At 46.4% G+C, this 246,550-nt stretch overlaps 9 protein-coding genes across 17 annotated transcripts; 4 read left to right on the forward strand and 5 right to left on the reverse strand.

Moving 5' to 3' along the window:
- Positions 1-6,682: 6,682 nt before the first annotated feature.
- Positions 6,683-64,619, forward strand: crim1 (cysteine rich transmembrane BMP regulator 1 (chordin-like)). Its single transcript, XM_027004800.2, has 17 exons — positions 6,683-7,650; positions 13,699-13,872; positions 36,740-36,982; positions 37,420-37,540; positions 37,886-38,007; positions 45,478-45,660; positions 47,199-47,396; positions 51,929-52,057; positions 52,631-52,787; positions 54,684-54,805; positions 55,906-56,118; positions 57,373-57,588; positions 58,251-58,472; positions 58,815-59,003; positions 59,795-59,908; positions 60,573-60,766; positions 60,947-64,619. The coding sequence occupies exons 1-17, from the start codon at positions 7,350-7,352 to the stop codon at positions 61,121-61,123; spliced, it is 3,075 nt and encodes a 1,024-aa protein (XP_026860601.2). The 5' UTR covers positions 6,683-7,349; the 3' UTR covers positions 61,124-64,619.
- A 10,817-nt stretch (positions 64,620-75,436) lies between these two features.
- On the forward strand, positions 75,437-98,633 carry slc24a4a (solute carrier family 24 member 4a). Of its 2 annotated transcripts, none has more exons than XM_035533135.1 (17): positions 75,437-76,021; positions 84,658-84,765; positions 91,139-91,215; positions 91,905-91,979; positions 92,175-92,259; positions 92,352-92,455; positions 92,686-92,760; positions 93,285-93,310; positions 93,403-93,456; positions 93,691-93,836; positions 94,765-94,934; positions 95,915-96,062; positions 96,607-96,773; positions 97,006-97,120; positions 97,219-97,331; positions 97,463-97,528; positions 97,623-98,633. In XM_035533135.1, exons 1-17 carry the CDS (start codon positions 75,904-75,906, stop codon positions 97,773-97,775), a joined length of 1,800 nt encoding a protein of 599 aa, XP_035389028.1. In that variant the 5' UTR covers positions 75,437-75,903; the 3' UTR covers positions 97,776-98,633. The 2 variants fall into 2 exon arrangements, with proteins under 2 accessions (XP_035389028.1, XP_035389029.1); XM_035533136.1 differs by having other exon boundaries at positions 93,691-93,776.
- A 1,600-nt stretch (positions 98,634-100,233) lies between these two features.
- Positions 100,234-109,861, forward strand: dglucy (D-glutamate cyclase). 3 transcript variants are annotated; one of them, XM_027004828.2, is made up of 13 exons: positions 100,234-100,436; positions 101,437-101,526; positions 102,566-102,719; positions 103,279-103,477; positions 103,691-103,841; positions 104,087-104,209; positions 104,481-104,684; positions 104,834-105,094; positions 105,439-105,538; positions 105,671-105,819; positions 106,906-107,025; positions 107,871-108,025; positions 108,680-109,861. In XM_027004828.2, exons 1-13 carry the CDS (start codon positions 100,418-100,420, stop codon positions 108,857-108,859), a joined length of 1,905 nt encoding a protein of 634 aa, XP_026860629.2. In that variant the 5' UTR covers positions 100,234-100,417; the 3' UTR covers positions 108,860-109,861. The 3 variants fall into 3 exon arrangements, with proteins under 3 accessions (XP_026860629.2, XP_026860631.2, XP_026860630.2); XM_027004830.2 differs by lacking the exon at positions 100,234-100,436 and adding an exon at positions 101,055-101,093; XM_027004829.2 differs by lacking the exons at positions 100,234-100,436; positions 101,437-101,526 and adding an exon at positions 101,751-102,363.
- Positions 109,704-115,355, reverse strand: LOC113574128 (ovarian cancer G-protein coupled receptor 1). Its single transcript, XM_027004831.2, has 2 exons — positions 115,079-115,355; positions 109,704-113,126 (listed from the first exon to the last, which is right to left on the reverse strand). The coding sequence occupies exon 2, from the start codon at positions 113,071-113,073 to the stop codon at positions 112,042-112,044; it is 1,032 nt and encodes a 343-aa protein (XP_026860632.2). The 5' UTR covers positions 113,074-113,126; positions 115,079-115,355; the 3' UTR covers positions 109,704-112,041.
- Positions 115,356-117,133: 1,778 nt separating this feature from the next.
- On the reverse strand, positions 117,134-157,431 carry ccdc88c (coiled-coil domain containing 88C). 2 transcript variants are annotated; one of them, XM_035532955.1, is made up of 30 exons: positions 156,812-157,431; positions 155,779-155,879; positions 153,039-153,147; positions 141,215-141,284; positions 139,571-139,629; positions 138,830-138,913; positions 138,557-138,697; positions 138,070-138,242; positions 137,735-137,816; positions 137,302-137,460; positions 136,979-137,125; positions 136,748-136,892; positions 136,196-136,377; positions 135,963-136,100; positions 134,765-135,826; positions 134,248-134,375; positions 132,459-132,600; positions 132,183-132,359; positions 131,882-132,043; positions 131,359-131,636; positions 129,680-129,823; positions 129,138-129,324; positions 128,768-128,913; positions 128,602-128,691; positions 128,227-128,501; positions 123,967-124,158; positions 123,463-123,537; positions 123,283-123,351; positions 122,796-123,043; positions 117,134-118,055 (listed from the first exon to the last, which is right to left on the reverse strand). In XM_035532955.1, the coding sequence occupies exons 1-30, from the start codon at positions 156,869-156,871 to the stop codon at positions 117,210-117,212; spliced, it is 5,871 nt and encodes a 1,956-aa protein (XP_035388848.1). In that variant the 5' UTR covers positions 156,872-157,431; the 3' UTR covers positions 117,134-117,209. The 2 variants fall into 2 exon arrangements, with proteins under 2 accessions (XP_035388848.1, XP_035388849.1); XM_035532956.1 differs by lacking the exons at positions 117,134-118,055; positions 122,796-123,043; positions 123,283-123,351; positions 123,463-123,537; positions 123,967-124,158 and adding an exon at positions 127,128-127,736.
- A 1,963-nt stretch (positions 157,432-159,394) lies between these two features.
- On the reverse strand, positions 159,395-181,264 carry sptb (spectrin, beta, erythrocytic). Of its 2 annotated transcripts, XM_027004858.2 has the most exons (37): positions 181,224-181,264; positions 178,097-178,348; positions 174,664-174,815; positions 174,379-174,552; positions 173,286-173,392; positions 173,104-173,184; positions 172,890-173,005; positions 172,617-172,729; positions 172,330-172,517; positions 172,121-172,238; positions 171,771-171,929; positions 171,356-171,658; positions 171,007-171,157; positions 169,987-170,857; positions 169,598-169,735; positions 168,740-169,499; positions 168,442-168,644; positions 167,419-167,509; positions 167,185-167,331; positions 166,771-167,040; positions 166,431-166,655; positions 166,255-166,344; positions 165,835-166,119; positions 165,263-165,393; positions 164,972-165,176; positions 164,549-164,772; positions 164,020-164,170; positions 163,643-163,887; positions 163,404-163,542; positions 163,216-163,300; positions 162,909-163,105; positions 162,753-162,826; positions 162,612-162,675; positions 162,159-162,412; positions 161,787-161,960; positions 161,426-161,468; positions 159,395-161,271 (listed from the first exon to the last, which is right to left on the reverse strand). In XM_027004858.2, exons 2-37 carry the CDS (start codon positions 178,242-178,244, stop codon positions 161,080-161,082), a joined length of 7,068 nt encoding a protein of 2,355 aa, XP_026860659.2. In that variant the 5' UTR covers positions 178,245-178,348; positions 181,224-181,264; the 3' UTR covers positions 159,395-161,079. The 2 variants fall into 2 exon arrangements, with proteins under 2 accessions (XP_026860659.2, XP_026860660.2); XM_027004859.2 differs by lacking the exons at positions 178,097-178,348; positions 181,224-181,264 and adding an exon at positions 176,296-176,851.
- Positions 181,265-182,276: 1,012 nt separating this feature from the next.
- stard9 (StAR-related lipid transfer (START) domain containing 9) lies at positions 182,277-210,758 on the reverse strand. The gene is made up of 32 exons (XM_035532893.1): positions 210,589-210,758; positions 208,938-209,007; positions 206,463-206,591; positions 201,280-201,396; positions 201,153-201,185; positions 201,002-201,060; positions 200,704-200,816; positions 199,864-200,006; positions 199,564-199,631; positions 199,302-199,399; positions 199,020-199,208; positions 198,796-198,893; positions 198,623-198,700; positions 198,458-198,535; positions 198,167-198,346; positions 197,473-197,500; positions 197,173-197,298; positions 196,906-196,988; positions 196,582-196,643; positions 196,082-196,254; positions 195,036-195,504; positions 187,502-194,893; positions 187,160-187,342; positions 186,800-186,983; positions 186,466-186,606; positions 186,279-186,378; positions 186,035-186,198; positions 185,862-185,926; positions 185,571-185,773; positions 185,364-185,443; positions 184,954-185,112; positions 182,277-184,612 (listed from the first exon to the last, which is right to left on the reverse strand). Exons 1-32 carry the CDS (start codon positions 210,633-210,635, stop codon positions 184,511-184,513), a joined length of 11,214 nt encoding a protein of 3,737 aa, XP_035388786.1. The 5' UTR covers positions 210,636-210,758; the 3' UTR covers positions 182,277-184,510.
- A 224-nt stretch (positions 210,759-210,982) lies between these two features.
- On the reverse strand, positions 210,983-223,494 carry cdan1 (codanin 1). 2 transcript variants are annotated; one of them, XM_027004848.2, is made up of 28 exons: positions 223,250-223,494; positions 221,837-222,519; positions 221,426-221,623; positions 221,144-221,334; positions 220,922-221,032; positions 220,763-220,841; positions 220,537-220,657; positions 220,323-220,432; positions 220,108-220,224; positions 219,908-219,983; positions 219,611-219,816; positions 219,334-219,466; positions 217,931-218,074; positions 217,627-217,793; positions 217,463-217,544; positions 217,238-217,327; positions 216,884-216,938; positions 216,635-216,768; positions 216,259-216,362; positions 215,967-216,116; positions 215,776-215,839; positions 215,614-215,692; positions 215,313-215,518; positions 212,845-212,952; positions 212,649-212,712; positions 212,389-212,549; positions 212,105-212,212; positions 210,983-211,990 (listed from the first exon to the last, which is right to left on the reverse strand). In XM_027004848.2, the coding sequence occupies exons 1-28, from the start codon at positions 223,325-223,327 to the stop codon at positions 211,898-211,900; spliced, it is 3,912 nt and encodes a 1,303-aa protein (XP_026860649.2). In that variant the 5' UTR covers positions 223,328-223,494; the 3' UTR covers positions 210,983-211,897. The 2 variants fall into 2 exon arrangements, with proteins under 2 accessions (XP_026860649.2, XP_026860651.2); XM_027004850.2 differs by having other exon boundaries at positions 220,135-220,224; positions 223,250-223,493.
- A 114-nt stretch (positions 223,495-223,608) lies between these two features.
- On the forward strand, positions 223,609-241,982 carry rps6ka5 (ribosomal protein S6 kinase, polypeptide 5). Of its 3 annotated transcripts, XM_027004817.2 has the most exons (18): positions 223,609-223,854; positions 224,146-224,275; positions 226,326-226,397; positions 226,487-226,705; positions 227,171-227,286; positions 227,988-228,089; positions 228,666-228,749; positions 228,926-229,029; positions 229,390-229,540; positions 229,630-229,791; positions 231,455-231,580; positions 231,672-231,805; positions 232,175-232,268; positions 232,948-233,118; positions 235,198-235,389; positions 236,265-236,424; positions 236,554-236,717; positions 236,857-241,982. In XM_027004817.2, the coding sequence occupies exons 2-18, from the start codon at positions 224,206-224,208 to the stop codon at positions 237,142-237,144; spliced, it is 2,409 nt and encodes an 802-aa protein (XP_026860618.2). In that variant the 5' UTR covers positions 223,609-223,854; positions 224,146-224,205; the 3' UTR covers positions 237,145-241,982. The 3 variants fall into 3 exon arrangements, with proteins under 3 accessions (XP_026860618.2, XP_026860617.2, XP_026860619.2); XM_027004816.2 differs by having other exon boundaries at positions 223,609-224,275; XM_027004818.2 differs by lacking the exon at positions 226,487-226,705 and having other exon boundaries at positions 223,609-224,275.
- The last annotated feature ends 4,568 nt before the right edge of the window (positions 241,983-246,550 follow it).

Genomic DNA, 246,550 nt, shown 5'->3' on the forward strand with positions numbered 1-246,550 from the left:
TGAAAAAGAAGGGAAAAAAAAATAGAGGTCGAGAGACAAGACGGAGACAAAAAAACATTACAGTCGGTTGGTGTATGTGCACAAGAGCTCCTCCGAGTAGCTACTGGGACCACGCCTGAGTCCAGAAAAGATCTCACTGGAATTTCAAGGTCAAGTTTGATAAATGGAAATACGAGACTCACCATAAACCAAGTGTTATACTTGTGTGACCTTTTAGACAAGTAATGCGTGTGAGTGTGAGAAAGTGTGAGCAAACCTATTTCAGTGCTGAGTTGTTCAAAAATGAATAATGATTAAATATGTATTTGCCCTTGGGTGTACATGAGTGAAGGCACAGCTAAACCCCACCACTACAGCTGGCCTAAAGGGGTTCCTAAAGGGTTTTGGGCTGTGGGCTTCGGGATAGAGGCACTGAAATTGATCCATTTGACCTTCTGATTGGTTATTTATGGTTCTTTGCAGTCTGCATGGCAAAGCATACTGCCATTGCGCAAATTGTTGAAAGATGCATTAATATAAAATAACATTAAGGGTGGAGAACCCCTTTAAAGCCCAACAGAGGCATTTTGTAGTAACACTTTAAAGAACTCATGGGAAAGAATTATGGCAAAAAGAATTGCCTGGGTCTACAGTCTCAGTCTCGAGGCGTCATAGTTTGGGTCTTAGATGTTTATAAAGCAGTCAGAGTAAGATGCCCTAATACAGGAACTGCTTCATATTAGATTGACTAAGTCGATAAGTAAAACCCCAGAAATAAATACTTCAGTGTAAAATTACCAAGCCCAAAGTTATGCTATCCATATATAATCCTATATTGCATTCCAGTGGCTAAACCTTAGAGAGCTGAGAATATGCTGAAATCCAAGGAATGCGATGATGAGTGAGGATGAACGCTGACTGTCAGTCAAACGCAAACCATTAGCGCCGACCTCGCTGGGCCTCACCGACAATAAACTGCCGACCTAATTATGAGATAATTGTGTCAACACAAAGCATTAATTAAAAGCAGATTTCTTTTTTTGGCATCGGAGCGTCAGCGTAGGTTATTCCCAGCGGACTGTCAGCCATTTAAATCCCAGAAACGTCTAAAGTAAATTCTCGGCCCCATTCCGCTCTGGACACATGAGGGACTCTGCTGGCAAAATCCAGTACAGAGGCCAGTCCAGTTACACCTGCAGCAGACGTAGCAGCACAAAGCGCTCTCCTAATTAGGCAGATTGTACACTGACGCTTGTTAAAGCACATCTATCAGAAGCTACGATTAATGTCAAGACAGGCAAACTGCAAAACAAGCTCGCGACAGTGTGTCATTCCTCACGCGCCACTATACCTCTGCAGCGGACAAAAAAAACTTGCAAACTGATAGCACCGGTGAACAACGGAGCTCCCCCTCGGACTCCGGCTCCTTTTTTTCGGCGATGGGTGGGGGTGGCGCTTGGGGCGAGACAGTCGGCTTTTCTTTTTTGTGGGCACGCTTTGTGGGGGCGATGCGCAGACCTGCACGGATGATTAATGGCGCAGTTAACCCGAGTGCCTGCAGCATTGACGCTCCAGTCACAGGGCCTCAGCCGGCCTGTCCGTGCGCCACTCCGCTCTCTGACTCCGCCCTTACGGCACCCGCGCTTCCCAGCAGCTGGTGGATAAAATTGCCTCATGAATCTCGGCCACCTTTCCTCGCTTGGACATTAATTATTTTCTTTTTTTGGTGTGTGCTTCTTTTTTTCCCCCTTTCTTTTGTCTTTTTTGTCTTCTGTTTGGTCTCGAAAGTGAAGTCCATTGGCTGGGGCTTTTATTATGTAATTTAAGATATAACATTAATCTAGGTGGTTGTTTCAGTGTAAGTGTGAAGAAAGCAGGACAATAGAGCAGCAAATTCCAAAGAAATGTGAAATACAAAAAAGGTGCTGTGGGAGGCATACTGAACACCACTGCCATTAGTATTGTTGGCTTCTAATCAGCACTAAGCGCAGAAGTGCTAAACAGTCTTCAGAGCAAAACACATAACAGAGTGGACAGCTGTTGGAGAGAGTGGAGCATTCTGAAGTGCTGCGGATGGTAATGTTGGGATCAGGCACAGATCTTGCACCCCCCCCCCCCCCCACACACACACACACACACACACCAGAGATTCTCCATAAAACAGCCCCGCTGTTTTATCCAGATCTGCATCCCTCGTTTCCTGACCCTTGCGAGACAGACGGAGGATCATGAGTGACTGTCTCGGTATCAAATCATCTGGCTGAAGTAAAGCGGCCGCCACGGAAGCACGTGCCACCCGGATTACCATTTATCCGTGGCACAATCCATCCTCAGAGATAAAGAACGCGTCATCTACTATATTGTCCACTCCACAATAGCCAGCTGTCAGTCAAAGCAGGGTGACACCGCGAACAGGAAGGGAATAGCACTTAATGACTATAAATCCCCAGTGAGTGAGCAGTGAGGGCCTTGCGCTGCCGTCAGACTGGTGTCAGAGCCGCCGCGGGAGAGTGTTTGCACGTTGTCTCGCCAAGCCATGCTTGGCCTGCTCCATTTCATCACCACAGCCCAGACCGGTAGCTGTTTCAGCGCCTCCGGAGCGTGCTGTCACAACATGGTATGAGCGGACTGGTACAAGGGCCCTGACCACATGGGGCTGGGTCACAGGTTCTTTTTTTAATTCTAATCTTACTCTTAAGTAGACAACTATTCCTGCTTGATGAGATGATGGCCTCAGATATGAAAGCTCTCACTTGAAGGCAAACAGGTAGTTTAATGGCTAAACATGATGGTGTATCAAAAAGGTACCCCGAGACCCTTGAAAACTCTACCCCTATGACCATGATGCATGTGGGACGATGACTATGAGTTTTTTGTTTGCACAAGGAGCCTTGAGCTGCAGACAAATTCCTTCTGGTTCTTGGCATCCAGAGCGTTCGCTGTTGCACCCGTGCACGGCCCATCAAAGCTAATTCAATAGGTCACAGGAGCACCTGTGGCTTTCTCCCCAGTAACTAGCACAACAAACTCAGTGGGTTTGGAATGGTGGGTGTTCAGTTAGCCAGCACCTAACATCATTATACCATCAGACACATGCAAATTAAAGTGGCACAGAACACAGCTCCAGTTGACTCCTATTGACAATGTCAGTGCCCACTCCTCAGAATGAGCTCCCCGAAAAACTTGGGTCCATATATCAGAAAAAATCTCTCTGAATGACCTTCTATAAAGAAAATAATCGAAAATCCCCATTTTGTTTCTTCCATTAGATGCACATGTACCATTGTGACTGAGCATGATGATGTCGCAGCTTTAAATGAGAAATAATCATCTAGGCTTTTTTCTGAGGACAAAAGGAAGTTATATGTCTGCTTAATGGCACTTGCTTTCAGATTTTTTCTCCTTTCCTTTTTGTTTAAATGGCAAAGTTAGTACACTAAATGAGCCCTCCATCAGTCATTTGGTATCAAAATGTATCCCACTTACAGTAACCACATACACATCCCTGCTTGAGCAGTTCCCCTGGCAGTGTTCCTCAGACATCTTTACTGGATCTTATTGTATCCAAATGCTCTAAGCTATTTGGCATCACTGAAAGGATACTAATAAAGCCTTTTAAAAGCCCGGGATGAAAGCTCCAATGAGATGAGATCTCTGTCTGTCAGAGAGATCTGATGAAGAAAAAACACATGATGGAACAGAGTTTGGAGGCACCCAAGACTGTGCTTTATTGATCCACAGAGCAGCATCGTGACATTCATCAATTGTAGGTCTCCTGTGCCGTCAATACTAAGGACAAGCCTGTGGCACATGGACAAAATGATTATGGCCTCACAGAAACTACGCTCTTCCAGTGGCTACCGCGCACCATGCCTCCAAGTCCGGGTCCTGGCCGCGACTGCACCTGACACTGGGCAGGCACGGGCGGCCCATTCAAGGGCCATGGCTCTCTGGATCCCAGCCAAGAGCAAGACACCATGACAGTCAGCAAAACTACAGTGCATACAGTCCAAGGATATCTGATTTCTCCGGAGATGTCGGCGCTAATGGTTTCTTAAAGCAACAAGAGGGCTGTGTTTTTGGCTCATGCCCCTGTGTATCATTCAACACCTCCAGGATTATTACATCTGATAGAGCTTCAGGGGGTAACTGAGAGGAGCTGAGTGGGGAGCCGAGATCAATGAGTCCAAACACGGCCCCATATCACGCCGAATCCCTGAGCGCGGACTGGGCTAATGTGATGTATGGAATCCCTTAACACCATCTGGGCTAATGTGCTGGATTGAATTCTACTGGAGTCCCATGGGTAATTGGTTGTTTTTGTTTTTTTCTCTTTCCAAGATATAAAGAATGTGAAACAGTGTGTCCTCATGTTAGAATTCCTGTAACAGTGTTTATAAGATTGCTTTAGACTTTGGTTAAATTAAAGCTTATTTTAGCATTTTGTAACTGATGCAGCAGAGACTGATTTTGTCACACAGGTAAGTTGTCATACTGTTAATATTCCCAACTTCATGGGGTGCTACTTAAAAGTGGAATACTAGTTTTATGCATCTATTTGGTCTGATGTTATATCCTCTCTAGGAAACGTAAGACACACGGTGAGCTGAGGTGAACACAGATCTGCCATTTTTCACATTGCAACATTACAACATTACAATTTTTATAATAATTTTCTTCTAGTTAAAATTCTTCACAATTATATATTTGTATTTAGTAGAGGAGAGAATAAAATGTATTGTTATACTTTGGCTAATGTCCTGCATTAAGTTAACTTTACGATATAGCAAATATTTACAAACCTGGCAGTTTGGGGTTGATTTTGTGTCAAGTTGTCACAGCACTAACCCAACCCTGCCAGGTCATATCGCCAACACAGCCCTGCCCATTAACACCAACGCAGCCCTGCCCATTAACACCAACACAGCCCTGCCCATTAACACCAACGCAGCCCTGCCCATTAACACCAACGCAGCCCTGCACATTAACACCAACGCAGCCCTGCACATTAACACCAACACAGCCCTGCCCATTAACACCAACGCAGCCCTGCACATTAACACCAACGCAGCCCTGCCCATTAACAACAACGCAGCCCTGCCCATTAACAACAATGCAGCCCTGCCCATTAACACTAACGCAGCCCTGCCCATTAACACCAACACAGCCCTGCCCATTAACACCAACACAGCCCTGCCCATTAACATCAACACAGCCCTGCACATTAACACCAACACAGCCCTGCACATTAACACCAACGCAGCCCTGCACATTAACACCAATGCAGACCTGCACATTAACACCAACGCAGACCAGCACATTAACAACAACACAGCCCTGCACATTAACACCAACGCAGACCTGCACATTAACACCAGCGCAGTCCTGATCAATATCACCAGGGCCTGTGCTTTAGCACCAGTTTATCTATGTCCATCAGCAACAAGCCTAGATCTGTCCATTAGCACTACATTACCAGTGCCAAAAATACCAGCTGTAATGGTATTAGTAATGGTAACAGGGATGGTAGCTCAGTGGTTAAGGTTGCTGTTTCAAGCCCCACCACTACCAAGTTGCCACTGTTGGGCCCCTGAGCAAGGCCCTTAACCCTCAAGTTGTACTCAGTCATAATTGTAAGTCGCTTTGGATAAAAGTGACAGCTAAATGCTGTAACAATTTTTTTATATACTATAACCACCAAGCAATTCCAGAGGACATTTGCCAATACCCCAAAACTCCACCCCCTAAAGGAGGCTAAAGAAAAAAAAGAAAGTCTCTATATGACTCTTGATCAGAAGAGTGTCAGTGTCTCGCTGGCATGGAGCCATCCTCAAATAACCGACCAAATGAGACTCCGTCCAGTGTGCCACACGCAAACATTGGGCTCGTGGAAAAGTGCCCAGGTGGTTTCTCTATGCCAGAACTGTGAAATTCTGTATCAGATTCTGGCAACCAGTCTGATTAGTGAAGTCTGAGATCAGATAAAATAGCCTAGAGTCTACTGGGACTTTTAAAAATCAGGTAGCATTGTAGTTTTGTTTGTTATTGTAACAAACCAGTTTTAATGAGCCCTACCTTGCTCCCAGACTGACTTACTGATTCATGAATTAATGTAGCTCTGGGATTTATCAAACCTTTTTTTCTGAAGTGGCCCTTTATTTTGAATTGGGAGTAAAACAAAAATACTGAAATAACCTGCCAATGATGATTGTTTTTATTTGTTGCAAAATCTAATGTGATGTCCTACCTCACATAGTCTGCTATATGTTGATGGAGCAACTGCTTATAAATGCACACTCACTATTTACTTGTTTATAAGTCTGTGCTGTGCTAAGACTTTGTTTTTTCCATTTTGCATGCAGTTTCTAAAATTATGATCTACTGATCCCACGATATATAATAAAGTGTGAAAAGTGTGACAAGGTGCCCCGGTCTGTCTTATTATAAAAAGCTTAATTTTTTTTATTTTTTATTTTATTTTTTTTTACATTTCTCTTGCTTCTAAACAATTTACTACATCTCCAGGAATTAATTAAATACACTGGGGAATGCAGTGCTCTCCTACGACTTCTAACTGCACAAAACAAGGTTTGTGTTTGGTGTGCGGAACATTTCCTGTGCTCCATATCTGGAGCGAACTGCCCCGCGGAGCGAAGTGTTGCGCGATGGGAGTGGTTCCGTTATGAGGTCAGCGCGAGGTACGGAGCCCAGCGCGCGGCGGGCGGAGAGAACCGAACTCCGGGAGGGACACGCGTGAGTCAGAGGGAGACTGAACGCGCGGACAGCAAGAAACGTTTTATTTAGACGGGCTTGGCCGAGTGAGCCCCTCGCCGGCGACCGAATAGCGCCCGTCGCCTTTTCTTCGGGAGGAACCCGAGGAGACGTCGTGCTTGCGCCGTGGCTTTTCGTACGAGGCGAACGGGAAGAAATTACCTAGCTTGCACAAAAAGAGAGAGAGGAGACTCCGAAGAGATATAGACAGAGAGAGAGAGAGAGAGAGAGAGACACAGAGAGACAGACAGACGCGCGAGTGCGAAAGTTTTCGTGTCTGAAAACAAACGTAACTGCCGAAATCGTGACGCATAAACCATGCACTCGGTCTGCAGCGCGGGATAGCCGTTTCGTGCCGCGCGTTTGAAAGGATTGCAGCGACCGCCACAAAGTTTAATGCGCGGAACGTTTCGTTCCATGCGCCAGAAAAACGGACATTGCATAAAAGGAGCCGATTACATGCTCGTTTAGAGCCGTTGTGTGCTACGTTTGGTCGCTTCGCCAGGATTGCGTCCCCCGCGCTGTAGACTGGGGAACCGGGGGGCTGGGTTGGATATACGCCTGTGTATTTTCACTTTTCCTTCACGGCCTTCTCCGGGATGTATCTTCTTGTGAAATGCGTGCTGATCGGCCAACTTATGGTCTTGATGGCGAAGAGTAGCAGCAGGGCGCTCTTGTGTCTGCCCTGCGACCTGTCCAAATGCGAGGAGCCCAAGCACTGTACCGGCGCCGTGGTGCCGGGGATCTGCGGCTGCTGCTCCGTGTGCGCCAAGCAGAGGAACGAAAGCTGCGGCGGCGTGTACGGTCTGTACGGGACCTGCGACCTGGGGCTCCGGTGCGTGATCAGACCCGCGCTGAACGGTGGCTCCATCACGCAGTATGAGGTCGGAGTTTGCGAAGGTTTGTAATGCTCGCTGCCTCTTTCATGTATTGCTTCTACCGTTTAGAAAGTTATTCTGCATCCCTTTGGGGTCAAATAAAAACCCAGTGATGAAATATCAGCCTGTATTCGTCACATTTGACAGTTCTAATATTTTTGGTGAACAGAGGACATTAAAAAGGTGAGAGTGGAGAACTGAATCATTTATGGATTACGATGCGTTCTGCTTGTAGTAGTAAATGAATCAACCAGAAGTTCGAGGTAAATTGAGTCATTTATTATTGTGAAAGGCGCAATGCTGACAGAGAGTCCTCAAATGTCAGAAGGTTATGGCTTTCTACAATAAACTGGCCTTTCCAGTTGGCTACGGTGAGCGGGAGCGCGATGGGGAGGGAGCCGGAGCGTGCAGGCTGGTTAATGTGTTTGCAGTATGTCGGTTTTCCATTTCTTTCGGGTATTGCTAACGGATTCCGTGCTGTTTTTGGACGTCGTGCCAGCCCCGCTCTTTCCGCCGAGGCTTGTTGGTTTTTCGTTGGAATGTCTGCTATGCAACTTGCGCGTCAGACCATATATTTTGCATCGGCAGCAGGAGGACGTCAGCTTTGTGTCACGGGTGTTTATGCTCGCGGAGACGTCATTTACCCGTCGCGTGTTGACTCGGGTAATGCGTTTGCGCCATTGCATATACTAGCGCGCTGTACATTGTCCATGCGAGCACAGTACTTTTTTACGCAGTTGAGGCATTTCACCTGTTGAACATTGCCTGCCCCACGAAGGTATTTCACGGAGCTGCCGCCACGTGTGTTTGCTTTGAGAGAACAAAAGAGACGCGCTGTTTTACGCACGAATCACGTCATCCAGATTTACCGTAGACGACCTTTTCTTTGCGCCTAGCAGCTCAGAACCGTAGCCAAGGCAGGACAGCTGGCGAGGAGGCCCTGCCGGTTCTCCGCGTGTGCGCCCATCGTCCTGGCCTGGCGGTCAGACGACGCGCTGCGCGAGACCGTGGGTCAGATTTCTACACGGCTGGGCAGGAAGTCCGCGTGGGTGGCGCCGCGACTGTTCGGCATGTCATCTCTCAGGTGACATCTGATGGGGTCTGGCCAAGAAAACAGAGCAGCATAAAGTGTCAAAGCCATGCCTGCCGCTGGAACGAGCCTGATCAAAGTGATGACGGCGACAGCCGGAGTTTTCCCAGTGTATCCTGTGCCGCGGTGACCCCCTCCTAACCCCGTGGCGGCCCGAGGTATCTGGGGACGTTTCCGGGGATATGCTTTTATACTCAGCTTTCATGTTGACCCGCCCCCAATAAGTTACTCTGGATAATTAATATTCTACAGCGCTGTGGGTGTGACATCAGCGGTTGGTATGGTCACAGCAGCCAGTCCAGTCTTCTGCGTGGACTGACCACTAGACTTCTGTCTGAGGCACTAAGCTCTCTGAAGTGTGAGACTGCACTGGATGAAACCTGCATCACACACGATTGTTTCTAAATGGCCCAGGGACCCCCTTTTGAGATGCATCACGTCTCTCCGAGCATGTCTCCGAGCGCCCAGCGGGAAGTGTCAGAACTATGCCGTCCTTCCCGGTGAGGCGTGCGCTGGGAGTTCCAGGGCGACGTTCTCGATGGCATGTTTGACAGCAGCGATCGGCGGGTTCCTGCAGTATACTGCCTCCATGCTGTTGCATGCTAACGGGGTGGCGGCGTGGCGCTTCCATTAGGCCTCCGCCCCCGAGACGGCAGCCTGCTGGAAGCATCGCCGCACAGCCTGGCACGCCTGTGTAACCCCCCCCCACCCCCCCCCCCCCCCCCCCCCCCCAAGGCCATCACTGACTGAGGCAGTCTGAGGGTTTGATGGTCAGCTTCTGCACTTCTGCAAATGCTGGCTGGGCTCACTGATGGTGAACAGAGAACTGTGCCAGAGGCTGTTAGTGCTCTGGCACGATTTTTAGTTAAATAAACCCTGGCTACATATTGTATATAAATACTGTGTGTTGAATGGACACCTGAAGAGATGCCCTTCTGAGAAGCAGGCTGTGCAGTTGTGGTTAAAAACACGTTTAGAGGTCACAAAAAATTGCTATGCAAAAGTTATTGGCATTTTCATTTATCTGCTTCAGATTAAATGTAAGGCTAAGAATGTTTATTGGAAAATGCCTTTTTCTGCACGTGCTAAGGCCCTTTAAAACAGACAGCGGTTGCTACGCACTTTGTGTACATTATTGTGGTTTTTTACGTTTGTTTTGATATCCCAGCACACATGTATGGACCTGTGTGCTGCTTTCACAGTGTGGAAGTGTTGAACAAATTAACACACGCTTAGAATCGGTTCAGTAACTTCGCCTGCGATAGTTTTTAGACCTGAGTTTGAAAAACTGCAAGCGTTAGCATAACAGTATATTTTGTAAATCAAGAACACATGCGTGCCGTGAAGAGAAGAGGTCAGTAAAATCCATCGCTTAATATTCGTCCCAACCCCGTCCAGTCTAAATCGATCACAGATGGCGCCCCACAATACAGCAGTCTATTCCTGGCTGTACCGTTACGAGCCACCGACATTTGCTTTGTTGATACTGTGCCCGTGCACGTTTCAAAATGACTGCAACTGGTGTGGGATGGACTGAAGACATCTGCGCATCGCCTTGCTTGTTCCTTCAAGAACCATTTGGAAGGTGCTTTGGAAGCAGCTCCGGTGCCGAGCCACGGCGGAGCCTAAAGGAACGGGAGTGCTCCGACGCGTCCTCGCCGCCGTGGTGGTGCGGCTTGCCTCAGGAACGCCCAGCAGATCTTCCAGCTCCCTGGCTGGACATCCTGGATCACTGAGCCCAAATCATTTAAAGCCTTAAAAACATCTCCAGCTTTCATGAAGGATGCGTTCCGCACAGGGCAGCGAGCGCCTTCCAGCCAGCGTTTTGGTTTTTAATTCATTTATTTTTTTTCGTGAGGAGCTCCTTTGTGCGGCTGGATGCCGCACTCCGCGGCACGGCTCCCGAGTCCCGTTGCGGGATCTCTCGTGAGCAGAGCGGCCCGAGGTTCCCAGGATCAGGAGGGCCGGCCCCGTTCATCTGTCCAGCCCGGGTCGCTGCTGTCAGCGTAATGCGCGTAGCCGGGGGAGCGATGGGTAGACTCAATCGCGCAAATGACTGGGAACGAAGGCGAGCCGGGCAAATTAGATGCGAACACCTGGAGAATGCAGGCACGGACGCTCCTCAGCAGTGCTGTTCACACACACAGGCCTCTGTCTGTTAACAAAGGAGCTGCACATTGCTCTGCATCAGTGTCAGCCAGGCCTTTTTGTATGGAATTCCACTGCCAAAATGCTAAATGACCCGTCAAAACAAGGCTTATGTGATTACCGCAGAACTTTCACGATGGTGGCAAAGTGAATGTCAAGTAGATCAGGATAAAAACTCCTAAATACTACGGAACTGCTCCCTTCCTGTTTTTTTTTTATATCCTGTTCTGAGATTTTATTCCTTGTTTGTTTGTTTGTAGTGCTCTCACCTTTATTGTTTTGAAACCAGCAGACGTGATATGATGATCTCCTCCACAGCACCCTGACACCCTCTCTTAGTAGCCAAACTGCCCGGTGTCCTCTTTTTTTTTTTTCTTTTTTTTTTTTTCTTTCCCTCCCTCCACCGGTGGCCAGATCAGGCGTGCTGGTGAGCGCAGGTTTGTCCGGCGCAGTCAGGGAAGATGCGCGGGAAGTTCTCCTCTCCCCTCAGACAGCCTCTCCGTTAGGGGAGCTCCACAGCGCTCCAGGCGTCCTTGGGGCTGGGGTCAGGGTTTCTCGGGTGCGGTTGGATGACAGCAGCAAGAGCGGCTACAGCTCGGCATCCGGGAATGCCAAAACCAGCCTGACCGTAACCTGTGAGTTCTGCCTGCTCGCCCGCTCTCCATTGTTTGGTACGCCACACGCGACGATTACCCGCATTAAAAACGTGTTGTTTCCATGTCAAATTAATAATGGGTGTCTCTGATGCAAATGAGCAGGCGCTTTGTGCATCAGGACAGCGTCCCACTCAGATAAAAACCAGGTGTCACTATGACACGTAGCAACAAAATGAGGGCTCACCGTGGCAACGAACAGGATGCGCCGTAATTCGATGACATGCCCAGATAGCGGTAAAAACTCCACTCCCGAATCCTTCCACTTGTGCGTTGACTGCACTGATTATTCAAATGAGTCAGCTGTTTGTAGTCTTCTTTGGCAGGGTTTTTTTGTTTTGTTTTTTTTACTCCCGGTGTTGGATCTAATTTGCATGGTTTTTTAAGGGTATGTTTAAGCTGCATGTTTTTTTATGGGTTGATTTATATTGGGTAATGTGAGAGGGAGGCCTGCATTTTTCCTCGTTGTTTATCTGTCTGAGGCAAGGTAGCGGAAGACATTCCAGACTTTGCTGGAATGCAGAAGCATTCATTCTTTCGGAGAGAGGTGGCATGGTGTCTCCTTGTAGGGCCCTAATATAAGTGGGTTGCGTTTGTTTGTTTGTAGGTGGAAGAAAACTGTTCCCTTGTCCTTACACACGCGAGTGAACTCGTAGGGCAGCGTAAGGGCAGCGGGCCGCTCACTGCGTGATCCGGGCATGCCTGGCACCGGAGCTTTTAAAAGCTGCTCCGCACCCGTTCCCTGCGAGTGGAAATCTAATCCCGATGCCTATATAAGATGACTCCTGGAGCGCCCCCTCCGTCCGAGTGGCAGCATGTCTGTCTCGGCCCTGCGTCTGTAGGCCCGGGCTGTGTGTGTGTGTGTGTGTGTGTGTGCGCTCAGACCACCGGCCGTGTGTTTTTTAATGCTGCGGGCAGCCAAACCTGGCCACCTCTAACCTCCCCCCCCCTGCAAGAGCCAGTGAGCAGAGTGACAGAGGACTCGCCCGCCAACAGCCTGTTATTCGTGGCCTTCGCCCTTTCTGCAGGGAGGACTAAGGCAATGGTGTCTAAGCGTTCGGCTTTCTCACACACACGCGCACACTCACCCACACACACACTTATACACGTTGGCACCACCACCCAGAGCGCCGATGGCCTGTTTTTGCTATGTCTGGTCAGCGTTGGAGCATGGCGCTGGTGTCACGGCGAGCATGACTGATACTGGCGGTAGGTGGAGTGGGTGGGGTTTGGGGTGGAGGAGTGCTCACACTCCCTGCTTGTGCTCCCGCAGGGGGATTTAAAACCTAGAGGTCTGAAGGCAGCGACGCCCAGCAGAACGAAGCTGAGCGCAAGACTGATGCCCGAGGCAGTCGTTCAGTGCCCAGAATGTCGGGCCGCGCGCCGCGTTATATATTTCCCGTCTGTAAGGACGCTGCTTGCTAGGCTCCTCCGCGACCTTCACGAAGACAGACGTGTCCGCAGCAATTGATGGGTGTCTATTTACCGGCGAGCCGGCCCCTGTTGTTCCCGGGGCAGAATCTGGGAAAGACGCACGCTGCACCCGCATGGGCGCGCCTTCGTGCATGCGCTGGCACTCGTAGAGCACGCAGATACGCTCGTGTGTATTCTGCCGTGTCTGAGCACGCACGCACACACGCACGCATGCCGATAAGGTCGACACACCAGGCTCCATATCAATAATATGTGTTTGCACTGTAAATAACACTTCATAATGGGGCTGGGAGATTGCCGCATCGCAAGGTTCAGGGTCATTTGTGTTTTCAAAATTGCTGCTATGTTGAAATGCCACTATATAGTGAGGTGGGGAAGGATGTTAGGTGCACTGCTATTATGCAGCAGGAGTGGTTTACACTGCATTTCTCATTCCTGACACCTTGCTGTAGTGTTTGTTACTCAGTGATCTGATTGGCCAGGGAGAAGTTCTGCTTTTACCTATATACTTGCTACTCTTATTTCCACAGGTGTGTGCAGTTGCAGCTTCGCATGCTGACATGACACCCACATTAGCACTTTGTTTTTCAGTCATGCGGAGAACTGTGGTCAGCTGTTTTTGGGTTTTTTTAACTATAAATTTTGTTTTTAACACGTGTGCTCCTAAATGTGTGCATCTGCGTCGACATGGGTTTTTGTGTTTTTGTTTGTTTTTTAAACGTCCTTCTCTTCGATGCTTGCACAGACGAAAACTGGGAGGATGACCAGCTGCTGGGATTTGAGCCGTGCAATGAGAACCTGCTTACAGGCTGTAACATCATCGACGGGAAGTGCGTGTGTGACAACGTGCGGACATGCAACAACCCATTTGAATTTGCCAGTCAGGAGGCTTGTCAGACAGCCCTGAAGAGGATTGAAGGTACAACCCCCCCCCCCCTTTCTCCCTCTCTCTCTCCCTCACCCAATCACTGACTCATTCACTATGTCGGTGACCAACTCCGAAACCCGTACGTGCACGGTCATGTTGTAATGTGGCATTCAGTGAATGCCTCAGCGTGCAGCTCCACTGATGCGTGTCAGACCTCCACCGATCGTTCTGGACTCCCCTTGCTACTCGACTCGGCTAGCTTACCCAAACAAACATTACAGATCTGATTAATCCTGGAGAGAAACTGCGTTTTTAGGTCTCCAGCCCAAGTCAATGTGCTGTGCATCTGATTTCGAGAAGCACTCCATCATTTTTAAGAATAAGGGATTTAATGCATTCTGCCATGCTAAATTGTGTGTGATTAATTTGGTAATTAGAATGGGCTTTCTTGTTAGTTCTGAGATGCTCAGAAATAAATCAAACGAACAATAATTTCCTGGCTTCATTTGAAGAGTGATTTAGCTAATAATCGACTCTGGGCATTTGGGGAATTCATCAGAAATCTAATCTTTATAGATGGGCAAATGTAGGTGAGTGGAAATGTCATATGCACATGTCTATGTGTTTGATTCTGCGCAGGTTTAATTTGCTTGTTTTATTTCTGGTGTCCTGTTTTATAACTCGGTCAGAAAACCAGAGCTGTTTATTAACCAGTTATACTCGAAGGTTGTTAGAAAGTAGCACCTAAGGCCTTTTTACCTGAATGCCGTTGGCTTTTTGCTCTCAGTCAAGCGCTGGATAACACAAACCCCTGGAAATCCCTGGATCCAAACATGTTTTTATCTTATTTTGATATGGTTTACTTCCACTTCTCCTTTTGCAAGAGGTGCGCCAAGTGTTTTGCTTTCTTTTCGTTAGGGGGCAGGGGCAAAGTTGCTTCAGATGCCTGTGATTAAACTAACAAGCTTCATTTACCCGAAGCTGTACAGGCTCCTTATAGGGCTATCAGAACGAAAATGTTGCGCTGAAGAATGCGGTCCCCCGGCAGACACACGCCGCCGTGCTGGCGTGCTTCTGGGCTCCGTGCTTGTTATGGCAACGGTCCTAGCAACAGCTGATGGTTCTCTTTCTTCCACCGTGGCAGGTGCACTCTCGTCTGCCCTGAAGTGGCTTACGGTTCTTCCAAAGCCGGTGTTTACCTTAATAAAGGTAGCTTTTGTATCGGCCGGAGTCGTCGAGCTCGGGAGCCGCCGTCCGTCAGGGAGTTTGCCGCTCGCTCGTCGAGTCAAGGCCGGGCCGGCGTTCGCCGGGCGGGTGTGTGGCCGTCGCGAGTTGTGGTTGTGTTGCAGCTGCCTGTGGCCACTGCCATGCTGTGCTAGGCATCTGTGGTGTCGCTCCAGCATAGCCTCACGCTCACAGGTGCTCCTGTGTAACGGTACTCTGCTGGTGACCACTGTGCACCGTTTCCCTCATTTTCTCTCTCATAGTTAACTGGTTTTAATGCTAGCACAAGGCCGTGCGGTATAGACACCCTCTTCGCCCTAATGAGGCGCGTAAGAACACTGTCCACCTGTGCAATGCAGCTCGGAGGGTAATGGACTGCTTCTTGCTTGAGAAAGTGGTTCAGTTTTGGCCGTAGTGCAGAGCGAACTTGTTTTGCCTGCGGTATCTTCATCTGTTTGTGCTCAGTACGGTGGGGCCCAGGAGGGGTGGGGTCCACATTTTTTACGCTGCTGCAATGGTATGCGCTTGCAGTTTGTCATTTCCACGTGAAAAACTTTACCATGGCGATCCGTCACGGCTGTAGCGTCTCGAGTCTGAAGCCAGAACGTGAGCTTATAGGTTTGGCAGCAAACAGTTGTTCCTGTCGCATAAGATTCGGGACTCTCCTCCCTAATGGGATTCAACTCTGCAGCGCGCTCCCATGTGCACTCCCTACAGCGCTGCCGTCGGCCAAGGGGCCGGAAGAGACACGGGGCTGCGTTTTAAAGAGTAGTACGGGCAGCCAAACAGGAGGCAGCTGAAACCTGAGCTTGTCCTTTAAGGTCATTCCTGCTAGCTCATCATGAAAAGAAGCTACCAGTGGCAGAAGAATGGAATGTATTTACAGGAATTGGGTATGCACAAGGGCATATGCTGAGCAGAGTGATAATATCAGCAGCGAATCAGAACGTGCCATGTTTCCGAGAGGCACCACGACCTCTGGAGTCTGTGGAGCCTGTAATAATTCTTTAAGCTTGGAAGGGAAAGACACCTGAAAGGGCAAAAAGAGACAGATAATGTTCTTCCTCGGTTTTCCTCAATGGTCCCTAATGACAACCGTTTTCCTCCAGACCATTCTTGCTACAGGAAATCAATCCTCAGGAAAACTGGAATAATATGTTGACCTTTGATGGCTAACTAGATTTTCTCCAGGTGTGAAAAAATGTCAGAGTGGTAAATCATAGTGAGACCTGACAGAGTGCGGTAAAAATTGACCTTAAGAGTTGAACCATTGTGGTGCAGGACTGTGGCTGAAGTCCCTGGAAGGTGCCCATCCAGATTCTCTGATTGAATTGTCCGATGGCATCTCCAGATTTTTGGGAGAAGATGACAATAACTGTGCCATCACGAGCCGGCGTTATTGAGCCAGGCAGGACTGCCCACTTGTAGAGAATTCCAACCAAAATTCAATTCCGAGTGAGAGAAACTTAGAAAAGGGACAGGCTATGAAGTACTGTATTTTGGACTTCTCATATTGGATTTTTACTTTTGGATGGACTGATGGCGTGTTTCACCATAAAATGGCTCCTCACCGTGTGAAGGCCATCTGCCTTTGGATCATCAAGTTCCCGCTTGCCGTCACTTTCAGTGGCAAAGAGAACTAAGGGGTGTGACTGGGCCAAAGGAAACCACTAATACAGCTTGAGAGGGTCTGAGTTTGAAATTAAGATAGAGGTAAATGGTTGTTTTCCAGCACCTTAGATTAGCCCTCTGACCTGGATCTTGGGGTAGTTCTGCTGCTGGATCTACTTTTAGAAGCTGCGTCTATCGACCCACAAGTCTGTCTGGAAAATTCAAATCTGATAAAACCAGGAAACCGTGACTGTAATGGCGTACCAGCAGGCGTGAGAACGAAAGTGTCTTTTAAAAAGCGGACAACAGATGAGGGTAGCAGACGAGAGAGTCGAGGGAAGTGAAATATGAGATGAGAGCGAGAGTCCATTTTCAGGGGAGAGTGAGCGAGAGAGAGTGTGAAGGAGAGCGAGAGGAAGGAAGTTTTGTTCTCCGGGAGTCGGTTCCTCTAGCCCCGGCTAGGCCGGAGCACATGAGAGGAAATGCCACGCATTCCTCCTGGAAAGCTTTTGTCTCTGACATTTTGGCAGGGTTACAGTGGGGAATATTTCTTCTGGGGAGCTGGCCATGCTAATTGCAGGCCCTGTTTTGTGGAGGGAGAGAGAGCGAGCACTCATGCCAAAATCAACATGTTTCTGTTCAGCTCAACAATGTCCTGTTTTCGGGGGGGGGGGGAGCGATGGAATGCTCGGCAAGGCTGTAGTTTTCATTTCGCTCTTGCGCTGTGCAGAAGAGAAAACAAAGATTTGAAAAGAACCGACGCCGCTCTCGTCATCGCAGGCATCCAGCTGTTGCCGTGTCGCACTGCTGCCTGGATGCCCGCGAGGACGAGTGCCGCATCAGTTCTCGAGTTCGGAGATGTCCACTCCCGTTCACCGGCACGTCCGTTCATTGATTACTCGCGGGGGCGGAGTGTAATTAATCTCGGTGGCTGTTGAAAGCAAACAGACCCTCGGCGTTTCTGCCACATGCCGCGTTCTCCTCCCTTGTCTGGGGGACATCTGTCTGTCCTCTCCACCCAAGCCAAGATTTAGAGCCGCTACGGCTCCCCGAGCTCGCCTGTTGAGCCGCCCGGGTGCCAGCGTGGCCCGGCCTGGAACCCAGAACCCCTCCGAACTGGATGCAAACGATAATGAGGTGTGGCTCTGTAACAGGTCACAGGAGCCCGCGAGAGGTAGAAGACTTCGCTCCGTTCTCCTGAGGCAGGGAATTACTGGGGTTATTAAGCCACCATTGATCCCACCACTGCAGCCAGTAGCAGCTCCACCAGAGAAGTGCACCCTATTAGAACTTTTTTTCTCTGAGCTTGCCACCTAGAAAATGGAGTCTGATTCACTTACCTTCGAAATGGATCCTGTCTGAGAGCACGGAATGAACGAGTCTAGTGGCAGCAGCGGTGGGTGTCTGATTATGGCGGGCATTTTGCGCAAACAACTTTATCACAGTGGGGGGAAAAAAAAAACAAGAATAAAAAATTTGTTTCTGATTTTGATGCCTCGTGTGGTAAGCGCTTCACTCACGCACAGGCGCGCTGCTCCGTGCGTCTGCCTTTAACTGTTCCAGAAAGTGCGTGCCCAGAACGTCTTGGAGCTCGTCACTCACCGACACTTAGTCTCCTCCATTTAACTCATTACGAAGCTCTCGCCGCATGGACAGCCTCCACAAGCTACAGAAAAGGATAGTGTCTGATGGCAGACGAGAAAATAACACGGCCATGGGGTATTTATGAAGATGTTTCCTGTCAGTGGAGGCAGGTTTTCGTTCCAAGCAGCGAGCGCACTGCCCTCTTCTGGCTCATTCTAACACAGCAAAAAAACAACAACTAAAAAAAACCCCAAACCGGACAGGGCTGGGGCGCTGTGTCCTTAATTTATGGAACAAAGACTAATCAAATTATAGTTAGTCTCTAATAACAATGTGGCCCTTTTTTGATAATTGGCACCCTCCCAAAAGCATTACCTCGGGGGTCATTACTCTGGTTTCAGATGTAATGCTCTTGGCAGCTGCCCTGGAGAGGAGGCATACAGGACGTGGACTGAGAGAATCGCGTCAAGGTGCTGAGATGTTTCCACCAGCCTGGTTTCCATCAGATGCTTTGGGAGCTTGGCGTGCCAGACCAGATAGCACAGCCAGTGGACGAGTGCTGTGGAAAACAGTAAAAATGCATGTGCTGTTCTCAGTCTGACGACAAACGCGTATATTTGGCCTGAGGTTGATCGCGCAGCTGGGAGAATGGATTATAGGAGAATTCGCTCTCACTTTTAGCTTCAGTTTGTCTAAAGGACCAGCTTACATTCCAGGTATTGTAATATTACCAGGATTTATAGACGCACGCTTATGGGATTGGTCGTCTTTCTTGAGAATGGCTGGTCTTTTTTTTGTTTGTTTGTTTTTTTTATTTTTTTTATGTGACTCACAGGCACATGAGCCATAATAAAAGCATGGAGCAGGTATTCAAACTGGGATTTAGGTGGACGAAAATAGCTCCAAAGCACACATCTTGTTGGCTGTAACATGACCGCAGTGTGGGTCATGTATGTTGGATCAAGCTTTTACCACAATTCACTGGGAAAGTCAATGCGCTACATCTGTTTTTATCAAACAAATCATGTAAATCTGACTTCAGAAAGGACAGACTCAAATTCATGCTTAAATATTTGTCATCATTTACGAGATTTACCAGAATATCCACAGCGTTCAATTGTTTCTATGCGACTGCTAAATCCTTAGCTAGCTAACTAATACGATTCAGGTGTTTATTTTGAGTGACAGCCTCTCTCAGTGGTCATGAAGCTTTTTCTCCTGACGGACAAGCGCCATCACAACTAAGCGGGTACCACTTGTAACCGCACGAGACTGCGATCCGATACCGAGACTATCTGGTACTGCGTCTATCTGCAGGGGTCCCCTCTACAGGCTTTATCTGTAACAGTGACATCTGATCACCCTGTTCTAAAATGCATGGAACATGTAGTCATTAGAAAAGTCAGTGTGGGCAGGCATGACTGTCGTAGACGTTCCAGTAGCACACAGCCGTGGCTTGTTTTGCAGTAGAGCTGCCTGGAGTGCACCTTGACGCACAAAATGAGTGAAGTTTACTTAAAATAGGTTCTTTGAGAGGATGACATTTAGGTCAGCGATTGCCTCTAACTACGGCCTCCTTCACAGAAAGTCACTTTGTCATTTTCTTTCATCTCCTCTCCTTCCCTGTGATTGCTACGAAACTGCTGTTTTTGTAATAAGCTCATTCCCCCCCAACAGTTCTCCCTTCAGGCCAGAGATTACCAAGCGTGGGCTTCTTGGCGAACAGCCGCCAAACGGCAAGTCCGCCGATATTTTTGGGCTGAGGTGTTGTTTGTTTTCTTGCCGGTTGTTAACGTTCAGGGGTCTCTTGACGGGGCTACCGGGGGCGGCTGGGTGTGAAGGTGTGGCGTGGCATGCTGATAAAGATGAATCGCACCAGGGAGCACTCGAGCGTGCCACCCGTTTCTCCTTCAATTTGAAAAGCTAACACGGCGCCTCTCAGGTTAACCGTGCAGGCATGTGGCCCCACCCTCTCGTTTTTCCTGTTTTGTGCGTTCTCAGTCCAAGTCAGGACTTTTTCATGTAAGGAATGATGCGTGGGTTCTCTTTTCAGCGTTGTAAGAACAACAACCCTTCTGTTTCATCACTAAGGCTCCGTATGCTGACGATCTGTCAAATGCCCTTAAATGGATTTCCGTTCACCCTCATCTGAGTGGTCTCGACTTTAATTGGGATACGCCTCTCGGAGCGGAAGACTAAAGCAGGATTTTGGGTTAATGAAAGACTTCTGTGAGCAACATCATTCGTTGGGCCCTTTACGCACGGACATACTCCAGTGTGAATCGGTGTGGAAACACGTAGAGGTTTGCACATTTATTGTTGGCCATTATTGTGAGCTTGCTAGTGAGGAATCGTCCATGTTCACGCTCCGCAGATAAAGGCCTCTCTCAGGGCCTTACCACGTTGATCCCATTTAGCTGTTCCTCAGCAAGGAGTCGGCATTTAATGCTGGTTATGCTTTTTTTTTTTTTCTTCATTTTTTTCCTCGTTTGACCCACAATGTTTGAGGCAGCCTCTCAAAAGGTGAAAGGCTGGATTGGAAAACTCGCACAGCGTACCAGGACGCACTGCCTCCTGTTAACCTGTGACTCCGGAGTGGTAGGCTTGGCCTGAGTGCCCCGCGCACGCAGCACGGAGAGTCCACAGGCCTGTTTCCGTTTGTTTTGATGAAAGCACACGCGTGGGTTTTGAGTGCCGTGTTGGTGCGGAAGGCTGAGGCATTCCACAACCCCCCTACCGCCCCTACTCCCCCCGAGGGTTAGGGTTTGCTTCAGAAGCCAAAGCTCTAAGCAACTCTGAGGGGGGAAAAAATGGGAAATTTTCAAAAACAAGCGCTTATTGTTTGTTGACTGTGAAGGACCCCAGAGGGTCATGTGGTGTTTTGACTGGCAATCGCACTGCAAGCGAGAGAATCGGAGAGTGCTTGCCTCCCTCCGAGAACATTTCATTGGGGGAAGAAGGGGGAAAAAAAGAAAAGACATTTGTGTGTGTCTGTTTATGAATGTGTTCGTTCTTGAGGAAAGGAAGGAAGCTGTTTCAGAGGAACACAGGATCTCTTGAGCCTGAAACAGGAAGAGGAACTCTGTGTTTCACAGACACCACAAATAGACTGCAGTCCAGACATCAGATATGATTCACTCGAGTAAAGACTTGGTTTCAGTTATTACTAGGCACTAAGAACGGATCACTGCTAATGTTTGTTTTTCACGTGTCTCATATGAAAGGTAAATATTAGAAGTGTTTGTTTTTGACAAGAACCGATGAGTGAGCGTAAAAATGGCAGGTGTAGGGGGTGTTTCGATGCTGGCTGTGCATGCTCGTCATGGGCCTTGAGCTCGAGGTCAAGAGGGCGTGATGCTTGTCACCAAGATTTTGCGCGAGGTCAAGAGGGCGGGATGCTCGTCACCAAACCTTTGTTCAAGGTCAAGAGGGCGTGATGCTCGTCACAGATGTTTGTTCAGAGTAAAGGCCTGTCATTCCTGCTGCTGATTGTATCAGCAGGCTAATGGTTACACATGTGATGTAACCAAATATTCGTCGTGGATCTCTCCGGTCGAGCGTGTTCGGACTTATCGGCTGGAAGACGAGCCTTAGCAGATCTCCTTTGATCACCATGGTTTTCTCCTTTAAAGTTTCATTAAACCCCTCTGCCTCTTTCCCTCTTTCCTTCTCTACTTCTCTCTCTCTCTGTCTGTTTAGTCTTTCCCTTTTCGAGACCTTTACGCGCACAAGCACACGCATGCATGCGGTCGGTGTGCCATCACAGAGCTTCATCTCTGCCGTCTTTTCCAGAGAGGACGTGGCCCAGCCAACAGTGGATGTCGGTGCGGGAAAAGTACAGCATGAGCTTCTGAAAACTGACAGGGGACTGAGACTCAGGTGTAAAGCGAGACGAGAGTGATCCACTCCACCATCCCCCCCACCAAAAAAACAATCCCATTATCACACAAGGCTGTGCGCTCAATTAAATTCAGCCTACAGGATGGAGCCGGGGAGCGATTGACTGGCGTATTGAATTGAAGATCCCTCCAGAGTCTGTAAAGGAAATCCTGTTCGCTCGGAGCGTCGTTGCTGTGCTGGATTCCTGAGGGAACATGTGCAGTGCTGCTGCTCTCCTTGTTTCTCTAACGCTGCCCGTGGCGTTTAGGCAAACGGCGCTCCGAGTGTGATGTCCATCTCAAAGGTATCGATTCACCAAGGGTTGAGAGGCAGACACAAATATAGCGCACACCGAACCGCCGTCGAAAGATTCGTCTGCCTTTTACGGCGCATTTTCGTCCTGAAAGCGGCAGAGCCCTGAATTGGCCAGTGTTTCGTCTAATTAAATTGTATAGCTGAAGAAGCTCTGAGAGTGTCTGTTATTCTAGAGGTGGTTTTCTTGTGATTTATCGAAAGATAAAATCCTCCTCTGTCTCCCACTTAACTGCTGCTCTCCTGGGGCTAGGCAAAATGGCTACCATTTACTTTCTGTTGATTCAACCACATAAAAGGAAGAGCATTAAAAAGTCAAATGGTAATTTTGTGGGGGGGTTTTCTCGCAAGTCCCTCTTGCAGACAATGAGGAAATGACTAATGACTCTGGTTCACACCTACGGTACCTTTCAGGATTTACCATTTAACTGGATTTGATGACGACGAGGAAGGCCAGTCGCTCTATTGCCCAACCGAACTGGAGTTTGTTTTTAAATTATTCTACCTCCATTCCAACCCGATCGTAAAAGAGCTGCTAATGGGCTTACCTCAGGCTAGCCTGCTTATCGGGTACATTGGATGCGGGAGTTTGTGGGAATGCTGTTGCCTTATCTACAGTCATATTTCACGTGAGACTTGCTCATCCCCTCAAAAACAGGGACACAAAAAAAAATTGGCTGACATGTAGATGGACACACGTAGGTACGCCCCCCTCTGACGGGGTCCCTTAGCGGCGGGGGGATGGAGGCGTGTGACGGATAGACCTGTCAGAGCACTGCTTATCTGTTTGTCGCTCTTGGCTCTCCGCCGTCCCTCCTCATTGATCTCTGCCTGCCGAGAGGCTGCTGTGTTGGGGCGCTGGCGTGCCGCCCTCTCCGCACGCCCCCTCTCACGTCCCACGCGGCTGCATCCGTCACCCGCTGAGTGGAGAACCCGCCCCCCCATCCGTAGAGGGCAGAGCTGGAACAAGCGCTGCTGAGGCGGGGACGTGTCGGACCGCACGCCTGAGGGTCGTGTCTTGGCAGGACGTAGGGGAAGGGGTCAGGCCGCCGGCAGGTGGGAAGCTCGGACGTTCCGACTCTCCCGAGGTGCTCAGCCGACCTTCACCGCCAGCGCGGTGGGGGTGGGAGTTAGCTGCCGCACATGCTGCCCCCCCCCCCCCCCCCACACACACACACACAAACACACAGCCTCCCCTGTGCGGCCCCCCTACAGGGCCACACGTAGCCCCGCCGCCTGGGGAAAGTCCCTGCTAATTGCCTCCGAGCAAGCAGGCCTCCGTGGGATGCAACCTGTTTATGATGCTCGCCGAGCTGAACAGACAAAGGCTGACGGAAAACACCGCGCTCCCGTGCTACTGCGTATGAACCCGCGCGGTTCAAACCCGGGTGCGCCCCTGCACCGGCACGCGCTTCCTCTACGCGCTGACATCTGTCCGTCTTTGTCTGAAGGCTGTTTTCAATTTGGGGCGGCGTTCCTTTGAGCGAGCAGGAATATAGGACATTACAGAAAAGAGTGGCCAGCGCCAGCAGCGCAACGAATTCCCACAGCGCTCTGTCGTCACAGGCGACCGGTTTGCTCTTGACAGGGAGGCTTTTGACGAGGGAGAGCTGCAGCAGGTCTTAATGTCGCACGCCGCAGCAAGAATGCAGCGCGCATGAGCTCCAGGCCGCTGACCTGCGCTTCATACATGTTCCTGCATGCATGTCTTTGCGCATTTCCGTGCACGTTTGTGTATGAGGAATTATAAAGGTGTTAACTAAAAAGCTTTTTTTTTTTCTTTCTTTTTTTTTAACAACTGTTCAAAATATGAACAAATGTGCTTGGACTCCTGAAAAACTCGCTTTAAAAAAATCAGTCTCTTAGGGTCTCTGAGAATAATGGAAAATTGCAGCAATTATGCGTTATTGGTCACAACATTTTTCTGTCACATTCAGTGGGAGAAAATAAGACAACTTGGAGAGAAAGCGGGGAAATGGTCTTACTTTACTAAAATCAACTGCTGCTCTGGGTAACATATATTCCTCTGTACATGTACCGTATTATTTCATGTAAAGCTGTACCCATGTAATTTTTCTTTTCTTGTCTTTTTTGTCTGTTATGCCATTGAAGTTGCCAGTATTTCAGCTCCGTCTTTCTCTGTATCGGCAGAATTTCTCCGTGAAGCAGGACTCAAGGCTAACGCACCTTGGTAGGCTGTGGAGGTGCCATTCGGTGACGGTGTGGAAAATTCCTCCCTACCTTTTGAATTCGGAGCCGCCGCTTGTCCGTGGAAAGGCCCGCCGCGCCTCCCGGCGTAAGGTGGCGACAGCGAGCTTCCGCCTTTGCAAAAAAAGTCGCGCGTGCAATCGTGGGTCGACTTCCGGCTCCGCCGCGAGGACTGGGCGGGCTTTGATCGGTGTTGAGACAGAGAGGTTTTCCGCTGCAGGAGGCACAGGGTGGCTCTCTTCTCTCCCTGCTTTGCGCTGAGCAATCTTCCCCTCATCCCAAGCTCAGACAGCATGGCCTCGATGGTCTAGAGGCTCCTTGACATGGGTTTTCATGAACTGGAAGCTTGTGTGCATTTGAATACTGAAGATTAATGTTTGATAAAGACATTCACTGATTAACCGGGTCGTGACGTATTTGTTGAGGTGGTTGCAAGGGAGTGCGTATGAGAAACACGATTACTGAAGCGTTTGGTGAACAAATGTTTTCTGCTCGTTGGCACAATAGCCACAGAAGTGGCAATGGTACGTTACCCACTAATCTTTAAATCTGAGTGGGTCTGATGTTTGTCTGATTGTTTTGGTACTAGTTCACTGTAACCTGGTAGGTGGTCAGACGTGGACTAAAAGTTGCTGGATCCCAGAGAACCTGGAGCAGGTTCTGATACTAGGAGAGGTAGTTGATGACTTTGATTACCTGGGTGTGTGTGCGTACAGTTGGTCATATATTGTCTCAACTTATCAGTGTGGGTCATAACACCTTTCATATTACCTGATTCAAGAACATGGAAAAATTAAGAGAACAGAACAAAATCTGTGGGGAAAACAGGGTACTTTGAGGTGCATTATGCTAGTGGAGGAGAGTAAGTTATTATCCAGTGGTGGGTTCATTTTTAGCCAAAATCTCCTACTTAATAGAGTGATATTGGTCGGACAATTTGTATGAGTGCTGTTCCTACGGGCAGAGAAATTGGATCTGAGGAGACTTATTAATGCAATGTTTTATTTAATAGATTAGGCAGAATGCCGGAGAGAGTTTAAAAAGAGAGAGAGGGAGAGTGTGTAAGGGAGACAGAGACAGACAGACAGACAGAGAGAGAGAGAGAGAGAGAGAGAGACAGACAGAGAGAGAGAGAGAGAGAGAGAGAGAGTATGAGTGTGTGAGGGAGTGTGTGTGAGAGAGAGAGTATGAGTGTGTGAGGGAGTGTGTGAGAGAGAATGAGAGCAAGAGAGAGAGGGAGAGTGTGTAAGGGAGAGAGAGAGAGAGAGAGAGAGAGACAGAGAGAGAGAGAGAGTATGAGTGTGTGAGGGAGTGTGTGTGAGAGAGAATGAGAGAGAGAGAGAGAGAACATGTGAGCTAGAGAGACCAATGGAGAGAAACTTTGGCAGTGTACATATAGAGTCATAGTAGTTAGTTAATGCACCTAATGTATTTCAGTTTATTAAGCCCCCAGATGGGATTGTATTATGATAAAAACAGTTCAGGGTAGGAATTAATTTGTTTGTTTGTTTCTTTTCCTTTCAGAGTTGTTGTTCGCGTGAATGTGAGCGGGTATGTGCCGCGCTGCTGTGGAATGGGGGGGCGTGTCCGGGAGAGCGAAAGAGAATGAGTGATTGACAAGCAGATGAACCTATGAGCAATTTAAGCTCCGCTTTGCGCAGGAATGTTAATAAATGCGCAAGCACAAACACGTGCGCGCTTGTGCACGCGCACACATCCAAACCTGTTGCATGTAAGCCCCTTTTCCAAGCGTCCCCCGTGGAAGTCCTGGGCCGTGCTCACTGCCGCACCGTTTATTAATACCTCAGCCCAACACGTGTTGGGAAATAATTTGTGGGCCCCGGGCGCACGGTGTTCCGCATGAGTGTGTGCATTACAGGTCGGAACGACGGCAGTGCGACCCTGCAGTCCGTGACGGAGTAATGCACCGCACGAGCACCTCGAGGACGGTCCGAGGAAAGGAAGCCTGCCCCGATGAAGGAATAGGAGGAGATGGATGGATGGGGGGTAGAGACGCGGAGAGGGAGAGAGCATGTATAAGGACAGACGCGGTCTTGAACAGCAGGTGTTATTTGGAAAGGCAGGTTTGATTCATGTTGCGCTCCCTCTGGAGGCTTCAGGTTATTGTTAGAGTGGAGCAGAGATCTAACTGGCATTCAAAGCAAGCGGGGTTACGTGTGATCTCCCCGCCAGCCAGCGTGGAGGCTCCGTCCGTCGGCCTGCCTTATCGGGCTGAGACGCTGCTCCCAAAGCCCCTGCCAAGTCTGCGCAGTAAAATTGGCCCTTATCAGATTTAACGATGTGCAGATGAGATGTCTGGGGTTGCTGCTGCCTGGTTCGTCACTCTGATGACGAATCATGCCACACGTTGCACGTCTCCTCCAGCAGCTCCCGCCGTGCTGGCTCCGTGCCGGGGCTTTTTTTATTTTTTGGCCCTGGTTTTTTTTTTCTTTTCTCTTTTTCTTTTTCCTCGTCGACTTCGACATGTCACGGCCGAGCCGTTCTCGGAATGCTTCTAAGGACGCGTCGGCCACGTTGACCCGTGACACCGCGTCCAGCGGCCGCCTTCAGACCCGGGCTTGGGGTGGGAGGTGGGGGTTTGTCTCGCCCGAGAGCACGCGCATCTGGAGCTGGTGGGTTGTCTGTACGGTGGTTGCGGGCCTGCCTTGGGGGACGCGGGGCTCTGGAGCCTGCACGCGGAGATGAGGTCATTAGCTCCACGCGTCCTGCTTCGTTGTACCCCTTATGCCCCCCCGGGGTCCCGCCGTGTGATGTTAGAACCACGCTGATCTTTCCAGTCATTCCTCCACGTCGGTTGACACTTTCATCTGGACTACAGCCTTGTTACTCATTTCGTTCACTTGGATAAGTGCATTCATTTGCTATTCCAACTGAAGCACTTGTCTTCAACCAGCTCATTTCATCTGAGCAAAGTTGCCTTCACACACACACACACACAGAGACATACACACACACACTCACTATCTCACTGACTTTCTCTCCCACACATACACACACATTTCTTGCTGTGTTTCTTCTGGCTGTTCCTCAAAGCTTACAGAAACTCACCCAGACAAAGCAGGCTAGATGGGAGAGGGAGAGGGAGAGAGAGAGAGAGAGAGAGAGGGAGAGGGATGGATGGAGGGAGCCGGAAAGAGTGCATAGGTGGGTGTTAGCCTGGCATGGTCAAAACGTGGCCCCTCCTACCACGTGTGGGCGGAGCCCATACCCTGGGGCCGAGTCCCTCTGACAGCAGCCCCTCCTTCCTTTCACCTCCCCCATCCCTCTGTGTGGAAGTCTGTTTGCTGGAACTTTGTGAACCCAGCCCAATTCCCAAGCTTCCACCAGGAGCGGTAGAGTCCTAATCCACACGATCCTAATACACCCCTCTTGGCACCATCGCTGCGCCACAGCCGGAAGCCGCTGCTGCAGAACACGTTTGCGCCCTGAGCGTGGAGGCGGGGCGGGGTGGGGCTGGGGCGATCCGCGGCAGCGACGGCACTCGCGCTCCTGTTCCCGGCCGCCCTGCGGAGTCGGCATCCAGCAGAGCGCGGGACGTGAGCGCGCCTTCGCCTCCCCTTCCTCTCTCGATGCAGGCGCGCTTAATCCCTGTAAGAATTTGGTTTCAGAACCGTGCTAATCTGATTTCATGTCCGAAGGAAAAGCACGCTTCAGCCAGGCCTTGGAGCTCACGCAAAAGGCCAGTCGACATTAGAACGGTCGGATTGTCGTGTTTGTCGGCGTGCCTGCGGCGCCACAGTTGGACGTTATTTAGAGAGGTGTGCATCTCGGCATTTCGGTGGTGGCGCGCTGCGCTTCACTGTTCGGGTGTTGAAGGAGGAGATACCGTGGGCGTTTTTTTGTTTTTTTTTTTTTAAAGAAAATTTTCTCATTGAACAGAGGAATGTTGAAAACAGATGGGGGTGGAGCTCCGGCAGCCAGCAGAGAGCTTTGCCCGGCACGTCCCACCCGGTCCGCCATCCCCCCTCGTACAGTTTTCTGGAAACTGAAGGTTTTTAACAGAAATGAAACTTGCTAATCCGTCTGGTTCCTGACGAGCCCCACCCGTACACACACACACACACACACACACACACACACACACACACACACATGCACACACCACACGCATAGCCTCAGCAAGGCTGTATTAAATAACACACAGTAAACCTGGCAAAAGAGTTGTTTAGGCAGATGCCAAGAGACAGACAGACACAGAGAGAGAGACAGACAGACACAGAGAGAGAGACAGACAGACACAGAGAGAGAGACAGACAGACACAGAGAGAGACAGACAGACACAGAGAGAGAGACAGACAGAGAGAGAGACGGAGTCTTCAGCAGTAATGTTCCCTAACACACACGTCTGCATATTTCTCTTCTCAGCGTGGTTGCCATAACTCCAGTATGACGCTTTGATCTATCAGTATTTTTGTGGCTACTGACTGAAATAAGAAGACGTGTGGGACTCGGCACTGGCTGTAGATTTTCCTGGTTACGGTCATCGTTTTGCAAGCTTTTCTGGAGCAGGTGCAGAATGAGACAAAATGAAAACTAGATTACAACACGCCCTGGCGCCACACTTAACTAACGACTTGTAAGCAGTCCTACGTTAGTGGTGAGCAAGTGTAGTGTGGCGCACCCATTAAGCGAGCAGTCTAGGCCGTTAGATGCCAGGCTGTGTTTTGGAGCCCAGAGTCTGCCCTCTCTTCAGCTTTCGTCTTCTGTTTGTTGTTGTTGTGGTCTCATGCTGCACGTGACGGGCAACGCAGATGTGGGAAGGGTGCAGGAATTGTCCCTGCATCTCACGCCCACACCCTCACTCGGCTCCGCGCGGCGGTCACCGGGATTGGCTCTCCACGGCGCACGCACGTGCAGCAGTGGGAACATTAGCATGATGGTACATGCGGTGAGTCTGCCACGGGAGAAAAGGGGATAAATCCACCAACTGTGTGTGTGTGTGTGTGTGTGTGTGTGTGTGTGTGTGTGTGTGTGTGTGTGTGTGTGTGTGAGGGAGAGAGCAGAGCTCCCTGGATGTCTTTATGCAGATCTCCAGGCCGAGCGAAGTCTGACAATGAGGGTGCATTATTCATGTGCACTCCCACGTCTGGCTGCCTAAGCTGGCTGTTCACTGATCTCCACCTGACTCTGGGTCAGGGAGGAGCAGCTGCACCTCCCTCTCCTCCACTCACGCTGTCTCCTCTTATTCTCCTTTTTTTTTTTTACTGTCTCCTCCCCTGTCTGGCTCTCTCTTTCTTCCTGCAGCTCCTTGACATCACAGCTCGGCCAGTTTTCTCTTTCTCTTGTTTTGTCCAGTGTAACAGGTCTTTTGCGCTATCTCTCTTTCTCTTTCTCTCTTTCTCTCTCTCTCTCTCGCTCTCTCTCTCGCTCTCTCTCTTTATCTCTTTGCTGTCTGTGTTTGCCTTTCTTTCTGCCCTGTCTCACACACAAAACAGTCCGCGGAACTACGGCAGCGGCCCGGGGAGGGCATAGCCGGGCCTCCGCCCCGTGGAAGTGGGTGTGTTTTTCTGCTTCTTCTTTTGTTAATCGCTATTCTTTCCACACATTTGCCCTCGACATTTGCTGCTCCTGTATTCCACAGACAGGCAAACTGCAGAGACAGAGAGAGAAGACTGACGCATTTATGAGACCAGCTGTCAGCTCAGTGTCACCGGTGTCAGAATTCCTGCTCCTACAGTGGTTACTGCCACTTAGAGGAAGACTTTGTTCTTGCTGGTGATCCGAGGTGCAGCGTCCCAGGCAGTGAATTTCCTGCTCTGCTCTGGCTCCAGGAGACAGGGCTGGAGGTTCTTGGTGGGTCCTTACTGTCGTCTGGCTCTTCTTGTGCAGTGTGCTCCGTTACAAGTATTCTGGAGTTTGTTTGTTTTTTTTCCCTGTACGCTCAACAGGTGTGTTTCTCATTATGGTACCCATTAAAGAATGTGGCTTGCTTAAAACCAGCTTGAGGCCACTAATGATGTATATTGTTATATAATAATACGTGTGTGTGTGTGTGTGTGTGTGTGTGTGTGAAACTGGCCAGGCCTTTACTATAAACATATGTGATGAAATGTAATTGTTCTAAAGAGCAATCTAGCCCCCATGACTTACGCCAAGGTCCCTCGTCCGCGAACATATGGAGACTCTGAGCAGACCATCGCTGACTTATTGTTGATGCAAAGGTTGTATCAACTGCAGTTTCTGTCCGTCAAGGGCCAATCCGTCATCGTCTAGCCATTCTGTGAACAGCAGAGATCTTGCTGTTCCTTGCTCTGTTTTGTATAGCCTCTCCTCCCAAATTCGCCACGCTGGTGCTCAAGCCCCTCCGCTTGGAAAAACAGCATCCACTGTCCGAGCTGGTTGGGGGGGCGGGGGAGCTTCTCCACTTCAGGGGCAAGCGAGGGAGCTCCGGGTCGGTTGCCAGAGAAACAAGTGATGAGGAGAAGAAGGTTGCCTTAGTGACAAGGGGTCAGAATGGGATTTGCTGGCGCTGCTGGAGAACGCTTCCTCGCGCTCTGTTTACGTGAGCCGCGGTGTGCGCACTCCATCTGCATGTTCCTCTGGTCACGCTTCAGAAAAGGACATCAGCCTCTTTTGAGGTCTTTGGGAATTCTCTCACCTGCACCGTTTATTCCTTGGTTTTCTGGAAAATGGCCTCGGCCCAGTGCAGTTCTCACTTCATGTGCGTGCACGCTATAATCATTAGCACCGGTTTTGCAGTGCACGAGGTCGTCAGCTGTATCGAGGCAGTGGTTTTCCGACGACCGTTGGAGGGAGCTTAATAAATCAGGCTTTACGGCACTGTATACAGGAGATGATGTCTCACCAGAGACAGTCACTTCTTAGAAAATGTAGCGAATTCCCTGCGTTGGTTGCAATCGCTCTAAGTGCTTTTACCATAAAAGTATGTGCTGTCATAATTTCTTTGAGGCTCTCTAGTGCCGTGTTTGTTGGTGTGTGTGTGTGTGTGTGTGTGTGTGTGTTAGCACTCTGTGACAGACCAGATTAGCAGGGATGTTAATGAGTCAGTGGAGGGCCGTTTTGGGGCTGGCCTGTTCTCATCTCCTCTGGCCTGTTCTCGTCTCCTTCTTGCCCCACCCAGTTGAAATGCGAGGAGGAGGCGCAGGAGTGGAGTGGAGGCTGGCTGCCTCGCTCTCCCTCTGCCCAGGCGTCGTGCTTTGCAGTGCTGCGCTGGAGAAGGGCCATCCATACTTCTCTCAGCACACCACTGACTACAAGAAACACAAGTGTTGCCTACTTAAAATCATTATTTACTTAGAACCTGTTACGTGCCTTGGGTGCTATAGTCTTGTATAAACTTGTTTCTTGTCTTGTTGTTGTTGTTGTTCTTTTTTCACCCTTTATTTTGATGAATATTCACTGAATGTCCTTGTTTTGGGTTTTCTTTATCTAGACCGTTAATGTTGTGACAGCGAAACAGATGGCCAAGATTACAGCTCGTGTGTTTGTGAATGTTTGAGTGGCACATAGTAAATTAGGTTCATATGATAAAATAACCTCCTTCTGACTGCTGTGGTCTTTTTGTGAATTGCCTGCAAATCCAGAAGCCAGCTGGAAGAGAGAAACCCTGTGCATGTTTGTCTGGGTTTATTCCGTGGGGGCCTCTCACTTTCATTCCCTCCCTCCCTCCCTCCCTCTCTCTCCTCCCCTCTCTCTTCCCAGTAAGGGCCCCGCAGCCCGCTGTGGTGTCGGTGCCGGCCCGCTGACCGAGCACGTCGAAGGCGTGAGGCGCCTTGGCTTCCCTCGCCGTACGACGCGAGGCGCCCCGGCACGGTCTGGGCAGCTGCCGCGCCGTGCCCGGTCCTTCTGTGTTCCATTACTGAGCGAGACGGCAGTCTCCCTCTCTCCGGCAGCGCGCTGAACCTCCACGTAACGAGTTCCTCGTAGTGTTGCCGACGCTGGGATGATGGCCGTGGCCCTCGCGTGGTCGGCAGGGAGCAGCTGTCGTCATTTTAAAAAGGAAAAAAGCACGGGAGAGAAGGAGGGAGATCGTTGCTTCCAAATGAGAGCTGCTTCACAAGGGTTGTTCAGTGCGCCGTTCTCTCTCTACCCACACGGTGCACTTTTTCATCCATGTGCCATTAACAGGTCTGAATCACCTCCGAGTCCCCGCGCCAAAATGACTTGGGCACAGTGCCGTCATAACACATCGTACACTTACTGGGCTGTGCGTGTGCTTGCTGTCCATGGCGTGTGCCATGTCCTGCTCGCAGACCAGATAAATAAGGGGAATAAGAGCTCGGGACATTACCCACAATCATTCAGTGGTAAACAGGCTAAGGAAGAGCCGGTGGTGTAATGCGCTGAGAGGCTTTTGCAGGTCAGCGCCGGGGCCTGCCTACCATGTCCACGCACGGGAACAAATTGATCAAATTGATTAAAAGTCCCTCCACGGTAGTGCATCAGCAAGAAATGGAACATATAAAGGCCAGGTGCTGGTTATGTCTGACGCGAGTCTGGAAGGTGGCTTCAGACCGGGGGCCGGAGCACATTACGGCCGGAGCTGGGAGGATGGTCTGAGAGCTTTCTGGCAGGAGAGTGTTGGAATCAGACTTTTTCCATTAACATAGATGCTCATTTGACTGGGAGAAGAACCCGCTCCAAGTACTCCCGGCCGTTCAAACGCACAAAGCAATTTTGTCTGAGGGGGGAAAATGGTGCTTGTAGTTCTGCTCTCTTTTTCAGAATTTATTTTTAGTTTATTGGTGGATTTTCACATTATAAACAGGAATTGTTTTAACACAGAAAATAACATGTATGATAAAAATCAGACACAGTGCAGGTAAATACACATACAGGCGTATTATACATATTACAGTAAATAGATAAATGGGATCTTCCCTCACTTTCCCCAAAATCTTTCATCTTCATGGAGTAAATTGCGAAATAAATACCGTTAGTTTTAACAGGTGGTATTGAATACTCAAAGGAGCAAGATTAAAAGGACAGCTGAATGCGAATTCTTAACAGAACACCTGAGAAGAACCGGACCAGTAGTTACAGAGAGATGGGCGAGACCAGCACGTACAGTTTAGCGAGGCGGGGACTTGTCAACCCATGTCAGATACGGGATTAGTATCAGGATCGATTTGTGGAAGTCCAAGTTTGGGCCGTTGAGTGCAGTGTTTGGATTGGATTAGACGGATTAGACCACGTTTGGCACGCGTAGATGAAATGTATACCCCGAGAAGAATATCCTCCCATAGGATATATTTAATTTTGCCACCTATATGGGAAGGATGGATATTGGGAGCCTGTTTCCCAGACAAAGCTAAGAACAAATCAACAACAAACAACAAAAAAAAACAAAACAAAACAACTACAGACATCTTGGGATGTTAATTTTAGGTGAAATCTATTTGAAGGATGCACAGGTGCCCTCAGCATACAATTCCTTAAACGATTTTATGCCGAGGTTTGACCACGTGTTAGAAAAAAGCCCCATTTGTCCGAGCAGGACAGAGGGAGTGATTTTTAGATATATGAGCCTGTAGTGAAAAGGTTTGAAGTCTGAAGCAGCATCTAAATTGGTTCCAGATTTTGAGAGACGGCTAAGATGAAATGTGTTTGTAGTACTCTGAGCAGTCCAGGCCATCGGCGATGTAAACCAGAGTACAAGATAACCGAGAGGAGGAAGCGTGGAGCCTTAACCAAGCTGGGTCACAAAGCATCCTGTCTGCCCACAGCCAGTATTGAAATATGTGGAAATATCATGAAATATTATTGTCTGCCCAATACCGAAAGATCCAATTTGATAGGGCCGTGCTCACCAACCACTCTGCAGGTATACTTTGAGCATTATTGTGTTCTTTTTTTATTTCAAATAAATACTGAGATAATCCTGTCGAGTTTTTGTTAAAAAAAAAAACAGTTTTGGGATAAAGATAGGAATGCAGTGAAATTGGAAGGAAAATGTGAGCAGGATAATCATTTAACCGAATTAACTCGACCAGCTACAGATAAAGGGAGTAATGGCCAGTCTCTCCTGTTGTCTTCTAGTGAGGAGAGGTAATAATATACTCGGCATACAAGACTTTGACATTAACTTTTTTTTTGTTGTTGTTGTTATCGGATCCCCAGTCACCTGAATTATTCTGAATGGTGTTCTGGGAATTGTGGGTATTTGCAAGCTGAAGCATTCAGAGGGAAGAGTTCACTCTTCAGCAGGTAGCCCCAGATGAGACCAAATGCGTTAAGAACACCACCTGGAGATGTTTCAGGCCTGGGAACATAGAGAAGACATATGCGTCAGGTGCTACCTGCTGCTCAGTGCGGTGTCCGATCACTCCAGCGATGTGAGGGTGAGATCGAAGCGCAATAGCAAGGGGCTCGACGGCGATGGAGAAGACCAAGATGGATACCAGGCAACATTGTGCACCTAAAAAGAGGGACCCAGTTCAAGTGGTTGTTATCCGTTCTGACCGATGCGAAGCGGGGAGGAGTTGATCCAAGAAGTTGATCCATGCAACGAACGACTCGCCAAGGCCCAGTTTCTCCGACATGCATACCAGATCGCCCCCACCCCACGGGCCCTCTCAGCAGGGCAGACGTGACCCTCCAAAGCCGCCCATGGCTTGCGGCACCTCCCGGGCTGTAGACCTGCTTCTCTCCGCGCGCTAAGATTTGTCGTGATTGCTCGTGTGCTTCTTTTGTTCTCCCACTGCCGGCTGCAGTGTTTGGGCTCTCCTCGCTTCATCTTTGTGGGTTGTTTCTAATACCGCCTGCGTTTCCCGGGAGTCGAGTCCTGAGCTGAGTACGGAGCGTTAACGCGATCCCCGCTCTCTCTCGCTCCTTGTCTGGAAAACGTGACGGGCGCTCTCCAAATGACCCCTAAACACGGCACTTAACTGCGAGCAGCTTTTTAAACAGAAGATGTCTTTTCACTCCTCGTATTGTTTGGAGGCATTATGCTCTCTCTCTGTCTCTCCATCTTTCTCTCTCTCTCTCTCCCCTGTATTCTTTCGCTACCCTTCATTTGAAGTAATTACCCTCTCTTTCCTAGCAGAGGAGAATCTCCACCGAGGGCTCCGTTCTTCACACATCAAAAAGGAGTAATGGTCCGTAGTGCCTCCACATAACAAATGCGTTTCATGCATTAGATGCAATTGTCTTTGGGGGGTGTTTTGTTTTGTTTTTGTTTCTTTTTTTCCATAGCTAAATTCACCCCAGGAATTCACACACAGCGTTCACACGCCGTGGGTTTACGAGCCAGTGCGCTGGTAGACTGACACAAGCTCCCCAATCTCATCTGACTTTGCTTCGGCCTGCGACCTCCCTAGCACAGTTTCCCCTCTCCTGACTTCTTCTGACCGGATGCCTGAGGCCAATGAAATGGTGCGGCTTGGCGAAGCCACTTTGACCTCCCGGGGGCTTGCCTGGCTGCAGGCTCCGCCCCCTCTCACACCGTCAGGTCAGCATGGGCGGGTGGAGATGACGCCAGCTCCGCCCGCTGACATTTGCCGCGGACCCTGTCCGCTTGGCTCTTTTGGTTTTTATTCTCCTCATTTGCTCGCCGCGTTCTGTTTGTCTTCATCCCTCACTCCTTGGTGGTGGAAAGGTCAAACACAGGCAGCTGTGTCTTGAATGTTGAGGTTGGGCTCGTAACGACGGGCACCTCGACCCCTGCAGATGGAATGCCGGTTAATACGTTGGTGTCTGGCAGACTGGGCCGTCTGCTTGCTTGGGAGGAAGTTGAAAACATTACCCTTACGTACTGGCCAATAGGAATACATACAAAAGGTGCCCCACAGAAATGTATACGTATACACACATAAATATGTAAATGTATATTTATTGCCCAACGTTTACTCATGTATGTATGGTGATATGTTGTTCTCCCATCATGCCTGGAATGTTTATTACATTGCCTGTCAGTAATGTCGGTGCACCCATGTTCCTATTAGGGCAAAACTCCGTCGAGCGGTTTCTAGCATGCCAAAGCAAATTTCGCTAGCTGACATGTACTGGAGAATAAAGTGATTCCGACTCTACTTCTGAATATGTTTAAACCATGTGTGTCAGCCTCAGCCAGACTCTCTCTCTCTCTCTCTCTCTCTCTCTCTCCCTCCCCCTCTCCCAGAGGAGAAGCCCGACTGTTCCAAGGCCAGGTGCGAGGTGCAGTTCTCCCCACGCTGCCCCGAGGACTCTGTGTTGATTGAGGGCTACGCCCCTCCGGGCGAGTGCTGCCCGCTACCCAGTCGCTGCGTGTGCAGCACCGCCGGTTGCCTGCGGAAGGTTTGCCAACCGGGCTACCTCAACATCCTGGTGTCCAAGGGCTCGGGCAAGCCGGGCGAATGCTGCGACCTCTACGAGTGCAAGCCGGGTAAGGGCGGGCGAGTGGGCGTCGGCATGCGCAAGCCCCCTGGGTCGAGCCTGTTGGCCTCGACATCTCCACATGAATTTAGGTGTATAATTAAAGCGCTATGTGCGAGACAGCACACTTTTTTTCCCCTTAGCAGCTATGCGGTTTCCACATGTGCCAGATCCTCAGAGGGGAGCCACAGATGTCTGTCTCTGTGTGTGTGCGCGTGTGGTCACGTAGGCTGGCTGTTGTCCTGGCTGTTGTAATACACAGAGTGATGGACACGCACATGCTGACCTTGTCTCCGTTTGGGGTTTCCACCTGACCCTGTTGGCCACTTACATGACAGACACACATCATGCATGTCCCTCTCTGAGGGTTTGATGGAATGTGTTTGAGTGCTTTGTGATCAAGTGTGTGTGTGTGTGTGTGTGTGTGTGTGTGTGGTGGGGGGGCAGTGTTCAGCGTGGACTGCAGCACGGTGGAATGTCCTCTTGTCCAGCCTCTGCAGTGTCCGGCAGACAGCTACGAGACGCAGGTCAGGCTGACCGCAGACGGATGCTGCACTCTGCCCACCAGGTGAGACCACCCTACACACACAAACACACACACAGCTCTAACAGGCAGGACGGTGGTCCTGAAGTCTCCATTAGGCATGTGTGTGAGTCGGGCTTTAAAGCACTGCAGTGCCGGAGTGTTTTCTCTGCCTTTTATTTACTGTGGTTTTATAGAGCTTATCAGAAATCAGCACTGCACATGAAAGCGTCCGTGGAACAGACGCTCTCTGCTACCTTTGATGTTACTGGCCAGCAGGTGGATGACATCAGCAGTGTGTTACATAAACAAGCTTACTAGCATTTCTCTCTCTCTCGCTCTCTCCTTCTATTTCTCGCTATTTCTTTTATCTCTCTCTTTCTCTCTCAGATGCGAGTGTTTGCCCAGTGCCTGCACCTTCCCACAGTGCTCAGAAGGAATGTCCCCCCTGCTGGTCTCCCGTGGCAACGGCACGCCAGGGAAGTGCTGCGACGTCTTTGAGTGTGCCAACGGTAAGTCTCGGCGTACGTTGCACGCACTGGGTGGGGGAGGGGGGTTTGGGGGCGCGGAGACGTCGAGGCCGAGAGGCGAGGTAGCCTGGAGAAACCCGCCCTTACGTGAGGGCGGGCGGTGGGGTAGTGCGTGACCCGTGCAGGCGCGCACGCTAACGTTGCCCCGTGTGACAGTGGTATCCAGGAAACACGGGCGTCGGTGTGCTACGGGCTGTGTTTGCACAAAGAAGACTGAGTCGGGAACAGATGTTTTTTGTTGTATGTTTTTGTTTGTTTTGAGGCTTTTTTGGATAGTGCCTTACTGCTCTGTGCCTCAGTGCCTGGCTTTATTTAGAATCAGATCTGGCCAGTCGCATGACTCACTGAAGAAAAACGCCACAAGTTTCTCTTAAATCGAGCCCCGCGCTCTGCCCCAAGAGGACGTTAGCTGTTGGTGGACACGCGCTTGCGTGGGCCGTCGCTCGGCGTACGCTGCTTTCTACAGTTCAGGGTTAGAGGGTGATGAGGGTGTGATGAGCAGCTTGTTAGGGCCAAGTGTGTGTGTGAGGAAGTGCGACTCGCAGAGACACACTCACTGTAGGAGCCGGAGCGTGATCACAGTGACCTGCCATACACACACACACACACAAACACACACACACACCAAACAGCCTTGGGTTTCAGTGATGGGGAAAAGAGAAATTAACAGACAGATTGAGACAAAGAGAAAATGAGAGGGAGGAAGGAGAGAAATGGGGAGAGAGAGAGAGAGAGAGAGAGAGAGAGAAGCAGGAAGGGAGCCAGAAGAAAGGGGACGGGTGGATGAGAGAAGAGCGAGAGAGCACGTCTGTGAGATGAGAAGGAGACCGTGGGAGATGCATCCTGAAGAAGCCAGAGAAAATTAGTGTTATATCAAAGTGGGATCTGCGGCACGTCAAGCAGCCGGAGTGCTGGGTGGTTGGTACCTCAGCGCAGGGACTGCAAGCCCCTGAACAGCCCCGGGAAAGAAGAGCTGCATGTGGAGACTAAAGACTCACAGCAGCGTACGGAGAAAAAGACGTATGTGGAAAAATGTTTATGGCCTTCCCCACAGGCATGTCTGGCTTTCCTGTTTATCCCATAGTAATGTGCCCCAGGCGTGTTCTGCAGGAGAGAGAGAGAAGGAGGGATGGAGCGAGTGTAGGATGTGTAATAAGTGTTCTGCATCTGATGCCTGGCAGATTAGAACAGCCATCAGCGTGCACCGGCTCACATGTACGTTCGTGAGAACACGCGCACATGTGCCTCTCGGCGTGCAAGGAGCTGCAGGAGCTGCCGAGGCAGGAGGAGCGTCACCTCCTCTGGAAATGGCCTGAGCCCGATGGCTGATTGGAGAACAGAGAGGCGGGTGCGTCAGAGGCCCGAGAACAGAGGCACACCAACCGAGCATCTGGTTACGGCGGCTTCGTCCAGGCTCGATTAATGTTCCGCTGGGGGGGAGGGGGGTGCAGGAGGCAAACTCATTGTCACAGGCGACGGCCAATACACGGAGCGATGCGCAGTGTCCGCACTGCTTACATCTTCGGCCGTGTCGGTGCACCTACCCACAATCCCACGCGTCTCCTCCTGATACCGGGCCGCTCGACGCTGAAACGAGCGGTCGTGGGGCACAGGAAGCAGGGTTGCTGGGTAACCTCCGGAACCAGTATAAGCTCCGGTGAGATCCGCTCTCTCAGCCTGCCCGTGGTGCCATGGTCGGGTTGCAGTGGTAGCTGGAGCTCTGGAGGTGGGATTGGGGGTGGGCCGCCTTTTTGCCCGGGTTCCTGCTGCGCTTCCGCCCACCCAAGCCCTCCGTATCTGCCACGCCGTCTCCAAACAAACCACCGGCTAGAGGATTCTATCCTCGACAGATGTTTGCTGGAGTGTGGTCATGTCTGCACACACACACACACACACACACACACACACACACACACACACAGAGTTGTGCGTGGGGGCGTGTGAGCATTCAGACGGTATGTTTGTTCAACAGATTTCTTTTTCAGACAGTGATGTCACCCTACTGGACCGGAGATAAGGGTCTGTTTAGCTTTGTCTCTCGGGAAACGCCTCCCTCGCGCTCCCTTGTGTGGGCTATGTCCCTCTCTGCTGCCCTTTCTCAGGCCCCGGTCCGCTAGCTCCCGTTACCGCCGGAATCATGGCGTTCCACGTTCGTCCCGCTCCCCTCCCGGAGTCCTCTGCTTCTGGACACCCCGTGGCTTCTGAGAAGTGGGGATAATGGTATTTACGAGGGGACACGCGAGCACTGCTCGGCAAATGCCACAGAATCACAGCCTCGGTTCTTCTCACTCTGATGTGTTTATGCGCGACGGATTCGGCGTGTTATTAGCGATATTTTTAGGAGCCCGATTCTTTGTGCACTGACACCACCACACCCACAGCAGATACACACACACCATTCCACCTGCCAGTCTGTGCTCACCAGGCCCTGCTTTACACAAAAGCCTGGTCATTACACTAATGTTTGCTCAGAGAGGGGCTGTCATACTGAAGAGGATAATTGGGGGTTTGTCTAAGCCTCTCTATCGCTTATGGGCTGAAGGTACAGTATACAGACCTGTGAAATCCCAGTTTCATGCTCTAAATTCTTTTTCCTGTCCTCTTGAGGAGATTGCCTTGGTGGTCTCGGTGAATCCCAAATATGTAGCGGTCCTTTAAGCATTTAGCACCGAGATTAACCCGGTGAAGTGACTATTGTTCTGTCACAAGTAACGGCTGGAAATTGGAGAGTAAAGGCCATCATTCAAGGCACAGGCTTGGATTAAGTCCTACACACGCATGCGCGCACACACACACACACACACACACACACACACACACAAACGCATCTTTCTGAAGCAAGCGCTTCAAACAACGGGTGTCTTTGGAGAGGTTATTAACCCCAAAACTCTTTGCTTCAGGTCCGTTTTTCTTTTTCAATCTGCGCGTTTGATTGGCAGCGTAAACGGATGGCGGCGCGGCGTGGCGAGAAGCAGCAGCCCCCTCTTTTCGGAGCGAGCCGAGCGCAACCCGACACTGGCGCGATGGGAGGGGGTATTAAAGGGCAGGTAGATTACAAGGCAGCGAGTGGCCAGCCACGCTCCGCCTGAGCTCTGGGTGCTGCTGTGAGTGACGGGGCCCTGTGTGTGCTCTCCACACCTCACTGTGCCACATATACCCCTTGCAGGTCCGTGAATAACACGTCCCTCCCCGCCCCTCCCCCGACGACAAGACAGCCATTCCCCACCCCCCACCCCCGTGCTAAAGAATGTGAAAACATGCGCACCAGAGCGCTCGATTCGATCCACAGGTGCTTCGCGACGGAGCCGCGCCGGCGCTGGACGACCCGGGCTGGGCTCGCCGAGGCGAGCCTGCAGCACTGCGCACGTTATCGCGTTGTTTAGTCTGACGCGAGAGAGCCGCAGCCAAAACAAGACGGCCCTCGGCTCAGTGAAGGCCCGGGGGGGCCACGCCCACCAAGCTGCTCAGACCACACCCACGAGGCAGCGCCGTGCAGGGCGGAGGGAAACATGCCTGCCGGGAAAGGGCCGGCCTTGGGGGGGCCCGGGGCCTTCCCAGGTGGGAAGCAGCCTCAGGCGTTGCACTTTGTGCAGACTCTCCCACCCAGAGCCTGAGCCCATGCTAAAAAAATATGTGGATATTCTGTGTAGGGCTTGTTTAGAGGTTGTGTGTGTGTGTGTGTGTGTGTGTGTGTGTGTGTGTGTGTGTGTGTGTGTGTGTGTGTGTGTGTGTGTGTGTGTGTGTATGCATGCATGTCCATTTTTATAGGCTCAGAGGGTCATTGTTTTGAGTCAGACTATATGACCCTTAAATTTATTTACATTTCTTCTCAGGAGAAGGTTCAAGATCAAAGTAGCTTTATTGGCAAGACTGGCATGAAAACAATATTGCAAAAGCATTACAGCAAGAAAAATTACAAAAAGCAACAATAATATCAAAATAGGTGCCAACACTATTGAATAAAAATAATATTTTAAAATAAATGCTTTCGCAATATTTACAAAAAAATATTTATAAATGATCTACATATAGTTTAGAAAGGTGCTTGTATATAGTCAATACATACTTAAATAAATACAGCGCGAGTACTTAAGGGTGAGATATAGTGAGTGTTAGCCGCCGTTAGCCACAGGCGTGTGCAGTGAGGGGTGTTTGTCCTTCTCTCAGCTGTCAGTTCTCCAGTTTTGTGAGTGTTTCATAGTTTGGAATCAGCTGTTTAAATCTGTCTGTGAAATGCTCTCTAGTGGTTTTGAGTTTTTGATGGTGAAGGAGGAAGTGTGTCCCCGTCTCTACACGGTGACCACACACTTTATACCTGTTTATACCTGCCCAGGCTGTGCTCACTGAGACCCTGTCTGCTGGATCTCTGATGCTCAGCAGATACGGCTCCGGTCTGTATTCTCTTTTTATTGCACAGAAGTATTCTAATTTATTCTGAGCCTGGATTTGGTTCTCCCAGTGCAGTAGATGTCTGTTCTTACTGATTGTGATGAGCCGGTTGGTGTTTCGATGGTTTTGCATAGTGTTGTGGCGCGTGTTGGAGCCTGTTTGACTGAACCTAGGCATCTTGGCCTGAGTACCTGAACCCCGGGTGATGCTGTGTGAAGCAAACGTGGGGCGGCTGGCGTCCCCGGAGCTGTGATCAATGTTATTTTGAGTGCCAGGCTCAGACTGGAAGCTGCATCTAATCTCCCCGACAGAGAATTTCAGAGGCTGCCTCCACACCGTCCAGTCAGCTAGTCCTCTGCAGACCTGTGTAGGTGGGCAGGGCGGGGGAGTGCACGCGGCCAACGGCCCATACGGGTCGCGGTCGCTGGTGTGAGTCGGAACCGTGGCCCGTCACCTGACGACATGCACCCCGCCCGGGCAGAGGTGGGCGTGGCAAGCCACCTCCCAGCACTTGGGCAAGAGACGGAACACCAGGGAGTCAAGGAGGGCCAGCTCTGCCCTCCCCCATGGGAGGAGAAGAGAATCTTTGAAAAGCTCTCGAGATGCTGGGAACCCTGGTTACCCACATCTCCACTGTGGCGGGGGCAGGAGATTTTAAGACGAGAAAGGATCTCCCCAGGGAGAGAATTAGACCTTGCTGGAGTGAAGAATTGATTAAATTAGCATGCTTCCGAGGAAGATTAGAGGTTTGGAGCACTCGTACGGAAGATGGGGTTCAGCCGTAAGAGGACGGAGCTACGTTACTCTGCCGCAGCCAAGCTGTTAAAACGGCTTTTTTTTTCCGCCCATCCATGACTCATCTCACCTAATGCATTTCACCGAAATGAAACTGTGTAGGGAGACGCCTTTTTTTTTGGTGTGTGTGTTTGTTTTTACGCTTGCGTGCTCTTTGCACTTGGTGGTGCCAAACAGCGTGCCCGCCTTGACTGGCGCAGAGCTGATTACGAAGGTGTTTATTAAGGTCCTTTTTGTGCCGAGTTTAATTAGGCCGGCTCTGCTCCGGTGCCAGAACCATGCAGGCCCTGCTGGCTCCCTGCCTTCAGGCTCTGTGCCGCACCATTTAATGAATTACGGCAGAGCCCCCCAGAGTTCGCCCCCCCCCCCCCCCCCCCCCCCCGTCACCCTTCCAGGCTTGGGGACGAGCCCTCGAGGTTCATTGATGTGCCTGGTAGGCGTGGAATTGCTTCCTCCAGCACTGTCCGAGCGCTGTAAGAAATTCAGGTGGCAATTCCTGACCGTAGCGCATTGCATTCATGTTTGCTCCCTTTGCCTAAACCTACTTTAAACTGAAACTGTGGAGCGGTAGGTGGTAGCTTGTATAACCTTTCTGCGGTGCATGGGAGTTCAAAAGAACCACTGAAATGTCTCGGGTGCCTGTGAGGACCCACTTAGCAAGCGTGTCCATCGAGCCGCTCGTCCCGGTCAGGTGGAAGCAAGGTTGAGTAAGGGAGCAGGTACCAGCTCCCATCCAGCCTGAGTGCAGCACGGAGGTGCCATCGATGAGGCTCTGGCCCTCGGAGAGGTCAGACCTTTCCCCTCGCTGGAGCTCTGGTTCGTTGTTGCTGAGGGGAGGCTGGGAAGGTCAAGGCAAGTGAAAAAGCAGACGGGACCCAGCCAGACTGTTTACCCGCTGAGAATCTCGTAGCCGCTCAAAAGTAAACTTGCAAAAAAGCGACGTGCCGAGAATTTACCGTTTTTGGCTTTTGGCACGTTTTCCCTTTGTCTAAATGGTCCCGTGCGGGAGGCCGGTCCCCTTAAGTGTCCTTGGCTCCTCTTATGGACAGTGGGCTCTTGGTTTTTGGCGGTGCAGACAATAACTGTCTCATTTATGAATAACTGCACCCGCGGGAGTGGGGAGGGATCACATAGCGAACATCTGGAAGCTTCTGGATGACTGCACGGGCACCACTCGCACGCACGCTAATTGCACAGTGCCGGCCTGACCCTCAGCCACGCTCGGGCACTGCCACACTGCCCGCAAGACTGGACTCATTAGACTCTCAGCAGCCTGGCTAGCCGGGCGGCGGGGATCGTTATTGGCCGGGAGGAACGTGGATGTGTGTAGTTCCACAGTTTTGTTCCTTTCGTGTTGTGCACTCCAATAGGCTGATGGCGGTTTGCACAGCAAATAGGAGTTTGTGGGATGTGGAAGTGTAGAACACAATAACACGCACTATCTGTACAGTGACTGTACGTAATTGGTCTCAGTCTGCCGCTAGACTCGGGTTCTGTCTTTGTTCGCCTGCTGCAAGTTCAGCTGGATGTATTAACTCGACTTGAATGTATCTGTAATTATAAACAGGCAGAGAGGCAAACGTATGGAAAAGGAAAAGCTTCAGTTACAAAATTCAGCAAATCTGCCCACCCTTCTCGATGTTGCGCAGTCTCGCTGGATCATCGTGTAACACCTTGAACTTCTACAAACTGACAAAATTCTCTCCCTGTGTGTGTTTTTGTCTAATAAAACGACTTGCTTTGAAATTGTTGCACTTTCAGAGTGAAAGACGTGGTGCATGTGCTGTGTCCTTGCGCTGTACAGACGTGCAGGATTCCTCCTCCTGAGTACGCGTTCAAGGGCAACTCCAGCGTCATTCATCTCAAGGAACACGGCGCGATGAACTGGCAGTTTTCTAAGCACTTGTCTTTTTTACAAACACTCGTCTATTTTAAGATCATCTTCCAACTCTGCCATTAGCATGTTGGGTTGCGCGCAGAAGAGAATGAATGTGTAGACCGCTGCTTGTGACCATCAGCAGGCACCGTAGCACGCCGGCTGAAAGGTGACTTTTTCAAAAAATTATTAGTTTTTTTTCACCTGCCGTTGCCATGGCGACCAGCACGGCCCGGTTCTGTTGCGGCCTGAATCTCGGCTGCGAAAAGCTCGCGGGCGCGCGTGCACGATGGGATGGGGATGCTGGGTAGCCGTTCCTGGCGTTCGCGCCGTCCTGGGGCTTCATCGAAACCGTGAACGTCGTGACGACGGCAGCTGGTGCTGTTTTACAGAGACCAAGCCGGCCTGCACCTTCGACGGCGTGGAGTACCACGACGGGGACGTGTTCCGAATGGACGTCTGCCACTTCTGCCGCTGCCAAGGAGGCGTGTCGGTGTGCCTGACGGCGCAGTGCGGCGCGCTGCGCTGCGAGCGCTACTACGTACCCGAGGGAGAGTGCTGCCCTGTCTGTGAAGGTGACTGCACGCACACATCCACACGTCCCTCACGGCGCTTTGTAAAAACGTTTTCATTAAAAAGCTTTTTTTTTTTTAAATGCTAACATGGCTGAAATGACAGACATTTCCCCTGCCCCTGCTGGCTTCCAGTCACGGCCGAGCGCACAGCGCGTGGGCCGTAGTCTGTACACCGTGATCCGAGTAATGCAGACCAGCCTGTAACTACACGCCAGTAACGGACACAACGGACGTGTGGCCTTAATGTGCGTAATGAATTCTTGACGGAGTGACATGTGATCATAAACCAAGCAACGTTTTCTTAGCAAAATCTCCATGAAAGGCTCGTGAGAATGAGCTCTCCCGAACCAGCCCCGCCGCTCGTCAACCACAAAAACATACTTGCTGTCCCAGGAATTCCAACGAGCAGCCCAGGGGCTTTTCCGTCCCACCTATTCACCGTCTGCTTCAAATTGATTTAGATGGCGACTTTGTGAGCAGGAATGCTAATAAACCGCTTTGCCCCCAGTACAACCGGGAACCCAAAGAAACACTAGCGGGTATATATTTTGTGTGTGTGTATATGTATGTATGTATATATATATATATATATATATATATATATATATATATATATATATATATATATATATATATATGTGTGTGTGTGTGTGTGTGTGTGTGTGTGTGTGTGTGTGTGTGTGTGTGTAATATATATATATATATTAAAAAAAATTACACACACCTTTTTTTTAGTGTGCGCAGTACCAGTCTAACATGAGGGAGCGCGCAGACGTTCTTTGCACACTTTCCTTCTTCCGGTTAAACAGGCATCCTGGGTTAATTAGTTGAGGGAGCTGCTTGTTTTCCTTTGTAGACGCGCGTTAGCGCTGTGCCCGGGAGCGCGCCGTTGCCGCTGTGCCGCGCCTCTCCTGGGTCGGCCCATCTCTCCGTCAGCTCCATCCCGTTGGCCTGCCGGTACCCTTATCAGACTCCACTCACATGGAAACGAGTTTCCTAACGACTTTGCAGCAAGCACGGTTAATTAAGATGAAATCCCCGTTACACCTGCGCCCCATTATTGCTCTGCGAGTTTTATCGCAGGTGAGAAGTTTTGTTTTTATAGCTGTAAAGCCACTATCTCTTAGTGTTTTGGGGTTTTTTAGGGGCGGGATGGAATTGTTGCTCCTCTCCTCTGTTTGTTCCGTTGTTCTCGGTGCCGTCTGGAAATGTAATGGTTCGCTTGGATGTAATGGTTCGCCGCAGGGCAACGGCAATGGGCCTGGAAGAAGAGCAGTGTGCGACATCACGGTTCTGATGCGGAGTTGTGAAGTGGACTTGAGCAGGAAGCTTGGCTCCGCCCACAAGGAGAGCTCAGTTTACTGTGATTGGCTGTGCTGTGCTGTGAATAAAAAAATGTTTTGCTTTTACGGCCGTTCTTCATGCGCTCCGATATATCAGCCTTCAGTAAATGAAACTTTATTGAATGGTCCCTTCACCAACTATTATTCTCCTCCCCCTCTTTCTATCTCTCTCTCTCTCTCTTTCTTTGTCTACAGATCCTGTCTTCCCCATGCTGAATTTTGCAGGCTGCTATGTGAACGGTCAGATACTGGCACATGGTGACCACTGGCGTGAGGACGACTGCACCTTCTGTCAGTGTGTGAGCGGAGAGCCGCGGTGTGTAGCAGCAGCCTGTGGGCACAGCTGCCTAAACCCCATCATCGTGCCAGGAGAGTGCTGCCCTGTGTGTGAGGGTAAGGGAAGTGTGTGTGTGTGTGTGTGTGTGTGTGTGTGTGTGTGAGGTACAGAGAGAGGGTATGTGACTTATCCTGTTTTCTGTCACTTCTTCATGGAGGTGTGTTCATTGTTCCTAGTATACCTTAGAGACATTTGTAGGACACTGTGTGAGAGTGTGTGTGTGTCTGCATGTTTGTGTGCACATTGGGTCATATGTTACTAGGTCGCACCAAGTACAGTGTGTGTGTTTACCAATTACAGAACTCTTTCATAGGTTAATGTCTCTGCAGGCAGGACCAGGTGCTGCCCACAAAAGCTCTGGACATCAGAGCAGCTTGACAAATCTATACTTTCTCTCACTGCGACACGCTGTGATTCTGTGCTTGTGTGCTTCATTCACCAGTGTGTAGTGGTGCGCTGATGTGCACAGCCTTGCCTGTGACGCAGTGCGTGAGCACTGCGTTACTAGGAAGGCACCGTGGGAACACGCGTGGGTCCCCCGCTCCGGCCGCGGCGCGGATGCTGGCCTGATCGAGTTGCTCCGTACTGCTTTTTTGTCTTTCCTTCTTCCTTTTCCATGGAAGCAAGCAGCAGGCCACACCCGCCGACAACACGGACCGCCCCGGCGACCCGCACGCCACAGCCGAGCGACTAACGGCTTTTGGGACCGTCTGGAGCCAGACAGCCTGCTCGCAACCTGGGCACGCGTTTGTCACGGAGGACGCAGGTCGCCCGGGTCTTCGGTAGCTCCGCCCTAACTCGCATCAGCGGAGAGACTCCTCTCAGATCGGAATACTGCGATATGTTTGAAGGCCACTCATCCTCAGCTTTCGCTCACTGCGTGGATGGGAGTCCCGGATGCTGCTTCTCACGCGTTTCGCCTGTCTGTGACTCGCTGAATCAGCTCATCGGGTGACTGTGAAGTTCACGACATCCCTGGTCTGTTAGAGGAACCAAGAATGTGAATGCTGATGTCAACAAGCACCAGCTTAACAGCACTCTAAAAAAAATCAGCTTTCGCTCGAAGCTGTGAGCGATAACTGACTCATAACTTAACTAACTTACTAGCTCTGACTCTGGGACGTCCTTGGTGAATTTCCTAACCAGCGCGTAAACGCCTGCGGGCAGACGTAGCGACGTTCCAGGGTGCCTCCATGCGCTCCTGCCTCGGCTCGCTTCCAATTACAGACGTGCCGCGCTCCCCCACGGATCGATCTGTCACGGGGAGGAAAGACCCGGAAAATGAGGCGAACGGCGAGGGACTGGGGCCCCGGGCTTCTGTTTGCTCGGAACCTCCGCTTACCATCGGGACACAACGAGTCCAATTAGAGGAGCGCGCGTGACCCAGGGGTGGATGGCCGGCGCCGTGTTACGGGAAGACTGAGGCGGGGAGGATGAGGGAGAGGAGGCACGGGTGGCATTCTCACTCTTTCTCGGTCTCTCACTCGTCACCCCCACCCTTTTGCAATTAATCTTTTTCACGGCTGTCTGCCTATGTAGCAATTATAGATGTAGTTCTGACTGTGGAGAAAACAATCATATATACTATAAGTGCATGCGCGCACATACACACACACACACACACACACACACACACACACACACACACACACACACACTCCAGAGCCAGACTGGCGAGCTTCACCTCTCCTTACGTGGTGCTACTACAACTGCATGTTAATCCTGTTCTTTACACCACCCACCCCTCTGCCCCACCTTCCCCGTGGCCGAACCCGCCCCACTCCACACCCTCCCACGCACCCTCCGGAGCCCCAGTGACTGACGCGTGCGCTCCGTGAGACAGCGTGTGTTTGGGACGCTCTCCTGAGCGAATCGGCGCTAAAGACAGCTGTTCAAATAATGAGCAAGCTCACTGGTCCCAGATCAGCCAGAGGGAGGGTGTATTAATTTCCAGGGTCTGCGTGGTATTAGGTTACCTGTGTTTCAGCTGTGCCATGCTACCACCGTACTATGACCCTTCAACCTGGCGATTGTTGATTTCTGTTCTTCATCTTCATAGCAAGAAGACAAGGAGTGATGGATAGACGGAGAGAGAGAGAGAGAGAGAGATGGTATGACTCGTTTACTGTGATGGAGGGAGTAGGGGAGAGGAGGAGAGGGCCACATAACCAACCAACCCCCCCCCCCCCCACACACACACACACACACACACACACACACACCTCCCATCCGTGGCCCCATTACAGTGCAGGGGCAGCAGGAACTGAAGCAGCTACATAACGATGCTGCTCTCCCCCTAGACAGATGTCTTTTAAAAATAGCCATACCTGTTGGCAAGGACTACAGAACTCTTTGTCCATTTTCCGTGCTCATTTACATAAGACATGTGCTTTTGGATGTGCAGGTGCACGTTTGTGTGTGGACGCTGTGTATCTGAGGGGTGGCGTGTGGATGTGAGGCCAGTGCCGTGGGGTTGTGTGTGTGTGTGTGTGTGTGTGCGCGCGCGCGCGCGTGTGTGTGTGTGTGTGTGTGTGTGTGAGGTGGCCTAGCCATGGGCTAAGGTTATGTCAACCTGGCCTTTTTGCCATTCTAACTAAGTGCTGTACAGAAGGCGGCGTGTTGCGAGGATGATGAAGGAAATGATGAAGGCCCTGGAGAGTGAAGGGGTGTGCGCGTGTGTTTGTGCGTGTGCGTGCGTGTGTGTATTGGAGGGGAAGATGCTTTCAACGTTCAGTTTAGTTTATACTGAGTCATGCTATCGACTTCAGTAAGAGGTCTTAAAGCTTTGATTTTGACTTTGGGAGAAAATCTCCCACAATGCCCAGGGGGGTGTGCAGTGGGGTGGTTGTGTTTCAGAACTCCACTCAGCCTCTCAGCGCTGTCATGCCGTCGTGCGCCACATGACACAGTGATTGATTCATGGGCTGGCCACTCGAGTGACGTCATCGACATCTCTCTGAGGAGCTAAGCAAGAGCCCGTCCTGTGGGTGTGGGTGGCTGTGTGTGTGTGTGATAGTGTTGGGGTGTGTGTGAGTGAGTGTTTGGGTGTGTGTGGGTGTGTGTGTGTGTGTGTGTGTGTGTGAGTGAGTGAGTGTGTGTGTGTGTGTTTGCTTCAGCATTGCACAGGTCACTCAGCGCTGTGTTTGCGGGGGGGGGGGGCTTGTTGCCGCGGGAACGTGGGCCAGTCCACCAGGGCTGTAATTAAGCAAATGAAGACTGTCTGAGCAGGAAGTGAAGCTAGAAGCTCACACCTTTCGTAGTGGAGCTCGGCACAGCTCAGCGGCGCTTCAGCCTGAGTGTGCGCGTGTGTGTGTTTGCGTGCATGTGTGTGTGCGCTCTGTGTGCAGTACTTGTACGGAAAAATGTCTTTATCTGCGGGGTTTTTTTTTTTTCAGAGCTCATATGCTTGCGTCTGCATGTTTTGTCACTGTGCGCCCACACACACAGACAAACACATACACATGCACACACACAGACAGAGTAGTGAATCAAGGCCATTCAGCGCTTTTTAAAGAAAAGTAGGCTTCTTAATGAATGGAAGAGAGCCCTCCACTGGTTCACCCTGCTCATCGCAGACCACACCCATCACACAGAACTTCTGTTTAATTAATAATAATCGTATATTCTCAGAAACAAGATGTATAAATGTTCGAAACAAAACAAGCTTTGGTTAGAGCAGACGGAGGCGGGCAAGCGAGCGAGCGAGAGTGCCCTCATCTTCAGCCTCTTTCTGGTCCGGCATTAAAACTTCGACACCCTAGCAATAACTACTTCCTCTGCCTTTGGTCGCACTCATTCCCCCTGAATGGCCCACGAGAGTCACCAGACGGATGACCTCTGACCTCCAGCCGGAATACCGAGAACGCTCAGGCCATCTCTCGGCTGCGGCCTGTTCCGCTTCACGTTAACGCCCAGGGCAGCATCCTGTCTGCTGGTCTCATTCCCTGCCCTTGCGGTAAAAAGTGCACGCGTCGTATACATCTAAAGCATCGGGCCCCCCCCCCCCCACACACACACGCGCTGTCTCCTTGGCGCTACATTTCTGAGCACGTGGCATGATTGAGTGCGGACGTGACGGCGACGACGCTGCAGCCTGTCACAGCTGTCATAACCTAAACTGCGAGCCGGCGCGCGCAGCTGATCTACAACAATATTAAAAGCCCCCATAATCTTTTAATGGATTCAAACAAATAAATTATAACCACCATGAATCCCCATTAGAATGAGATGTCAGTGTGAGAAGCATGAATGGTACCAGAGAAGAGATAAGAGCCTTTCAGCACATGCATCTCTCTCTCTCTCTCTCTCTCTCTCTCTCTCTCTCTCTCTCTCTCTCTCTCTGTTTCTCTATCTGTTTCCCTGTCATTCTTTCTCTCTCTCTGTTTCTCCTTCTCTCCTTCTCCTGTTCTTCTGCTCTCTGTCATATTGCTGTCTACAATTAACAGAAGAGCGGTCTGTTTAAAATGTCAGAGTCCTGTGAGTCATCTGTGTAGGGCCTGTAGGAGGCCCCACCCCACACACACATCCACATCACTCTGCCTTACTCAGCCTGACTCATCTCCACTGGCTTATCTGTGTGTCTTCCCAGAGCCCACCTACATCACTATGGCGCCCCCTGCCTGCGACACGCTGGAAAACTGCACGCTGACCGAGAGGGACTGCACATATGGCTTCCGGACGGACGCCGACGGCTGCCGCGCCTGCGGCTGCAGGACGAGTGAGTGGGACCGCCTCCGAGTCGTCCGTGCGGGCCGGAGAAGCGGCTGTGGGCACGCGTTCAGCCACGAGCCCTCCAGGCAGGAGTGGAATTCAGTGAAGCAGCCCAGAGGCGCTGGAGGCTGCTGGATTCGCCCCGGGGCTGGCAGGGAGGGGGCGGGGGGTGGATGGGTTGGGGGTTTTTACTGAGGCCGGCATGCACACTGCACTGCGGAGGAAGAGGAGCAGCATGTCGGCACTTCTGGGACAAAGGAGTCTACAGGTGGCTCCGGACGCTATGTCATGCAGCTGCTACGAGGCAGCGGCGAGCGGCTGGAACGTTTTCGACACAACAGGGGCTTCCTGGCACCTGTAAGTGTCAGGGAATTTCGCAGCTCCGTAGCCGGAGCACGTGCACGACGGGCCGACGGTTCGGTCCGTCCCCCTTTTCAGAAACGCTCCGCTCTGCTTTGGGGGTTTTTTGGGGGGGGTGTTTTTGGTCCTGACTGCTTTTTCTGTCCTGTAAAAGATGACCTGCTGTGTGATCTGTCGGGGAGGGAGTAACTCCGCATGCCCGCTGTATTCTCGCCTGCAGGAGAGGAGTTGTGCCACCGCCTGATCTCCGGCTGCACCCTCGACTGCCCGTTGGGCTTCCAGACGGACGCCCACGGCTGTGCCGTGTGCCGGTGCCGGCAGCGCCACAGGAAGTGCAAGCCAGCCGCCTGCGCCAAGGACTGCCCCTTCGGCTTCGTGTAAGAGCGCTAGCGCTGGGCGCCTGGCTCCCCTCTCTCCTGTACCATTGTCAACCCTGGCGTGTCTCTCTCCATCTCACCCTGGAGTCATCTGACTTTTTAACGCGTCACCCCTGCAAATTGGCCAGAGGTCAGGCGAGCGGGACCGCCCCGCCGCGTTTGGCCCGCGTGCTCGGCTAGGCTTCGGAATGACGCAGCACCCTCTCCACCCCTCCCCCTCCCCACGCCCAGTAGGTACACGGCTGACAGCTAATTAGGTCCGGCTCAGATTAGCGGCTTAGATTGTCTCGGGTAAAGGATGGCCTGCGATAGTGGAACTGAAGGCCTAATCTCGGCGACAGCGTGGTCCTGTGCTGCCACAAATAAAGCCCCGTGCCGGGGCACCAAAAGTGAGCATGTCCATATCAATTACCACGCGGCACTTTAGAGAAACTTTCGCGGAGGTCGCGCAGGTTAAACTGTTGGCGAGGTAAACCGGAGAAGAGGTGCGCGTGCGGCAGTGCGTGAGAGCGCACGACGCGCTCGCAGCGGCGCTGGTTTGTAGGAGGATAACTATTAAAATGTCGTCTGATGAAACAGTTGGAAGCTTTTTTTTGTGTGTGTGTCAGTACAACTTGCAGTTTGATCATTCCAGAATGATGTTTGATTGTTCCCCGTGCCTGGATTAGCTATAAAAGAGTACGGAAGGAAGATGGTGCTATCCCACTGGGCTTGTCCCTCTCGGAGGCAGAGTGGATCCATTCCAACTCCTCATATCCCTGAGGATGCCATATGGAGAAAAAGGCAGTGGAGATTAGTTCCATCTGAGATGACTGATAAATTGGAGCAATGTAATAGCAGCTGTCTGTGTTTGGGATTAGGGATTAACCGGGGGGGGCAGATTCGGTTGCTTGAGCGACTCTGTAAGATCCCACGGTTACCCAAGATTGTCAAGGTACAAGGCTGCATCTTCCTCCATCTGCCTTGTAAGTGGCGTCATCGGCAGTCTGTCTTTACTTCACCATCAGTCCCACCAGTGTGCGTGTGTGTGTGTGTGTGAGACGCTCACATCTCAGATTCTAATTTTAGATATCTATTTATGCTTGCTCAAGCCATGGCCATTGTTGGAGCGTGCGTGTCGGCGGCGTCCCGTGAATTATGCATGAAGGGGCGCGCTGTCTACAATTCCCCGCGTGACTTATTGATATTCCTCCGCGCCGGGATCGTACCTGATAGCTCCTTATCTGCCCAGCAAATGCACACTGCACGCAGCTGCTACGCCTGTCCATTATTCATGAGCTGAGGATGACGGGCAGCTGTGTCTGTGTCTGTGTGTGTGTGTGTGTGTGTGTGTGTGTGTGTGTGTGTGTGTGTGTGTGTGTGTGTGTGTGTGTGTGTGTGTGTGTGTGTGTGTGTGTGTGTGTGTGTGTGTGTCTGTGTGTGCGCGCAAGCGGGGCAGCAGGTCGCAGCTTCGGTCCGTCTCTGTGTGGCGTGAGCCTTCCCAGCATCACTTCACTTAGTTCCAGCGTGCCACTTGCTGACACATTTGCACGTAGGGTCATCGAAGACAGCAGGGCTCCCCCCCCTCTCCTTCTCTTTCATGCTCACTCTCTTCCTCTCACTGTCTTTCTGTCCTGAATTAACTGATGACATTGGGCTTTGACTTCAGCACCCGGTGTGTCGCGCATGCAAAACGTAAACGCGTCAGGATATACCTAAGCGATGGCGAGGTCTACTCAGAGGTTGCAGCGGAAAGCCGTTCGGCGGAAGCGGCTTTTTGCCTCTCTCCGGACTGATCCGGACCTCGCCGAGCCCGGCTGCCCTGTCGGAACTCCCCGGCTGCCTGCGGAGACTGTTTGTTTTTCCCAGTGGCTGGGGCTGCTCTAGTTTGATGGACGCTTCTCTTTCCGCTGCCAGGAAAAACAAGCATGGCTGCAACACGTGCCGCTGTAAGAAGTGCCCCACCCTGCCATGTGACAAGCCCTGTCCAATGGGTTTCCAGCAGGATGAGCTGGGATGCCTCGTTTGCCAGTGCAGAGGTAAGCTTGCTTGTTTGAAGCTTTTCAAACACGTTTGACGTGCTTGGAAATACAATTTGACTCGCACACCTGCACAAACCAGTTATGGGATGGCACACTTCAGCGACTACGACAATTCAGTAAGGTGGATAGTATCTCTAAGTGAGCGGGAAGAAACGTGGTTTCCTGTAGCTGAAGCAAATGTCTTGGAGTGAACGGTATCATTTTTCATTCCACATTCGCACCAGTTGTGCCAAAAACAGACCACTCAAGAGAACTTCAGTAGAACCCCTAAAAATCTGCTTAAGTGCAGCCTCTATGCACAGTTCCTTAGCAGTCTGAGATGGTTCCTCTTTGTGTCTCACTGAATGACAAAATTTTCAGAATGCGCTATAATCGAGCGAACCGTGCATCCGTTGGAGAGCACCAGAGAACGATGTGGGTCTGTGCCCAGCCTCCATTCCCTCTGGCTATTCTCAGTTGTCAAACCCACCTGTTGCGAGCAAATACCATCTTCCACAGTCCTCGTCTCTGCTCCCATGTATCTCATTTGATTTTCCCTAAATAATGGATTCCTGCATGTGAAATATTCATGAGCCATTCTGCACCAGGATCTGATTATTGGGGGGGAATACTCTTTTTTTTTTTTCCTGATCTAACCCCCTTTGAATTTCTGAAGGCGCACATCTGCTTCATATCTCGCTGGCAGGATTTTAATCAAGGTGAGCTCTCTCCTGTGGTATCGATCTGAGCCAGGACGCCCACCGTCGCCGCTACCGGTGGGGTGCGAGAGGCAGGCCTGCGGAACGATGCGGCACGATCGGGTGGGGGGGTGCGCCTGGGAAGACGCGGGGCAGGGACGTCTCGGAGATGCGGCAGACGTTTTTGATGCAAACGCAAATGAGCTGGTTTTAAAGGAGGCGTGGGGCTCAGTGAGGAGGACTGCGTTTGATCTGCAGCGACCTGCCTCTCCGGCGACCACCTGTGACGTCACCTTTTCAGCGATGGTGAAACTGTGCCCTCCTGTAGTTAGCCGTGCACTTGATGCACACTTGCGAGTAACCCGTGAAACGCTGACTACTCAAAAGCCGTGTGTGTGTGGGTTTTTTTTGTCCCTATAGACCAGAGCTCCTCCTCCGTTGGGCCCTCCATCAAGACGGCCTCCTGCTTCTCGATGGACGGCAGGAGGCATGAGAGCGGCCAGAGTTGGCACGACGGCTGCAGAGAGTGTTACTGCCACGCCGGCAGGGAAATGTGTGCCCTCATCTCCTGCCCCGTGCCTGTCTGTGACAGCCCCGGCATCCACGCTGGACAATGCTGCCCAACCTGCCCTGGTCTGACAGTCCCTCACACCCAGTCTAATCACCTGACATTACGGCATCTTATGAGAGTATATGACTGTTACACATACACTATATTACACATGTGAAGTATATTTATGGCTATGTTACAGCGTTATGTCATCTAATGAGTATATGAATATATTACAGCTGTGAGGTATATGTGTGTGTGTCTGTGTGTGTGTGTGTGTCACACACTATACCTCACAGCTGTAATATGTTCATATACTCATTAGATGACATAATGCTGTAATATATATATATATATATATATATATATATATATATATAGACACACACTATACCGCACAGCTGTAATATGTTCATATACTCATTAGATGACATAATGCTATAATATATATATCTATATATATGTCTCACACTATACCTCACAGCTGTAATATATTCATATACTCATTAGATGACATAATGCTGTAAAATATATATATATATATATATATATATATATATATATATATATAGACACACACTATACCGCACAGCTGTAATATGTTCATATACTCATTAGATGACATAATGCTGTAATATATATATATATATATATATATATATATATATATATATATATATATATATATAGACACACACTATACCGCACAGCTGTAATATGTTCATATACTCATTAGATGACATAATGCTGTAATATATATATCTATATATATGTCTCACACTATACCTCACAGCTGTAATATATTCATATACTCATTAGATGACATAATGCTGTAAAATATATATATATATATATATATATATATATATATATATATATATATATATATATATATATATATATATATATATAGACACACACTATACCGCACAGCTGTAATATGTTCATATACTCATTAGATGACATAATGCTGTAATATATATATCTATATATATGTCACACACTATACCTCACAGCTGTAATATATTCATATACTCATTAGATGACATAATGCTGTAATATATTACAATATTATGTCATCTTATGACAGTATACGGCTATATGAATATATATTTTGATATATTGTACTTTTTAGGTTTACGGATCCAAACTTCCAGGCCCAGATTCGTTCTACTCCTGGGCTAATTTACACTGTTTTTTGTAAATTTTGGAAAGTTTTTTTAAGTCTACTACTAAGATCGTTCCGAATCTGGACAAATGACCTATGAAGTTACCAGCTACTTGACGAGAAACGTCCTAAAACATCTCTGCTTCTGCGCGCCTCTCATTTTCCCCAGAAGAGCCTGGCTCTCACAAACCAGAGCTGAGCGAGGCGTCCGTGTGTTTGGCGCCTGGTGGCGAGTACTTTATGGAGGGCGAGACGTGGAACATCGACTCATGCACGCAGTGCACCTGCCACGGCGGCCACGTGCTCTGCGAGACAGAGGTGTGCCCGCCCCTGCTCTGCCAGAGCCCAATCAGGACGCAAGACTCCTGCTGCCCTCACTGCCCAGGTAACTGCCCAGCTATCCGTTTGCTCCCCTTGGCCTTATGCGTTATTGAAGCGGTTACTTTTTAGAGCCGGGGGGGGGTATGTCCGATAGCTGGCTCCCACAGCCCAGTTTTACGGCAGTTCATTCCTCCTGAGAATGAAGGCCACTGCGCTGAGCGCAGGATCAGTGCCACAGGGAGCGGAGCCAGAGGTAGCCTGAAGGAGGAAGGCTCATGACTTGTGCTCTCTGGTTCAGTATTTGTATGGTCATTTGGTTAGCTGGCAAGAATAGGTTAAATGCTTAAATGCTATAGACTTGTCCATATTCTGAGGGTTCTCCAATTTTTATTACATTTTTTTGTTTGTTTTAGTAGGATAATGAAATATCAGAAGTATATCAGCAAGACTACAACTCCAGTGGCAGCACGTTTACCTCGAGCTGCTGGTCTGAGCACAGACTAATGGCAGTTTAAAGGTTACTCAGTATGCACGAGCTTCGGACGGATCCGTCCAGGTTCAGATGCTTCAGTGACTGATGTGGTTTCAGTTAGTGTTGCAGCTAGTTTGGATCAAAGCTACAATCATTCATTTTTCACACATATTAGAAAGCTCAGGCCACTCATTGCAGAGTAGTCGCCTGCTTCTCCGTACGTGCGCCCTGACCGCGTTTCTCTCGACTCCCAGACGAGGCCCTGAACCCGCCGGCGCCTAGCAACGACAGCGTGCCCCGCTACTGCCGCGACGACGAGGGCGACATCTTCCTGGCCGCCGAGTCCTGGAAGCCCAACGTCTGCTCCAGCTGCGTGTGCCTGGACGGAGTGATCAGCTGCTTCACCGAATCCTGCCCTCCGGTCAGCTGCGCCCGGCCCATCCTGCGCAAGGGCCAATGCTGCCCCTACTGCCTGGGTAGGCGTGCAGGTCCGCCCACCGCTACCATGGAAACGGACTTGTGGAACTCCCCCGCATACACACAGTTGTTAGTCTAGAAATAAGTTACAGACGATGCAGCTTGCCCTCACAAACTGTGGTTTAGAGGAAAGGTCTAAACCATCAGGGTCTGGAAAATGACAGACAGAGTTGAAACGGGTTCTGGTTGACTGTGTGCGCAAGCTATGCGTACTGTGCGCGTGGTGCCGACCGTGCAGGTATGCGCGGATGCCACGCGGTGCTTGGCTGCGGCGCAAGGTTGCCGTGCCGCCGCCCGCGTTCTGCTTCTTCAGTGTACGTTTCTTGTTTCCTCCTGGGCAGACGCCACGCCGCGCGCCGTGTGCCACTTCAGTGGCAGGACATACATGGACGAGGAGAGATGGGATATCGACAGCTGCACGCACTGCTACTGCCTGCAGGGCCAGACGCTCTGCTCCACGGTCAGCTGCCCCGCCCTGACCTGCCACATGCCCATCACCTTGGAGGGCAGCTGCTGTCCCACATGCTCAGGTCAGCTTCCTTAGCCACACTAGAGCCATACATGGGCCTTCCGCTCCGTATAATTGCAGACAAGCGCTAATGCCGCATATTAATTGCAGCTTTTCCTAACCAAGCTGGTTGAGTCCTGTGTTGCCTCCTTGTCTGCGATTGCCGGCTTGCACCGTTGCGCTGTGGCCTACAGGGGAACGTAAGCTGGAACCTCTGGGAGTCAGCGGAGCCCCGGCTGAGACTCCACACAGCGTGGCCTTTGTTTTTCCGCTCCCGCTCATATCTCCATCTCTTTCTTCTGTCTCTCCCTCTCCTAAAGTAGCGTTTACTCTAATTGACTGGGGCTTTGCTGAACGTGGGGCTCATTAAGATGGATCACTGGAAGGGATTCGCGCGTGGCTGGCCCAGGCCTAAATTAGCTCGCTGCGTGCGCGGGAGATAATGCCATCGATCACGGCCCTCTTTATTGCTGTCAGCCGTGCCGCGGGATCGATAGGGAGCCACGGGGAGGTGCCGCCCGCCCTTATGACCAGACCCCCCCCCGCCCTCCCCCCGCTTCACCACATGCACCACGGTCCTGCACTCCTTCACACTGTAGTTGGGGCTTTTATTTTGCCCTGAACCTTACAAATGTAAAAGTCCCTCTCTTGCTGTCACTCTCTCTGTTGACTTTACTTCGTGCTAATTGCCTGACTCCGATCATCTTGCAGGTGTTGTCATATTTCTCATTTATGTGTGTATAACCTATCGAGCACCATGTGCCAAAATATTCAATTTTTAAAAAATGTGAACTGAAATGGCGTTTTCTTTAGAGTTGGCCCCCACCAACGTGCCCATCGAGAAGACGGACCAGCGGGGAGACAAGACGAGGCACCAGCCAGCCTGGCCTACACACAGCGAAAATGACATCATGCCCCAGTTCAGAGGTCAGCACACCTCTCACGCTCTCTCACGCTCTCTCACGCTCGGGCCGGTCACTCGTTCACTACACGTCAGTCGGAAAAATGCAAGCTGGGGTGGAAACGTCACACGTTGTCGCCGCATGAAACCCCTTTCAGAAAAAACCTGGCAGATTTGTAGGGAGTACGGCAGCGCGCGTTTGACTCCTAGGCCTTCGGCTCAAACTATATTGACGACTGTATTATTTTAGTTTTGGCTACGTCGCCTTGACTTTCTGCTGGCGTCTGTGTATTGAAATGCATGTCTTTTTCCTCTGTGATCAGTGACGATGCGGCTGCAGTGTTTTCACGGACGTTTGCCAAGTAGTTTCTCTGTTAATTCCATCAGTTTTTTTCTCTCATTTAGACCTTTAGTTGTCTCTTAACCGCTCCCTCCGTTCCTGTGAAGCGGGACGGACACAAACATTTTTGCTGTTCAAGCCACTAAACAGGCAAGGCTCGCGCCACTCAAACACAGACGCGTTCGTTTTTAAGCGGCACGGGAATGCGCTCGTGATCCCTTTTCGACGGTGCCGGGATGCCGGAGTCTGCCAGGTATTCCGAGGATGTAAGTCGTGCCCGAGGCTCCTCGCGTCAGCCTAGGCGCCGCTCCGAGCGCCAGCCACGCTAACAGGTGCACACGCCCCCTCAGGTGACTTCGGCAACCTGCGGATGCCCTACCTGGACGGGAAGACGCCGTTGCCTGGCGACGACGGGCGCCTTCACTGGGCCTGGGTTGCGCTGCCCGTCTCCATGATGGTGCTGGCGGTCACCGCCTTGTTCCTGCTTTTGCTTAACCAGAGGAAGCAATGGATCACTGTGCCTTGCTACAGCACACCCACTAAGGTAAGTGTGCTACAGGTGCCTCCGGCATCTGCATCGACTAGGCTGGCTTGACTAGACAAGTCTAAATTGCTTCTGATTGTTCAACAGTGTTCAACTGCTCTGAAAGAGGAGAAATGGGATTTTCACGCAATATTTTCTCTCGGGGTGTGTGTGTGTGTGTGTTTGTGTGTGTCTAAATAGCCCACGTGTCTGAATAACCAGCTGGTGTACGTGGACTGCCACAAGGGGACAAAGGTCCAAGTGGACAGTTCTCAGCGCATGCTGCGCATCGCCGACCCAGACTCTCGCTACAGCGGCTACTACAGCATGCAAAAGCACAACAACCTGCAGGCGGACAACTTCTACCAGACTGCGTGAGCGGGGAAGAGGCCCAGAGAGAGAGAGAGAGAGAGAGAGAGAGAGAAAGAGAGAGAGAGAGATGGAGAGAGAGATGGAGAGGAAGAGACCAAGCCCAGGGTGAGCTGCCAAAACTACACAGCACATTACAACAGCTATGAACTACAGTGATGGACAGTGCCACACACAGAGAAGAGGACTGAGGAGAGACCTCGGCAAAGAATAACAATCGCAACACCCACATTAGTAGAACGCCACTGCGCAAGGCACGCAGACAAGCGAAGACCTCATCAAGACATGACCGTGTCACGCCAGCCATGCAGGAGTGTATTTATTTGAGCGGGAGAAGCTGAAAGAGGTTTTCCCAAATATTTTTGTGCATTATAGGTATGTAAGTTTGGGAGTGCGTGCGTGTGTGTGTGCATCGATGGAGGTTTGTCAGACGTACATATTAGGGATGATTAGGGCAAATTGGGGTGGATTTTTTTTAATTACTTTATTTTTCAAAAGTTATATTTTTCGTGCATTCCTGCTCTGTTTTTTTTTTTTTGGGGGGGGGGGGGGGTCATTTTTTTTTAAAGAAAAAATCTATTTCAATAGAGAAAACTCTTGATTCAAGTGCTTTGTGCGAACGCTGAACCAAAGCTTCTCTGTAAGCGAGGACGGCGTTGGCGGCAGACGCGAGGACTCCCATACAGCCGGGGCACGCGCAGGACTCTGGGGGCGCGCCAAGAAGCCAGGGGCGGGGGTCCCGATAGAGGCCTCCTGCGGGCCACTTCCCTTCTCCCTAGGTCAGGTTTGGGGGCCGGGGGGTTTGCTCTTTGGACAGATGGAGGGCGGTTGAGCTTCCTGCTGGGTACATTCATGTTGGTCTCTCTGTAGTATTCTGCTTACACGTATAAGCATTTTTGCCCCTTCCACATAACAAACGTTGGCTTCTTTATTTTGCGACAAAAGGGCAGAGGGACTCTTTCTCATACTGCAAGCGACAACGTGTTTTGCGGGAAAGAACATAAAGGTTGTTACATGGGATAACAGGTAGTTGTACTGGTTTGATGCATCTATGCTACAAGTGCTGCTTTTTTTTGCTTTGATTCTGTAAGCCTTGTTTTCTAGGGGTTGAACTATAGTATCAATTGCAAGGAAATGTAGAATCAAAGATTACGGTTGACTGACTTTTGCTAAGGGGTTTTGAGGCACAGAATGATCTTTTAATTGTAATTTTTATCCCTTGTTTTTACTTGTACGGAACTGCCTCCTCCTCCGGAAGCTTTGAAATTCTATTGAAGCACCTTTTGTTTTCTGGTTTTCCTTGCTCGGAAAAAAAAAAAAAAAAAGCAGTCTACTACCAAAATTGGCTTCAGAAACCTATACGCATTATAGGAACATTTATGTACATATTAATACTAAGATGAAAAAGACCTGAACTATTGTGTGAGTATAAATGTCTGTGTGTATGTTTGTGTTGGCATGTATGTACGTGTGTGTGCACAGACGCACATGCATGCATGCTTTTATTTTGCTTCACCTGTAAAGTTCTCCTTTTCATTATCCTATTTGAATGTATTTATGACAGAAAAATAAGAGATTTTTATCTATAGAAAACCGATGACGGGCATTCCATTGCCTTGCTTGCTTGGTAGTGAGTTGAGAGAAAGACAAAGGAAAAAGGCAGAAAGAAAGACAAACATCTCATTCTGTTGTAGTTTGTTTCCTCTTTATTGGGATTTTGAGTTCCTTTGGCTCTTCTTTGGCCTCAGGGGCAGTTTTCCAGCTAGGCGCTCCGACCTTTAGCCGAGTCTCTTTGGCTTCCACCAGTGACGCAACATCTTGATCTGTGTCTTGGCGACGGTTTGAACTGCTGGTCATGGGGTGTGTTTCTGTTCTTCAAGGTCAAAGGTCACTGCAGGCCTCAGAGCTACTGGGAGCTCAGCAGACATGAGCTGTTGACGAGGGCGTAGTGAGGAAGAGAAGGGGCCTGTAGACTTGAGACAGTTTGTCTTGGCTGTTCTTTAAATCTCTTGTCTGAAAATGTTTGTAGAAATATACATTTTGGCACTTTTATATAGAGAAATAAATAACCTTTGTTTTTTTGTTTTTTTTTCCTAACAAATGCTTTTTAAAGAAAAAGTTGCCATTGCGTTTTCCTCACACCTCGTGGGACCCTGTGCAGAGCGGTTTTCCAAGTGTTTCACAACTTGGAGACTAAATCAGGATGGTAGGATGTTTTTTAAAAAATAGAATAAAATCAAAACTTCACCTTTATTATTAGGCAAGATGTCATTTGGACCTGAAGCAGGCGTTAGTGTTTGTTCACGTGCACAGATGGAGTCGTGTGAGAGAGCTGAGGTAGAACATTTACTCCTCGTAGAAAGAGAGAAGGAGAGAGAGAGAGAGAGAGAAAGAAAAGAAAAAGAGAGAGAACCTGCGCCCCCCCCGATGAATCCGCACAGCAGCTCTGCACAGAGTAAATAAAGCAACTTATTGGAAGTTCTGAATCACAGTCACGACTAGTCTGAGAGTTACCCAGAGACGTGGTAAACGAACACAAGCTTTGTGAGGAATTGTGGTGTTAAATAAAACCGCACAGCAACATTGCCTCTCCAAAACAGTGACGAGAGTTTAGCGAGTCATTCAGAATTAACGGATGGAGTACTAACGGGGGCATGTCGCACTTCCAGTTTCGAAATGCAAAGTTGCTGCCAGGATTCGTTTATTTTGTAGTACTTGGAGTGCTCCCAAGGCGTTCATCTAAACACAACTGAAGAACACAGGGCTTCTGCTAACAGCCAATCTGCACGTTCCGGGGGTCTTTTGGGGTGAAATCTTTTTTATTTTCAGTGTATTCTCCAAGTATTGTTGTAAATACTTGAGTGTCACTCGCCAAAACCAATTTTAAAAAAAGACAAAAGGGTTGGAAACAAAAAAATAAAAGATTTAATTTATTGTTTTAATTACCTTAATTTATTGATGAGCAGAACAATTGAGCACATAGGGGTTTCAAAGACAGCTGAAATTGTGCAAATGTTTTGGTGTCGTCTTGGACTCTTGAAGAGTGTTTAAAAATGGCTGGGTTCAAAGACACAGCACGTTTTTTGATTCCCACTGTTGGCCTGATCTTATCCCCATTGTGTTTTTGGGTTTTCTTTGTTTTCTTTTGTTTTCCTTTTTTTCATGAAAAACGTTCCTTTCAGGAAAAGCTAGTGGGCCTAGTCCTGTTTCAGTAAGTAAGCTTAATGAACTTGGAGAAATTTCTCTCCTAATCCCCCTTCCTTCTAACTCTGTGTATTCGCAGAAAACTTCAAACACAGAGCCTTCTCAAGTTTGTATACTACTGGTGTTTTGTGCTCATGTAAAAAGCAAGATTTGTCAATATTGGTATTGATATTGGAGTTTTCTAAAGAGGGTAGATGAAGATTTGACTCAGAATTCCCATAGCACAGCAGATCTTTTTCAATTTCTTGTATTATTTTTGTTTGTTTCTTTGCAGCACAATAAATACTTTTTAAACAGTCAATGCCCTTCTGTTGCTTTGTGCATTCAGCCATTTATCATTCTTGTTTAGGCATTTAACATCGATTTCCTGAAATGCTGGTACTTACGGTCCTATACTCAAGAACAGACAAACATGTAGTATTCAATACTTCTGAAGTCATTTACATTTACATTTGTGCCATTTAGCAGATGCTCTTATCCAGACGTGCTTTGTCATCTACTCATAGAATGCATCCCAAGCTAGTACAATAGGTGAGAGTCCAAGATACCATTGAAGTAGGATACTGCTTGATACAGGAGTCCATGCTGATGCCTGGAAGGAATTATAAAATGAGCATGAGAACAATAACGAAGTACAAGCGCTAGAAGGGATCAATTAATCAACAGCAGTGCAATATTTCCATAACTGCAGGATTAGTGGTCATTTAAAATATTCTGAAAATAGTTGAGTTTAGTCTGCATTTGAAGACACCGAGGAGCTCTGCTGGTCACACAGCCAGTGGAACTTGGTTCTACCACCTGCAAGCCATGAGGGAGAAGTGTGTCGATGGTTGTCTTAAATGAGACTCGAAGGATGGGGTTTCAAGCCAAGCCACACTTGAGTTGCGCTGTACTTGAGGCATGGATCGGTCTATGACCGCTGTCGTCATGTAGGAAGAAGTTGGCCCATTCTTGGCTATGTAGGCAAGAATCAGAGATTGAAATCTGATGCAAGCAGCTACTGGAAGCCAGTAGAGGGAATGCAGCAGTGGAGTGACATGTGAACTTCAGATGAGTGAAGCCCAGCTGTGTTGCTGTGTTCTGTTTCAATTGTAAAGGTCTGACAGCCAGCAAGGAAAACCAGCAAGTTGTGAGTTGCAGTAGTCAAGGCTTGAGATGTCAGTCAGCAGTGGTATTCTGTTCCACTGTGTATGATGAAGGAAGTTTACAAAACCAGATGCATTCTCACAATGGGACAGACATAAGTACCAAAGACAATGCAATCTCACACACAGGTGAAGAGCTCCATGTATGCTGAATATTTACATTTGGCAGACGCTCTCATCCAGAGCGCCTTCAAAAGTGCTTTGTCACTCAAGCCGTACTTGAGATTCAAAGTACGTTAACATCATGAATGGAGGGTCTGGTCCATTTTTGGCTTTCTAAGCAAGCATCAAGGTTTAAAATTTGATGTGGGCAGCTACTAGATGCCAATGAGGGGAGCACAGCAGTGGAGTGACGCGAACTTCGGAAGATTGAAGATCGATCCTGCTGCATTCTGGACAGAGTTACAGAGGTCTAGTTCTGAGATTACAAGAGATTGCACAAGTGCCTGAGCAGCTTCCTTCAAAAGAAAGGTCTGAATCCTCCGTATGTTACAAATGAGAAATCTGCAAGACCGGGTCGGATTTGAAACATGAGTTGAGAATAACATCTGGTTGTCCAAAGTTATGCCCAGGCTATGAGCAGCTTCAGATGGTGATACCAGGGAGTTCTTGAAGAAAACTGTGAGGTTATGGTAAGGGCTGGGAATTCCTGAGATGTACAGAAGCTCGGTTTTACTGGGGTTGAGTTCCAAGGGGGGGGGGGGGGGCGGCTATCATCCATGCGGCAATGTCAGTTAAGTATGCTGAGATGCATTTTAGAAACCTGTGTATTGGATGATGGGGAAAGAAAGAATTATTTGGGTATCATCAGCATAGCAGTGGTAAGAGAAGCCATGAGAAGATATTACATTACCAAGACAACGAGTTTACAAAGAGAAGAGGGCCTAATACTGAGCCCTGGGGGACACCGGTGTAGAGTCTACATGGATTGAATGTGGATCCTCTCCATGTTACCTGATATGACCATCCTTCCAGATAGGACTGAAACCATTTCCATGCAGAGCCAGTCACACCAAGGCTGGAGAGAACACAAAGGAGAATGTTGTGGTTTACTGTGTCAGAGGCTGCCGAAAGAACCAGAAGAATCAAGACAGATGACAGTTTGGAAGCTTTGGCAGCATGAAGTTTCTCCATCAATGCTATGAGGGCTGTTTCTGTTGAATGTGCTGGTGTGTATCCAGACTGCTTGAGATCATGGAGCTGGTTCTGAGTGAGGAAAAGAGATAATTGATTGCAAACTGCTTGTTCAAGAACTTTTGAGAGGAAAGAAAGAAGTGATACCAGTCTATAGCTGTCAAATGTGGCCTTCTTAAGGAATGCAGTTCGTACATATCCCAAGGATAAGCAGGAGTTGCTGATGACAGAGGTGAAAGAAAGCAGATCTCTTGAGATTGCCTGGAACAGAGTGGATGGAATGGGGTCCATCGGACATGGAGTCGGATTGCTGGAAGTCAAGAGTTGAAGAATTTTGTCTGAGGAGTGGGGAGAAAGGAGAAAAAGCCAGAGAGTTGGATGTAGGGGAATAAACAAGGGTTGGAAGAGTGGGAACAGTGGAAAAGGACTGGCAGATGGCTGGAACCTTCTCCTCAAAGAAGTTGAGGAAAACCTCAGGAGAACGATTAGGAGAGAAGGGGAAGGTTAAGGAGAAATGAAAAATACTTAAGAGCTTGAATGGATCGAATGCTGATTATTTAAATATTCCTCTGTAATCAGATGTCTTTGCAGATGTTACTTCCAGTGAGAACTTGGAAAGGAGAGACTGGTATGAGCTGAGGTCTGAATCCAGGTGAGTCCTGCTGACAGCGACAGCTGCAGCTGGGCGTTTGAGAAGCACTACACGAGGCCACTTTCACTCATTTGCTTTGTGCGTCTTGGTGCACTTTTCGTAGGATCTGCAAGGGTGGTAATGTGGACCCTCGAGACAGTAGCGCGACTGAACCACGGAGAGGAGACACAGAGCCATGAACTGTGTGTAGGAGTGACGCGCTAAATCACGCCACTAGAATTTAAACACTCGCCCCATCTCCAGACTGATGTGTAAAACGAGATTTATTCAAAGTTATGGTCAGGAGAGACTCTGAAATAGTCATTCTCTTTTAGGGGTGCAAAGGTGGGGCTGTAAATGTGCCCGCAGCTCGGCGGTGACATTCCGAGGTTCGGACGGGTAAAGACGACGTAATTGATTGCCCAGCCACGCTGATAGAGGTGAGGTGTTCGTAATGAACGCACCCTGCGGTAACAGGAGAGGGGCGCAGCACGACTTGTCGGGTTCGTGTGCTTAAGGGTCCGTTAGTTTCACGCTCCTTTTCTCTCATACCGAGAGACATGGAATATGTGACAAGGTGTAAAATAATTAAGCTTTACTTTTCCTCAATTATGCAGCTCTCATTTTCATTTGCTTTGATGTGACGTGGAGAATATCTGCATGAAGAGGAGGAAATAACTACAAAAAGAGCAGTGCGACAAAGCCCAAGCCACTTCTCTGAATCCTACCCAGATGCATGAGGTTACTTTGGCAAGCAACAATAGGCTTAATATTAAACGGAATCAGTCAAATAAAAGCCACCTCCAGCCTTCTTCGACCTGAGCCCAATTACATTCTTTTTCGGTGACACTTTTTTTCTGAACCGCAATAACTCCGCGAACGTGTGCGTGTGCGGCTGCTGTAGATTTTGCAACCTGCTTTCATTTCCGTATTAGACCAGACATGTGCAGAAATGTCCATCGGCAAACCCTCTCACTTTGTCCCTAATGCTTTTGACACTTGTTCTAATGTAACGAGCGTTGACGCTGCCCTGGACGCGGAGGGATATTATGATTACGAACTATAAACTAATGCCTGTGCCCCAGCTCCGTCTCCCTAAACGTCTGCTTTAGCTTCAGTAAAACGCAGTCGAGTTATTCGCGTCTAACTAGACGTCCTAACGCGCCGACGTGACTTCTACATTCTACACTCAGGTGTAACATCGTACTATGGAAACAGTAACTTTGTTAAAAGCTTGTCTGTAAAATTATGATACCTATATCATACTCACTCGTTTTTACAGTCAATTCATTAACATTTATATAATCCTTAGTCAACGGGCTTCTTCCCAAATCATTCAGTTGTATACACATAATTTATGAACAGATTATAAGAATTACAGATGAAGGAAACGGTTAACTTCAATAAAAAATCTTTTTGCTTTCTGGTAAATTTCATTGTCTGGAAGATACCTCTGTGATGGTACTAAATTTGGCGTTTTCATTTGGCAAGATTGTCAGTGAATAAATATTATATTCTTTAAAATTCTGTGTCACGGTACGCCAGGCGCCCAGCCTGAGTGACACGCCCATTGCCACACACACGCACCTACGCCTCTTCCCCACTCCCAGGCCCCTTATTGCCTTTTTGTTTCAGCTAGAGAAACACGCCTCGTTCGAGTGTTCGCGTTGCACTGCTGCGTCTCAGAGCGTTGAGTCATTGCCAGCGCATTTGCTTTTTAGACATCATCGCCGTGCTTTTTGTTCATCGTGAAGATTAAAGGCACCGTAAACCTGCGTCTGCTCCTTTCCTGCACCCGTCACGTACTGTGCGTACCCAGCTATCAATGCAGGATCCATGTTACATCTACAATGCTTTGCAAAAATGTAACTGGTTAATTACTGGCATCGTATCTGGCCCCGTACTCCAAGAATCCATTTCTCTGGATCAGTACTTACAAATAAATCGGAATGCTTCCGGTGATGTGTAAATAGGCAGTCAGTATGACATGGGATATTGTACAACAGGAATCTCTGGACTAATCAAGCATTCCACTTAAATTAATGAAAATTAAAGGCAAATGTGTAGTTTCACTGTGCAGTTTAACATTTTGATTTTTTAAAAAAACCTGGTTATCCAAGTATATAATCTCACAAAATATCATCATTTTATCATCAAAAAGGATCATTCAGAATGCCCATTTTTTGCACTTTGTTACTCTGTTAGCTTTCAGGAACCAATGTGAGCTTCCCACAGCCCTTGTTCCTGTTTAGCCTGTTTCTCTTTGTTCCTCCAGAATCACATAATGTTCAGTTCCCAGTGTTGTGGTCGTGACCCTGTCCATTCATTTACAATTACATTTGCGGCATTCAGCAGACGCACTTATCCAGAGTTACTTACAAAAGTGCTTTTTCGTTTGCTCATAGAACACATCCTAACCTGTAGAGTAGGTTAGAGTCCAATATACCAATGATCTAGAATACTGTGGAAATACTGAAGGATTAAACAATGATAAGTGCAATAAACAATAAGTACTAGAGTTTGATAGACAAATACCCTACAATAAGTACTAGTTTCAGTTAGTCAATATAGAAGCAGGGTCATTGTTCATTTAAATATTCCACGAATAGATGGGTCTTCAGTCTGCGTTTGAAGCCTGCAAGGGACTCTGCTGTCCAGACAGCAAGCGGAGGTTCATTCCACTATCTAGGAGCCAAGACAGAGATTTGTCTCCATGCTTGTATTCCATGACACTTGAAACATGGTATTTCAAGCCGAGCTGTACTTGAGGTTTGAAGTACTCGAGGTGCGGATCAAGCTTTGACCAGTGACCTCATGTATAGAGGAGCTGGTCCATTTTTGGCTTCGTAGGCGAGCATCAAGGTTTTATATCTGATGCAGGCAGCTACCGGAAGCCAATGAAGGGAGCGCAGCAGTGGAGTAACGTATGAACTTCAGAATATTGAAGACCAGTTGTGCTGTTGCATTCTGGACAAGTTGTAGAGGTCTGATGGCTCTTAGAGGAAGACCAGCAAGTAGCAAGTTGCAGTAGTCTAGCTTTAAGATCACAAGAGACTGCACAAGCACCTGGGTAGCTTCCTGTGAGAGAAAGGGCTGAATCCTTCATATGTTACAAAGGAGAAATCTGCAAGACTGGGTTAGATTTGAAACATGAGTTGAGAATGACAACTGTTTGTCCAAAGTTATGCCCAGTATATATAAGTGCTAACATTTAAAGACAGGAACAGTAATGGATGAGTCATGAATGCAGTCATTGTGACGCCAATGTCTTTAAGGGTTTATCTAGTTTGATTTGAGCAATTTTACTTCTCCTTACAGCAAGCTTCAATCTACCACCATTGTTCCTCTACCCAAAAAATCAGCACTCAAGTGCCTGAACAACCCAGTTGCCTTAACTCCAGCTGTTATGAAGTGCTTTGAGAGATACATGCTATCTTCTATCAATGATACTATTCCCAAGGATCTAGATAGCTAGTAGTTTGCTTACCGAACAAACAGATCTACAGATAATGCAATCTCTATCGCATTTCAGACTGCCCTGTCCCACCTGAAGCAATGGAAGACATGTGGTAGGATGCTATTCATCAATTTCAGTTCTGCATTTCATATAAGAATCCCACAAAAGCTGGTACTTCAAAATGCAAGAGTGGGCAATCACACCTCCTCAACATTGATCTTGAGCATAGGTGTGCTGCAACGCTTGGTGCTCAGTCCTGGGCTCGTTGCTCTCTTCACTCATGACTGCATCCCTGTTAACTCTTCTAACACTTTAGTGACTTTTGCTGATGATATCAGTGGGACGTATATCTAATAATGAGGGGACACAGTACAGGGAAGAGGTTCATCATTTGGTTGAGTGGTGTCCTAATGACACACTGGTCCTGAACATTACTAAAACCAAGGAGGTCATTGTGGACTTCATGACATCCAGGATGACCACTCAGCACCCTCACTACATAAATGGGGGGAGGAGGAGAGTGTTAATGACACAGAGTTCACACAAAAGATCTGCCTTGGTTCTTCCTAAGGAAGCTTAAATAGGCTAATAAGTTTCTTCTTGAGTATCATAGAGAGTGTCCTTTGTCATTGTACCACAGTATGGTATGCCCACAGCACCACAGAGAACCAAAGAGACTGATGGTACAGATGGTGAAAATATCACAGAGGATTGTGGGAACTGACCTCCCTAATCTGATCACCATGTATGCCACCTATCTACATAAGAAGGCTAGTAACATCAGCAGGGATCCAACACACAGATGACACGGTCTGTTTGTACCATTGCCATTGGGGAAAAGATACAAGACAATTAAAAGCCACAGCAGTAGACTGAGATACAGCTTCTACCCCAGAGCTGTAGCGTTCAGCTACCCCCATTCACTCCCCTCCGACACCTTCCTTTAAGGAAAGGATAACGTTAATGTCAATACATCATTTTGCGCTGAAACTGTAATTGTAAAAAAAAGTTATATTTTACTAATGAGTGTTAGCAATTGTATGACGTGCAAATAAATGTTTTTGTTGAAAATGGGACAATTTGTGTATGCTAAATCTATCAACCATCACTAGTGACATTAGACATCATAGCTAAGTTACCTGGAAAGTTGTAGTGATCCATATGAACATGTAGAGAATAGAAATGTTAAAATGTGTTATATATTCATACAGTATCATGTGTAGCTGCACTTGCTTATGATAATGGCATTATTAGTGCATGTTTGATTAAAGTGAAAGTAGATTTTTATTAGTCAGCTTTTGTCATTTTACAGTCACAGTAAGTCTTGAGTAATCTGCATAATCTTCATCCTGCAGCTTTGGTCATGTCATTTAAGTATAGAGGAGAGAGATGTGTGAGAGTTGAGTCTGCATTTCCTGACTTTGTCAATAATCCAGTCCTGGACATCATATAAGTTTTCTTACTTAAAATATTTATTTCATGTGCAGTTCATTCAGAGGAAAAAGCCTCATCCTAATGTTAATTTATAATATTTAAATGTGATATATTTAGCAAATATTACATATTTATAAATATTATTGTTATTATTATTATTAAGTTCATCTCATGAGATAGTGAATTCCCTGAAATTGGGTAGATTTGGTCCCTCTCAATGTTCAGTTCATGGTTATAGCCATGAAGGGTATTATGACCATGTATAATTGTTCCTCAGTCTCCTTGTTAAGATACAAACAGAAAATAGAATATATATATATATATATATATATATATATATATATATATATATATATATATATATATATATATATAAAATTCACAGTTATATTTTATAGAAGTATATTTTTATAGAAATATATCATTTCATATGCATAAACTTATTCATACTTATTTGGTGCAGCTTGTGCATGAGAGGGGCAAGAAACATTTCCTGCAAAACTATCCAACTTTTGCTTAGTTCAACATAAACTATTATGCTATATTTAAACCATGTGTTCATCCAAAAAGCCCGAGTTTAAGAAATAGACACTATATCTGGTCAGGTGCCTTCAATGCCCTTCAGAACATGATGATACTAAAAGACAAATGGCCCTGCCCAAAACTGCCCCATTTTAAGGCTTGAGTCAGATCCTGGTCAGCTGACCCTGCCTGCTGACAGGGATTCAGAGCACTTACCCCCACCCAGCCCCTTAGATGTGCACACACAGGCTCCCCCCACTCTGAGAATTCCCACTGCTCACATGATCCTGCCTGCAGCCGTCCGGGTAGCAGGCCCAGACATCTGGGCACTGGCTGCACACCCATTCCACAGCCTTACTGAAAAGCTCCTCAGGGAACTTCAGCATTTCTTTCTACCACAATACAGCCACTATGCAGACTACAGTGAAAACAACTGACTGACCTCCCAAATGTGCTTCAAAAAGAGTGTTTTAGCCTTCCTAGGGAGATCAGTGTCAGGATATGGAGATAAGGGTACTGTGTTGACCATTTAAGTGATTCAAAGACTTTTTTTTTTTCATTTATGATCAAAGGAGGTTTAAGAGGGAAGGCCGTTCAGAATCCATATAGCCTACCTCACATTCTGGAGAACACTGAGAGTCACATATCACGAGATGATAAAGTTCAAGGCTGTTCTCCTTAGCAGCAGCCACACTGCTGTTCTGCTTAAGAAATATTCAGTACTGCCCTCCTGACTGTTCTCAGTACTTTGCCTTCAGCTTGTCATTAAGATATTATTACCCAACTTGGAAATTATGTACATGTACAACAAGTTCTTACAATGGGTGATTCTGCAGCTTTTGAACACATTTTGTTAAAGTGTGTATAGATGTTATTATTCAAAGTCACATTGTTTTCATCACTGGAAGGAAATCCCTCTCTGTTGCTTTGCATTAACATTCAAGATGTGATGCACTTGTCAAATATGGGAGATGGCAGGATAAATATACTAAATGCACACCGAACGTAATTACAGACATGCATTCAAAAATGATCAGTGCCCTTGTTTAAATTTATATTTACATTTACAGCATTTGCAAGACCTTGGAAGAGCAACTTTCAAATGCTGTTGTCTCAACGAATATGAATCAGTCCTGTTTTTGTTTTTATTTAGATAGTAAGAAAAGAGTGAAGAGTAAGAAGATGCAGGACTGGGCTCCGTGGTTGCCTGGTAACAGGTCATGTTAGGAGAACTTAGTGAGCATTATGAGGAAAGACCAGTCATCTGATTACTGATGTCGAGCTTGGCAAATTCCTACATGGTTCTGTGTGTGTGTGTGTGTGTGTGTGTGTGTGTGTGTGTGTGTGTGTGTGTGTGTGTGTGTGTGTGTGTGTGTGTGTGTGAGACAGAGATTGAGAGGGAGAGAGGATCTGAATGTAAACCTCTCTGCTAGACCAAAAACTTAATATTACATGAGTTCCTCTGTGGAGAACAAGGCACCAATCCAGAACAAATTCCCTGTGTTCTCCTTCTTCTTCCTGTGAAAAAATGCCCTACATTAGACAGGTGGTTGGTGTGTCCTGGTACTGAATTCTGTCAAGTTATGAGAGAATACAGATAATCCAACTGTGCTTGACGTATTTGTTACCTCACAAGTTTAACAAAACAAAAAGGTTTGCTTATAACTATGTAATTCCTTCTCTCATGCATGTGTACATCAGGAATTGTTTTTACTTAATCAGCTGTTTGTTTGTTTTTGTTTTATGAAAGCGCTGATTTTAGCAGCATTATTTTCTGCGTACCTGTATTTTCATCTGATAAAATGAAAGACAAAATCTTAACTTTGCTGACGAGCATTTTCCACCCCTTTGTCTTGTCAAAAAAAATGTTTGTTTAGATATTGTATTAGATATTGTCTAATAGTCCCAGGAATGCTGTGACACTTTCCCTTAATTATAAATGTGGTCTAAATTAAATTTTCAGTGGTGAATCATAACTAGCGTTCTTTAAAGTCTATGTCTATGTCTATATCTTGTCTTGGTTGGGCAAACCTGCCATTAATGATACTTACGCTTCAATATCATTTATTTGTGTTATTTCATTTACTTCTGTGAAAGTTCTGATTCTTCCAGTGTTATTTTTTACCACACCTGTATTTTATTCTTTAAAAATTAAATAAAATAACCATTGTTGTACCACACAAAATCTTGAGACCAACATTTTCTCTCATGTATCACTGGAATTAACTCATTTCCAAGATCATAGATATTATCTCGTAGGAATGCTAAAACCCATAACTATTGATAATCCTTAATACAATTTACTAAATAAATAAATAATTAAAAAATATATATCTTTAGGCCTAACCACATTTTAATAAACCCAAAACATTTCAAATTAAACTGATCCTAAAAATATCAGACAGAGCTCAGGGGTCTCAGTGTTATTACAAAACAAACAAACAAACAAACAAAAAAACCTGGAATTGACACGCAAGTTAATCATTAAAGATAAGCTGTATGGCGTTTTCAGAGTGTTTCATGATTTGAACCACGTCAGCGACAAAGAATTAACGATACCGTACCGAATGTCACGTGCTTACGAGCGTCTCTCACGTGCATAAGTCCCAGCCTAACGAAAAGGCGCAGGGAGCGAGCGCTATTCTCTGGAACTGGAGCGAAGCTTTTCCTAGAACTCGTCCAGTCACGCTTATCTCAGAAGATAAGCGGTGATTGAGGGGGAGACTGCAGATCTGCATGAAGAGATAACATTATAAAGTGATTAGTTGGACTTCGCTAGAGTTCAGAAAGCCTAGTAGGCGACAGGGTGCTGTCAGGGACCCTCATTTGGCAGGTGGGCTTGTGTTCACTGGAGTGGGTCTGCCCCTAAATCACAAACTCCCGTCAGCAGAAACAAATCAGGACAGTGTGCGGTTAGACATCAGAGCTGATTATAGCTACGACTACACACACACTCTCTCTCTCTCTCTGTCTGCGGGCATCGCCTTTTTAACCATCTAACACCTAGGACAAAACGGACACAAACACACATGGGAGCCGTGTGCCACGGTGCCCGAGCTGTGTTCTGACAGCGTTCCGCGGACACGTGAAATGAGGAAAGCATCCCGCGGCTGCACGGCGTGAGACCAGATACTGGGCTGAGTTGGTGACATCCCAGGCTTCTGCTGCTCCTCTTCGGTAGCAAACTACGCGGCCGAGGACTTCCCTGCCGGAGCAAGCAACCTGGGCGCTGGAGCAGAGGCGTTCTGTATCGAAGAAGACAATGATCAGCAAGGTTATCAAAGTCCGCAAACGGAGGGAAATGCTTTGGGTGCAAGTGTGCTTCATCTGCAGCGTGCTGCTGACGGCGTGGAGCTTGTCGGCGCTGCTCTCTGATACAGGTGAGTGGTAACCGGGATAATAGTGCGGTGGTACGCTGGGCGGATGCTGACATTTCGCAGCAACATCTTTGCGTTTATGAATTGGCAAACTGTGGACTATTGTTCAGGACGGGTCCACGCGTTTACACTTAAACGAGGCACCAACACAGCGTCACCTTCCCGTGTTGGGACGGCGCCCGTTGTTTAATCGCTTACGCTGTGAGCCGTGCTCGGACGCCGCAAAGGGATGACATGAAAACAGTTTGATGCAAGATTTTGAGGAGGGGAGTGCTCACCAGCTGCCGCCGGTGACTGCACACCCCATCCGTCCTCTACACCGTGCCTGGGCAGAGATGGCTGGGTTGTCTTGCACGGTTCCACGTCATCAGACGTGCCCGGCTAACCGGTGCCGCAGTATGAAAAGCGACGTTGATGTCTCCACGGATCCATTGCAACCCCTGTTCTATAGTCATCTGTTCACTTGGCCAGTGTACATGGTTACGTTTACGGCATTTAGCTGACGCGTTTATCCAAAGCGACTTACAATTCCGACTGAGTACAACTTGAGCAATTGAAGGTTAAGGGTCTTGCTCAGGGGCCCAACGGTAGCAACTTGGCAGTGGTGGGGCTTGAACCAGCAACCTTCCGATTACAAGTCAAGTACCTTAACCACGGTGATCTCGTTAGATCAGAGGACGAGCAGCGGAGTGTAGCCTGTGTTACTCTGAAAAAGAATGTAGTTAAAATAGGCCACCAGGGGAAAAAAAATTGTAACCTTAGCATCACAGGTCAAACAGGGACACCATGGTGCCACAAACCACTGGCCAGCTACAAGTTACACCTGAATTAAATAGTGTAATATAGATATTATAATGTATTATACTACGTTAAGTTTTCTTTGAGCCAGATGTAATTGTGATGCTACAAATTATCCCACTGATTCCATATGCTAGGTTCCACTGATTAGTAAAATCAGCTTTGTACCATTGTGAAAATGGCTACTGAAATGTACTGAGTACTAAACCGCAAACCATTAAGAACATCTATGTGGATTTCTAAATATTCATTTATGATAGCTTAGAAATTCTGTTACTGTCAAATTAGATAAATATAGTTGTCAAATCTAGTTGGGCAACAAAATATTTGTAAATTGTATCTTGTGTTTGGATTTTTAAAAAACATTAGTTGAACACTTCTCAGGCTTTCTAATGCTTTTCCTTCTGGACATATGGAAATCTCAGAAGTGCTTGTGCTCCTGTGAAAAGCATTCCATAGAGTGTGCTTTGTTTTCTTTAAGACAGATTAAATTATGGTGCTATAGAAAATGCTATTAAAATAACCAAGGTTTAATATAAATCTTATTAGAGCAATAGATTAAATCCAATTGAAACCTTTTTTTTTTTCTTTGATCTGGTCTGAGTATTTAATATGACAGCGCTGGACAATCTTTGAAACATCAAGCGCATTTCAGACACAAACTGACTCCTTCCACTAGGAACTGGAGGGTAAAAAGAATTATTTCAACGGAAGGAAAGGTACACTGATCTCTTTGCTCTATTTTCAATATCAGTTGTTGGCCTGCTTCTTTGTCATCTTGCTAATTATTAATTACATTAAAGTTACAAAAGTGATTCTATGTGTCTTGATATCACACTGACAATGATGAAACGTCTGTACTGTACACATAGCCGCTATGTTTACGTGTTTACGTGTTAAAATTTGTGAATGAAAGCAGAGACATCGTTGAATATGGACACACTGGAACGGCAATCCCGTTCATCCTCTGTGGCTTCAGGCATGGTCGAAGCAAAGAAATGTAGAACTAAAGAGAACTGGCAAACTAAAATGGAACACGACAGAACTCAGACTAAAGCCAGAATAAACACTGGTTTGGCTTTTCAGAGTTGCCAAAATCTACATGACCTGAAGGGATTAAGGAGTGATACTGAGTTGTCTTTTTATTGCTGAACGGGCACATTATATTGGTGGTTTGCTAGCATAAATCCACAATCCAGTTTTCAAATTTTCTTACACATGTTTTATGCAATTACTTATTTCAAGTGTAGAGGCTGAGAATTCCCCAAATTTACATAGTGCAGTGTTAATTATATTTTTAATTTGCTTTCAACAGACATCAGGAAACAGTGCTACCTTGTGGCTAAGCTGTATTAAATTTAACATATTGTATTTATATAAAATCCACATGCATCCATTAACTTACGTTTAATCATCATGCAATAAAAGTATTTTAACAACATAAAATCAACAAAACGCAATAATGCCGTATGTTATGACTGCATATTACTTAAAACAATTGACTTTGCAGGTAAACAGGTACAAAAGCTTGAACACAACCTTTCACAGACTTGGCATTAATAGCACTCATAGACTTACTATAATAATCTATAATTCTATGAACAACTGTAAAAGGAAGCAACTTACACACAAGTAATGAATGAACATGTGTAATTAATAGGAGAGCATATTCATCTCCACAAAGTTTCTCATAGTAACTACATTTAAAGCACTTTCATCCTACACAACTTACAATTATAACTGAATACAACTTGAGTAATTGAAGGTTAAGGGTCTCAGGGGCCCAACAGTGGCAACCTGGTGGTGGGGCTTAAACTGGCAACCGTCTGAGTACTAGTCAAGAACCTTAACCACTGAGCTACCACTGTCCCTGACTAAAGCATGTCATTCACATGATTATCCTGACCAATCAAGTAATGTCCTTCTTATCATCGCTGCCCCCAAATTTACAAAGTAATTTAGAAAGTAAATTTGACTATTGACTTCAGAGGAAACATGCAAATGGAACTGAATTCAAAAGCCCCTCTGCTGCTAACAGGACTGTCCTCAGGACCATCCTGGTGGTGCTCTGAAAGCCAAGGTTGCGTGAAGGGCGGCTTTCAACCTTTGCATCTTCTGCTGTTTTTGCAAGCAATTGTCTATATAGAAACGCTGTTCCCCTGCTGTACGCACACGATCTCCTTCCTCACTATTGCCTAAGACACATTTTTTTTGGTGTGAAGGCCATACAGCAGGGGCTACACGCAGGGCAGTTGGAAGAACATGCCACTGAGAGTTGTTGACCAGGGCTTCATGATCCACGTCCCACCAATGGGCCCTGAGCAGGCGCCTGTCGAATTTTATGGAACAAACATTTAATGTCTTTAGCCAAAGCTACCATGTGCTCTCAAAATTTCAATAACACCCCAAGGAGTTTTACCCTCCAAAAAGGCATTCATTCAAACTACTTGCCTGATACTGAAATGAACAATTAAAAGCTGTTCTGTGTTTGCCATTATAGGTCACCATGTGTTGCAGAATACACCATGACTCAGGAGACTATGTGACAGCAGTGGAGGGCACTTTGGCAACATATCCCATGTTCTCTAGTTAGAAAATCTTAAACATGGCAGTTCCTTGGGGGATTTCAGCAGATTTCATCTGCGGCAGAGGGATAGCATCCTGGAGAAATCGATCCACCTCTTCTCTCTCAGTTCTAGACTGGAGTAAGTCGATAGCCTCCTAATTGCATCTGGAAGGAGCAACCTCCTTCTCATGGCAGTATGTGCAGTTGCCAAAATTTATTAGAATGCCCATGCATTTCTATAAAGGGTGATGCAAGAGATGTGACAAGACATTGTCGAGGAGGTAGCTGATTTTTGAAGCTTTGTTGGTCCTTCCAAGGTCCAGCCCAGCCTTGTTCTTACAGCTACAGCCAATGGCCCTACATAAGTGATTAAGTGCTGAAAATCAGAGCCTGTCAGTAACAGTGGATAGTTCCTGCAATGTAGGGGAATTACTCAGAGGTATCTGTTTTTCTTGGAACATTGGCATAACGTGTAAATACTCAGCAGGAAGACACCTTCTGGTCTATATTTCTTCATGGGCTGTAATGCCAGAGACAGATTGAATGTTACCTTGGCTCCAGAAATGATCTGCAACTCATTCTTAACTCATTTGTCAATGAAAGGTCTTCTGGTTGGCCAGTCAATTCCAGCCTCCTTGCAGCAGCATGAAGTAGCATGGTCCTTTCAGACTCTTTATCCAGAATGGCATACGCCATCAGGGAATGTGTTCCATGCTGTATTTAGAACCTTTGCAATCTTAAGAAGAACATTGCTTCCATTGCCTGGCCTGTAAAAATACAGGGTCTCAGTAGATGCCATCAACACTGCAGTAAATGTCTCGCTCTCACATGATGGTCTAGAGTTGAGACCATGAAGAGCAGTTAAATGCCTGCCATTGCAGGACTGACACATAGCCTTCAGTCTACATTACAGATGTTTCTGGCCAAATCTACTTGAAGTTCTTTTGCGCTCAGGTTTTTCAAAGTTGTTGCACAGTTTGAATGTTAGTTGTTGTTACAGTATAGACAGTAAATCTTACCTGTCTCTGGTGACTTATTTTCTAGGTGTAATGCTGCTGGCCCGAGTGCCGCAGGGCTACCCTCGTTCGTGTGAGACATTTATTAACATAAAACACATAATACATAAATGGCACTCATATAAGACGTCGACAGTGAACATCGTTATTTAAATATTAAACAAAGTACACACTAACATCAATGGTGTTCACACACACACACACACACACACACAGACGTTACTGGCTACAGGCTTTTTCCACTAGCAACTCACGAGAGACTTAGGTAGCCACAAAGGGAGCACACACGGACATGGGTTTAAATAAACACATTAACACTTAACAGCAAACCCTGTACACATATGTGCAATCCCTGGGGGCGTGGTTACAAAACAAATAAACACCATATATATGGGGATCCCCCCTGCATGTGGCGGGCCGTACCACGTGACTTCTGGGGGAGGGGCCATCCGTGATACTAGGGACTTAATTCCTGAATTTACTGTGGTAGGGCAGAACTGTTGATGTTTGTAATGCCTGTCTACAGCCCCTTTTCTTTAGCTTCCATTTACCTCTAACTTCTCCACTTTCCACTCAAGTAACTTTCATGTCAGTACCCTGTACCTCTGACTCAAACTCAAGCCCGTCTACAGTAAGAAATTTAGCAGGTTCGGTAAAGGCTGTCAGTGTGGGTGGACAAAGTTAGCTTGCATGCCATAAGGCAATTTAGTCAGAAGCCTTGCAACATACGACCCACAATAAAACTCAGCAGCTCCTTCCTGTCAGGGCAATCCTCAGATTCCTTGTTTGCAAATGCCCACTGTGGACATCATATCTTTCTATCACCTCAGCTATTCTTCTCAAAGACAGCTTATGTGTCTCTCCTTAATGTTCACTCAAGGAGTGTACTGGATCTGTATATGGATACTGCGAGCTGCAGAATCAATGCACAATCAGAATAGCCTGTTCAATTCTCAGTTGGTCTATTAAAATCTGATACACAAAGCCTTCAGTAGCATCTTCTGGTGATATATTTTCTAAGGCTAGCTTTTTCTTGTGTGTCGTCAGTAGGGAACATAATGTTTAGGGCGTCCGTGTGTTATTTCCCTGCTTGTTGGCTGGTCTGGCGGGTTGCTCTGCTGCATGCTTTATCTTAGTTTGTGCTGGTCTATGAGGGTGAGCATCAGCATGGAAGGACATGATGATGCGGTTTGATGGTCGGCTGCTCCATCTCTGTGCTCGTGTCAGTGGAAGATGCGCCTGCCACCCGTCCACGTTTTCTGCAGCGTCATTACTGATGTCCGCTTCTGATGGAGGAGGCGACGTGTGGAAGGGACATGCTGCAAGAGCAGGATGTAGCATAGGCACAGATGAACGTAGCACTTGAATTGGACATTGCCTATTAGTAGTTGAACATGGTGTTGCCATTGGCAAAGATTTAGGGAGTAGAACAGTTCTTTTGGTCACACATCTGTGGGGGAGATTATGCAGATGGGGTAAGGGTTCTGGCCATCAGGAAACAGTGCCACCTTCTGGCTAAGATGTATTTACTTAAAAGTAACATAAGGCGTTCATTTGCAATCCACATGAGTCATTCAGTAAATGTGCAGTTATATCAGAATATTATGATCGCCTACCTAATAGTGGGAATAACTGCCCTTGACTTGGATGACACTAGTGAGTTGTTGGGGCATAGACTGTATTAGTTCACAGAAGGTATCCGGAGGCACACGTGCCCATTCTAACTGCAGCAGAGCACCGAGGTACCTGCTGATCCAGGTGTTCCCAGATGTGTTCCACTGGATTGAGATCAGGCCAAGAAAGGACACCGAAAGCCACTGTCATGCTCCTGAAACCACTCATGCACCAGCCTTGCGCGTTGAGGTTGGGCGTTATCCTGTCGATAGGTACCATTACCATCAGGGAAGAATGTCAACATGTATGGGTGCACGCGATCTGCTAGGATTGCCAAGTACCCATTGGCGTTCAGACTCATGCAATGGTATTAGTGGTCCAAGATCATGCCAGGAAAACATCCCCCAGACAGGTACACTGCCACCACCAGCTTGCGTTTGGCCCACAGTTTTTTCTGAGGTGGTTCTCATGCATTTGGTGGCATATACACCCCTGTCCATCCACTTTAAGCAGCACAAACCTGGATTTGTCCAAAAAGGCAATGTTTTTCCAATCCTCCACTGTCTACTGTCCACTGTACGGTACTCCCATGACAATGAACCTTGGTTAACATTGGTGCCTTGACCATACGTCTGCTTCACAGGTCCAGACATAGCAGGGTTCCTCATTGCTCCCGTCTTCATTACAGAGGTTAACTGTGGCGTGTCGATTGCTCCCCTCTGGCATCAGTGACCACTAGGGCACCACTCTTATTGCCCCTGGGACACACTCAGTTATATATTCACCTTCACTATAGCGGCTCTAAAACATCCGATGAAGTTAGGGGTCTCTAAGATGCTACAACCCTTTGCTCATTACCCTATTATTATGACCCTTTGGACATCAGTTAAACTGTCGCCTTTGCTCATGACAGTCATTTTGCATCCTGATACAACTGACTTGTGTGCTTGTTTATTTATGCAGCAAATGTGGCATCTGTGACGTCCCGGGCCAGGTTCATTCTAAACCAGGAGTGGTCATGATATTCTGATATGACTGTGTAGTTTAACACCATAAAACCAACAAAATGCAATAATACTCTATGCAGTGATTTCATAATATTACACAAAGCAATGACTATGCAGACAAACAGGTAGAAAGGCTTGAACACACAACCTTTAACAGATTTGGAATTAATAACACTCAATATGCCAAGCAGTAATTATCTATCTATCTATCTATCTATCTATCTATCTATCTATCTATCTATCTATCTATCTATCTATCTATCTATCTATCTATCTATCTATCTATCTATCTATCTATCTATCTATCTATCTATCTATCTATCTATCTATCTATCTATCTATCTATCTATCTATCTATCGGGTTTCCTTACCTAAAAGGTTGCATGGTTTCATTTTGTCCTTCTATTACATGGCAAGACCTTTGCATGCAGCAAAGTTTCCAACAGAACAACCATAAGCAATCAGCAGGGTGTCATGTGGATATCTGGGGGATATAAAATTACAAAAATGCAGGGAAAAAAATCATATTAGCAACTTCCAGTATTCATGCAAAAGTACACAGAGATGTAAATAATAAGTGTATTTGTAACGTGAGGAGGCTAAGCAGGATGTGTGGACGAGTCACGTAGAACAGACACGTTTATTCACACAGAGCACAAAGACTACATAGCACATACGCTAACGTAATGTCAAACACAGACAACAGAACAATAGGGGTTTTTATACACTCGTAAATGATGAACATAATTACAAACATGGACGTGGCCACACGAACGAACACACACACACACAAACACACGGGAAGACGTGGGAGGAGGGGCCGTACTGTGACTGTATTTTTTGAGGATGTTACAGGTTGTGAGATAATATGCATCACATAAATTTATCATACAGTTCCCTTTTCTTTTAAATACATATTCATATTCAAATAGTCTGCTGTAAATATATCTCTTTCCAAGTACATCAAATAATCGAACATTTCAGTTACATTTTGTTATTGAAACTTTTACATAAACTATTACACTCACTCTTCTTGCTTACTATGTCCTAAATCAATCTGATGTTCACTGTATTGGTGTCGCTAGTTCTAAACAGCTACGTGACGTCTTATTTATAACTTATTACCACAGAAATCTTGTTCACACATTTTAGACTTAACAGTGGTTTTGAAACTCCATATGCATTCCCATAACTGGATTTCTGTAAAAGGCCCCACTACACCCATAAAATATTCTGAATTTGCACTTTTATTTTATGGACCTTAACTATACAATAAAATTTATAATAACATATGTCTTTGGAAGTTATGTTTCATTTCCTGTTGCTGTTCGGTGAACCCAAGCTTTTCAGAGGACTGTAGATTTATGAGTGAATGAGTTAATATGCTTTGATTCTCAGTTATCGGATCGGGCATATGCTCAGTGCCTTGGGGCAGCACCACGTTTATCCACAGAACCAGGATTAAAATCAGTGAGGAGAAAAAGAACCAGCGCTACAGTCCAATATAAACATTTCACAACTAATGAAAACCTCCACAACTGATTCTTGATTGAATAATTGTACATGCATAATATATAAACCGTGTGTGTGTGTGTGTGTGTGTGTACGTGTGTGTGTGTGCGTGTATGTTTGTTTCAGGTCATGGGGTTGTGTTGCAAGGGGCCCCTGCTTCACCCACGGATCACCTGGGCCGACGACTTATGGCCATTGTGGAAGGCAATGGCACCCAGAACTGCACTGATCCTGGTAACCCCACACACGCAAACTCATTTCAACCTCTAGCCCCAACAAAACCTATTATTATCCCACTGCATCCATTCTATTGTGCTGTGGTGGGATTGGGGTGAGTTCCATTTCATTTCTGCCACCCCAGGAGACTTGATCAAATTTAGGTTTAAATTCTATTTTGCAGTTACTTTAAAAACAGGCCACCAATGGGTACATTTGGACTGTGACCTCATTGTCAGTGCCAAATCAAATTAATTTTGAATAAATTGAACCCTTGCCTTATGAAACTGTTCAAATGGCAAATTGAGTCATTCCCTGTCACAGTTGGATCCGGCAGTCAGTCCTTGCAGCGAGGGAGCTGGTCTGCTGAGCAAATGCGATTATGAATGAAAGATTTGTGATCATGGGGAATGAAATCTGCCGCCAGCACTTTGGCCTCATGCTGGCTATAACTGGAAGCCCGGTAGCTATGTTTAGGCATTCTTTTTCTGTAACTCTGCTGTGACCTTAACGGTATCAAATGGCTGTTTCTCAGTTACTCACCAAAAAGAAAAAACAATGCAAACCCAGATGCTGGGAGAAGGTATGGAGGGTTGTATTACACAGTGAGACCTGGAGTCCTGGATTCTGGAGAGAGAGACTGCTGATGCTGAGGCAGCTCTCATCTTCTGTCAAGAGCTGTGGAGCGTCCCTGTGCCATGGTACAGAACCATGGAGCATTTGGGGTTGTATAACTGCCTGCATCAGGGACCGATTGTAAACATGATAGAGTCTGCCTCTCATTTTGTTGATGAGTGTGTGTGTGTGTGTGTGTGTGTGTGTGCGTGTGTGTGTGTGTCTGTGTGTGTGTGCGTGTGTGTGTGAGATGCTGAGAGCACTGCCCAGGTGTCAGTCTGATCTTACACAGCAGTAAACCTGTCAGAGATCCTACTCTCACCGCTCCCAGCTAGAGAGTGTCCTTTCTTTGTGTGTGTCTGCTTGTGAGTCTTCTGTTTTGGGGTCCTGAAAGCCACAAGAGAGAGAATGAATGCCAGGGAGATGGGGACAGGAAGGAGAACAGGATGAGATCCTGCTGAACTGAAGGCCAAATAGAAGTCATTTTGCCTGTCGTAACTGAGAAACATGTGAATGTGTGTGTGATAGAAATATCTCTGAATAAATTCCAGGGCCCAAAATATCTGTTCCCAGCACTTTTTGTTGTTGTTTTGGTCTATGACAAGTAAAATCTTTCAAACTATGCCATGGAACAGTGATGCAAAACACACTGCACAGTAGTTTAGGTGTCAAGCTACAAGCCAGCAACCTGTCAGCGTGGCTGTTCATAGTTCCTGAATTCAAGACACTGACAGGCCATGTGGGTTCCGTGAGACTCTTAGCTGCAAGAAGTGCGTCTGTGAAGTGGTTTAATTTGTTTGACACCACGATCATTAATGCAGAAGATACTCAGTGGTGGTTTTCAGCAGAATGAAAAGGGCTCATCCTTAGCACGCATAATAATGAAGTTAATGTTGTCCTTCTGCCAGTGACTACCTCTTTGTTATGGTTTTTTGTTTTTTGTTTTAAAAAGTACATTTGTCTGAGCAGCCACCAGAGAGCTGTTGATGTCCCAGCTTTTTGAGGTTGTATGCACATTTTGGGAACATTTTCTGAGATGGGTTTCTGAGATGTCTTTTTGTTAGTGCCAGGGGGTTGTTGCCATGGTTAATGACATTCCAGTGATACAGCTTTGTAATATGCTGAAGATCACTGAAAAAATGTCATAATTATCCAATAGTATGGAGATTAGTACAGGATTAAACAGAGCCCTCGATGGTGCTGTGCTGTGCAGACAGGTTCTCCTTTCTTTGGAAAATGTCATGTAGCTTTAAACAATATAAACAATAGTCTATAGTGAGCTTACGTAGATGAGATCTGGTACAGACACAGAAATAAGGGCTACATAGCTTTTAAGCCTCCATTGTAGTGGACCAGTAAAGGGAGCATCAGTAATTTGCACCATTCTATCACAGGAACCAGCAAGAGCATATTAAGAGTTGTACTGCAGGGGCCAAATCACCTTTCATAAACATAACATTTAAAGAATCATAAATATTTATGCAAAAAAAATCTTTTCTTCATTTTCTGCATTTCCACACTAGCCAATTCCCTGACCCACATCCATGACTTAATGCCTTTTTTCTTCCATCAAAACCCATTTAGATTTCAGTGTTTTGTACTGGCATGAAAGATTTGTTTGTTTGCTTGTTTTTTTGTCTGTTTGTTTGTCTTTTACTTTTCTGCTCATCTGTTTGGTGGGATCCAATGAGCATTTGGATCATAAGTAATGATCTGTTTCAAACTGTTCAAATTAAAATGGGCCAAAACGCTTGAGAGAGAGTGAAATGGTGACAGGAGCCGAGACGAGTAATGAGACGGTGAAAGAGTTGATGAATGTCTTTACATGGAGAGCATCTACTTTAGGGCATGGTTCAGAGACGACAGACCTGGGTTTATCGTTGAAGCTCTGAGTGGCATAATTAAGGTTGTGTTTTTCAGGAGGTGCGGCTTGCTGTTTTCATTCCTTTCACTCCTAATGAAAGTACATGCTTGTTGCCTTTCTTTTCACCAATAAAGGTCTAGTTAAAACGATAGAGTTAAGAAAGGTGTGAAAAGTAATTAGAGAGCTGAAATGCACAGTGTCCACAAGGGGAGAAGGGGGACATGGAAAGAATTCTTGCAGACCCGCTCGAGGTTTACCCTGTAACAGCAGAGCCATGGGCGGAACCTCCGGGTGTGCGGCAGGACTGTGGGGCTCCGGGCTAACGGTGGCCGTCGCGTGTTGCGGGGAGATGTACTGATGCATTAAACGTTTTTATTGGCTTTGGGTGAGCTGTGGAAATTGTGGTAAAATCATTTAAAAAGAGAAGCTGTTCTGATGGTGCACTTAAGATGTTTAAGCAAGCCGCTCCACACACGCACACACATATTTATATAAGCTAAGTTGTAAAATGACCGAGTGAATGCGGTATGTAAGCTTTAAGGCGCCCTTGATTATTTATCTGTGCTTTTAGAAAATAGGTGTTGTGAAGACTGGAAGGAAAATGACTGTTAGGTGGCTTTTGGAAAGTCTATTTTAGGAGACAGGTTTGAGTTTGCCACCTACAGGCTAAACCCGGAATGTACAGATAAAATGATAGCAGGTCAGAAAAGAGCTCGTTTACATTCCTGATTATGATGACTATGTCTTCGTGCTCACAAACGTTTTGTATGAACCCTAAGAGCAACAGTCAGCAACACAACCTCAAATGGCTAATGTTTAATATTCATCGCACCTCTCATAACTATATGCTCAATCACTGGTCCTCGCATCTCCCGTACTGCAGAGGACAGAAGATGATGGATTAGGTCAGTGTTTGACAGGGGACATAAAGACAAGGACAGTTTCTTTCTCTCTTTTTCTCTTTGTCTCTCCTTTCTCTCTCTCTTTCATTATCTGTTTTTATTCCCATCTCTCCCTCTCCCTCTATTTTGTCCCTCTTCTTTGGTAGTCTATCCCATAATGCTTCATTCACACAGGATGATTAATGCATTGCTGTGATGGTTTAGTTGCCTGTCTTCTGGGAGAGTAGACCCACATGGAAAAGCATGGTGTGATTTTACTCAGAGCAGGGAAAAAAAATAGCCCGGTAAACAGTGCAAGTCTGTGACTGTGGGATTATTAATTATTGATCCATGCTACAGCTCATGAGCACTTGAGTCGGCTGCCAGAGACATGAATGTGGGGGGAAGTATCTCACACGGTTCACAAATGGGAGGGTGAACCCCAGCAGCAAGATTGCTCAGGTCAGCTCCAGGGATGACATCCTGGGCCATATGCTAACCACCTGTCCGGTCACGGCTTATTGGGGACACCTGCACGCGGGGCTGGACCAGACCTAAGGGCTCTCTCATTGCAAGGGTGCATGACGCGTGGAGGTGATATCGGAAATATGTTTACAGTTGCTGTAAAGTCTGTTGCTGGAGGCGAGTGCCACATCAGCATTCCAAGTGTCCTGTTGGGTTTAATGCATTGCTGTTTAACTGCTGGCTCCAGGCAAAAGGACCTTGGCACACCAGACATTACTGATGGCATCTGAATGCACTAATATCATTGAAAACAACAGCTAGCTTTACCTGTGGCTATGAGTGTATGATGATGTATGCGAGTTTGTACTTGAGTATATGGGTACATATAAAATGTGTGTGTGTGTGTGTGTGTGTGCGTGCGTGTGTTTATGTGTGTTTGTATGAGATGCTCCCATGAGATCCTCTTTCTCAGGGGATGATCTTGGGAAGTCTCCTCTCCTGTGTATAAAGGGACGGGTTTGTCGGTAAGTACAGGAATGTGATCGGCGAACCAATGGCCCGCCACCGCTTTGATTGATGGAGTCTGTCCTGCTTGTCCCTTTTGCTTGTAGCACTCCGGAGGAGGTGGAAACTGAGCGCACCACACTGCTATCGCTGTTCCTGTTTTAGGACTCGTCACTCCTTGATGACAGGAACTCTTAGTGCCACATGCATTAGAACCATTTGCCTTTTAGATGAGTTTCATCATTTGAACTTCGAAAAACACTAGTGCATGTTAATTTATTGGAGATGATGGGTAAATGCGTCACAGGCCGCACCGAACCGACAGCGGTTGTCCGTCGCATGCGGAACATCAGATGGTGGTATAGGTTACCTGCGCTCTAATAGTGCTTTATTAGCTGAGAAATCTAAGGCTTATTGCAGGTTTAGTTTTGTGGGCAGTTTTGTGCATGTGTTTGTGGCTTATATTTCTGCATGTGCCATTGCGCAGTCTCTACATTCTTTCAAAGCTTCTCTCCAGTATACCTTTGTGGAGCCATGGGAAAATAGGACCTGCTATGGCCTATGATTGCCTGGGTGTCCTTCTTGTGAATGAGCTGAATGCAATTACTCAGTGCTCAGTGTATTTCTCAGCCTGTACACCAGGATCTAGGTTCTGATGTGCATCCATTTTCTCCTTCATGTGTCAGTCATGGCTCTGTTCTGCACTGGAGCCGCCGTGGTGCTCTGCATCGATCCACTCCCACTGCACAATGAATCGTTCTCCTCTTTACTTTTTCTTTTACGGTGCTTATTCATCTTTTTAAGTTTTAACTAATTACAGCTCTTACACTGCAGCCTGTAAGTAATCTGACAATAAAAGAACACGTGTTGCTCTGGGTTTGTGGTCTAGTGCTCTGGATGTGAAATAATGACTAAGGAATTAAAGTGTGGACTGTCAACTTTAATTGTAGGGCATGCATGTCCATTAGATGAACCCTATATGACATGACAGCCATTTTTACACACAGGGCTTCATTTTAATGGAACAAAAGCAATTGGTCTATAGTCCCATTCTAGATTGCTATGTCTGTGCTGTTGCATCATAGGTTCAAAAATTCTTGTTGTGGCATCTGGAGTCTATTGTCTGTCAGCATGAGGATCAAAGAAATGTCAAACGTCAAAACCTGTAAACCTTGAGAACAGAACAGGAAGATTACAGTTTGCTAAATATATTTTTTTTATGAGCCTGTAGAATTCTGAAAGAAGAGTCGATACTTGATGTGTAACGAAAAGATGCATTAAGGAAAGTCTGAATTAAAAAAAAGTTCCGCTGATGATCCAAAGCTTAGCACCTTGCTGGTGAACGTAGCGGCAGGGGCTTGTGTAGCTGCCTGTGGAACTGCATCAAGGCTCTACATAGATGCTGCGGTTCCTCTAACAGGATTAGCGGTGAAGCATACAGCTTTACTGCTACGACCCAGCAAATGTCTCAAAACTCGCTGGACGGCACTGCGCCATTCGGCAGGACAGCAGTCTGAAACCTACTGCTAAAGCAGCTTTGGAGATATTCCGAGCAAAGAAATTTGAATGTGTTTGACTGGCCGAGTCAGTCGTCCGTCCGGAGCCCCAGCTAGCACGCATTTCACTTACTTACTGAAGGCAGGGGGGGGGGGGAACCCGAGACATGCCGGTAATAGACATGCGGGTAATAAACACTCTCCAGTTCAGCCTGGCACAACAGAACAAGGAAGAAACCTGAAGGCCACAGACTTTAGGTCGTCACTGGCTGCATACAGAGGATTTGCAGCCTAGTACTAAACATGACATTTTCTTTAATGTTATTTTAATTTGTTCAATTACTTGTGGTCCATTAAAATGGGAAATAATGTTCTAAATGGGCTGTGATTTCTCTATGGTTCACCCAAAATAGATGTAAAAACCCTCAAATTAATTCTGACACTGAGCTTTGTGGTTACTGTTTCTTTTGAAATCCAGGAGTACCGTGTAGAGAGGCATCGGATAAAACTTGTACCACATAATAACTAGTTACAGACTGCACTATGCATTTCCATTCTCTCTTCAGCCATCAATGAGTTCCCTAAGGATGTGTTCACCAACAAAGAACGCACACGGGGAGCTGTCCTGCTACACATATTAGCGGTAGGAAAACTCTGTATGTGTGTGTGTGTGTGTGTGTGTGTGTGTGTGTGTGTGTGTGTGTGTGTGTGTGTGTGTGTGTGTGTGTGTGTGTTTGTGGCTTCTTCAGCTAGAATAAGTGGTTCATCTCTGACAGTTTTTGACTATAAATAGTTTGTCGGTTCTTAGGCATACTCTGAAACTGGTCATAATATTTATGATGATAACAGTGCATGTGGCTAACACTATTATAAACACTACTGCTAACTGCTTCAGAATAAAAACATCAGCAACCCCTAAATTGTAACGCGGGGAGGCTTGGCAGGATGCACAGACGAGCCGTGTGACACTCAACGACATTTATTGAGAAACACGAAAGACAGCGTAGCGCTCAGGCTATCGCAAGGTCAAACACCATCATTATTCACATCATTCACTAACAATACACAACAAGGAGCAGGTGTGAAACACAGGGAGGGCGTGGCCATATGGTTGCACGAACACACACACGCACACACACGCACAGGGAGATGTTTGGAAGGAGGGGCCGTACCGTGACATAAATAACTAATAATAAGCTGCCTCCTGAGGACAATATATTAATACTATATAAAGTTTTAAGTACTTTAATATGTAAATAATGTACCTAGCATCATACATGCATATTTTTTCTTTCTTTTTGGTTATATCACTCTCTTTTCTTTCTGCTCCAGGCTGTCTACATGTTCCTGGCTTTAGCAATAGTGTGTGACGACTACTTTGTGATATCGCTGGATAAGATCTGTGAGGTGAGGTCTGAGTTCCAGATCTGGAGCTTGGATTCTTTAATACCCGATTAAAATGGCTTTGCCACGTGCCTACGTCCTCACATAGCCCCAGACCCGGGCTATCCTTGCCGTGCTCCTATGGATCATTCTTTATGCTCTTTTTTTTTTTTTTTTTTTTTTTTTTTTGAGAATTTGTATGCTTCTCTTGTCTGTCAGAAACTACATCTGAGTGAAGACGTCGCTGGCGCGACCTTTATGGCAGCTGGAAGCTCAGCCCCAGAGCTGTTTGCTTCAATTATTGGTGAGATGCAAACACACACACACACACACACACAGCCGTATGAGCTTGTGGGCATGACTGTGGATGCCTGCTGATTGTTTTGTGCTCTGCAGGTGTCTTCATCACACATGGAGATGTGGGAGTGGGCACTATTGTAGGCTCAGCTGTCTTCAACATTCTCTGCATTATTGGTGTGTGTGGCATCTTCGCGGGGCAGGTGTGTGTGTGTGTGTCCATGTTTTTCGAGGTGTATTCATGCTCTCGTACCCTTCTCATATTGTTCCCGGTTCACCTGTGTGCGCTGTGCTTCCTGTCTTTCTAAATTGCTTTCAAGTCCGACAGAGCTATTAGCAGTAAATGTGTAATTATAAATTCTGTGTAGTGTAATGCACAGGCCCACTGTGTGACATGAGCTGCCTTCAGAAAGCTCTCCTTTCTATCCTGAAGGTTGTCTGCCTCACCAAGTTTTCTGTGTTTCGAGACTCCATCTACTACACTCTGTCTGTCGTAGCACTCATTGCAGTAAGTATGAGTTCTAATGCATCTTGTTTATTGGAAATGTGTTCAGCAGTCTTGAGACTATAAAGAGTCACAGCGCTGCCATGGGGTATGTACAGGATGAGGGTTTGGCTTCAATTACTGACCTCCAGTGGCAAGATGACACCAAATGAACTTTCATAAATGTAATGATTATTTAGAATTGTCCTCACACTTTTTATATTATATCATAGTTTATATTATAATTATAGTATATTAGATTATCCTTAAATAAATGAATATTAATTGTAATAAACGTAAAGATAATTTATAATTATGTAACACAAAGTATAAAGAAATGATGGCACATCAACGGTCTTCCTGAAATCATCTTACCTTTTAAGATGATGAAAACCGGCAAAATGAAGCTTCTCTTGCTTCATTCAGTTCCTCGGTATAACAAAGGGGTGCAGAACGTTTGCATGCAACAAAAAAAAAGTTAAGAAAGAAAGAAACAAATAAACAAAAACACTTATTTCCGTTGCTCACTGGAGACCTTTCTCTTTCAGTTCATCTACGATGAGAAGATAATGTGGTAAGCGGCAGCCACGTGGCAAAAGCAGCGTGATCCTCGTTTGTCTGGTCTGGTTTGGTGGCGGAATCGTAACCTGTTCTCTGCCCCTGCAGGTGGGAGAGTCTCATACTGATGCTCATGTATGTGGGCTACATCGTAATTATGAAGTGAGTGCAGTACAGACTTTCAGCCCTTTTTTATCTAATCACACTGGCAGTGCAAACATATTGCCACCATACAGAATATAGTATACAAGCCACAAAGTGTCAACATTAATGAACCTTTATTAATTTATTGCGGCCCAGTATATGGATGTAGAGCAGTGCAAACATATGAATGAATGTAGTGGGCTCAACGAAAATAATTTTTATCGGCTTCAGTCGGAGTTTTGTTTGTTTCAGGTTTAACTCCAACTTGCAAAGCTACTTCTCCGGGAAGGATAAGGGTGTTGCCAACGGTAACGCGGTACTCGGCGAGCTAGAGGATGGTAATGAAAACTATGAGCAGTTTTGGGACGATGATCCTTCGTGCCCGTTACTCGGCGAAGGTAAGGGTAACTAGACAGGCTTCTCCCCTGCGCCGGAACCCTCAGCTCACGCCTACGTTTCTGCTCTGCTCTACTCAACAAAAACAGCCGCTTCGCAGCGATTTCTCTCAGCACTAACCCCTGTCTGCCGTCCATGTCCTGCTCGCTCGGGGAGCTTGCGCTTCACACGCTGACCTTGGCCGACGCCGGTGGCGCGCGACCCACTGCTCGCGTGCTAGCCAGCCGCTGTGCGCCCGCTGCTCCCGTCTCGCGGCGTGGCTCTCTTGTGTGCCAGAGCGCAGTTCCAAGCCACGCACTTCCCAGTAGCCCCGCACCGAAGCCTGTCTGTTTAGCCTTACTAAACTCACCTTGGCCTCTGCCTTCCACCACCGATGAGTTGTGTGCGTGCGTGTGTGTGTGTGTATGTGGGAGGGGGGGGGGGGGGGGGGGGGGGGGTTATATCATGCCCTCCAGCCTCTTTTCACTGCTTCAGTTTGGTGTGACTCGGAAAGAGTGGTCCCACCCGGAGCTGGATAAACTGACCACCCTTTTCCAGGATAATTAGCAGACTTTAGTCTTTAGCATGGCCCAAGGAGCTCAAACTGACCAGTTTTGGTAAATTAGCTTAGTAGTATAGAAGGAAGCTTGTAGAAGCAGATGTAGCTATGATTGTGTATGGATCACAGATGTTTAACCCAATACCTAATACAGATGTTTAACCCAATAACAAATTCTTGTCATTATATTCCACAGAGTAAGTGTGAATGCTAAGAACATGAATAAACAAGCACATTGGTCTGCACGGACCATCTTAGAACCATTTTCAGTGGAAATCCTTTCGTTTTCGGCCTATAGTTCTGTTTTGTTTACAACTATGAAACGCGGGCGCATGGCCGTTGTGCCGGTGTACACCTGCATCCATTGACTCCCTCTCCATGTGTGCTCCCAGTAAAGCCCAATAAGCTGTATTCCCGTGGGTCTGTGGTGATGGTGGATGAGATGATTCACTACAGCCCTCCGACATACCGCTTCCCCGAGGCCAGCCTGAGGCTCATGATGACCAGCCACTTCGGGCCCAAGACACGTCTGCGCATGGCTAGCCGCCTCATCATCCACGAGGTGGGCGCCAGCCAGAAGGCCTCTCCCGCTAACCCGAGCTCTTCACCACCGAGGGCAGGCTGTGCCACACTCACCCAGCAGGTCTTCTGGCAACAAGGACGAAGAGAATTAACTAGTTACTATAATTATCCACACACAGCCGTCGAAAGAATGGAATTTAAGGTTGATTCAGAGGTGGCACCATAGGTGATGAAGTAGAGGGTGAAAGGAAAGATTTTTCCATACGGTAGAGCATGGGATTGGACATCAGCCCTCAGGCACACAGTACTGTTGAAAGCCTACAGGTTGCCACGGTTGTTTCAGTTATATGCGCTGTTGTTTGCGGTGTGGCCCTATATTAAGTGTCTGGGCCAATGCAGCAGTCAGTATCCCAGAACTTGGGCTCTGGGATAACTGATTAACCATAGAAGTAGACTAGGTGTGCGGGTTCTGTCATCACTCTGATAAACCTCAGTAAGTAGATTAGGTACATGGGATCTCTGATCACTAATTTAACTATATAACAATCTCCAAAAGAAATGAGTCTGCAGTAATGTGACATGCAGTCTCAAAAAAAGTGTGAATCAGGCAAAAGTGTAAATTGTCTGAACTACCCATGAAAACAAGCAGTAATAATTTATATATCAGCCTCACTGTGCATTACTCAAAAGTAAATATGAAAAAGAAATATTCAAAAATAAAAAGTCAACACTGGAAATTAATTTTTAACACATTTTGAGAACTTCTCAGAAAAGGTTATATAACAAAGTACAATACTGGATTATTTGATATAAACATATGTTCCATTAAAATTTAAAAGCAACAAAGAAAGAAAAATATTTCAATTAAGATAAATGTCCTGATATATTTATGTGATATTTTTCTACACTAAAAGAACAAAAACTAACATCAGGCTGTTAGCTAGTTGCAGAGTAACTATTTCCAAGAGAGCAGAGTTTTTGAAGCTGCTGTTTTGTTCCCGTGCCTGTCTGAGTGTATAGCAGCAGAGGTTGATGCAGGCGTGCGGCGGAGTGGACACTACACTGGCGGCAGATGGGAGGCCTGATACTACCGAGAATGGCAGTGTGCCAGAAATCAAGCTGACTGGAGATGAGGAGAATGAGCTCTCATCCCCCTTCATCATGCCTGGTGAGAGGGCCTTACACACACACACACACACACACACACACACACACACACACACACACTGCAAACCACAGAGTTGCCACAGCTTTAAATTGATACCTTGAAATTCATTCATGGTTCGGTTGCTATCACACCACTAATAACTAATCAAATCTAATTAGCTTTTGAATGTTTTGATTTTGTATTCCTCCATATAATTGGCTGGGACGTTCCAAGCACTTGCACTGCTGAGTGGTACAGCAATGGGAAACAGAAAATCCCTAAAGAAAACCATCCCGGCGCTTATTGTTTCAAGATTATCGGCTTAATGTTTATTGACTTGACATTCATTGCCAGCAGGTTCCTGGCTGTGTTTTACAAACAAAGACATTTCATATAAACCAAACACTCTTGCACGGTCACAGCAGTCACCCAATGTTTAAATGCATCTTTATGAAATGTTTTCTGTGCGAGTGAATCTGTGGGTTCAAACATTTACTGTTTATTGTGAACCACACGCCATGCAGCACGGTGACAGAGGTCCCATACTATCTTAACGTATCTGCAGGGGGCACAGTGGACAGAGTGAAGTTTGTGATCTCGTGGCCTATCCTGCTATTGCTGTACTTTACTGTGCCCAACTGTGGCAAGCCACGCTGGGAAAACTGCTTCATGCTGTCCTTCTTCCTGTCCTCTATGTGGATAGCCGTCTACTCTTACTTCATGGTGTGGATGGTGAGTACAGGCCTGAGCACTTTGTGTTAGTTTCTGGTTTTAGCTTTATGTGTTACTCTGTTCAGCACTCTACATATTCTCTCTCTCTCTCTCTCTCTCTCTCTCTCTCTCTCTCTCTCTCTCTATATATATATATATATATATATATATATATATATATATATATATATATAAAATAATATTATTATTATTTTCTTTTTTTAATTAAAAGTGTCTTTGTCATCATGTGCAGGTTACAATCATTGGATACACACTGGGAATCCCTGATATTATAATGGGTATCACTTTTCTAGCAGCTGGCACCAGTGTTCCTGACTGCATAGCTAGTCTCATAGTAGCTCGACAAGGTACTAGTTTTATGCCTTTTGTTTTATTCTCCAATGATTCCTGAGCTGATTTTGAGTATTTATAATTTGCGTGTGTGTGTGTGTGTGTGTATCTGTAGGCCTGGGGGACATGGCTGTCTCCAACACAATCGGAAGTAACGTCTTTGACATCCTGGTCGGTCTCGGCGTTCCCTGGAGCATCCAGACAATGGCTGTGGACTACGGTTCTGTGGTACCTGCCATTCGGTCTCGCCGTTGCCTACATGCACGCACCGTTGGCGAGGACAGCTGAATGGAGGCACTGCTGTGCTCCCGGTGCAGGAGCTAAATGATGTAAACCCTGTCTCTCTGCTCTTCTCCCAGGTAAAAATCAACAGCAGGGGGCTGGTGTATTCCGTGGTGTTACTCCTGGGCTCGGTGGCCGTAACCGTAAGTCAGAAGAACGTGGGAAAAAAAAAGCGCACCGTGAATATGTGGGTGCCACGTGCTCCTTCTCCAGTTCACACGCTCTGCTCTGCCGTAGCTCCTGGGGATCCACGTGAACAGGTGGAGGCTCGACTTCAAGCTGGGCATGTACGTGTTCACGCTGTACGCCATCTTCCTCTGCTTCTCCATCATGATCGAGTACAACGTCTTCACCTTCATCAACCTACCCATGTGCCAGGAGAGCCTCTAGGTTCCCCGGCACGTAACCGAACCGCTTCCTGTATCAGACCCTACAGCGTGCATGCAGTTTCAGACAGGATTATTTGTCAGTTTTAGACTGTTTTCTTTCACTGCAGAAGGCTGTCGTCTCCCACAGCAGGTTCCCTCCACTGTGGAAGAATAGGTATGACCTGCATTTTCTATAAGCCTCTGGGCTACCAAGGAATCAGGCCTCCCTCTTTAGCAGCACTTCCTTTGACTGGGCAGCCCTCAAGAGGTGAATCCAGGACAACCATGAGCACACTCACAAATCAGCATGGCGTGTATATTTGGTTCCTAAGACTGGGGCTGCTCACCAGAGCAATATGAATGCATCATCTTCTACAGATTGTCTGGTTTTGTATTCCTTGGAGAGTGAATATGAGAAGAAAAAGAACACGTTGCACTTTAGACGTAGGGTGAACCCTAGGTTACACCATGATTGCGATGGGGAATGATGCCAGCTCTTTCCTATTGTGGTGCAATAAGAAGCAATAAGGACAGAGGCAGGTTGATGACAATAAAGGATTCTCTTTGCTCTAATGTCCGAAGGCATATGAGATACACTGCAGTGTTACTTCACTGACGGCCTACAGCAGCACGTATAAAAAGCAATGCTGATCTTGCCTACTGTGATTACCCCAAGCATATGTTCCACCTGTTTTCCCCCTGCTCAGAGGGAACAGACATCAGGAGAGCTCTTCACTGCCCCCCTGTGGTATGGAAGGTGAGGCCAGTAACCGTGGCTGACTTCCTGATTTTACATCAGCCACAAACGGATTCTTGGTTTAACCAACAGCGACACACTTGTTGTTTATGTGTAAATGTGACATCAGAGGCCCTCATATGAACTAAAACTTCTTTTCAGGTGTGGGGGAGGGGGAGTAGATACACATCCGTGACTCAAATGCTTTTTTTTTGGGGGGGGGGGGGGGGGGGGGGCGTTCACGCCATCTCCGTTTTCTGTTAGCAAGGCAGAAGACCACCATCAAACTCCACATAAATGGCAGCTACCACTCCACCATCCACCAACATTACAAGGCTCAGGGGTTCTTAACCCAAGCGCAGGGTCTTTGTGTCTGCATCACATGTGCAATCGTTGGGTGTTGCTGTTAAGTACTATGAGGTACCGTGTACGTGGAAACGGTGCTGGTTATATAGTTAAACAGGGGCCCTTGTTTTCCTGAATACTGTTTAAACTGCATGCAAATATCAGCCATCCATTCCTTGGTGGTATTAGTACTACAAGGAATGGGGACATCTTTTGTTGTAGCCATGTGCTGTGTAGAATGGTGGTGTTGTATGTTTTTGTTTTTAGGTTGATTTTGGTGGGGCGGGGGGTGACTCTGTGGTAGTTGGTGTGTGTTCAAATAGTCGATGATCTATGAATCAAACATGGTTAAGTTGGTTTCAGACGTTTAAAGGCCAAATGAACGTCACTGAAGGCTTGCACTCATCTTGGTTTTCTGTTATCACAAGGAATCAAAAAGATTCAATTTAGCATTGAGTGGCCTGTTTGAATTTTCAGATTTCTATAACAGAATGTATTGGTATAGATACATACCAATATTTCTGTCAAATGTTATCCTATTATGGTGTTTTACATTACTGAGCCAAGAATCGTTTAATTTGATAGTAATCGTGTTATTAATATAAAAGAGTTATTTCAATCAATGCGAAATATCGATAGGCTATTTATGTTATCTACTTTTCTGTCAATCAATCCTGTGCCATGTCTGTCATTGTAATGTTTATTATTCTTATATTTGAATTGAAAGATTAGTATTTTTGACTGACTGAGTGACCAGATTATTGTTTTATTCCTTTCAGGAAAATGGGACATTTGAGCTGGCAGTGTTGCCAGTTGTATAGCACACTGACATGAATAGTCTCAAATGTACAGAAAACCCACTATATACCTCTTAAGAATAGACACTTTAAGTTGAAGGAAGATGCTTTAAAATTGACTGTGCTCTGTGTTCATGTTTGATGGCGAGATGGTGAGAGAACTTCTCACACCTGGACTCATTTTTTTCTGTGTTGATTTCTCTCTCTCTCTCTCTCTCTCTCTCTCTCTCTCTCTCTCTCTCTCTCTCTCACACACACACACACACACACACACACACACACACACACACACACACACACACACACAGTGACTCTGAGTAGGAAGAATAGGACTGTATGGGATCTATCTTCCAGTCTACTGACAGTGATGAGTCCTGAAGAACTTCAGTGTGATGTTGCTGTTTAACTTGAATGTACTGTCTTGCTATCGATGGATGTATACAACCAGTGCGTTTTACTGTAAAGCAATAACCAAGAAATATGTACATTGATACTTCATTAATAAGACAGCTGTATGGATCAATTAAATTCTAGAGTTTATTGACATTTTATGGGCTGCAGTGTGTTACCGCCACCGTGTGTTTGATCATGGTAGTGTAGCCTCAGCCATTTTGTTTCAGCTATTTTTTAAACTTATGAGATGTTTTCATCGTAAGTATTTGATTAATCGTCTGCGCTACAGAGTACAAATAAATAGGCCACGACTGTAGATTACCTAACATCCAAGCATTTACTATATGGTGGCTGCGTAGTCTTTGGTGAAGAGGAACGCGTGGGGCATTCGCTATGCTGCCCGGATCTTGTGGTAAACTAACCCACACACTTCATCTCGACGCTTTACTCGACATTTACGGCGTTTGCACTTACAGACGGACGCGCCTCTACAAAGCCGCTCTCCGGCGACGGTCTCCCGCTTTCCTCTACGTTTTCACTGAGTTTTATAGGTGAAATAATAAACGCGACATTGATTTCTCCTCAAGGACGCTAGCTAGGCTAAATAAGCAAGTGTGAGCTGTTAATCCAGGTCCCGCTGCTCGGATAAATCGGAACTGGCGATGGGGCTCCGCTATATAAGGCGTTTAGTTTGAGATGTTTTTAGTTTGAAGCTGTTTTGTTTCGGGAGTTGGTGTAGTTACTTAGCCAGCCAGCCAGCTAGCTAGCTAGCTTCTCTGAAGCACAACTTTCACCTGTCTAGGTGGGCTCACTAGTCCAGTGACATGTTTAAAACTTATCCAACAGTCAGCGATTATGCCCCCCGGTTCCCCGATTACAGCTAGATAAAGATTCACCAGTGGTTAAGGTACTTGACTAGTAATCAGAAGGTTGTTGGTTCAAGCCCTACCGCTCCCAAATTGCCACCGTTGGGCCCCTGAGCAAGGGGCTTAACCCTCCATTGCTCAAGTTGTACTCAGTCACAATTGTAAGTGTTTTTGGATAAAAGCGTCAGCTAAATACCATAAAGGTAAGTTAAGCAGTACTGAAGCTCTCTGTCATATACACCAATGTGTGATGATACGATAACTAATCATATACACCAAATTAAAGATATTCCAATCTGGACTCGACTGTGGTGCAAACTGGTGGATTTGTCATGGAGACGTTTGCGGGAAAGATTTTACTGTGGATACCCTGTTGGGTTTTGATTTCGTTTAACTTTATCATCTTGGTTCATAAGTGGTTACTTAGTAATGGATTTAATATATAAATAATAAATATTACAACAACATTCATTAAAAGGAGCATAAAGTCTAGATGCAGAGTGCTCTGATGAACAGTTTAATCTAAATTTTGTGTTGTGATATAAGGTGTCGTTATGAAGAGGTTTCTCCTCCGTGCCACTAAAGTAACGGCAGGTCTGAAGTATTCCAGCGGCTTTAGAGCAAATACGGAGCCAGGTATGAGATTTATTTTTTTAATGCAGCATTATAGTGGTGAGAAAACATTAAAATCCCACCGTAATTGACATATTTTTGTCTAAGATCAAAGTTCCTAACTGTTTGCCTGGTCTTGGGTCAACCTTCATCCACCCTGAATCAAAAATAACTAAAGCAGTATAATTGGCCTATTTGGTGATTGAGTTATTTCCAGGTATACTGTTGAAGTACATAAAGGTTTCTTAGTAAAATAAAAAAGATAAAAAGATGTATTTTCATTTATCTGTACTATAACCACATTTTGAGGTATCAGCTGATATCTACATCTGTATTCGAGTTTAATTTGAGCTGAGCCTTTGCGCACAGGAATTGTACCAAAAAGGTGTAATTATGAGGTATAGTGCTATTAATGATAAAGATGTATTTATGTGAGAATGAATATTCTTGGAAGTGTTTAAAACATACAGATGTCTTTGGAACTCTTATTTCTGATAGTCATAAAATTACCTTAAAATGCCATCTATCCCAATACCTTTGAACCGATAACAGGTGTAACATCATTTCCAGAGAAAGTGAAAAAACAGCTTCCATTATTAATCTTAATATGTAAGTGGAATTTACCTCTAGCAGTCAGATTCAAACCTGTCACTTGTTAACTAAAGGACATAAGAACTGGCGCCCACATACATGGCCATTAACCTTAAGGAAACATTAACCTGGAGCACACTTAAATTAGCTCGGCTAGCTGGAGTGTTTTTGCATTAAACATGTCGCTGTCTAGTCTGAGCCCGAGTGCTCTTCGCCACATCATCCGGGAGCAAAGGCAGGTTATTGGGAACACTTCTGGCATTGCAGCAGGTAGGAAGCAGATATGCTTCCAATTTCTATCAGAAAATGGTACAGTTAGTTTCCCCAGTGTGTATCTGTAGTATTCCAGTTTTTTTTTTTTTTTTTCTGCGACTTTGCTTTAGATCAACAGCTTTATCAGTTTGTACCAAGTAGAACAAATTCTGTGCCAAACAACATTCCAGTTCTAAGTCTCCTGTCTGCTCTTTGACAGGATATCTACAAGCTAACGTAGTGATTCTGCACAAGGACCTGGCGGATGAATTTGAGGCGTTCTGCCGTGCCAATCCCAGTCCCCTCCCTCTGCTGTACAGGAGCGAGCCTGGAGAATGGGGCTGCCCCCCCCTCTCTGCACAAGCAGACATCAGGTACCGTCAGCCCAATGAGCATTATAACTAAACCATATGCACGTAACCATACTTAACCATAAGTCACCCTTAATCCTTCCTGGTACTAATGACAAAAATGCTGGAATTTATTTGGTTTTGTTGGGGTTTTTTTTTGTTGTTGTTGTTGTTGTTTTTGGTTTTCCTGTAATTGGTTACTTGTTCAGATTGTAGTGTGTCCAAATCTTTCAACAACAAAAACTGCTGACTCATCACTATAGACGTCTTATGTCAATCATTAATCTTTTTTTCAGCAAGCAGAACATCAAGGCCATTTATATGGGGATGTATCTGACAAAAGATTGACAGGTTGTGAGATAATTGGTGCAAAAGTATAGATCTGTCTGAGAGTTGTTAAGAAGAAAATGTTCTAGCCTCTGAAAAAAATAGTTGTTAAATAGTTATATTGGGAAAATTTTATTCATATGTTTTCAGTGATAAACCAGTAATGTATAGCATACAGAAAATCACTTAGTATAATGTTAGTGATGTTTAATGAAATAAACATAAATGAAGTCATCTGTGTTCTGTTTGGTCTCAGAGAAGACTGTGCGCAGTACTGCGTGTTTGAGAAGGGGGCACTGGTGACAAAGGTGGCCAGTCTGGTCCCCTACACCTCTCAGCTGCAGGACATGGTGACATTCTACCTGGGCTGCAGCTTTAGCTTCGAGCGAGCCCTCAAGCAGGCCGGCGTGCCCGTACGCAATGCCGAGCAGGGCCGCAACGTCAGCATGTTTCGGGTGAGACGCCGTCGCTCTGCCTGCTGGACGCGTCATGCTCCGCATTTTCTGTTTACTCTTCTCTACCGCCTGGATCAGCTCATGATGAACACCTGTTTAGACTGAGGTGTTTGTGAGAACCCAGCACATAGATCTAACCCTGCCCTCAACATTAGACACACGAGCTGGTGATGGTAGCCTCTTATCCTTCAGCAATCATTGCTCTCCCTTCAGACGTCAGTGCAGTGTGTCCGGGCAGGGCCATTTCGCTGCCCCATGGTTGTGTCCATGCGTCCGGTCCCGCGGGACAAGCTGGATGTGGCGGCCCAGTGCACGCACCGTTTCCCACTTGCCCATGGAGGTCCTGTCCACATAGGCCACCCAGGTGCAGCCTCAGACACAACTCCCACGCACATGATAACACCGTCTCCATTCAAGACGGTTCAGGTTAGGATGTGAAACTGTTTACTTGATTTTACTCAAAATGTGTACTGAAAGCAATTTAATTCAGATTTGTGTTTGAATTCGGGTAAGTACAGAACGCACAAAAACGTAGTAAAACCAAAGGAAATGAGACGAGGCTGTGGTATCTCAATGTCGCAGTAAATGCAACTGATTCTACCCATCCAGGCATACTGGGGATTCCAGAGCTTTGGCGGCCAGACTACGGGGACGCGGTGGAGGCAAGCCCCGAGGATGTGCCCATGTTCTGGGCCTGTGGGGTCACTGGAGCAGAGGCTGTCCAGAGCACAAGTAAGAGCACAAAAAAACAAGAGTTCCTACAATGAAACCTGAAGTAACTTTATAAAGTGGACCACAACGACAAGGTGTCAGTGAGCTTGCAGTGGTTAGGGTATGTATTGATTACATCATTTCCTGTATTTGTGTTTTTTATGAGAATGAGCATAAATGAAAATGTTATTTAAAATAAAAGTTCAGTTTCCTGGCTTAGTTGGTCTAGCAGGTGCATTAAACACTGTAGATGATATAGTTTTCTTTGTTTATTTTTAACGTGTCTCTCCAGAGCTTGCTCTCGCCTTCACCCACTCTCCCGGGTGTATGTTTCTCACTGACCGAGAGGAGGTCACTGCTGCTTCACAGACGTCTGAGTCAGGAAGCTGTCCTTTGACCTTCTGTATTTCCCAGAATCCCCTGCACTACAGTATAGCCAGTAAGACTGCGGTTCAGCAAGTCCGAGAGCTTGAGCAGCTTATTCAAGAAGACCCAGGTGGGCCACAAGCCAACGGAAACTCATCTTACACCTTATCCATTATAATGATGCTCCTAAAACTTCAGATAATGTTGGAACCTGTGTGTGTGTGTGTGTGTGTGTGTGTGTGTGTGTGTGTGTGTGTGTGTTACTACAACTGCATGCAGGCCAGAGGGGGATCCAAGCCCTGTTTGTGCCGGATGAGCTGCTGAGGGCCTGTCTGTCCCTGTCGCATGCCTCCTCTGTGCTCATCACCACAGGCTTCCCCACGCACTACATGCACGACCCTCCAGAAGAGACGGACGGGCCCCCTGGAGCCGTCGCCATGGCCGCTATGCTCCAGGCCCTCGGCAAGCACGTGGTCATAGTGGCTGACCAGCGTGCCATGGAGCTCAACATGCGCATTATACAGGATGCTGTGGATAAAGGTGACTCGCTTACTCTCAGTCGAGAATGAGCATAAATGAAAATGTTATTTAAAATAAAAGTTCAGTTTCCTGGCTTAGTTGAACTAGCAGGTGCATTATACACTGTAGATGATATAGTTTTCTTTGTTCTCTTGCGCTCGCGCTCTCTCTCTCCCTCACACCATACCAGTGAGGAGAGGCCGTTTATCTGGCTACGAGGCTATTCAAATGACATTACAACGTCTGAAAACTATTCTTCACTAGATCCAAGAGACACTGTAATGTAATTTGAAGATCTACTGTATATCTTGGTGGGTGTGTGTGTGTGTGTGTGTGTGTGTGTGTGTGTGTGTGTGTGTTTGCAGGTGTGATAAAAAGTGCAGTGCCAGTGATGAGCTTTCAGGGCAGCAGTCCAGATTCAGCGCTGCGCTTCCTTTGTCATGATGGAGATCCTTCCAAGCCAAGGTCCCGTGGCACAAAGCCCAGACCTGATTCATATATTTGTCGTAATGCGTTCTTGTCTGTATTTCCTTTAGACGTGCTCAAAAAACCCACCTACTGTTGGTCTGACCTATTCAAGCACTGTGCACCATATAGATTTGACCACTTGGTGGCAGTAGAGCGCAGTGGAAGGGCTTGTGATGGCAACTACTACAACATGAGAGGAGTGAACATCAAACACTTGGTGGACCCTATAGATGATCTGTTCACCACAGCCAGCACTGTTCCAGGCATCACCACGACGGGTGAGAATAACTACCTCTGTCTAACTTGCTGCTGAGCTTCCCCACTAATCGGAGGATATCTTTAGGCGAGATAACGATTTTATCTGGTGTGCAGTGATGTTTAGTGTGCTTAACTTTGACTGGATCATGGTTTATTGAGTTCTCTGTAATAACACGATGTTTTCTTCGTTTAATCCCCAATTAATGAGCTAGAAAAGCTCAGAGGAATTAAATAATGGCATATGGATTCATCGTGTGTTCTGTTCTGATTGTTTACCTGGCAACAGGTCAAAGTAAGAAACCCAGTAAAGCTTCACATGACCAAATGCAAGTCATTTTTCATCAAAAGAACGATGAACTATTACACCATTTGATACTTATGGAAGCCATTTGGTTTTATATGTGTGGCTACAGTACCTTTTCATAACTGGGTTTATTTGGTCATGTTGCTCATTCGTCGAAGGTTCCTTGTGCTGGACGCTTAACCTCTCTGTGTTGCTCATGTGTGAATGTGTTGGCCAAGTTATGCATGAAACACCACAGACTGAGCTCAGCTCCCACATGTGTCGCACATGGTGACATATCGAGAGAACGACCTACTCTGGCAAATCTGCACACTCAGCACAGACCCGTTTCTTGGCTTAATTTCCTCTGTTTGGCACCGGGCAAGATGCATTAACAGCAGAACTGATTGATGTATCAGTGGATTTGTTCGGTCAAATTGTTTGAGCAGTACCGGAAGGTAATGTCGAAGCCTGAACGGCAAAACCAAATAAACATCGATTACTTCATGTTTTCAGCATGTTTTCAGTTTTCAAGCGTCATGATGAATGATTGTGTGTGTGTGTGTGTGTGTGTGAATGCTTTTGTACGTAAGACAGTACGTCTGGAGTATGTGGTCCTTGTGATTTCTCCATGTCTAATGGGTCTCGTTTGCAACCGCACAGAAATGTCAGTAATCCTACTTATAATCCCCAGTTGTCTCCAGGAGATCTTCTCCAGAGAATGAAATGGTACAATCTGTCTTTGTCATGGCAGTGTGATTATGGGACATTGCTGTTCTCTCTCTCTCTCTCTGTGTGTGTGTGTGTGTGTGTGTGTGTGTAGGCATTGGAGATGGAGGCAACGAGTTGGGCATGGGGAAGGTAAAGGGGGCGGTGAAGGCGCTCATGCCTAAGGGAAGTCTCATCGCCTGCGACGTGGCTGCAGATTTTGCCATCGCTGCAGGTGTGTCGATGTAGGACATCTATCAGCAGACTGCAAAAAAAAAGGGGAAGAAAAAACAAAACAAAACAAACCTTCTCACATTTCCATTTCGGTAGAAGATTAATCAAAATTGGTCGTGATTGTCAAATAGAATGATAGTTGAGATCATCGGCTGTCAGGAGTGAGCCTGAGCGCAAGACCAAGAGTGAACTCTTTCTCTCTCTCTCTCTCTCACACCTAAGGGCAGTTTCATTGCCTCTTATGTGGCTGAAATTTGTACTGTGTGTGTGTACACTCCAAGACCATGTTTTTATGACCTCACCAAATCTTTGCACCAGCAGAATAGATTATTCCCTGGGAATCAGTAAATATTCTGGGGGCTGTAATCATTTTATCAAACTTCACATCAGCAATACCAGAAAAGATCCAGACACAACATCAATATCAGAACAGAAGGCTCTAGACACAGACCTATGCATCACGGTTCTAAAATTCTCTAGTTTGGCTTAACATCTGTCAGCTCACCCTAGCCCAGACAGGACAGAGGAGAAGCAGAGTTTTGCCTGCCTCTGAGGAAGGCAGCACAAGCCTGTGCTTCCGTGAGTCATCTTCTGCTGTTTGAACTCAAGCACCACAGGAACTTGGTTTCTCTTTTAGCCACACTGGTGCAAATTTAATTCAGTGCACACTAAAAATGTAAATCATGTAGACCTGTGCTCAACTCAACTGGGCTTAATAACCCAAGAGTCGCACTCACACTTCACATTGTACAGTCACGCGAGAGCCTGAATGCAGTGTTGATGCCACATGTGTTCAGATTACATCTCTATTGGACGTCCAGTGGAACCTCGACTCTGTTTTCACAGGGGTGTCTAATTGGGGCGGTTATGCTGTGGCCTGTTCATTGTACCTTCTGAACCGGTGTGATGTCCATCGGCGCTATGTCCAGAAAGGCCTGGGTGTGTTGCCAGCAGCCAGGGAACACAGCCTCTGGGCAGCCAGCCTGCCGTCTGTACCTAAGGTATGACGAACACCTGCCACCCAGTCATACAAGAAGAGGCGTGCTTCGCGTGTAAAACCAGATGTAAGAAGCAAGGTTCACCTCGGAAACCCCCAGCTCCCACCCTCTGTAAACCTGCTCCATGCCTGAATGCTTCCACTATGTGCCCATGGTGTGATTTTGTGAGTAAGTGTGCGTGCATGAGAGGACCATGTGCGGTAGTGTTAGGAGCCTCTTGCTCTCCTATCTGTATGCTCAGTGAAAGGCTTTGAGGATAAACCGTTTTTAACACTTATGGTTGATGGCGGATCACTTCAAAACCCATTCCAAGCAGGGATATAATTACGTTAGCCACAGGAGCTCCACTGTCAAGTCCTACCTCATTAACCCCACGTCCACATGGGGCTCGGTTCTTCACCGCTGTCCTTCCCAGCTGCGGATCTCTTTGCGGTGGCAGTCACGGCTTAACTCTGTAATCTTTCTTTCCTGTGTTTAATGTTTCCAAACCTCTTTGCCTCAGAATAAAACACCACTGATGATAGAATTACCACATGGGTCAGTATGCGAGGACTCCAAAAACCTGTTCAAACAGTGGATTTAGGAGCTTTGGTAGTCACTGTGGTACTACCAGCCCCACGCACCTTCTAACAGGTGTTTCTTTTTCTGTAAGCCCAGGAGGAGGAAATGCTACGCATTCTGGTGAAGCACGGTGTCCGCAGCGGTAAAACTGCGAACCTTGGGCTGGAGGTGGACGGCCTGACCTTTCATCCCACGCACTCTGCTATGGTACAGCGCTTACGAGACCTTTCCTTGGAAGAAAGAACAGTGACTAAAGCTCTGCGGTGCACATCATAACATCAGCTGGCCCTCGAAGCGAGACGGCGGCCCCATGTCGCAAACTGTCTCAGACACGCTCTCTCCTCCTTCATGATTAAGCTAACACATCTCACTTCCTCTTGAGCCACGGCAAAGGCTGCTGCACAGTGCTCATCCTGTCTTGGTTTGCCACAGACACTGCAAGCAGTCGCATTGCAGCAAATGAAATCATAATATGACCTCAAAGGGCGCAGTAAGATTTGGATCAGTGTAAATTATGGTGCCACCTTCAGCATAGATAAACCTCTGAAACTCATTCTGCTACTAAGTGAAGACAAGATCCTCCATACTCAGCATACTGAAGGCTCCCATGAGCGCAACATGTTCCCTAAAGCTGTTGACTAGGACTCTGGTCACCCACACGAACGGCAGAGAAAAGGTCTTGGAGAACCACAGGGGTTTGTGTCCACTCATAGACCTGTGACATAATTAATGAAGTTTCTTTCGTTCTCAAAGAGTTCCACAAAATTTAAATCAGAAACGGCCAACCAAAGACCTTCATTCTCAAAATAAATAAACAATCGTGTTTTTATTGGGCAGGCCTCTGTTACACCATTACACCTGAAAACACTAAATATTTCTCTGGGATATGAAGATAAAATAAATACTTCAATTACCAAAGCCCATGGCTTGAAAATATAAAAGCATACATTTAAGCAAGAATGTTTTGTCTTGGGTCTAATGCTTGTTTGGTATGTAAAACTGGTGTGTGTGTGTGTGTGTGTGTGTGTGTGTGTGTGTGCGTGCGTGCGTGTGTTAGTATTATTCGGGTTATATGCTCTGCACCAAAACGGCTGGTTTTAGACACATAAACAGTAAGCAGTTTAAAAGTATTTAAAGCATTGTTTAATTTCATTTAAGCATCAGTAATGTTTACCAGCAAAGCCTAAAGTACTATATTAGCATCTTATTATTAATGTTGCTGTGCTTACGGTCTTGTTCGTAATTGTAATCGCTGTGAATTAAAGTGTTAACATGGAATAATTTGTGGTTTTAATTACACATATGAAGTAGCAGTTAAATGAAGTAGCATTAACACCACAGCACAAATTTTACATTCACATTTTGTTAGTAATCATTCATGCCTTTGGTGCCTATTGAAATTATTAAAATGACAAACATCAGACAAGACCCCAATTTGCATTACGTTTGGCGTTACTTAACAGGATAAAGGAGGCAGCGTGTACACAGTCAGAACATACAAGCTTAGTTATCTGCCATCTTCCACTCTAAGGCTGTAATAGTTTTACAAGGTGGACCGACGATGTCTACTGAGCCAACTCACTATGATCTGGCATCATGTTTCTATATTTGGATTTAAGTGTTTCGGTAAAAGAAATTACTCCTGTCTTACCAACATACAAGTTGTAACTTTCATTTTAAAAAAAAAATCACTTGTCTATGGTATATCTCACGTATAGCAGAATGTACTGATGCGTCTAGATGCCTCTATAGTTGTGTTCGAAATTCACCCAAGTGCATGAAAATACAGATGCAATTGATAAGTGGTCTTGAAACCAACACCAGCCTCAAGTAATACTAAACTCTAGCCTAGTCATCTCTAAGGTATTACTTATTAGACTAATGTTCTTTATTTCATTATAATGTATTATGTATTGTTAAGACAAAACATTTTGTAATTATGTAACTTCCACAATTATAATTACATAAACAGGCACATTTTGTATCAGTAATACATTAACAATGTATGGTTAATACACCATTTGCATTAATACATAAAGCATCTGCCCAAGGCTAAACACACTATATATAAATATGGAAGGTGGTGCTTTTGTACTATGAATAAGAAAATGTGAATCATCAGTCAGTGTTACGTAGTAACTGTAATGTTCTTAGATTGAATTCTTTCTAGTTGAATGTACAAATTCTTAAGTCGTGATTTGTCCTGGTACTACTTGCTGCTTATGTTATCTGTGTGGCACAATGAACCCAGCAGCCATGCTCTGTCTGATGTGGAAGGTGGGCCTTGAGTCTCGAGCTTTAATGTAGTTGCTCCCACTCATAATAAATCATTTGAGAGGCATTACAGCTTCTAGTTTCCCTACTACAAGCTGTGGGGAGATGCATGCTGTTAATGAAAAGCAAAACCAAGGCAAAAAATATGACAGCGATGCATACTTAATGTGTCCACATTACTAAGTAGTTACATTTCAAAGCTGACTGTCCAAAAGACCATATACATGGCCTTTCAATAATTGGTCGGCACCTCAGTGAATAAACACCAAATGACGCCAAACATAATGCAAAATAAAAGTAACTATTCAAAACTTTAAACATGAACTTTGTGTTTTAAGTATTAATGTATCAAAAAATGCAGAAAATGCACAGATTACGTTTAATACAACGTAGGCAGTTGCAAACATGCATGAACATGGACTATGTACTCTATTGTAAACATACATTCTTCTGCAAGAGATGAAGCATTTGATAAAACTTATGACCTCCCTTGGACAGCTCTACAAATCGTGACGACTGCATTGTGAGTCTGAATTAAGCGTCCTCCATCCATTATGGTACATGTCAGTCCTAGAACTTGCACGTATTACATCACTAAGTGACACCCCTTCTGGTCCTTTGCTTAGGTATGTGTAAACCACCAAAGGGACTTACAGAGGGAAAACGCTGAGGTGAATGAACTGGCCTAGGGTTGCTCCCACCAACCCTGTATATGTTCCTCATTACAGCGTCATCGCATATACTACAGTCTAAACCCTGAATGTCTCTAACTGGCCTCCAGGACTAGCTTTTCTTGTGTTTACTACAGGTCCATTTCAGCATAGAAAAGTTTGTAACAAATTGCATAAAGCTTTAACTTACATTATTTACAACAATAGTTCATATTAACAAACCATGAACTTTACTAGCATTAATAACCCAAGTTATTTTTGTTTGTAGTTTGCGGCAATTCCACCAAGCTAAAATGCCAACGAATAGATATCATCAAGGTTGCAGTTCCTGAGAATTACACCAGAATCACCACAAAATCACAGAATGTTGCACTCAGAATCAATGGTTGTTAAGTGTAGCCCAAGGCATCAGGGAAGTATGTCACTTAGCTCATCATGAAAAGCAAAAACATCAACGTCCTAACACTCTCAAACGTAGCTCAGCATTCAAACACTTGATTAAATCACAGGTGTTCACACATCTGCTTTGGTCTGCTGCAGCAGTGTGACCGTGGTGCCACTTTCGTTGGGGGGTGGGGCTTCGTTGGAGTCCGTGCCGTAGCTGCCCTCCCGGCGAGAACAGGAGCAGAGTGCGTGGGCGCAGGAGTCCAGGGTCTCCTGTAGGCCGCGCTGGGCGCTCTCGCTGACGAAACAGTAGAGAGCCGGGTCGGCCACGCAGTTCAGGCTGGTGAGCAGGAGCGAGAAGTGGTAGTAGTTGAAGATGTTCTCGATGAAGGAGCAGTCCTTCTCGCTGAGCGTCCGCACCAGCAGGAAGACGTGGTACGGCGAGAAGCACACCAGGAAGATGATGATGGTGCTGGTGACCAGGTTCTTGATGCGAACCTTCTGCAACATCTGGGTACCCACACTCTTGCCCACCGCGTGCAGGACACGAAAGTACGACATGGACAGGATCCCCAGTGGGAACAGGAAGCCCACGCAGAAGCGATAATAGTTGACGAGATGCTCCCAGGGCATCATGGGATAGTGCTCGAAGCACACAGTCCGGTTATTGCTGTCCCTGCTCACCTCCTTGTGGACGAAGAAGACCACACCCACACCGAGCTCTTTCAGCCACACGATGGCGCTGATGAGCGCGGCCGCCTTCATCGTGCGGAGGGAGGAGAAGTGAAGCGGGTGGACCACGGCCAGGTAGCGGTCAATGGAGATGCAGCAGAGGAAGCCGATGCTGACATAGATGTTCTCATAGAGTAGGAAGCCGGACAGCTGGCATGACCACTCGCCATATTTCCAGTCGTCATCCTGGAAGATGTACTGCAGCCAGAAGGGCAGCGAGGCCAGGTACAGTAGGTCAGACACGGTCAAGTTCAGCAAATAGATGCCCAGCTCATTCCGGGCCTTCACCTGCAGCCAGGCATGGTAAAGAGAGTAGGCATTGGCTGGAACGCCTACCAGCAAGACCAGGATGTAGGTGCTGGAGAACAGGTACAGGTGAATCCCATGTTCAATAGTGCAGTTAGTTTGGTCTTCTGACATGTTCATCATGCCAAGCTCCAGGTCATGGACCGCACCCACAGGAGGATATCATTCCATGGGCTCTAGAGGAAACAAATTAAGTCAATTTCACATTGCCTGTCCAACATTCCATTAACTGCATTACCTTTTGATTATAAGAGAAGCAGCACATACTTTCCGGACATGGAAAGTGCTTTACCTCACTGCATACAGTTTCAAGGGCCAAAGCCGGTATTTTATTTGCAAAATCGGCGGTACTGAAGCTAGTTTTCCCTATAGTACATTTAATCATGTGGGGTTTTTACAGCAGATTCTCAGCATGGATACTGTTTTGTGCTCTTCACATAGGCTGATATAACTGACCTCAAAAAGAAAATATTAACCCTAGCATGAGATTCTCAGCCAGTCCATCCATTTCCATTCATGTTAGTCCTGGCAGTTTCTCTGTGCTTATACTCCAAGCAGACAGTTGATACCAGTTAAAAGTAACTCAACAATTTGCACTTGGTCAGAAAATGGTTTAGCACATTGTGCAAAGCAAACACTAATGGAAATGGTTAGTTCACAAATTATCATCTTACATAGAAATGAGAAGTCTGGGAACATCTACACAATATCTTACTAACCAGCTGACTAGGTGATGAAAAGCTGTCATTTATAACATCATAGTACGTCCTTGTCCATGGCTTCAAACACAGCTTATTGAAGCAGCCAATAGCATCAAACATGAAAGACCAAATCCTGCTTCAACATCCACTTATTGGGGGGAAAAAAAACCACTCAGCGTTGAAGCTGTAAAATAGTGTTGAACAGGCAGGCACGTAATGCGCCACAGTTCACAAGAACCATTCACACTTATCTTGGCTGTAGTGAAGGTTTCCTAGCAGTACTTAGATTTCTCCTTTAGGACACAAAGCACCACAGTGCTCACAAAAGGATCTGCTGTGCAGGTGCCAAAGTCAAAAAAGAAAGATGTGTGTGTCACTGGGTTCTGTACATCAGTATTGGAATGACAGACCTGCCACAATAGTAGCAATGCAAATGTCAAAACCTGCAATCAGAGCACCCCTGCTGTCCATAAGGGTTTCAATATAGTTTCTTGAAATGTAACATTGGGCTTGTAATTGAAGGATGGACAAGATTTTGTGGTTCCCAGTCGTTGCACCGTAACTGCGGAGGCACTAGTGTGAGCCACAGAAAAGCGCCGTCGCACTGCGCGTTTGCCTCGAAAATAATCAGTTCTCCCGTCAATTACTTACAACCAGCCAAATTCATGTTAACGGCAAAACGGAATGATAGCTTCCGTAAATGATGCATGACGAAGATTCAAGAATGATCAAACCTCATTTTTTTTACAGCACTAAACAATAGAATGCACACGTATTTTGAAGACATCAGAATTAGACACCGTTTATAAACGGGTTAGGCTACAGAAAAAGGTCGTGGTGTATATTTTGGTTAGTCCTTTAGACAGGCAATGCAACGGCCAGAACTTCTCCTTTGTAAATTAAATGAGGACTCTTTCTTGACACTGACGCTTCCGAGCGTATTTCACCAACTTATTTCACTCACTACTGAACCCTGTAAAAGACAAAGCAAGCGCAAGCAAAATGAGGCATAAAACTCCACCATTTCAGCTCGGACGTTAAATATTTAAATATCCCATATATCACAAATATTCACAAAATGAGGATTTCAGTTTTGGTTTCCATAGAAAGAAAAATGCAATGAATGCAAAGAAATGGCGACCGAGTCTAGAGCACCGATATCTGATTCAAGTTTCAAAATCCTAAAATGATATTTAAGTAACTTTGCACCACTCTTAGATCAGCGGGTACTTCGCTGGTGGAAATTTATCACAAAACCTGTCCAACCTGTTACTTGATCAATACGAAAAGAGCGCTCACGATCGTTACAGTCCTGGCAGCGTTCAAGTAGTCTAACAGTGGGAAAACAAATGACCAGTATTGCTTCTATATATCTAGACTCAGCAAAACAGAAAACACCCAATATTAGGGAGAGAGAGATATTTTACCTCCTTTTTGCTTTCTCTTCTTATACGTCCTGTCGTGTACAATCTTAAATCCCAATAAACCCTGCGGTTAACTGGTCGAGGGCTCCGCGCGAATGGGAGCGCAGGTTTCGGCTGTGGACTTAATCGTACAGACTTAATCGTACAGACATGAGCGAATTCTTTTTCCTCGAGAGCATTTCGTGGTTGTTCCGGGAAGTCCGAAGAGCTAGTTAAAAAGCCAACGAAACCACCGATGGAGTGCGCAAACGCTCCTGTGAAGAGGTGCCGCATTACCAATTCTGACAGAAAGGCTGGCCTCGCGTCTTTTCCTTCCCACGTGCTCAGTGTGTCGAGGCACTCACGCTTCGCCTGGGGAGCAGCGCTGATGCTGTCGGTTACACGGTGACGCTTCGTCCAGTGATAAATGGACACTCGTTGATAAGTGACTTCCACAACTAGTCCCGAACATTACTTACTCATCACCTTATTTGGTGATGCATCTGGACAACGGTGAGTTTGAAGGAAAGGTGGCCCACAAAAGCAGCAAATTTCGTTTCGAAAATCTTTATTATAAAGGGTTCAGTTTTTGGATAACAGCTTCTTCTATACAAACACTTGTATCAATCATAAAGAAACGAGTTATTTCATAGCCTATTTTATCAGATGTTTTGAGGGCGACTGTTAAAAATAACAACTTACAGACATTATCAAGGTCTTTGTATAGTAGTGTTTGAAAATGACTCGTGCCTTGAATGCGTGAACCCTACAATCCACCCTTTAAAATACAAGTGCACAAACGCAGTTGTGTTCTTCAGAGAGTGTGCACTAACGCAACCACATCACAAATAAACCTTAAACTGATGCCCCATTTGCTAAACTCTGACAAACACATGTAGGCCAGCCGGCCCGGCCCCCGTGGTGCGGATAATCATCTCGTACAGTGATTCTTCTTTTGTCACTTATCCCAAACAGGCTTCTTAGAAAACGAACACACGCGAATGAGGAGCGTATTCAGAATCTCATACTCCACTAAACTACACAAAAAACTGATACGGGATGGATGCATGGATGCGCGCACGCACACGCACCACACACAGTTGGGAGACTTGAATAAATAAACCAGTTCTTTAGATCATTAGACCAGTTTACAGTGTTACTGGTAATCAAACTCGATTCGTTTTCTGCAGTAAACTGTAGAATGTGTCCAGTGTTAAGACTCCAGTCAAGACACCACTTTATCCTGCTTACATAGTGCGTGATCTGTATATTTACTTCTATAAAAAAATGTAAAAAAAAAAAAAAAAAGTGTTTAAAACCGCATGCCTTTTTTGCCAAGTTGTCACGGCGACAAACATCACATGGTTTTAAAAGCCCTTGAGATGTTGAGCCCTGTGGGTAAAAGTGTGAATGGAAAAAACTTCTGCAGGTTTGCCGCTCTCCACACCAACATTCATCACTTCAGTGAAGAAAGTCCTGTTCTCAGCTTTGGTCCACACGCTCAACTTCATCTCGTTCCCCCCCCCCCCCCCCCCTTTGCTTTCTCTTCCTGTTATTTATTTTCATTCTGTGGTTCAGTTGGCACGCCTCAGAGCAAAACAGCATGGCCACAGCCTTGTCCTTAATCACACAGGTGGTTGCGCTCAGCAGCCACTCAGCAGAGGGGCATCGCGCATCAGGATTTGAGTGAGCGAGCGGCCGGTTCCAGTAAGCGATCCCACCGAGGTCGTCCGAATGATGGACTCGCCACGTCTGTGCCACCTCCTAAAGCTGGATCCTGTAATTACAGTGTGGTTATCCGGGGAGCGGTCCTCAAGAAGAAAAGGCCAGTGTTTGATTTGCGTATTCAGAATAGAACTTAAACTGGGCAACCCTGCCGTCCGTGGAGAGCCGCAGGAAATCAAATCAATGGTGTTTGATGGGGACGAGAAGAGAGGAAGGAGAATACATTCTTAAGCCATATGCATCCCTAAACATATTGCTTTTCCAATGTGTGTGAGCTTTGTGCAGATACATGGGTGCGTTCTTGGGCCTTTAAATACATTTACTTTGCATCTTCAATTGGTCAAAAAAAAAAAAAAAAAAAAAAAAAAAAAAAAAAAGTCACCCCCAACACAGAGTCGAGCAGACTAGCGGCTGCAGGGCTCATGGGGAGCTACACACAGCCGTACTCGTACCACACAGTCTGTGGGTCGTTGGTATGGTCGGGTGAAGCAGGTGAGCTGCTGGGCTGCTCTCTCGTGCCACAGCCTGGGCTGTCGGCTTTCTTCAGTGGCTGGAGGTCGGCCTGCCTGTGCTCACCGGGTTCCTCCACCTCCTCTAGCTTGAGGGCTGAGACAGCACGCACTGGCGTCACCATCGCCACCTCCCCACGGTGGTGCTGGGCGGCTGGGCGGCCGAGCCCCGGCGCTCCAGTGCACCCACCGCCAGGACCCTTGTCCACCTGCAAGGGGGCGGAGGAATGCAGGGACAGCTCATCTCTGGGTGGAGCTACTGAGAGGCGGCGAGGGTCTACAGCAGGTGGGGGTGAGGTGCCCGCCAGCCTGGCTGAATGTGGACGCTCGCGTGCTGGCAAACCCTGTCGCCTCACCACGCCCTCGGCCTGGCTCGGCGAACCCGCCTCGGGCCGGTAGCTCTCAGGCCCGGTGGAGTGGAGGAGATCAGCCGAGGCCAGGCTGAAGGTACGGCTCAGGCCAGCAGCCCCTCCGACCCCGCGAGGCCCGGCTTGCTGCAGTGGAGAGGGCCGACCACCGGGGCCACTTGCCCCGCGGTTGGGGAGCGTCTGAGACTGAGAGGGGGGCGTGGATGTCTCCACAAGCCGCATGCTGGGCTTCACGCTATGCCCAGGTTTGGAGGCTCGCCCATCCGGCCCAGACGGGGGCGTTTTGACAGTGGGCGTGACGTAGCTGGTGGGGGTTTTGGCTCCATCCCTCAAGGGTGCTGGCCGTCCGGTTCTGGTGAAATAGTCTGACATCAGATCTTCCCGGCTCCCTGTCTGCACCTAGGAGAAAAAAAAGACACAAATATTTATACACTAGTAATCACACAGTTCACACACAACCACAGGCCAAAACTATATTACAGCTGCATTACACAGACCCATAGAATCATCATCATCATCATCATCATCATCTTTACTTTGCCTTAGTGCACAAACAACCAACCAAAGAAATGGCAGTCTGTTATATATTGAATACCACTGACACATAGGATACGGTGAGACAGAGCTGGAGAATGAGAGGACGAGAAAGACTAGAGCTAAATCAGAGGGGGAAAGAGAGAGAGAGAGAGAGAAAGAAAGAAAGAAAGAAAGAAAAAGAAAGAAAGAAAGAAAGAAAGAAAGAAAGAAAAAAGAAAGAAAGAAAAAAAGAAAGAAAGAAAAAAGAAAGAAAAAAAGAAAGAAAGAAAAAGAAAAAAAGAAAGAAAGAAAAAAAGAAAGAAAGAAAGAAAAAGAAAGAAAGAAAGAAAGAAAGAAAGAAAGAAAGAAAGAAAGAAAAAGAACAGGAGATGCAGAGCTACATGACTGGCCGCTTGAGGAACACGTAAAATTTCTTACAGCATTAAATGATATTAGCTTAAATGGGCCCCAGTGATGCACATCACCACTGAAATTTCAGCTTCATCTGTCACACAAAAACATCAAATATCAGATGTAATCCAGTTTAAGCAGAGCCATAAAAAGTAGCCACTATTGATTTTTGACTGACTTCAAAAAGTCTTGGTGAGATCCTGCTCACGTGACTGATCTGAAAAGGTCCTGTCACAAGGACCAATCAGAATTTCTCACAAAGGGCCCAGTTTTAAACCACATTTCCCAGTAATGTTGGGAAATCAAATTGCCAAAGGTACCACATTTCTGCTTCACACCCAGTTTGAAACTTTAAATGACACTTGCAAGTACAGTTCCCCTATGTTAGGCATAACAGAAAAAGAAAATCTTGTGTTCATCTGGAAAAATACTGCACTTATTTACCAACAGGCCAGAGAAGGAATAAATTTAGCCACTGGTTAGTGTTACTCACTGACATCATCAAAGTCTTTTGTTCATCATATGCAGTGTGTCAGACGTCGTACACTGAAATGCTTGTAGTGAGGCTCAGTGCAGATTTGCCGCAGAAGCGGTGAAAGAAAAAATAGTAAAAAAAATACAAATCTAATAGAAAATGTAAAGAATTATATATGTGGTATGCAGTAACGCAGTTTATAGCACAAGGTGTATGCATAAGGCATAAAAATATATCAAAGTTCAAAATGCACTGATGTGCTTTACAGCAAGAGTGTTTACAGAGTAACAGTATACAAATGTGCAGTTGAGAAAAGTATGTTCAGCTGCATTTGTAAAGTGCCTTATTGGCTGAAGCTGTGCAGTTGACCGGAAGATGGGCACCTAGATATTGGTATATGGGTACATGTACGTGAAGTAGGTGACAATAACTGTGTTGACAAGACAAGGTTAAAGACTGTTCAGTAAGCTGATGTTCTGTGGATAGAACCTGTTCCTTAGCCATAGAACCTGTTTGTCCATGACTGGATACTCCGAAGCCATGGAACAGATGGCAGCCTAGTAAACAGTTTGTGTCCTGCGTGAGTGAGGTCCGATATGAACTTTTGAGCTTTCCTTAGGCACCATATGCAGTAGACATCCTGGGCTGGACGTTTGTTTCTGGTGATCAGCTCTGCTGTTCTCGACAATCTCTGGAGAGCTTTGCAGCTGACGATGGCGCAGCTGCCGCACCAGGCTGCGATGCAACCGGACAGAACACTCTGTGTGGGAATGTTGGAGGGCAGGCCAAATTTCTTCAGCTTCTGATGGAAGTAGAGGATGACTGGATATGCTGACTGGAGGTCACCAATGATACGAACATTGAGGATCTTGAAGCTGCTGACTCTTTCCACGGTGGGCCCATCTATTGGAAGAGGGGCATGTTCTCCCTCTTCCTGTGGCTTCCAAAAGTCCACAATCATCTCTTTGTTTAACTGGCATCACGAGGGAGATTGTTGTTGCTGCTCCTCTCTGATAGTGAGTTGATCACCTCTGGATAAGCCACCTCCACCAGCAATGAGCCCTGCCATGGTGGCATTAGCAGGAGACTTGAAGGTTGCGTTGGAGCTGCGTTTTGCAAACGCAGTCGTGTGCATAAGGGGTACGGAGAGGACTATGCACATGCCTGTGTGCAGGGTCTGCATGCACACAATCCAGTTACACAGATGGCAGTTTAAGCCTATATTTTTGCATTTCCAGATGAGCTTGGTGGGAATGATGTTGAATGCTGAACTATAATCACCGAACAGTGATTTTCAGATGTGAAAGAGCAGTGTGTCATTTGTTGATCTGTTTGAGCGGTCAACAAACTGGAGGGTCCAAGGTGGCCGGTAGTGATGAATATATGAGGGTTTTGACCAACTCCACTAGGTATTTCAAAGGCTGAAGTCAGTGCAATGGAATGGTAGTCATTTAAGCCAGTCATTTGTGGCTTGCATTGAAATAATTGAGGTCTTTTTGAAACACCTGTGCATTTTTTCGAGAGATTTGGGGAAAGGTTGAAGAAATGCCAGTAAATACCTCTGCTAACTGGACAGCACAGACTCGACGTAGTCAACCATGGATACCACTGGGACCAGGAGCTTTAGTTGTGTCTACTGGGTTGACGCGTCATGTTGTCTTGGTCCAGAGGTAGTTTCATAGCAGGGTAGATATTGTTTGCCTCAAATTCAAGCATAATAATTGTTGAGCTCATCTGGTAACTTGGCAGTCACTGCTGTGTAACTATCTTTGTAGTCTGTAATATAGCGTGTAGGCACTCGAAAATGGAGCATGACAGTTAAAACTCCACCTTGTCCATGTCGTCTCTCTTGGTGAGACTGATGTCCCTCTGTAGGTCAAACTTGGACTTCCTCTAAGCCACCAGGTTCCTACAGTTGTATACCACAGTATGTGCCTTTAGTTAGGTATGCACATTGCTGTTCATACAAAGAAAAAGACTGTGTTGCTTTCGGGGATGACAATCAACATGCTTACTAATGTAGCCTCTGACAGAGCCAGTGTATTAATTCATATCGGCTCCAGCTGCCCCTCGGAACATATGCCAGTTTGTAGTTTTCAGAGCACTCTTAGGGAGTTTGGTAATAGCATCCATGCACCATTTGTTGACTGCTTATACAACTGGTTTATTGGCTTAATGGTCCAGGGTTGCCTCCTGTGGGGAGATGAATATGCTACTATAATTTAGTAGAACTTTGCTCATGTTTGCTCCATTAAAATCCCCAACCATAATAAAAACAGCATCTGGAGTTTTTATATTTTGTTGATTCTCACATACAGGTCACGTAGCACATCCTCTTCAGGCAGACAAAGTGCAATATAAACAACTGTAAGAATGATGGAGCTGAATTCTGAGGTAGATCGAAGGGACACGCCTTGATTGAAGGGAGTTCTAGCTCCAGAGGGCAGTGGCTTGCTAAAATTATAACATCCGTGCCCCTGCATATATAGATCATAAAATAACCTCCACCTCTTCACTTTCTGGAGTCCATCATTCTGTCCTGTTGGTAGTTGGAAAAGCCCACCGGTGTTGCTCAGCAGTTCCAGTGAAAGCCAGCACAGCGCGGTTCACCATGTCACCCTGAGCCCGTCATACAACAGAAGCGGTGCAGCGAGAGGCACACTGTCCCCTGCTTCATCTCATCCTTCTCTGTGGAAGTGCTGGTGAACAGAGCGGCGATCTAACAAACGTGCGTGCCCCTGTCCGACGGCGTTTTAAAGTTCGTACTGGAAGATGCTCCAGTGTCCGGAAGCTTAGAGAAACAGAAAGTGAATGAGCAAGTGGGAGGAAAAGAAGCATCCTCTACACTTCACTGCACTTCACTTCACTTCACTTCACTTTAATTGTTGATGGCTCTAGACAAGAGCAATGTCTCTGCCAGTAAACCTCTTAAGAGAAGCATCTGGATTGCTTTGGGGTGAAGTCACAAGCCGTGAAGTCAGCAAGACCAAGAGGTATGGCTTAAAACCACTGAAGCCGTCCATACAGGTATTATTACCTTGCCTAGGAGGGCAAGCTTGTCCCTGTGGAAAAAAAAAAAAAAAAAAATACCACAGGCACTTCTGTGGAACTCCTATAAGAATGTTATAATATGGGCAATTAGCCCACTAAGTTTACTATAGAATAATACACAAGTAGCTAGCTACTACAGCTAACCAGATTACTGTAAAATGTTACTACAGGAACATTATAGAAGAGAAAAACAGGTTTGTTTAGAATTACGCAGCACTAGATAAATCAAAGTACTATTTTTTGTAAGGGAGATTTGGCAACAGCTAGCTTTGTTTTTAAAGTTGAATTACTTATGCCAATAAGTAGATGGATATTCCACTATTTTTCCATTACTGTATCTTGTTCTCTCGTATTTATGTTGGATGCTGGCTCATTCATATACAAATGAATAGCAGCAGTAATGGGTGAGAATGGGTCCAGTACATCATTGCTGTCATGGTCAGCCATTTGCTGCAACCTGATCGTTACTTAGCTGGTAGCTAACTAACCCTAATGTAGCATTTTTCCATAAATAGCCCACCCAATTCAGTTAACTCTGAACCCAAAGAGAGTGCCGAGGAAGCAGGCGGGGCTAAAAGGCTGTTGATATTGCACTTGAACAACTCTCTTCAGCATGAACCTCCTGCTGTGATTTATTTGTTTGGTTTTTATGCTGTGTGCCACCCGCGCCAGGTGTCTCTCCTTACACTAGGGGGCGACAGGGCATTGCTCTCTTGTAGGAACTCTTCCAGGGTGACCATCTCGCTGCCTGGCGAGGAGCCGCGGTGGCGGGCGGAGCGTGGGGCAGAGCGTGGAATGGGTGGGGCATCACAGGGGAGGGTGGAGCTACGGGGGAGCAGGGAGGACTGGCTGAGGCGGCACCCGTCGGGACCCATCCCGGCGGCGTCGTCACTGGATAGACTGGCAGAGCGCCGCTGCAGGCGCTCCAGGGAATCTAAAGGACAGGGCAAACAAAGAAATGGAAACATTTCTGTGAAATTCCTACGGCAGAACGGCATGAGCCTACTGATTCCCTCATAATGAAAAATGCCCAAGTAGGCATCTTACGTGTCCACAAAAAATTTGTACATTTTAGCAAATCATGCTCATGTTTCTACAGAAGATATTTCTTCTGGAAAACAGATTTTGTATAGGACGGGTAGAGAACAGGGACCAGGGGGAAGACTCGCACACCTTTGGAGTTGACGGGCGAGCTGCTGCTGCTGGTGTTGCGGCTGTAGTCGGCAGTACTGGGCCTGGAGCCTGAGGCAGAGGCACACGGGGGCGAGGCTTACACGCGTTTGTCTATACAGCTCTGACAGAGCCAGAGACGTGAGGCACCACACCGAGCTGTATTGATCTGGCTGGATATACCTGCGTTTCCATGGCCACTGGAGCCAAAGCCAGCATCCAGGGAGTGCAGACGCTGGTCTTCCTCCGAGATTAATCCTGCCGAGCACAGGGAAGTGACAACATTCAAGTGCGTGCGCGCGTGTGCGGGGGGGTGATTTTTTTTAATGAAATGTCACCACTGTGAGAAATGAAGCATGAGGAAAAAAAGACAAATGAAGAAGTAATTAATTTATCAGACTGAATAATGCTAAAGCCACAGGAAATAAGGCATATTGCGGATCGCTACAGCTGTCATAGCTCAGGTGCAGGAATACACTCCATCAGCCCCAATCAGGACTTCCTCACAGCTCTCATCTGGATCATGGTACCGTGCCCAGCCCATGCTCAAATCATACTGTGCACAAACAATACTCCATTCAGAATGTATCCAGTCTCTGCTGGTGTTTTCAGCTGGCCTATAATTGGTGAAATGGATAAGACCAGGGATTTGAGGTGCGGGCAAGAAACGTTTCTGTTTAGAGTTACCTTTAGGCCTGCGGCCTGGCCGGGAGCCCGTTGCACTGTGGGAACTGTGGTTCAGTGGGGTTGAGCAGGATGCCCCCGGCTCCGTGCCCCTCCGCCTCACCGTCAGCTCCTCATAGCCATTCATACTCTCGCTGCTGCCCCCCGCAGGACGGTACCCCTCTCGGCCTCTGGAGCTGCCGCAGTCGCTTGGCCCTGCGGAGGAAGGGGACAGAGTTAAGGGGCCGCGTGGGAGGACGAAGGCGGGCAACGCAAGCGTGCAGCCAGAAGAAGCGTAGCAGCCAAGCTCCCGCAGACGTGCTGGGCAGCTGCGTAGGAGAGCACGTTTGGGCAAATGCGTGTGTGCGTGTGTTTTAACACTGTACACTCACCATACAGGATTCTGACAGCACCTGCAAGACCACATAGCGAGACATTTTTTGACGGTTTCTCGCAGGCTTCAGGCTAACGCGAAAAAAGCAGGCAGGAACAAGATTAGGCAGCAGTGTGCGTCTGCTCGTTTCTGGTGCGGCACTGGACATCTTGCACTCTCTCAGCTCGTAATAAACTGCACTTGTCATGATTTACTACCTTTATTAGTGGATTATTTCTGTGCAGCTACAGCACCAATGTGTTACAAGTCAGCATAGGCAAGAACAGAAAACAACCCCATTTTCTAAAGATCAATACCCCAAGGACATAACAGGTAGCATAAAGAGGTAGACAATTCTGTGCACTACTAATTCTTTCTCTATGGCAGGGAAAGAGATGGAAAGCGCATCTATGGAGAATGAAAGCAGCAAGCATAAGCGGCGTTGGTCACCCATGTGTCTTACAGAAAATGGAAGACAACCTGGATTTCATCCCCACAATGGGGTCGGAAGCATCCATTTTTGGTGCCTTTTTTTGTTGTTTGGTCATTCTGTATAAAGCGGTCATGTCTAACACAAGAGCCAAGTTTGGCTCGTTTGCTTAAGAGCACTCCACTCATTCCCTGCCTTCCTGTTAAAGTTCACTTCTGACATAACGGCTGCAAAGTCCTTATTCTACAATGAAAAACGAATAATCTATGTCTGATCCATTCACGCTACATGCCACTTTCTCTCCTCTCACCCCTCTCTCTCCCTCCCTTCTAAACCCGGAGTAGTTTGTCATTTTCTTCAAGGGGAAAGTTAACAAGTTCTAGCGGGGTCTTGCCCCATCTTCCAAACCTATCCTCCTTTCTCCAATTCTCTTATAACATCCTCTTCTCTTCCATTCTGCAGACGCTACTGGTCTGTAACCACCTGTCCAGCGGACCTCATCCCTTCCGGCCTCGCTAAGGCCACCAGCTACCAACTGGCATCACTTCTTTCTGTTCTAAAACGCTGGAGCAACATTTATAATGAATCATTACACTTTCTCAGCCAGAACGGACTCCACAATCCCAACCAGTCATACTTCAAACCCGCATGCTGTACAGAATCTGCCCTCGTCACAGTTGCGGAAAAACTTCATGTTGCCAGATCAGTCATCACCCCTCATCCTGTGTGACCTTTCTGGTATCTTTGATAATGGTTAATCATGATATTCTTTTTTTCCATCCTGTGCATTTTGGTAATCACTGACTCAACATGGTACCTAGAGGGCCATTCATATCACGTGGCATGGAGATGATCTCATCTGTGTCTCACATGCTCGCCACCGGTCTCCCTCACGGATCGGATCCTACTCTTTTTCGCATTAGACTCACTTTCTAGGAGAGGTGATGTCCTCACAAGGCTTCTCCTACCACTTCTACACTGATACCAATCAACTAATGTTCTCCTTCGCTTCCTCAGATACTAATATTTCAACTGGAATCTCATTATGGCTCCATCATCTGACACTGAACCGCAAAGAGCCAGAGTTATCACATATTCCCAGTGATTCCTCCCTGGACCCACATCTGGTCATCTCCTGGATATCCACCCATCATTTTCTGCCCATGTTACAAAGGTGACCCAGACATTTTACACATAAGGTCAGCCGGACTCTGCTATCTCTTTCCAGAGATGCCACCGGGCCGCTTGTCCGGTCCGCCTCCTCGTCTCCAGACCGGACTACGGCAGCTCACTCTCGGAGGCCCCCCTGCACACGCCATGAGACCCCTGTAGCTGAGCCAGAACGTGGCTCAGTGAACGTTCCCAAGCTCACACGCGCCACTCGGCGGCTGCGTTCCCTCCCTGTAGGTACCTGCATCTAGAGCCCGCCTGGAACCGCCTCTTCTCAAGGCTGCACCTGCATTTTCATGACCGTGTATACACAAATAAAGATGCGATTTCTATTACACAGCAGTTCACTGTCTACTGAAGATTCTAACGTGCACTAAGCCCACGTGTCTCATTTGTACATAAGGATTATAATCACTAAGCTGGCAGTAATCCTTTCAAGTTGAACCAAAACTCTAGTCAACGACAGTCTGTGAACAGACAGCACTGTAAACACCAGAGCTTCCTTCAGCCTGCTCTGGTATTTCTGTGGCTTGCTAGATCTGCCACTACAGCACATGTAGGTAAAACAAGCCCCTCGCTGTGTGACGCATACACACAGTGATACCTCTTGCCACCGGCGCTGCTGCGTGTTGAAGTAGACAGCGCTGGGGCACGTCAGACACAAATCGATACGACTTCCTGGACTACCTACATTTGTAATTTCACCACACTGCATATCCAATGAGCTGCTGCACTGGCTGACTGCAGAACACCCTGCCTGGCTAATATCCATTAAGATGGAATATTACTCAAGAAAATGATCATATTTTTTAAGTAACTAGCTTGGAAGCTTGAGCGCGCGCACACACACAGTGCAGGTTGCTTGGCAATAGCACATGCTGAGGGTGAAGTGTATAGTGCACACATACACCCACACCGTGCACCCTCATTTCTCAGCCAATATGTCCATAAGAACAGCTTTCCTCTGATTAACTTACACCCCCCCACTCAGTTAGATTTATACTGACTGGTCTCGTTCACACTGGGGCCGCAGACCTTCGTCAACGCCGTCATATGGGATCCAATTCGTCTTCATCATGCTTGTCTAGCACCGATGCACATAAGCTCTCTCTCCCACATAAGCACAGGCACGCGTGCACACACACACACAAACAAACAATGGAGCAAAGCCAGACGCATTTAGGGCTTCTAGGCACCAAACTGCTACTTACAGTTCTACTCAGAGACAGCTGGCCTTGGATCAGTGGTCCCACTCATGAAGAGTTCAGCCTGTGTGTGTGTGTCTGTGGGGGGTGTGTGCGTGAGCATGTGTGTGCATGCGTGCGTGTCCTAGTGTGTGGACTGACCTCACCTAAGCAGTGTACTGGAAATGTATTATTATAGTGGTGACATCAAAAGTGTGTTGGTGGTGTTCTTTAGGATTCATGCATTACTGCATATGCTCGTGAAAGATCAATAGTAGATGTGAAACAAAAACATAGAAGGTGCAGTGGCAAAAACAATAAATAAAAAAATAGAGGATTTTTATAGGGGTGGAGGGCAGAAATTGTAAATAGGAGATTATTTCAAATTATTATTATGCTATTGTTGCAAATGATGATGATTATGACGAAGAACGCTGGTGATGGAGGGTTTAGAACTGGCCGAGGAGCGAGAGCGACTCGCACGGGGAGGTGGGCACGATCGCGTCGACCGAGGCCCAGAAGCGCAGGCGCTTGGTCAGGGAAGCTCGTCGTGGTGTGGAGGGCGGCGTCTGCGGCAGCCGGATCTTCTCCTGGCTCTTGCTCCGCAAGAAGCGGAAGCGCTTAGACGCCGGGGGGGCTGGATGGATGTGTGTGTGTGTGTGTGTGTGTGTGTGTGTGTGTGTGTGTGTGTGTGTGTGGATGGTTAATGTACACCCAGCAACACACAGCAGCAGGGAAAGAAGAAACAGGTCAGTGTGTTAAACATAGTTATGAACCCCAGCAGGCGCTGAGGAAAAGAAATGAGAGAACAAGGGATGTGATGGAGATGAAAGAATCTACAGGATCAGCAGGTAACAGAGGATCAAAGGAAGCGGCTGAGCTGCAGGGACGTGGCCTAGACCCAACACGCCCCCTTGTGGAATAAAACGGTTGTCACATTACCAAGCATTTCCATTTGAATAAAAAACACGGGCGCTCATCTGTCAGACACTACATCCAAGCGCGGGAACGTATTTGTAGTTGAAACATGGTCTGGGTTGCCCGTTTGATCAATGTGTACGTCACAATGTGTACTCCGCCGGCTGCCGGCCTGCGTTTTTCCGTCAGCCGGGTAGGGTCGCGCTCACCTCTGCCGTCGAGTTGCTGGCTGAAGATGTGGTTCTCCTCGGCGGGGAGGTTTCCCGGCCGGTCCAGGCTCAGGTGGCCCTGGCGGGGGGGCAGCGGGGGTGGGTGGAGGGGTGGGCTGCCGTCGAGGCAGTGCGGGGAGACGGGGATGTCGGGCAGGGGGATGTCCGGGGCGCTGCGGAGCCGCTCGCGGGAGCCGTCCGGACGCTCCCGGAGCGCCTCCTTCTTGGGCTTGATCAGCTTGGCTATAGCTTTGGCTCCCACCCAGTGGCTCCTCCTGCCAGAGGTTATAAAGGCACTCCTTGCTGATGGGGCCAATTCGCGAGCCAGCACAGCGTTTTTAAACCGAAGGCCTGATGTGAACGGGACCAACTCACTTTTTAGGAGAAGGTTCGTAGAACTTGTACTGGTCCATGATCTTCTCCTCCAGCTTCTCCTTCTGCCGACGCAACGAGTTCAGCTTATCGCTGGAACACGGAGGAAGAGGTGGGCTTGAGACATGGACACACAGACACACACAGACTCACAGACACACAGACTCACATGTACTGCTTCTGCTCCTCATGGTAGAGCTCCTTGCTCTCCATGGTCCTCTCTAGTAGAGTCTGGTTCTGCTGACTCAACATCTGGATCTGGCTCAGGAGGTGGTGGTTCTCCTCCTCCAGGTTCCCCTTCAGCCGTGTCAAGAGCTGCGCACACACACACACACACACACACACACACACACACACACACAGCTTTCAAGCATCTGCCACTTTTGTTCCAAAGTCTTGACAGTGCATCCGGCCAGTGTGAAAGTTAGGAGCCCAGCAACCAGTAACCAACAGCAGTACAGGTGGTACAGCCCGACTGGACTGGTGGTAGGTAGACGGGACTCAGCCCACTCTTGCTGGCTGTGCCCACTCCCCCCCACCTCGCAGTGGTTGTCCAGTTTGGTCATGGAGATGTCCAGGCCCTGGTGCTGCTCCTTCAGCTGGTCGTAGCGGGCCTGCCAGCGGTTCAGCTCCAGCTGCGACTCGTTCAACGATGTCTTCAGCTCCTTGGACTGCAGCTGCAGACCGTCATACTCCCGCCGCAGCTGCGTGTGCGTCTGCACCAGCCTGCGGCCGCACACACACACAGAGAGACACCACCTCAGACCAGAGAATGATCAGCGTGCAGACTTAAAAAGAGCAAAGCAAACCCTCTCAACAACAACAACAACCACCACCTACTAATTATGCACAAAGCCTGTAGGTTCACCTGCTTTCATGTACTTGCTCATGAAAGCCATCTGAAGGATGGCTAACGTGGATCAGCGACTGCTGCTGTCTGTCTGCATACATGCTGCAGTAATGTACTGTCACCAGCAGGGGGCAGCATTAGCAGCATGATAAACAGCTAGCACACGGTCTGGGCTTGCTGTTTGGCCTTGAGGAATAAGGATGTGTGTTTGGAGCCAGGCGTGGGGCTGACCTGTCCATCTCCTCTCTCAGGCTACGGTTCTCGCCCAGGACCATGGCGTTCTTCTGGAGCTCCTCCCCCAAGCTGTCCCTTTCTCTCTGCAGAGACACTTCCAGCTCCTCCATAGCATCCTTCTGCTTCAACAGCAGCGTGTACCTGCAAGCGTGAAGACACATTTACGGCATTTAGCTGATGCTTTTATCCAAAGCGACTTACAATTATGACTAAGTACCATTTGAGCAATTGAGGGTTAAGGGTCTTGCTCAGGGGCAACTTGGCAGTGCTGGGGTTGAACCAGCAACTTTCCAATTACCAGTCAATTGCCTTAATCACTGAGGTACCACTGCACGCACACACTTAATGAATAATGATGTAACTGGGACCATTACTAGTCATTATTGTAGAGGGGGGATTGAAAAGGTCATGAAATATCGAGGACACGACTTGTGGTGGCCAGAACGCAGGACACTAACCAATTAGGCCTTGAAGCCTCATGGCTGGCTGGTATTTCAGCAGACTGGGCCCCTGACAGGCACTCCAGGCCTCTAGGGACCCACTTATGCATTATTCGTGAGAGGAAGAGAAAAAAAAAAAAGTCAGGCACACGGTCATGCCAGTTCCTTGTGTGAATCAACTAAAGCGTGTGTTTCATGTCACGTCCATAATACGAGCACCATGGAAAAATTGCACGTACTGATTAATGTGGAACGTGGCTCTGAGTAAGGACAAACGAGCCCATATTCTCATTCCCAACAGACATTACCACAGCACTACAACATTACCACGGGTCTGGATGGATTGTAGAGGGCGGCAACCACACCTGGCCTTGAACCTACGACCTTTACCACCTGGGTAAGCGTATGCTCCATCAGCAGACCAACAAGCCAGCTCTACGGCACGACAGCGCATCGCAGTACCCTCTACTTCATATAGCCTTGTTATAACTATCCCACTACTGACACTGTTTGTAGTGAAGACAGAGGCCAGCCTTCGCTCAGGGTCTTCCACGCCCCAGCCAACATACTCTGGCATGGCAGGAACAACACACACGTCACAGTTTCCATTGCATACAGACAGACAGTAACCCAGGACATCAGAGAGGCAGACAGACAGGTAATCAGAGAGACTTACGTCTGTGTGAAACACGCTGAGCAATGCTGATTTCAGCAACACCGGTCTTTAGTTCAGCTGAACGTTCCACCGACTGAATCCTGGATAACCTGGATAACAGCATGACTCGACTGTTGTGGACTGTGTCAAATCCTTATCCTTTGCTGGGTCAGCATACCACTGAGCTCTGGGTGACAGTGGCATATGACTGTGCGCAGACGAGATGCTGCTCAACCTTCTAACGTTACAGTGCGTACACAGTCAGGGAGAGAGAGACGCCATACATCGCCCGAGCAGCAATGGCATTCAGCTCATCTAACAGAGTGGATCATGAAACACGACTTTTCCTGCGGCCTCCTCTGCTCAAGCACAGCACCAGTTATTATTAGACCCTTCCAAAGCATCAACGCAGGCAGGAAAATGCGTCACGCGAAGCCCAGCTCCGCTCCGAAACAGAGCCGCTGACGAAACGTTCGGAGATGGCAACCCAAACCCGCCATGGCAATAAAGTGGCTGTGGTGTGTGCAGTGGTGGGTAAGGCTGAGGATGGATGTGGGGTAGGGGCATGGGGAAGCACGCACTTGCTCTGGAGGCCGCGGTATTCCTGCTCGAGGGTCCGCTGGCTGGCCTTCAGCGTGGCATGCTGGGTAATCAGCTGCTCGTACTCAGCTGCCTGCCTCTCGTGCACGGCCAGCAGGTGCTCGTGGTCTTGGGCGGCAGCGTCGCGGGTCGAACGGGCCTCCACCCGCTCTCGCCGCAGAGACTCTGCCTCTGCCTCCATTGCCTGCAGCTGAGCCTGCAGCGCTCCATACTGGGTGGCCAGCGACAAGCTCTGGGAGCTCAGCGTGGAGTTCTCCACCTGCACGCACAAACACATGGAGAAAGCCAACCATTACTCCAGGGTGAAAGGTCGAGGGTGAACAGCGGCACAAAGGCTGCCCTCTGATGCCGCCGCTTCATCGCGACTGTCCGTTCAGCGACCCTGAAGGTCGGGAAGGCAGCTCGCCATCTCCTACAGCGACCATTCACCGCCTAACACCAACTCTTACGCCATTCCTGGGCAGAGGATGCCGCAGGGAGGCCCGGAGCCCGGAGCTGCAGTACCTGGAGCTTGGCCGTCTCTTTGTGCAAGGCGCTGTTGTGCTCCTGCAGTGCGGAGACCTGCTTCTGCAGGGACAGCGTCTGAGCGTTTAGCTGCGCGTTCTGGGAGTCGAGCTGCTTCAGCTGCGCCTTTAGGAGGTGCTTCTCCGTTTCGAGGGCCGCGTTCTAAAATCCCGGGACAAAACGCACACGTTGCTGCACCGGGAGCAGAACCGAACGTTCATCGCCGGGATGGCGAGAGCGAGGGAGAGAGGAAGAGGGAGAGAGAGAGAAAGCATCTGCACTTGTGGGGAAGTTGACTCACGCTCTTCTCCACCGTGATCAGGTGGTCTTTATGCTTAAGGAGCTCAGCCGTGGCCTCCCTTTGCTCCAGCTCCCATTTCTCACGGCCCAGGTCCTGCCGCACAGCCTTCTGGGACATTTCGGAGTGGGCGGCCTCCTCCTCCTGCCTCTGCCTGAGCGCCTCCAGGGTCTTCTTCACCTGCGGAGGAGCAGGAGCAGGCATGAGAGCACGCATGTGCGTACAAATGAACGCATGAATGAAAGGTGTGTGTGTGTGTGTGTGTGCGCGCGCTCTCACAGCGGCAAGCTCTGTGCGGAGCTGCTGGTTCAGGCTGCTGCTCTCCTCCAGACGTGACTCCAGGCCTTGGACCTTTTCCTCCTTCAGCTCGAGAGTCTTCTTCAGCGTAGACTCGATTTTGGTCTCCAGGATCTTATATTTGCTGAGGAGTCATACAGGACAGGGACTTTTTTTCTTTCCACATTTTGAGACAGCAACAGAAAACATGCGAAGCAACGGGGAATCTAGGAGAAGCTGCTGTTTGCATTGGGCTCAGAGCGGGGTCAAAGTGAGAGGACCCCGTTCAGCTTGGCCATGTCGTCTCTGAAGGTTCAGAGCTTGGACTACGAAAGCAGAGGCCAGAATTTTCTTATTTTCTTATAATCCTCTTACAGTTCAGTTTTCCCCTCATGTTTATAGGTTACAATTCAAAGTCTGCCCTAGGCAGAATTACTCAAATATAACAAATCCATGCAATAACAACCCGAACGTGTGCATGTTCACATACAGCGCGCACGCAAGCGTGCACACCGTTCACAGAGAGACAGCAGAGTGACGGTGGACCGTGGCTGGTGTTGGGTTTTAACATTAAGTGATAAGTGGCTGCTTGCACGTCCTTGCGATCTAATGGCTGTTGTGGAATGCCACTGTTCCCGTCCAGACTTGTTAATCCTCTCTGATCGCACTTTCCAACAATACAGTTAACACTGCAAGACCTAGTCTTACACTCCTGACTTTATATTGAAAGAATGTGTGTGTGTGTGTGTGTGTGTGTGAGTGAGAGAGAGAGAGAGAGAGAGAGAGAGAGAGAGAGAGAGAGAGAGAGAGAGAGAGAGAGAGAGAGAGAGAGAGAGAGAGAGAGAGAGAGAGAGAGAGAGAGAGAGAGAGAGAGAGAGAGAGAGAGAGAGAAGAGCATAAATAAACCTAAACATCCCCCAAAAAAACTGCTCTTCAGAGAACATTCCAGAAATTATTAATCAAAGAGCAGAGTGTGTTAGCCTGGCCTAATTACAAACTACACTGAATGGCCTGTGGTGTCGGGCCTTGGGCTTCACTGTGCGTACCGCACAAAGCCGCTTCTCCAGCCAGAGTAAAGGCTCTGGTCACTATGAGCCGTGTCACCGCATCTGCTAAGAAACGAGAATGAAGAGGTGGAAAGCATGAGCACGCATGGTCAAGGCAGAGTGAGTGGAGACTGGCGAGAAACCTGCCAATGCCCCAAACCCGTCGAGGAAACAGGAAGGAAACATGAAACAAACAGGAAAGGTTATATTTTTATATATATATATATATATATATATATATATATATATATATATATATATATATATATATATATATATATATATATATATATATATATACATATATTTACATATATATATATATATATATATATATATATATATATATATATATATATATATATATAAATATATATATATATATATATATAAATATATATATATATATATATATAAATATATATATATATATATATATAAATATATATATATATATATATATAAATATATATATATATATATATATATATATTTACATATATATATATATATATATATAAATATATATATATATATATATATATATATATATATATATATATATATATATATATATATATATATATATATATATATATATATAAAAATATAAAAAATACACACACACACACCCACCCACACCCACCCACCCACCACCACCAACAAGTTTCACGTGTGAAGCGCGTCCCGCGTGGGGTAGTATGGTGGAGCCATGCGTGGCCGAGGCGCGGGTGCTGCCCCCTCACCTGTCCTCTGTGCTGTGCTCCTCCTGCAGGAGCTTTTCACGGCTCAGGCCGATCTTCTCCAGCTCGGCGCTGAGCATCTCCAGCTCATTGTGCTGCTGCTGGACACGCAGCTTCTCATTGACCAGCTCCTGAGGACAGGCCAGAGTGAGACACGGGCCGGCGCCAGCAGCAACGTTAATACAAAGCGTGCAGATTTCTCCTAAGTTTGCACGGATGCACACACAGTCTAAGAGTTGGTCTGCTAAGAAACTGCACTGATTACACAAATTCAGCAAAATGAGTCCATTATAGCCCACACACTTTACTTTAAGTAAAAAATACCACCTTCATGAGTATAAATCTACCTGTATACAAGTTTCCCTACATAAAAACAAATATGTACACACATGTAAAATAAAGATCATGTAAATTAAAGATTATGTAACTGACAGTTTAGACATACTACACCCACTTGGCCGTGATGTTTACATGATCTTAGACTAATCAGAGCACGTGTGTGTGTGTGTGCGTGCAGTACCTCTCGGAGCGTGGCCAGGGTCCTCTTGTCGATGGTGGCTTGTTTCTGCAGCTCCTTGTTCTCCTTCTCCTGCTCCTTGACACGAGTGGAGGCCTCGCGGAGGCGTGCCAGTTCCCTGCCGGTGGCGGTGCTCTCCTTCTCCATGCTGGCCACCTTCACCGAGCTCTCCTCCAGGGCCGCCTCCTTCGCCTCCATCTGCTGCCTCAGCCTGCGTGCCTCCTTCTCCAGCTGCCTCCTCTCCTTTTCGGCCTGGGCCAGTTCCTGCTCAGCACTCAGCCGGGCCCTCTCGGCCTCGTCGACGCGCTCGGCCGCCCGCCTGAGCTCCTCGGCCTCCCGCCGGAACACCTCGGCCCGGGTCTCTGCCTCACGCAGCTCGGCCCGGGCCCCCTGGGCCTCGGCGCCGCTGGCGTCCAGGCTGCTCCGCAGGTGCTCCTTCTCCCGTTCCAGAGCCGCCTGGCCGAGCTCCAGCCGTTTGGTGTGGGCGCGCAGCTCCTCGGTGGCAGCTCGCAACTCGGCGTGCTCACCCTCCAGCTCGCTGTGTTCATGCTGCAGTTGCGCCAGGCGGGCGGCAGCCGGCCGGGCCACCTCCAGGGCGCGGCGCTGCTCCAGGTTCTGCTCCTCCAGCTGCCGGCGGTCGGCCTCGAGCGTGGCCAGCCGCGCCGAGATCCCCTGCGCCGCGTCGGCCTGCTTGCGCAGCCGGCGGTTGTCCTGCTCCAGCGTGGCATTCTCGCGTGCCAGCTCCTCGGCTCGCTCTCCCGCAATGGCCAGCGCCGCCAGCTCACGCTGCAGCTGCTCGCGCCCGCGTTCCAGCCGCGCAACCTCCCGCTCCAGCTCCGCGGCGCCCTCAGCCCGCTCCCGCGCCCCATCCAGCTCCTTGGCTGCCTGACGCTTGTCAGCCTCCAGCCGCGCCAGGCGCACGCCCGTCTCCGAGATGGTCTGGTGGAGCACGCGGTTCTCCGCCTCCATGTCACGCACGCGTGCCTCGCTGTCGGCCTGTGCGCGCATGCGCAGGGAGCTGACTGTCTGGCTCAGGTGCTGCTTCTCCTGTTGCAGCTCCGAGATCTGCCACACACACACACACACATACACACACACACTCAGTAGCTGTACACAGAACTGCACTGTTACCAGTCTTTACTGCACAGCACATACATAAAACCAGCGTTCAACTCTGGACGCATCATTTCCAGGTCCTCACCTGCTTGTCTCTGTCCGCCTGCAGGCTCTCCAGTTCCTTCTCCAGCTTCTGCTTCTGCAGCTTCAGCTCCTCTCCTTGGTTCTCCAAGTCATGTGTGATCTGCTTCTCCTGGTCCATCTGGGTCTGCAGCCCCTCGACCTATAAAAAAACAACTCTCTTATCCTCATGTCATCTCCAGGGCCAAGAACCTTCAGGCGCCAGGGGGAAACGTCAGATAGGAACAGGAGGCAAACCTTCTTCTTGAGTGTCCGATTCTCCCTTTCCAGCTCCACGGCGTGGACGTGGCCCTCCTCCAGGCTGCGCGAGGCCTCCCGGAGCTCCTGGATGGTACTCTGTAGGCTCTGGTTTTCCTTCTCCAGCTTCAGCAGGCGGCTGGACGCCGTCTCGTTCAGCTCGAAAACGAACGACTTGCATGCTGTGGGGGGAGAAAGACAAGCGGCCTGGAAACGTCGCCTTCCCAATGCAGCCCCATCGTGAGCTCGTAGCATCCTGTACAGTGCTAGAGAGCCAGCAGAGATCGCCAGTGCTTTACAGCTTTCAAACACTCAAAATTTGAGAGAGAGTCTAAATGCTAAAAATGCGCTTGGCTGAGATGTTACAGGATCAAGCTGGACCGTGTACAAAAAGAGGAGGGTTAGTACGTTTGCTGGTCCTTCACACTCCTTAATTCTTATCACCAAGAAACAAGATGGTGTGAGCTCTGGAGTGTGTGTGTGTGTGTGTGTGTGTGTGTGTGTGTGTGTGTGTGTGTGTGTGTGTGTGTGTGTGTGTGGTGTCAGACTGACCCTCGTTGACCTCATTGTTCTTGGTCAGCTGTTCCAGTTCCCAACCCAGGTGAGCAGACTCGTTCATGCTCTGCTTCTGAGAGATCTCCAGAAGCATGTTCTCCTCGAGCAGCTCCTCCAGACGCTTCTTATCACTGTCCCTGTCCTGAGACACGCACACGCAAAGCGGGACACGTGAACAGGAAGTTTCCCATAGTGCCCGCCTGTCTCCGCACGTACCATCCTACTCACAATTTCCATGTCGTGCAGTTTGGAACGTAAGTGCAAGTTCTCCTTCTCTAGCTCATGCAGTTTGTCACAGCGCCCCCTAGCTGTGCTCAGCTGCTCCTCCAGCAAGGTTTTAGTCTCCAGCAGGGTCACATTGTCCTCTCTCAGCTCCTGCAGATGGGAAAGATCGCAGCATTTGGCGGAGAAGCAAATATACAAGCGATCAGACAGCCGAGTGAAAATGCCCATGCTGTGCACGCTCAAGGAGTAACGTCCGAGGCCGTCCCCGCACAGACGGCAGGGGCTCTCCAGGGCTTGGGGGGGGGGGGGGGTTTCCAGGCTGTTACCTCCACGCGAGCCTTGTAGAAGTGGACGTCGTGCAGCCTCTCTTTGAAGCGGGCGAGCTCCGTTTCCAGCCTGTCCACTCTCCCCGCACGCTCCCTCAGGGCATCCACCTCGTCGCGGTACGCTCGCACCGACCGCGCCTCCGACAGCAGCTGCAGGTTCTGCACAGCAACGGATACTCGTCTCAGGCGAGCGGCATCGTGCAGCTATGCTCAACCGCTGAGCCACACGCAACAGAACAGGCAATTCTCGAAATTTGCCAAGCTCGAACGGCAAACAAAAAGACTAACAGTGAAATATTCTGAATGATCAGTGGAAATTGAACATTTGATGTTCTGTGAACATCTTTAGTGAATCTATAGGAGTGATGCACATTAATATTTAATCTGCAGTCGCGCCGAGGTACGCGGCGGGAGACATGACAGGGACCAGCACCTCCTGCTTCTGCTTCTGCATCTCCGCGTCCAGCCGGTCCAACTCGTTCTTGGTGTCCATCAGCTGCTCCGTCTTCTCCTCTCTGTGTGCGAGAGACGATGTGCATCTGGTACACTTAAAACACATCAGCCAGCGCCTAGCGCGGTCACGGGGACGTCTACGACTTCTTCGCCGCTAGCTACTCGAAGACGCGATGCCAGGTTTGTCTTGTAAACTGTTTGCACGGATTCTTGTACTCCTACTGCTTAAGATGCACATAAGGACAAAATTAACTGGAACAAAGCGACTCAGCCTTTTACGTTGCTAGGGCGACGTACAGCAGGCTTGCTACTCACAGCTCTTGCCGGGAGCGCCGCAGCTTGCCCTTGGTGTCAGCCAGCTCCACGGCCAGGTGCTGGCGGTCATCTTTAGAGAGCTGCAAGGGTCTCTCGGGGCTAGAAAAGCCCACTGGGGCGAGGGACTGCTGGGACTGCAGGTAGTCTTTTTCCTGTGTCAGCTCCAAGACCAGCTAGCAAGGCAGAGTGTAGAACAGATCACATTCAGTCAGATGGCAGAGTTTAACAACCACTACTGCCTTCAGGGCGTCGGGCCCCCGATCCAGTCCGTGAGTACCCGAGAACGCTCCATGGCTTTGCGGCCTCCCAGCACCGTTGTACCAGCTACGCAGCATTCCATTTAGCTGGGTGCGGATGTACCGAGACCCGGCATAGAGCAAAGATGTGGAGCGTCTTAGGCACCTGAGGACTGGATTCAAAAACACTGCTCTAGGCAAAGGAGTGCAGCGTCCTGGAAGGAAGGAAGGAAGGAAGTGTAGTCTCTTGCCTCCGAACATTCGTCCCGCTCATCGATGAGCTTGCGGAGATGAAAGGCCATGGTGCGGGAGAGAGAGTCGAGCTCCTCGACACACATCTTCCCCTCCTCCAGCCACTGGAGGTCCAGAACATTCTCTTGGCTGTCAGTTACCTGTGAGGAGAGAGAGCGAGAGCGAGAGAGAGGGAGGGATACACTCACGGTCTCTGACAGTGATACCCAACACTCGTGCCTCTGATATTTCCTTTTAAGGAACATTGGAGTGGATCCAGTGACTACACTCACCTCCTGGATATGGGAGACTATGGCTGCCTGTGTTTCAATGTCTAGTAGCTTAATCTTCTCAATGATCTCCTCTTTGCGGTCACACTAGAGAGAGAGTGACAGAGAGAGAGAGAGAAAGAGAAAAAGAGAGAAAGGGAGGGAGAGGGAGGGAGAAAGAGGGAGAGAGAGAGAGATAAAGAAATCAGGGTGAGTAGGCAGCAGGCATGCTTGCCTTCATACGTTGCTAAGGCTCAGACAGGCCTCCATATTTCAGACAGGAATTAGCCAGACGTTTCAAATCGAGATTTGGTGATTATGATCTTTACGGGAAATGAAAGACAAAGGCAGACACTTTGGTCTTCGTAACACAAAGACACAGCAAATTCCCTCAGTAGGCTGCAGGTGGAGATTAATGGCAGCACAGACCACGTAGAGAAGGCAGAGCGGCAGGAGCATGCGCCGCGGCCTCCACCTGGGCATGCTGCTTACGCTCAGTCTGCAGAACAGGAAAAACCTGCACCGCCAGAGCAGGCGCACAAAAGGAGAAACGAGAAACGGAGCTTCCAACGAGACATGAGGCCATAGCTCCCCGGCAAGCAGGTGGCCTCTGAAGTTATTTAGGCTAATAGGGGTGGGTGTGGGGGTGTGTGTGTGAGAGCTCGCGCACATGTGTTAGTGTGGGAAGGGGAAAGAACAGGCATGTTCCGACAGGCGAGCCGATGGCCGCCTCCTGGTATGGGCGTGGCCATGGGCGTGGCTTACCTGGACAGCACAGCCCAGTAGCAGCAGCAGCAGCTTCTTCATCTCCTCCATGCTCTTCCCTGCAGGTCAAAGGTCAGCAACTCATGACAATACACAGCACAAGCCATAACACCACAACATCTTTTGTGACGTTAACACAAAAGATGTCTAATGTCTCAAATAGAATAAATCATCTTAATAAAAATAATAATTTAATGACAATCCCAAAATGACAAATATTACACTTATTGTCTACATTTAATAGGTTTTCATTTGCTGCGAAAAGTAGACCAATAACATCCCCGCAGGCCCCGACTCTGAGCCAGGCCTGCTGGTGTGTCCTGACCCGTTATTAGCAGGTCAGAGCGTGCGGGTCCAAACATCCCTGTGAACCACAAACGACGGTTGCCAGTTTGCCATGAGCCGCTCCTCCTCCCACCTGAGTCAATATTCTAACCCACAGGAGTCCCACAGGAGTGCACACTGAATAAGTATTAGAAACCTGTTCTACAAAAAGAAGAGATGATACCCAAGCTTCACAACAAAGCCCTTTAGTGTAATTTAGTCCATATAAGAACAAACTATCCAAAAAAAAAAAGGTGTGCGTGTGTGTTTTTCTGCCCAGGAGTCTGGGACCAACACTCTTGGGAGAGCTGTCAGGAGCGCAGTGAGGTGTTGTCATGGAGGCTCCGTGCCCTGCCCTGCCGAGCAGTGTACCCCATTCACGGCAAGGGAAGCAGCAGCTCTCTGCAACTAAGGCGAAGTGTTCTCGCCATTCTCGCCCACTGGAACTGCCTGCGACCATCAGGAACACGTGAACGGGACTCCGGGTTCATTTGAACACGCAAGCATGTGCAACCCCTCTGCGTACACAAAGCCAGCGCACATTTCCTTATTGACGTAAACACACTTCCACCGTAGGAAATGAATTACACTACGCTGCGCAAAACAAATTCGCCACAGTCAGACCTCAGGTCTTGCTGATAACAAATTTCAGGAAACGACCTGAAGTGCAGCGGCGCGTGCGATGACAGTTTATTTTGATCCCCTGCAGAAAGCTACATGCAAATCTGGCCTGTGCCAGACAGCCAGCGCATGAGCACGACCTGGCTAGGATGGCAGGCTATTTGTCTAATTAATTAAAAAAAAGATTAAGGAAAGGTGATCAGGCAAACATTTTGCCAGCGATAATGACCAATATTGAGTCCCCATTTGCAGAACAAGCTATAAGGCAAGAAATGACTGTTATGAAATACTGGAATCCAAGCTTGCTCTCTTGTGGCTGTCAACAGCTGGTGATAAACTCAGCAGACCCTCCCTGTCGCTGTCTGGGCTGTGTCCTGTTGGACCCGCAGCCTGTTAGCGGCAGGATGCCCAGTCAGCACTCGTGCTGGGCCGGGCCTCAGCTGGCTTTCCTGCTTCCTCCAGCAATTACAGGCCTGAACCACGTGGTCCCGTTCCCAGAGAGGTGGCAAAGGTCCACCCACCCAAAGCCCAGCCTGCAGAGTGAGAACTTATTCACCAGGGAGGAAGGAGGCATGTGACCTTGGAACAGGGATCTCAACACACTTTTGGGATCTTGCAGGAAAGATTCACAGACAAGAACCAGATTGTTTTAAACAGGAGCAGAGACCTGAAAGGGATGGAGAGATAGGAGTTCACTACCTGACAACGGATCCTTGGCGATGGCCAGCACATTAGGTAAATTCATCAGAATGAGATGCTGGAGATTTTCCTGTGTGGAGAGAGAAAGGGTCATTCTTCGACAACATACTACTCAGAGAAGATATAGAGCTTCGAGCAAGGAATAAGGGTGCCGTTTGAGCCGGTAGACAGCATCATAATCATCATCATCGCCCTGCACAGGTAGAGGCAGCGAGTACAAGCAGAGGGCTTTTGGGATGAACAGTGAGCGCATCAGGGTTGGGCTGGGTTGGTCTGTGCTGCCCACAGGAGAGGCGGCAGCTAACCGGGGCTCACAAACATGGGCTGAGGTCTCGGAGCAGAGTCCGCACAACGGCTTGAAGGGAAAAAAAATCCGGAAATACAGAGAGACGGGAAACCCTGCTGGAAACGGCCTGGGGTGGAGCGCTCTTCACGAGGGCCCCCCTGAGAAGCCCAGCTCCGGCCTGAGGTGGTGGAAAACAGGATGGGCTAGGCTGTGGTCGTAGCACACCCGAGCCTGCAATAATAAGTGCCTAGAATATGCACGTATACACGTACAACTTGTGCCCGGTGTTGTAAAATACCAGCACTGTGCTCCAGAGAGAAGAATGCGGTAGCTCTTTGTCTGCGTTTGCGCGCGCGCGTGTGTGTACCAGCGAACCTGACCTCAGGGACAATGGCCTCCGTGGCAACCAAGCTGAGCCCGTATTGTACACAATAGTCAAGACCCAACAGGCTCATATCACCTAACCCCCCATTCCAATGTACACAGAGAGATTGGGGCAGGTATAGTAGCCCCTATCTTGAACAAAATCACAATATCATATACAGCATGAGGGTCCGGGACCATGCAGGACATAGTGCCAGGAGGTGTTGACTAAGTGGTGTTTTCCAAACCACAAAAAGTCGCTTAGAAATCAGCGCTCATTGTAACCTAAAAATAAATGATTGTCAGATTACACATAATTCATGCACAACACTGAAACACTGCAGTTTGCAAACTGAGGATAATGGATTCTGGACACCAAGTAAACAACACCAGCAGCTGTGCTACCTGAGCCCACTCGGGCACAGGTGACCTGGATCAAGGTGCTGAAAAGAGTGAGCTAAATACTCTTCCTAAATACTCTTCCTAAATACTCTTCCTAAATACTCTTCCTAAATACTCTTCCTGAAGTAGCTTGACAGCTTCACCCAATATCAGGACCGTCTCACAACCACTGCAACTCAACAACAAACATAGCTTATGAGAATCTTCCTCTTCTTCCAAGGGGGAGGAAGATGCAACACACCTCTACACACAGGTGAGGAGGAGAGGGTGACCACCTTTAAATTGTTTAGCATTCACATCAGCGAGGGTCTCACCCGCTCACACAACACTTATCACCTGGTAAAGAAGTCACGGCAACGCTTGTACTTCCTGAGAAGAGCGAAGGCGTTTGGCATGCCAGCTAAAATCCTCAGCAACTTGTACAGGGGGCAGTGGTAGCTCAGTGGTTAAAGTACTCAACTAGTAATCAGAGGTTTGGCAGTTTAAGACCCACTGTTGGGCCCCTTAACCCTCAATTGCTCAGACTGTACTCAGTCATGATTGTAAGTCGCTTTGGATAAAAGCGTCAGCTAAATGTCATAAAAGTGCATGGGCACAATGGAGAGCAGAGTCACCAGTGGCATCACAGCCTGGTTTGGAAACTACCGTGCACAAGACGGCAAGGCTCTCCAGAGGGTGGAGAAGACTGTCAGAACCATCACGAGCGCTGCACCACTTACCACACCAGGGTCTTCAGAAAAGCACACATCATCAAGAACACAGATTTTGCACAGTACATCCTACCTTGCATGCATATAATACTAATCTTCTCATATGTATGTTATATATTCTATTTTTCTATTTATTTATTCTTCTATTTTCTTAAAGACGCTTAATTTCCTGCTCCTTTTTCTCATGTTTACATATTTTACATTATTCTGTTCTTAGCTGGAACGGAAGGGAACGCACAATCAGATTTTCACTGGTCAGTGTAACTGACTGATTGCCGGACATCTGCATCTTTAAGTCTAGGAAGTTATGCTTCAGAACTAACTGGCCTGCGGGACTACTTTCAAGCAGACAAAAAAAGAGAGATCCGTTAACGTAACGAAGCCAAAATAAACATCATCAATGCGAGTACTCAACAGCAAGTTTACAGACCACTCTTATAAACAGGAAAATGTTGGTGAAGGCCCAGTCACGGGAGCATCCATGTCCGCTGGGCTGCTGGGCCAGACCGTAGCCATCCTCTAGCATGCCCTCAACTCCCTGAAGACCCCAGCTGACAGCTCGCTCTGCCCACCAGAGGAACGAGTCCCACTCGAGAGCTTTGTGCAGCTGGGACATCCACTCTCTCTGATTACAACAGGGGCTATGCGACTGAGGCCCAGGCCACGGTGCCTTATTTTCTCTCCCCTCCCCCTCCGGCTCTCCACTGCAGAGGTGCAGGGTGCTCAGGTTCACGTTGCAGCTGTGCAGTGTGCCGTTGGCAGCTGCAGGCACATCTAAATACAGCTGACTACAGTTCCCTCGTCGTCACAAAAGGACTTCTGCACCTCCTTTCAAAAACACACTGTTGTGGGGCAGATATTAGTGTTTAGTGCAGAGATACTCAGTGCTGTGTCAGTTTGTAAAGTAGAATGCTTCATATTTCCAGCAGGGTGTGCGCGTTGGTCTACGTTACGCTAACGGTACCTGGAGCAGGAGCCAGAAAACAAACAAACAAACAAAAACAACAAAAAAAACAAAACACCATTGTCTTATGTGCCTTCTTAGTCATGTTCATAGAAATAATTACATTCACTGCTTTTAAACCAGGTGTAATCCTGTCAGTCTCAGGCTCGGGGCCACTGGTCTGAGACGGTTTCTTAGGTGACCACACACTCTCTGAGACAGCACACGAGCCAGTGGCATCGCCTGGAGTCTGAGGGCACACAGTTGGGTTCCCACATATGCCAGTCCAGAGAGAAAGGACAGTAGCACACGTGTCGACAGCCATAGCGCTGGCTAATATCACCAATATTATACTAATATCACTGCTCTCAGCACTTTCCTGCTACCTGAGACTTTTAAGTGCTACCAATAGCAGGCAGGCTCATTTTTGGCCCTGAACCAGAGTGGGAGGCTTTTGTGTTACCTGGCATCAAGTTATCTGGTCAGATGTCACCTCCGTGGCTTCCATGGCCAGTGCGATAGCCATAGCGACACCAGAAGCAGAACAACCTGCATGTATCAAGACCACCCCCCCCCCCCCACCCCCCATCTATCCCAACAGAACAAAGAGCTTCTGTAAATTAAATATTAGCGCACAGCCAGATGGCACGCCTTATCTCAGCATACACTGACCGTGAGAATGCAACCTTAAACTGCAAATCTAGAAGTTGGCCAGCACAACATGCATACCTGTAGGCATGCACGCACGCATTAATGAGCAAAAGGTCCATTTCCCAATGCAAGTGAGGTATAAGTGGAGCCTAAGAAGCACTCCCACTATCTCTCTATGAAAACACATTAAAAGTGCCACTGACATTATCTGCCAAGCAGGGAAACACCTCAACACGGGACACAATAGCATGACAGATGAGATTAATGAGATAGCGGCTGGAACGCTGTGCTTGGCTGCCTTCCTTTACCTGTCCAGCAAGGGGCCATGACACTCCCAACAGCAATTCCCACATTTTTCACTTCTTTTTTGCCTCTCTTTCAGGAAAATGGAATAGAGGGAGTCAGGATCCATGCCATATCTCCTCAGAGCTATAAACGCATGGCGGTTGGGCCAGAGGAACAGGGCTAACCCATGCGATTTGCTATTGTACGATTTTCATGAGGTTGTCGGAAAAGTAATAGTAACACCGATGAAGCAATTTCCTGTGACTCCACAAAGACCAGCCGCGATCCGAGCAGGGCCATCTGTCTATCTGCGAAACCTCTCGGATATTTTGAAGTGGGAGTTCAACCCTTCTGTCCATCCACTCTCCCGCTAGCTTTAGGGTAGCGGGGTCAAACAGGAACGCTGGCCTTATGAGGGTCTGACCATCACCACATACCACATTTCAGCGGCAAGAGACAAACTGAGACGTCCGACTTGAAATGTACAAGTTTTTGCGTGAGAGTCATTTGCCATTTTTCAGTGCTGGCACAGTTCTTCGATGTAATCAGGCCAAGGTACACAATGCCAACAGCAGACGAAGACGGGCTTTTCCCCCTTCCTGTGGGGACAAAGGAGAGTGCACCTCCTCAGACCTGAAAGGAGCGCGAGAGAGGGGGAATCCCAGAGGAGGACCGGACAGGACTGCTCCTCCAGGGGGCCGCTGCCCTCCTCCATGGCTCAGCGAGACAGCAGCTACGTCAGCAGCAGCAGCACACAATATCCTCTGGCCAGCAGCAGAGCACGCACGCTTTGGGCAGCCATCTCGTAGGCTGCTTTCTGGGATCAGCTCCGTCTGGGGCTTCCGAACTCCACACAAGACTCAGAGGGCCTAAGAAAGAGAGGCCAAACCTCCTTACCTCCTCCTTCCACAAAACTCCGGCAATAAGAAGTTTCTGAGCCGCTCAGAGTGCACTTGGTCATCTTCAATGGCTTCCTTTGGAATTTGAAGTTATTATTATAGAACAACAGGTAAGGAACGTCAAAACAGGGTGAGTGGCAAAGAGGGTGGACCCGGAGACAGCCAGGCCAGAGTTAAAGCCTGATACGTATATGTCGCGTTGTGTTCCGATCGGAGACTGCGCCACTTCAGACAGCATGGAGTGGGGCCAAGGGTTACTACTGACAGTGTTGACACTAGTCTACACAGTACTTTATATACAAACACACCTTCCAGTGTGGTGCTTGAGCCGTATTTGTTTGTTTAGTGTAGTTAAAACATTTGTTTTTTAAAAAGTAACTGCAGGTACTGCAAGTGATGTGTGTCACAAAAAGGGCCGGTTGTAACAAAATAAAAGTAACGAACATGTGTGCTCAGGATACAAAATTAAGCATCAATACCTCAGTCTGTGAAATATTATTTCACACATTTTAATGTTTGTCCTTTCAGTAAAGCTCACAAAAATAAATAAAATCAATCAATCAATCAAATCATTGCTTGTTGCACTTTAGTAAAAGAAGGTGTATGTGCCTGTTTAAAGAAATATCAGGACTTTTTGAGGCATGTTACTCCACTAGGTCTGCGCCTAAACAAGCTAGCTTACTGCTTCTAATGCAGTAGAAGTTTCTAGCTTTATTCTCTTAGCTAGTAGGCTAGTAGCTTAAGTTAAAAGTGGCAGAGCACTTTCAAACAAAAAATAGTTAGTTATTCAGCACTACTAAATGGCTATTTATTTTTGCCAGCTTGATTATTTGGTTAACAGCTTGATTGCCTTGAATATTTCGGTGAAAAGAGAAGATGAATTAAATGCTGTGTTTCCAGGGCCCTCTTACACTCAATTGGCTGCCACTTTATTTAAAGATACCTTTGATGAATCAGATAACTCTTGTCCAATCAATACGATCCGTTCAAAATATCCAGAAAAGAGAAAATGTTAACAGCGCTACCACCCAGAATAATTACATATAAACATCTGTAACCGATGAACTGAGTGACTTTAGAAATATTAACTAATTATGAAACTGCACAGAAGTTTTACACTTTTCAAAAGTATTCCAAATGTACTCAATACAAAACTTGTTTTATGCAATTACTTACTGAATACATTTAGGACAGAGTATTCTGTATTTATTCAATAGCTTTTCAAAGTATTTCACCCAACTATGATTCTAAACACCTGTACTGACTTAGTTACTGGGGTCTATTGTAAAAAGTGGGTTGAGACTAGCATGGTAAAGTCTGGAGGCTTAGGCATCCATCCTCCCCTGTAATGACCAGGATAGCTAGACTGGCCGGGAGTACATCACGTGCTGCACAGAACCCCAGAAGGTGGTATGGTCTTATTGGTATAGTGTTGGCAGGCTCAGGTGCTTGGTCATGCAGTGGTCATTTGCATGCTTTCCTCAGCCCGTGTCTGAGCACCACTGCTTTGAAGACTGTTGTAGTGCGCTTCCCTTTTGGCAGCTACAGCCAACCAAAGCTTACTAAACATCTGTTGCCAGTGGTCTCCCACGGATTCTACGATTTCCTCACGGAAGCCGGAGCCGTTTATCCCCTTCGGGGTCGTGTACGTGATGGAAGTGTGAGCAGAATCGAAGTCTTCTCCTAGTTACATGGTTAACTAAGCAAGCAAAAGATGAAGTCCGCTATAGGCAGGAGTAACGTGGTCACTGGAGCAAACACTCGGATGCGCAAAGAAATCCGTCAGGAGCGACTACAGCCACGTGACACTGCCACATCCAGACAGGAACGGCAGTAAATCTTTTTAAAAGCTAAAGCTGGCTAGGGTTTTGAGAGTTGTGAAAAAATGCGGTTTTAAAACAGCATAAAACTTAGCATGGGCCTTCTTATCAGACAAATGGACAGGTCTGGGAGTGCTGGAGACATGGAGGAGGTGTTCTAGAGGAAAAAGCACGTACGCTCGCTCGCACGCACGTAGAAGCAAAGAAATCTCAACACCACAAACCTCCTGAAAGTGAGTGCTCATTTTCAGTGGGTGGAAAGATTCAACATTCACTGTCCATTGATGCAGTGAACAATCGAAGAAAAAGGAGACAGAAAGAGAGCGCGTGAGAGAGCGAGAGAGATTCCAGAATGTTCAGCAACCCCCTCTGCCGCCCTCTGTTGACTCAGAGAGCTGACACCTCTTCTCTACCCCTCTGACCCACGAAGCAACGCAGTGGAACGGAAGCCACCCCCCAGAATGAGGCTATGAGACGAGTCTGAGTGAGCAATGGACGGTGCCTGCTCCCAACTGTGCTCATGCTGACGTAAATACCATTACCACAGTGTGTGTGGGGCTTCTCCAAACAGGCAGAAACAGAGGCTACTTGCCTAGAGCCTCTCTAGACATGGGGGGGGGGGGGGTGTTAACCCATTATTTCTAACACATTACTTCAATCATTTACTTTTCAAAGTGTGGTCGATCTTTGGCCAGGAGTCTGCACAAGCTCTCTTCAGAAGAAACAGATGCCCATTAAAAGATGGAATGAAACCACACTAAACTGTTCCTCATTGCAGTTAAGGTGCAGGAACCTTTGGCTTCAGTAATCTGACAGACACAGTTACTGGCATCGGCGTTACAATTCAGGCCATAGAAATGCCACTCTCCCTCTAAAACAATACACGCTCAGCGCTGACCCAGTTCTGCCTCCAAGAAATGTAGTAGCAAACTGTCAACATACATAAATTAGTCCGTTCTGCACTTTCTACGATGACTTTCGTTGTGCGCTGTTTTATTAGGCACATCAATAAGAATTCTGATCTAAAATCTCTCTGATCTAAAAGCTCCATCCTGTTATATTAAGATATGAAAGGACTCCAAGTCTGACATAAAGCCTGAGTATATTTTAACTTCAGAGGACATTGGTAACACTGAGTGATGGATGATGCTCATATGAGTTAACAACTGCAGTCACCATTCATCTATGCTCATCTATCATCACCGCACATAATCTATCCAACAAACACGCCACGCTTGGGTCCGCAGGTTAAAAAGACGGCCTAGCCAGAATGTATTAGGTTACATAAAGAGAGAGGAGGTCTTGTGTCATGCTGGTGGAATGGTTGCAGGTTACAGGATGCGTGTGCATAAAGCCTGACGAGAACCACCCTACACTCGCTTCGTTCCCCTTTGTGTTCAAGCGCATGCACGTTCACCAAACAGCTCCATCGGCGCCGAGCTGACATTTGAGGCTGGGCCAGCAGTCGTGTCAGCGCAGGTAAAGCAGTTCCATGCTCGTGCATGCTCTGCAAGCCGCGAGCCTCCGCGCCTGGTTCTGGGAGCTACGGGAAAGGGAGGACTCGGGACTCATGAGGCGTGCTAGGGGCGATAAAGAAACGTGACGCTTTAACAGGCTGGGGGGGGAGCACGTCAGGCTCTCCAGCGACCTGCACCAAAAGGTGAACACCCTCCCGTGCCTTCCCGAAATAACGAAAGCGGGAGACAAAGGCGAGCGACCGCGCGAACCTTTGAGACGGAGCTGAGACATCCGGAGCGAGAAGGATTAAACGGGTTGAGACAGCAGGGAGAAGAGGAGAGAAAAGAAATGAGGAAACGTAGCAGAGAGGAAGAAAGCAGCAGGACACGCGCCAGGCCTCCCGCCTTACTGGTCCACCAGTGGTTCCCAACCTCATCTCCATCTACCACACCTGCATTATGAGCAAGAATGAGATTAATGTCCAGATCATAAATCGCCGGCAGGTTTCAGTTCGATGCGTGTTTTGATTGTGTTTTTGAGTGAGTGTTCATGGTAATTGCTCAGTCGCCGTATATGCGGAATAAAGCGCCAAAGCGAGAGAAAACGCTAGAGTAGTCCTTTAAGGTTTGCAACAGGCAACTCAGAACTCAGCAAAATGTTCTTTTTTCAGCCAATAGAAGGCAATTGCTGCTTATGCTAAAAATGCTGTAATAAATTTCACAGTTCTCACTAACCTCCGCCAGATTTAGTCAGTCACTCTCCAGTCCCATAACCCCTCCCTCACCTTACCCTTCTATGTGCTACACGCACGTACCAACTTTTTAGTTAAAAGTCCAGCAGTTTCCCCAAGAAATATCCCCCCTTCCCGGCGACTATTAGGATGTCAAAGCAGTTTAGCCAAATTTTTCTTGAAATAAATAGCTCAAGTAACATGATATACCAAACATACACTTCAACCCCACTGGTCACTTTCAGTCAAAACATAACCGAGTGCTGGTTAAACAGGCCACTGCTGGGTGCTTGAACGTGTTGCCGTTCATACTGTGGTCACATCTGCTTTATTACACCCTGACCTATAGGAAAGTCCCCAGTAAAGCCCTGCAAAGTCTGGAGAGTAAGTACGTACGCACACACACACACACACACACACACACACACACACACACACACACACACACACACACACACACACACACACACACACACACACACACACACACACACACACACACACACACACACTCCCAACAATAGGCAGGGAGGATCCAACATGGCACCCCTCCCCCACCCAAGGTCCATTGTCCCTGCTGATTGCACCTCTCCTCTCTCTCAGGGGAGGTTTTCTGGTGGTTGAGCAAGGAGTCATTTGGGAGCTAATCTAATGTTTGTGGGGGGAGGTGTTGGGATTAAGGGGGAGAAATCAGACAGGCAGATGATGCGCTCTCTACGAGTAGGATTGAGGCGAACCGGCCTCCAACCTTCAGCACAGCAGAACGGTGTATGGGCCATGCATATTTGGGGTGCTGCATACCCACAAATCCTCAATAAATCTGGGCCAGAGCTATGTGGTATGGATTAAACCCTCAATTGTACTAAATCCAGGCCAAAATGGATCATTTCTGCTTTAGGTTCGAAAGTTGGTGTTAATTCTGGATGGCATCACACCCATAACCAAATACAGTACACATTCAACCAAAGACATTAACCTTTCTCCTTCAACAATACTCAGACATCTGCTATAGACAAAGGTTGTGTTAAGAAGACTGAAATGTTTCATTCAGATTTAACTAGAGCTTTAAGACATACGAGTGTAAGCATGAAATAGTTATAGAGTAATATTAATTTTTTTTTTTTTTTTTTTAATGATTGGTGAAGACTACTGTTTACTTTATCAGATACATTTCCGGTGTGAATCACTCTCTCACTTACTCAGACACCCCCCCCCCACACACACACGCCTTCTGATTTATTGAAATCTGAACTAAATGTATAAATATCTGAATCAGTATTGTGCAAGTTAGCTCTCTGATCAGTAACTAACTGCCTTCCTGTTTATGCTCCAAATTAGGATCCTCTAGTGCCATTATGCCTGCTCACATTTGTCTGACTGGCTACAAACACATCGAGAGCAGCCTTCATGCAGCCCTTATCTCCCAGGCCTCCTGGGCCTAGTGCAGTAATTAACGGCCATGTGTGATGGGTGTGCATGGGCCAAAGGTAAGCCCCGGTAGCACGTCAGTGTCTGGCTGGGAAGACAGACTGCATAGGCTATACACGCGTCAGAGCCATGTCACTGCCATGATAAAAAAAATTTAAAAAAGGTAGCCAGGGTGCAGTTAAGCGCCAAAATTAAAGTCATCAGCAGTAGAGCCAAAAAAAGTGCACCACATAATTGCTTAAACATTAAAGAGCGCAGGTGCTTACATCTCACACTGTATGCATCCAAATGGCTTCATTCTTAAAAGTATTACAAATGAAAAATAAAGAAGAAAAGCAGTGAGAAATAGTATTTAATAGTCATCATGACTTGCTAAACACAGTAATGTGTTAGTGATCTGAGCCTCTGTCACAGGAATGTGGCACAGATCCAGATCAACCTGGTACCCTTTCAAGGTTGATCTAGCGACACAGAAGAAGTAGAATGCAAACTAATTGTTTTTTTTCAGATGATTTGATAAAAATAAATAAATAAATAAGCAAATGGTACTAACACAGATTACTCCATCTGATGCACTTTTGTTATACAATACAGACATTCAGTAGTGTGGCAATTGTTGGTAGGAGCTTCGGTCCAATAGTGCATTGATGAGAAAGGTTTGGTTTAGAAATTATTAGATAGCTACAGCCTTTCTGTACAGGGTCAGTGAAAGAGAGAACGCGTCAGGTCTGAATGACAGGAGAAATAAAAGCAGACGACCCTAATCTAAAGCGAGGGCGCTAATGTGCTACAAGAGGCAAAGGTTTCCGGCGAACAATGTCTGGGATATCCTCAAGACATCACTTAATGAGACCTTATTCATTAAATTACACCTATCCCCCCACTCCGAAAGTGCATGCATGGAGTGTGATTAACATCAGCTGAGACATCACATCTGTTTGAGATCAGGAGGGCGCTGACCCCGCGCAACACCCCCAGCTGCTGTTTTTCCGAGACTCCTGCTCACCCGTCTCTCAAGGGTCGCAGTGGACACGTCACATGGTCTTTAGACAGACCAGATCTCGCCCTGTGACAAGAGAAGACCACTGGCATATGTCGGACTTCAGAACCACAGTGTCGATGTATCAAGTATTCCGAATTCAGCATAAAGGACAGAAATGACAAAAAGCGGTTCTTGTTGAATGAGTGAGCAGTAGCCTTAGGGCACTGGCACAGAGGGGAGGTCTGTTAAGACTTGCTGGAGCGTTTGCTTCAGGCTGTATTTACGACAAGGCGAGTAAGTTGGCATAAGCATACACACAGATGCACACTGTTCTGTAACGCATTATGAAGGCCAATAGTTTGGAACTATTACAAAACATGAAATGCCCAAAAGGCCTGGTCTTGACTGTCCCAAGTTAAAAACAGGCTTTGCTCTTAAAAAAACAACAACTAAAAAAGCCTGGAACCAACTAAAAGTCTGCTGGAATATAAAATTAACCCATATCAACAACAAAATTCCACTCGCTTCCTAAAATGCTTGCTCTAAAAACATACATTACACTGCATGATGAAACCACTGCATATGATCTAAACATAGCATAATAATGCCCTTTCTGCACACACACGTTTCTTTTTTACTCCAATTACTATCATTAAGGTCATTTCCAATCTAATAAAACTTTCACAAGCTCAGACCACTGTCAGAGCCTGTCTTTTATCTGTCTGAGGACACCAGCTGCCACACGACAGCCAACACAACCAAGTACTCACATAAGTATGCTTTGGAAAATATATCATCACAGTATGCTATAATACGTGACCAGGGAGTGATAGGCTGTTGCAACAGGAAGTGCTGTAGAGACGTTACCTGGTAGTAGCTTTTGATGTGCCGAATAACAGTGCTGAGGTTCTGAATTCTCAGGCTGACGTCATTGTTAACCTGCTTGTTCAGCCGATGGTTCATAGGACTGGGGTCTCTGTTGGAAAGAGTTAACCAATTAAAGCACAATACTAACGTACTATAAAACATCCCTGAGATTTCGTAACAAAAAGATTTTGTTTCAAGAGAAGGATCCATCCACCACTATCAAGAAAATAACTATACAGACATTTTAACTATGCAAGAGGATGCAAAGCTCTAGGGCTGTGTATTACATTGCCTTAAGCACGCACACAGACACACACGAACATTTTTGTTGAAAGTTGTGCTTCTTATATACCACTACTGGGTGAGAACATAGACTTCAATTTTTAAAGTTACATCATCTAAATAATTAGACAATTAATAACAAAAGCGACTGTCCGTAGCCACCGAGGGTGCAGACTGAGAGGCTGGACTTGGTCAAAGCGCCCTGGGCACACGCATCACCGGAGTGCCCACAACACCCTCATTTGTCCTCTGCTCATTTACATTTGCTTTGTGAGCTCGGCATGCAAATTCTGCCAGCCTGGCTCATGTGAAAGGACCCTAGTAAAGAGCAGGGAACCGTTTCTCAACATCATGGTCGCTTGGAATAGTTTCTGTCTAGTCCTTACGTCAGTACAACGGCCATGTGATTCGGCCCAGAGCCTTTAGATACTGAAAGTGACAGAGGGGTTGGGAAAAACAAGGGTTTGTTTGGTGAGCTATGTGGAGAACGGACAGGGTGCACATGGGGGGCATCTCTCCGATGGGATGTTTTAGTATGAGAGACTAACTAGGTATCAGTTTGTTTGGTTTGTTTTATTGCATGATATTATGTGGAAATATTGGCATCCTGGTAAGAGAAACATTCACATAATTGTACTCATCTTGGAATGCTAAAATCAGAATTTATAAAACTAATGGTCAAGATCTGAAATAAGAAAACTGGATAAAATCATAAACCACACCAAACTAATGCACAAAGACAGATGTCGTAAACAGATGTATTGGACATGAGAACATTACAGAAGTTGTAATGAGGAACACACCAATGATACCCTCACTCAATTCTTGCTCAAAAGACGCACTTAATTATTCATAGAGCGCAAGAGACAGTGTGCAGTGACAGTAACAGTACAGCTCTACAACTGTCCCGGTCCCGCAAACGCAAACACACAGAAATATCTCTGAAAACTAAAAATGAGCCAAATTACTTTAGACCAAAACCTTGCTGAACCTAAACTACATTTCAAATTATTTAAAAACAACAATAGGTTTCAAAAATAAATAATCCGCAATAAATCACAGGGCTTTTTTTTTGTTAATGGTGAGAAAACACTTTATGCAGTATTTGTACAGGCTTGTCAGAGTAATAAAAAGCACAAGAATAGCAGAGACATTGTAGGACTGCTATTGTTTGACATGCCATCTTGAAGATGAGGAGACAGAAGACGTGCACTTTGAGCAGAGCTCAAGCATACGCTAGTCGCACAGCTCACCCCGGAAGGCTGTCTCCTCCTCTCCTCACTCACCACCCCCACCACACACAAAAAGACTTTCTTTGAGTAATGGCTATGGGTAAGCTTGCTCATTAATAAAGAAACAGACCGGGCAGCACGAGAGAAAGTGGGTTAAAGGACACAGCAATGGGGGGTCGTCAGCGTTACTCAGGGGCACTTCAGTTAGCACATCTGGTCAGTATACAAAGCCACACAGACACAGCGAGCAAATGGGAGTCAGAAAAACGAATGCGAGAAAGTGAAAGTCGATTGACTACTACATCAGAATTCAGCCGCATGGCTAAGATCAACCGTATTTAACGGATATATGAAGAAAGTTCCTCAAACAATATCTCTATAAGGAAATGTATATTAGAATCTGACATGGTTAGATGTCCCCATATACAACCAAAGCAAATAGCAATAGCTTGAAACAATGTCTTTTAATGGGTTGATGGCTAGAGGTTCTTATATCTGTCACTATATACGATGCAAGTCAAGGAATTGTGCCTTTACAAAACATTTTTTTTTGAATACTTGCAGTACTGGGTATGGACAATCTGAGCGCAAAAAGGGCCATTTTAGATTTCAAAGATAAGATGGCTGCCAAATAAATTTACAGACAAAATCCCACTGTATACGATTACCTGCCAACCTGTAACTGACCTACAAGGCCACATTAAGAGCATGGGAAAGCCAGGCATCGTCCAAGGCAATGCTATGGCCAACTTACAGGGCACAAGTCATAAAAGGAACCCATCTGAGACAAAATGCACCTGTGTCCCCGGCTATGCATGCATGCATGCATGCTGCCTCTGAGGTTACAGCAGTGGAAACTGAAACTTTAACAGTTCATTTTCAGGTAGGAGCAAAGCGCCAAACCAACGTGTGTGCAGTGTGTGTCTTGTCTGCTGAAGGTCTCTCAGTACCTCTTCTTCTACAGAGGTACCAACCTGCCTCTGTTAGGAGCAGCGGAGCACCAGCCAGAGTGAAGATGCAGTGAACAAACAGTCGGCTTCAGGGCCCATTACGAGCTAAAGCCGCGAGTGTGATGAAGCATGTACTGGTGGCGTCTGTGCACAGCCTCATAGCAGCAGAGGATAGGATGTGGTTTCAAAAAGAAAAAATTACAGGACAGCTGCAAAAGAACACCGCCTGCCCCACTAAATATGTGCAAAATACACGCTCATCTTGGAACCACTTACATGTGAGTCATGATCTTATGGAGGAAAACCCCATCTACCAGCTCCATGAACATAGAAAGCTTGTCGTCCGAGTTAGAGGCCAGCGGCCCTAAAGTCTTCACCTGCAAAAAATAAATAAATTTTTTTTTTTTAAGAAACAGTAAGGTGTGTCAGTTTAGTTACAGTAGCTCTAAAACATAACATCTAGCTCTATAGCCTATATTTATCAAAACATCTAATCCATGTTTTCAAAATCATATATAATTTGTGTGTGTGCGCGCGTGTGCTCTTACAAACCGGCAGAGAACCACGTTCAAATTTGGTCCTGTGCCCTTGATATAAGCGCAGTGAGGATCCTAGATAGTGAATTATTACACTGAAACACAAAGGCTTGGGAGAGCTAGCGGTAGGGTGGCCAGCCAAACAGGACGCGGGGTCGGGGCAAAGGGGTCATGGGAAGATCCGCAGGTTTCGCCAGCCCATCTTGACCAGTTCCACTGCCAGGCAAGGCACTACCACCGCAGCTCAGGGACTGGCCATTAGGCACTGGTAGATACATGGTTTACATATAATGCAGTAACTTTGTTTCTACTCTTAGTGTTTATGGGGGTTAAGAAACATGACAATTTTAGGTGGGGAAAATTGTCTATAATTAAATAATTAAGCGAAATAATTTGAAACTTAAAAGGTTCGCTTAATTTCACGTAAATGTTTATAATCGCACAGGCTAAACGTTAAGGTAAAATCCGGCTTAATCAGTTACTTTATAATAGCTACTTAGGCTTTAAATAAACCCAAACACGACATTTATTAAAAGATCGAGAACTCCAACATCCAAACACAAAAATATAGCACATATATCTGTGTCAAAAACAGAAACAAATATAGTGGCGATATGACTCCTAAACCACGTTTAACTGCAAAACACACTGCTCGAATCTGCTTAGTGTTACATCATCTAAAACATTTTTTAAAGAGATCGGGGTGAGAAACAGCTCAGCAGGTGCCATAGCTTCATATTCCACCTCATTTTAGAGAATCCGCTTTGACTTACCCAAACCACCAGCGGGGACTCCATGAAGTTCGACATGAGTTCAGACACTGTAATATCCATTTCGAGGAGGAGATTTTGACCAAGCAATTCCAAAGGCGAGTTTCAAACTTAGGTTAGTGTCCAAAGTTCCCGTCCAAGCATTCCCAGGTGTTATACCCTCCACACTGCTGCCCAACGCTGAACAATGCGCTGGCCACCCGGAATCAAGCCAACGGTTAAAATAAGAAACATAGTTATACTTTACGCTTAAGATATCTTTTCTTCAAACCGTGTACATCGCGCATGAAAATACGGTACTTTCCGCGCACTTCAACGCGGGGCGGTTTGATGTTTGATAAACTTTTACGACATCATTTCCTACTGAAGAAAGATCGATGAGTCGTCCCGGACAAAGTAAACTAGAGGCTTACAGCCCACCCTTGCCAAACATACAGAGTCCTAGTTTATCCAGGCGAACTTGAGCGTGTTGCAAGCTAAAGTGTGAATCTAAGAACTAAAGATACAAAAACCTATGACCTGCAGTAAAGAAAGACTTGTATTCTGTGAGAGCGCAAACGATTAAAGTTCATCTCCACTCCGAACGCTTGACCTGCGTTATTTCGTTGCTGAGCATTCAACCTGTGCACTGCATGAATGGTACGGCAGAATGACACCCCAAACAGCCAATCAGAGCTCTGTCAACGCCTATCGGGGGGGGGGGGGGGACGGACGACGACAACCAATGACGTAACTAGCAGCTCAAATTGTATCGATGACCCCTGAACCTCCCAACGTTTCAGCACGATAACCTTCCAAGCGCAATAGCACCCTCCGCTGTTGAATCTCTAACGTAATACACGCCAGCGATGAACGTCTTAATTACCTGTTTACTTAAATGTTTGCACAAGAAAAACAACAACAACAAAAAATCACAGGGTACCAGAATACATGTACATAAAAAACTGGGCAAATGTTATGAAAATGGGAAATATGATTATTATAAGTCAGCAGCCTTATTTTGTTAATCATCGGAAGTCCTGGAATAAGACGTGGAATCTTTTTTTTTTACAGTTGAGGGAGTTTTGTTTGGGATCTAAGTACCTTGCATCTTGAACTTGATGTCCTTCATTCAGTGTGAGTTTGTTTTTTCATTATTTGTTTGTTTTATATTTTATAATTTATTAGTGATTAGTGATCATTTGTATTTTCACTAATCCAAGTGATGTTAACTGTTTAGGAGCTGATTTCCAGCATGGTACATGTCTCATTCCCATCTCTGATATAAATCCTACTGAGAATCTACTGAGAATAATTGTAATGAACTGGTGACATCGGGACAAAATTTGTATTTTATTTGGGCGTATTCCAAAAATTATAGGCAAAGGGGTAAAAAGATCTGAGAAAATTAATACAGGTCAATCCCTGACTATAATGTTTTTTTAAAAAAGCATCAGAATCCAGAGTCACGGATAGACCTCCAGACAAAGAGAAATGCGAGCACCCACACCCTCAGCTGTGGCAGAGAAAATTTTAAAGGGCAAACAGAGGAGTGTAAATGAGCCTGTTATTTAACAAGGTCCACACATTTGAAAATAAGTAAGGAAAGATATCAGTGCAGTCAACACCAGGGAGGACCAATCAGGAGAGAGAAACTCTGGACTTCCCCTTGTCGTCAGCAGGGGGAGATCTTCAGCAGCGCATATGCTACATTCATACGATACATTTACAATCAAATCCGACTTAAACAGATCGGATTAGTGGAAAAAAATGTACCAATGTCGTTTCACTGGAGAGACGTGCTCACATTACAGACAGATCACTCGCAATTATGAATATGAACCGGAAAATCCGATCTGAGCAAAAAATTAGAATGGAACAGTGAGGGTGGTAATCTGAATATAGCCATAGGATTCACCTTCACTCAGTAATTCCTCTCTGCAGGCTACAGACTGGTGGGAGTCCATACACAGAATACAAGTGGGTGTGTCTGAATCCATACACAGAATAAAAGTGGGCATGTATTTGATACATTGCATGGAAACGTAGGCAGAGCTTCAAGTCCTGCTCATGGAATGCATGGGTTTGAGTTCATAAATAGAACTAGGTCTGTCTTTTACTTTTCATAAACAGTTAGTATTAGGATTAGTTTAGGACCAGACCTTATTTGGTCTGAAAAGCACACCCATCCTATATGTAGTCTGTAGACACACCATTCGCATTTTAACGAAGAAAGGAAGTAATTCTGGTGAAGTGGCACTGGAATGCCATTCATGCCATATTTAGTATATATGCTCCTTGTGTGCTCATCAGAACAATATTAACCTCGTTAGAAAGAAAACACATATTTAGGGAGGCTTTAAGTGTGAAAAAGAAAATGTAAGACCACAAAGGTGACCGATACACATACCTAAAACTGCAGTATATTGTAAAAATGATATAGCATCTCCTTACAGTTGGGAAAATACATAAATCAACCAAAAACTACCAAACAGATATTAAATAAAATATTCACTAAAGTATTAGTGAGGATACTCCACAGAAAGAGAGCATGTGATAGCCACTGCTTAAAGGAACTTTATCTCTGAAGACCATACAAATGGAAAATTCAACTGCAAACAAAGAGTTTATTGGTCTTACAAGTTCATCCCTATGGCTTTCCTTCATCTTATTGTACATGGTTTGTGCTCTGAATATGCAAATATTAAAGGAGAGAAGAAAACGTAAAAAGGTAACTCGACTCTCAAGTGAATGACACACAGATCGCATAACGTATGTCCTGGTATGCTACTGTTTTTAACAGACCATTTAAAAAAGATGCTACCCCCATTATAAACCCATTCTAGATATCCTAGCATGGTGGCACCACCTAAAAGAATGGAATACTTGGGCAACATGAGGTATATTAAGCCAAGGTGGTATAGAGGGAGTGTCTAGGAAGTCGAGTATACACAAACAGGCAGTGACTGAAACACAGGTGTAAGAAGGAACATTCCAGAAGATCGGATTCGATCAAGTATTAATGACACGATTACATAACATTATATACTTTTCCCTTAAATGTTATGCACCAAATACATGTAATGTACATTTATGATATATTTTTTGAGAACTGCAGCCTAAACAAAATCATAAATTCTTATTTTGTGCTTATATATAATACTCTAATCATACTCATAACAATGTCTTTTTCGCCTGCCTTGATATCACTGCCTCTTGTGTTACAACCCTACTGCCATTGTAACATTCTTTGCGTTACACATTGTGAAAGTGAACATTTGGTTTGGGCAAACTGTTTCAGGAGTCTCCTGTGATTGCTTTGAATGGTGCTGACCAAATATTATATCTGCATATATATTGAGACTTTAATATGATGAAGATGAAAAGAAGACACATGATGCATGCTTTTGCTGCTCTAAAATTGGGGCTGTCTTTGTCCATATGGATCAGAGACCATTAGAGCTCATTCGATATGAGAAGGTAAAACACATATGTAATCACATAGCACCATATGAAATAAGCACATTCATTCATGCATTAGACAAACATGTTGAGGCATATTAGGGGTTCCGAAAAGTACTTCATACACTTTTCTACACATTGTCTATCTTTTCTCTAGCCTACTATCATCTTTGTCAATTCCAAAAATTGAATCCCATATCCATTATTATGGGGACAAAAAACATTGCTATACTTGAACAATAAAAAAGCCCTCTGACAACTGTGCTTGGAACACGTGCTAATTTCATACTGTAGTGTACAGTGTATAGACTAAACCTCATGATTAAACCTCTATATGGCTAAACAGCACTTACAGAAACTCTGTAATATCTGATTAATTCTACAAATTCTACAAGTTCCAAAAAAAGAGCACAGTATCACATTTTGCAACCATTATTTGGAAGAGTAATGCAAACTGACAAAACACTTATTATATGAATAAAATAAACTACATAATATAAAGAAAGCATGCATTTAAGAAAATCAAGTAATGAAAAAAGATACAAACAATCTTTGGTTGACTGTAATAATAGTGGTCTTGTATTTTTATTGGCATAAAATATGAATCTGTCAGGATTTAGGAAAACCTAAGGTAAAAAAACTAACGCAAAATGTGGACCTTAGCCACAGTTCACTGACTTACATACAGGCAGGGATGCCATTTTCAATCATACAAACTAATATAATGTAAAAAAAGTAGCATGGTGTTAAAAAGCTCTTAATTTCTTCCCTTGCACAATTTGTCCTTTTTTGCCTGTTCTCTATGAGGTCCTGGACTACTGGGGCTCCCTTCACTTCTTTTTGGTAAACAAACTGAACCTCTTCTCCTTGTCCTTTTTGGCAGAAGGGACTTCTGGGGTGGTATGGGAGGACGAAGGTTGTGGCAAGCTCCAAGCCTGAGCCTCCAAGGGACCCGGATCTGGCTCCTCTGTGGCTGACTGTGCTGCCTTCTCTATGGCTCGAGTCCAGATCTGCAGCTCCTCCTGGTGAAGGAAACATCACACGGGCCATTAAAACACATAAACTCATAAACTCATAAAACATCATGAACTCATCTGAACTTTCATCAAGACCACATTTAAGCAACTGAAGAATGAGCGTTAAAAGTAAAATATGCTCTCTTAACATGAAACTGACCTCATCTTTACACTGGAATAGGTATTCACTGCCATCTCCAAGCCTGAAATATACAAAAGACAACAGATGGTCATTTTATTTTTTTATATAAAGCTGGAAACAATTCACTCTAAATTTCATATTGACTAGAAAATCCAAACATGAATAGGCTTCAAAGGAACATTCACAAGAAAGAGGCTGGATGACATTTGAAGTCAGAATAAATGCTGGTAATACTAGTGACTGATGGATCAGTTCACCTGTAGAAGCTCAGTGCGAAAATACAAAAGCAGGAATAATAGGCAAGTGTGCTGATCATGTGATAATGATACTAGCATTACCTACACGAGTTTTGTATCAACAATAAATTTTGCATTCTTACCGTAGTTTAAACACCTGTTTCTTCTTTTTGTAACTGGTCAGCACCTCACATGTAGCATTGCTAAGTGACAATGGGTTTTCACCATGGTATGTGACACCATGGGCAAAGTTCTTGCCATCTTTGTAGGCACCGAGCTGCCCAGGTTTTAACACGCAGTAGATGTTATTCCAGGACCTGAGACAAGCGATAAGGTAACAAAATCTGTTATACTAAGTTGCAAGGTAATAATGCCACACTATCTTTGTTTTGAAAATGTAGTTAATTATTAAACTAGCTATAAGTATAAAATAGAATAGACTGCACAAGTGTTTAGCAAAACTGACATCATGATACAGGATGCAAAGATCACCAGCTACCATCGGCATCCATTACCTGTTGGATGCCTTTTTATTAGGCCCTTCCAGCTCATGTTTACGGGCCAGGGTCCCCTCCATCAGTGTGGCCTGAGTCTGCGGAGCCGCAGTGGGGAGAGTGGCCTGCTCCGTCTCCTCGGTGATGTAAGTGGATGAGGAGGCAGCTGGCTCCATGTAGCTACTCTCCTGAATGTCTGAAAGCACGAGCACAGTCGAATCCCCCACGGTGTCTTCCACCTGGCCTGAGCTGGGCTCCACGTCTGCCAGGTCAGCCTGAACACAAACACAGACGCACAGGTAGGGCAAGACCTGAGAAAGAACTGTTCAACCTCGAGGCAAATTAAAGTATGCGTAAGAGCAAATTTAGAAGAAAAGAAGAATATAACAAATAAAATAATAATAAATAAAAGACATAAAGCAAAAAATGTAAATGGAATGGCAGCAAGATAAAGTATTGTTACAGCGTACTAACCAGGGACTGTTCCTCTATTGTGTATAGATGTGAGGACTCCTCAATAAAACCTGTGTCTTCTTTCCTATGGGCCAGTGGTAAGGGGTTAGTAGGTGGAACTCTGAGCATGTTGGACATGAACAGTCTTGTATTTCCTGTTACCTGCTCTCCTTTTCCTCCTCCTGTCTGTACTGCTGCATTTCCTTCTGCTTCTTTTGGAGCTCAAGTAGCTCAAGCTGAGGCAAAAAAAACAAAACAAATGACTTTGTGCGTGAACTCTCTACTACACACACATCCATGCAACACTGGCAGCCTTACTGTAGTGAGCCGCTCCAGTGCGCAGAAACGGTCCTCCCAGGTGGCAGAGGACTTCTCAAAAGCCTCGTGCCTCTTGATCAGCTTCTCTGCCTCGTCCACGGTCTCTCCCAGGTCCCTGTCGGCCACGTACGGCTCCTGCGCTATCAGCCAAGCCTCTGCCACAGAGGCGTCCCGGGCGAACTGGCACACCTCCAACACTAGAGGGAGACATTGCAGTAACAAGTGGAACTTATCTGTGCCTCAATAATAAAGAGTATACGAGGATGCATGTAAATACCGCCCCCCCCAACATAAAAATATCACATACACAGTCTAAGCCAGTCCCATCTGTCATTCCACTTAAGCATCATTTCCTTCCTCTTTACTATCAGCTGCATCATCCTCTCTTTGATCTGTAGGAGACAGTGAGGGTCAATTGCAAATAATGCATGCACAGACACACATGACAATAAACTACAGACAGTTCAAACTAAGCACTGCTCCTTTTCTGCTCACCTCCTCCGAGTCTTTGTGCTTCCGTGCCACAAGGGTCTGACCTAGCTCCACACAACCATTCAGCTTTGGCACTCGGGTCTCAATCTCCGCATGGATATCTTGGTGGTACTTCTTTAGTAGCTCCACTGATGACACATCTCTAGGGTTGAAAACAGAACATGACCAGTTGGAGACATTTCAGTCTCATGGCACTTTGTAATGAACTCTTTTATCCTTCTCCTATCAAACGCCCCGCTCACCTGGGTTTCTCCTGGGTCTCGATTTGCTGGATGATACTTTCCATCCAGGCCATTAGGTCCCTAACCATGGTGAAGAAGCGGAACTTGCCGGCTGTCTCTTCTAGCTGCTTCCGCCTGCCTTCGCAGGCGGCCAGTAGGCCCTTCCAGGCGTCTACCACTGCTTTCTCTGTTTCCTTGATGTTGCCAGCCTGGGCACCGGCGTACTGAGCATGCAGACGTGCTGCTGTCTGCTGGAACTGGTGCACCTTCAGAGAAACAAAATGCAGAAAGAGAAACGTCTCATCAAAATCTTCCCATTTTTAATTTTTTTTATGTCAAAGTTTGTTCAGGCTTTCTGGGGCAAAAGGAAAAGAGGAGTAGAGAGCTTCCTTCTCTACCTGTTTGCCCAGAGAGCTGATGTCCCTCTCAAAGGCTGCATGCATGCGATGAAAAGACTCTGCCTTGCTGAAATCCTCCCCAAGATCTTCAGGAAGCTCATTCTGTTTCTCTTGTATCTGAACCACCAACTCTTTCCCATCACAAAAGTACCTGAGCAGGGGGACAGATTATAACTCTTCTCCCTACACTACATACAGTGTATTTATTTGGAAGAATACTTTACTTGTTGCACTTTCCTTATTTTTTACATCTGGCTGCAAGACAAATTTGAAGCGGTAGGACACCAGGGCAGTGGTAGCTCAGCAGTTAAGGTACTTGTAATCGGAAGGTTGCTGGTTCAAGCCCCACCACTGCCAAGTTGCCAATGCTGGGCCCCTTAACCCTCAATTGGTCAAGTTATACTCAGTCATAATTATAAGTTTCTTTGGATAAAACCGTCAGCTAAATACCGTAAATGACTTCTTACTACAGTATTTCTTATGTTTGGTAAGGCTGACTGTAATGACTCTGAACTTTCCTGCAACTCACTTGAGAATGTCGTAGGATGCAGCAAGAAGTTGGGTACGGGTGTCGATGAGCTCTAGCAAATCGGCCCAGCTTTCGTTCACCCCATCCTTCCACTCAGCCATAGTAGCTGCTTCACTGTGACCGGCCTCGATAAGCTCGTCAATGATCCGATTCACCGCGTCCACTCGCTCCTGGCCCACGGTCCCTGTATCCCTTGCAAATTCCCTGAACTTGTCCCGCAGTATCTGAGGACCATTTAAACATGTGAAGCAATCGTGAGAACAATAAATGACAAGCAACTCATTTTTGTCCTGTGACATTTTCACCCATAAAACAATTCTGAAGAAATTGTGTGATTGAACTGTTGCCATTGTTTAAAGCTATCGATGCACTGCGTGTCTCGGACCACTACGTTTGTGAGTGTGTGCGCACGTTCGGCAGTACCGTGACATGGTCCAGATCCTGGCCCATCTCCTGCGAGGAAGCCACCACATCACGCTCAGCGATCCACTGCTCCAGATCCTCCACCTCCCGACTTAGCAGGAAGTGGTGGTATGTGTGGTCTAGCGTCTTCTCTCTGTCCTCTGCTAGCTCCTTCAGGCCTGCATACACCTTATCCACCTGACCCTGCCTCCGGATGACAGCCTCCCTGCAAAGAACGACAACGTAAACCTCATAGTTAGGGATCTCCTTCTATGGGAAATGTAAGGTCAAATCACTGTTAACTCGGCATACCCTTCTGGGTGTTCCTCAGCTAGCATCCTTTGAGCACGGTGGGCCAACTCGTGGACCGTGTGTGTATAGTTATCTACAGCCTGCTTCAGGATCCAGTGCCGCTTCAGCAGAATCATGGCACTCTGCTCATCCTACAAGCGAGAGTGAAGATGAAAACAAACAGCATGACCTTTGACCCTTCTCATTCCAAACATTTCCACTTTACATTTATGGCGTTTAGCGGACGCTCTTATCCAGACTGACTTACAAAAGTGCTTGGTCATTTACTAATAGAATGTATCCTAGCCAGTATAGTAGGTTAGAGTTTAAGATACCATTGAACTAGAATACAACCACCAGTGGCTTTTATTTCACACTCTTGTAACGCGTAGCTACCTCTAAATTAGTTTCAAGGTAGTTACTGAAATATTCACAACAGTTGGTTAATAATACACCTTTAGTTTAATGAATAAATAACCGAGTTTGTAATAACAAAGCACATGGTTTTAAATGACTTTGATACATACGATCTTTCAAAGTACTCCTTGCTGTCTTCCAGCTTTCACATTCCACTTTTTCAGCAACAGTCTCACCTTTGCTTTCTCGTCAGCAATCATGTAGAGCTCCTGCTCGCCGATCCAGGCTTCAGCCTCGTCTGCATCGCTGTAGTACTGCTGGGCATCGCTGGAGCCGTTCAGCCGTGCCCACCGCTTTGCCATCTCATCCTGCAGACGTGCCCACACCTCCTCCAGCTTTTTCATTTCCTCAGACATGTGCTCTGCCTCGGGACTTCCCGCGGCAGCTGCCATCATATGCCTGCCTCGCTCCAGAACTTCATCAACACGCGGCTGGTGGCCCTCAATCTCCTTCTGGAGAGACTGCATTGGCACAAGATAGGGGGGAATAATAATCAAAAGTAAAACAACGGTAAGCCTGGGGCATGTGGTCTAAAATCAAAATAGAGCTAAAGCTGAATCTTGCAATCATGGCTCAAAGTAAATAAAGTAACCCACATGATTCTTCTTCAGCAGAAGCTGTACTGTTTGAAGGTTGTTTCCATGCTCCAGCGACATGGCCATGGGTAGCCTCTCCTCAACCCAGAGCTAAAATACAGTAACAAACAAACAGGTCAGGTGCAAGGTCCTGCAAATGAGCAGACGTCCAAGACTCTGCTTTGTGTCTTACTCACTATTTCATCTGCCAAGTCTCTGTAGAACTGATAGATGGATTTAGCTGCCTCCAGTTTTCCTTTGCGTTGGGCCAGAGGTGTGAGAAGCTGCTGAAAATCCTTTTGAAGTTTCTGATGCTCGACTTCCAGCTCAGGCCGGTCTTCTTTTAGGGATCCATGTACCTGTATGGTCTCCTGCAGTTCGTCCAACTCCCATCCCCTGTCTCGTACTTGATTCTCAGTCATCTGCATGGGTCATATGTCAAGATGACAAATTGAAAAGTCATATCAAGATAAACAGTGCAGACCACATAAATATGGTCAAAGGATATTGATTTTCAAAAAGAACAACAATATATACCTGGTGATTCTTGAGAAGGATATTGGCACTAGTGAGATCTTTAACCTCCTCATCCACATCACCATGGAGCTGCTGCCGAAGATTAGCCAGCCATTTCTTCAAGTCAGCCAGGCTCTGGTCAAATAGCTCCGAACGGTTAGCATCAAAGAGCAGGCGTGCCTTCTCCTGTGTAGTCTGCTGGAGCTTGTCCCAGAGCTCATGAAGTTTAGCCAGATGTTCTGTTACAATGGGCTCAAACTCTGGCTTTGATGTCATCAATTCTTCACCCTCCTAAATTTTGAGATTAGTTTCAGAGTTTACGTTCTGGATTTCACATTCTTGTTCTTTCAGTAGTTAAATAGGAATAGCAGAGATTTGTAGCATCAATGAACATGAATGGAAAGCATTTTAGCTTGGGCCCAAACAGTCATGTACCTGGTCAATTTTGTCGAGCCAGTTTTTGTTGGAAGCCAATTCAGCCATAAAGGCCTGATGTTTCTGCCATTTGCTGTGGAGGTTACGAGCTTCATCATAGGAGGTGTCCTGAGCGGTCAGCATCTTCTCATTTATCCAAAGAGTAAGCTAAGAAATGGTGCAAAGTGATTGGACACCATCGAGGCATGACAGAAGGCTAAATTCACATTCAGTTCTGACAAAGCTTTTACTTACATCCTGAGTGTTCTGTAGAAAGTGCTGTAGCTCTCTGTTGTCTCTGAGTTTATCAGAGACTTCCTTTGCTTTGTCTCGATTCTTTTTATACCTGTAGAAACACACACATTAATTAGTGTTTGTCTAGAGCATAGAAACAAATGTATTTTTTGTCTCTTTTTTTTTGTTCCTGAGTAAATATGTGTAAGCACGGTCGTTGTATATTCCCAACTCACAGTACGGAGATTTCACTTTTAACAGCACTCTGCCCCTTATCCCAGAGCACTCTTACTATAAGATCAATACCTATCAAAACAGGCGCCCATCTCGCACTACAGCAGACAGTCTGCACTTATGGGAAAAATATAGACATCCTCTTCATGGCTTAATGCTCTCGTGTCAGTGCTGACGCAGCACCCGTCAACAAAAACTGCACACTCTTAGTGATATCACTAAAACTTGCTTTGGGAGAAAAAAAAGCAAAACATAAACATAATGTTCAAAGGACTACTGCACTACAGAAATCATTTTCAAATCCAGTCCAGTGTGTTTTTCCTATAAAAGTACACTTGATTCAGTAATTTAATGCTGATAAGGTATATTAGGGCAGGGAAAACCACAGTAATGATACTGATGAGCACTACTCTTCTAAATGAGTCAAATAACGCTTTCTGCAGCAACCTCCATACAGCTGAGTTCGCACAATATAAAAAAAAAGGGTGTTCTCACTCTGACTTGAGGGCCTCTTACACTGCACTTTCCTTCAGTTTATCCTTATCTGTCACATTTGATTCAGCTCATGAATGGCTTGATAATTACCTGATGAGTTGAATCCAGCATAATACAGGAAAAAAAATTTGTGAAGCATAGGATCTCCAGAACTAGGAATAACAACCACTGGCATAATGTACATTAAAGTTATATGATAACAGCAAGTAAAACTAGGACACAGTATTATGTAAGAAAATTCTGGGTGGCCTTCACTGAATGTAAAAACAGATAAGTGGGTAAATTTACAGTGAAAAATCATTTTATTGTGCATACCTGTCTTCGATGATGTTCATCTTGTCTTTCACCTTTACTGAATAAAGGTTTCCACTGTCCACCAGCCTTTGACCTCCTTCAAGTGTGGTCATTATCTTGTCCTCATTAGCGTCCATGGTGGTGACAAAATCCTCATGCTTTTTCAAGGCCTTATCCGCTCCATCCAGAGTGTCAGGCAGGTCCAGATGGGCCAGAGTGTACTCCTAGTAAAGGTAAATATAAATGTAAGTGTGAATAAGTGTTGAATTAGGTCACTCTTAGATTCTTTGTGTGAAGGACAGAACTGTAAAGTATTCACCTGATTGTTTAAGATTGTTTCAGCTTGCTTTGCATCTCTTGAGAACTGTTGGAAGCCCAGGCCTTGGTCCAGAAAGTGCTTACGGCTGTCCCAGATTTTGTGCAGCTCATCCCAGCCCTTGTCTAGACCCTTTAGCCTCTGCTCCAGCTGTTGGTACGTTGGATCATCCTCCTGATCCCGAATGACCCCTGCGCCAGTATCTCTGATACGATGGTAGTCTTCCTCATGGCCATCCATGTCTCCTTTCACTGCATCATGGAGGCTTAGGAGCTCCTCCACCTCCTGGAGACTTGTAGGCATCTCCTCAGATGCAATGGCTTTCTGCGTCTTGTAAAGCCAGGCCTGAAAGTCATCCATATCCTGCAGGAAGGTTTGTAGTTTACTGACTTCTCCGAGAGAGTCTTCTCGGTCCTTTAGCGTTTGCTTCAAAGTGTCCCATGCTTTGTCTAGCTCGGCCTGTCGGGCCAGGATGTCAGGGGCATTCTCTGGATGATCTTTCACAAGCTTCTGGGCCTCACCATGCAGGAAATCCAGCTTGTCCTGAATAGCAGCTAGGTCTCTCTCTATGCCAAATAGTTTCCTCTGGATGGTCATGACTGCAGCCAAATCATTCCCAAGATCCTGTGTTGATTCAATGACTCGTGTCTTGTCCTTTATCCATGCCCCTGTCTCATCACATTCAAGCCCATAGTTGTGCAGACTGAGTGCTGAATCCACCTTTTGCTTCTTATCTTCCACCATAGCCTTAAATGCCTCCCACCTGTGAGGAGAAAGAAGAGATAAGTAAATTACTTGGGGGGGGGGGGCTAAATTGAGAAAGCATGGCTTGAAAATCTATTCTTAGTAAATGTCTCTCACCTCTTATTGAGATGAATCTGACAGTCCTTCACTTCTTTTGATTGTGGGTGTTTGCTGTCCTCTAACTGCTTGGCTGCTTTGTTGACATTGTCTACCCGTGTCTGCATGTTGCCCATATCTTGAGCAAGAATGCTTAACCTGACAACACAGTATAAATTTAAAGATAATTAAAGAATGAGCATCATTAAAGAATGGTTAAGTTTTTGCCATACTTTTACCATACAAACTGCAATAACTACCAAGTGCTTGTTAGAATTTGTATTGTAAAAACATGACTGTCAGTAATGCCTTTATATACTTAAATGAGGAAATACTGAATGTCATTCCACCATGACATACTTGTCACATTCAAACGCTAGGCTCGTGTCTTAATAATCCAGAACTTTTACCTATTCTGAACCACCTCCAGATCCTCCAATTTCTCTGGGGCCTCCAGTCCTACCAGCCATGTTTCCTTCTGACTCATCCAGAGCTCACATGCATCCGTCTCACTAAAAATTATGTACAACGCCATGGTGTCAACCAGTTTCTGCTGCCGAAGGTCTGAGAGAGACAGCAGCTCCATGTACATATCCTTGATGTCATTCAGACGCCTTTGGATGTCTGGTGTGTTCTTTAGCTCTTCGGGCAGTGAATTGGCCTGTTTGGTGAGATTATCAATGGTGGCCCCATTCTTAGCGGCCTCATCTCTCAGAACACGATGTCTCTTAAGCATCCTCTGTGTGGTGTACTCGTCATGCCCAATGTCGTCACTGCTCATCTGCCGCACCGCATCCAGCAGCCAGGCCTTGAGGTCATCAGCGTCACCTTGAAACTGGAAGAAGCGCTGCATGTCCTGGAGGTTCTGTTTGCGGAAAGCAACCAGTTCCTCTAGCTGTTGCCACTGACTCTGGACACTTTCCATGCGCTGTTGCACTTTTGGGGCACCAAAATGCTTGGCTATAACCATCTTCTCACCCTCATCCATCACCTGCTTCAGGTGCTCACGCCGGGCACCCAACTCATCTTCGAAGGCACTGTGTTTGCTCTGCAGCACCAACACACTGGTCAGGTCTTTGCCATAGTCAAGGGAGGAGAATATGTGCTCCTTTTCCCGGACCCAGCTCTCTAACTGTGCCATCTCCCAGAAGAAGTTCCAGAGACGACGGGACTGCTCCAAGCGGGCCTTGCGCTGTGCTGCAAGTGCACACAGCTCTTGGTAGCAAAGGTCCAAATGCTGTACCCTGTCTTGAATCACTTGGGGGTCACAAGGTTTGTAGCCTGATTAGGAAGGCAGAGGGCACAAATTAGTCAAAAGCTTGGTTTAGCTGTGTTGTGTCTGCCACATCAATCTAAATTACAAATACAACCATTTTGACACTAACAATAGGTCAAAAGTAAAAAAAAATGTAAAGGTCTGTTTTACTCACTGTCTCCATTTGCAAACTTCAGTGCAGCTGCATTTGCAGTGTTCACTCTCTCTGCCTGCACAGTGATGTCGGCCTCCACCAAAGCATGCTTCTGCAGAAGATCCTCTACTTCTAGCAAGTGCTTTCCAAACTCGTGGGACTGCAGACGAGCCTAACCAAATGCATCAGTTACAAGTCATAAGGAGCATACTGAAACACAATGAATGGAAAATGCTGAAGCAAAGTTACTCCTTTGTATTTGCTGACAAGAACTTTCTGACATGAAAATGGTGCAGACATGTTTGTAGAAATATGTGAAGAATCAAGTCATTTCATAATACACATTGAGCACCCATCACGCTGTATCTACCTTCATCTCATCCATCCAGTTAATGATGTAAAGCATCTCCTGAAAGATCCTCTGCAAGGTCAGGTTTTTCTCCAGACGGCTCCTTCGGCCGCTGAGAAGCACCTGGAGGTAATCCCACAGTCTCAAAATGTTGTCCTTTCTTGCGTCAATGCGTTTAGCATCGTGGTACCTCTCTGCCTCCAGCTCTTTAGACAAGGCAACCAGAGCTTGTACACGCTCTTCATATGCTGCTATGTCTGTTTCTATGGCATCATGTTTCTTCTTCGCTGCCTCCACTGCTGGTAGATCATACCCAAAATTGTCCTACAAAGTGACAGTACAAGTAAGTGGCACATTGTAAGGTTGCAACACATGGATGTAGCACTGGTAGGACGATCTTCTTCTGTATGCAGTGTGTGTGCAGTGCATAACTTACCTGTGCTACCAGTCTCTGGTTCTCCTGGAGCCAGGTCTCTCTCATGGCAGCCTTCCTGTCGAAACGGCGGGCCGTCTGCTCAAGCTTTTCCTGCCTGATGAGCTCATCTCTCAGTACGCGTTCTTTGTCATGCTCAGCCCGCTCCAACCGCTCCCATGCCTGGCCCAGGGGACATGTACTCCATAACAACCAGTATAACAGTTTGACTCGTGTTACACCATAGGTAATATAAAATTACAGTAAGTCCGAAAACCCAAATATCCATGCGTAGAACCGGATTGGGTGACTTAGTTCTATGAGAAACCTCACTTCCCTCATGGGTATTTGTTAGTGTTGGAACAGTGTCTCACCCTGTTGATGTCTGCCAGCAGTGCTCCCTCTTTCGGAGTATAAACCTTTTGATTGTTGGCTCTCATTCTGCTCTGGATGGTGAAGAGAAGCACCTCCAGGTTGCCCTTCTCCTGAAATCTTTGCGGATATTGAGATGTAAAGTAGATAATTAGAGGCTTTAGCCTAGGTCAGCTTAAGAGAACTGCAATTGGTATGTTTGTGGGCTTACTTTGGAGGCTTCTCCACAGTGCGATAAGAGTTAAAGGCTTGCAGTTGTTGCTGGACTCCATTGAGAGAGTTGGCAAGTTTGTGATTGTTCAGGATGATGATGGTCTGTTCAATCCATGTCAGCAAGTCGGAAGAAAGTGTCTCATACTTATTAATCATCTTGTCTGTCTCAATGGCATGGTCTAGCGCCTGGCAAATGACAAGCACACTTAGTATAATTTTGACACGAATGCATCACTCGCCCTCACAGACAAGCAGACAAACATAAACACAACCGTTCATTCTCACCTTCCCAACTCGCTTGCCTTCAACTGCCAGAGCTTTCATCTTAGAGAAATAGTGGTAGAATGCAACTACATATGTGATGATGGACTTTTCATCTGGATTCTCAGTATACACATCTGCAAATGACAATACACACAGAGGTTACCTCTTTCAAATGGAAAAGCTGTAAAAAAAAAAAAAAAAAAAGTAAAATTTTAAAGCATAATTTGCATTGGGTAGATTTTAATATCCAAAAGCCCTGCCATACCTAATATTGCCCAAAAACAAAAAACTTGCCTTCTGGGTCTAGGAGCTTGGTGACTCCAAGCTGCCGCTCAGCTACATTGAAAGCTTGCTGGAGATTGTGGGTTGGGTTGGATCTCTGCAGGCTGCCATAGTCTACTAGATCTGGCCTAATGACATAAAGAAGCACACAAATTAGGGAAATATAAGTTGAGTATTTTATGGAGAAAACTAATTTCTGAAATGAGAAAATATGTTTTCCCAGTACCTGTGCTTGTGTATAAGCGCATTGAAAGCCAAGCCGTCTTTCCAGCTTGTGGTGAAGTTGGTGATGTTTACATTTGGATACCTGAAAATATAAAATAATACAAAATGAATGACGCACCAAAGCCATACTGGCCCTCATCATTTTGCCATATTGATAGCACTGGTGAATCTGATGAAATTTACCCAGCAGTCTTCATTTGGCACCAAAGCAGCAGGGCATCTTTGGCAGAGCGTGTCTCCTGTTTACCAGTCAGGTCAGCTTGTCCTGTTTCTACCACAATGTCTTGAATCTGTGGGTCACAATTAAAGAGAAATTAGAAACATCAAGCACTAAACTGTTCAAGTCTTTTATACTTTTGCTGTTATTATTGTTTTACTTTTTTGACATATGCACATGCGTATACTATAGAAGCATTCTGCAAACTTCATTTCACACTGTTATTTAATGACATTTAAATGCACATTGATTTAAAGCAAGAATGACTTATGAAGGTTAACAATTAAACTACTGCCCTCTTAATCAAGAACGTTATTTTTCCATGCAACTTCTTGTTAATTAGAAGACCTGAATGAGTCTAGGAAATGTTTAAGCCCTGAGAGATGTGAAGGTATTGGAAGCCAAATATAGATATTTGTACACCGCTGAAGCATCCTAACTGAGTCAACAGCACCCTCTCCTTATCTCTGCTTTACTTTACTTTAGGAGAGATTATATTATACATCAGACCCTATTGTTTGAACTCTCTGAGCTAAAAATACACAGGCTGTCAAATACAATGATTAGAAAAGGAATACAAGCCACGCTGAACATTAGATACACAAAAGAAAAGGCTTGTACTGTGGGTCTACTGCAAGATCAGATAAGAACGTGTTGGTTCTGGACAAACTGCGTTAAGTAGTGGAACAGCCATTTAGATAGAATGAAGACTGCACAGTCCATCTCTCTCTGATACTACGTAACTCCAAAAAATCCTCTACTCACTCCAAAAATTAGAAAGAATGGGGAAAAAATATTTAAAAATGAAACATAATTCATTATAATAACAATGCCTAAAGTATATCCTCACATATGCAAGATAAAAAATATTTAAGCACTATATGCTCATATCTACCCTGCAATTTTGACACTAGTAACAATTCTAACTGCATTCAGCTACATTGTGCAATGGTAGCTGTAAAATAGACCACGTCAGTAAGGGATTAGGATCTTATTTACTTGCACTGAGTGGGCTACAGTTGAATCTCAGCTCTGAGGTGTGTGCAGTAATCAGCCAACCTGGAAGCGAAGGATGATGGTCCAGATGAGGCCCAAGATCAGGCGATGGTTGCCATCTACGATATCATGCGATCCCATGTTCTCCAAGTGCACCCTCTGCTCCTTTAAGAACTGAAGGGCTTTGTCTACATTCTCCAGACAGTGGATCCTCATTCGGCCCTTAGTGGGTTTTGGCTGGGGAGGGCAAAAAGACGCTTCACAACAGCTCCAGCTAAGTGGGCATTTGTGAAACATTACCTTGAGGTCATTATCGACTTCGGCTTGGTTGTAGCAGCAGACACTCACCAGTCTCTCCCCAGACAGGACCTCCAGAAGTTTGATGAGCATCCTTCCATCCCGCAAGTCCAGATAGAGGTCCGAGATGCGGCAGTTGACTCTAGCCAGGATGGAGTTCACCCATTTTGTGAAGGTCTTCTTTTGTACTGCTTCTCGCTCATCTTGTGGGCAAAGTGAGAGAAAACGGTCAATCTAGCCTAGTATGAACTAAATATGCTTATTTCTTGTTCATAAGTTAATTTTTGAAAATAAACTTGACCTTTGTAACAGTGTATTTCATGGCTAAATTACTACCTTTTAAATAAGAAAACAGTTACATGTTTTTTGTTTTCAAATTGATTCGCATATTCTTAGTTCTTTCTGGACCCCAGTGTTTTTACACATTTATTCCTGTTCCTCCTAAACAAGATGCGAGAACACCACATCCTTAATGATGTATGTTATAAATGATTCAAGCCCTCATGGCACCAGAAAACAGCATGGCCATACTTCATGAATGAAGACTCAGGCTTTGTTTGATTGCACAGGGAAGGGGCTCAAAGTAGCTATTAACCCCTGTAAGTCATTAACTAGTGACTTGATTTAAGCTCTCCAGCTGTTAAATGTCCCCCAGGGAAGAGAGGCAAACTTATTCTGAATGGGCAAAGTGCTACCGGCCGATATCAGCTGTGTGTGGTCTGGAAGCAATGCTCCAGATGTGGTCCAGCAGGGTGGAAGCGCTTTCAAAATAAAAGCTATTGTATTTTTGTCCTCCCACAGCTCCTGCTGAGTGCCTCTCTCTGGCAGATCTCAGCAGGTTGAGCGGCGGAAGGGTGCAGTGTAAACTCTGCCCTCTCTCGCGCAGGTGGGATCTGCTCAACCCTCTTCAGCTCCATGTGTCTCAGGTTGGTCTCAAATCACTCGAGCTCTATAGCGACAGGGCAGTCAATTATTCATACTGATGGACTTTTCTTGTGCAGAGCAACCCTGTCCCCCCCCCCCCGCCCCGCCCTGCTCCGCCCCCTGCTTCACCCCGCCCCCCGAATCAGCGAATGGGACGGCTCTATTCAGTGTGCTTAAAGGAGCCGACAGCTAAAGGCTAATGGAGAGAAACAGAAGTGTGGTTGGGAGGCTGGAGGTCACGGAAAGAGATCCATCGCACGACAAACGAGCAGAGGAGAGAGACGGAGGGAATAGAGATCATTATAACAGGATGGCACACTGAAACCCCATCCAGCTGTTTTACAGCAGCCTTGAAACCTAAAAATACAAAAGACGGTTTATTTCACCAAGACTGTTCATTGTCCTGCTAAAGGGAAGAGGGAAAAGAAGTGGTGCAGACAACAGTGAGAGAGAGGAGAGCAACAGTGTAAAGAATTCCAGTGACAATTACAGAAATATGAACAAAAACAATGCAAAATAAAGCAAAAAATGGAAGGGTTTGGATCGTAGATTTGCACCAATAAATATTTAGTAGCGATCAATTGCAACATGTGAAATGAATGAAATCGACAGTGATTTGAAAACAGATCAGCATGGGGCAGAGAAGTTGTCCCCACAGCAGCAGAACAGCAAACTGTAAGTCTCCCTCCTTCTCCCACAAAACCCAGGAAACAGAGAGAAGGTCCACCAGGGCAGGGAGGGTCCAGAGATGAGCTGTACCTTGGAGCTGCCTGAACCTCCCATCGAAGGCGGAGTTGAAGCAGATGTTGGAGGTGCTGTAGCTGAGCCAGCGTGTGCGCTTGATACTCTGGGAGGAAGACGAAGAGGACGACGAAGGAGGTGCTAGCGGCAGCGAGGTTCGGCTCGGCCGCTGGGCGCAGGAGGACGAGGAGGACGAGGAGGAGGAGGCGAAGGAGGAGAGGCTTGTGGAGGCCACAGGCGGCGCCATACCTGTCCGGACACCATTCCTCTCAGGCAGGCGCTCACGCTCAGGCTTGGCGTGCCCGTCAGCCTTTGTCACCCGCTTGCTCTCGGGCCGCTGGGACCGGTGTGCAGGCGGCGTGCTCCTGCTCCGGCTGGCAGGGGTGCTGAGCCGCACGGGGACCTCCTTGGCGGCTGAGTATGCCCGTGCGGTGAGCTCCCGGGGGGCCGTACTGGTGCGGATGACACCAGCCTCCCTGCTGCTCCTCACGTTGCATTTCAGCTCCCGCAGCCGGCTCTGGCCAACGGGCATGGCACGATACAGACACGGGCTACTCATCCTTGGCCCACCAGCGGCAGGCACGCCGCCACAACAAACTCGGAAAGGCTCGGAGTGAGCCGCGGTCCTCCTCCTCTCAGAGTCCTCTCTCCTACTTTACTTTCATCTCTCTCGCTTGTCTCTCGTCTCTCTCTCTCTCTCTCCCTCTCCCTCCCTCCTTCCCTCCCTCCCCCTCCCGCTCCGGAGTGACGCAGCTCTGGCTCTCGCAGGCAGAGCAAGGAGCGAAGTGGATAACCACCGCCCAATTTGTGCATACGATATCTCCCTGCTCACTTCCTCCTCGCCACACACAGCTACGATTTCATCAACGGGAAATGTATAGTTATATACCTCACAAGACCTCACAAGTTGGAGTGTTTTGGAAACATAATATCTGTCGCCATGTGTGATGAAAAAAGTGTAAGCATTTGCTTGGCCATACGAATGTGTACCTAATTCTAAATAGGAATGCAACCATTCATACTTAATGTGAAATACACTTTCTTATCCCACACCAGAATATTTTTTCTAAAAGGATGTAAAAGGAGCCTCTCCTTGATCTCACTGCATTTGCAGTTTCCCCTCACTCACTCTCTATCTTATTAGGCAGGAAACTCTTAATTGCGTTACAGAAAGCTCACTGCACACATGGGACGCATCATACCAGGTCATACAGCATGTTCTGGTCCTAAACAGAATGCAAGAGTGTGGCCTGCCCTTCCTAAAGACTTCCTGTTATGTGTAATTTCAGTGATCTTCAAATCATTATCCCCTGAAATGATTTGTGCAAATAATGTGTGGATTGCTGACATTGCAATCAAATCCTCCCAAAGTACTATATCCAGGTGTAGTGTTTATCTCCAAGATTTGGAGATGACCCAGTCAGTATAGGTGGGTTTATGGAACACCTATGTGTCTGTGTCCTGGCTCCCAGCTATTTTAAGAGCCCTGTATAAGAAAAGTCAGTTCATAGGTGTGGCAGCAGTGACAGGCTCTCGTTTCCCACAGCGCTGAGCCTGAGGCACAGACAGACAGGTCAGCTGTCCAGATCTGTCACACAGAGGCACGCTGGATATGTGGCAAACACTGAGCCAGTTGAGGGGGCGCAGTTGCCTGGGTTCGTGCACTAGGGTGCTTTTTGGGTGGTCACCTCAAGGACCCAGAGCTGGAGTAACAAGCCTCAAACAGCAAACTGTCAAATGCATTTCACCACTGCTCTGACAGAAAATGGCACATAGGACCAAGGTCCTTCGCGTGAAAGGTCAATCGACCAGAACTCACCGGCGAGAGCTTTGATGCGCGAGCGCTCGAAGAGGCGCGCCGTGCTGTGGTCGTTGTCGAGCTCCTCTTCGGCCAGCTCGAAGCGTGTGTTAATGCGGCTGTACTGTTGCGTGATCTCAGCGTTGTCAAAGTCAGTAGTCGTGGTCATGGCTGTGAGAAGCAAAAACGGGGATAGCAATGCCAGGAGACCTGGAAGCCGGGAGAGGTTGAGGCCAGGAGGCTAGGAGAGGTGGATTAGGACAGGGGGATGATCTGAAAAGAGAAATGAGACAGAGATTCCATTACTACTTTTATGTAGAAACAGAAATAGGTATCTAGGTGACATGACAACCTTGTGAGATGGTTGTTGCGCACCTATAGCTTACTCTGAGGTCACATTTTCCCTTGAATAGAACATAACAGCATAGGAATGTCTTCCAAACCTTCTGTTTATAGTTGAAATTTAAAAAAAGCATAACATACTCTCACAGATGACTTTTTCCTGAAGTTTATAGTCCATGAAGACATCATAATACATCATATGCTGTTATTGAAAACACAAATCTCTGATCTTTTGACAAGGGCTTATTTGTAAGTAGAAATTTCTAATTTAAGATTCTTTGTTGCCAATGTGTGCAATATGTTTGAAACCATAAAGAAATGGAATAAGCTAAGAGAGTTCTCAAAGTTCTAGAAACAAACAAAGCCCAACACAAAACTGCACTGGCCTCCAGCAATGCCAGCTTAGGACCTTACTGGTCACATTTGCACAGACCACCACGCATGTTGTGTGCCATGACTGGCTCAAGAGTGTGCGCATGTGTGGAATGATGGATGAAGGTTAGCCACTAAGATAGCTCTATCTTCATGAGACATGCCATGCTTGTCTAGCCTTATCACCTCACATAGGGGCTGGGCAACCCCTCTGAGGGAAATAACATGAAACTCCTACAAACGTCATCATTACAAACTGCATGTTTTCAAGCTCATTTATTCATGTCTGCCCATTTTTGTGATGCAGCCGTGCTCAGGCTCCATCCAGGTGAGCTGTGATTCATAGAAGGCTATAAACATTTCGGCTGTGCTGTACTGAGCAGGAAATAGGTTTGTACGAATTCCACTGCACCCTCCAATTCTTCCCTTCGACACTATTTCAGCCCAAGCCACAAAAGCTGTGGAACTACCACCACTAGACTTGCTAAGATGGCTTGGTTCCAAACATCAACAAGTCCATATATTGCCCTCTTAAGTAGTGAGCCAGAACTTAAAAGGTTTTTAGATACCTACCAGCAGATATTTGTGTGATCATCCAAGTTTAAATTTCCCAATAACAATGCAATTGTAGTTCTGTCTCTACATAGTGAAATCATCATACTGATTTGCAAAGAATTTCCTCATCTATGACACAAGTATGTACTGAGAAGTATATAAGTAGCCAAGGACAAAAGAAACATAGTGTGCATTCAGTGAAAAGGGCCTGGTGAAGGCATGGCAGCAGTTGTTCTCTCTCTCTCTCTCTCTCTCTCTCTCTCTCTCTCTCTCTCTCTCTCTCTCTCTCTCTCTCTCTCTCTCGTATCAGGAGGTTGCAAGGGGGACTTTATCAGAGAATTAGGCTCCCTCCCTCAGCAGGAATTCTCTTATCACAGCTGGCAGAGCCTATGTTCCGCTCCCTTGAGCCTGCTCTCTGCTCCCCTCCATACGTTCAAACTCAGGCATGGTGCACGCGATCCAGCTCCTTCTGCCTATTTGGTCGGAGCCCATGGAAAGTTTTCAGCATACGAATGTCAGTGTAGAATATAGAACTGCTCATTTGAGCAAACAGTGGTTCATCCTCCAAACTGGCATTATTCACTTCATATTTTACACAAATATGCTATGCATGTGTATATATGTGGTAAATATGTGTACAATAACTCAAGCTGCAGTTGTACCCAATCTAGGAAGCATGAACATCATGTGCCATGACACAAAGCCTATAAAAAGGGCACTTTGGTATCCACAGCCTTGTTTTTTTCCCAAAGAATTACCAAGCAGTGTTACTGACAATAAGATAGCAAGTAGAATATTAATGCTAGAAGGCAGTTTAAAAAGCCAAAAACAGAAACTACTGAGAACATAGCAAATGAAACCAGACTACTCCCAGTGGGTAAATAGTTAGGCCTACTGTACATATCATATATTTTAGTGGGTGCGGTTCTGCTATTTAGAAACCCAATGTTATTGCAGTACTAACACCAGGTCTGGCAATTGTAACTTGTCCTGAAGGGGGATTAAACAGTGCACACACACACCGTTCCAAGAGAAGCTGCAAGTCAGTAGACCAGAAATGGAAGGATGATCAATGCACAACTATTCCTGGAGAATATAGACTGTGATTCCGTGTGGATTGAGCCATGTCCCGGTGCAGAGAAGTCCCGGGCAGCTTCCCTTATAAGGCGAGGATTAAGTCACTCAACTAATTTCAAGTGTTGTTATTTCAAGTGACAGCATACAGCTGGTTTACTTTTACTGATATTGTGAAGCCACATTGTTTATTTAATGGAGGAAAAGAGAGGGAGCAACCGAGGGAGTAGAGGATAGAAAAGGGGGGCTGGTATCCAAATACTAGGAAGAGAACTTCACAACCAATGGGCATTAGCCTGGACACTGAGAGATCAAAAGATAATATGGTGATAGGAGCACATGAAATGTATTGATCAACAGGCTTATCCTTTAACATGGGTATGGAGGTTATGAACAGTATTGTAGTCTTCTTACAAGGCAAAAACAATATCTGATTTCTGCCCACTTTGGAATGCCCTTCATTATAACGCACCAAAAGAAGCTTTGTTTCAAACTATAAACAAGCTTTCTAGCAGGACAGTTAAAGTCACCAGAGTACTGAAGTCAACAGGTTATTACACCGTTCCGTAGGTGCAGGTAGAGAATGTGAAGGTATCTTTGCCGAGTGTGCAGAAACAGATTAATTATTTATTTAAAAAACTAATTATATAGACAAGTCTGCAAAAACAGAATGCCACAATACTTAATATTAATAACCTCCGTGTCAACTAGAATGCATAATTTCATAAATAATAAATATTAGGTTTACTCATTGTTGCCTTCAAAAATTTAGGCTTCGGGCAATTCAGAAGTTCGAAAGACTTACCGATTTTTTATTTATTTATTTTTTAAGAAAACTTTAAAATAAGTCTTTTCCTTCTTCGATGGTCTTTTTTTTTAAAAATCCGTTATTTGAAAGCCGATCATCATCATTATTATCATCCCATGAGAGGCAATGCCGTCCGGGTCACGATCGTGGCACACGGTGGGAGAGATCCTGACGAGGGGGTCTGGGACGCGACCTGCACCACAGAGAGGTCGCCGCGCATAACGGTCGTACTCGCCAGCCGGCGCTCGACCCACCCAAAGCGTTAAAAATAAAGCGGAGCGCTGACTCGCTGCGCAGAGGACGCACATTCCTGTCAAGCCAGTGACTTTAAATGGCAGATACATTTACGTACGTACCCCCACCCACAGGGGCACCACGCATGTACACTGCCCGCCTATCTCCACTAAAATGTCACCTCTGAACAAGTCACCTCTGAACAAGTCACTCTTCGTTGCAACTCAACAGCACGAAGCTGTGCTACACTAAATATAAGGAGGTTCCGAGCGCTGTGCAATTAATGGGAGTGAAACTTTGCATCTTGTGCATCAATTAAAAATAGATATATTTTAAGTACAATTAAATCTCATTGAGAGTTTGAAGCGTTTGTTTACATTAACTCCAACTTTTCGGATGCTCTGACAACTTTTCTCCCATCCTGAGCTGTCATAACGGTTTTGCATTCCGTGTAGAAATAACCACGCAATAAATATAAATAATTTTCCATGTAACCTCGTTCGTGTGATATACTGTCTGGAATGAAACCGACCGATACACCGCTAGCCCCTTATGTCTAATCGAGTGGCAGCAGAAGTCTAATGAAGGAGGTGGAGGAGTAAGAGGAGAGGAATCCCTGATCAAGTGAGTATCAAATGGCGGGTGTCGAAAGGATGCCAGAAACCTATTCATCAACGGACCAACTTCAGACTGCAGTAATGCGCCCCCAGTAGGCAGACAAACGTAGCCCCGTCATCGAGAAACAGCATGCACACCACAACGCTACTACTCCGGTGTTTATGTAGGAACTCACTATAAAAAGAGACAACGAACAAGTCGTGGAAAGGGCAAATATATTTATGAAAATAATGCTTTTGTATATAAATTAAATGCCGACTGTAGCCTTTTCATTTCACCAAAGTATTAAAAAAACAAAAAAAACCAAACAAACCACAAACACCAAAAATGAAAACAGGCAAACCAACCACAAGAGATGTTATAAATTATTTTACATTTCAATATAATAGAGATTAGATATCATAGCTAATATTGCATCAGGGTTGCATATACAGACAAGAATAAGGGAGGAGCTTCCTTCATTAGCCCATATGATTCTGTTTTAGTGGAAAATGAATCCTTCAGGTCCTTGACCATGGGCTCCAGTCAAAGCCTACTGTACTGGTCTCATTCTGCAGTGCTTCTTAAAAGCCTGATCTAATTCCTTAGTGGTCACGCATTTCATGCCTTTGACCCTAAAATTGTGTACATAACTATAGTGTGTATTATTACTGTATACATGATCTAGCTCACATTGGTACCTGGACAAATTATACCATTGATAATGATAACAGATTTCTTTTTTTTTGGGGGGGGGGGGTGTACAATCAGATTAGAATGAAATCATATTAGAGACAGAAACAGAGATCAAAATGAAATGAAGTGGAAGCAATATCACTGTGGTCTCACAGCAACCCGAGTTGTGCCATCTACCATGTGCAGAAATATATGACTCTGTGAGATAAGATGTTTATGTTCTGGAAAAATAAAATAGACAGATGTGGCTATTATTTCACAGGTGATCAGTAATTGGGTTTTTTCCTTCTTCAACATAAGCAAACTGACTTGTCTGAACCAAACTTTCCTGAAGACAGATTCCATTTCAGTGGTGCTTCACATCCAATGACATTTACACTTTGTCATATTACTGAAATGCACTAACATTTCAATCCTATTGGACGAACTTTGGGATAAAAACTATTAGCTTGAACGCATGGTTACTGTTACTTGGACTGAAACTACAGTAGATTACCAAACAACTGCTAACTATGACCGTGAGTGTGATCAAAGTTTTGTTCATGTTACAGTTTCAAGAATACAAGCTTAAAATCACATTAAATTAAAATATAAAACATGGGGAAAATAGAAAAAAAAAATACTGCAGATGTCAATGGGCAAAAGACAGTAAAAAGTAGAATAAAACATTTTTGTCAAATTGCATATCACTTACAGTGTAGCAGGAATTGGGTTGTTTTAAGTTAACTGTGGTCTCGGTCCCATTGAAAACTGCACTGGACATGTGTTGCAGTTGTGATGCAGATGTTCTATACTGCATATTACACATATTCAGCCAGAAGGCTTCTTTGCAAAGTTTGTCAAATTCAAGTTTCAAATATCTCAGCTTTTAAAGACAATGTTGACTAGTTTTCAAGCCATATCTTACAATATCCTACAATATTTTCCCATCTTTTATAATCATGTGTAATAAATTCAATGACAGCATGAACTTACTGGCAGCGAAACTTACTGTTGTACAGTTTCTCACAGGAATTTAACACGGTCCAATGGGGGAGCCAGTTAAGTCCCCAAAGGCATCGAGGAAATCTCCTTTTTGAGAATGGGAAACACACAGTATATTCATGTGTCTTTGGAAAAAAGTTCCCATTTTCCAGAAAGGGATTTGAGGGGTTTTTCAAGGCCTCAATAATAAAATTTGCTTATGCCCAGTGAGAAGTTGCAGATACATTTCTCAGTACTAAAGCTATCGATGGAGTTGTGCTGCACTTGATTATACATGATGGAAAATAACAGATAGGAAATAGATAATAGATAAGAAACAGATGATGGGAAATACATGATGGATAGGAAATACCCCATCCTTTAATATTAAAGCTCAGTAAAATTAGCTTCAGGCTGAGGATAGACACCTAAGGAATACTGGATTTATTTAATCTAAATATGTCTAATAATAAGCAGAATAATTTATGTCAAGTACATTTCATAAGTTACCTATAAGAATTACATGGGTGTTTGGACAAACCACCAGCAACAAAACGTTTAGACCAGATGTTTATCAACACCTTGGCACATGGAAGCACCATAAAGAGCAGATAAAATGTAAAAAAGACACACAAATAAAATATAAAAAATTTCACATCATATTTTTCTATACATAAATCATATCAGTGCTCAGTGGTAAAGAACCAGAGAAAAAAGGAATGAGGTGCGAAGTCTCTGCGAAGGGCTTTAAGGGCCTTAAAATAAGTGCTTGTTGCTACATGGAACCTGGTCCATCACGAGGACAAAAAGGATTCAAGGTCTGCGATTACGGCTGCTTGGCTCCGAGCCACTACATTCAGAAACCTCTTAGGCAGGGATGGCGTTCCCAAATCCACCTGTAGGGGGAGACATTGCTCATTGTTGTAACGCGATATTAAAAATGGCATAGTGTTAGTCTTTTGCAAAGTGGTTTTAGTCACATTTCGGTCAGTTTAGTCATTTTATTTATTATTAATTTTAGATTAAAAACTACAGCAATTGTAGTAAACAAAAATGGAACAGTTTAACGTTTAGTCAATAAAAAAACCTTTTAATCAAAGCTTTGCAAACAGGTGACACGCAAAAGGTTTTCTCCTCTTTACAGATGATCAGTCCTGACATTTTCATCTATATTTGTTGACAAAAGGTTTTGGGTACAAAAGAGAATTTAGTTATGGTTTTCTATTTGTTTACATACCTGTAGTAGATACGTTACTATGAGCACGATACGATCCCGACACTGGCTGGGTTGAAGGACCCATGCACTGGGAAGCATCTCTGCACGTATGGTGTCCGCACTGGGGCGAGGGAGAGACTCCTCAAAGACAGACTGCATGGCCAACACCCACATATCATTCTGACAGGTGGTGATCAAACAAGACACAGGGAAAGATGAACAGAGAAATAACACAGAGAGAGAGAGGCTGTGAGAATATTCCTTTAAATTAATTCTTGATTTAATGTAACAACTGCTATGCTGAAGTAACCACAGCTGTTACAAAAATCAAGCACCCCCACAGGCACGTCTCAGGACCACTCTATATAATCCTCTCCGCATTATTCAAACTGTTCAGCAGACGGCAGAGCAACTAAAGGGAGAGAACACACCTGTTTGGACTCAGTGCTCAGGCAACAAAAATCCCGCGGCTGTTTAAGATGACAGTTGGCCGGATCAGTCAGCAGGTAGACTGGTGTGAGCAAGACAATCATAAGGTACATCAAGAGCAAGCAATCTCAAGTTCTTCAGAATTCTTTCTACATTGTCTGCTCTTTGCCAAGATACAATAACGAAAGGCATTAATAGCATTTTGTCACCTAGTTGCGTGCTGTCATCTAGGGAGCGCGTCCAGGCAGACCTGAGAGACTCGTGGAAGAGGTGTGTCTTAGAGTGGTCTCGGATCAAATTCCACACACTAGCCAGAGGTCTGTCCAGCTCCATGGCTCCCAGAAACCCATGAGCAGAGGGCCTGGAGGATGGCCTGTGGAAGGTCTGAACCCCTCGCTCCATACCCTGATGCCTGGACAATGGGAGAGAGCAAGCTAGGGTCAAAGTTCATCTCAAACAGGCTGCATGGCTCTACAGGCTTATAATGTGCGTGTACGGACCTCCAGCCAGCTGCAGCCTTTCCCTCCAGAAGATTCCTTAGGTCTCCACCAGAGGCTAAATGAACCTGAGCCACAGCAATCAGAATTAAGCACTGGGCTGAACCTCCCGCGTCACTTAACTCATTTCTAAAGTTGGACATGTTCAAAACGATAAAGCAAAAAAACAGCGCAACCTCTGACAGGGCACTGTCAAGAGTGCAGTCAGCGATGTCTTGGTACGATGTGGAAACGGACGAGGGCCAACCGAAAGAAAAGGTGCGCTGCCGCGCAGGTGGAGTCGACGGAGATGAGCAGGACTGAAGCTCCAATCCAGAGGGAGGTGTCTCCAGGCGAACATCTAGGAAGAACGCCACAAATTCAGATCAAATTCAAAATGAACCCTTAGCACAAGCATTTCCACGTAGGTCCGGCGCTCACCCTGAGCTGACAGCCACACCCGCGGAGCCTTAGAGTTTTGAAAGGGGATGACAGAAGGTTGATTCTTGACTCTGAAGCCTGCATCTGATATCCCAGGGATCTGGGCAATACACATGTACAAACAACATCCTTTAAAACGCTGTTCCCATGTCTGTACTGATGTAACTTACTTGACAGAGGGTCTCACCTGTAGTGATGGAGAGCCACTATCTTTCAGTAAAGCTGCATTGCTGCTATTGTAGCCAGATGTAGGTCCGGAGGAGAGGCTTAGGTTGGAACCCGTGCACAAGGTGCTGTTGCTGACACGCGTGCGAATCTTTATGTCGTCCTACATAAGTGACGAGGGCAAATTTTCAAATGAGGCCAAGCAGAGATATAATGTCATTTTATGTGTCACCATAAATTTCTTTACCTTAAATGCTGCCTTTTCCCAAAAGACAATAACAAATATATAGTGTATGACTGAGAACACACCGATGGCAACGGCCAGGTTTGTGTTTGTGCTGCAATTTAATGCTCACCTTCACAGCCTGTGCAAGAGCCTGCTGCTGTAATCTCCTCTTCTCCTGCTCCGTCCGCTCACGGAGTCGCTCTCGAGCACGGGCGATCTCCGTCCTTGCCTCTTCTCGTGCCCGACTGTAATCACGCAGGAGGAGCTCAATATCGGGGGGATACTGACCCCCTCTTCTCTGTGGGTCAGGAACTCTGGGAAGGTTCATTTGTGGTTACTGACAAATTCTTACAAGCCCAACAGTTTTAAAAAAAAGAAGAAAAAAAAAGAAAAAAAAAGGGTAACAAAACATATCAGAGACATTAAACTTTAGTTGACTGAAAAAAAAATAGAGACAGAGGGAGACAGATTCAGTCAGTCAGTCATTCACCTGCTGGTCTGCACTACTTCCTGGCGGAGCTGCTGCAGGTATTCCCTCCGTCGGCTTGGCAGATGGGAAGGCCTTTGGGCGGATGAGTTCGGGTGCTTGCTGGGGCTGAGGCTTCGAGCCCGGCGGCACGTCTGAAGACGAGCTTCTCTCTCCTTCCTCAAGCCGTCAATGCTCCTTCTGTGTCTAAGGATGTAATATCAGATCACGTTCTCCCTCAGCTACATGGCAATTTAAATTCACATTTAACTTCATTAGTGGCTAGTAAACTGGTAACATTACAGACAAAAAGGTTTTAACGTTTTTCATTGACAATTTTTTGGAATGTTTCATCATAAGTCACACCTCTCATAGAGCTGCTGATTGGTGGAGATGACAGGCTCCTCCCTGGGGCTGGACTTCAGCAGCTTCAGCATCGTGTCTGTCTCCCCTAGGCCATAGTGCAATTTTGCCTCTTTGAGCTCCACACTCAGCTGAGGAGAACTCAGGTCCAAGCGCACAGAGGCCATTACCTGCTCCCGGTCCTTCCGCAGTCTCTCAATCTCTCTTGTTCTTTTATCAGTCACTTCCAAGAACTCTGGCTTGGGCCCAGATCCAGTTCTTTCTGACTCTGCCAGACTTGTATGGAGATTCTGAGTATTAACACCTGAGTTTTTCGCCACAGTAGGATTGCTTTTGTTGGTGAGCCCTGCTGGTGGTGGTTGATTGATGCCTGACCAATTATTAAACTTGTTGTGCATTGGCAAGTCTTCAGGAAGCTGTTGGTCCTCTTTGATGGGACTGGTGTCAGTAAGTGGATCGACATTGACCAGGACATCTGTATTGCACTCACTTGGAGACAGTGATACCGCATCTTCCTCTTGGTGCTGTAGTATTCTTTTGCTCATATCATTCCAGCACTTCCCCATACCATCAGAAAAACTGCGGTTATATTCCAGCATGCTGTTTTTGTAGCTTTGATTGAGGGGTGTTGAAGATTTCAATTGGCTCTGGCTACAATTTTCAGGCTGCCCATGTTTGACTGAGGAAGAGCAACTGCAAGACTGAGAACTACACAAAACGGACTGAGACAGTCCTCCACTTTGGACTCTATTAAAGAGTTTTTTTCTCCCTTCGTTGTGTGTGCCAGAGGAATGAATACTTTCTATGGAGTATGCCACCGAGCTGTCTGCATTTGTGCAACTGGTGTCAGTCAAATTTTCAAGAGACACAGAAAGTGCTTGTCTGTTGTCACGAATCGTTTCTTTCTGACGTATGTGAAACTGACCTGTTTGGTGCAGTGCTTGATTTTCAGTGGTGGACATTTGCTTGCTTTCAAGTAAACCTTTGAATGATGTTGACAGCTGTGTTTCAGAAGGCCTGTGCCTTTGACTTTTCTTGTGATTGGACAAGCACTGAGCAGACTTTGTCTTCTCTTTCTGAAAGCAACTGGGCACCTCCACAGTAAGGATCGGTGAGGAAGCACGGTCCATAACCAATATTCGTTTATCAGGGCAATTTCTTGGCTTCGGTTCTCTCTGATTTAATTGATTGTCCCTTGCAGATATCGCCGAACTGCCTTTTCTGTGAGCACAAACTCCAAAACATTTGGAAGAGGGGTTACTAATATGATCTATAGTGGCAGCAGTTACGGCCTTTGGGCTGGGGTAGCTCTGATTGGCTACAACATTTTCTAGGGAAACCACCTTTGAAGCTGAAACCTCTAACTTCCTGTCCAGCTGCACAGAGGGAGGTAAGCCTTCAGAGCGCAAGTCAGGCATACTTTTAATAGTCTCAAAGGGCTGTTTATTTTCACACCATTCGCTATAGGACTTTGTGATTCCATCTTGCTTTGATGCACCACAAGAACCTGTACCAATCACTCTGACAGTCACATTGACCTCATGTGCTTTGGCGTTCTCCACAGCTGGGCTTTGGTTGACAACTTTGCTTTGCTTCATCAGCATTGAAGTGTCTTCAGTCTGGATACCGATATCTACAACAGTTTGGGTGGAGCCATCGCTCTTACAATACTTGTCAGAGTGAACCGCTGAAATGTAACTACTGTTTTTTGCTGGATTTTCATACAGCAGAAACCTTTCCCCTGATCTCATACACTGAATGTTTCCCAGAAGGTCAGATGTGTTAAGAATCAACTCTGAGAGATGTGCAGACATATTCTGTAGACTTGCCCATGTGGTTGATGTTCCATGTGTCTGACTGGACACAGGTACCTGGGTGTGGCTTCTCTTGTGTCTGAGTTTTTTCTTCAGGTCCTCATCAAACACAAATGTCTGCGTGCTGTGATCACATTTACTTAAACCCTTGAGTCCACTTTCTTGGGTTTCATGGTCAGAAGAGTAGACCAGTACTATTTCATCAACTTGGCCAGAGCTATGACCCAAGTCTGAGGTATTGTTGCAAGATTCACTGCTTAAATCTGCTAAGGTCTTCTCATTAAAAACAAAAGAGGTATGACAAAGTCCCTTCAGCTGGGACTCTGTGCAACTATGTTCTTTAGAATCTTCAACACTACTTAATGTACTAGAAAGCCCCTTGTGGATTGCATAACTACTCAAATGAGAGTTAAAAGGAGAATTCAGGACATTCAACCCATTGTCCACGCTGCAGCATCTGGTTATATGCTTTTCTGAACTTTCTAGTGGAGAAAGTAGGCGGGATATATTGACAGCACTTCCAAATGCCTGATTTTTGGGCACAGTTCTGAGCAACTCATCAGCTTTTGTTGTGTGAATAAAGGGATTGATGTCACTTGAAGCAAAATGGAGCATAGGTTCTCTATTTTGCATGAGATTTTTGTCAGACGATGGTGCTTCTTTATGCTTGTTGCCATTCGGGACATGTCTGGTTAAATAAACTCCTTCACCAGTGTTTGACAGCCCAGTTTTAAATATCTTCGTCGTGAGATGACTTGGCCTATGTCGGAGACTATTCTCCTCTGCTTCGCCAGTAGTGTTACCTATGGTGACTCCTACTCTAGGGTTTGCAATATCAATCTCCAGAGGATAGCTTTCTCTCATGCTCGAGTCTCCTTGACTAACCACAGAAGATGTACACAGTTTATCAGGTGAGAGACTTTCGGATTCATTTTCAGCAACCGCATTCTTTTTGCCAACAGCAGGTACGCCAGGTGTGGCTTGAACAGTCCTGCTACATTGCTGGATTAGAGTTTTGGCAGTCTCATCCAAGGATGAATCAGGTGTTGAGTCTGTGGATGAACTTGGAGGGGCAGTAAAATGGGCCCTTCTGTATCTTTTTGGCTTTATTCTTGAACGGCCATCGTTACTACCACAGGGCGTGAACCGCACGGCATGTTCTCCAACAGTTGCCTTTTGACTGAATTCAGATTTGTTGTTACCATATCTCTTTGGGTTCATATTTAAAGACATAGTTAGGTCAGAAGTGGCTGCTGATTTGGCCTCAGGTTTATTCACCTCTCCTGTGTCTGTCTGGTCTGCTCTTCTTGGTGAGCCGGCAGAGTCAGCGAGTGTGGATGAACTGCAAACTCGCAGTTCGTTTGCAGGCTCCAGCATCTCTTCATCTTGAATATTCCTTTCGATTCTGTGATGCTTACTGTCCCCTTTACATGCTGCCTGATGATCGGGTTGAGGCCCATTATAAGTGTTTCTGTCCATAATGACCCTTTGGATGACCTGTGATCGGCTTTCTCTCTGTGGCTGCGACGGAGCATGTGTTTTTAGTAGAGCCTGGCTTGCTTGAGAAACAGTGGTATCTTTGTTTAGTTCTCCATAGTAAGTGTGATTATTGTTATTACTTTTAGTCATGATGCTAGAGGTATTCTGCTCAACTGTATTGTGATCTTGGATGATAGAAATGTGGCATTTTTCAAGGTTTTCTGGAGTACATTCTTGATGGTCTAGTGCGTTAAATGGTATAGAACCAGCCGCCTGAAAGTAACATTCAGCTGCTTCGTGGCATAGATTTGAATTAAATGAGCACTGAATATTTTTTGTAAACTGAATCTTTCGCTCATTGCCAAGATGTGCAGTAGTACCGCCCTCCAATACCTGCTGAAATTCAGCAGCCATATCTGCTTTACTTGCCTTCACGGGTTTACTCAGGGCTGCCTCTTTCTGCATTTCAAATGTCAGGTGGTCTACCATGATTTCTGAGTATCGACCTGAAGCCTGAACATCATTTATTTTTGATGAACTTGACATCTCTGGTAAGCAGTTTCTTGCAGGAGCCTTCTCTTGTGTGCACGCTGCAAAGCCAAATCCAGACTCTGTCCTTACAGCGGTGCTTGTAGGAGTGAGATTATGGCATGGATCACCGATTGGTGTAGTCTCTGATTTCATCAGTGCACACTGGTCATCTTCTGAGGGTTTAGAGGTGACATAGTCAGGACCTCGAAGGACTTCAGTGCATTCTATATCACTAGACATCAAAGTCAGATGCCTGGGCTTGCTTCTTTCCTTCATCACTTGGTTGAGCAAATCATCAGGATGATTATCAATTGATTCAGCACTTAAGACATTGCTTGCTTTGGGTGACTTAATGTTTCCCAGGCCTTGTCCATTGAATGCATATGGCACAGGTTTACATAAACTGTGATTATCAGAGTCCTTTATTTCTACAGTACAGCTCTCCATGGACCCGGACAGGCAACCCAATCCATTTGCAGTGTGGTGTAAAACAATTTCTTTCTCTGTGTGACTATATTCCTTTTGGTGACAACAGATAGCTGCTTTATCCCTGGCGCTCTCTTCAGTAGGAGGTTCTGGCTCAGTCTCAAATAGAAGTGTATGTGAACTTTCAGGTCCAATTTCATGTTTGCTCTGAATTTTCATAAGATCATCCACGCCGTTTGCTGAGATTGTGCCATTTGGCTCTAGTTCTCTACTAATGTCTTCACCAACATCCACTTTTAGAGACATATTCAGGTGTTCTTTCACCACTTCAGATATCTTCTCATTTATTGAAAGATAAATCTTTCTGTTACACAATACTTCTCTTTCCATAACCTCAACATAAGATGCATCATATTTCACTTCCTCCATACTCATTTCATCATCATTCATGAGATCCTGGGCTATCATATGCTGGTTGGTACTCATAACTGCACTTCTGTTGTCAGATGTACAGTTAGCAACAGGACTGCTGCTGTTTCGGTACACAGCGTTACCCACTGATGGCACTTTTGAATTTTGTTCCAAGTTCCCCCTTTTGTGGTCACTGGATGACTTCACTGACGTCTCATTTTTTATTGGTGAAAGTTTACCTGCTGAGTCTTTGCTGGTACTAGAACTGTCATCAAACTTTGTTGCTGCTTTAATCTCTACAACAGCAAAATCACATGGAGGAAGAGATCCTATACAGCTCTTCAGAATTTGCATATTGCCTGTTAAGACATCATGAGCAGTTTTGATACTTTTTTTTGAGTGCTTATATGATGCATTGTAAGAGTCTTGGTTTAGGTGTACATCACATGGTTTTAAAGTGTTTGCTAATTCATTGTAATTTTCTTCCTTCATGTCTGTTACAAAAGTGTAGTCTTTGGTATCTCTTGCATTATAATTCTCTGTACAACTTTCTGTGGAGGCAAAAACACTCACTCCTTGATACTGCACCAAGGATTTCCCATCACCCACAGCTTCTCCTACATGCTCGGTCCTGCTTTGAGCCTTCTGTGAAAATTCACCTCCTGTTTCTGAACAGTGCATTACTACGTGATGGTGTTCCTTATCGGACAATATGAAGCACCCCTTAACATTTCCCAAATCATTGTCTGAATGGATAGCGTTATTTGAATGGAGGCTTTCTACAGATGAGTGGTGTCCATCATTTTTAGGAACACTAATATTTCTGGAATCACTGTCAAACTGAAAAGCATCAAAACCTTCTGTATATCCTGTTTCTTGCAATGTCTGTGTAAAATGCTCATCCTGTTTTGAACATCTTTTCATATAGACATTCCCACCATATGAAGGAATTGTGTGTTCATCAAGGATAGTTTGATTCGTGGTGCTACTCTGCAAATACCCATTAAGGGATTCACTTGGTAAGCATCCTGAAGAACTCTCATCTGGTATACCATCATTATCTTTGGAATAAGTATTGACTATTAGTACATCCATATCATAGGCTTCCAGAGATTCTGAATCTGATGTCATTGATTTATTAGTGCGTAATGTGTCATGTTGATGTGTGTTTGTGTCAGAGGAGGGATTGTTCACCACATTCTCAGTGATGCAAGCCTCTTCTGTATTGTACTGTGACTTAGAATTACTCAACAGCTCATCACTCATGTTTAATATGGTGCTTTCAGATGTGGAACAGTAGGTAGAGTCATGTTCCTTCCAATAATAATCCAAGCTTGTTTCCCTTTCAGAAGACTGATGTTCAAGTGATGCAGAGTAGGGTGATCTTTGGCCTTCTGACTCATTCACTGTACTAGACAGATCGAGACTAGCCGAGCTTTGGTTGCTACAGCTCCCTGCTGGCGTGTGTAGTGCCTTTTTCATGAAGCCCCCTGAGGCTCTGAGGCTACGAGGACTATCTGCTGCATCAGTGGAGGACCACGCATCAGTAAGTAAATTCTCTGGCTCTCTGACACTGGCATTACTGGAGGCTCTGGACTCAGGTACTGGCTGCGAAGATTGCTTTGCCACTATCTTCGGACTCCCATGTAGGCTCCAGAAAGCCTCTGTAGGCATTTCCTTGGTGTTCCATAATTTTTCTCTTCCAGTGCCTGACTGTAGGTTGAATGAGGACTGGAAACTACAACACGAAGACTGAACGGCCTTTGGCACTGGCCCGGCAGTGCCGAGTTTCCTGCTAATGTCCATGACGAGAGAGTCCTTGGACATCTGACTGTCCTCACTCTCTGCCTCGCTGGGCTCACAGTTCTCCTGCTTCAGCTGCTCAGCCAGAGCTTTGGTATAGGCTGATGAGAGGGAGTCCACTGAGAAAAGGCTGTCGCAGTCTGAAGAGTCATCCTTACTGTTCTCTACCCATTCAGTCAACTCTTCTTGTTTCTTCAGCCATTTTCCAGTGTTATTTGTTAGGGCCTCAGCGCTGTGCCAGCGTCTGTGTTTCTTGTCCTTTAATGAGGCAAGGTGAGCCAAACCCTCACAAGACATCGCTGTTTTAATAGAGCAATTCTGCTGCATTGTCCTCGCCTCTCCCACAGCTTTCACTTTATTTCCTTCCCCAATACACTGCGCTTTTGCCCTGCTAGCCGATTTAGCACCTCTGCTACCTCTTAAACCTAACGGAGGCTTGCGAAAGACCTTTGACAATGCTGTCTTTATGCCTGAGCCAACTGATCGCGAAAGTGCTTTGCGGATTGTCTCCAAGCCCTTACTTCTGCCACAGGGTAAACTTTTGGTACCCTTAGGTGAGGATTTCTGTGTTATTGATTGTTTTATTATTGGCAGTACCCTTTTAGATTCTCTATTATCTGAAGCCAGTGTAGTTTGTGAGGATATGTTATGATCTTCTGTGTGATTGCAGACTAATGATTCAGGATCCACTGAATGAGCTTTCCCCCCAGTCATTCCACCTGATGTTCGATCTTCCTTTGGGAATGTTTTGAGGTTCTCAGAGGAACCTGTTCTACTAGAGGTTCCTTGACCATACCTTGAGGGCATAGTGTTGGAGCGGCCTCTAGTTATTTGATCTGGAAGATATTCCTCAGATCCCCACTTCCCAGGACATGCAAACCTAGTGAAAGATGCTGTGAACTCAGATGATCTATTCCTCCTAAGAAACTGGCTGTTAGGAGAAATAACAAAATATTGGATGATTTACTTTTCTGAAGCACTTATTTGATAAGTGCTTATAATTGTAATTACAATATAAATCAATTTTTTCACAGACAATCTTCAAATGGGACAATTTAAACACCAGTACAGACCTGAAAATGGGTGTTTGATGAGTGTAGAGTCTAGACAGAAGATCAGCAGAGAATGAATGCCTTCTCAGTACCAGTCGGCCCCTGCACTTAGGAGATGCCAGCTCAGGGGACGACAATCCGTCCACCGCAAATGCATTCTCCAGCCTCTGAAGCTCTCGCTTTGCCTCCAGCAGATGGCGCTTGCGAGCGATCCTCTCCAGTTGGTATTGCAGCCTTTTGCGGCGAATGCGATTCTCGGCCCTTCGAAGTGCATGGTGTTTTAGGAGCTCCTCCTGCACCACCCGTTTCCTAACACCCACCACGATCATCAATGGATTCACCATTTCAGGGTCACCTTCCTCCAGAGAATCCTTATTAACACCAGCCAGTGCAGGCAGAGGAATTAGATCCGTCTGCATCCCTGATTCCAGTGTTCCCCTTTCCCTGACGACAGAAAGATGCTGCTTTTCCTCCAAAATCCACTGCAGGACTGTAAGGCACGGTAAAAACATATTTGTTTCAATATTAACAAGACAGCTGATATGTGCTTGACTTGCAATCAGAAGGTTGCTGGTTCAAGCCCCACCACCACCACCAAGCTGCCACTGTTGGGCCCCTGAGCAAGGCCCTTATCCCTGAGTTGCTCGAGTTGTATTCAGTCATAATTGTAAGTCATTTTGGATAAAAAGTGTCAGCCAAAGGCTGTAAATGTAAAATGTAAATGCAATAGCTTAATAAAATGTGAGGTTTTAACATAGTCACGTAAAAAATGTAGGAGTGTATTAAGATTCTCTCTTTATATAAAATTAATATACTATTAAAAACGTCTCATTCTTAACAATGAAGCAGGAGTCAAATTCATAATTCTAACAGTAAGCAAAAAGCAACAAACAAATAAATAAACAGACATTCAAAAATAAATAAATATACTTATTGTAAAACAAACAAACAACTGTTTGTGAGTTAAAACTTTAAAAGTAAGAGGTACAGTATGTCCTGTGTATTTGCAACATATGACCTCATAGTAAGAATATAACCTTTAGCGCTCAAGGGATCCGAGTACTCACTCTCGGCCCGCTGCTGTCGCAGGTGCGCCTGCTCCCTCTCCAGATCTCTCTCCGCTCGCCTCTGCTCCACCTGGATCTCCTCCCGCAGACACTCCACATAGCGCTGCTGCTCCTCCAACCGCTGTCTTGGAGGAGGTCCGTCACCGAGCTCCTGACTACCTGCTGCCGCCATCCTGAGCACAAAGAAACAAACGCATGGTACATGAAGACTACACATTCGGATTTGCAGACACTCCCTACCACACACACACACACACACACACACACACACACACACACACACAGTAAAGTCAGACCTGTAAAAACAAGGTAAGGGTCCTCTAGGGAGCTCATTACCAGTTCAACATTTCCAGTCAGTAGGATCACAAATTCAAACCACATGATTTTTTTTTTTTTTTAACATTATACATGTACCAGCATTACTGATGCTGACATACTTAAAAAGATCGAGTGAAAAATGTGCTGTGGAACAAAAGAGACCCGTGAGGTTCTGCGTTTACCTCAAGCAAAGGGTGAGCTCGTCCTGCACCGAGGAGCTACAAAGCAGACCTCCCTCGCTGGTCTGGGGAAAAAAAAAAAATCACAACTTGCACTTTACTACGGTATCATTATAATTAGAATTATATTATACTTATAATTGTACCCTTTCCATATCCATAACTTTAATATTTCAATAATTTTAATATTTTTTCTAGTTGTTACCACCATGTGGCAGTATGTAAAAAAAAAATACTGTCAAGATATTTTGTTTTATGTGGTTTTTTGGGGGTATTTAAGGGTATGCCAAGTAATTCAGTGAGATTTCTTCCAGCACAGACACTGACCCTTCTCCTCTCTCTTAGAACAGCTGCCTCTGCAGGGTGGTTGAAGCGGAACTTGCGGAGCCCTCCTAATGTTATCACTGCACCTTTGAACAGCACAGACCCATAAAAAATATTAATACAATTTTGCATAGCTAAAATACTGCACTTTGGAACCACGGCTACAAGTTCAGTTCACGGAGCAGTGACTTCTGTCACCTTTAAATGCAAGCTGCCGTAAAGATGAATACATGTACATGCATGCAAAAAGCATCTGCGCGTTGTATTTACCTTGTGCAAGTCTACACGGTTCAGTGACATCTCTGCTGTTGACCATGCAGACGCTGTGTGGGAGGGGCCTAAGGGTCACTATCCCGTTCTGATTCTCAATTTCACATGCCGAACCCTCTGGCAGGACTAAGACATCACAGAACAACAGATTACACACAAAGTGCTCCACTTGTTGATTTGTTATTGCCAATATAGGAAAATATTCCTGTACGGTTATGTAATATAAAACAAAAAACATGGGCTACCCAACATATGAGAATAAACTTGAGATACCAATATGGGGTCCCTCCTCATTCTCACCCTCAGGTCCAATTCTGGTGACCCCTTCCTACGGTACAGAGAACACCAAGAGCTAATGAGGACAATCGGAGAACTGTACTGCTGATCATGCCTGTAGCAAACCCTGTTTCATAACACCCACTCTGGAGATAATGTTATAGTCTTTGTTTTTGACAACCTTCATCACAAATCGCACCTCGAACGCGAGCAGGGCGATTTGTCAACGGTTGTCGCGAGGAATAAAAACTTGCTTATGCGAATCACAGGCACACTGCAGACCCAAACTCCCAGGGACTGCGACTTTTACACACCGGGAAAGTGAAGGACCGAAGCCATTTTTGTGTCCGATCGGAACTTGCTGAGAAATCTACCGAACAGCCTCAAAACCTCGGACATAAAGCCTGCCTAAGCCTTTCTCCAGCCCTCGCAGCCACAAATACACACCAGAAAAGAAGGGAATTGATAAAAGATGGGAGGAAAATGCAAAGAGGAATTAAACTGCTGCAGAAAACCAGAGCAGCTTCGCCTGCTTTTATGGGAGGCATGTACACTCAAAACCTTTTCCGGCAAGGAAGCAGTAGTAAAAATAACGGAAAAAAGACAAAAGCTAAATTCAGAGGGCATCTTGAAATACAATTAATATCGTTTTGCTGTGCATAAGAAAATGTTACTGTTGGACATGCCCCAGCACATACGACTGAACTCGGGTCAGTACCCGGAGGTGGTAGATGGTGACTCCTGTGGTCAGCACATCCGGCTCCAGGGCGATGAGGTGGGGCAGGAGAGAACGGATCTGAACGCCAGCTCTGTCCTGGTTAATGTCCACGCTGTAACGCTCCAGCAGCGCTCGCTTGTCGCGCCAGCCCTCTGACCAGTCTTTAGTCAGCTGTTCCACCTGGGGAGGGAAGAGATCACGCCACTGGGTCCGGAGGACTGTAAATGTAGAGCCTAGCAAGAAGACGCGGGAGATCGTGTCAAATCCGGAACTTGAGGGGTCGCGACGGACCTTCAGTTCGTTCTGCAGCACCATGTCCGACAGGCTGCTATCTCGCTCATCGCTCAGGGACGGGCTGGGGTTCCTCTGCTGCACACAGCACATGATCCGTCAACCACTGCACGTGCTTTTATGGTTGCTAAATGTACGGCCGTGTTGGCGCAGGAGGGCGAGTACCATGGAGAAGCTCAGCAGCATGCTCTTCAGCCGGTCGATCTCCTCCCGCAGATCCCTGATCAGTCTCACGTTGGCGTCCTGGGAACAAAACAACAAAAGGCGCCGCACCTCAGTTTCTCGTCAGCCACGCGCGTCACCGGCGACGGGAATGAGGGAGAGCGGAAGAGACGCACCTCGTTGACTCTGGGCTTGTTTACGATGTTCCTGGCGTGAGCCGCGTAGCGAAGGGTGCCGAGGGTCTCGTTGTAGCTGCTACAGGAAGGAGAGACAGCTGTAGGGGGGTCAGGGCAGAGAGTCGGAGAGTGAGGGGAAAAAAAAACGAGACAAGGGTACAGGCCGCGCATCCTAGTTCTGAGCAAAGCACACTCATCAGCCGCAGACGCAATGGAGGACTCACTTGCGATCATGATGGTCTTGGAGTTGCCGCCCAGGCTGTCCTTGAGGAGCCAGGTGAGGACGGAGTCTCGGTAGGGGATGAAGCAGAGGCGACGGCCGATGCCGGACAGCGAGCTGGACTGGCTGCCCTCGCCCTCGCTCAGCACACTGTTGATGCTCTGACTGCTGCTGCACATCTGAGAGTTCTGGGCTGGGGTGGGGCAAGAGGTTAATGGAGAACAAGAAAAAAAACAAAAAACAGAAAGAAACAGTGCGTGGAAGGATAAAGCAGCATGTCGTATACCGAGGGCAGAGATAACGATGCCCAGAGTGACCAGGGACTTGTTGATGTTGGCTCCTTCGGTGATGCGGTCTCTGCAGTACTGTGGGTCTGCTCTCTCGCTGACAGGTAACAAAAAGGAGGCAACAGAGTTTGATCACTATTAGCCAAGAAAATCCACTAGGGGGTGGTCTGAGCATAGTCTCATTTGCAACAAATGACAATGATCTGGTTGACACAGTAATTAGCTGTGGATGTAAATAATGGATGTAAACAAATCACCAACCTGCCAGCCAGATCCACCAAGTTGATCTTGCTCACTATTTCAGAGGGGAGGTTATTCTCTAGAATAGCCTACAGAAAGAGTTTATCCCAGAAAATGTGTTAAGAGCACTTCACAATGAAAGATGTGTTTGAAAGTTAAATTAGGTATTTTTATTAACCGTTTGTTCACCTTTCAAATGACTGGGAAAGAAAAGCTAAATGCTACGCAGTCACGTGTAACTTTTTTTTTAGTGGTCACAAGGGAAAGCTCTGATTGGAGCTCAGCTGGTGTTGGGGGTGGGGATGGGTGTGCGTTTTGGACCTGTGTGTACTGGATGCTGAAGATGGCATGTGATCGGCTGCTAGCATCATGAACATGAGTGGCTGCTGTGATGCGGTTAGCAATGCCCTCCTCCAACAGATCTACTGCCTGCTTGTAATCTGACACCACATGCTGAGAGAGACCTGCAAACACAAACACACACACGGTAGAGATATGAAAATACTCTCATTATTGTCTTGCTTTCCCTCTTAGTCAGTCGTACTGACTGTTTCTTGTGGATAGTGTTGCCATCCTTACACCCGTAACCTTGATTCACGGAGAAAGATAAATAACACTATATTCTGGATATTGTCAGTCATTTTACTAAAGGGATTTAGCAATTTAGCCAAGTTTGATTTAAAGGTCTAGTAACCTAGTAGTCTCGAGGAATGCGCGTGTTAGAAACAGACATGCGAGCTGTGTGTGTGTGTGTGTGTGTGTGTGTGTGTGTGTTCCACTGGGCTTCTTATAGCCACAGGAAAGTGAGATCACTTCCTCTGCTATACTGGGATTTCTCCTAATACACACAATAACTGGATGCTGGATGCCAGACAAAAGGAAAGGGGACAGATGAACAGAGACGGAGACTGCAACGACTGAGTTCAGCTGTGACTCAGTATAAAAACCCTACATGCACAATTACCAAAAAAACTCAAAATACACAAGCCTCCGTCAGAGGCTCTCATGTGTCTAAAGCTAAAGGCAAAACAGCCTTAGAAGAGAGTACAAAAGGTGAGCAAACAGTTCAGCTGAAAGTCTCTGGTTTGTGGTTTCCTCTGGGCTTGGTTTCAGCAAGAGAATTACTCCGAACTAAGACGGCCATGCTTAGTAAACTCTCACCCTGCACATAGGGTCCCTTTTCTGGGTGCTCCCGCACGCGCAGGGAGGGCGGCTTTTTCTGGTTTGTCCCTCTGAGAAGATCACGCACGCGTTCGTTATAGATCTCTGAAAAACTGGAGGAGAGGAAAAATTTTTAAAAAAAATATATTACAGTAGTGTTCATGCAAAGAGTCTATAAACCACTCTGACACACAACAGATGCAATCACAAACCCATACAGGACTGTGGAGTCTATAAACCGCTGTGTCATACATAACAGCCTAAGTCACAAACACATACAGGGCCGAGGAGCCCTCACCTGATTTCAACTCTGCAGTTCTGTCCATCAGGAGAGTCGATATGAGATCTGAAAAGACCCTGAAGGACAGACACATAAAATCAGTAAAAATAACCCTGCTACGACAGGCGCTATAAAACAAGCCATATTCCGGTTTAGACTGGAGACCTACTCGACAGATCCTAGGCGTCAATCCAATAGAATCCTACACAAAGAGGAAGTGATCAGTGATCATGCTCTGCTCCTTTCCACACTTAGAATAGCTGTCTAGCAGGCCAGCAATGCACCAGGGTACTCACTGGTGTTCCCATCATGGTGTAGGTCTTCCCTGAGCCTGTCTGCCCATACGCAAACAGACAGACGTTGTAGCCCTCGGCTGCCCCAGCCAGCACGGACACGCCCAGGTCCTGGAAAACCTACGGCAGAGAAGGCTGAGAGTGACCCTCACATACATGCAACTTAGTCAGCTACTTCCGCAGCTGTATTGTTGAGAAGCCAAACACACATGCAAAAAAACCCAAATAACACTACAATCAGTTTCTTAAAAAAAGGGCCAGGAGCCTCTGTAGAAATGGCTTGCAGTCTTGGAAATCGTGGGAATAATTGCACCAGATCTCTGAATCTCACAGTGAAACACAAGCTTTACAGGTCTGGATAGCATATGGGCCGGCAGAGTCCTGTGCTGTGTACTGGGGAAATGAGCGAGCGAGCGAGCGAGAGATGGAGAGAAGCAAGAACACGAGTGACCCAGAAGGGCTGGCAAGAGACGGTGATGGCAGAGCGACTCTCTGAGCCAAGGATGCACCCCTTACACACGCTGCCTGAACAGAACAAACACATGCACACACATGATTTATGGACACACACTAGCCCTGAGTAACCAACATCCTTGGAGTAAAAACAACCTCTGCCATATAGCTGACAAATCCTCCACTAGAAGACTGAACAGATCACTTGTGTATTAGGAATATTTCACAGTTAGAGCGAAATGGGGGGGGGGGGGGGGGGGGGGATGGCATACTTTCAGACCCATTCATTATACACTACTAAAAAGATCAGTACTGACACTGTACACTACTAAAGATCAGTACTGACTCTGGACACTACTAAAGATCAGTACTGACATTGAACACTACTAAAGTCTTAGCTTGACATATAAATGCCAACCAAATCATAGTGACACAGTGATAGCTGTGGCATGGCACAGCATACGTGAGCACATTGACATGCTCATAACAGGCCTTGGAAAGGCAGGGGCAGTTCGTCGACCTTCAAACCACTGCCCAACCCTCTACCTTCCCTGCTGTGTACAAAAGGCGTGGGTAGGTGTATGTATGTATGTATGTATGTGTGTGTGTGTGTGTGTGTGTGTGTGTGTGTGTGTGTGACACTGAAAAATCTGGCATCACCGCCCACAGCAACACTCAGTCAGTCAGCGAAACGAGAGGTGCTCTAAAGCCATTGTCAAACTGGTACTTTTGGCTGTAACACGACCGAACTCCAGTCCTCGGAGCTGGCCGGGGCTGCCTGCAGGTAGACGTAATGTACGAGAGCCGACCGGCACACTGGCTGTGGGGAGGGGCAGATTAGCGATGACTGAAGGAGCTCCCGGCCCCCCCCACGCTCTTAATTAGACTGCACCGACTCCTCCGCCCTCCACCAGCCAGGGGCGTATTAGAGGAGTGCGTCTGAAATCGCACTCGCCTCATGCACAGGCCTCTCCTGTTACAGCACCAAGAGAAAGGGAGTCTTCCGTATCTAACCCATAACTTCTGCAGTTCATCACAGCCCACAGACAAACGCGCTCACAGTATGATGGCAGAACTGCACGCATTGCTCAATACAGCTGGTTTAATACTCTGCTTAGCTGTATGCGTGTCCTGCATCGTTGCGACAAGCCTTGTTTTCAGGCTCCAGGTAGATCCAGTGCAACAAAGCACATGACTGGTGCTGTGTTCAGTCTGGAGGGCTGGCTGTTCCGAGGCTGCAAAGCCAACCTGGGGGCAGCCCAGCATCTGAAAACAAGCCCAGAATTACTTAACACTGCCATCAACAGGAAGTCCATGTTCCTCAGATCTGGGGTGTATGTGTGTGTGTGTGTGTGTGTGTGTGTGTGAGAGAGAGAGAGTGCAGGCACATTGGAACATGCAAGGAAATCCATCTGAAAACAAATGGCACAGACAAACAGCTTAGATTTTTTGTTCCCTCATTTTTCTCACCCTAAACAGAAGAAAGCCAAATGCAAACTGGGCTCCAGTGCGAGAGTAAAGCAGAAAACAGTCGTCATTTTGGAAGGGAAGTAGAGAGCTAAAGGCTTTAAACCAGTGACAAAAGAGAACAGACTCTGAATGAGGGGGAGTCGGTCAGGGAAGGGCGAGTCCAAAAGTGGGTCAAAACACAGAACTCAAGGCCAGATGGCAAGATAGGGAAAAAACATCAGACACGCTGCAGTTGTGCATCGGTAAAGCAGTACGAAGACTGAAGCTCAGGCTGAACGGGATCATATGGGTACGATGGGAGCACATGAGCAAGCGCAAAAGGGAGACAGTGGAAGAAAGCAAGCGAGATGGTAATCTCTCAGTAAACAACCGCTGGAGGTGTGGACCGGGTCCGCAGCGGAGAAAGACCTGTAATCACGATGCGCCGTGGGCTGCAGGGAGGAGACCAGGCCCGGGGAAACTCCTGGATCCCTCCAGGAAAACTTACTGAAGCATGTCCAAGGCAACCACCAGTCCCCAACCACAGCCTACTCTCGTAGTAGTGAAGACGGACAGACTTTTCTCTCTCTCTCTGTCTGTCTTTTATGGTGTCACTCTAGAGCACAACAACAAGGCTGGTTTGCCAGACACTGATGAAGCATTTTCTTGGATTAAACTGCCATGGCAAAGGCAAATCAACATTAGAACGCATTTTTTTCTAGGTTAAAGCTGCCTCTGTGAAACTGGCCCAAAAATGTGCTGGAGGAGAAAGTTCATGTAATATCTGCGATAACGAACATGTCCATCCTTTCTTACCAATCGTATCAGGTCACGTCAAAACTGGAAGGCTGTATAGAACAATTGACTACTATGCACTACTAAAGATCAAGCCTACAAGTAACTACATGAAACCAGGAGGACAGGTGTCAACCCGATACGACTATTGTGGAGATGTAGAATTGACCAGTTGACCTGGGATTGTAGGTGGGCCACTAAACCTTTGGTATCCTTTCAGATCACACCGCTGCAAGTTTTAAGTGATACTTTAACTTTTAAGGATGAGCCGAGTCTGAACTCATGCTTACTCCTTCGTGTGAACCAGGAAAACAGGAACACAGGCAATACACCAATAAAGCTGGGGTGCGTGCGTGTGTGTGTGTGTGTGTGTGTGTGTGTGTGTGTGCACGCGTGTGTGTGCCTGCATGTGTGCGCGCGCATGGGAGCAAGACACTGGAAAGAGTTCACTGGCAGGAATTCAACTTGCCTCTCATAAGTCAAACGGTCACAGAATTTTGTAGGTCAGATATGCATGGTTGCATGGAAAGGGAGAAGAATGGGTATTCTGGGGTCTCCGGTCAGCCTGGTCTCCACTGCAGTCCCTGGGCGAAGGGGGGAGGGGCGATGGAGAGAAAGGCCAAGGAAGACTGTCCTCCTCCTCCACAGCTGGGAACGCGGTGGACCGCCTGCAGCAGCTCCAGCGAGCGAAAAAGACTTCCACGGCCTGCTGGGAGATTAAGGCTCCATGGAGAAACCCTGCCACAGCGTGTTCCACGCCACGGGACCCACGCAGCCTGTGGAGCTGCAGCTAAAACTGCTAGGCTACAAAATGGGTCACTAAAAGCAACTAAAGCACCGTCCATGCTCCCTGTAGTTCTAGCAGGACTATCTGCGATCTGATTTGCGTTTGGTCTTAGGAATCATGTCAGTTGTTGAGAGACTGCCACAAATTGAAACGTCAGCCTGCAAAAACGCAGACCAGAGCAGCCGGGGTGACGACAGCACTTGTTTGAAAAACCTCCCACTAGCATGCAATATGCACACAGAGTGGCTATTCTTTTAAGTGCAGCATGCCATACAGACAAGAAATATCAGGAGAATAATCAGACTTCACACTGAATCCAAAGGAAGTGAGGGAGGAGAAGAAGAGAAAGACACAAGGAAAAAAAAACAAAAAAAACACAAGAGCTGACTTCATTTGGAAAAGAAAACCAGCATTGTGTGCCGGCTCTTCACCGAATGACGTCCACACGGCGCAGCCTGAGCGTGAAATATCTGTCCCTGAAACAGCTGGACTTTTGGCTAGAGACGTAAGGGGGGGGCCTCCGGCGGACCCCAGCCCCTGCCTCTCCACTACACCCACCGAGCGCTCCACCCTCAGCTCCGTTTCTCAGCCTGACTCCGACATGGCCCTTCCCCACTGGCAAATCCGCGTGACGCTCAAACATCTGCCAACATGTCGATATTCACACTGAAATCGTCAATTTCAAGCTGCCAAACGAGGGACTTAAAGACAGCACAGTGAGGCGCGTCATTGGATCCCTCAGCTAACGCCGGCACGACAGCTGGCTTCCATTACTCCGAGGCCTAGTACCAGCCCCACCCCCTCTGCCCATCCTTCTCTTCCCCCTCTCGTTCCAGAACCAAATATCCACGGACCTTTCCAAGGGCCTGCCTGCTGCTAGAGACCAGCTCCAGCTCCTAAACAGACCCCCAGCACAGCCCAGCAGGTCGGAATTCAGGACAAACGTCAGGAGCCGAAGCTGAAAGCAATTAGCTTTTCTCAACATTGCACAATCGCAGACATGAAGTCGCTAAACAGATTACGATTCAGTCTGGTTTTTATTCTCCGGCACTGTGCGTAGATCCCGTTGTCTTTTGTGTTTGAGTGGATTATGGGGCATATCTTGGGAATGTCCAGATTTAGTGCGTCGAATCTTCCTCCCTCCCACGGAGCCCCACAAAGCAGTTGCTCTCTCTCACTGGCCGAGGCCGCGGCTCGCAATGGGGACGGGAGATGCAGGCATCCGCTGGAAGCCCCGACTTGGCAGAAGCGAACGACAGAGAGAGAAGGCACTATCTGAACTGGATGCCTGCTGCCATCCGTTGTGTCTGGGCAAAGAGAGTTCTGACTCAGGCACAGCGCACAAAGGGTCGTCTGAAGGGGAAAGCCTAAGGGAAACGTGCGCAGATCTGATCATCAGATCAGAGGCAGTGCAAGTTCAAATCAAACTACAGAGCGCTGCAAGCATCCAAGACCCCTGGGAGCCTGGTGAAGCCACCACGAGAAACGCGTCTGTAAAAAGGCGAGCGTTTGGAGTCCTCGGAAGGGAAGCGCTCTGGCAGGGTGCTTGCGTGTGTCCAGAGGTTTTGGCTGCCCTGTTGTCCCAGACTGGCTCGGCTGGCATGCACTGGCCTCCACCCAGGAAGTGCGGGAAGCTTAAAGCCGCTCAGCAGCGCGCGAGCGTGGCGGGGGTGGGTGGCAGCAGGCTTAAGGTGGAGCTTACCTCCTCTTGCGAGGCATAGTTGGGTGCCTCTGGGTTCACAGACCAATAACAGTAATCGAAGGCAAACTCCAGCAGCCTCTGCCTGCAGTCGCCTGCAGCTTCCGCCCGCCCGTCTAGACGCCCGTCCGGCTTCGGAAGACGATAGAGATGGACAGATACACACAGAAAAAGACAACCAGATATAGAAAGTGCAATTGTACAAACGTTAGACAAAAGAGAGCAAGTAAACAGCCAGGACTCATATCTAGTCCAAACACAAATGAGGTTTGTTTCACATAGGAGAGCTCTCATTCAGCCAGTATTTGCTAGAACACTCTTATCCTGCAATAGTGATGGATGATGAGTCTTTTAATTGTTGACCTGATGAATGAAAAAAGCTAAACATGAAATCTGTTGTTTGGCCTTTGCTCCGGGGGCCAAAACTTGGAATAGATCATCTTATGGCAAAAATGTTCCAAGCCACTGTAAAGCTTCATAGGAGAAAAGACTGATTTGACCATACATGAACGTTACTCTGCTGATATCATTATTCCTTTACTGTCAGCATAAAGTGGTAACACACATGACCGCACAATATGCTGACACACACACTCCTCAGCACTTTATCAGCTCCATTACACAGGCCTGAGCTGCATCTCCAGGTGTATGTGTGTGTTTTATTGACATGATGCCACTGCATGCCAAAACAGCAGGAAAGGGAGCATGCAAAAACATGCCCGTGGAGAGGCCCCCTCCCCGGCTGCCCAAGGCAACACGGTGTTTACAGCCACAGTACAGTACTTTCCTGGCTCCCCTTGGTGCGAGTGACCTCCACGCATTATGCTGACCCACAACCTCATAAATGCACTGGGAAATTTAGACCTCAGTTTAGCTAATGCACGGCTCTGTTCTACTCACGATTTTGGACTGATTCGAATGAGGCCATGAATACTACTAGGTTCTCACTCGGTCAATATGCAGTAGGTTTGGACAGTTTCTCTGGACTGTGGTGATCCATGCAGTGAGCCCCAACACAGACACAGATCCCAGCCAGAGTCAACATGCTGAACTATGCTCTCTTCACCTGAGTCAGTTGCATTTAGCTGATGCTTTTATCCAAAAACACTTACAATTGTGACTGAGTACAACTTGAGCAATGGAGGGTTAAGCCCCTTGCTCAGGGGCCCAACGGTGGCAATTTGGGAGCGGTAGGGCTTGAACCAACAACCTTCTGATTACTAGTCAAGTACCTTAACCACTGAGCTACCACTGGCCCGAGCATTGTTTACGGCTTACCCTCCAACGCACAAAAAGGGTACAGACCCAGTCAAACGCTGAATCAAACAACTTGCGTGCGTGTCACTTTCTGTGACTGCAGGTCTTCCAATTATTAGGCATTAATACCTGTAATCCCATCGCTCACTCTCTGTTGTCCTACATTCACTAAACGGGTCCGCCCGGGATGAGCGCGAGCCAGAGTCTTCGTTTTCATTTCCCACACTAGCAGCGGTGACCAGATGTGAGACGTCTTCCCTTTCATTAAGCTATTAATCAAGTGAGCGGTAAGATATTTAGGTCTCTCTGATATTTACTGCGTAGATGATGAGGAATTAAGCTAATAATATGCTGAGCAGACCTGTTCTGTGGCAAGGCTTCAAATTCCTTTTTTTTTTTTTTTTTTTTAAACCATTAATCAAACCTGAGGCAAACTACAAAGAAGGCCTGCTTACTTTAGTTGCGAAGCTGTGAAACCTGTTTATTTGGATCTTGTAGCGCTCATATTCATTCATGTGTATTTAAGCATTAATTGCTGGTATTGATAGAGCATATATGAAATAATCACCCATTATCATCTATGCCAATGACCCAGAACGCCACTGTTCTAGTCAAATCACTGCGTTTCTAGACGCACTGCGCATTAATGCTCCAGTAAGAAATCATACATTTGTATTTTGAGCAGTCTATTGGAAATATCAGCAGAAACAGACACTACTTTGCAGTCTCTTTAGATAAATCATTCGCTAGCATGATTTTACTGGTATTTGACTGTGTATGTGCAGAAGCATTAATGAAGCGGTTATGTGGGTTTGGATGGTCAGCCTCGGCGCATGTTCAATAAACAACACAATCATTCAGGAAGTGGGCAACCTCTACTGTAAACTTCCTGTTTCTGAGATTCACTAAAATTGACATTCCAGTCTTCCTTCCTCGCCTAACCAGGTCTTTTAACACTAGACATCTGTATACACAAACAACAACAACAACAACAACAACAACAACATCCCCCCCGCCCACAAATTATTTTGATTTAGTTTTTATTCAGTAAATAACTTATTTAAATATGTAGATATTAAAAAACAAGATATTTATCAATATTACGTATATGTATTGCACTTATGGAATCCACGAAAGACTATTACTGTCATGATTGAAGTCTACAACTGACATTAAAGCATGAGAAATACCGTGAAGGGCCAGACCACCAAATTGACTTACCTTAACATTTTTTATTCTCACCACATTGTCCTCCACCTGTACAGCTATCCTCCCTCCATCCACTCTCTCCCTAAAAGATAGAAGCAAAAGTTTAAGGACTGTCTGAACAGTTTTCTTGAACCCAAAACTAAGACAAAGTTGATCATAAAGTACTATACTTAAACAGTTTAAATTGAATACTTTTGACTTAAATACTTTAAAAAAAAATACTTTACTTAATACGTTCTACTAAAAAGGGCAATAAATCCCTATTTAGTTTGTGTGATGCAGACTGAAATGGAAAGCAAAACAGTGAGAGACTGCTGCTCTGGGATTCCTCTCTCTCCCAAAGTAGGTCAAACAGGAACGGCAACAGATCAGCCAAAGAGACAGCTGCGAAAAAGCAGTGCATGTGTGTCTCAGCAAGAGACAGAAGAGTGAGGACAGCTGTGCCTGCACCCCAGCTGCTCGAACCTCTGAAAATGATGCAAGGGAGCGAAATCTGCGGCCAGCGCCGAGTTGTGCGAACCTGGAGGCATTCGATAATTGTCCAATGCCTAAGGTTTGCCAGGCATCTCATGTGGTGAGGACCCATTTCACCCTCCCCAGCTGAGGCTCTCTCTCTCTCCCCGCCAGGCCCAGATTCAGGCCCTGCCCAAAAACCTCAGCAGCCAGCCCGTGCATCTCAGACAGGGTGATGTGGGGAAACTTGTTTTGAAAGTGCGCACGCATTAAGGGTCTGGATCATTGTACACTTGCTATGATGTTTTTTATCTCCACATTTATAGTCGGTGTGTACGGGAATGTGGCAACAGGAGAAACATGAATTGATTGTTTTACGTCAACCAATGCAGGATTGGGGGGGAAGGGGGGTGTCGTGCTGTCCGCCGTCTTCTGCAAACTGGTATAAACCCACGCTCATAACAAAGATATCTTTATTGGCATGGCAGGAACAGTAAGCTATGAGATCATCCTTTGTTATACACACTTTGCGAGGCTATTTAAAAGCCGGACAGTCAAGCCAGAGACAAAGGCCGGGGCAGTAGCAGCATGTGGTGCCTTACATGTTAGGATTTTCCATACATCCTCTACTCACACCACCTTCCCTTAAGACTCTAGTCCATCTGAACGCAACATACTGCTGTAATTTGGCTCATGCTCGTGGGTGGGGAGGAAAGTTCTACTACAAGAGCAATATTTGGCAACCCCAAGTCTGGCTTTTATGGTGCTGTTAAGGAGCTGAAGGAAAACACGTGTTTTCCATAAATTGTTGGCGCAGCCTGTAGATTGCTCCTAAGAAATTAGACATTTGCTTAGAGAACAGTTAATGCTTGTTATCTTTAACCCTAAGAAAGCCGGAACGCAAACCCACAAAGTTCGTAGGGAATGAAGATTACTGTACAAGATAATATTCTGCCTCATTTAGTCCACACCCAGTCTCACATCTGCACACCTTACAGAAAAGTGTCAACAGTTTTTGTTTGTAGTTGTACAGCTTTAACCAGAGCAGATTAACTAGCTCCGTCAGCTGGCAGGGAACGAGTCGAGAAGTCCAATTCCCACACATAGCAACACTACAAACAAATTACAAGAATTACGTTTGTCAATAAAATATAAAAACACCTCACTGGTCCATATAATACACAACGTAACAACATTAGTTCCTTCTTACCTTGAGTTCGGAGGACGAACTCGAATCGCGACTTTTACGTTTGCCATTCAGTTAAACCAGGACGGGGGGAATCGCTGGATTTCAGTGTAAGGTTGGAGTCCATGTAGCACGATCACATCCAAACTAATAAGAGTATTATCCCGACGAACCGGGCGCAAGCGATGGCAAAAAGTCATGCCATTCATCCAAGCGCACACAACTGAGCTAGAGACTTCCTGTCGTCTCGAGTGGAGGAGGAGAGTAGGAGGGGGGGAAAACTTAAATAATTAAATAGTTAAATAAATAAATAAGTTTGAAACGCTGGAGGCGTTTTCCCTCATCTAAGAGCACCAACTTGGCGATTGCAAAATCCCAGGCTGTTTTCAAAATTGCAGGCATTCTTTCAACACACAACTTGAGCCATGTACATAAATTTATTATATTCAATACGTTTGACATTAATGTTGCAGTTTAAAACCAGCCATTATAATTGTCCAACATGAACCAAGTCCTTTAAAAATGCATCCAAAAGCATTCAGAGCAACAAAAGCCCCCTCGAACATACACACAGAGATGCAGCTAACTAGCAGCGATTAGTAATTATTTTTGTGGTTAAAGCGCAATCACTAACAAAATAAATAAGTAGGGTGCAATGCTGCAAAGTAATGTCAGAAGAGGCCTTTTGCATCTACAGAGCTTTCTGATATTTGCAACAGTAAGAAATTCCAATCTATAAGCTATAAAACCTAGCGTGGAAACCCAGCAGGAGCAACGTCTGGATGTGTTGTATCCCTGCACTTCCACTTTAAGGTGGAGCTGATGGGGTCCAGAGGTGTTCAATACAAATGACAAACGCTTCCTTTTAAAACCTATTTTCAGAATCGTCAACTTTACTTCCTAATTTCGGTAAAGTTATTTCTAGGGAGGGCGCGGGGGATCTAAACGGGTATATAGATGGAACTTCAGAAGCAAAAGTTTTACTGCACTGAAGTAATAGCTAAGCCTCTATCCTATATAACCGAGCTGCTCAAAACCAGAGACGAAAGTACATTGTACTGTGAAACCACGTGTGAAGCACTGAGGTTATGCACCACATGGGAGGCTAGGGGCATTTAAGGCTTCACTCAGTGAGGGCATGTTAAACAATGTACCCTACTCACTTTTGACAGACAACTACTAAGTGCTTCTGGAGTTTCGCATACTCTCCACATCATAAATCGAGTGCTTAAAACCTTTTTAAAACACACAACAGCTTCAGTTGGTCTTGCTCCTTCGCTTTTCCGCATGCGAGTGTTTCACGTCTCGTAGTGTTGGTGGCGACCTCTGCTGGTCACTGTGAGACCTGCAGGATATCGCCACGTTGTACTGAAGGCACTGGTAAAGGAGACGCCAAAGAGAGCTTCTGAAACCTCTCAATGGATTCCTACAGTAAAACAGGGAGAAAAGAGATGGTTTCTCCGATATCCTGATGCAACCCTGAACATGGAGTAAACACAATGCTGGTTTGATTTACTGTATGTATGTATGAGACCATTACCACTGGCCAGGATAACTCTGACATCTTTGCCCACTGAGAGCCTATTTCTTCCTCTTTCAGAAGATGTTTCTCTATGAGCAATTTAACCAAGAGCAGGTAGTGACGCCTCTGAAAAGACAGATGAAGAAAGAGTTATTCAACCTGTTCTACATGACCAGTAACCGTATGTATAGGATGTATATTAGATGTAAATGTATCGGATGTAGAAATGTCCGAGCTTCTATAAATCCAGACCCACTGTCAGAGGGGTAAAGTGAGGTCAACTGTGGTCAGTTTGCGGTCACCTGCAATTCACTGGCATTGAGAATAGCAGTGATGGTAGCTTCACTCAGGAGGATGTGGAAAGGTATAGGGCCAGAAGGAGTATGAGCCCAGAGGAGGACAAACTCATCCAACAGAGACCTCACAATCTCTGCCGGTGACACTAAGGGAAGGTCTCCAGATACTGCACAAACACACAAACATGCTCAATATTACCCAGGACTACTTGCTTTCGCTCAGTTTATTACAGAGCTGCTCACAGCTCAGTTCCACAGGTGATCACCTAGTTTGCAGGCCAGCAGCACAGTACAGCGCAACAGCATCTGCTCAGCCACTGAAGACATGAACTGCAAACAGACCAACAGGAAGGAGTAAATGATGAAGTAAATGTTTTGTCTCAAACATCAGAGAGAAAGAAATAGACAGGGGGTGCACATGCATAGAAAGTGAGTGTGTGCGCGAGAGAGAAGTGACTGTACCTTTCTGCAGCTCAGTGTTTGTGCCACTTTATTTAGAATGGAACAGATGTGCTGAGCCGTGAAAACCTCCTCTTCAGACCTAGGCCCTGTCGCAATGCTCAGCACCTCCTGAAACACGGCAAACATCATTCCCTGGATAATTACGTGTCTGCCTATGTTCACGCCGTTTGTAAAGTGTGGAACCAGATACTGCAGAACACTGGACCTGTTGTATGCTATTGTTTCAAAAAAAAAAAAAGTTTAAAAAGACCAAAACAACTCCACAACTCTCCCACCACTGGGCCGATCTGACCACAATCTTGTACACCTTACTACTCTGTACAAACCCCTGGTTCAAAGACAGCCACCAATCACCAGGACAGTGAGGACGTGGTCACCTGAGGCCATGAAATCACTGCAGGGATGTTCTCTGTGAACATCACGATCAGGACATCAAAGGGCATAATATGCATCACATCAACTTCTGTGTGGACTCTGTTGTACCCCCAAAGACCATCCGATGCTTTCCCAGGAACAAGCCATGGGTTATGAGCAACTTAAAATCTCCCCTGAATCAGAAGAAAAAAGCCTTCTGGACAGGGAACAGGGATGATATGAGGAGGTTTGCAAACGTAGCTCGAAGCAGGGATTAAGGAGGTTCACACCTCACCTGCAGTGAACAATCCTCTCCACCCACCCACTCAGGACGAGTCCAACAGCACCACACCTGCATTCACTGCCGAACAGGTGAAAAGCTGAAGAAACTCAAAACAGGAGAAAGCTGCAGGACCGGATGGCATCCAGCAGCTGTGCAGAATTCTTTAGAACATTTTTAACCTGAGCTGCAGCCAAGAAAAATAGTCCCAGTCAGTTGGAAAATATGTTGTGTGCTTCCTGTCCCCAAGAAGAAGCAAACAGTTGCGCTAAATGACTGTCAGCCTGTTGCTCTGCAGTCTGCGTATGAGGAGGACACTGGAGTGGACGACACGTTCATCTACCTGCTAGACAAAGTGTACTCCCATCTGGACACAACAGGCAGTACTGTGAGGATCATGTTTTTTGATTTCTCCAGTGCATTCAACACCATGCAGCCAAGCATCAGCTGATGCAGATGGATGAATCCATCACCTCATGGATAACAGACTGGTCGTCCCCAGTTTGTCCCCAGGCTGCATGGTCATGCGGAGCACTGGAGCTTCTCAGGGGACTGTATTAGCACTGTTCCTGTTCAGTCTGCACACCTCAGACTCAGACTCCAACTCATGCCATCTGCAGAAATTCTCAGATGACACAGCCATCGTGGGGTGTACCAGGAAGACAGGAGGGTGAATACAAGAAACTGGTAATAGACTTTAGACTGGTGCAAACTGAACCAGCTGCAAATTAACATTTGGAGAATGTAGATGGTGGTCAACTTTAGGAAGTCCAAACCTCCTGTATCATCAGTCACCATTGACAGAATGAATGTTGAGGTGGTTGGTACCTAAAAGTACCTCGGTGTGCCCTTAGACAACAACTTAGACTGGAGTTCTAACACCTGAGCAGTGCTCAAGAAAGGTCAGAGTCACCTGAACTTTCCAAGGAGACTGAGGTCCTTTGGGTCTGTTGTTACAAGTGCCATTTTCTATGTTATGTGCTGGGGCCGCAGTATCAATAAACTGATAAGCAAGGCTGGCTCTGTTGTAGGAGTCACTTTGGAGGCAGTAGCAGAGCAACAGACCATTAAAGACAACATCGCATCCCCTGCATAGAATGGCTGAACAACAGAAAAGCACATTTAATGGCAGACTGATATAGCTGCACTGTGGCAAAGAATGTGCGAGATCTTTCCTCCCCACTGTGATAAGATTATATAACAAGTCTCCGTTCTGGTCTCCTGCTCTCTGCACTGTGCTGAGCTACACCTTCACTTTCAACTTTGCACTTTAGACTGAGTACTGTGATTGCAGCTGCTCTTAGAAATAATCTCCCGAGTCCACCATCCCATACGTGTATTAGTGGAACACCGGCTGATGCTGCTCATGTGAATACCTCATATGTATATAGACACATCTCGCTCCTGTAACTGCTGTTTCTATTCACTTTAGTGATTTTATTTCTAGGATGCTGCTCTAAAACAGCAATTCCTCTCTGGATCAATACTGTTATCTTCAGGCCAAAGCTCATTCATTTACTATGCTGAAATTTCCCATAAAGACATTGAAAACAAGTACTGCTCAAAACCTTTCAACAGTAGTTTAGTCATCATTCCTATTGTTAGCCATTCTTAATTACAGATAAACAAGAGTTTTACAGCAAAACCAATGGAATCGGGTTTAGTTTTGCATGGCACTTTGTTTAAAAGAATATTTGATAAAAATGCTCATTTAAATGTATATTTAAATATACTTTTGAGTACTGAAGCATTTCACTTATTCAAATATAACCCCTAGTACAGCAGCCCCATGAGGTGCATTAACTATTTATTTATTTGCATTTCCTGCCTGTACCTTTATCTCAATGATGACATCTGATGCCAGTGGAGCTTTGTGGGTGCAATCTGGGGGGCATGCGGACCCCGCATCCTGCCTTGATGAACTTCCCAGTGTCTGCCGACTGCTAGCTCTGTCCGAGTCTGCAGAGTCTGCGCTGGCAGGGCACGGCACACTCCTCGTGATCCGCTCAAAACTGCTTTTCCACTCTCTCTTTATCAGAGCTGGGAAGAAGCGCATTCACACAGAATTCATTCATGCAGTGTCAGCAAGGAATGTACTGGCAAAATTGCTCCAGCCAATCCAAGGGCTTGGTTACTTGTGATATTGGAGGAGAGCCAGTTGCAGGCTTTCTCTGTGGCCAAGCGTGTGGTGATGCTCTCGGCTGTTGTCAGGACCTGCAGCAGACATCAACTCTACTTATGAAGTCTTGGTTGATTGCTGCAACTAGTCAGAATGGGAACTGTAAAAGACTACTCACAGCATGTGAGGTCTCTTCAGGCAGAAGAACACTGACCGCTCTAGGAGCATTCTCACCGCAAAACCTGGAGCAGTGCGCGCGCATAAACACACACACACACACACTTCAAGACAAATATCTACAGAAAAATCAAACAGCTTGCCATCCGCACATATGTAATTGAGCAGTGTCGAGGTGACTGGGCTAATGACCTGGTGGCTCTCTCCAGAGCCTGCATGCCTGCGTCACAGAGCTGCGCACAGAGAGAGTCATTCAGCTTGGCCGCACAAGCGCCCTCGGAGGCCAAACCGTCCCGGAGAGCATTCTCTCCGCCACGTACCAGCTCAGATACCAGTGTGGCCCTGATGCACGCGCGCACACACACACACACACACACACACACACACACACGTATACACATTACACAGAGAGAAAGACGACAGCGAGCTCCAACATACACTCACGTACAAAATGGACAATATGAAAGTGCCAAGTAAGACTGACTTGATGTGTTTGACACAGTTGGAGCCGACTCTCTCTGCCACGAATTCCACAGTACGCCTAAGCGAAGGAGGCTGGTTATGAAAGAAAGCCTGCTCCAGATCCAGCTACACAAAAAGACAAAGGCTGCATTCAGATGGTATGATGCTTAAATCCCATCTGTCATTTTTTTCCTTAGCAAAACTGGATGAGTTTGTTTTTAGATGTTAAATGTGGATGCAAGAATGTTTTCCAAAATCAGAAACAGTCGTGTTCCACCCAAGCACTAAACCAGGATCCTGCTGCTCCACCGCACTCCAGCACCTTGTGTTTAGCACTCAGCTAAGCACCTGCCACCCCAGTATAAAGCACCTCAACACTGCGGGGCTGGTAGTATTACATGCAGTTTCTGCTGGGAGCGAGTGGTGGAGGGCCCCGGGAGCTCCGCAGATGTGGGCGTGATCTTGCGGATCAGGCCTCCTGCTTTGGATGCGCTCCCTGACACAAAGGCAGCCAACAGCTTGCGAAATTCTCCTAGCAAACCAAAGTTGAACAAGTTTGCAACAACAGTTAAATATATAAACAATATTTTCAGCCAGTACTGAACTGCTCATCAGATCCACAGTCAATACTGAACATCTCCTCTCACCTAAATACGGGCAGCAGGTATAGAGCAGTTGCTGGTCCAACAAGGGCAGATTGTCCTGAGAAACAAACACATGACATTTAAAATAAATGAATCAAATAATTTTTGTCTTTTGCAAGTTTCACATTACTAATATGGTTCTTCAACCAATGTAAAAAACAAGCATGCTAACAGTACAAAAACCTTTGTGAGGCTTCATTTAGTACCCAATACTTCCACTACTTCTACATATAATGGTGCTTCTCTCACACTCCTGTCACTGAACTTCACTGCATATTAAGACTTCGTTGAAAATATCAAGTAGACTTTATGGTAATGAAGGAACATGTGGTTAGTGAAACACAGGCATTTACTCACTAGTCCTTGACTGCTAGTATGACTCTCCAAATCCTCCAGTTCATCTCTTAGGTCCACGCTAAAGAAGAGGTCCTCAGGGAAGACTGGGATCTGAGAGTGAGAAGGAGCAAGGCAGAAGGAGAGAGTAAGAGAGAGTGTGACAGAGTTAGGGGATGGGAGGGAATGATTTAGTCCTGATGTGGAAAGCTGCTGTTCTTCAAGCCACATCAGTGCAGTGTGTTTGACCTGAAAAAGCCAGCCCAGCACTGCCATCAGAAGAAGATGATTCATGTAAAATTGCTCTCCCCCTTTACCCAGCCTCAGCTGCCTGGGACACACAAACGCACACGGTTAGGACATCTGCAAACGCAGGGTTCAGGATTCATTTTGAGTTTTGTGCTTTGATGAACCTGTAGAGCTGCAGCAGCAGGCACAGGGCCGTCCTGTAGCAGGGCAGAGATGGGCCGGTGTGGTCCAGCATGGAGAGGAACTCCACCAGCCAGGGAACAGTCAGCACAGTGCGCCTCCTGCGCACACAGCTCCTCAGCACCGCACAAACGTCCAACACTGGAGCACTCTGAAACACACGCCAAGTGTTCAACCTCCGCCCTTCCACGCATGCACCTTCTGGCAAACAGTCTCGCAAGATGAATGAACCTCATAAAACAAGTCAGTCAGTGAACAGGCTTTGTTCTTTCGTGATCTGGAGTGTACCTTGCTGCGGAGAGCGATGGCGGCCTCCTGGATCTCTTTGGATGGAGCCTCAGATGTCTGGTAAGGCATGAAGGAGATGAAGCCCAAGAACTTAGCAAGCAGTCGAGCCACGAGGAGTACCGAGGAGAATCGCTGCTTCTCATCCTGCAAAGAAAGAAAGGGGTGAAAATGGCAGTTGTTCCTATTCAATAACAGTAATATTATTATTAACAACAACAACAACAACAACAACAACTTCTATAAGATCAAAGCCATAAGCATGTATGCCCTGTCAGTCATCAGATACCTAGCAGGCACAACAAGATGATCAAGAGAAGAACTGGAAGCTGCCGACATCAAGACCAGAAAACTCCTCATAATGTATGGGGCATGCCATCCAAGATCCAACCTCCAAAGGCTGTACACCAGCCAGAAGGAGGATGGAAGCGGTCTACAAATTGTCAGATCCACTGATCAGCATGAAACGCTGAACATCCATGAATAAATCCAAGCAACGGCCCCTGAGGATGAGCTGATGGAGTGCCTCAAACAGATGGGGGACATGGTGACCATGGGAGCAAAGGAGGTGTCGTGGCAGGTTAAGCCCTTGTATGGAATGTACCACCGCCAGTCAGTGGAGGTGACTGGCAGACAAGACTACCAATGGCTGGAAAAGGCAGGAGTGAAGGACAGTACAAAGGCACTAATCATGGCAGCACGAGACTAGGCACTACGTCGACTGAAGCAGGGGTGTGTCACACTAGAGAAGACCCAAGATGCAGATGGTACGATGGAGCCTCCGAGACAATCTAGCCCCTAGTAGCAGGATGCAAAATGGTGGCAGGGATAGCACACACTGAGAGTGGCAACCAAGTGACAGGGATCATATACAGGAACACTCAAGTCCATATGGAAGTAACTACAGAGAGTGGAGGTGAACAAACAAGGCATTACACTCCAGATCTAGACAAAGATAAACAAGGAGTGGTGAAACCAACCAGACATCGTGGCAGTGGACAACATGCAGAAAACAGCGGTGGTGATAGAAGTGGCAGTCCCAAGTGATGGAAATATCCAAAAGAAGGGATATAAGTAACTGGAAAAATACCACGGACTGAAAGAACAAAGAGAAAATATGGAAAGGGAGCGCCAAGGTTGGAGCAGGTTGGAGCAGCTCCAACAGATCCCAGCAATGCCCAAACTAACCTCAGTTCAGAACGCCGTAATCCTAGGAACAGCACAAATATTGCACCGTACCCTGAAACTCCCAGGCTTCTGGTAGAAGGCCCAAATGTGAGAATAAAGATATGACCACCCACAGGGGTTTGAGGGCAAGACAAAGAAAAAGCCCTGTAAATCCACACATACATGTATACAGACACGTAGTTTCACTATTCAGCTTCAACAAGTCATGCGGTTCCAACCTGCTGGTCCATGTCCCCGCCTGCCTCCTCCGCGCCCACGGCTGAGGTGGCCTCTGTGCCCAGGATAGACACCTCATTCAGCTGCAGCAATTGCTGACACAAGCCGTCCTTCAGGTGCTGGTTCAACTGACAGCTGGGTCGGAGATAAGAACGTGACACTGTGTCATCAAACCAGAACTGAACTCTGAGCCTGAAAAGTAAATGCTGGATTCGGCGGAATCACACGCGCTTCTGGACAAAGGATGTGAACTAAATGCATGACTGCATGTAACCTCACCAGCTGGCTGTCTGCAGGAAGTCTTTAAAGAACTCCTGGGGTCCGGGGAAAGAGGGCGGCGGGCAGGGTCCGCTCGGGGCCTGTGGTTGGCTCAGACGCTCCTGCAGCCTCTGCAGGCGCCCCAGACCGTCGGCCCCCACCACGCCCAGCAGGTCCGCGTCCGGGGCATCTCCAGGAGAGCCCGGCGCCCTGGGGCCCTTGCACATCTAGAGCGAGCAGCACGGGGAGTGCATGTCGGCCTACGGCAGGACCAAAAAAGGAAGGGAGCAAGTGGGAGGGAAGGCCCTCGAGACTCACCTGCACCAGCTGCTTTTGGAAGAGCCTGGCAAAGTGACAGTGGTTTCCTGCCACAGTCAGCTGACTGACCATCGCCCTGCAGGATGTAAATTACACGAGACGGATGTAGCACGGGGCATAAGTAACGATTTCATACTGGAAATCATTTAAGAGATTTTTTTATTTTTTTTTTACAGCATACTTATGGTGGTCCTACTGACATGTTAGTAAACCCCAGCCACTCACACCTGACTCTGTGGCCCAGAGCCGCCTCAAACTCCCAGCCAGGCTCCTTATGACAGTCCTCCCACTCTCTCAGGAGCTCGTAAAATATATCTCTGTAACAGAATACAGGTACAGCATAGCACATGGTCAACATGCAGCACTATGTTTCGCCCCTTCACAGGATATTGTCTGAGTCTCTGGTGCACTCTACCTCTGCTTTTTAAAGATGTGGAAAGCCTTGTCACTGCTAAAGTTGGCACGGTTGTCAGTGGATGGCTGGAACGGCACTGAATGAATGAAGGTGTGGGCATCGGGGAGCACCTAGGAGACAAAGACCAAAGCACCATTCCTTATACTTTTAAACGCTTTAGGAAAAGGTCATTAGAACAAAAATAACAACGTTAAACCATTAACGAATCGCAAACCTTGGCTGTGCTGGTGTCCTGAGCTTGTACTAGGCGATCTCGCAGGGCTGGGGAGAAAGTGCCCACCCTCTCGTTCTCCACCAGGAGGCGCAGCGTGCATCGGTCCAGGTGCGAGAGCAGCCTGGCAGACATGGGGGGGGGGGGGGGGTAGAGAGACAGAGTCACTGGGCCAATCAGGACACAGAGAACAGGGGACTGGCAGTGAGGAAGGGATAGGCACACTCACGCAAACTGATTCTCCAAAACACGAACCGCAAAGTATACACAGCTGTGGACATCTCGCAGATATGCTTTCTCCAGAAGGTCTGTAAAAGGACACAGCCAAGAGAAGACTGTGAGCCAACTGTAAGTAATAAGTGGCAGATGTACGCCCTGGTACACCAACCTGTGTTTCCCCCACCCACAGTGGGACACTCTTCTGTGGGTGATGTGCTCCTTGTGGTGAGCAGCTGCAGCACAAAGAACAGCTCCAGGAACACACATGGCACCAGGTTCTCTATCATGCAAAATAAGCATAATCAAAATGACAAACCTGCAAAAAAACATCTGTTAAAACTCAAATCTATATCACCTTTTTGATCAACTGCACCACCTGGTGGCAGCTCACCTGAAATGCAAGCACAGTACACCTCAGCTAAAAGGTTAAGCTCTTGTGCATGGGTCACTTTGGAGGGGTCAGGGCAGGGTGCCTGGGCTTCAGGAGTGACCTTAGCCCCAGGGCTAACCGCTGGTTTGGTGGGGGTACAAACACCCACGGGAGGCTTCAATGGGGAGCTGCACTGCTGTGCAAGCTTAGACCTGAAAAACAGGACAGACGGCAGTAAGAGAGACAATCAATTGAGGTTCCGAGGAAAGGGAAGAGAAACGGCTATAAATGTCTTCCATATACCTTTCTTTCTTCAGCAGTTCCCTCTCCTGTTGCAGACAGAGGGAACTCCCAGCTGGACTCCCACCCAGGACCTCTGGGATAGAGGGAGGACTGCAGGGCTGGCTGAGAGGAGTGGAGGTGAAGCAGCTCTTAGGTTTAGAGTTGGGGCGCTCTGCGCTGACCGGTGTCGGGTTGATTCGACGAGACGGTTTAGTTGCACTGGGGGGGGGGAGATGATTGAACCAACACTGAAAAAAAAGCTTGCCATAAAGTTGTAATACAATACTTGTAATGTCTCAGTACTTGTACTTCACAAATATACCAAAACATACCTCAATCTCAAAATTGAAAAAAAAAAAAAGTGGGGAGTTTTTTTTTTTTTTAAAGAATATTTTCATTTTCAGAGAATGAATTAATTTTCAGATGACTCACAGAGGTGAAACATGGGATGCCCCGACTGGAGGGAAGTCCTCCAAGCTGTTGAAGTTCAGCTCTACTTGTGTGGGTGGTGACACTGGCTCACTAATCCTCCCTCCACCTCTGCCCTTTCTTCCTGCGCCATCCCACCGACCCCCCTCGTCCAAGTGCCCGCTACGAGCTCCGGCCTGCCGGCTTGCCGAGGTCGGCCCGTGGGGCCCGCTCCTCCGGCGGCCTCGATGCTGCTGCGTGGTGGGACTTGGCTGGCTCTCTGGGGGTGAAATCATAAAGTCAGCAAGACGGTGACGCTGGGTGAGACGCCGCTCTGAGGGCGTGTGCCTCGGGGCAGGGCTCCATCCGGAGGCGAACATCGGACTGATGCCGAGGTCCTGATTGCTGACCGTCGAGCTGTTCCGTTCGCTTGAGTTGTCTGGCCGGGGTGTGGAAGGATCTGATGAGAAAAGCTGGACTCGGCTAGCGCTGCGTGACCCGTGCCCCGCGGATGACCTGTTTGCCCGGCGCTCAGTAGAGGAGCCCTGGGCCCCTGAAGACCTGATGCTGCTGGGTGTCTTGGCAGGAGTGGTGGCGCCATGGGACAAAGTTCTGCTGCTCTGGTCCCTCAAGAAATTCAGAAGGAAAGGCACAAACTCTTGCTTCCTAACTTTTAGCAGCAGATCTTGATCATTGCCTGTGCATTCCTGTCATAACACAAAAGAAAACTGAGTTTGCACAAAACACATGCCATACTTTTTTGGATCCAGTGACTTTCAATCTTGGACAAGGGGCTCCACTGCTTTGCACAGTACTGTCTTATACGTGAGCACACGCAATTAAGGTACTCGGCTAGTTACAAAGCCCTTGTGTTGAGTCAGGTGAACTAGAGCAGGGAAAACTAAACTGTGCTGAGCTGTAGAGGTCCAGAGCTGGAATTGAACCCCACCCAAAAAATTCACATGGAATTACAGAATTATAACTATCTAGATTACAAAAGCGTAACAAGTCAAATTTACGACGTAAATAGAAAACGATAGTATAGCTATCTAGCTACGTTACCACTAAGTCAGCTAGCTAAGCTATGTTAAACAACTTTAAGCAGCGCCAAGAGCGCTAAGCTACAGCTAGCCTTACAGAAATATTCACGAATCCCCAAAACTGGTAGTTCAATTCAGGTACTGTTTTTGCTCCTCTAAAGGTCTGTCTCATAATATAATATTCATCTCATATATATATAACATATATAATATTTGCTATGTAGCTAGCTGCCTATCTACTCGCTAACCTAGATAACCTACTTGCTTGTAACATAATCTAACTAGCTTTATTTAAAAACTAGACAGCTTTCCCCCTGCTATGCGATGACAGTACCGCTTCATTATATTGCAAATAAGATAACAGATGTAGCTTGTATATACACTATGAAATCCTCACAGTTTGTCCTCTAAGCCACGCCAAGGCCCGGTATAACTCAACTTCTCTTTTAAGCAATGATTCCAAAAGAGCCGCCATTCTGCACTGCTCGACGTGACACTGGATACAAGAAGAACGTCAACAAAAAACACGTTCTTTCAAAATAAAAGTCGACGCTCCCTGCTCGGTTTAGTGCTTGGTTGCTGTACAACTGAAATAATAGAACAATATTTACACATCGATGAAGTTCAGACAGTTCAAGCTGATTTTACACTGCAGCAAATGCCTAAGAAATATAAGATAATAAATTAAATCTGCATGCATTGTAAGGTATTTCGCAACACTTGATATTCAATATCCACCATTGCAGTTAACGTCTCGTCTGTATGTCAGTTCCTGTCTACCCCATAATATATTTTAGTTTTACTTACAACATATATTTGTTAGCTTACTAGCTAGCTGATTCAAAAGGCCATCATGAATGTAAAATGGATGTGTTAGAGCAGGAAAACACATTTTGTACAGTATAAGTGTAGTCCAGAAACAGGGGTGGTAAGCAATGTTTTATCGGATTAATTAGGTCTGTCACGTAGCTGTTATTACAACTGGGATTTTCATGTGAAAACGTAAGGGCAAAATGACACTCTGCCTTAATGTTTATCGAGATGAAAGTAATCGCTTGACTCTGGGAGAGGCGTTTCTTTAGGGGGCTTGGTCGAGCGTGTAGTGTTATCTCAATGGGCTTGGTGCAGTAGTAGGTAACGTTATAGGTGTCGTAGCTCAGCTAGTTTCCCTAACTCTGCTTAAAACTCCCTGCGAGCATGCGGTTACTCCACACGATATGTGTGTGTTGTCCTGATTGTTTTGTTGTAACTCGGTTAGTGGATTAGTGTAAGTCGCCGAATTCGTTATTACAGACTCCTCGTTGATCAGACCCGTTCGCCGCTAGCTAGGAAAACATAACTGGCGCTGGAAAAATGCCGTCTTCGAGGGAAGGCTTATCCGGAGAAGGTGAAGTGGTCACTGTGAAACATGAACTTACAAACGGTGAGTTAATAATACGATATCATACTTGATCCTCGGGTGATATTTTAAGTCACCGGCCAGGCACCCAGTTTACTCTGTAGCTAGCTTGCTAGCTCAAACCGCCATCTGAACATTCGGCGCAGGCACGGTCCCCAGTAACACTGTAGTACACTCGGCTAGTCAGCTGAAATGGCAGTAATGTTTGGATATCCTTTATCTCACCACCGAACAGTTGTCTGCCTTTTCTATAGCCGCTTCGTTTAGGCCTGGAAAAAGTCAAATTTTGCTGTTACGTTAGCTTACCTCGCCTTTGGCTTGCTAGGGCTAGCTAGTCTTTGAGTGGTGTGCATACCATTTGTCATTAGGTTAGTGTCGTGTAGCTTTCAACGTCTTAAACGTTTTCGTAATAGTACTACTTATATAAATACTCAAGCCAGCTAATTTGTCTGGCAGGGTCTAACCCATCTGCACCGTTGAGCAGTTGTTCAAGCGCATGTCAAAGCTGTAAGGTGTGTCCTGTTTCTCAATTTACTTATCGATATACAATATACTTGCTACTAGGCATGTGTAACTTGTTCACACAGTTTCGTCTTCAAATGTCTAGAGAAAATGGTCCCTGGGTTGTTTTCAAGCATTTGACCGTGTGCTAATATGAGTTTGTATGGTAATGGTTGCTTTGAGCGATGCTTAGAAAAGGTCTCTAAATGATCAAGTTAAATGAAAGTGTACTTGTCAGGTATGTTCAGGACTGAGATGCTTGTTGTGAGGCTCAGGTAAAGGTAATTTCTCTGAAGCTGTACAACACTATGTACAAAAGGAAAAAATCATAATCAGATGCCAATTATAGCAGGCGTATTGATAAATAACAGTAAAGTTCTGACAGCATTCTTAATACTGTGTGCAGCCCAGGGATTCACTATGTATCCATCTTTTCCCAAAAGCCTGCATTAAACATAGGCTACATTCTCCTCTGTGTCCTGTGTTAAGTCAACATTTAACTTGCATGTTATTACATAGCAATGCTTCTAGGTTGAAGCTGAGATAGAAGCACATAAAAGTGCTGTCTGTAATTGCACGCCAGTAGGCAAGACTGTGGAACTGACATTTTAATTATCCCCGCACAGGCCCGTTTGTTGTGTGTTTGTGAGTCCACTGTGCAGTGTAAAATAAATACTGCTTTTCACTGCTACCAAATATTATGACAAATCCATTGGAAAATGATAGTTTTCACAAAGAGACTATTTGTAAAATGCAGGAAACTTATTTTAATTACTTATAATATGCCAATTCACAGTATTGGTCAAAATAAGTGCGTTGTTATTTTCGGCATGCGGTCGTCTGCTGTGGTATTAAGAGTGAAGGGGACATAGGCGATTAGATGCAGCATGAGGTCGATGTGTTGTGTCGAAGCACGCTCAGCGTGACACTAAGTGGGCAATCTCACTGCAGCCACAAGAGGAGCATGTGACCACACAGCTCGAACCTTCACACAGTACGCGAATGTGCATGCCTTCCTTTCTCAGATAACTCGTACATGCACGTACAGTCTTCATTCACTTCGATATGCCCTGAGTCCCTCACATCAACATGCTGGACATGGTAAAGTAGGGCAAAGGTAAACAGCGCCTGAAACGAAGATCTTCAGAAAATGCAACAGTCCCGGATGTTATTGAACAGTTACGTTTATTTCCATTCTTCTAAAATGAAAATGAGAAGGGAAACTATCTTGACAAGTGAATCTTTCGTACTTTTATTACAACATCCTCATGAAAGGATACTTTGAGCTCCAAAAATAAGTTTGTGTGACAGCTATTTACAAAAGGCTGAAGCATTCTGCATGTTTTCTGTATTTAGAAATAAAATGTTCACACAATTTTTTTTTTCAGCAGCGGTAACTAGATGCATAGAAACAGAGGGCCTTTTAATATGCACACCTCAGCCCGCTATTTGCATCACATCTACTTAATATGCATACATCTTATTAAATTACTGCATAATCTAAACTAAGATCATCCTCTTGGTTAGAAGCACACTAAATTCAGGCTGTGTTTCTTTTTGATTCTCACCCCAGCTAACCTGACGGGCCACGTGGAGCGCGTGGGCATCGAGAACTTTGAGCTGTTGAAGGTCCTGGGCACAGGAGGTGAGTCCCAGCATGCACTACCTTCCCCTTCTTCTCTTTACCCCCCCCCCCCCCCCCAGGCCTGGTCGCTGACCGCTGTCTACCCATAGCCTACGGCAAGGTGTTCCTGGTACGCAAGGTGAGCGGACACGACTCAGGTAAGCTGTATGCCATGAAGGTGCTGAAGAAAGCCACCATCGTGCAGAAGGCTAAGACGGCCGAGCACACGCGCACAGAGAGGCAGGTCCTGGAGCACATCAGGCAGTCCCCGTTCCTCGTCACCCTGCACTACGCCTTCCAGACAGATACCAAGCTGCACCTCATCCTGGGTACGTCCCCTCAGCTCTGCTCCCGCTCCGGTTTTCTGCCGAAACCATTGTTGCATCCTGCGTGCAGGTGCTGGGGTCTTGAGCTGGGGTGCATCACGACCAGCGAAGAGCATTCAGCCTGCAGTTGTCCGTTAAATGATCGATTTTGCAATGTTGAGACTTTGTCATGCATGCAGGTCTCCTTAAATAGCGAAACCAGGTACTAGGGCAGCACACTTGGCTTTTAAGTTTCCCTTTTTAAATTCTTTTAAAAAAAATGATATATTGAAACTTGTTAAATGAATGACTATTTTGGAATCTACTGACAACAGGTTACAACACATTTTCAAATGGGTGTGTTTATTCAGAGTCATTTTGTTTGCTGTATTAGAGAGCTCTAAAGCCATAGCAGAGCTGTTATGTTACAAAAATGAAGGCATTTGCAAGCAGCAGTGAGTTTAGGCTGATGCCAGGCTCTGATTGCAGACTATGTGAATGGGGGAGAGCTCTTCACACACTTGGTGCAAAGGGTCCGCTTCAAAGAGCAAGAGGTTGCTTTGTACAGCGGAGAGATCGCACTGGCGCTCGAGCACTTGCACCAGGTAAGGAGCAGGGCAACAACCGTGTGATATAACTAAGGTCTAGTCCTTAATTACCATGTGTGATGTTTTGTGATCTTGAACAGGGAATACCTGAAATGTGTCGTGATTGAAGTAAGCGTGGGTTTAGAGGAGATGTAAAAGTAGTTGCTTCATTATGTCACCAGGCCTTTTCCTTCTCCCTCCTCCTGCCCCATTTTTTTTTTTTTTTTATTCGATCAAGTATCCAGGGCATGCAAATTAATGAGCACAAAAATAGCTTGTGTTATCTAAAATGTACCAAAGGTTTTGTTTATTGTAAGGGGAGGAGTACTATTTTTTTCTTTTGTGCAGGGAATAATCTCTAATTTTTGAAGGGGTGGGGAGATGTTGCCCGTGGGGCTTTCTGCTTGGTCCAAAACAGACAGAATAAATTCAGTTTTCACTTTCACTGAACACATTTTTATTAAACAAATTTGATGTCACATACGATATTGGTCAATCGCAGCATTTTAAGATGTATGTGCAGTTGTGATGATGCTGTTGTGATTCTTAATTTATCTTCAGTTACATTTACATCTTCAGCTAAAGAAGGATTTCAGGGATATTTAAAAAAAGACAAACTGAACAGAATTATTTTTTGTTTGGTTTTGTCATTTTCTGCAAAAAAAAAAAAAAAATCACTAAAATGACTACAGTAAAAAATTATGTGTATTTCTTTTGAGCTGGGGATTGTCTACAGAGACCTAAAACTGGAGAACATTCTCCTAGACTCAAATGGACACGTCGTCTTAACGGACTTCGGGCTTAGCAAAGAGTTTGACGAGGTGAGGCAAAAACATTATACATAGTTTCTAGCTGGAGAGAAAGCAATACTTTACTGCCAATAAGTAGCTTGTGGCTTGAGAGATTGAGCTATGGAGCATGGACTAGAGCAGGTGACGCTCCGGTGTGTCAGCATCACACTGTAGGCAAAAGCCAGTGATGAATGCTGGGAGGTGAGCTCGGAGCTGGAGGGCAGGAGGTGAGACCCACGAGGTCGGACCGAAGGTCCGTGCGACGGGAGAAATAACGTAGCAGAAGAAAAGACTGTTGGATTAAAACGGTCAGGTGTCGGGCGGACTTTCAGGGTTTGTACTGAGACTCGAAGCGCAATCAAGTCTCAGCCGAGTCACACCTCATCTCTGCTAACGGATGAGCGTTTACGTCGCGTGTGCTTGCCCGGGCATGCTCTGCTCTGTCAAACTCGTTAGCTTCGCTGTTTATGTTGCTATGCTTTATGGAGGCATAGCAATCTGGGCAGTCCAAAGATATGGGCTGCATTTTACCTATAGCCAAGACTGAGAAGTGTGTACGTGCGGGTGTTTTCTCTTCTGACCTTTCCTGCACTCTCTGCCTTGTAGGTAGAGAGGGCTTATTCCGTCTGCGGCACAATAGAGTATATGGCCCCTGAGATCGTAGAAGGAGGGGAATATGGACACAACAAGGTACAGGCCTCTGGTCCTCTCTTTGTCCCACTTCCATTCCATGTTCTTCGGCCGTTTGCTGTGCTGGGCTGAGATTTTTTTTACCCAACAACATGTGTTATGTGCATTACATGTGTATTAAATCTGAAAAAGGTAGGGAAGTGAAGCTGCTGTTTGATCCGCCGGTACCGTTGCAGGCCGTGGACTGGTGGAGTCTGGGAGTTCTGATGTATGAGCTCATGACCGGTGGATCGCCTTTCACTGTGGATGGAGATGAGAACTCCCACTCTGACATAGCCAAGTAAAAATACATATGCCCTTACATGAGTTTTGTAATGTGGACTGTTGATGCCAGTCATCTCCCGTTACCTGTAACAGCCTGAAGCTTGCCACATGTTAAAAAACTTACTGGCAATGGCAGCATGAGACTTATTATCCATCCTTTTCACTCCTTTCTGGAACTTGCTCTCTGGTCTTTGAGCTGATACCACTTTGGGTTTAGAAAGTGTAAGAGTATTGCGAAACTCCGCACGCTTCGCTTGCTTCCTCCATGCACTGTGTTAGGCTAGTTTTGCTCTAAAATATATGATCAACACTGAAAACCAAAGAAACTGGGGTTTTTGTTAGCGTTACATCCCATCCTCCCTCACTTCATTTGTAGGAGAATCCTGAAGAAGGATCCTCCATACCCCAAGGACATGGGGCCGCTGGCCAGAGACATCATTCAGCGGCTCCTCATTAAAGATCCAAAGAAAAGGCTGGGCTCGGGGCTCTCAGGGGCCCAGAATGTGAAGAGCCACCCATTTTACCAGGCATGGAAAAAAAAAGCATTTGTGGAAATTCTTGACTGAGGATCAGACAAAAACGGCACAGTGAACAAAAATACTCTTGTCTCGTTCAGAAAATTAACTGGGAGGATTTGGCTGCCAAGAATGTCCCGGCTCCCTTTAAGCCAGTCATCCGGGATGAGCTGGACGTGAGTAACTTTGCGGAGGAATTCACAGAAATGGACCCCACATACTCCCCTGCTGCACTCCCACAGAACTGCGACCGCATCTTCCAGGTGAGAGGCATGAAGGCCTGACTATAAATAAATGCATAAATGTACACTTGTTCATGTTAACATGAAATTTCTGCCTTCTGAGCTAATATTCTGTAATTAGATTTTGCTTCAGAATGTTGAACACTTGGGCTGATTTTTACACGAGATAGGCCATTTGATAAGGTTAGTTTGTGTGATTGTGAAGTTGACCCTCTATTTGCCTTTTGGGGGAAGTAAAGATCGGTATTTGACGTTCGATAATGATCTTGTAAATAATGCAAGCCTGGCTGTCTGTGTTGGTATTGAAACGAGCAGGAGGGCTGTTTAGAGACGTGTAATTATGCTGATGTGGAGATGGATTTGAGTATCAGATGTGAATGACTATTTTTGATGCGACTTGAACCATGATGTTGCCTATAACATGAAGCCAGCTGATGTCGGCGTCATTGAATGGGATCATATCTATGATTGCCTTCTGGATCCTCCACTCGGCAGGATCAATAGCTCCATTAACGACACTGTCATGCAATGAAAGGTTGGCGTCTGCTAGAATAACCATGCCTGCCTCAATTACTCCTTCAACCTTTGATTACCAACTTCAGCATGGCTTTTTTTTTTTTAAATGCTTCCCTTTCATGTACTCTGGAATTTTGATCCTTCATAATTTGCAGGCGTTGCAGCGATTGCGTCTGCGGTGATAACTTTCAACTTGTGTGTCTCGTCTCATCCCCCCCCAACCCAAAACTCTTCACAAAACCAAATTAAGTTGCATTAGAGGACCGAGATGCGATTTGAAAAGCAGAGCAATCAAACAGCCCGGCTTGGCAGTTGAGAGCATTTCATCCATTCATCCCTCCATCCTTCCGTCCATCCATGCACTCCTCCTCCTGATGCGGAGGCCACAGCTGCAGGCGTCTGGGTCTCGTAGCCAGTGACAGCAGAGCGAAACGCCACAGATGATGCAGTTATCACAGATGGACAACAAATGGTGACTTTCAGACTCTGGCTTTTCAGCATGGGCGATGGGTTCCCGGGAGTCTGGGTCAAAACTTTAGGTTATTTGGCTTCCGGTCTGAATTAAATGTAGCCAATAAGGTCTTTGTTTAGTTTGGTTTTTAATGTGTTGTAAAATGTATTGATTTGTTCTGAGGTATGCTTATGAACTATACAGGTTAGTTTGCCTCAGAAAATAATGATTTTATTAAAAAATAAAAATTGCAAAGTGGCATGCAAAAATGTATAGCATATGAGAGACCATAGGAAGAGACCAAGTGGAATATTGGCACAACAATTATTTTTTTTTCTTCAATACTTGAAACCATTACACCTGTAGTAGCCAGTGGTCCTTTCTATTTTGTGTCATTCCAGATTTCCGTTCTGTCTAGTGAACAATTTTTTGATTGTGCTCGATTGAACAAGGGTCTTCCTGTCTAACTGTCAGGTCACTGGAGTCGCAAACATTTATTTTTTTGTTTGTACAATTTGTTTTTATATTGTAGGAATTGTGTATGTAAAATTTGTAATCTACATCTGGCAAGTAAAGACATGGCCTCTTAAGTATTTGCAAGCATCACAGTTTAAAAAAACAAACAAAACATTTTTGTAATTCTTGTTGAAATAGTACGTTCATCTATGTCTGCTCAAGATATTTGCTCAATTCAGCCTGTGTGCGCATGCGTTGCAGGGCTACTCCTTCATAGCTCCCTCCATCCTTTTTAAGAGGAATGTGGTGATGGATGAACCTGCCCAGCTGTGTGGCGGAGCAGACAGGCCCGGGGCTGCTGCAGTCGCACGCTGCGCCATGATGAAGGTACCCGCATCTTACCTGTGCAGCACGGGGGACTCTGCCAGGCGGGTCATTTGAGGCGCTGTTGCTGAGAAAGGTGTTGCGTGTGGTACAGGACTCCCCCTTCTACATGAACTACGAGATGGACCTCAAGGAGGTGGCACTCGGGGAAGGCAGCTTCTCCATCTGCAGGCAGTGCACACACAAGAAGAGTGAACAGAAATATGCAGTAAAGATTGTTAGCAAAAGGTACTACTCATGCACTACACGCAAACATGAAAGGCCTCTAATATTTGCAGAATTGTTGTGTATTTCACATGAATTATACATTTTTAAGCCTTCAAATGATATTTTGATGCAACCTTGATATGCTTCATGAAACATTATTTTATGATGTAAACATATCTTGTTGTATTCAAGAATATTAGATTATATAATGGCATATATCACAGTGGGGGAAAATGAATACAGAATCTCTTTAATATTGGAGTACATCTGAACACAATGCCATCGATGTGAACAGCAGGCCCTGTTTTTGCACGGACAGCCCTCTGTTGAAGGTCTGTTTTCAACGAAGCAATTGATTAAATAAACTTTTTTTTTCTTCTCTGCTTGAAGAATGGAGGCCCAGACCAAGAAAGAGATAGCTGCTCTCAAGCTGTGTGATGGACACCCCAACATAGTCAAGCTGCATGAAATCTACCATGACCAAGTAGGGTACTGCATGTGTGCGTGTGTGCGTGTGTGCGTGTGTGTAAGACAGAGGCCTTAGGGCTGTAAGAACCATTCCAGGCTTGCTGCAGCCTCATTCAGTCAGGGAATGTGGAACAGACAGAGTAAAAGTGCTTAAATCCTAACTCTCCTCAACACTGCCCTACATTCATGGTCCAAACCCTCCCAGCAATGGCGGCTCCCTATCTGTTTTTCAATCAATTACATGCTCTGTACAAGATACAGGGGCAAAAAAGGTTGGTCTGTCGCTTCAGACCGCCTGGAAAAGATGTTCTGTTTGTGTGCTCGTAGTCTCATGTCTGTTGATGTCATGTGTGCGTGTGAGGTTAGACCGGGGTACGGTTTCTGTGCCAGATGGAATGTTGTGTTTTTCAATATAATAATAAATTTGAGTCAGTGGTACACCCCTTCAGATCTGAAAATAGGAGGGTGTGTGTGTGTGTTTGTGTGTGTGTGTCAGCTTCCATATAGTGCCACTCCCGAGATGAAAAGCATAATGCAGCACTACACCACCCAACCATTGTTCCCCTGCCCCTGGGCTAATGAAGATTTCCCTGGTTTTTTCATCACACTCTTCTCACGCAATTTTGTGTCTGTGTGTGTGTGTGTGTTTGCTTGGACGCTCGTGCGTGTGTTGGGGTGTTTGTGATTTTGTGCAGCTGCATACGTATCTGGTCCTGGAGCTGCTGCGTGGGGGTGAGCTCCTCGAGCGGATCCGGAGGAAGCAGCACTTCAGCGAGACGGAGGCAAGCCGCATCATGCGCAGGCTGGTGTCTGCCGTCAGCCACATGCACGACGTGGGCGTGGTTCACAGAGACCTGAAACCCGAGGTACTGGCCCTCCGCCGAGACCCTGCTCATGCTGGCTCGCCCTGTAGGTGCTGGAATTCCCGTCTCACAAGTCGTCACATAACGGCTGCTGCTTTCCCAGACGATCACATGACATTACAGGAGTCGTGGGCCAGTGCAGCTTAAGCCTATACGTGCGATTTGGGACGAGTGTGTTTCGGAGCCGAAGGCGTGTATGTACTAAAGGTGAAGTGTTCACAGCAGAATTGGCCATCAAGATATACAGTGTAATTACATGAGTGACGGACTGGCAAATGCTGCAGTTTCATTTAACTTTGTTTAAACAAAGGGTCATGAAAGGGTATCTCTTTTGACTTGTGAATGTAGGGTTGTTTTAGGGTTCTGTTTATTTACCCTTACCATTGCTTACCTACACTTAATGTCAGAAAGAGGTGTAAGTAACAAAATTATGACTCCAAATTTTAAGTTTATGAAAATATGCAAACAACTATAAATTTGCTTGTGCTTAAAATAACATTCTTTGTCAGAAGTTTACCATTTGTCCATTTAACCCAGTAATTGTGTATAGCAGAGAATGAATACTTTAGAGAGAATTGGTGTCAGTAATAAAACTGGTTCTTAGACAGTAGTTCTTGATGGTTAGAATTTCTGCATTTACAATCTAGAACACTGTCTAGAAAGCTAAGCTTTTCTAGGGGTTAAAGGCAATACGGGATTTGTTAGTGTTACATACTCTAATTGGTTACACAGCATCATTGGATAAAGGCTATAATGAGGTTATACAAATTAAATTGCAAATTAGAAAGTACACAAAGGAAAATACCACTCTATTATCTGTGAAGATAACAAAGGCCATTCTTGCCTGTGCAGGATGGACCAAATAATACAGTCCACCCCCACCATGTGACCTTTGAGCAGTTTAAGACATAATAGTGTTAACCAATCAGTTGAGTGGAATTTGGGATGTCCACTTGGCAAACAATAGCCTGACAATAAAAAGAAAGATATCGTTTCCTCTGATCAAAGCCCTTTGCACAAATATTCTGCATGTAACGCTGAGCAAATAAGACGTGGACACAAACACTGAGAACAGCGAGATTTATTAAGGCCAAGTCCAACATCATGGTCAGTAGAACTGTCCAGGGTTACAGAGTCAGCATGAGTAGATCCAGAGTACATCATACACAGAAAAGAACAAACGAACAAACAAGCAAACCATGAACACGCAAATAATCAACAACTAGAACAGAGAACACGGAGGCTAGGACAAACAAACACAGGCAGCGTGTAAACAGGACAACGACAAGCCACAAGACTGGAGAAACCCGAGGTAGAAATACGCCCGGTAATGAGGGCTAACTAGAGGGGAAACAAGAACCAGCTGAAGCTAAAGACGGGAGGGGGAAACCAACCGATGGGCAGAACAAATGGAGCCAGGAAGCAGAAAAAAGACGTGAGACAGGGTTGCCAAGGTGACGGGATGCTAGGAGGGGCCAACCGTGACACTGTGGAACAAGAACAAATATGTCCACTTAGCTGAGCAAGATGATATCAGTTTAATTCTTTGAGTTGTGATTTTCTGACTAGGATTCACACTCTTCCAAGCGAGATAAGAGGGGAAAAAAAAACACAAAAACATTTGCAACAGCTTAAAGATCAACAAGGAGGTGTAGGGTGTTTCTCAGACTGAAGGATAACAGTAGCTGTGTCTTTTGGGTTGTAACAAGTATGACAGTTTTGTTGAAAGTACATTCAACGCAAATCCACACTGACCACATCCACCTCTGCAGACGCCCAAAGGAAAAAAAGGCTAATTCTGTGTGAATCTACTGTCCTCTGTAGCTGTTGTCTCAAAGTGCTGTCATGTGTTAATTTTTAAAGAACAAAACATGATGATTAAATAAAGGCCAGCAATGAGGTTTTTGTCACTTCTATTTTCAGCAAGCACACGAACATAAAAGAATATACTTCACGTGTCTATATTTCAACTGGCTGGTTTAATAAGTTAACGGGCTTTGCTTGAGTCTGAGAAGTTAACGATGTGTTAAAAGCTAGTCTGCCATGTACTGCAGTGGGTGTTCCGCCTCCCCCGTCCCCCAGAACCTGCTGTTCACCGACGAGAGCGAGAGCTCCGAGATCAAGGTCATCGACTTCGGCTTTGCTCGTCTCAAACCGCCCGACGACCAGCTCCTGAAGACGCCCTGCTTCACCCTGCAGTACGCCGCCCCCGAGATCCTCACATACGACGGCTACGACGAGTCCTGTGACCTCTGGAGTCTGGGCGTCATACTGGTGAGAGCCCTATAAGGCGTCGTGGCCATGTGACCTTCTGACCGGCTATGGGCACTTCTGAGAAGGAAATAAGCAGCTGAGCCACTCTGGAGGGTTGAGTCTTTTTATGAGAACGTGCCCAACGTAGCTTTCACTGTTGGTTTCTGTGAATGCTGTCTGTGGTGTTTGTGCACTGTTGGAGTTGGCTCTGCACTGCATGATGTGTTTCATTACTCTCTCTCGATCGTTGTCTCTGTGTGTGCACGTGTGTGGAAGAGCTGCCATAAACCCCTGGGGGGTGAGCAAGTAGTGGAGTGGATGGCACTGATAAGATGCTCTCAGACAGGCTTTGAGAGGCCCTACAGTGCTGCATGCTATAGAGAGAGAGAGAGAGAGGGAGAGAGCGCACTCTGGGCTCTGTCTTAGTGTTGTTGTTTTTTTTTTTCTATTTTATGCTCAGTGACAAACAATTGTACATCAACCAGAAGAGCAACCACTCTGAATCTCATCAAAACTGCATTTTTCTGTGCCTTTACCTCTCTCCTGTATCTCTCCTGTCTCCAGGTAGCAGACTCTTTCTTACTGAGCAAAAGCTGGAAACAAAGGAAGCAAAAAAGTGACTCTCTTAATTTTTTTTTAATAGTCTTGGCCTGAAAAGGTGATGACTTTACGATCTGAACTGCGTTTTTCTGCATTTGCAATATTGCCGCAGTCACTTGCTGCTTGTTTCCTAATCAGTTTAACGTGGTATAACAGCATCTGCATATCCGCTCGTTTTTCCATGCCTTGCAGTTACATGCCGGACTCTGGGATCAGTGTGGAAGCAGTTGATGCTCTGTTGCCAAGCATCGAGTGCCGGCGTGACTCATCTGCCACATTCTGTGTTTTTACTGCAGTACACCATGCTGTCCGGTCAGGTGCCCTTCCAGTGTCAGGAGAAGAGTCTGACCCGCACCAGTGCCGAGGAGATCATGAAGAAGATCAAGCAAGGAGACTTCTCCTTCCAGGGGGAGGCCTGGAAGAACGTGTCCCAGCAGGCTAAGGAGCTCATTCAGGGTGAGGGTGGCACAGAACGCACCTTCAGCCGTACTCTCTGCACGAGTTACATTTGCTCAAATGAATGGGAGCAACTATACATGTGTAGTGATTCGTGTGTGTGCGCGCGCACGCCCGCAACCTGTACAGAGCTCCTGACGGTGGACCCTACCAAGCGGCTAAAGATGTGCGAGTTGCGCTACAATGCCTGGCTGCAGGATGACAGCCAGCTCTCCTCTAACCCCCTCATGACCCCCGATATCCTGGGCACGTCCACCGCCTCTGTGCACACCTGCGTCAAAGTCACCTTCAACGTAAGAGACGGATGGGGACAGAGGGCCCATTTAATTAAGATTATCCTCACGGTCCAGATCAGAATGATGCAGAATTTACAAAATATGCGGCACGGCTTCTTTGTGAAGTAGTGTGGTGTGGCTTCCCCCCTCCCCGCAGGCCTTCAACAAGTGCAAGCGCGAGGGCTTCCGGCTGCAGACGGTGGACAAGGCCCCTCTGGCCAAGCGCAGGAAGATGAAGAAGACGAGCACGAGCACAGAGACGCGCAGCAGCTCCAGCGAGAGCACACACTCCTCCTCCTCGTCCTCGCAGTCTCAGGAGAAGACCCCACCCGGCAGCGGGACGCCCGCCTTGCCGCTGCTGTCCATCCACACGCCCCTCCCGCCGGGCCCCGACGACGAGCCGTCGCAGAGCCAGCCCCGCTCCGCCTTCCACTTTTCCGAGTGAGCCCATCGGAGGCCACCACCCTTTCTCTCTCCCTAGGGCCACACTCCACCGCGCCCTGTCCCCTGCGTGCTCACCCGGAGCCGCCTGAGCCTTCCGCCAGCAATAGACGGGGGAACGGAGCAGGGCCCAGGAGTGTGGGGGGGGGCTGTGAAAACGAGCTCATCCCGGGTCGGGAGCTGGCCTGGTCCCACGCTCCTCACCCAGGTGACCGGGCCTCTGCGTCTGGTGCAGCTCACCCACCAAGATGAGGTTCATTCGGGAAAGCGTGGGACAGTTTCCTGGGACCTAGTTTCCGTGCTGTCCTGCCAATTTTAAGCTCTGCAAAAAAAAAAAAAAAAAAAAAGGAACAGAAAAGAAATGGAGTATTTATTCTAAAAGAATATAAATGCAAAGGTTTATAAAATAAGGTTTACTGTTTATATGTTAAGTTATTCTTATATGTGGTCAATTAGACTGTGAAAGTTTGAGGATGTCCTTTAGAAACAGTTTGTGACAATTGTTCTCACTGACCTCAGCACAGGTCAGGAATACAGGGTACTGTAGCTTTTCAGTGGTTTTGCGTGCACAGGCTTATCAGTCTGAGGCTTCTTCCAAACCAAACTGAACAGTGAAGTAGCACCGATTTTGTCTGAGAGAATTCAGACAAATCATTTTCTACCTTTGACAACGAAGAACAGGCAACAGCCTCTTCCGCATATATAATGTTTCACCAGGTAACAGGGGGGAACTGTTTGACAGTAAAGAGGGTTATTTTGTACTTGAAATTACTCTTGATGCAGAAGAGAGAGGTTGCGGGGCAAGCCACAGTGCTGCAGCACATAGTGCTAGACAGAGGCAAAACAGCGTAAAGAGGATGCAATCAGCCAAGCATTGTTTCTCGGTTCCAGTTCCAGCATTGGAATGTCTCTGGCTGTTTGTTGTCTGAAATGATTTTTAGTTGGGGCTAAGATTTTATTGGTGAGTGGATTTAGGCTATGCTTGAGCCTAGCTGTTGGCAGGATAATGAATGCTGGTGAAATGAGTAAGATTGTAGGTGAAGGGAAATGGCTGCATTGTGGCATACAGACTCACAGTTGTTCAGCACTAAGGAAAAAACATTATTTTCTCCAGTGGTCATATTTAACCTCTGTCGTATCAGAAGGGGGTAAATCTAAGTGACCAGCAGCAAGTCAGTAATAAGACTAACAAGAGAGCCCTATAAATGTATTGCACCTTTAGAGTTCTATGAGATGATTACTTTATTTGTTATAAAACTAAGTGAAGTGCTCTCCCACAGGTACACCTGTATCCCTATGTGTCTAATGACACAATGTCTAGTGTCTATGTAATGACAAATTAGCAGTTCATCAGAATAATCCACAGAACAAAAGGTAGCATGTAGCTTCACTGTCTGAACAGGGCTCAGATGCATCAAGCGTACGCCCAGTTGCCTCGTATCATGCGTCCTGCACAGATGGCTGAGCATGTGTCTACTTCCTTGCTAAGAGCAGGATTTGATTTAAGTGTGAATGCATCAACATTACTGACTTGCTGTTGGCGTCCTATGCAAAAACGGCCCCTTTTCTTCCTCTAGTATTACATTTATGAGCAGACCTGGTTTGCTAGGGTCTGTTACGCATTATAAATGAGAGAGGCGGGGGAAAGTAAAAGAAAAGGAGAACAAAAACACACGCCTCATTAGGGCTCTTTAAAGCTTCGCAGCTTGTATGTCAGTCATTTTCACAAGGAGCTTTAGTGTTTTAAACAATCGCACGTTTTCCGGTGTGTGCGTGCCTAGCCAAGCCGTGACATCCAGCTTAAATGTGAAAGGCAGCATACACACACACACACACACACACACACACACACACACACACACTCACTCACTCACTCACTCACTCACTCACTCACTCACTCACTCACAGCTCCTTTGGTCCATTGGTGCTCCTGCCCACGTGACATGGCAGCAGATGAGCAATAAGTGCGGGCAGAGCTCTGCCCACTTTGCTAGTGCTGAGAGCTGTTCGCTGAGGCTTGCACGCGGTTCCACCACTCCCTGCCCCACTCTGTGCCTCTTGCTGAGTCCCTTCCTTCTTGCCCTGCTGTGGCTGTTTGGGTGTATTAATAGAATAGGATATGTGTGCGCGCCCCACATTGGACTCCTCGGGGAGTTGAGGCTTTATCCGTTGCTTTGCCGCCATGCCATTCCTCCCCCGGGAGATTAAGCAGCTCAGAGTCCTTCAGCAAGGACAGGCACGCGGGAACACCGAGGGAAGAGATGGGCAGAAGCGTGGTCACTGCTTCATAGCCTCAGGAAACACCTGAGAATTTGGCTTTCACAAAGACTCTAGACTCCTTCGCATTTTCCTAAGGCTGGTAGGTCAGAACTCCGTTCTACCGTTTCATTCATCTCTAAAGCACTCCTGCTGTGCTCCTGCTGTTCCAGTAGCCGTCCTCCCGAGCTCTTAAAAAGCCTTGGGTCCGGCTGCGTGCGTGAGGCCTTCATGTATATGCTAGTGGGTACCATTTACCGTTTGCTAGGGTGGAGAGAGCACACATCCTAACCGTGTGCCCTTGAAAAGAGCTCGTTCCTTTGATCCAAGCACTCCTTCATCGCAAGTTATTGTTGGCCTACTTTAATGCTCTCAGGAGCTGGTTAATTGTGGCCCTTTTTCCTGCTATTGTTCCAGAGGGGCCCTGCGTAAGTACATATCCCCCTGCGCTGCCGGCGGTCATGTCCGCCGGCTCGCGCTTTCATCTGCCCGCGGAGGTGGGGCACGCCGGCCCGCCATGATGTGGGCGGAGGGGACATCTCCATATCTCCCAGCGCATCTAAACCTGCACGCTGCAGCCTCTTTAGGCTGTGTTTGAAGGGAATCCAGCTCCTTTCCTTTTTATGGAATTGAAGGTTTTATGCTTTATGGGATATTGTATTGAATAAAAATAATACTTCAAATTTGTATGGTAAAAAATTTCATGTCTAGGGTCATTTTGAGATGAACTGTCATTTTAAAAGTGGCTAGGGAACAAATATTTACCTCTAATATGCTTCCACAAGCCATAGACAAGGCATTCATCTCTAGTTTTTATCAGAGTGAGCAAACTAGAATTGTTGAACAGTTGTTTTCACTGTTGAGTAAAGCGAATGTAATAGTTCTGCTGTTTTGGCAGTGTGTGAAATCAAGCTTCTGAAGAAGGCAACGCTAAGTGTTTTAAGTAGGAAGTAGCCAAGCTTTCAGTTGTGTAAGTTGCCTACTCCCACGTTGTGTTGTCTCACCTCCAGAGCTTATCTGTTGCATCTCTTGAGAAATTTTGTGTTCTCTCTCTTGTATTGTAAAACACTGAAGCCACAGGTGGGCTAGTGTCTCCTTTCAATGTGAAGGCAAAAATTATTCATAGAACTTCATTTTATATTTCTTTCATGAGATTATTAGATTTTTTTTTTTGATTTTTTTTTTGCCAAACCTTTGATCTGTAGCAGTGAAACTCGATGCAAATCCTTAGCTTCTAACAACAAAAACCGATCTTAAAATTTCATTGTAAGCAAGTCTTTCAAAACCTTCTGTTTAACATCAATCATGAAAAAACAAATTTGTACTGAAATTCAGAAACATTGTGCTTCCCTCTGGCAGGAGTATTGACAGTTGATCCATGCTGTTTTGTATGGACTGTATGGACACGCATCGCTGTTCTTCCGAATCTTCAAATTTTGTAATAACAATACAGACTATTCATTACAAATAAATGAAATGGGAACCTCACATCACTCCGATCACTGTGACCTCTGCTCAGATTAAAAAGGGGGTAACAGGGATGCACACACACTTGTGTTCTGCCACTACACACTCATTGTTGGCCGTGCAAACCAATAGCATATATAATTTCTTCAGGGTAATTCCATCGACATTTCTTCTGCCACTTTACTGAAGCTTGAGATTGAAGTTGCATTCAGTACATCCGTTCTCTCCTCATTGTTTAATTTTAAGTTTGTCTTGTTTAGACTTACTGCATTGCAACACCCGATGCCTGAGCGCCATGCAGTTTAAAGGCTTATAAAGGCACCTGATGCCATTTTACAGCCAATTGTGCAATCAAGTGCAGCCAGCAAGGGGCAGTGTTTACACAGGTTTCGGTTGCTAGCTTGCTCTGAGGGCAATTTCAGCTAGATTTACTTGAACAGGAGATGTTGATAAAGGCCCTCCTCTGTCCTAGCTCATCTAGGAGTGCTTACTGTGCAGTAGCAGATCTTTTATTCTGCACAGAAGAGAAGGCTCCTGAACTTGGAGAGTAAAAGGTTGTCATTTTATTGCATTCTTTTTGTCATCTAGCTGGGCTAGAAATGTTGATCTGTTAATTTATTAAAATTGGGTTATGGGATCATTAGATGATTATTAAAAAGGGGTATTTATGGTGGATTTTAATGTATATATTTTGTAGCTGCAAAGCCATAAACTAATACACCTAACATCGCAAACTCCTTTATGTGCACAATGGTTCCCTCTTAAAATAATGTTTTTCCAATATATGAGAGCCCATGCAATTAGAGATTGTTTGCTGTTTTCAAAATCGAGGAACAAGTTTGTTAAAATATGTTAGAAAACGTGCAAATTTAGGTATCTTGCATGACTGCCCAAGACTGAGTTCAACTCAGATTCCATGTGCTTGTGGGAGAATGTTCCCCGTGTGTTCACTAGACATGCTGGCAGGAGTTTCTTGCTTGTTTTTGAGTTTCAGAGAACATGTTTGAAGTGTATATGAAAAGAATAAAGGGCTTTAAAGTTTTGAATACCTATTAAACAAAGGTTATATAATGATGTTATCAAGTGTCAAATGTAATAAATATTTCTAAGTTACAAGTATTTGTGTGCATCTTTCGTCCTGCTTTCACTGCACATTAACAAGGGCCATAATTTGGCAAGGTTAAAGCAAATGTTTTGGGGTTTTTTTCTAAAATGTTTATCTAATACCTACTATCATTTCTGTTCTGATTTTGCTTCTTGATTTTGTAAATGTTATTAAATATCAAATCACATTTTTTAAACTTGTGCTGTGAGCATCAGTTTTTCCAGATGAATGAGCTGTTGGCGTTTTGGTGTAACGTGATGCACACAATCCAGCGAATAATAATTTTAGACAAATTCATCAGTGTGTTTTAATCATATTGAAAGGTATATCTTAATTGCAAAGTGTAGCAATATAATTGAAATATCACAATATAAAAAAAAAATACAGATATAGACCAGTCACTAAAGCTCAGTGGTGGATTACATGTGTGACGTATGCGTTTGATTTATTTCTGTGGACCTATCTGGTGAACAATGCCCCTTTTTCATGTGCCAAGTTTTGTCTCTGGATCCTTGATCTTTGTTTTGGATCATATGAGAATTTTGTAGAACTGTGATTGCTTTTCGCATGTTACCATTTCTATTACTAATATTACCATTTTCCCCCATGAGCAACTGAACATACGGATATTCTGCTGTCCACTGCTGTCTGACCTTATTAACCACCTGCATTAAATTTGTGTAAAATGTCTTTAAACCATGTAAACCTTTTCACATTTTTGGGTTGACTTTTAGTGACGGTATGTTTGTTGTAGCTAAATGAAAAAGATACTGCATTTGTCTGAATCTACCCAGGGTTTTAACTTGGAGCTGGACTCGGGCGGGAAACTGTGGAATCCTGCACTGGGCCACATTTCCCATTGTTGAGCTCCAGGTTTGACCGGCTGCCCTCCTGTACGATGATGGGGCTCTTTCCTATTCTTCTCTCAGTCTTTCCCCCTAACCAAAGTGTTCAGCATTCCAGCAGCCCACCATAGGAGCTGTTTTAGTGAGGTCTCCTGGGTGGCCTCTTGTGCAGGGGCTGTGGAGGGGAGGAGACGATGTCTTATTAATTGACTGGGTGTCTTGGGCAAAGTTGAGGAATTTGGCCAAGGAGAGGGAGAGAGAGATGGCGACAGAGAGAGAATGGGACAAAAAAAAATTGTCCCCTTCCTATATCGCTCCTCGTTTTCCCTGTGTGCGTCCTCGTAAGCGCCAGGGACGGATTCTTACGTACATTTTTGTGTCCTAGTGAGCAGGGCTGGTCATGGCTATAAACTCTTAACCACGGACGCTCGCCACTCCTAAGAATAGGCCCTCTCAAAGCTCCGAGGGTGACCCGAGCCCGAGCGGAGGGCGTTCCTCTGGAGTGGGCTGTGGGAATGGCCGGCATAGTCCTGGGAGCTGGGGATCCAGTGAATGGCTCGCTGTAGCTGAGTGTGTCAGGGGGATGTGATTGAGTGGGATGTTCTCAGGGTAAGGCAAAGGAGGCTTGGGGGGGGGGGGGGGGGGGGTGTCAGCGTTTGCGAGAGGCTGCAGCTTCCCATGTGGTCCAACCCCCACCCAGGGCACCAGCGGTGACCAGAGCCCTAATCCCGTTACGTGTGTCCCCGTTAGCACTAATGGGGCCACTATTGTCTTCCTGGGTGTCAGCCAAAGTCACCAGCCGGGCCCTACCATGTTGGGGCTCCTTCCCACACCCTGCAAGCCTCATTGAGTATGTAGGCATGCACACACACCCATGCACAGATGAACTTGCAGATGCCTTCTCAGCAAAGCCCAGGAAAGGTGAGACGTCATTGGACAAGATACTTACTAAGACTAATACAAAATCACAGGACTTAAAAGTCTTCTACCTTTTATCTTTTAACATTCTCCTACTCCATGGATCAAAACAGAACTAAAGCGGCATTTCATCTGAATTCCAAAGAACAACCCCAGGACCAAACAAATTTCTCGTTCTGCAGAAATTAGTACGTTCCCTGCACTTTTCTCTTATCTCGGTTGTCTTATGAGTTAATTATTAAACCCACTATAAGTGGTATAAATTTGAACGGAGTAGAGAACTCACTAAATCGTTTAGCTTGGCTGGGCCTTACAAAGCGGATCGTAACGCAGTAAGTGGGTGTTAACACCCGTACAGTGTTTTTAATTCCCATTCACACTTATGACGGCCTGTCATGAGGGAAGCTTGGCACGGGCGCCTGCTCTCCTACCCTGATCCATGAGCCAGGAGCCAAGGAGCTGGACTGATGGAACTGACCCCAGAGAAGCCCCTTCCACTCCCTTGTTTCCTGTTCTTTGTAAGGCAGCACAAAGCCAGCACTGCTCTGTGTGCCCGCACACACACACGCAGACATGCTCATGCACACACTCACACACACTGAGGCGACGCTGGGAGCACAGGGGCACAGCAATTCCAAACACTACAGCGGTTCTCAAGGTGCCTGAAAAGCCCCCCCTACCACACACACACACACACACACACATCCCCCTTCCCAACATAACAATGAACAAGAGGTAAAAACGGAATGGCAGCTTTTGCTAATGAAAGTCCAAAGCCCTTGGTAACTGTCTGGCTTGAGGTGCTCTGCTCTGGGTTAATAGGGCTGTGCACTGCAGGACTCAGTGAGAACAGGGACTATGGGGTGTTATGAATGAGAAGGTCTCTAATGTATCATTGTCTGTGGGAGGAGATGCTGTTCCTTTTTCTTTCCATGTCCCTGGATTTGAGTGGCTCCTTGATTAGAATGTATTAGGTATATGATTGGAGGTCAACAATTTTGCTAATGTATGCCATGAATGGGAGCTAAATCCATTTGCATGGGCATGACACTGCATTAAGTGAGGTCCCCTGATGTATGCTAAGTCTTCGCTGTAGTGGTTTGTTGTAAATTATGTACATACACTGATATGGATGCAATCTGCTAGTTATATTTTCCCAATCATCAGCGTGTCAGCATGTAAATATCTTTTTGTCTCCTGTATTCAAATTTCAAATGTGTTATGATTTTAAAATGTTGACCTGATAAGATCTCTTCTATCTAATAATTTGCTCATAGTTATAATTTAAACTTAGAATAGTTTATATATATATGTATGTATGTATGTATGTGTGTGTGTGTGTGTGTGTGTGTGTGTGTGTGTGTGTGTTTAATTATTTAGAATTAATTATAATTCAACTTGTATCATAGGTCTTTATCATGTGGTGTCATCCTGACTGCAGCTTATTTTTAAAGGCTAAATTGCAGAAAAGAGATTGACATATATCAGTTATTTTAACTACAATCAAACATTTTTATTTCACTTAGGCAACCCCCCCCCCCCCCCCCGCCCCGAGCCAGAACATTATTCAAATACCATTATTCCTTACTGATAACACATTTCAGTGCATTTGACAGTCTAAAAGCAATTTTAAAATATAACAAGTCAATGCAAAGTTAGTTTGCGAACAACATATGATGAAGTACAATGTACTAAACTGGTCCGTAATCATTTTGTATATGATGTGTATGGTAAAGGAGTAGCAAGCTGCATGTGTCTGTGTGCACGCCTGCAAGCCTTGCGTTGATCTGAAGTACTGGCTGGTTACCATGACAATAGTGCCGAGTGAGGGCTTGGGAGAACAATCACCTGTGAATCCTTCTGCCCCGGCTGCCGAGGTCTGTGCATTTAGCTCAGGGAGCAGATGGCGTTCCCTGATAGTTTGATATGTACCACGGGAGAGACAGCGCATGTACAAGACACCATAGCTGCCTGCTTCCTGCAGAAGGAGCATAAAGAAAGCATTTAAAACCCACAGACATACAACACACCGGTCGCGTGAGAAGAGTGCTGGGAAGACGCTACGGCGGCTCTGTTGGAACAGGGGCCAAGCGGACTTTGTGAAACTCGTCATGGAGGGTACATCCACTCGCTTCTGTTCGCTGCTCTGTAGTGCCCTCGTGCGAGAGCGGCCAGACGAGGTCCTCGTCACAGTGCTTGTAGAGATCCAGCTTGTGGCCCCTGATGGCTGAGCGGAACCTCTCCGCCTGCTGAGCTGATTTGCAATGTTAATGGGCAAGGGACAGCTGCCATCCTGTGACGAGCCCAGCCTCACTGAGGCTACGAGAGGGAGAGAGAGAAAGAGAGAGAGAGAGAGACAGACAGAGAGAAAACAAAGATGGCCAATAAATGGCTTGGCTTATTATCTTTTGGCTCTTGCACGCACCGAGTCCTTGAGAGGATGAATTTAAATGAGAGTCACAGAGAATGATGGGGACACAGCGGGGAAAGGGAGAGAAAAAATAGAGAGAAAGAAAGCGAGAGAAGGACAGAGGGATGGAAAAGAGAGAAAGAAGAAAAAAAAAGCAGAGTTCCGTTTAACATCAGGAGCACGGTGAGACCCGAGAAGCAGGCAACTTTGACTGGGAAGCTTGCTGGGACTCAACGGGAAAAAGCCGCATTGACAATGGCGAACGCAGAGAGCTCTTAATTTAGCTCTCGCTCGCCTGTGGCTGCAGTATAGGCTCCGAGTGGCTCAGAGAGCGATTGCATGAGCTCTTGTGGAGAAAAGAACACTTGTGGATATTGTGGAGAATAAAAAGCATATATGCATATCTTTG

This window comes from Electrophorus electricus, chromosome 13 (assembly GCF_013358815.1).
Source record: "Electrophorus electricus isolate fEleEle1 chromosome 13, fEleEle1.pri, whole genome shotgun sequence".
Taxonomy (NCBI): Eukaryota; Metazoa; Chordata; class Actinopteri; order Gymnotiformes; family Gymnotidae; genus Electrophorus; species Electrophorus electricus.

Excerpts from the sequence above, each read along its gene's own strand:
- rps6ka5 (XM_027004816.2), top strand. The coding sequence starts at position 224,206 with ATGCCGTCTTCGAGGGAAGGCTTATCCGGAGAAGGTGAAGTGGTCACT. Across the intron at positions 228,750-228,925 it reads GGGAATATGGACACAACAAG|GCCGTGGACTGGTGGAGTCT; the intron begins GTACAGGCCTCT and ends GTACCGTTGCAG. Across the intron at positions 236,425-236,553 it reads GGCTAAGGAGCTCATTCAGG|AGCTCCTGACGGTGGACCCT; the intron begins GTGAGGGTGGCA and ends CAACCTGTACAG.
- slc24a4a (XM_035533135.1), top strand. The coding sequence starts at position 75,904 with ATGATCAGCAAGGTTATCAAAGTCCGCAAACGGAGGGAAATGCTTTGG. Across the intron at positions 96,063-96,606 it reads ATCCCCCTTCATCATGCCTG|GGGGCACAGTGGACAGAGTG; the intron begins GTGAGAGGGCCT and ends ACGTATCTGCAG. Across the intron at positions 96,774-97,005 it reads CTTACTTCATGGTGTGGATG|GTTACAATCATTGGATACAC; the intron begins GTGAGTACAGGC and ends CATCATGTGCAG.
- ccdc88c (XM_035532955.1), bottom strand. The coding sequence starts at position 156,871 with ATGGATATTACAGTGTCTGAACTCATGTCGAACTTCATGGAGTCCCCG. Across the intron at positions 137,817-138,069 it reads CGGCGCTCCCGGCAAGAGCT|AGAGGAGAAGACGGAGCAGC; the intron begins GTGAGTAGCAAG and ends TCTCGCACACAG. Across the intron at positions 132,360-132,458 it reads TCCGCACAGAGCTTGCCGCT|GTGAAGAAGACCCTGGAGGC; the intron begins GTGAGAGCGCGC and ends GCTCCTCCGCAG.
- crim1 (XM_027004800.2), top strand. The coding sequence starts at position 7,350 with ATGTATCTTCTTGTGAAATGCGTGCTGATCGGCCAACTTATGGTCTTG. Across the intron at positions 7,651-13,698 it reads TGAGGTCGGAGTTTGCGAAG|ACGAAAACTGGGAGGATGAC; the intron begins GTTTGTAATGCT and ends ATGCTTGCACAG. Across the intron at positions 57,589-58,250 it reads CTGCTGCCCTCACTGCCCAG|ACGAGGCCCTGAACCCGCCG; the intron begins GTAACTGCCCAG and ends CTCGACTCCCAG.
- LOC113574128 (XM_027004831.2), bottom strand. The coding sequence starts at position 113,073 with ATGATGAACATGTCAGAAGACCAAACTAACTGCACTATTGAACATGGG.
- sptb (XM_027004859.2), bottom strand. The coding sequence starts at position 176,836 with ATGAGTAGCCCGTGTCTGTATCGTGCCATGCCCGTTGGCCAGAGCCGG. Across the intron at positions 172,730-172,889 it reads CAAGCTCCTAGACCCAGAAG|ATGTGTATACTGAGAATCCA; the intron begins GCAAGTTTTTTG and ends TGTCATTTGCAG. Across the intron at positions 162,827-162,908 it reads CACTGGAGCGGCTCACTACA|CTTGAGCTACTTGAGCTCCA; the intron begins GTAAGGCTGCCA and ends TTTTTGCCTCAG.
- dglucy (XM_027004828.2), top strand. Across the intron at positions 104,685-104,833 it reads GCTTATTCAAGAAGACCCAG|GCCAGAGGGGGATCCAAGCC; the intron begins GTGGGCCACAAG and ends AACTGCATGCAG. Across the intron at positions 105,539-105,670 it reads GGAGATCCTTCCAAGCCAAG|ATTTGACCACTTGGTGGCAG; the intron begins GTCCCGTGGCAC and ends TGCACCATATAG.
- stard9 (XM_035532893.1), bottom strand. The coding sequence starts at position 210,635 with ATGGCAAACGTAAAAGTCGCGATTCGAGTTCGTCCTCCGAACTCAAG. Across the intron at positions 201,061-201,152 it reads TGACGCCTAGGATCTGTCGA|GGTCTTTTCAGATCTCATAT; the intron begins GTAGGTCTCCAG and ends TCTGTCCTTCAG. Across the intron at positions 185,113-185,363 it reads TGAGCACTGAGTCCAAACAG|AATGATATGTGGGTGTTGGC; the intron begins GTGTGTTCTCTC and ends ACCACCTGTCAG.
- cdan1 (XM_027004848.2), bottom strand. The coding sequence starts at position 223,327 with ATGGCGGCTCTTTTGGAATCATTGCTTAAAAGAGAAGTTGAGTTATAC. Across the intron at positions 216,769-216,883 it reads TACCTGCTGCCCGTATTTAG|GAGAATTTCGCAAGCTGTTG; the intron begins GTGAGAGGAGAT and ends TTGGTTTGCTAG. Across the intron at positions 216,117-216,258 it reads AACTGTGTCAAACACATCAA|GGCCACACTGGTATCTGAGC; the intron begins GTCAGTCTTACT and ends CGCGTGCATCAG.